The sequence below is a fragment of the Pinus tabuliformis genome, chromosome 4_2 (genome assembly GCF_031772625.1).
Source record: "Pinus tabuliformis cultivar Carrire ecotype Pingquan chromosome 4_2, CPIR1, whole genome shotgun sequence".
NCBI classification, from domain to species: domain Eukaryota; kingdom Viridiplantae; phylum Streptophyta; class Pinopsida; order Pinales; family Pinaceae; genus Pinus; species Pinus tabuliformis.
The window spans coordinates 595,889,910-596,178,267 of NC_142304.1; the positions used below are offsets into that span (position 1 = coordinate 595,889,910).

At 39.6% G+C, this 288,358-nt stretch overlaps 1 protein-coding gene across 2 annotated transcripts; it reads right to left on the bottom strand.

Annotated features, from left to right (window-relative positions):
- Positions 1-16,544: 16,544 nt before the first annotated feature.
- LOC149170706 (centromere protein X) lies at positions 16,545-141,047 on the bottom strand. 2 transcript variants are annotated; one of them, XM_089427334.1, is made up of 6 exons: positions 140,868-141,047; positions 140,669-140,717; positions 140,470-140,507; positions 17,996-18,035; positions 17,128-17,181; positions 16,545-16,883 (listed from the first exon to the last, which is right to left on the bottom strand). In XM_089427334.1, the coding sequence occupies exons 1-6, from the start codon at positions 140,895-140,897 to the stop codon at positions 16,780-16,782; spliced, it is 315 nt and encodes a 104-aa protein (XP_089283460.1). In that variant the 5' UTR covers positions 140,898-141,047; the 3' UTR covers positions 16,545-16,779. The 2 variants fall into 2 exon arrangements, with proteins under 2 accessions (XP_089283460.1, XP_089283461.1); XM_089427335.1 differs by lacking the exon at positions 17,128-17,181.
- Between the last annotated feature and the right edge of the window lie 147,311 nt (positions 141,048-288,358).

Genomic DNA, 288,358 nt, shown 5'->3' on the forward strand with positions numbered 1-288,358 from the left:
AGGAGATCCTGGGGACTTGGGTACTTCTTGGAGCTATGAGCGACCATAGGATGAGTGTTTCACCTTCCCTTGTGATACCCCATTATGGTTGACATGTCTGTAGGGTGATTGGTTCACCTTCCCCTGTGATACCCCATTATGGTTGACATGTGTGTATGGTGAGTGGTTCACCTTCCCCTACCCGGACACATGCATGTAGGGTGAGTGTTTCACCTTCCCCTACAATTGACATATGCATAGGATGAGTAGTTCACCTTCTCCTATGGCATATAAGGAATATGAGTGGTTCACCTTCTCCTATCTATGCCCCAGCACACATCCTACCCGTGGATTCTGGGACTCATGGGAAGTACCTCTCATCTGGCCAATGATTTGGCAAAATATGGTTAGGGACCATAGTACTACCGATGGATGCATCGTGTACTTTCGTACTCCCTATGACTAGGATTCATGGTGTTCAACATATTAATATAGGATCAAGGACTTACTTTTGTCAGTGGAGAGTGGTATGATCTTATGACTCACTCTCGATCACTTATTCTTCATTATTACTTCATGGTTCAATAGATCAGAGCAGGGTGGTGATTACAAGGATGGTATAGGATGACAGGATGGCATGATGATGACAGATGGATTGGCAGGCGGAATTCTCCCTAGTTGAGAGGGAGTGTTAAAATTGTCAACTAGGGCCAAATTCCATCTTAAGAAAGCTCATATGATGGAGATAATTATGGTATTGGATTCCTCTTTTCGAGAGGTCAAATTTTGATATAAATATCATCTCATTCTGACAAGCAGAAGTGGAATTTTGAATTTATTCTCTCTCATGCACAAATTGTCAAGGTCGGCCTCAGTCAAATGTAGGCTCATAAGCCCAACAAATGTGTCTCCTCACCCTCAATGAAAGACACCCTCAATGAAGTGTATAAATAGGAGTGACCTCTCTCCACATTTGGACATCGCTCATCTCATCACATATCTCTCTCTCTCCTCTCTTGATTGGTTCGTATAGCTTGGAGGCAGCCTTCTCTACTTTGCACGTGTGAAAGGAGGATGAATTTATGGGTTTGTTTGTTGGCCGAATTTCAGAAAAATAGGACAGTGTTGACTTGGGTGCCTTTGACCATCATTGACTACGTTTTCTTATGCTGAATTTTGATTTTTGGAGGCCACACTCATTGGCACAAAAATTGAGGTGATTGGGACAATTTGAATGGTTTGACTTCAGCATTGACTTCTGATTTGATTGTAGAATTTATAGTAGTGTTTTCTCTCTCCTTTGACTGGTTTGTTTTTGGCTAACTTTGAAAAAGGCCAAATTTATTTGTTGTTTACCAAGGTTCTTGGAGGACATTTTGGAGCTTCTTTGACCATCGTTAACTTTCTAGTTAGGATTGCAGTTGACTTTTGTTGACTATTGATTTGACAGGACTGTTTTGGGCAAGTTAATTTGATATTTGTACTCTTTCTCTGTTAAACTATTGAAGAATAATAAGAATATTTGATCAAAGGGTTTCCCCACATTAGGGTTTTTCCCTAGCCTCTGCCACATCTTGTGTCCTCTTGTCTTGGCTATCTTTTGCACATGGTTTTATGTTCTATCTGCATTTACAGTCAATGTGTTTATATTAATGTGATTGCTACTAAATATAATTGGAAATTTTCATTGGGATGATAAGGGACATTGAAGTAATTCGTGTTAAAGCATAGAACATACCATTGTTATCTTAAATTAACAATTAGCCACTCTTAACTAGAGAGGTAACACTATTACATGTTCCCCAAATTTGGAAGGGAAACCGACTATAAAGTCTCATTTGTGCTCTTGATTAACAAGTTTGGTTCACTTAGATGCACTAATGAATTATTGTACCTAATGGTGAGGACACTCATTAAATCTTATATGTAATTGGCAGGTGGTTTCATCATGGGATGGGCAACTTAAATGGAGCCCAAGTCCACTAGAGGATCATATTGACACTTGTAAGGGATGCATTGAGAGCCATTGGACTCCATCGTGTGTTAGCACCTTCAACATTTTATTCATTGCCCCACACTATTCGCGAGATGATGCACTTGGACCAGTGTTTCCCCAATCGGCTTAGTAGTGTACACTTGGTTTGGCAGTTGATCCAAGGACCATAGGAGTTTTGTCTCACCTTGAGATATGGGAGGGAAAGCACCATCATCAGTGCCCCCATTTGGAGCATTCTACAGGTTTATCTTTCATCAAGAGACCCATGAGACCAATATATGTTCCCCAAAGCCATTTTGTAGCACCAAATGATGACTTACATGGACATCAAGGGGCCATTCCCCCCCCTTTTGCATCATTTATGGAGCCCTCTCTCATATTAGCACTTAGAGGAATTAACATGGTCCTCCAATGGCCTCACACCATTATGACGCCATCATTTCGGCTACTTGTAGGATGGTTGATTCATTATTTATCATAGCTACCTGGTCGGCTTGTGACCAAGGCCTTATTTTTGCACATTATTATAATATTAGGGGCTTAGAATAGGAAATTTGACCTCTAAGGTCTCATATAAATAGAACTCGCTATCATTGTGAGAGATCATCATCATCACTTGGATCTTTCTCTTGTAAAAGACTTCATATGACACTAGTGGAGACTTTTGATGCATTTCGATATCTTTGGAAGCTAAAATTTCAATCTTCTTTGGAGCGACTTCATCGTTTATCGTTGGGTATATCTTATCGTCATCTTGTAAGTGCCTATTGTTGGGAATTTTCTCTCGTATAATGTCTAATGTATGGAATTGCTCTAACTAGTAAATGTTCAAGTGCCCTAATTTGTTGAATATCGTTGTAAAAGGCTATTTGGTTGGAAATTGCATATGTTACTCATTGCATAGAAATAGATGAATGTTCCTAGTGGACGGAATTTTATTTTTTTCCATGAAAATATTATTGTAGTGGCTACAACCACCCTCCAAAATTTTGCCTATGCTTCGATATTAAAGCCTTCCTTCTTAACCACAGTAGCTCATCTCGCACTGATCCAGGAATTTGTGCTTCGACTGAGACTTATCCTTTTCATTTTTGCTTGTGTTCTCTTACTTAGTTGATTTTCTAACTCACAATCTAATCTCCAACTCGGTCCCACAACAGTGATGGGCTTGCCCCCATAAACTGTGTAATCCTTGAGGGAAACCATCCTTGATGATGGGAATTGCACAATCCTAACTGCCAATGAGCCTTGAGCTCAAAAAATGCGCAGTCATGAGGAGGCAGTCGAGCACTGAGCCCAGAAATTGCACAACCCTCACTCAGCTCAAAAACTGCGCAGTGCACTGAGCTAGAAGGGAACTACGTTGTTTTTCTCGGTAGTGTGCACGGCAAGTTTCCCTAGGAAAAGCAAAAAAGAAAAACGAAAAAAACATCCCTAGAAAATAGGGATATATTTTTAGTATCCTGAAGGAGGCACTTGCATTATTTTTAGAAACTTCCACCAAGTGTCGATTTTTCCTTGATTTTAGGCATGCACACCATAAATCCTAATTTGTCCAAATCTATTTAATCGATGCTTCTAGAGCTCATTTGCACATTCGATATTGGAGCTCTAGCATTCCCGAGGAAATCAAGGAACCTTCGGTGTGATCGTCGTCGTTTTTTCGGGTGAGTTTTGCTTTTGTCATCTTTTGCTACTTTTTCTGTCGCGCTTTGTTGTTTGGCTTGTGTGAGTGTTGTTTCACATGTTTCTCTTCATGGTTGTTGGCGTTTTAACTTGTAGAAGTGTTGTTTCAAGTTATATATCATCTTTCCCAAGTGTCGCATAAGTTTTCTTATCTTTGCACCAATGGTCGTCGTTGCAGTGACTCTCCTCACTTACTTTGTTTTCCTTTCGTTTGATCAATTGTTGCACTTGATTCACATGCATCTACCCACACTTAGTCATATTTGCACTCATCTTCACATTATCTCCCAAATCTGCTTGTTTTTCACACTCCCCTTGGGCAAATATGGGTTTCCCTTGGCCGGATCTCACATTTCACCGCTGGCACTGTGCAATTTGGAGGCTCAAGCCACAAGCTTGGCCTCTGGAATTGCACAGTGTGAAGTCTAAGCTAGCTCCAACTGTGCACTGCACAGTTCCAAGAGCCAGCCTCTCAGCTTTGTTGGAAAAAGTAACTATGTTTGGCCTTTAATATTGTACTTGATTCATTATGTAATGTACTTGTCAAAAGAATAAAGAAAATAACTTTTATTATTGCAACAATGACTTATTAAAGCATGGGTTTCATGCTTGGGTCATCATTATATTAGTCAAAGTCCCCATTGAAGACTCCTATGATTAATATTGAGTTTATAGAGTCATTGTACATTCGAAGAGACCCTTCTTAGGCTTTCGGATCATGTAAAACGGTTTTGTATCAAGCAACATATGAATTATCTGTCCTCCACATCATGTTGGCCTAAGGAAGATCAAGTCGGCCTAAAGACCCCCATTCGACCCACAAGAATGCTATATATAGAAGACGAAGTCACTTGAAGCATCCACTCTCTCAAGCAATTCAATATCTTCTAGGAAGTGCTGGGAAGTGTTGGGGATGCAAATTCTGCTACTGAAAGAAGGAAAGAAGTGCGAGTTTGGGGGAGTCTCTAGAGAAGAGGAAAATCGAACTTTTGGTACCTCTCTCTCTCTGTTTCGTGGTGTGGTTTAGTAGATCGAAGTCTCCTATGGTTTTGCTGTTGTCGAAAGCTGCATGTTGTTGGGATCTGCTGCATAGTCGAAGTTTCTAGAAAGGGTCGAAGATCTTGGAGGTTGACATGGTGTGGAGGGAAAGTCTGGTCTTGGTCTAGGGTGAAGAGTCTCAAAGAATACTATTGAAAGGAATAATTACTTTGACTGGGTTTTCCCCTCGAGGGGGGTTTTTCCTTGGCATGTGCCTATATCTTCTGTCTCTTGTTTTGTGACCTTCATGTATGTATAATCGCTTGATGAAAGATAAGATTATAAAGAAGTAAAAGAAGCCAACACACTCAAAAGTAATTATCAAGAAAGGAGAATCAAACTCTAATATAATATCTTTGATTTTCCAACATGGGATCGGAGCTAAGGTCAAGAGAAGTCGAAGATCACTTTGTTGGCATGGATTCTCCCTCTATGGTGAACTACATAAGATTGGGTTTCAACTCTGCTGGAAGATGGATCAAGAAGATCATCTACTACCTATTCAACAAAGTCAAGAATCATGGATTCTTGGTTGCCCTTACAGGATCTCTTACTGATGATAATGCATGGATTATTGATAGTGGAGCATCGAGACATATGACAGATGAAAGTAGGAAACTTCACACACTATCAAAGGAGTCATCCTCCCATGCAGTGGAATTGGGTGACAACAAAAGCTATGTTGTTAGAGGCTTAGGATCTACATCATTAAAGTTGGACAATGGATCGAAGTTGCATCTCAACAACATTCTCTATGTTCCAGGTTTGAAAAAGAATTTACTTTCTATTTCTTGTTTAGAAGATAAAGGGGAAAGAATTGCTTTTGTTGATGGAAAAGTATTGGTTTGGGGAAAGAACTCTAGTATTGACAAAGCTAGGGTTATTGGAGTTTGTGAAGGAAGTCTTTACCAGGTTATCACTCCATCTCCTCAAGCTCTTGTTCATATGGAAATAAGTCCCATTGAACTATGGCATCGAAGGTATGGCCATCTTCATTATAGGGTCATCCCTACTCTTAGTCAATTGGTTAATGGCATTCCTGATATGAAGTTAGACCATGAAGGTGTATGCAAGGGATGTTCTTTGGGGAAGCATACTAGAAATCCATTTCATCATAGTGAATCTAGATCTAAAGAAATATTAGATCTCATCCATTCTGATGTATGCGGGCCCATGTCTGACAAGACACTTGGAGGTCATCTCTACTATGTAACATTCATTGATGACCATTCAAGGAAGACATGGCTTTACCTACTCAAAACTAAAGATGAAATATTTGATAAGTTCAAGGAGTTTAGGGCTGAGGTGGAAACCCTAACCGAAAAGAAGATAAAGACTCTAAGGTCTAACAATGGTGGGGAATACACCTCTAAAGAGTTAATTTCATATTGTAAGGATGCAGGTATTAAGAGAGAGCTCATTGTTCCCTACTATCCCGAACAAAATGGATTGGTCAAAAGAAAGAATATGTCAAATGAAGAAGGTATTAGAATTATGCTCCTTGATCAAGATCTACCGAAGTTCTTATGGGGTGAAGTAGTGATGACTACCATGTACGTTCAAATAAATGTCTTCATAAGAGTCTTGATAATACTACACCCGAAGAAGTATTCACGGAAAAGAAGTCGAGTGTGGATCATTTCCGCATATTTTGAAGTCCAGCATATGTCCATGTTCAAAAGGACAAGCGAAAGAAGTTGGACTCGACAAGCATCAAGGGAATATTCGTTGGTTATAGTCTTTCCTCAAAAGCTTATAGAATCTACATAAAGGAGGGAAGATACATTGAAGTAAGCAGGGATGTCATATTTGTATAATCAAGCTTGCAAGAAATCAAAGGATATTCCTATTGATTCTGATGACGAAGAAGTTCCCGTATTTGAAGAAGATGAAGTTCATGAGAACTCTACCGCAAATAATGAAGAAGAAGAACCAAGTGATCCTATTCAATCGGTGGTTATCCCAACAACAAGGAAAAGGCCATATTGGTTGAGAGCTACATTAGAAGATGTTGAAGGACATGAAGCTGCGAAAGGGTCCTCCAAGGAAAGTAAGAAACTAAAAAGGTATTCTAGTTATGCTGCATATATGACAAAGTTGATTGAAGTCGAGCCATCTACATTCTAGGAAGTTAAGCATGAAGAGGTTTGGAAGAAAGATATGCAGGAAGAATATCAATCCATCATAAAGAATGGGCTTTGGGAAATCGTTCCTAGACCTACTGACAAATCAGTTGTCACATCGAAGTGGATCTATAAGATCAAACATGTTGTTGATGGAAGTATAGACAAGTACAAAGCAAGGTTCGTTGCAAGGGGTTTCTCTCAAAAGGAAGGCATTGACTATGAAGAAACATTTGCACCTATTGCAAGGTACACTACCATTAGATCGTTGGTTACAGTGGGGTGGAATATCCATCAAATGGATGTTAAGACCACATTTCTGAATGGGGCCATTGATGAGGAAGTGTACATCGAACAACCTGAAGGATTTGAAGTAAATAGCAGGGACTCTCATGTTTGCAGACTCAAGAAGGCTCTATATGGCTTGAAGGAGGCACGAAGGGCATGGTATGAAAGAACGGATGCATATCTTCTCAAGATTGGGTTCGTGAAGAGTACTGTTGATCCGAATCTATGTATCAAGGTCGTGAATAATGAGCCAAACATTATTCTTCTATATGTGGATGATCTATTCATCACCGGTGTAGAACGAAGAATTCAAGAATGCAAGAAGATGTTGGCAGTTGAATTTGAGATGCAATATCTGGGACTGATGCATTACTACCTAGGTCTAGAAGTATGGCAAAGTCCTAGGTTGATATATTTGGGGCAAGGGAGGTACATCATCAAGTTATTGCAAAAATTTGGGATGATGCAATCCAAGTCGATGGTTACTCCTATGATCACCAATCTCAAGAAGTTGAGGAGCTCCAACTCTAGTCTCATGGATCCTACCTCATATCCTCAGTTTGTGGGTTCCCTGATGCATCTGATAAATACTAGGCCAGATATATGTTTTGCAGTGACCATTCTTAGTTAGTTTCAGTTGGAGCCTCGTCATGATCACTGGATAGCTGCCAAACATATATTGAGGTATCTTCGTAGCACTATACATCACTGCCTAAAGTATGATAGTAAGGAAGTCAAGCTAATTGGCTTCACAGACTCTAATTGAGGTGGCAGTGAGACCGATGGAAAGAGCACTACCGGAGGATGCTTTAGTCTAGTAGATGTTGTGATCTCATGGATGAGTAGGAAGCAAGATCTCGTTCCATTGAGTAGTACCGAGGCAGAATATGTGGTTGCATGTGAAGTAGGAAAAGAGGTTGTTTGATTAAGGAAGCTTCTGACGGAGTTGTTCGAAAGGTCTCTAGGTCCTACTGTGATTAACTATGATAATCAAAGTTGTATCAAGCTGTCTGGAAATCCCGTGTCTCATTCGAGGACGAAACATATCAATAATAAGTTCCACTTTATTAGGAACTTGGTGCAGGATGGGATCGTGAAGCTAGAATATGTTCCGACAGACGAATAGGTAGCATACATTCTGACAAAGGCTCTTCCTATTAAGAAGTTCGAATATCTAAGAAACCTATTGGGTTTGGTAGATATTGGTGATTGTATTGATGATAAAGGAATGGAAGAGAATTGTTGAGGTTTTGAGAGTGAAGCATTGCTTGGGGAGACATCAGGCCGGCACTATGTGTTGATGTCAAGAATCCCGAAAATGAAAAAGGTGGTGTTGTTTATTAAGCTCAGTTTTGAATACACACTTGTATGTTTGGGTTGGTGGTTAGCACATAAGCCTGATGGTACCTAGAGGGGCTGAAAGCATGAGTCCACCTTAGTCCCACCTAGATAGACTGCCCTGGTCAGGAATCTAGTCCATGGCATTGCGGTGCCTAAATTATTGAGTGATTGGTTGTATAGATTTCCCTGGTCAGGAATCTATTCCATGGCATTGTGGTGCCTAAATTGTTGAGTGACTAGTTGGATAGATTGCCCTGGTCAGGAATCTAGTCCATGGCATTGCGGTGCCTAAAGGTTCTTCATGTTTTCATATAGTTTGAGATCTTCCATTATGTTTGTACATTATGAATACCTCCCTAGTTAAGAGGGAGTGTTGGAAAAAGTAACTATGTTCGGTCTTCAATAATGTACTTGAGCCCTTATGTAATGTCCTTGTCAAAAGAATAAAGAAAAGAATTTTTATTATTGGAACAATGACTTATTAAAGCATGGGTTTCATGCTTGGGTCATCATTATATTAGTCAAAGTCCCCATTGAGAACTCCTACGATTAATATAGAGTTTATAGAGTCATTGTACATTCGAAGAGACCCTTCTTGGGCTTTCGGATCATGTAAAATGGATTTGTATCAAGAAAAATATGAATTATGTGCCCTCCACATCATGTCGGCCTAAGGAAGATCAAGTCGGCCTAAAGACCCCCATTCGACCCACAAGAAGGCTATATATAGAAGGAAGTTGAAGTCATTTGAAGCATTCACTCTCTCAAACAATTCGACATCTTCTGGAAAGTGCTCGGGATGCGAAGTCTATTGTCGAAAGAAGGAAAGAAGTGTGAGTTTGGGGGAGTCTCTAGAGAAGAGGAAAATCAAACTTTTGGTACCTCTCTCTCTCTGTTTTGTGGTCTGCTTTAGGAGATCGAAGTCTCCTAGGGTTTTTCTGCTGCCGGAAGATGCATGTTGTTGGGATCTGCTACATAGTCGAAGTTGCTCGAAAGGGTCAAAGATCTTGGAGGTTGACATGGTGTGGAGGGAAAGTTTGGTCTTGATCTACGGTGAAGAGTCTCAAAGAATACTATTGAAAGGAAGAAAAAAGTTAATTGGGTTTTCCCGGGGGATTTTTCCTTGGCATGTGCCTATATCTTGTGTCTCTTGTTTTGTGATCTTCACGTATGTATAATTTCTTGATGAAAGATAAGATAATAAAGAAGTAAATGAAGTCAACACACTCACAAGTAATTATCAAGAAAGGAGAATCAAACCCTAATATAATATCTTTGATTTCCCAACAAGCTTGGCCACTGAGACTGCGCAATGCGCACTCTCTCCCAGGCCTTTGCCCACGCTGAACTACGCATTGCGCAGTTCCAGTCATCAGGCTTCCACCTTGGCTGCTAGGACTGCACAGTGCGCATTTCCCACGGTTAGTCAGTCTCCCCTGTCAAGAAAAATTGTGCAATCCCTCACTTCTAGTGCCCGGCTTGCTGCTTGAACTTGCCATGAAGTTCTTTTCTTTAAACTAGCATTTGCTTGCCATGAGTGTCTTCTTTGTCCCATAAGTACAGCAGTTGTTGAGCATCTCTCCAACAGTCACAATTATCATGGCATCTATGAGAGTTGCATCAAAGGAAACAACCAAGAGCAGTACTAGGGAAGTAGTTGAGCATACATTAGCTAATTTACCATTGTATGCAAATACTCAGCGGTTTATAGAGAAGGGAACAACATTGACATGGAAATAGATCAAAGACACTTTTGCAAAGGACTTTGAGGAAAACTTAGAGGATCGGCAAGTTTATCTTAGTATCTGATAGTTAGGGTTATACAAGGTTGCATGCAGGTACCCTGCCTTCCTGTGTGCGGACATCATCAGCTGGATTGTCTCACATACAGATGAACAGACTATGACATTGAGCAGTGCCAGTGGGCAGAAGCTTGCCACCTTCAAGGCAGAAGACTTTCAGCAGATGTATCACTTGCCTGAGCTAGTGAAGTGCATGGACTCACTCTTCTATGCCACCCACAGCTATGTGAACACAAGAGACATTGTCAAGCGTTGGGTGAAAGAGCCATTGAAGTTTCGACAGACACCCACCCATGTGTACAAGACAAAGTCCCTTAGGAAGGCTTACCAGCTCTTGATTATCTTTGCTTGCAGAATCCATGGTCAAGAGAGCACAAAAACCTTTCCTGAAGGGTGGGCAATCTTACTGGACCAGTTGGTGAATGATGGGAGGCCATTCAACTAGTCGAATTTGTTGGCTCAACAATCGAAGGCCCATGTAGCTCAGGCTCGAAATCCGCCCCAAGGATGAGAGAGCAAGGCTCTATATGTTTGCATACTTACTGGATGCAATCTGTCCACAGGAGCAATTCCCTAGCATGAATTGGACATGGACACTACGAGATATTGTCGTGAACATCTATTGCAAGTTGCTTTCAAATGCAGTTATCGAACAGTAATGGCACCGCTAACTGACCACTTTATCATTCCGTCATACAAACTTATATTTGAACAAGATCCACCTTGCATGTCTCGAGAAGCAATGGAGGCGATAGTAGACATTGCAGATTGGTATGCCTCACTAGGTGGCACCTTCATCAGAGTGTTTGGCGGAGAGAAGCCTCTGCATGTCTTACTAAGGTATGCCATCAGCAAACTGATCATGCAAGAAGTATCATACCACCTCGCTACAGGGTTGTCAACAGCACTGCATAGGAAGAAGAAAGCGCCATGGCCCACTCTTCCTTTGCGGATCGAATAATACGAGATCAAGAACTTGAAAGTTGCAGATGCCAAGGCTAAGGACATAGTGAAATTCAAGTTCGACACCAAGGAATTTAATCCGTATGATCCCCACAGTATTTGTAAGGACCATTGTACGAGAGTTTACTTTCCATGGATCAGCAGGGCATTTCATTGGCTAGAAGAGGATCCTTGGAGATACTACTATAATGCCTCTAGACTCAATGAGTCAATCAATATAGCAAGGACTCTAAAGGTTGCTCCACAAACAGCGGCAATTCCAAAAGCACCAGCAGCAGAAGGCAACAATCCCATGCAGGACAAGGGAAAGAGGAATATTGTTGACATTCCAGAGGGAAAGCAAAGGTGTAAAATGAAAGCAAATATCGCAAAGGCATCCTTGGCAACAGAAGTAAAGAGGAAGCAAAGGATGCAGAGAGCAGAGCGAGGAAGAGAGAAAAGCAAAGGTTGGAGGAAACAGAACTAAAGCTGCAGGAAACAAAGAAGAAGTTGAAGGAAGAACAAGAGTTGAGGAGGAGAGAACAAGAAGAGAAGTAGAAGCGGGAAGAAGAACAAGGGAAAGGCGCGATGACAAAGGAAACAACATCGATACAGGTTGAAGAGTCAAAACAACGAGTAGCTGAGGAGGAAGGTGAACAAATGCAAGATCGGGAGATTGCTCGGCGGATTGAGCAATTGATCGAAATGATAGACATGGAGTTGGAACAGGCGCCACAGCAGGAAGATGTTGACCTGATGTCGGGAGCACCCCAGCTCATCCCTCAATCTCCACCACCTCCAACGGTAGACCCAGCCCCAAGCGAGCAAGGAGATGTTGTTCTCCTTGATGATGATCCGCTCATGGATGTGTACAATCTATCATTCGATGAGTTCCAGAACAGGATTGTACAAGCGCGGAGGAAGCACTTTTCGAATGAATTTATTTCCTAAAAACCCTAGGTCTAGTGTAAGCCCTTACTAGATCTTTCAAGAAGAGTGAAAAGCCTATTTGAGGTGTCAAACCATTTCACAAACTTCTTGAGAGGTCCTATCTCACCTTTGGAGCCTTGACTCTAGGCATACCTATCGTCATTGCAAATTTTAATCCCTATGTCTTAATCTCCATCCTAGGTCTTTCTTGGAGAGACATTAGCTTCCTTGAAGCATTGAATCATTGTTGTGACTCTCCTTGAATGGGCTTAGTGGAATCACTTCACACATAGATCATTGATCCTTCCTAGTTCAAGTGATTCCTCTCCTACTGGGACTCCTCCCATCAGTGAAAATCCGTAAAGAGCAGGGGACATCAACTAAGGTGACAGTGGGTCTTTGTCTCATTGTTGTCACTTCGTCTAGTAGTTGTCCCATAGGTTCCCCTCCTAAGGCCCTGCTAGATTTTATGATAACAACATCGATCAGAAAGAAAGTTTGAAGAAGGTGATTAGGGGTTTGTAAGACTCCAACCTTACAAACAATTATCACTTAAATAACAAGGAAAGAAAAAATTGGCTCCAAAATTCTATGGACCTTTTCAAATCAACAAAAAAGTTAGTGAAGTAGCCTATGGGTTGAAGTTACCGGACAATTGTCACGTCCATAATGTCTTCCATGTGTCTTATCTCAAGAAGGTGTTGGGACAAGACCAACCTATTCAAATAGATATTCCCAAGTTCGATGACAAAGGAAGAATTATTTTAGAACCAGAAGGTATTCTTGCCACTAAGGAAAAAATGTTACATTATAGAACCATCAAAGAATATCTTATCAAATGGAAAAGCTTACCAGAAGAAGATTCATCATGAGAAACAGAAACTTTTCACCAACAATAACCCTCATTACCCTTGCTTTGATGAAAAAGCAAATTTAAAGGGTTTGGCAATGTTACAAATAAAAATTAGTTAGTAAAAAGTGTTGGAAAATGTAACTCATTTCGGTCTTCATAATTTGTACCAATATGTATTTTATGTAAAAAGCAAAAGAAAAGAAAATGAAAAATTATTATTATTTTTCTAAAAAATCATGTTCTTCATGCCTCTAGGTTTTGAGTCAAAGAGTCAAAGTCATGTTTTGGACCTATTGTAAAAGAAAAAGAAAAAGAAAAAGAATTTTTTAAATGTAATTTTGGAACAGAAACCCCTCTAAGTGCCAAGTCATCCTACATGAAAAGTTGGCTCTACCCCAATGGATGTGTCTATTCACACCCCTTTTGAACTATTTAAATAAAGGGAAGATGGAGCTCATTTCAACACACACACTTGGATGTTTTTGGTCTGAAATATTGTAGAGAAGATGCAAAAGATAAGGAGGGTCGAAGTCTGAAAGAAAAGGTTTCTTCTTGAGCTAGCGTTTTTGGAAGATAGGAGAGACATGAATTCATTTGTGTGAACTCCTAGTGAGTGTATAAATAGGAGAGACATGAATTCATGTGTATCATCACTTTGGATTGGATCATTCTCTCTCTTGAGAATTTCACATTTCTTTCTTGGAGGATGAATGGGAGCCAAGATGAATTTCGATGTTTGGATTGGACTTTCTTATCTTGGATCTTCTTTATTAGCAAATATGTTGATGGTTGGATATGTTCTCTTACATGTAAGTACACACATTTAATGTTATTCTTCTTTTACTTTGTCATATGCATTGGAATGGGATTTTCGCCATACTAGAGCTAATTGTTGCATTGCATAATTGAGAAATTGTGGAATTATTGTTTTTTATAGCATTTCTCAATGTATGGGCCATGTATGTTGAAGGAAATCTCCTAGGGATAATTTTACCATTGAATTTATCTTGATAAGCCATCTCTTTTTGAAAAGTGAAGTATAAAGCTTTAAGGTCACTTCTTCTTGCCCTAAAGGCCAAGCAAAGTAATCCTTGAGGCGTCCTTGACTGAGAAACGAAGTCCTTTCTCATTATTCTCCTAGACTCCATTCTCCCCAAGGGATTAGGCACTGGTCTACCAATAGGTGGTCACTCAAAGAACCATTTTTCTTCACCTTTCCCCTTCTCTTCTAGGTCTAGCCAAGTTGGGTCACCTAGGGCATCACTTTCCCGACAAAGTAGCCATAGAAAAAGTTCGATCTCCTAGCCTCTACTGCGTTGGTGTGTCCTCAAGGTCTCCTCCAAATTTGAAGAAATTCCGACGGTGGGATTGTGAGATATCCCAAGCCCTAGCTCTGAGATCAAACTTTGCCCTGGTGTTCCCTAGGCTAGTACCTCATAGGATCAATTTAACACCTTTAAATGGAAATTCTTGTTTTGATCCTTTCCCTTTCCTTGTCTAGATTAAGATCATCATTGGTTGTAAAATTCCCTCCCTTAACCTACGTTAGGTCCACTTGGTCTCGTGTGGTCCCATACCCTTGAAAATTTAATACTTCAAGAGCCACTTGGGAACCAAGTTCAATAAGGATTTTCGAGATTGGGAAACTTCTTTACAAAACATATTCCTTAAACCTAGCCCTTAAATCATCACCTCCTTCTCCTAGAAAGTTGTGTGCCTTCCTTGACGAGCAAGCAAGTTCCATCCTTAACCTCCTTCTAGAAAAAGGATCATCGAGGTCACTTCACATCCATTAGTTGATCCATCCTTCACGAGTAACTTCCCATATACCAGGTCTCCTCCCATCGGTGAAAGTCTGTAAAGAGTAGGAAGTCTTCGTTGAGGTGACAGTGGGCTAAGTCTCCATTGTTGCCCTTGGTTTAGCAATTGTCCATTTAGGAGTCCCCTTTAGGCCCCCTGCTAGTTTGAGTGGTAACAGGCATCTAGAGATGGAATTTTTTGTGGTTTTGGGTTTTGGATATCTCATTTGATATGATTCTATAAGAAGAGAACTTTTTTGGGTTTTCCCATTGGAGGGGTTTTGTCTTGGCTTGGAGCCTATATCTTGTGTTCTATTGTCTTTTGTGATCTTCATGTTTTTATGGTAATTGCTTGATGAAGAAAGAAAAACATAATAATAAAATGCTAACAATCTCACAAGTAATTATCATGTAATGGAAATCTAATAATAAGATGAAAAACCTCCCGATTTCCAACAAAGGGTGTAGACCGTACCCCTTCACTCGTGACCAATCAACATTATATAGCATACCATCCAAGTGACATTGTAAATCCTTCATTTCATCTTATTCTATAATAATTATTATCAGTTCATATATACAATTGTTGTTGTTTGTTACATTTGACCTCAAACCAAGTGACTCGTGTGTCATTTGTTATCATACCAAGCAAGGCATTCTCCAAGAAAAGTTCCTCTTTACCAACAATAGTACCCCAAAATAACCACCTTTTCTTGATATAAAAGGTACCTTTAGATGTGGAGTGCTTGCTTATTCTTTGAACGCCAAGTTCCTCATGTAATGCTAGGTGGTTCCCTAGAAGCTCCAGTATGAAATGCCTCCAAACATGCAACTTTGCCTTTGGATATGTGAAATGCACCCTAAATGATAAAAATATGCATGAAAATATATAGAAAAGGGCTCTAAATGGTGAATCTCTGCCACATGTGCAACCCTACCTCCAAATGTATAAACTCAACCCCCAAACATGCCTTAAAAAGACATGAACATCCTCCATTGAATCATGCTCCAAAGCCAATATCCAAGGGCAATCTACCTCTGGAAACCTCATCATCCCACAACTGCTCTACCACTGAGAAGAATGTCTCCAAAAATAGGCTTGCATTTGAGGTGGTAACACTTTCTAAACAACATCATCAGATAGTGCATTGGCCTTTCTCAATTATTGATGCCATGGTAGATACTCATTCCTCCTCATCTTGTTTTACTGACATTTAGCAGATCTCTTGCACTCTTTATTTTTCTCTTTCTTTGATACACTAGTTATTTCATGCATGTCATGTATTGTCTCGTTTTATGCTTTTAGAACAGCCCAGGACACTTCTACAGCTTTGTATCACTGATTGTACTTCTATTACGTTGACCTATAATTTTAGTCATTTGGTGGACATTAATAAATCATCTTATGTTATCTTATCTCTCTCTCTGTGAGGAGGAGAAAGAAGGGAAAAAAAATCAACTCTGCAATCATCATCTTTTAAAGGAGGTGATTTTTCATGCAATACATGCATTTATCCCTATTTTTCTATTTTAGTTACACAAGGAATATAGAGGGCCATCAATTATTTCTAATTTTTTCAGTTCATTTCTGGGTTATCTAGGTCTACTAGAAGCCAATAAAAGCACCCAGCTACTTCTATTATATCATGATGTCTAAAAGTTTTGCATCTTTACATCCGAATTTTCCTAGGGAATAAAGTGTTGCCACCTAACCAACTTCATAAGAATATGCATGAATTTTTTTTGAAACGCCATACCATAGGCGGGTAATCAAATAATGGTTCTCAATCAAATTACTTGTAAACGTACACAATGCATGATATCAAATTTAAAGAGACCCGCTAACTGTAGAAGACAAATCCATCATTCAAACAAAAGAAACATCTGGTCTACAGTATCTCAGCGACTTCCATCATTACCCAGAAATATCTGTATGCAAAGAAACTACTTTTGAACTTTAACTCGGATTTCAGAATGTTGAATCAAATCTCCAAGTGTCATTTCAGAAGTCTAGAAGTAGTTGGGGTAATATTCTTTCCAGGTGTGTGCCTTCAATTTGTGTACTCCCCTCGGCTTCAGCAACTATAGCAGCACGCTGAACAGCCTCTGATAAAACATAATTGCATCAGATTAGATATTTCCAACATAGAATGCTTCAAAGCTTATGCTCAACCACACATTCAAAACAGAAAATTGGTTTTGTGTGTGTGGGTTGTCTGTAACATAGAAAAGCAGAAGTAAGAATAGAACATCTCTCGGCATATGCTTATAGTCAAATTCTCCAAGTCCATTTAAGTTTTAATCCATTGTTACCTCCAGACAAGAAACCCCTTCTTCTAATCAAGCATACCTGTAATAAAAAGTCTCAGCAATTCACAGCTCAGCTTCAGAGCATTGGAATTGGCTGCACGCAGATAACATTCCAGTCCTCAAAATGATGTTAAAAATTTTTGAATTTTATTTTTTCTAATTCAATGAAAATGTTTCTCCTTCAACCATGCTACTAAACTGTGCCTTCCCTTGTAATTTTTTTTTACAAATGACAAGAATTGGAACCAAAACTTCTTCCAACTAGCATATGATCCTCAGCTTTACATGTTTGTAGCATCTACTTTGAATTATGCATAGAAATTAACTGTAATATAAGATTAGGATGCAAAATAATGGCACCAAAATTGACCCAGTTTACAATTTTGATTGTCTTTCTATGAATTATGAAGCTAAAATGAAACAGGAAAAAACTGATCGCAATTTTTTTTTACAAATGACAAGAATTGGAACCAAAACTTCTTCCAACTAGCATATGATGCTCAGCTTTACATGTTTGCAGCATCTACTTTGAAGTTTCAACTTTGAATGATGCATACAAATTTAACTGTAACAAAAGAGTAACATGCAGGAGAATGTCACCAAACCCAGTTTACCATTTCATTGTCTTCCTATGAAGCTAAAAGGAAAGAGAAAAAAATTGATTGCTGCTTTCTTACAAGACTAATCACAGAAGCTAGTGGCTACCAAATAGTCAGGCTTGACAAATATGAACTGAACATAATAATAATCTAATTTGAGGTCAAGTCCTAGCTAGACGCCAAATTGAAATATGAAAGCCCCTTCTTTGTGGAACAAAACCCCCTCCACACAGCAATTTGACTGCTTAGTCTACAGCGGTGTACATACCCTATGACCAACAAAACTGATGTATAAAACATGATGCATACCTGTAGTAGTTCGAGTCTTTTTTGATGCTGCAGCACCAACCTGTTACAGCTGATAATCATAAGCAAACATAATTGACCATCTGGCATCCACTAAAAAACAATTCTGCTTATATGTTTCCAAAGAAAAGAAAAGGAATTCCCATTTTTTTCTTTTTTTGAATTATCCAGAGATATGTGATTTTCTCAAATAATTTACCACTGGATTAGTATATTTTTATAGGATTTTATATTTCCGAGTCAACTCTATTAAATTAGTTTTGCATACCTTCTTTTTGTTTTATGAATACCAAGAAACAGATGCCTATCACATGGCTAGTCATATGCTTGAAAAATCAAATCTGAAAAAATATATCAGATCAAAGTTGAGAGTTTGTTGTCACCTTTGCAATGGCCGAAAAGGTACCACTACCAACACATCTCAACATATGTCTATGTTGTTGGCCCCGAAATGTAGCTGCCACAAAAATGCACTCTTTTGCTGATTTCACGTGCAAGGTATAAGTGTTGGCTGAAAACATACTTGGCTGGACTTTTCATTCATGCACAACTACCTCATGATGACTATCGACTTCATGATGCAACAAATTTGCTCCCTTGCTGAAAATGTATGGATGTTGATCATTAGAAATAGAAGCAAATGTACAACATACCTCAAGATCTTTTGGCTGCCTGGAACCATGAGACATAAAACCCAAATTGTTCTCTTCAAGCATTGTAAATTTGCTGTCGACCCTCGTCGGATTAGGAAAGCATAAATTCACATTTTCCACCACCATGTTTTCACCATCAGTGTCATAGATAGAGTCTTCAAGATCAAACCAGCCACCAACAAATTCACCATAACTTGCCAGACCCTTGTCCTCCTTGAAAACACTGCTGGAAATCAAAATGTCGTCCTCATGTAAGTCGACATTGGCATCACAAGATGCTTCTTCTAGAACAAGATGGGTTGCATAATCTTCGACAGGATCTTCACCATCATGATCTTCACGGGGTGTTGCAACAAGGTCTTAAAAAACCTCATCACACTTCTTTTCATATGGATCTGTAATCTCGTGTACAAAATTACAAATGGCTCATTTGATGAAAAAGAAGGCTGGAAATTGAACCAATCCTCATGAAAATCTTCCCCCATGCTGCTCATTGGCCAATCCATAACTTTCTCTAGGGAGACAAGAAGGGAGTTCAAAGCTTCAACCTTTTCCTCCATTTTAGCCAGTAATACCTTCAAAAGGTTACTATGAAATACAAATATCAACTCCTCTATCTCATTTTTTAAATGACAAGCAACAAATGTAGCATGGCTATCATGAGGCTCATCAACAAAATCTTCCATATGCTTTTCTTCTCCATAACCAAAATCCAATATTGCAAATTGCTTTAATTAACCTGCAAATGAAGATATTTCCCCTCTACCAAGATTTTCAAACCATATATTTGTATCTTCCTCCAAAGTATATGCAAACATTTTCACCATGACATCCTCACCAACAACATTAAGATTTGAGCTGAAATCAATGAAAGATGTAACATATTGCACAGCTAGATGAGGGTATCCATGGAACCTCAGAGCATGCTTGTGTTAAATTGTAGCAAGAAAAGGCTTCATTTTACTTGTGCCTTAGTCAAATGGAGAATTTTGAATTTCCACATCAGCAGGATGACTTGAGTTGCAGTTAGCAAGAGTGACATGGCCAAGTCACTTAGTTAAATCAGTCAATTCGAGTTTGTGGGCTAGAAGTAGAGTTGTGCATGGGTTGATTGCTAAGATCTAGCAATCTAGTGGAGTTATTGTTAGTGAAACTCAGTTATCTAAGCTCTAGTCATGGATAGAGTCAGTGGGAGTTCAATTGAGTAGTAGTAACTATTGTAACTCATTGATCTCTCGGTTAACTAGTCAATTTACTAAAAATAGCCCTAGTCATGCATGCAATTCGAATTGCCTAGTTGAGTTGGAGGAAAAGGCACATTGTAATTATCAATTGTATTCTATTGAGTGTACAGGTTTTGCATTGGAGCAAGTAAGCAATTTCTCTAGGATTTGCGCAAGGAAATAAGAGATTTCCTACTATTTAGGAGCTAATTTCCTCAGGAATTGCGCAAGGAAATAGGAGGAAGTTGGAGGTCATCAGAGCAGGAGGAGATCAGTATTGCAGTGCAAGTTGAGCTTCAAGAATTGAAGTTGTCATTGTAATTGATCATTGTCTCATTTGATATAATACAAAACAGAGGAGGGTTTTTCCCTAGTTGGGTTCCCCGCGAAAATATTGTTTTCATTGTGATTTAATGATTGCATGTGTTTCTATTGTATGTTTTCCTTTCTGCAAATTGAGTAGAAGAAATTTGTGTCTGTTGTTTTCAATCTAAATTCATTAGCAGCTGCAAATTTTGAGTTATTTCTACATGGTATCAGACCTATTGAATACTACATAGAAACTAGGTTCCAGATCTTAGAACACTTACATAATCTATATTAACCCTGCAAACACAATGGGTTCAAGTGGCCTTTCCTGTCTATGCGTTGCGGGTCTAAGCTCAATTCATGAAATGGACACCAAAGCTTACAGCAACTTCATTCCCTTTTATTCCTTCAGCCAAAAAAGAGTGTAATATACAACATCCAACAGATGTAATTGTGCTTCTCTTCCCCTACATCACTCCCCCAATACTGAGTGACTACAATATATATATTATGCATTTACAATTTGAGATCCTAAACTCAAGGATCTTATCTTAGCTATATACCAACAATATTACAAAAATACATTACATTTTGAAGAATTCGAGATGAGAAGCAATGCAGCGGGCTCTGTGGTGAAAATGGCGAAAATAGGGTTTAGCTCAAGGAGAAAACCCTTGGTCGGCGGTTATGGTGGTGCAGTTTGTCGTGACCAATTTTACACCCAGGTTCAATGAGGAGGGTATTTACCATTATCACAGCGGCAGAAACTGTTAACAGGTGATGTATGGTAGGTTAACTGTAGGACGGTCTGACCCTTCAGGCTTTCCTATTGCGACGGTTTTGGCAATGGTTTATACCTGCGAGTGTTAGGGTCAACAACAAGAAGTGAGCAGTGCTTTTATTTGGCGGATACCAAGCCGAGGTTAGCACTTGTCGGGGGGCTCGAGAACATTTTCTCGAAACAGTAACCGGTGTTCAGAAACGGTGTTTTTGAATGGATGAAGAGTTAATTGATTATTCATCCGATACCATGGACTCATCCCAAATATGGGTCGAAGAAAAACAATTGTCAAGAGGAGGGGTTCCACCAGACCCGAATCTGTCACCGGATGCCCAAGTTGTCATTTACACCTCGAATATGGAGGACATGGAAGTAACCCTACAAGGGTTAGGGTTTTCACAACCGAACTCGACGGTAAATGAGGTCTTACCCAACCTGGGGGTGGAACAGGAACAGCCCTTTCTGAATATCCCTTCGCCTTCAGAGTTGTTGTACTGGGCACACGAACAGCAAGGTTATGAGCAAAATGTACAAGAGACCTTGTGTGTAGCGATTGGAGACGCGAGCGGAGTGGTTTTTGACAAGAATGGAGGTTTAAATCAGAATTATTGCGCTCCTAGTGCTGCTGATGTTGACCTCCCAGTTACGAGTCTTACTCCTGGAGCCCGAACATCTAGGTGCTTCGATGGTATTACCCAACAAGACTTGGGTCCAGAGGAAAACAGGGCCTCAGACTCGGACGATAATCATCAGGTGGGAGATGAGCAACAACCAATAACACAAGAACACAGGGTGGGAGGGCATAAAAAAACCAAGTGCTCAAAGGTGCGCGAAAGGGGGCGTCTACTGGTATTTGGTGAGGGTATCAGCATGGCTCAAGCTGCGCTCACTGAGAGCACTGTGTTGGTGGGAAGGGTCTGGGGCCGGAACTATACCCCAACGTGTCTAAAGTAGTGGACAGTGGAGATATGGGGCCATTTAATGGAACAGCTGCCTACGCTCTTATTTTCCCGCAATCCAAAGTTGTTAACTGGGTATTAACAGGATACTGGCACCAATGTTTTAAAACTCCGACTCCGACTCCGACTCGGCCGAGGGTCAACTCCGACTCCGACTCTGACTCAGTATCGACTCGGCTGGCTCGATTTCAATGACCCGGTCGTTGTAAAAAATACATCAAATATTTTTTTTTTATAAAAACACATAATTTTAAAGATTTTCATTCATGTTTCCAAACACACAGCATTAGATATAGATAGAAGACAACATATGATCAAAGTAGGCTCATGAATATATCCATTATATCAAAATGGCACCCAGTGCATTGTCCAATGCATACACGATGATGATATAGAGATCAAAACAAAAACACATAACCAAGGAGGTTATAAATGGCATCTACAACAAAAGTCTGTGACCAGTACTACTGGCTACTGCTAGAGTTGCCAACATCATCTGGCCCAGTGTTACTTGGGAGTGGGAGCGAAAGTGGGGAGTGAGAGCAAAAACAGGAGCGGGAGCGACATTTTCAGAAGCTCCTAGTTTGGGAGCGAATCCCAAAGGAGTTCGACAACCAATGTCACTAACATCAAGGTACATAGAGGGATTGGTGCTCTTGATTAAATATGAGTTTCATACCCTAATACATGACAAAATTCAATGGAAACATTGCAATCCTCCAATCCTAAAATCCTGAAAAACTGATAAGTCTGCTGGATTTTGAATGAAATCTAAAATTCTACTTTCTCCATATGAAATCCAATGAGGCCGGAACCACTCTCAAACATCCTGAGTCATTTCATGGTAATGTTAAAAAATTAAGTAAAAGGATGAAAATGAAGATTAAAGAGAATGTCACTTTTACTTTAAGAATTTAACATTACCATGAAATTTGAATAGCATATCAATACTAGGAGAGGGGAATGGACCCCAAATAGCATTTAACTAATTTAGAAAACACCTTGGAGTCCCCAACACTCAGCTAACAGTTAAAAATAAAAAATAAAAAATATGAAAATCGCATTTTTTTGGGGGTTACAGGCTACATTCATTGACTCGGTCGAGTTATTGCAGAACTGGCCGGGTTGACCGAGTCATGACTGACTCGGCCTCTCGTTCCGTTTTTCCTGCCGGGTCACAAAAAATCCCAACGACTCGGATCAACTCGGCAATTTCGGATTCGATTCGGTCGTTTTTTAAAACATTGACTGGCACATTAAGATGACGCCAGTGCTCCTCAAGAGATGGTCGCCCCTCTTTGACCCGAAGAAAGAAAAAATGGGGGCGGGCCGATTTGGGTTCGGCCCCCAAGGCTACCACTGCAATTTTGGTCTGAGGAGATCTTTAGATGCATTATGGATGACCTGGGCGTTTATTTGGACCACGACAGATCTTATAATGAAACAGGTTGTCTGGCCATAGACAGAATACTGGTGCACTTGGACACCCGTGAGGGTTTGGTGGAGAGTTATCGGCTCCAGATGGGGGATATTATGTGGTGGCAGATTCTGGACTACGAGGGGATACCCTTCCGCTGTAGGAGGTGCCATGAGGTGGGACACCTGTACAAAGATTGCCCACTTATCACTGGGAAATAGTCGACCCCCCTTAGAAGCTTTGTATCAGCGGGCACTCAGACAACTGCGGAGGCTGAAACAACTCTAGTTGCGCACTCAGAGGAACCTCGGTAGAGCCGAAGAAGGGAAGTGGAGGTGGCACAATAGGAAGGCTCTAGGACTCCCGATGCTCCGGCCATTTGTTGTCGATCAAGGGGCCTAGATTTATTTCCGAGTACTCTACATTCCTCCCCCCCCTTCTACTCAAAATTTTATGAATTCTGAAAATGCATTGTCATCATTTGTTGTTTCGGGTTCGGGTATTGATGCATGTAAATTGAGTTTTATAAACTGTCCTGTGGTGTCTACACCCCCCTCCCCTCTAATCTCTGCTCCGACCATTCACCTGGACCCTCTCCCAAACCCCTCTAGGGAAGGCTCGAGCTCAAGTGGCTCCCATAGATATAACTTGAGATCACTACCCCTTCCCTGAACCCTCACTTTCGGATTTGGTGAGGACCCTATACCCTCTAGAGCCCTCAAACTGCCTAGGGGCAAACAATCACATTTATCCAAAGCCATTCGATGGGCAAGTATTGAGGTGGTGACAAGCATACAGACTCCTATTGACCGGGTTCTTAGAGCAAAAGGAAACCCTGACAGGGTTACCCCATGAAGTGCCTTTCCTTCAATTGCAGGGGTTTGGCCAGCCCGGATAAGAAACTAGCTCTCAGGAGGCTGATTGGATTGGATAGGATAGATGTAATATTATTGCAGGAGACTCTGGGAGATGGGGTCTCCATAAGCAAGATCTTGTTGAAGATGCTCCCGGACTGGAATTTCCACACACTGGATGTAAGAGGGAGATCTGGGGGTTGCGCGTTGGGTTTCAATAATAAGACTATAAAGTTAGACAATATTTGGGGGGGGGAAGGATTTTTGGGGGTTGATTTCAAAGCCATTGATATTGATTTACCCCTAAGATTGATTAATATATATGGTCCATGCCACAATAGGGAGGCTTATTGGGACAGGTTGTTGAGTGCAGATTTCATGCAGGTGGACAATTTAATCATTGGGGGAGACCTAAACTTCTCTTTGGGGCATGCAGAATCCTGGGGCAATAGGGCACAAACTGACCCCCTGACGGCTTATTTTGAATATATGATGGACTCCTATAACCTCATGAACATAGACTCGGCCAAGATACTGCCGACTTGGAGGAATAGAAGAACAGGCGAGGATGCTTTGGCCAGAAGACTAGACCGTTTCATGATTAAAGCTTCTCTGCTGGCTAGCTTGGACCGAATTCAACAATGGGTGGGATCGGGGGGAATATCCGACCATTCCCCGATTTTTATGGAGATTATGGACTCCAACCATAAACCAAACTCCCCATTCAAATTTAACGCCACTTGGCTTGTTGAAGCTGAATTCCATAAGTTAGTCATGGAGTCCTAGACTCACTGTGGTCTAGACAACAGCAACTCACTAGCAGAGGTGATTGCTTGCAACTTGGCTCACATCAAACTCAAAACCACTAGATGGGCCAAAGAAAAGAAGCAAAAGGATGAGGCCACCATACAGAGGATTGAATCTGACATTAGGGAGCAGGAAAACTTGGGGATTACAAGTTACACAAACACTGAATCAAAGGACCATCTGATAAGATTGGAAACTGAAAAGATTTGCCTCCTGAGACAACAAGAGGAGACTTGGAGATTAAAGAGCAGAGCGATATGGTTAAAGGTTGGGGACGAAAACTCAAAGTTTTTCCAACAATATGCTAGGGGGAGAAAAATTATTAACATTATCTGGACACTGAGGGATCAAACAGGTAGGGAGGCCAGCACTTTCAACCAACTTGTTGATATGGGCATTAGACATTTCTCACATATCTTCAAAGCACCTAGGGAAGCTACCATAGCTGAGATACTTCGCACTGTTGAAGTTTTTCCTAGATTTGTGGAGGCTGAAGATACAGAGACCCTAAATGAACTGGTGTCGTTGGGGGAAATTGAAGCAGTCCTGAAATGGTTCAAAAGAGATAAGAGCTCGGGTCCTGATGGGTGGCCTATGGAATTCTACCTCACATTCTTTGATCATATTGGGCCTGACCTTCTATTGGCTATTGAGGATTGCAGACTTTCTGGTCGGATGTATGAAGGTTTCAACTCGACCTTTCTTGCCCTCATCCCCAAAGCCGATCACCCTCAATCCTTTGATGACTATCATCCCATCTCCCTTTGTAACTGTATATACAAAATAATTTCAAAAATTATTGCTAATCACATCAAACCTTTCTTATCCAAGATGATTTCCAAGGAACAATTTGCATTCCTTAATCAATGCCAGATACATGAAGCCATAGGGACTGCTCAGGAAGGGATCCATTCGATCAAGAAAAAGAACACCAAGAGTATCATCCTTAAAATTGATCTATCAAAAGCCTTTGATCGTGCCAGTTGGTCTTATCTTCAGCTTATTCTTACCCATATCGGGTTTCCTCACTCGTTCATAAAATGGATCATGTGTTGTTTCACATCCACATCCTATAGCATTCTCATCAATGGGGTTGCATCGGGGTTCTTCCATGCTGAACGTGGTCTGAGACAGGGATGTCCATTATCACCATTGTTATTTCTTTTGATCATGGAGGGATTAAGTAGACTGTTAATTAAAGCTCGTGCTGAAGGGTCATTGGGAGGTGTAAAGATATCTGAAGTTTCTTATCTCTCACATCTATTGTTTGTAGATGATGTTCTTATTTTTTTAAATGGTTCAATCTGTGATACCACTTGTTTCAAGAAAATACTATCCTTGTTTTGTAAAGCTACAGGTATGGAGCCCAACTTCAACAAATCCACCATCTTGCTGGTGTCTTGCTTACAAAATGAGCAAAGACATGCTATACAACAATTTCAATTTGTCAGGCAAGAGCTGGAGATGGGTCTCAAATACCTTGGATTCAGGCTCAAGCCAAATGGTTATCGTATTGCAGATTGGACATGGCTCATTGCAAAAATCGAGGGTCGTATTAACATATGGCAACAAAGATGGCTTTCCAGAGCTGGCAGGCTCACCCTGATCAAATCTGTGTTGGAGGCCATCCCAGTATACTGGATGACTCTTGCCTAGATACCAAAAGGCATCATCAACAGAATACAACAAATTTGTTGTCGCTTCCTATGGCGAGGGAAAAATGTGGGGAGGACTTTTGCCTGGGTTCACTAGGATAGAATTGGGAAACCAAAAAAATGGGGTGGTTGGGGTATAAAGGACCTACATGTATTTGCAAAGGCACTGGCTGCCAAGATGGGATGGCAAATTATCTCATCAGATAGCCTATGGAAAGAGGTGGTCTACTTTAAATACATTCACCCTCTATCTGTCATTGACTGGATTCGCAAGCCAACACAGGGCATATCTGGTGCATCTATCATATGGAAGGCTATCTCACAGTCTATTAGTGTCATCAAGGAAGGACTGGCTTGGTGAATCGGGAATGGTGAGCAGGTGCGACTGGGCATTGATGCCTAGTCTGGATGTGGGAACGCACACATACTACCACTGGAATTATGACAAATCCTTACAACGGCTGGCATCACCCAACTCTCTCATATTGTTGATGTCAGAAACCCAAACTGGACCTCTCAGAAATGGTTTGATGCACTAGATCTCGGGATTTTGGGCAGATGGAGCAGGGTATGGCATAGGTTTATTGGAGCATTGGAGGAAGCAAATATCAAGATTACTCTACAAGAAGATGAAATCATATGGGCGACTGCACCACATGGCCGATATACTCCAAAGGAAGGGTATGCTGCACTTATGTGTTGGAATTTCTAAGTCTGACACGTTAGAAACCCTTCATGTACTTTACTGATTTATTCCTACCTACTTGTTTTGTTAATTAACAAGTTATTTACCATGTAAATACTGGAAATAAATACAAGTACATGCTCAACACATTACAGATCATCAACTAAAGGAAATAGAAACAAGCACACAAATGACACCATTGTTTTTGGACTAATGTCCCCGAAAAAACCCAACGCAAGAAAACCGGTGCAACTATCTGAGGGTTTGATTTATTAAGCAGCTTCAGAATACAATCTAGGTGCCAAATCCGGCTCACTCAACAGAGAAAAATCTCGGCAGTATTACCTCTCTACTCGGAAGCAGATATTCCGACTGAAACCCTAGATAAACACTATGGCAACTCCACAGCTCCAATCTACCCCACGAAACCCCAGCGTTAACCTCTCCTTGGCCCAGTGTTAGCCTAACATCACTCTGCCTTGGCCTGCGTCAGCCCTCTAGCCCTCTGCGTCACCCACACTGGCCATCTAAGGCACTACACAGCTCCTGGTCGCCTCTGCGTGAGCCCTGGCTACCTCTGCGTGAGCCCTGGCTGCCTTTGCGTGAACCCTTGGCTGCATCTACATCCCTCTCTCCGGCTACTGCGTTGAGCCTCCCGATGCTATCTCTGCCTCTCTGCTTCTGTATTCACTACCCCTCAGCTACAACTCTGATCACTCTCTCAACTTTCTCAGCAAACCCGGCCTCGGAATGTCAAAATCTTGATCTCTTGGTGTGTTCTCCAAGTGACCCTCAAGCCTCCTCTTATACTTTTCTCGTTGACAAATCAACGGCTGAGAATAAGTCCCTAATCAAGGGCTAAGATTAAATCTGGCTTGATCCATGACTTTTGGACCATTCTAACACAATTTTATATTAATTCACATTAATAATTTATTTTCCCTAACTTTAAACTTAGGGACTCTATTAAAAATATTAATTATTTTAATATCTCCCAAACTATTTAGAATCTGCCCAAACCCTTTCTAGGTATTGGAGATCTCATGTGCCTTAGCCTCTCCACAATTTTTGTGGCTAGAGCACATCCAATGTTACCCCAAATCAACATTATGAACACTCTGGACATGGTGGAAGTGTGTTGGTGGTGGCGCCCACTATGGAAGCTTAAGGCACCTCACAAAACTCGTCTGTTTATGTGGTGTATACTATCGAACAAAGTGCCCACGGAGGTCAATCTTATGCGACGGGCCTTTCATGGTCCGTCTAGATGCTGCCTCTGCAAGGAAAATATAGAGGATATTGACCACTTATTCCTTCATTGCCCGGTTGCTGGCCAAGTGTGGATTCATATCACCGCCTCCCTCAACATTGTGCTCAAATGGGAAGGACTGCATCTATCTGATGCCTGGCAACGTTGGTGGAATGAGGCAGCCTCACAAAAAGTCAGAAACCTCCCTCTGATTGTCTGTTGGGGAATTTGGCTGACCAGGAATGGCATTATTTTTCAGGATGCACCGACTCATTGGCCAGCCAGATGCAATTATATCGTAAGATAATCTTCGGCAAAATCACATAGCGAATCTTTTGTCGACGCGTTTCGAACCAACTAGTGTGGTTCATCGTCAGGACAAGTTGAAAAACAGATCCAGCTTCGCCTGTTTAAATAGCTAGAGCAGAGACACCAACGGTTACCTAACTAAGGGAGCAAGGTCCAATTCAGTTATATTAGGTAAAAAAATAGATAAAAATTAAATTAAATATAATAATAAATAAATCAATATATATAAATTTATATATAAATGTATAAAATTAGTTATATTCGGTGTGAGATAAAACTATAAACATATGAAGAATTATAAAATAATAATAAATTATTTATAAATAAATCAGTGAAGAAATATAAATTAATAATAAATTATATATTAATGAATATAGAAGTATAAAATATTTTATTTAATGAAAAAATAAAATTAAATGGTATCATTTTTAGTTATATTAGGTGTAAGATAGATAAAGAATTATAGAATAATAATAAATTATTTAATTATAAAATTATAAATAATTATAATATAATAATAAATAAATAAATATTTTACATATAGATATATAAAATTAGTTATATTAGGTGTAAGATAAAATAAACAAATTATTTATTTATTAACTAAATATATAAATATATAAATGAAGAAAAATAATAATAAATAAATTATTAATCTACTAAATAAATAAATGATTAAATGAAAAAATATAAACTAATAATAGTATAAATTATTTATTTAATGAAAAATAAAAATAAATGGTGTCATTAGTAGGTAATAAATATATAGATATCTAAATAAAGAAGAATAAAGACATATCAATACTGATAATTATTGATATTTATAAGGTTTAAATTTTAATTTATTTTATTTATTTATTTATTTATTTATTTATTTTTTTTTTTTTTTTTTTTTTTTTTAAGAATTCGTTTAAGGGAAACTTAATTTTTAAGGTTAACCTAGGGATACTTAAATAATATAATACTAATAAGCCCCATATATACAATAATAGCTCGAAACAAACTCAATCGTTCCAAGATCGTAGGACAAAACCGACAAAAGAAATTAAAGGAGGTGGAAGACAAAAACCCTAAGACCTAACAAAAGGAAAAGAGAAGGCTAAGAAGACAAGGCTGGGACCCAACAACTGCTAATCTTCCAGCCATCATCCCTATTAAGGTTGACCGGCCTTTTTTCGATCTCCAGGGCCTCCCTAAATTTGCGATGGTGAAAGTGCGCAATTTTGGCAATGACTTGAGCCTCCTCTATACACACATGATGCATAGTCTTTCCCGCATGCTCAGCCAGGGCCGAGGACTTGGTCCTTCCATGTCTTAAGTCAGCCGAATGCTCGCTAATCCGTTGATTAATAGAGCGACCGGTCTCACCAATATAAGGGGTCCCACAGGAACAGGGAATGACATAGACGCCCTTCATGTCCTTAGGGTCAATCGGGTCTTTCACCGACCTGAGGGAACCACGGATAGTGTTGAGAGGTCTAAAGGTCGCGGCCACATCGTACTTCCTCAGAATCCTTGCAATCCTGTCCGTGGTTCCTTGGATGTACGGAAGGTTCACACCCATGATATGATCCTTGGAAACTTTACGAGTGGACGGCTCCTTCTTAGCCTTGAGGAAGGCTTTTTGACCGAGGCGTCTATCATAACCATTCTTCTCAAAGACATCCAGGAGGTGAGCCTTCTCCTTTTCTAGGCTCTCCTCATCCGAAATTCTAACAGCACGGGTGGCAAGCGTGCTAAGAACACCTAACTTTTGAGCAGGGAAATGGTGGGAAGAAGCATGCAAGTATTGCTCAGTATGCGTCTTCTTCCTATACACCTGATGAGAAAAGGAACCATCCACCTTTTTAGAGATGAGAACATCCAAGAATGGAAGACAACCATTCTCTTCTTTTTCCATCGTGAATTTTATGGCGGCGGATTGGTTATTAAGGTGACAGAAGAAGCGATCGAGTTCATCCGGACCATGAGACCAGACAACACCAGTGTCATCAACGAATCTCCTCCAAAGCTTTGGTAAGAGACGAGAGGAGGCCAAAGCCTTCGACTCAAAATCCTCCATGAAGAGATTCGCAACAACAGGGGACAAGGGGGAGCCCATGGCAACTCCGCAAGTTTGCTCATAGAATTCTCCCTCGAAGCTGAAAAAGGTAGAGGTAAGGCACAGCTCAACTAACTTGGCCGTGTCAGGGTCAGTTAGCTTATTAATAACCATCATGGCCTCACTGATAGGAATGCAGGTATAGAGAGAGACCACGTCAAAACTAACCAAGATGTCCTCTGGATCAATATTAATATTCTTGAGATCCTCAATAAAAGCAGCCGAGTCTTTGACAAAGGACTCAGTCTGCCCGACCAAGGGTCTCAATTTTGCCGCGAGGAACTTGGCTCTATTAATCAACGGATTAGCGAGCATTCGGCTGACTTAAGACATGGAAGGACCAAGTCCTCGGCCCTGGCTGAGCATGCGGGAAAGACTATGCATCATGTGTGTATAGAGGAGGCTCAAGTCATTGCCAAAATTGCGCACTTTCACCATCGCAAATTTAGGGAGGCCCTGGAGATCGAAAAAAGGCCGGTCAACCTTAATAGGGATGATGGCTGGAAGATTAGCAGTTGTTGGGTCCCAGCCTTGTCTTCTTAGCCTTCTCTTTTCCTTTTGTTAGGTCTTAGGGTTTTTGTCTTCCACCTCCTTTAATTTCTTTTGTCGGTTTTGTCCTACGATCTTGGAACGGTTGAGTTTGTTTCGAGCTATTATTGTATATATGGGGCTTATTAGTATTATATTATTTAAGTATCCCTAGGTTAACCTTAAAAATTAAGTTTCCCTTAAACAAATTCTTAAAAAAAAAAAAAATAATAAATAAATAAATAAATAAAATAAATTAAAATTTAAACCTTATAAATATCAATAATTATCAGTATTGATATGTCTTTATTCTTCTTTATTTAGATATCTATATATTTATTACCTACTAATGACACCATTTATTTTTATTTTTCATTAAATAAATAATTTATACTATTATTAGTTTATATTTTTTCATTTAATCATTTATTTATTTAGTAGATTAATAATTTATTTATTATTATTTTTCTTCATTTATATATTTATATATTTAGTTAATAAATAAATAATTTGTTTATTTTATCTTACACCTAATATAACTAATTTTATATATCTATATGTAAAATATTTATTTATTTATTATTATATTATAATTATTTATAATTTTATAATTAAATAATTTATTATTATTCTATAATTCTTTATCTATCTTACACCTAATATAACTAAAAATGATACCATTTAATTTTATTTTTTCATTAAATAAAATATTTTATACTTCTATATTCATTAATATATAATTTATTATTAATTTATATTTCTTCACTGATTTATTTATAAATAATTTATTATTATTTTATAATTCTTCATATGTTTATAGTTTTATCTCACACCGAATATAACTAATTTTATACATTTATATATAAATTTATATATATTGATTTATTTATTATTATATTTAATTTAATTTTTATCTATTTTTTTACCTAATATAACTGAATTGGACCTTGCTCCCTTAGTTAGGTAACCGTTGGTGTCTCTGCTCTAGCTATTTAAACAGGCGAAGCTGGATCTGTTTTTCAACTTGTCCTGACGATGAACCACACTAGTTGGTTCGAAACGCGTCGACAAAAGATTCGCTATGTGATTTTGCCGAAGATTATCTTACAATATTATGGATCACAGAAGTCTAAATTCTGCAATTATATCGTTGTTATCTACAATTTGATACCTGAAGATTCTGACCATCACCACGCCCGAGTCATCAACCCGGAAGTAATAGACAAGAACATCCCCTGGGCTTACTTCGATGGGTCGGCTCAGACCGTTGGATGTGGGGGGGTCAGTACTTCATATAAACGACTCGCACTTCTTCAAGATCAAAGTGGGCTTAGGGAGAGGCACCAACAACTATGTTGAACTAAATTGTCTAAGATACCTTCTCATATTTGCTCTGGAACAAAATTGCCACAAGATACAGATCTTTGGGGACTCACAGCTTGTTATAAACTGGATCAACTTTGCATATCATTTTCACTTGCACACACTCAGGGGTTTACTGGATGAAGTCATCACTCTAAAATCACAATTTGATTTTATTGTATGCTCTCATATATATAGGGAAAGGAATGCAGTCGCTGATTTTCTTTCCAAAGAGGTCGCGCAACAGAACAGGGGGCAGTGGTTGATATAGGAATAAAGAGATAAGGTGTTCTTCTTGTTTTTTCATCGACCATTCATTGAGATGGATGGGAATATATCGGAATGATCTTCATAAGATCATTCGTCTCCTTTTTTTTTATCAACCTTTTGCTTACAGGACATTTATGCTTATAACATTTTATGTAAATATTATGTTGTTATTGTAAATATTGAACTATGACACTGTACTGATCTGAATGGTTTATCCATTTACTGGTGATTGCATCTCACACATGTTGAAGATACAACATGTAATTTTCTTATAATTAATATAAATTGCGCTTTTTTCTTGGGAAAAAAAATACATTTCAAATGATTTTTCTAGAATTTGGTTATGGCAAATTTGTCTTGGCAATCTTGTGACCCATGCATAGCTTGATTGAGATCTAGACTTTATGATTGCAGCTCCACATAGCTTGAAAAATAGAAAAAATAAATCTTCAACTCATATCCTCTGCGCTGGTACGAAATATCTGAAACCATCAAACCCAGATTTTCTGTACTTAACTCGAAATAATTAAAACCCAGAATTCCAGTACTTAAGAATTTTGGTACTTAAGAATTCCGTTGACCATAACTTCCTCGTGGTGATGAATTTTGGTAAACGGGTCATGGGTTACCTGAATGAGGGTACTTTGAACAAACCTCGCGTCTTGGAATCCCAAGATTCTTCTTCATTTGATCACAAATTGAGATTTGTAACTACAGAAATTTAGCCATTCGATACTTAACCTGTAGCAACTAGCTTAATTGGCTTATGAAGAATTTCAACAATGGGTCCCTATAGTAAATAAAGTTGACAAAACCATCATTAGCAAATCATAGCAAAGTCATCTCTAATCATTGAAAAGTTAAGAAAACTAATGATAATCAACCACGAAGTGTAAGATATGAATTGGCAGCAAGTTGTGGAATTATGGTATGAAATGAGTTAAAAATATAGGAATTTAGGTTATGAATAATGGTATTGTATGGTGGAAAAATGGGCATATTTGAGGCCCAACATCCCCCATGCCTGTGGATTTGCGTGTCCTCATGCAAATAAATCCCTTGCTCATTAACAGATTCATAACATTGTTTTGTATATGTTGGTTCTTGTGTAGCTATATTGCTTGAATATTTGGAGGTGTTGGTTCTTGTGGAGCAGTACTCTTCACATTTAACATATCATACTAATTTACAAAGCAATACAAATAGAGGACAAGAGAGGGATGGATGAGGAAGAGATGATGGATGAAATGAGGTGGTGATGGAGATGGTAAGTATGTGAATGGGTGCTTGCATACTCTGTCATCATAAGGCCAATGCTTATAGGTGGTTTCCTTTATCATTTCATGGCAGTAATGACTTCATCCTCCGAATAGAATGCTTGGAGAAGACACTATAGAGACTGCGTTTATTAATATACCATAAGGATTTGCTTTTACATGGTCTTGTAATCAGAGTATAAGTCTTTTTATTATGAGTAATGAATGGAAGGCAAACAAAAGGATAATGATTTATGAAAGATAAAATGTGTGGAATGAGAAGTGGTTAATCATTAAGTTTCTTAAACCTTCTAATGAATTAGAGAATCGTAAGCCAACTTTACCTCAAGTTTTACTTTTGTTGTTGATATGCTTGGTGCTGCAAGATGAAGTGGAGGATGGACTGGCTAGAGCTGATTTGACTATTGATCTGATCTACTGAAGAAGGCTGAAGGATGAACTGAAGGTCCCCTTCTCCCCCATGCCTGAGGAGTTGTATGTCCCCAAACAACTAAGGAAAGGTGACTGCTGCTGCAAATGAATGGCCAAGCTGTTATATGGTAGCCTTTACTGAAATAAATATACCGCTGCAAATGAAAATGGAAATACTGATAAAAAAAATCTAGACTACTACAAATCTGTGTTGAGATCACAAAACCATATAGTCTTCAACCACTACACACCCATGTGCAATCTTGCATATGTGAATAAATGGTGTCGATGTCGAACATAAGCAAGAATCATTGGATTACCGACCATTGAGGAGGTCGTTAACCAATGTGAGATATCCCACCTTTGATGTCAATGGGAATCAAGGCACTAGGTACATTCTACCAGCCATGAATGGATTTGTTGAAGTCGAATGGACTGCAGAATTCATCCACCAAGAAACATTGATGTATTTCCTTAGTAGATGACAAGGATACCTTCCATTAAGGCATGCAGGCTCCCAGGTACCTTATCTAACTCTAACCTTGATCCCAAATAATGTGTTGATGTCGATGGGACAAGGCTTCTTGGTAGGTGGGCCTTAAGGGATCCCACATCAACCAACTCGAGTATAAACATAATGACTTCGAATATACATGAATTGAAGAACTCATATAAATTTACAAACTTTATTGGGATCTTTGCCCGCCAGTTACCTGGTTTTCAAGCAAAGTCCCTATCCAGTTGCGCCAAACAAGTTAGTTTTCACAAAAGGACTTATTTTTCTCTTTACTATTTTCATTTATTTATTTATTACAGTACTAACTTTCCTACTTTACTGGAGAAAATACATCCTCCTTCAAGTGAAAGAAAACTTCCAATGAAGCCATGTGCGAATTAGGTACAAAGATATATTCATGCCCAGATTTAACATATAAACTTTAGAAGGTATATGAGCATGAAAAATCAGCAATTTTGAAAGATGTGATACAAAGAGTATTTGAAGATAAGAGTGGTACTTTGAATGGATTGTGATCTAGAACCAATGCTTGATGTAACCCTAGTGGTATTGGCCCATTTCTTCATTTGGACCACTCTGAAATTCCTCCTCGATCATGCCAGGCAAACTTGGATAATTGGTCTCCGGAATGCATACAAGGCTTGTTGATGGGCATGGTGAAAGTTCCTTGATCTCAGGTTCAGCAGGATGCTCCCCATCGGATTTGGTACATGATTTCTCAATCTCCTTGGTAGATAGGCAAGAGGAATCAAGGGAGACTTCCAAATCCTTTTTTGGTTGTGGAGAGATAGATAATTTCCTGAATGTGGTCAGGATGAACTCTTCCTGAGAGGCAAATATCCTAGCTACTGCTAGGATTTGAGAAAGTACTTCGAGGGACATTCTTCAAGCTCTCAATCATTCTTGAATTTCCCTTGTTGGTTCATGATCCCTATCTCGCAACATGGATCAGTACATAGGTGTTCTTACAACACCCCAAAAATGTTTTATCTTTAAAGAGCTTGAAATTTTATTCTAAACGAATTAAAACTACTAAATGCAATAAAACTTACCAAACTTTGAACTCCTCACTTACTTGGACAACCAGACTTTGGAGCAACCCCAAACCAAAGCGGATGTGTGGCTCTTCACTCACGTCTTACTGTCTTCTCCGCCTTCTAGTTGCCCTACAACTAAAATCACACATAAAACTTGTGAAAGAAACTATGCTATGATCCTTTTAGCACCTCCCCGACAACGGCGCCAAAAATGTTGGGGAAATTACATGTGTTCTAATTCCAACATTTAATTATCAATCGTGGCTCATTAGCTTCGAGGCACAAGCGCAGGTAACGCATGATTAGAGCATCTAGCCTAAACTAACATCTTAGAAATTATGGAATAAGGTACTGAATGGAGTACAAAATTTTTGTTCCTAAATTAGTTTACTGCTTAGTACAGAATTAGGTACATAATAGGATTTCTCTTTCTAAATCAATTTACAGAATTAGGTACAGATCCTAGCTTAGAACCAATCTGAATCAACACACAGTTTAAAAAATAAATCTACTTAAAGCTTATTACGAAATTAGGAGATAACAAATTATCTACTCTAAAGATAATGCACTATGACTCAAGCAAATCAAATAACACTCTGTAAATGGCATGCAATCCTCTAAGTGTTAACACGCAATCTGTACTAAGAATTCACTCGGTTCCTAATTGATTCTAGATATTCAAACAGAGCATAAGCTACAGGAGTTTCGCACCATTGACATATGGATTCATAAGCAATGAAAAGATTCAGTTTAAAACATGAAAATTACTCCTTTAGAAACTTATTTGAAATCGAAAATTTCTTCTCCAATATTCATGAATTTGGAATAATAATCACGGAGTTGTCACATATAGAGTATGCTCATAACAATATTGCATAGGCTTGTGAAACTCAAATAACATTACACTCATTATCCTTAACTCAAACCTATGAAAATATCAAAGGAAACTTAAGTACAAAATTCTGAAAATCACTAATGAAAGTAAAAGAGAAATCAATCAACTATTTTAATTAATTCTAAAATCAAATTCAAATAAACTACTATTCCCGAGGTCACACCATAAATCATAAAGTAATTACATAATCTAGAATGCAATTACAGAATGCAGAAAGAAATTGACAAAGCAAATTGAATCTACTTCAGACCATTTGCAAGAAATAAAATATAAAAAGGAAGTACACCCTAAAATTCACACTTACATAATCTATGTTAACCCTACAAACATGATGGGTTCAGGCGGTCTTTCTTGTCCATGTGCTGCAGGTCTAAGCTCAATTCACGAAATGGGCACCAAATCTTACAGCAACTTCATTCCCTTTTATTCCTTCAATGAAAACAGAGTGTAATATACAACAACCAACAGATGTAATTGTGCTTCTCTTCCCCAACATCACTCCCCCAATACTAAGTGACTACAATATATATATATATATATATATATATATTATGCATTTACAATTTGAGATCCTGAACTCAAGGATCTGATCTTAGCTATATGCCAACAATATTACAAAAATACATTTCAAATGATTTTTCTAGAATTTGGTTATGGAAAATTTATCTTTGTAATCTTGTGACCCGTGCATAGCTTGATTGAGATCTAGACTTTATGATTGCAGCTCCACATAGCTTGAAAAAGAGACAAAATAAATCTTCAACTCATATCCTCCGCGTTGATATGAAATATCTGAAACCATCAAACCCAAATTTCCGGTACTTAACTCGAAATAATTAAAACCCATAATTCTAGTACTTAAGAATTCGTTGACCATAACTTCCTCGTGGTGATGAATTCTGACAAACGATTTTTGAGTTACATGAATGAGGGTACTTTGAACAAACCCCACGTCTTGGAATCCGAGATTCTTCTTCATTTGATCACAAATTGAGATTTTTAACTACAGAAATTTAGCCATTCAGTACTTAACATGTAGCAACTAGCTTAATTGGCTTATGAAGAATTTCATCAATGGGTCCCTAGAGTAAATAAACTTGGCAAAACCATCATTAGCAAATCATAGCAAAGTCATCTCTAATCATTGAAAAGTTAAGAAAACTAATGATAATCAACCACAAAGTGTAAGATATGAATCGGCGGAAAGTTGTGGAATTATGGTAAGAAATGAGTTAAAAATATAGGAATTTAGGCTATGAATAGTGGTATTGTATGGTGGAAAAATGGGCATATTTGAGGCCTAACAAGCCGAAAACTCTGTACTCCAAATCTGCTTGTGAAATCTCTTTCTCTTGTTGTTGAAATCTCCTTTGCTCACTGTTGAAAATTCCCCAGCTGAAACCACTAGTCTCTTCCTCTTTTCTCCTTGCTAAAATCGTTCGTCTCCAAGTGAAACGACTTCCTCAATTCGTGTGATGAGGGAATGAGCAGAGAGTTTTTTTATAACTTGCGAGAGCCATCTAGAAGCATCCAAAAGATATTTTATTCGCCCAATAAAATAATAATAAAAAAAGCGGAAAAATCACAACTTAAAGGTGGAAACATGGCCATATGACCTGGAAACGCGTTTCAGGACGTATTGGGCCACGTTTCCCCCACGTGAAGCGTGTCAATACGGCCTGAAATGTGTTTCCATGCCGTACCAAAAGCGTTTCCACGTTTCAGTTTCATTTCAGCCCAGAAACGCCCTTGGGACCAGTGTTTCCTGTAACATAGGTCATTTCTCTCAACTGTTTGGAAATTAGTCTCAAGTGTAAGTTTTGGAGAGAAACCCAAGGGAAGGTAGCAAAGGCTATATTAACGATACCTCCCCCGGCGCTCTAAACCACCTGAATGCCTCCGGTGCTGCAGAGACTATGGCTCTGACGACTACAAGATCACCGTGTTAACCATAAGTGAGGGTCTAAAATTCACAAGTTGGGCGAGAAAGGTGGTCCTATCGTCTTTCAACCAAGTTTATGCTTGGAGGTAAATTTTAATGATGCACTACTAGTCCTAAAATGCAATGCAGATATGAGTGATTATCTTTAGGTGACATCGTTATGTGATTTAAGTACTTTGAGACAAATTATAATAATATTTGATTTAGAGCAATAAGGAAAGTACTTAATAATTGCAAAGACAATCTTCACCCTGTTACCACTGGAGTGGCACCTGAAGATTTTTTGAAGACTCCATGCCCAAGGATGTACCAAAGGCTGCTTGTACCATTAGAGATCATCATATCACCAGATTTTTTCAACTCTACTTCTTCTCCTCATCTTTTTCTGTTGTACTCAAATTCCACAAACCCTGCGGGGACAATGTAAAAGTGATACTAGTATGAGAAGTCGAGTTAGGTAACAGGCTTGTTGAAAAGTGTAACTAGTTTCGGTCTTCATAATGACATGTAATTATGATCTTTGTAAATGATGAAATGAAAGAAATAAAATTATTTTTGTATGCCTTGCTTCATGGGTTTCATGAGCAAGAGATTTTGTTTGTTAGTAGCTCCCATTGAGAGCTTTAGGATTTATCATTAAGTCAAAGAGTCAATGTCATGTATGAAGAGCTCTTCTTGAGCATGAGTCAATGTATATGAGTCTATGTATATGTCTAGATAGCACTCCAACGACAAGCACTTGCCATCCTCTTCAAAGTTGGCCTCCAAACTGTGTGGAAGATCTCATGTCAACTCACATCAATAGACACAACCATTCGCACTGACATGTCGACTTAAATATATGGGACAGACCACTATATATACATGGCTATGGTCTCTACAAAAAGATAGTTCAAAAATCTCAGATACCTCTGCAACTTCGATGGGTAATAACAGTGAATAAACTTCGCAGATCTGGACCTTTCGACGGAGAAGACAATTCGGACTTCTTATGTAGTTTCGGTGGGGAATCACAGTGAAAAGATCAATGGCAAATCACAGTCAAATTCTCGCATACCTCTGTGATCTTGGATGGGTAACAACGAGATGTAGTTTAGATTACAATTCGGAACTCTTTGATTACAGTGACAAAGTGCAAACAATTCAGAGAAGAAATGAAGGTACAACGAAGAAGATTAAGGACCATACACAGGGACAGGTAATTCGAAAGGAGAATTTCAATATCTCAATAAGAAGATTATAGGTTGGTCAAGGACATAGATATCATATTGATTATCTCGGTATAATCTTTGTCCTACAGCAAAGAGAATTTGATGTTGACCCAAGAAGGTGATCACTAGCATATGACAAGGTCTCAGTATTATCACATGGGGAAGCATAGACACGAAGAAGATCGAAGTGGAAGAGAATCGAAGAAGAAGGTTGATTGTCAAAGAGGACTTGTGTCTTGGTCTTGGAGTGGCTAATAGGTCAAGGGTCTTGGTCTTGGTATTCGTCAATTGGAATCTCTATAAGAAGAATTTGTGCGGGTTTTCCTCTCAAAGAGTGAGAGGTTTTGGCCCTGGCTCATGCCTACATGATGTGTCTCTTGTGTATTTATGTTCATGCATTGGTTACTGTTTGATGAAGAAGAACACTAATAATCTAACGTGAAGAAGATCCTAATCTAAAGAAGTAAAAAGCATTCACAAGCAGTCACTAATGAAAGAGAAATCAACTAACACTAATGCCCTAGATTTCTCAACAAGGCCTGATTGGCCTAGGACCTTGTCATCAAGTGAGTTTACTCTATGAGGTTTTTTTTGTTGAAATTTCTAAGTTTAACACGTCAGAAATTCTTCCTGCATTATCTGGTTCATTTCACCTACTTGTTTATTTCTTAACAAGTTATTTAACCATATAAATACTGAAAATAAACATAAATGCAGTCTCAACCCTCTACAAATCATCAACTGAAAATAACGGACAAACACACAAGGCACACCGTTATTTTTGGATAGTCGTCCCCGGAAAAACCCAACTTGGGAAAACCGATGCAACAGTTCTAAGGGTTTTATTATTAAGCAGCTTTCTTGACTACAACTAGCGTTCCAAACTAGCTCACCCCACAGAGATATCTATCTGGCAGTAATACCTCTCTTTAGAAGCAGATATTCAGCAAGTCTGCTCCACAAAAATCTCTCCAACGTTTCTCTGAGGCTTTGCGTCACTCTGAAGCCCCCTACGTCAGCCTTTTGCTGCTCTGCGCTGGCTCTCTGGCCTTTTGCGTCACCCACGCAGGCCCTGCTAGCCTCTGCGCAATCACTCTGGCCCTCTGCGTGGCTCCTGCTGGCTCTGCGTAGCCTCCTCTGCCTCAGCGCTGATCCTTCGGCACTATCTCTGCCTCTCTGCTATGCACTAACTGCCTCTCGCTGCAACTCTTATCACTTGCTCGAATTTTTTCAACAAACCCCGCTCCAGAAAATCGAACGAACTAATCAATCTTGATGTATCTCCAACTAACCCTCAAGCTTCCTCTTATATTTTTTTCTATTGAGTCTTCAACGGTCAAGATTAAATCTCTAATCAACGGCTAATATTAGATTTGGCTTGATCCATGTCATTTAGAACATTCTCACCCAGTTTTATATTAATACCCATTTATATTTTAATTTTCCTAAGTTTAGACTTAAGAACTCCATTAAAAATATGAATTATTTTAATATCTCTCTAACCGGGTGGAATTTCCCCAGACTATTTCTGGGTCTTGGAGATCTCATGTGCTTTAGCCTCTCCACCAATTTTCATGGCTAGAGCACATCCAATGCTACCCCAAATCAACATTTTTCACTTGGTCAATTATCATTTTCCTCCAAAAATTTAATAATTAATTGAGTGTTTTACTCCAAACATAACCCCAAAACCAAAATACGGCTTGATGGTGAGACCTTGGGTGAGTCCTAGTGTCTAGGGTCATTGTATATTACCATACTAGATCACACAAAAAAATTCATGGAATTTTATTAGGTATAGGGGGTCATTTTTAAATTTTTTAAATTTCCCGCAAGTTGGAAATTGGAATAAATTTTGTATATGATGTAATAAGTTATGTCTAGAGAATTTGTATGGGGTATGAGTAATCAAATTTACACCTCTCACCCTCAACTTTCTATGATGACACACTTTGAGGGGTTTAAAATGTGTTCTAAACCTTCAAAACCTACTTTTCCTAAGTTTAGTGGGAAATCTAGCAATAAATTAAACCAGAAATAAATTAAATAAAGAGAAATAAATAGCTCCATGTGACAAAATGACATGGACATGACTTGGAAATTATCTCAAGTCAAAGCAATGAGTCAAAGGACAAGTGGAGGACGATTTGGCATCTTACATCATAAATTCATGGCCCACTCAAGAAAATCGAATTTTTTAGCATTAAGGCAACAGCTGGTGACTTGGAAAATCGAATTTTTGAGGAGTTATTGCGCATGTGAGATATTTGGAAGATATTGATGGAGATATTCTTAGGAGTTTGTCTCCACTTGAGGCTCCTACTCCTTCACACTTGGCACTACGAATTTGGCTCAAGGAGGGACCACACAATTCCCAAGGAGAATTACATTAGGTTCATTGGAAGCATCTACATGAGGTGTCATCACATGATTTGATCTTGGAGTTTGACTTGAGTTAGCTCCTTGATTGGTTCAAATTTGTTCATCTTCACACTTGGAGAATTCGATTTTGCTTGAGGATATCTTGGTGCCACATATGGAATTCAATTTGGATTGGTGGCTACTTCATTCCTCCACTTGGAATTCGATTTCCTTCTTGGGATCTTCACCATGGCCATTTGTCACTTGGATGCTACATTGGGATTTGCTCCCATTTCTCTATATAATATAGCTTTGAGCTTTCATATTGTATCAATTGTTTACTAGCTATTGTGCTTGCGGAAGCGCTACTACTTTGTAAACTTTTCAAAAATTGCAATAAAAAGACTTTGGGGGTCCATTCATGGGTGTTCTTCATTTGGAGCATGGTGCATTGTGAGCTATTGGTATAATCTCTTCTATTTATGCTTTGAGTTATCCCATTTTTTGTATACTCTTGTAGACTTGCTAGTACAAAGCTATCTTGCATTAAAATTTGATTTGGAAGTAGGCTCTAGATGTTGGAAGTTCTAGTTTATTTTCAAATAAATTTCTAGATGTTACCCACCACTTTGTGGGTGATATCCCTAAGAGAAAAAAAATTCTCCAAGATGGTCCTCAGCCGACAGCTAGCAATCCCTTATAGCGACTAGCTAGCTCATTGTGCCATCTTCTCTGCCACTTGATCTAGCCATGTGGTCCCTCGCCTATCTGCCATGATCGTATGTTTGAAGGTGGGCCTCCTGAATCTAGAGGTATGCCTTGTCATTTCTAAATTGAGTATTGTAGTTTGCTTATCATGGACACTTCTATGCATGGATTATTGAGGGGATTCGACAAAAAGAATGGGTTAGGTTTGTGCTTCTATCCCCTAGACCCCTTTTAATAGTTAACCTTGGATTCTAGTCCCGTGGGATCTCTTTCATTGACCAGTTGGTTCTAGGATGATATTTCACGGGAAACCCTGATTTTCATTGCATGGTCCCGCTCCCTTATTGCTTATATTACCCTCCTTTCATCCATTATCACCCCATCCATCATTTTTCCCGCCTGGGTACACATTGGGTTGGCTTGCCCCTTCCCCTTGCCTAAACTTTGGGTCATGGCCTAGAATGAATCCCAGAGGCTGATGCAGCTGAAAAGAAAGTTAAAAGCATGTATGGCCACATTCAACAAGAAAAGTACGACAAAATTCAAAAGATGGCCACGACAAAAACATTTTAGCACGTGGGCAAAAGCCAATACATGAGCTCTACCCCATCATCATGGCCATCCCCCTGGTTCCTACAAGTTCTATGAGCCTTCTTCATCATATAGGAACCCATGATTGTCCCGACCCCTGCTGGGCGATGAACCACCCCACCTTAAAAGGGGATTTCACTGTTATATCTTACAGATCATGCTCTAAACCCTTCAGCCCCGAGCAGTCGATCAACGAAAATCATAAAAAAAGCAAACAGCATAAAAGAAGGGAGGAAAAATCAAAGTCGGGGCACCTCATGTACCACGATTTCTCCTTCCTACACATTATAAACCAAAGTGTGGGTTTCACTCTTATTAGCTACCCTTGTATTCCAGCATGTGACCTAGGGCAGCCCCTTTCTCATCTCCTACTTCATTCACCATACCTGTCACATGCCACCACCTTTTGAAGGATGTACCTTGAATATTGTCCCCTTTAGAAGTAGAAACCACATAATAGGGTGCTTAGTTAACCCCATTTGGAGTTTAGGAGATAATGGCACATCCCGAAGCCCATTATGGAAGGGCAGGCCATTATGAAGTCCCCAACTATGGTCCATGATCAGGTAAGCTCATTCACTCAATTTCTCTAATGACTTGTTGACCTGGAAGTCTAGGGGACGCATTGGATCTTATGCAGGATTGCAGATGGTTTCCATTTGGTGTTTGGTCTCCTTATACAGAGTCCTAATCCTCCAGAGGGCTACATTGGCACATGTAGGGTGAGCGTTGAGAGACATGGGTGTCCACAACGGTAGATTGAACTCCATGGATCCCCACAACCATTCAGAGATTGCTTGCAGTTCACTTATTGGACGAGGAGGATGCACCTGATCCATCATGCCCAGTTGGCCCCAGATCTATACCATTCACTTGGCAGATGATCCAGGACTTACATGATTATGTGGCATCACCTACACCATTATCCTAGCTCTTGCAAGCGATCTACAAGCATCTTCGATTTGTTTTGAGACCCATGAGGACACTTGTGTGCCCCATGTCATTCACAGCACCACAGGTTATTACAAGGGGCCAACCCCTTATCCACTGCTTTTGAGGGTCCTATTCTTCATTGTGCCACCCATGGACCCCATTAGGCCTCTTAGAGGGCCCTACGACATGCATAGATTATTATTTGACCTCTTGAGAGACTTACTTTGTCATTTATGAGCTAGTTTGGTGGGTTTGTCACCAAAAGTTGTGTTATTAGAACATTACTTTATTTTTGGGGCTTATGTACGCCAAGGAGGCTAATTTGAACTCCTAATTTGTGTGGAAATAGAAGTGAGATGAGTTCATTTTTCATCATCACTTTGGTTTGGATCTCTTATCTCTCTTGAGATTTTTGCACTTTCTCTAAGGATGAATTGGAGCTGGATGCGTTTTGATGTGTGGAGATTGGTTTATCTTCTCTTAGAGCTTCTTTATTGTCAATTATGAATGGTTGGATATACTCTATTACATGTAAGTATGTACTTTTGATTTTATTCTTGTTTACTTTTTTCATATATGTTGGACTGGGATTTTCGTTGTTCTAGGGCTAATTGTTGCATGCATTTATTGCTTAATATTGTAGAATTTGTCTCTATTATAGCATTCCTTCAATGTATGGGCCATGTAATGCGAGCGAAATCTCCTAGGGGTAAAATTTGACCTTGACAAGCCATTCCTCTTGCACATCGAAGTATAAAATCTGCAAGGTTGCCTCCTCTTGACCTAGAAGGCAAACACAATGATCTTGAGGCATCATTGACTAGGAACCAAGAAATCCTACTCTTACTGAACATAGACTCCATTCTCCCAAAGATTAAGGCACTAATCTACCAGGGGTGGTTACTAAAATCCATATTTTCTCACATCCTTCCGGGACTAGCCACATTGGAGTACCTAGGGCATCAATTTCCTAACAACCTAGCCATCAAAAAAATTCAATCTCCTAGGTCTCCAGCGCTGGCCTTTCCCCTATCTCTCCTCCAATTTTGAAGCCATTCTGATGGTGGAGTTGGGAGAAAAGTCAAGCCCTAGCTCCGGGATCAAAACTTACCCTACCATGCCTAAGGCTAGTAACTCATAGGGTCAAGACAACATCTTCAAGCGAAATTATTTCCTTGATCCTTTCCCCCACCTTGTTTAGGGTAAGAATATCATTAGTTGCTTCATACTTTCCTCGTACCCTAGACCGGGTCCATTAGGCCCCGTGTGATCCCGCTCTTTTAAACGACCATTCTTCAAGAACCATCCAGGATACCAATTCTAACAAGGACTTTAGGGATTGGGAAACTATTTCACAAGCCTATTCCAATAAACCTAATCCTCCAAATCCTTTCATCCTTTCCCTAGAATACAGAATACCTTGCTTAGTGAGCAAGCAAGCTCTGTCTTTCAAACGGTTTGTTTGGGTCACTCATATCCATTGACTTATGATTTATCATTCATTAGTGACTCCATACATATCGGGTCTCCTCCCATTGTTGAAAGTCCGTAAATAGGAGGGAGCCTTAGCTGAAGTGAGAGTGGGCTAAGTCTCCATTTGTTGCCCTTGGCCTAGCATTTGCCCTTTAGGGATCCCCCTTAGGTCCCCTGCTAGTTTAAGTAGTAACATTTTGGTGTCGTTGCCGGGAAAGAAGTAGGTCTACCTCCCTAGTGAATCATTGAGGAATTGATTCATTGATGACATTTATAAATATTCCTCTACTGACTCCACTCATTGTCAAATCCCCTAGTTTATTTGAAGGCGACAACATTCCTCCTCTAACTAAGGCTGCTGCAAAAAGGGGAAAGCAAACTCCATCACCTGTTGGAACCTCCCTTTTCCCCGAATTTGAGAAGGTCAATGATACATCTCCAAAAATGGCATCTACTTCAAGCACTGACTCCGAAAGGGATCAACCCAAGATGACCAAGAGTGAAAGACACTTGGTTAGTGTCTTTGCCCCTTTGAAATTGAGTAACAATCCCAAGCCATCACCTAAAAAAATTGACCGATGGTTGTCCAAATTCAAAGGGGGTGCTAATTGGACTGCCCATAGTTTTATTGAAGAATTCTACTAGCAGCTGTCCCCTAGAATGATATTTGATGAAGATAGGATCATGATGCTTTTTGCCTTATCACTAGACAGACAAGCAAGAGATTGGTATCTTAGCCTCCCCCTTGGACGTTGCCCCGTGTTTTTTTTCCATCTATTGTATGTGCAGATGATAGGTCTATGGTAACCAAGAGATTGTTGGATTTCTCGTGACCTCCCGTTCAAGTAGCTTCTCCCACTTCTTCGAGAGACCACGTCCCAGTTGGAACCAAATGTTACCCACCACTTTGTGGGTGATATCCCTAGGAGAAAACAAAATTTCCAAGATGGTCCTCGGCTGGCAACCACCAGCCACCCGCTAGCTCATTGTGCCATCTTCTCTGCTACCTAGGCCAGCCATGTGGTCCCTCGCCCATCTGCCATGATCGTATGTTTGAAGGTGGGCCTCGCGAATCTAAAGGTATGCCTTGTCATTTCGAAATTGAGTATTGTAGTTTGCTTATCATGGATACTTCCGGGCATGGATTAATGGGGGGATTCGGCGAAAAGAATGGGCAAGGTTTGTGCTTCTGTCCTCTAGACCTCTTTTAGGAATTAACCTTGGATTCTTGTTAAAATTGGCAACTAGGGCCAAACTCCATGTGGGTCATCTTATTTATGACAACTGATATTTTTCTTGGAACCCTGTCATCGAGAAGTGTAGGATTGATCTAAAGATCATCCAAATCTGATAAGTATTCATGGAGTTTTGAATTTATTTGTGTTATAAGACAATTCATCAAGGTCAGCGAGCAACCAAATAAACCCGTCATGTGCTCAACGTTTTAGTATAAAAGGAGATGACTTGAGAGTCATTTTATACACAACTTCTCTCTTGATTTCTCTCCACTTGTCTTGGGTTTTAGTGTGAGAGAAATCTAGGAGGAAGTAGCCCTAACGCAGTCCTAAGGAGGATGCCCTAATGCAGTCCTAAGGAGGATGATCTAGCTCTCAACGCAGTTATGGAGGAGAGATCTAAACGTTGCCCTATGGAGAAGCCCTAACGTTGCCCTATGGAGAACAGCTAACACTGCCCTATGGAGAAGCCCTAACGTTGCCCTATGGAGAAGAGCTAATGCTACCTTATGGAGAAGCCCTGACGATGCCCTTTCGAGAAGCCCTAACATAACCTATGAAGAGGTATATGCAGTGAAGAAGGGCAGCAATGTAAGCCCTCATCGCAGATTAGAAAAGGGTCTCTACCCTAGATGGATGCCCTAGAACTTTAACGCAGTCAATGAAAGAATGAAATCTCTAACCGTAGCAAGAGAGAAAGGATCTTAGACAGCGTGGAGTAGGCCAGAGTTCCTCAATGGAGGTCGAGTTAATTACTAGAGCAATAGCCTGTTTTTGGGTCACTTTGGTGGAGGCCTAGAGGCTGTCTTGGATGCCGCAGACTGCTCTTGAGGGCCGAAGGCATGAGGAACTATTTTGCGGGGATAGAACCCTTGGAAAGGCTACCGCAACAAGGGATAGGCTCGCTGTAGCAAGCTGTCGTCCCTTATACACCTATAGGTCTACGTTAAGGCTAACAAGGAGGGCGTAAGGGCTAGTTGTGACTGTTGGGGTATAACAAGCCAACGTGTGGTTTAGGAATGCTAGAGAAGGGTGATCATAGCCTTGGGACAGATGTTGTGAAGGTTGTCCAAACAACTGTTAGAATACCCTTACCAGTCCAGCAATGTGGCAATCAGAGAATCCCCTAACAGTGAACTGATGTAAGTGCAGCAGCATGATATAATAAGGTGTGACAACATTGTAATAAGGGTGCAACACAGTGATGATGAATGTTGCAATAAGGTGCAGCATGTGGGACAACAAGCATGCAAGGTACAACAAGCATGCAAGGGACAGCAAGCAAGGTACAGCAAGCATGCAAGGTACAACAAGCAAACAATGGGACAGCAAGCATGGACAACATGGTTCAACCATGGCACATGGGACAGCAGTGCAGCATTAGGTGCAGCAGTCATGAGGTCTAGCATTGTGATGATGGGTGCAGCATGGTGCAGCACAGTGAGGTGCAGCATGATGACGAGATGCAGCATGATGATAGGTGAAGGAGCCACCTTCGAGAATCAGTTGAAGCAGCATGTCTTCAACTGATCTCATGTATCATCTTCTTAGAGATGATCTATGCTCTTATCTAGATAAGTCAAAGTGTTGACTTCTGTTGTAAATGTACTATTTCTCTCTCTCTCTCTGCTCAACTATTGAAGAACGTATAAGAAGAATTGATCAAGAGTTTTCCCACATTGGGGTTTGTCCCTAGTTAGCGCCACATCTTGTGTCCTCTTGTCTTGGCTTGTCTTCAGCGATTTACGTTTATGTTCTATCTGCAGTTTACTTTAATGTTGATGTGATTGATAATCTAGAAAAGGTATTGAGCTAACTGTGAAAATTGAAATAAATTGCTCTAAGCATAGAAAATACCTAAAATTAACATGGTATCAAAGCTGAGGTGAAGACAAAGCCCTAGTAAGAGTGAAAGAGAAATCACCGAAGACAGTTGGGAAAGGACAAAATAATCAATGGATTACTCATCCCTCTTCAAATTCACCAAGGGTGAAGTCGGAGCAGAGAATATTATCAAAGTGGCACAGCGTAAGCTTTTGATGGCCTACCTCAATATCACTTCAATGGGAAGTTCGGATCTAAGGGTGAAAAGAAAGGCAGATGCCTTAGTTGCAATAAGTTCGGCCATTATGTGAAGGAGAATCTGAATGGCAGGGACATATCACTTGATGATGATAACAATCATTCCAGGGACATCTTCAATGATCAGAGGAATGACAGGTAATGCAGGTTATCAAGGTAACGACCGAATCTTCAAAGAAAGCAAGGAACCCCAGGTATGAAGAATCAAATGTTGTTTCTAATAAGATAAAGAAGCGTTATCTTGTATTGGCCCTCTCCTTCAGATTCTTTGGGAATCTGGCTTATTGATTGTAGTGCTCCAAAGCACTTCAACGGATAGAAGGGTGCTCTCTCTAATTTGGTAGAGATGGAAACAATCGTGGGATTATACTTGGAGCCGATGCCACCTATCCCGAAAAGGGTGTAGGAAATGTTACCCCTCAATTGAACGAGGGTAACTCGATTCATTTACAGAATCTCTTTTATGTACCTGATCACAAGAAGAACCTAGTGTCCATTTTGGCAATGAAAGTCAAAGGCTACAGGGTGGCATTCATCAATGGAAAGGTACGTGTTTCAAAATGAAATTTTCAAAGATGCTTTTTCTCATGGATTCAAGGTTGGCAATTTGTATCAAGTTGCAGGATGGTCCATTGGGGATCGTGTTAATTGACATATCTCATCTATAGCACCGGAGGTCTACTTATTATGGGACCCTACCCGATGTGAGTCAAATGGTGACAAGGATACCTGAATTCAAGAAGAGCATGAAGGTACATGTCCGAGATGTACCGAAGGAAAATCTTACAAGGGGACCATTCCCCTTATGTACTAGGTCCACGAGTTTGAATCAACCCGAGGGGTTTGAGATTCATTATCGAGAATCTCACCTGTGCAGGTGCAAGAAAGCCCTCTATGGCTTCAAGCAAAACACCCCGGGCTTAGTATGAGAGGATTGATAGCTGTCTAATGAAGCTGAAAAGATTCACTAGGAGTGAAGTCGATCCAAACCATTGCTTGAAAGTTGTGGATGATAGACCTCTCATAACAGCACCTTCTGAGGACGACCTCTTTCTGACAGGTGCAGACCCTCTCATTTGCAAAAGTAAGAGGGAGTTGGATTCCGGATTGGGAATGGTGAACTGCAAGCCCGCTACTACCTCGAGGATCTTAACTTTCAGAAGTTATATGGTAGTGATGCCGAACCAAATTTGGGAAATGCCTCTGAGTTTCATAAACTCATTCGCTTTGATGTTCTTGATGAACTTCCGTCCGGACATATGTTTTGCAGATAGTATGATGAGCTCATATATGGTTGAGCCTAACTAGATTGGTGCCAAGAATCTTCTGAGATATCTTTAGGGCACAATCTCTAATGAATTGAGATACCCTGCCGAAAATGTGAAGCTGCATGATTATTCGAATGCTGACTAGGCAAGCAGTGTGGAGGATCGCAAGAGCACTTCTGAGTGCTGGTTCTCTTTGGGTTTTGTTCGATATCCTGGATGAGCAGGAAGCAGAAGTCGATTGCTATAAGCACCGCTAAGACCGAATACATAGCTACGAGTATAATCTCATGTGAAGCTGCCTGGTTGTGGAAGCTCTTCAACGAGCTGTTTGTACACATGATGGATAACATCGTGATCCTCTGTATCAACCAGGGGGGGTTCGATTGTTGAGGAATCCCGTATTCTATGATTGCTCCAGTATATAGACATCAGATACTACCTTATCTAGGATATGGTACGTCGATGAGCGAGGAGGCTCTATCGCATTGAGACTGATGTACAGGTTGCAAACATTCTGTCAAAGCCCCGGGGAAAGGTCAAATTTGTGACTTTCCCAAACGACTTGGAGTCATTGAGAGACCTTCTTGTGAGGGTCCTGCATGTTGCATACATTGAGCTCTGGGAGCTCTGGGAGCTCCAAGGGGCTTGGGGTACTACTGGAGCAACACGCGAACATAGGGCGACTCACCCTCCCCTAATGGTGCACTGTGTATAGGGTGAATGGCTCAGCCTTCCCTTGTGATACCCTGAGACGACTTAGGGACAGGATGAATGGTTCTCCTCTCGAAGCATCCTGCCCATGCAGTCTAGGACTCATGGGAAGTACCTCTCATCTGGCCAATGAGTAGGAAAATGGGGTTAGGGACCATAATAGTACTATCGATGCACGCATCGTTGTATCTACCGTACTCCCTTGGTAGGATGACCTCCATTGATCTGGGATCAGTATGAGTGGTTTGAGACACTCTCTTGTGATATTGATCTGGGATCAATAAAACTAACTTTGAGTCAGTAGAGAATAGTATGAGACATTCTCGATCAATTCTTCTTCTTCAGGGTTCAGCAGAGCATAGCAGACCTTAGCAGAGCAGTGCACTAATGGCAGAGATAGTACAGTCAGACATATGGATCAGCAAATGGAGTTCTCCCTAGTTGAGAGTGAGTGTTAAAATTGGCAACTAGGGCCAAACTCCATGTGGGTCATCTTATTTATGGTAGCTAATATTTTTCTTAGATCCCTCTGATCAAAAGGTGTAGGATTGATCTAAATATCATTCCATTCCAATAAGTATTCATGGAGTTATGAATTTATTTGTGTTATAAGACAATTCGTCAAGGTCGGCCAGCAACCAAATAAACCCCTCATGTGCTCAACGTTTTAGTATAAAATGAGATGCCTTGAGAGTCATTTTATACACAAATTCTCTCTTGGTTTCTCTCCACATGTCTTGGGTTTTAGTGTGAGAGAAATCTAGGAGGAAGTAGCCCTAACGCAATCCTAAGGAGGATGATCTAGCTCTCAACGCAGTTATCAAGGAGAGATCTTAACGCTGCCCTATGGAGAAGAGCTAACGCTGCCCTATGGAGAAGAGCTAACGCTGCCCTATGGAGAAGCCCTAACGCTGCCCTTTGGAGAAGCCCTAACATACCCTATGAAGAGGTATACGCAGTGAAGAAGGGCAACAATGTAAGCCCTCATTGCAAATTAGAAAAGGGTCTCTACCCTAGATGGATGACCTAGAACCTTAACGCAGTCTATGGAAGAATGAAAGCTCTAACTGCAGCAAGAGACGAAGGATCTTAGACAATGTGGAGGAGGCCCGAGTTCCTCAATGGAGGCCGAGTTAATTACTGGAGCAATAGCTTGTTTTTGGGTCACTTTGGTGGAGGCCTAGAGGCTGTCTTGGATGCCGCAGACTGCTCTTAAGGGCCAAAGGCATGAGGAACAGTTTCGTGGGGATAGAACCCTTGGAAAGTTAAAAGCATATATGGCCACATTCAACAGGAAAAGTACCACAAAATGCAAAAGATAGCCGAGAGAAAAACATTTTAGCACATGGGCAAAAGCCAGTACATGAGCTCTACCCCATCATCATGGCCATCACCATGGTTCCTACAGGTTCTATGAGCCTTCTTCATCACATAGGAACCCACGATTGTCCCAACCCTTGCTGAGCGATGAACTGCCCCACCTTAAAAGGGGATTTCACTGCTATATCTTACACATCATGCTCTAACCCCTTGAGCCCCGAGCAGTCGATTAAAGAAAATCATAAAAAAGGGAAAAGGCATAAAAGTAGGGTGGAAAAATCAAGGTCGTGGCACCTCATGTACCACGATTGGTCCCTCGTACACGTTATAAACCCAAGTGTGGGTTTCCCTCTTAATAGCTACCCTTGTACCCCAGCATGTGACCCAGGGCTGCTGCCCCTTTTTCATCCCCTGCTTCTTTCTGTGAAAAATTTTTATTCTGACAAACCAAAAATGTTACTACAGTAAACTGATTTGCATTACCTACTTGTATTCTTCATTTTAGCAAGTTATTTTCAGAAAAAAAAAAAAAAAAAAAAAATATATATATATATATATATATATATATATATATATATATATATATATATATATATATATTAATGCAAATACACTGCAGCCGACACCAATATACAGATCAAGTATTGAAAAAATAAATGAGACAATCACACAAAGGACACTTATTTTTGGACTAAATGTCCTCGTAAAAACCCAATGCGGGAAAACCGGTGCAGTAGATATGAGGGTTTTATTATTAAGCAGATTTCATAATACAACTAGGATGCCAAATCCGACTCACCCAACAAAGAATAAACATGGCAGAAGGACCTCTATCCGGAGACAGATATTTTGGCGAATCCAGCAACTAGATGAACAAACCCCACAAGTGACTACATTGTCCTCAGTGTTGTGCAACGATGGCTGCTCCAAGCTCTGCGTTGGAACTGTGTCACCTCCTCTAGGAGCTGCATCACCCTCTCAGTCAGACATCCCGACTCAAATCGATCTGCTGAACTGCTGCTTGATCTGCCTCACAAAAACCCCAACGCTGCCATTAAGTGACTGCATCAACCCTCAAGCTTCTGCGTCACCCTTTCTGGAGCTGCACTGTCTCTCCCTGGTGTTGCTCTGCCTCTCTGCTATGTATTCTCAGCCTTAGACTAAAGACCCTCTACCGAACATCCCCTCTCTGCACTAGAAACTTACTCCGAAATTCTCAGCAAACCATGCTCCAAAACTTCAAATTAGCTCAAGTGTTGCTCTCTGTGTGTGTTCTCCAATTGACCCCAAGCCTTCTTTTATATTTTCCTATTGAGAAATCAACGGTCGTGATCTAATCTCTAATCAACGGCTAAGATTAAATTCAACTTGATCCTCATCTCTTAGAATCTTCTCACCTATATTTTCATTAATACCCATTAATATTTTAATTTTCCTAAGTTTAGACTTAGGAACCCCACTAAAAATATTAATTATCTTAATAAAATACAATCCGGGTGGAATTTCACCAAATGATTTATGGGTCTTGGAGACCTCATGTGTTCTAGCCCCTCCACAAAATTTTGGAGCTAGAGCACATCAGATGCTACCCAAAAATCAACACTCCCTCTTAGCGAGGAGTGAGCTCTAGCAATACTTCCCAGCAGAAGTATCACACTGATCCACGGCATCAGTCCTCTGCGCTATTGATGCTCGGCCTGTTGCCCCTCATCCACTACGTTGCTACAATCTGTACTACTGCCCATGACACTGCCACTGTCACTGTTGCATCTGTACTGCAGCTCCCTCTCAATATGCTACATCATGTTGCCCATAGCACTGCCATTGCTAACTGCTGCACTGCAACTTAGTTGCTAAGAAGTAAGCAACTGAAAAGCCACCCAAAAGCTGACATGTTGGTCAGTCTGGATGCCCCTTGACGCTAAAGCTACCTCTGCTGCTAATCTATGTTGACCCTCTGATGCTACTGCGCTATTGTTGTATCTGCTCTATGCCTTCTGCACTACTGCAACACTCCACTGCGCTGCTTCAGACTTTGGCACTCTAGCTCTGCCACTGTTGCTCCATCATCCCTCGCACCAACTGACTCTTGTCATTCTGCTACTGTCATTAAGGGCTCCCATAGCCATATGTGATCCAAGAGTTTTGGCATCTCAAGGGTATTGCCCTCATGTAGTCCTCTCAACTACAACTCAATATTGCCCCACCTCTTCTCTAGAGGTGCATGAGCACTCATGGCGCAGACATCATCGTCCCCTCTATTAGCTTTCGCTGGAGCAACCTTTGAGTCAGACTTCTCTTCATTTCCCTTCTTCCGAGGAGACTGTGTGGAAAAATGACCCATTTCTCCACATTTGAAACATCTGACTTTGGATATGTCCTTCGTCTTTCGTTTATGTTGTCCCGCTGATGCGAGAACCACATCCTCCTCTTCCTCCTTCTTGACTCTGATCCCTTTGATGTTGCTTCCCGCCTTGGTCAACCGTCTAATCTCTTCCTGTTGAAGAGTTGCCCACATCTCCTCCCAACTGGGAAGAGAAGCCTTGCCCAAGATGCTTTGGACAAAGGTTTCCCAGTCTTCAGTGACTGCATTCAGGGCAGTCCTGACCATAAATTCAGGATCTGGTGTAGCCCCTACGGAAGTTAGTTGGTCACAGATCCTTTGCAACTTGAGAAGGAAGGGATCGATTTCTTCTCCCTTCTGCATCTAAAACTGTCTTAGCTGACTCTCAAGCAACATCTTCCGCTGAACGGAAGTTCCCTCGTACAATGTGGTCAAGGCCTCCCACATTTCCCTTGTTGTGTCTTTCTCAACAATATGTGGGATCACATGATCCTTGACCCCATCCAAGATCATGCACTTTGCTTTTGCCTGAGCCTCCTCGTACTTCTTGAGAGGATCAACATCAATCGGAACAACAACCATCCTCAAGGCATAATCCTTGATGCGATTTTTATCCAAAACTGCCAGGATCCTAGCCTTCCAGATGACGAAGTTGGATGCTCCATCCAACCTGTCTTGATCCCTCAGTCCATTAACGGCCATCTCTGCTCAAATAAATGTCAAACTGGTTCTCTTCTCCCTCTTTTGCTACTGCCCCAACAAAACTCGGATCTGGATTTCTTTAGCGCTAGAAATCCTCTAAGGAACAAGCTCCCTTTGAATTTCGATTTCCTTCACGAAAATCCTTCTGCAAACCATTGTCAAACCACTCCTCTCTGAACTCTCTTTGTTGTTGCTCAGTACTGGATCTAGATTTCTTGGCAAGAAATCTTCTGAGGAACTGATTCTCTATACTTAGCTTCTGCCCCACTAGGTATTGTTCTGCACCAATAGAATCAACACCCCACCAGCAACTCCAGATGAAATCTGTGTTGCACCTCTAGCCACAGCAACCGGAAAAAATGAGACTCAACAGTCTCTGCATTGGCCCAGTAACCACTGTGTTTCCCTCTGCAGCAACAGAGTCACCCAATCAGGCAGATGCAGGCTTTGCGTGAGCCTCCCTTGGTGACTGCGTCACCCCTCCTCTACTCTCTCGGCCAGAAATTGCGCTGCCTCTAGGGACAGCTACCTTCACACATATTTTCCTATGTCCTTTCACCAATGGCTTCAGTCCTCCTTGATTTGCAATCCCTCTGATACCATGTGAAAATTTCTCAATCTGACAAACCATAAATCCTACTGCAATAAACTGATTTGCATTACCTACTTGTATTCTTCAGTTTAGCAAGTTATTTTCAAAATATATATATATATATATATGAATGCAGATACACTGTAGCCTACACCAATATACAGATCAAGTACTGAAAAAATAAATGAGACAACCACACAAAGGACACACTTATTTTGGACTAAATGTCCCCAGAAAAACCCAATGCAGGAAAACCGGTGCAACAGATATGAGGGTTTTATTATTAAGCAAATTCATGAATACAACTAGGGTGCCAAACCCAGCTCACCCAACAGAGAATAAACATGGCAGAAGTACCTCTATCCGGAGACAGATATTTTGGTGAATCCAGCAACTAGATGAACAAATCCCACAGGTGACTGCACTATCCCTAGTGCTGTGCAACGATGGTTGCTCCAAGCTCTGCACTGGAACTGTGTCACCTCCTCTAGGAGCTACGTCACCCTCCCAGTGAGCCTTCCCGGTTCAAAAATCGATCTGCTGAATTGCTGCTTGATCTGCCTCACAGAAACCTCAGCGCTGCCTCTAAGTGACTGCGTCAGCCCTCAATCTTCTCCGTCACCCTTTCTGGCGTTGCGTTGTCTCTCCCTGGTGCTGCTCTGCCTCTCTGCTATGTATTCTCGGCCTTGGATTGAAATCCCTCTGTCAAACTACCCCTCTCTGCACTAGAAACTTACTCCGAAATTCTCAGCAAACCACGCCCCAGAACTTCGAATTAGCTCAAGTGTTGCTCTCTTTGTGTGTGTTCTCCAACTAACCCCAAGCCTTCCTTATACTTTTCTTGTTGAGAAATCAATGGTCGTGAACTCTCTAATCAACGACTAAAATTAAATTAGACTTGATCCTTGTATCTTAGAAGCTTCTCACCCATATTTTCATTAATACCCATTAATATTTTAATTTTCCTAAGTTCAGACTTAGGAACCCCATTAAAAATATTAATTATTTTAATAAAATACAATCCGGGTGGAATTTCACCAAACAATTTCTGGGTCTTGGAGATCTAATGTGTTTTAGCCCCTCCACAAAATTTCGGAGCTAGAGCACATCCAATGCTACCCAAAAATCAACACATTCACCATATTTGTCACATGCCACCACCTTTTGAAGGATGTACCTTGAAAATTGTCCCCTTTAAAAGTAGAAACCACCTGCTAGGGTGCTTGGTTAACCCCATTTGGAGTTGAGGAGACATTGGCACGCCCTGAAGCCCATTATGGAAGGGCAAGCCATTATGAAGTCCCCACCTATGGTCCATGATTAGGTAAGATCATTCACTCGATTTCTCTAATGACTTGTTGTACTGGAAGACTAGGGGACGCATTGGATCTTATGCAGGATTGCAAATGGTTTCCATTTGGTGTTTGGTCTCCCTATACGAGATCCTAATTGTCCGAGGGCTACATTGGCACATGTAGGGTGAGCGTTGAGAGCCATGGACCTCCACAATAGCAAATTGCACTCCATAGATCCCCACAACCATTCAAAGATTGCTCGTGGTTCACTTATTAGACGAGGAGGATGCACCTGATCCATCATGCCCAGCTGGCCCCATATTTGTACCATACACTTGGCAGATGATCCAGGACTAACACAATGATGTGGCATCACCTACACCATTATCCTAGCCCTTGCAGGCGATCTATAGGCATCTTCGATTTGTTTGGAGACCCATGAGAACACTTGTGTGCCCCCACATGTCATTTGGAGCACCACAGGTTATTACAAAGGGCCAACTCCTTGTCCACTGCTTTTGAGGGTCTTATTCTTCATTGTGGCACAGATGGACCTCATTATGCCTCTTAGAGGGCCCTACGACATGCATACATTATTATTTGACCTCTTGAAAGGCTTGCTTTGTCATTTATGAGCTAGTTTGTTGGGCTTGTCAACAAAAGTTGTATTATTAGAACATGATTTTATTTTTGGGGCTTATGTAGGCCAAGGAGGTTAATTCAAACTCCTAAGTTGTGCATAAATAGAAGTGATTGAGTTCATTTTTCATCATCACTTTGGTTTGGATCTCTTATCTCTCTTGAGATTTTCGCTCTTTTTCTAATAACGAATTGGAGCTTTATGGATGAGTTTTGATGTGTGGATATTGGTCTCTCTTCTCTTGGAGCTTCTTCATTGTCAATTGTGAATGGTTGGATATACTCTATTACATGTAAGTACGTACTTTTGATGTTATTCTTGTTTACTTTTGTCATATATGTTGGACTGGGATTTTCGTTGTTCTAGGGTTAATTGCTACATGCATTCACTGCTTAATATTGTAGAATTTGTCTCTATTATAGCATTCCTTCAATGTATGGGCCATGTAATGTGAGCGAAATCTCCTAGGGGTAAAATTTGACCTTGACAAGTCATTCCTCCTGCACATCGAAGTATAAAAGCTGCAAGGTTGCTTCCTCTTGACCTAGAAGGCAAACGAAGTGATCTTGAGGGCTACTTGACTGGGAACCAATAAATCCTACTCTTACTCAGCATAGTCTCCATTCTCCCAAATATTAAGGCACTGATCTACCAGGGGTGGTCACTAAAATCCATATTTTCTCACATCCTTCAGGACTAGCCACATTCGGGTACCTAAGGCATCAATTTCTAGACAACCTAGCCATCAAAAAAATTCAATCTCCTAGGGTCTCCTACGCTAGCCTTTCCTCTATCTCCCTTCCAATTTTGAAGCCATTCCGACGGTGGAGTTGGGAGAGAAGTCAAGCCGTAGCTCCGAGATCAAAACTTGCCCTGCCATGCCTAAGGCTAGTACCTCATAACGTCTAGACAACATCTTCAAGTGAAATTATTTCCTTGATCCTTTCACCCACCTTGTTTAGGGTAAGAATATCATTGGTTGCTTCATACTTTCCTCGTACCCTAGACCAGGTCCACTTGGCCCCGTGTGATCCTGCTCCTTTAAACGACCATTCTTCAAGAACCATCTAGGATACCAATTCTAACAAGAATTTTAGGTATTGGGGAACTATTTCACAAGCCTATTCCCATAAACCTAATCCTCCAAATCCTCTCATCCTTTCCCTAGAATACATAATCCCTTGCTTAGTGAGCAAGCAAGCCCCATCTTTCAAACTAATATGGGAAAGGGTTTGTTTGGGTCACTCATATCCATTGACTTATCATTCATTAGTGACTCCATACATATCAGGTTTCCTCCCATCGTTGAAAGTCCATAAATAGGAGGGAGCCTTAGCTGAGGTGACAGTGGGCTAAGTCTCCATTTGTTGCCCTTGGCCTAGCATTTGCCCTTTAGGGATCCCCCTTAGGTCCCCTGCTAGTTTCAGCGATAACAGTTCCAATTAGACAATGTCAATCTTTCAACAAGATATCAACACAATTAGCAATTCTTGAGATTACTTAGATGACTCCAAGATTACTCTTATCACAATAAGGTGATCAATCAAGTGCTTTAAAGGTGAGCTAACTTCAATGTTGCAAGATTGTGATTCTTATATGTGATGCTTTCTTGCAAAAAATTGTGTGAGTGCACTTATTCTCAAGAATGCTTATTCTAATATGATAATGAAAAGAAATGTAACAACTTATCCAATAGCCAATTTCTTTAGGAAATGATAGCAATGACAAGCAAAAGTATGCTTTTAAAACCATGTCACAAAAAAAAGCTAGCAATCCCTTAGTCAACACAGTGTGCTTAATGCTTTTCAATGTCAATGAAAGGAAGACAGCATAACATTTACTAATTGCAATTAGAACCACTCAAAAATATCACTCTTTAATAGATCTTAATGACGTTAAAAGAGCAAGAGCAAACTTATGAGAGCAGAAAGCTTATCTTATGTAAGGAAACAAATTCAGTCCAAGTATACCAATTATCCTTTAGAGCATTAATGAGTGCACATATACCTTGTTAATTAGATGAGATTGCTAACAGTGAATTAATTATGAATGCAAAAGTGCAATAGACGGATGCAAGAGCTATGAGATGCAAGAATGATATGAGGCAGCAAAGAAATCTGGGGACCAATGATCACAACAGTAAGATAAGCATCCCAATCAAATTACTTTGCCCACAACAAGAGCATTACCAAAGATGCAAGGGATGCTAAGAGTGAATTCTCAATAAGCTATGCCTTTTGTGCCACTATAAAAATGTATCTTAAGGTTGTAATGAAACAATGATGAGATCAAAAGGGTTGAAGAGGCAAACCATTAGGTCTTATGGCCTTTGTTGGTGACCAACTTGACTTCTAAGGAGCCTCCAATGAGTATGTCCACCTGCAACCACAAATGTTAACTCCAAAACCACTTGAAACACCTACAAAACAAAGTGTCAGTCCAAAAACCAATGCTTATGATCAGGATGAGACAAGGAGGGATGGAATAGGGCTAAAGAAAGGGGAGCGATGAGGGTAGGAGGGTTGAATAAGGCCTCAGCCTAGGGTTCAAGGCCTATTAAGGCCTGTGGTTCAAAGGAACAAGGCCTTGTAGGCCCGTGGCAAGGCAGAGAGAGGCCCAACTAGGTTTGTCGCGATGGGAGAAGAGGCCTTATGGCCTGCAGCACCAAGAGATCAAGGCCTAGAAGGCCTACGGTGGCAAGGGAGGATTCCTATAGGCTTGCGGCACTCAGAAATGAGCCTCCTAGAGGTTGCCACAAGGGAGGGAGGCCCCTTTAGGGCTCATGGTAAGGGAAAGAAGGGCTTGGCTCAAGGGATCAAAGGCTAAAAGACCTGCGATACATTGAAATGAGGAGGTGATGGTTTCCGCAAGGGTAAGAGAGCTTTCGGCTAGGCCTTGGAGGCCTCAAAAAAATATTTGGAACCTTGCAAACACAAATAGAGGTAGGAAAACACAAAAATTAACCACAAAAAATCTCAAAATTTACCTTGTAGGGCTTGTGGTCTCTCTTCTTGGCTAAGCGTTGAGGTTATAGGGCCTTGGGAGGCTAGATCTAGACCTCTAGGACTTGATTCAACCCTTCTCAATTGAGCGATTTGGACAAATGAGCTAGACATCCCCATGGAGGTGAGAAACCCTTGAAACCCCAGTCTTAGGGCTAGTTCCTCCAACCAAATTTGAATTTCCTTCGAGCACTTGAGAATTCACCTGTCCAAATGAAGAGAGAAAATGTCCCAAAACCCCAATATATACAAAAACAAAAAATAAAACCCCGAAAATCCCAATAATTATTTACAAAACTTTGAAGACAAACAAGAGTTATATTTATTTACAAATATTCACAATATTTAAAAAATTAAAATATTTGCTCTTATTAGCCGATTGAATCTTTAGAGCACAAAATTAGAAAAATAAATATTTTGAGAATTTTTTAGTAGAAAATAGGGATGAATAATTTCGAAAAATAACTAACCAAACCCTCCTACAAAATCATTCGTCAAAATGAAAGCCCAGAGTTCAAATAAGGTCGATCCTTCCCCACAATCTGTGAACTTGGAGTCCAAGGGCTAGTGTACCTATAAATCTCCATTTAATCTTGAAAATAATTGTTGGATCATAGGGTGAATCAAATCACCTAAGGTAAAGATAACTGTACCAATAGAATGTTCTTATCACCGACAACTAAAATAACAATTATGAATTTTAGTACAATATAGAGCATGAAATAATAAAATACTAGCACATTCCACAACACCATGAACTGAAACCCCAAAGTCTTTATATTATGCGGAAAATAATTCCAGCAGAGCAAAGCTCAGTACATTTGTTGAAAAATACTCCATCCAAAGATGAGAAATAGGAGCTTGATAGCTTTCTTATATAGAGAAAACCCCTCCAAGTGGAAAATATGGTTAATTGGCTTGATGCTCGTCAAAATAATCTCATCCATTGAAAATACTTGATCTTCCTTGAATCTCCACCGTCGATTTTTTACTTTTTGAGGAAAGTCGAATTTCTCTTAAAAACCATTTTTTATTAATCCAAAAATTAATATTTTGGATTAATATCTTCAAAAAATTGGCTTTAACTTAACCACCAAGGTCCAAGGGGTCAAATTTTCTTAAAATATCTTTTTTGCTCTTGCTGGAGGACCTCGGAAATTTAAAAAAAACTTGACCCACGAATTTTTTATTATTTTCCACTTAGAGAGAATTTAATTCTTCTCAAAGTTATTTTTGACTCAAAATTAATTAATTTTCTGGCTTAAGATTTTTATTTAATTTTGCCAGAAAAATTAATTAATTGACTCTAGAGGGGATTAATTATTTTTCCACCCTCAAATATTTTAGCCATGGTGTCTAACTATGAGTAACCATGCACTAAAATATTTTTTACATCAAATTATTACAATATCAACCCTTAGAAGGGGAAAACACATTAAGACATAGGCCCCCAAGACATTACCCAATTTTGTGACACAATATGATTTAGTATAAAACCAAGTGCGTTTATAATAAAATAATTTAGCTATGGTGTCTAACTATGAATAACCATGCACTAGAATTATTCCTAAACACACTTATACATAGACTCAATAAACATTAGGGCTCACCCAAGGCATTGCCAACAAATCGCACCCCAGATTTGGGGTGATAGTTGGAAGAAAAACTTTGTTGATTATCCATGTTTACAAACACACATAATTCAGGGAGGTTAAAAAACTTCCTAGGATAAAATCCTTTAACAAAAATCATAGGCTTACCTAGGTGCAAGTACATGACTCAATGGTCATACTAGCATCATTTAGAATAAACATTGCGGAAATTGGGTTTACAACAGTGTTTTAAAAACCGGCTAGTTTGAACCAGTAACCAGTCAAACCAGTCGGTTCACTAGGACCGGGTCAAACCGACAAAAAAACCCGATCGAACCCCTCCCTTTGCCAAAAAATTAGAAAAATCAATCCTAACTGGCCGGTTGAGGACAAAACCAGCTGGTTTATGGTCAAACCGACCAGTTTCGTCCTAAATCGGTCAGTTAGCTACCAAGGCCGTGAAAGACCCATGCAACGCAATTTACGAAGGTTTTAGGGTGTTTTGGAGAGAAAACAAGGGTTGTTTCCCTCCAAAAACACCCTCTACAAGCCTCACACATCTCATTTGGATTTTTTGTGAGTTTGATTGGGAGCTTGGAGAGTGTTGAGTTTTTGCTGGAGTAGTCATCTTGGAGGCTTGGAGTTGGAGTTGGAGCTGTTTTGGAGATATTTGGAGTTGTTAGTGGAGTTGGCATCTTCAAGAGGAGGCTAAAGAAGCTAGTTTGCATTTCTAGGTAAGGATTTTCACTTGAATATTCCTCATTTGATTGTTGTCCATGTATTAAATGCTTTTATGTGTTCTAAATTTCAAACTTCTATCATCTATGCTATCAAATCTCTTTTCTATGCTATCAAATTGTGTAGACTACACATGCATTTTTTTCCCTAAATTTAGCATTGGTTTTCCAAGTTTCTTCGCTGCAATTTTTTTTAAATGGCAAATTCCTTTGCAAATTTTAATTATTTCAAGCCAAGACTCCACAGTGCATGGGCTCATTGTGATTTGATTGATGGAAAAAAGAAATGCAAAATATGCCATAAACCTATTGAAGGTGGGGGTATTCTCCGTAATGTCCCATCTTTAGTATAAAGAGCGCAAGAATATTAGCATGCATACGATGCATGCATATGATAGCTACATATGCATGTATCGCATGCACTGCACTAGTATTTATATTCTAAAATTAACTATAAATGTTAAATATCATGACACTCCTTCAAATAGAAGTTACCTTCACCCATCAACATGCATATTGCTTAATGCATCATAGTTAATGAGCAAATACCAATGATATAAATTTAAAAAAAATATATAAAGTAAAAAGGGTTATAAAGAAATAGATGTAAAAATTAAGTTAATTTTTACATATGGTTATATAATTATATATCCTAGAATATTAATAAATTATTAAAATGATAAAGTAAATCAAAATAAAGTACCTAGTATGAACCTAAGGCATTTATATTAAACAAACAAAAAATCCTAAATATAATATAACCACACCTTTAAAGGAATATGATTCACGTTATACAAAGGAAAAAGGTGTCACTATGAATAGAAGCTGTGGGATCGCTAGTGGAGAGGGCAGTCACCGCCAAGGAAGGATACATATAGAGGTGGAAAGAGTTTTTAGGGGGATCTGAACCGGGAAAATACAAAACAAGGGAGGAAGAAGGAAGAACAAAGAATTTGAGGACAGTGGGAAGAAGCATAGTGGTAAGAGCCTTACTTGTTCTGAAGTTTTTGGGCACGGGGGAACAGATTGCAGAAATTGAAAAGCAATTTGGACTGAGTACCCAGGTTGTACTTGGTTTGGCTGGGAGGTTATGGTCTTTTGGTAGCAGGAGCGAGCTGAGAAATTCTGAAGCCTCTTCATCCGCAGGAAAACAGGTAGGTACTCTCATCAATTCTGTCAATTAGATTCGTAAAATTTTATATAAATTTTATCACAGGTTCATGATGATTTTAAGAAATCTTTACTGTCTTTACAATGGCTGTTAAATTTTGTACAGTCCTTACATCAAATTCTATATAGTCTTTACATTCTCAAATTGAAACAACACTTAGTTGGGATAAGAGGCCAAGTAAAGTCATGTGAAGCACCAAATGAAGTGTTAGGTCCTATTAGGGCAGAATGCCTTTCCAAGTTTGAAAAGTTTCATGAGGATAGAGAAGGCCATCCAAGATGACATTGAGAAGAAGAGGGAATTATTAGAAGCCATGAAAGAGAGTGGGTATGATGATTATGAGATTCAAGGCTCCTCTTCTATCCCTTCCACCAATGACCCCTTTCACTATGTTCATCCTTCTTTTGGCCAACAATCAAAAGGAACACAGAGAACAAACATCCAGAGTTATTTCTCATCCTCTGCCAACATTGCCTCTTCTAATTCCACTTTGGATCAACATTGGAAAAAATTCACCTTATTAATACATTGCTAGATGGTGGTATGATGCAGATATCCCATTTAATGTTGCCCGCTCACCTTATTATCAAGCTATGTGGGACTATGTTATAGCTGCAGGAAAGGGCTTCAAAGGCCCTAGTATGCATGGATTAAAGGGAGCTCTTTTGCAAAAAGAGATTTCTTCCATTGATGAGTATTTAGCTAAGTATAGAGATTCATGGCTCAAAATAGGTTGTTCCATCATGTCAAATGGATGGACCAATGGAAAGAACCACACTATCATTAATTTCCTTATTTCTTGCCCTCAAGGAATCATGTTTTTGAGATCAGTTGATGCATCTGATAAGGTGAAGGATGCAACCCTTCTATTTGAGCTTTTGGATGACATTATTCAAGAAGTGGGGGAGCAGAATGTTGTGCAGGTCATCACCGATAATGCCTCAAACTATGTTCTTGCTAGAAAGATGCTTGAGTCCAAATATAGACCAATTTTCGACTCCATGTGTTGCACATTGCATAGACCTCATGCTTGAGGACATAGGCAAAGTGGAGTGGGTAAAAAACATTATAGAGCATGCCAAGTGCATTACAAAATGCATTTACAACTACTCATGGGTATTTGAGCCTAATGAGGAAAAACAATGGGGGCAAAGAGCTTGTTAGCACTGCAATTACAAGATTTGCAACTCACTTCCTCACATTGCAATGTCTCAATGCTCAACATAAAAACCTGCAGAAAATGTTTTCTTCCGATGACTGGACTGAATCTCGATGAGCTCTTAGACAAGATGGCAAAGACACCAAAAAGAAAGTGTTTGACAATTATTTTTGGAAAAGGTCTGCAGAGCTTGTGAAAATTACCAAGCCCCTTGTTAAGGTGCTAAGGATGGTGGATGGGGAACAATTGGCCACGGGCTACATTTATGGGGCTATGGACTAAGCAAAGCAAATACAGGCAGCTTACAAGGACAAATTAACTAAATATAGCCGTATATGGGAGATCATTGATAACAGATGGAACAATCAACTCCATCGTCCTATACATGCAACTGGGTATTTTTTGAACCCAACGTATCAATATAAAGCTCAACTAGGAGATCTGCAAGATGGGGAGGTCAGAGCTGGATTGACTGATTGCTTGGAGCGCATGGTCCCTAGCCATTCAAACTAGTTGGAAATACATAGACAACTTACTATTTTCAGTATGGCAACTGGTACCTTTGGCAAAAACTTGGCAAAGATGGCAAGATATGCGAATCAACCAAGTAAGAAATTCCAATTTCCAATTTGTTTATCTATTCAAGTTAAATTGTTTACAAATTTACAATTCAAATTATCTCTAAATACTTGTAATTTTTAAATAAGAAATGAAATGAACTAAGTTACTAATTATTGTCTTTTTCTTTGCAACACATTGGTGGGAGTCATTTGGCAGCCAATGTCCTCAATTGCAAAAGTTTGCAATTACAGTCCTCAGCGAAACTTGCAGTGCTTCAGTTTGTGAGCACAATTGGTCTGTTTTTGAGCGTATACACACAAAGAAGAGAAACCGTTTGGAACAAAAACAATTAAAAAATCTTGTCTTCGTGCAATACAACCTTCAACTAAGGTAGAACCAAATGATGAACAAAACACCTGATCTAGATCCCATTGTGTTGGACGATATTGATCCAACATCAGCATGGGTGGAGGAGACTGAAGATCATGTGTTTGATGTTGATTTTGATATTGCATTGGCATGAAGCAGATTTGGTGGTGCCATCAGAACCAAGACCAATAGCCGCATCAAGGAAAGGCAAACAATTAATGGAAGGCACTAGTCGTGCAGCTCGACCAACTCGTGCTTCCATTAGGTCCACTTCTATCGTTATTGGTGGCAGTGCTACTGAGGTTGTAGATGAGGTTGAGACATCCTCAAACTCTGAACCAAATGATGTCTATGTAGCTCCTGTTGATGATGACGATCATGTGCCTAGTAGTGGTGATGAATTTGATGATTGATCATGTGTAGACTCCAGAATCTAGAGTCTAGACTTGTAGTCTTGTAATAGGCCAATGGCCTCATAGCTTGTAGCATTGTTTTTGGACTTTATAGGCCATTTAGAGCCTCATTGCTTATGTATTTGTCGATGATATGTATTGCACTCGATGCCATTTTGATATATTCACCTTTACATGGTATATAAATGAGCAAACTTTGCATATTTTGTCTCTATTGGCTTGGAATCATGGTTTTAAATCTTAAAAATAATTTTTTCATTAAAAATTAATTATTTAATGTATTTTTTTTTAAATCGGTTCATTTAGACCTAACCAGTCTCGGTTTGACTGGTTCCAGTTTGAAACCTAGTTCATTAGGTGGACCGGTTCGATCACCAGTTCCGATTTTTAAAACTATGGCTTACAATGATATAAATGGAAGTTGAATGATGACATTGATTTGAAAAATATTGATCTACTGCTTTGTACTCTACTTCTTGGACTGTTGACAAAGTGTGGTCAACAGTACCAAAGCACATGCCTTCAAAGAATCTTCATGTTGAAGGATTAGCTTCTAGGGTTCCCTCTTGATGTGATGGCTAAGGCATCAAATATATGGAGATTCCACTTTGGGAATCCCTCCAAAACTTGAGGATCCCTAAAGGAGACACTAAAGAACAAAATTATCCAAACAGAATTCAAATTGACCCCCTCCAAAGGATTTTGCACCAAGCCCTCAAGAGGCCTCCTTATCCTTAAAGGGACGAGGAATAAAGGTGAAAAGAGAAATGATTTTCAATTTGAAGGTGATCACCAAGGATTTCAAGACTAGTGCCTAGCCATTGGGAGGTTAGGAGTCATGAAAGAGTTTCAATATGGACACTTCGCTCTTCAAGGAGACCTAAAGGAAGCAGCTTCACTACCCCTAATGGAAGCAGCGTCACAACACCCTTAGATATTTATACTTCAATAACACTTGTTAAGGGAGTTTCAAGGATGCAAATACAATAAATCCCCTAGGAACATTCATTCATCCACTTTCTACGACTAACACATGAAAAATTTCTCAATAGTTACCATTTTTTTAGACAACATTGCATCAATTATGGCACATTAATAACCATAAGACAATATTTCATGCATTAGACATTATAAAATTCAGAAATTTATCATCAAATAGCACTTACAAGATAGTGAAAAACATATCCATCCATAACAATGTTAATTAGAATCTCCAAAAAAGATAGCAAAATTATCCAAACATCAAAATTCATCCAAAAAGCTCCAAAACACTCCACAAATTGCAGGTCCAAATTCTCTTCCTCGGCCGAAAATCGAAGTGATTATGAGTTGAGGTGAGAATAGGTCTCACTATTTATACAAGTCACAAGAATTCAAATTATGAAAGGCAAAGCCCCTCTATTTGCCTAATATGATAAGTAACCCACCCATTGTTACAAGCCAACCATGATAACTCAAAAAGCAAATTTTCCCTCCTAGGCCCATGCAAGTTGATGTCATGCAAGCGTGGAGGCCTAAAGGGGTAGCATTGAGGCCTCGAGTGCTAAAAATGAGAGAGGGGGCCTCAAAAATGATGATGAAGAGGGTGGTACACTGCAAAACATCTCCAAACCCCTATTTGGGCTTTGCAGGCTCCAACTGGGTCTCATGGGTCTCCAAATGGTTCAAGCTCAAGTTGATGCTCCATCAATGAGGGCTAGAAGGTGACACATGCCCTCCCATGTCTCCCTAGTAAAGACATAACCTCCTTTGGGCCTTGGAACAGCTGCCAAGTGTCGAGGGCAATGAGTAGTTGGTCGAGGCAACGTGGTCCAAGTGCATCATCGTCTCAGAATAACTGGGGCACAAGCAAGCAAATGGTGGTGTTGAAGAAGCCCGTGGCATGGCAATCAATGTTCTCCATGGATGGGAGCCCAAGGCTCTCAACGCTCACCCTACAAATGCCATTGTGATCCTATGGAGGGCTTGGATCCCATATAGGGAGGCCAAGTCTAAGATGAAAACCCACCTGCAATCCTGTATAAGATCCAATGTGTCTCCTCACCTTCCAATACAATAATTCATTAGTGCAATTGAGTAAATAAGCTTGCTAATCAAGGGCAGAAGCGGACACTTCATAATGGGTTCCCCTTCCAAATTTGGGGCTTTGAACATGTCCTAATGTTACCTTCCTAGGTAGGAGAGGTTAATGAAGGACCCTATTAGGTGGTTTCAACCTCTAAAGGAATGACAAGTCCAAGGTACACCCTTCAAGTGGTAGGTGTTGTGAAATAATGATGGAATGGAGTGGGGGCAAAGGGAAGGCTCCAAGCCACATTCCATGGTACAAGGGTAGCTACAATAAGGAGAGCATGCATCTTGGGTATATGAATGTAGGTCGAAGCAATCGTGGTACATGAGTTACCCTGGCCTTTGTTTTTCCACCCTTCTTCATTTGCCTTTTGCCTTTTATTGATTTTCCTTCATTTTACTGCTCGGGGCTCAAGGGGATGAGAGAATGATGTGTAAGATATAGAAGTGATCACCCATTAAGGTGGGGTAGTTCATTGCCCACCAAGGGTTGGGAGATTCATGGGTTCCTTAATGATGCAAGGGGCACTCATAGGGGCCCTAGGAACCAGGGTGATGGCTATAATGATAGGGGTTAGAGCTCATGCTTAGCTTTTTCTCACGTACTAAATTTTTATTGTCCCGACCATCTTTTGCATTTTGAGTTACATTTCTATTACATGTGGCCATATTATGCTTTTATCTTTCATTTTAGCTGCATCAACCTCTGGGACATCGTTCTAGGCCCGACCCAAGGTGTGGACAAGGGGAAGGGGAGGCTAACACCTTGTGGGCTTGTTTCCTCCTAAAGTGTACACTTAAGTGTGGGAAAAGTTTCCAACCCCACAAGGTATAGTCTTTATGGCGCAACGCTCAAAGCAGGAGTTGCCACCTATTCCCTATTGATTTGGGGTAGCATAGGATGTGCTCTAGCCATGAAAATCGGTGGAGAGGCTAAGGCACATGAGATCTCCAATACCCAGAAAGGGTTTGGGCAGATTCTAAGCAGTTTGGGAGATTAAAATAATTAATATTTTTAATGGAGTCCCTAAGTCTAAACTTAGGGAAAAGAAAATATTAATGTGAATTAATATAAAATTGTGTTAGAATGGTCCAAAAGACATGGATCAAGCCAGATCTAATCTTAGTCGTTGATTAGGGACTTAATCTCGGCCGTTGATTTATCAACGAGAAAAGTATAAGAGGAGGCTTGAGGGTCACTTGGAGAACACACCAAAGAGATCAAGATTTCGACTTTTTGACGCTCGGTTTGCTGAGAAAGTTGAGAGAGTGATCAGAGTTGCAACTAAGGGGCAATGAATACAAAAGCAGAGAGGCAGAGATAGCATTGGGAGGATCAACACCATAGCCGGAGAGAAGGACACAGAAGCAGCCAAGGGTTCACATAGAGCCAGCCAGGGCTCACGCAAAGCCAGCCATGAGTTGCGCAGTGCCTCAAAGGGCCAGCGTGGGTGACGCAGAGGGCCAAAGCACTGACACAATGCCTCCAAAGGCTAACGCAGAGAGTGATGCTGGGCTAATGCTAGGCCAGAGAGGCTGATGCAGTCCATAGAGGCTGACACTGGGGTTTCGTGGGGCAAATTGGAGCTGTGGAGCTATCGGAGTGTTTATCTGGGGCTTTAGCCGGAATATCTGCTTCCGAGTAGAGAGGTACTACTGCCGAGATTTTTCTTTGTTGGGTGTGCCGGATTTGCACCCAGATTGTATTCTGAAACTGCTTAATAAATCAAACCCTCAAATAGTTACACCAATTTTCCCGCATTAGGTTTTTCCGGGGACATTAGTCTAAAAACAACGGTGTCATTTGTGTGCTTGTTTCTATTTCCTTCATTTGATGATCAGTAATGTGTTGAGCATGTACTTGTATTTATTTCCAGTATTTACTTGGTAAATAACTTGTTAATTAATAGAACAAGTAGGTAGGAATAAATCAGAAAAGTGCATGAAGGGTTTGTAAAGTGTCATACTTAGAAATTCCAACATGGTATCAGAAGGTGGTTGCAGATCACAGGAGAACTGAGGACATCAGCTGAGCAAAGCAACAGCAACAGAAAACAATTGTTCCGAGTGACAGAAGTTGTTCCTAGCAGAGTAGCAGCAAGGAAGGGGTGATGCAGTGCCTGCGTCATCAAGATTGAGCTAGGAAGAGGCAACGTAGAGGCTGAGGGAGGCAAAGGCAGGCTCACGCAGAGCCACGCAGAGGCCAGGAGGGCTGACGCAGTTGGCTGAGGAGGCTGATTTGCTAGTGCCGGGATTGCGCAGAGCCTAGGAGCTCTAACCTTCAGTTTGCTAGGGTTTAGGAGGTTGTGGGTAAGTTGCAGAGTGGAGCTGGTGGGGTACTGTAGTCAGAACAGTACCTAACAGGGCAAGGCCAAGGTAGAGGGAGTTGTTGCCGAGATGGATTTCTAGCCAAGGAATCCAAATCAGTGTTGCAATTGCATAGACAATTGGTGAGGGGCATCTCGACATTGGCAGAAAGGTTTCCAGGAGGGAAATTGAGGCTCAGAGGAGTCATACCAAGAACTTCCAGGAGGGAAATAGACGAGCAACGAAATGGCACTACACGGAGTAAGAGACCAAGATAGACTGGACGAAGCCTCAAACTTCGTAGTCTAGAAGGCTAGAATCTTATCCGTACTAGACAGGAATCATATCAAGCACTTTACCTTGAAAACGATAGCTATCCCAGTTGACCCAGCTGATAATGACAGGTATGAGGATGCAATGGCGAGGGCTAAGAGTATCATCCTTGACGAGGTCAAGGATCATATAGTACCACATATTGCTGAGAAGAACACGACACAGGAGATGTGGGAGGCCTTAACCAAGTTGTATCAGCATAATTCCTTGCAGAGGAAGATGCTACTAGAAAATCAGCTGCGATCATACCAGCTGAAGAAGGGAGAACAGATCGACCCATTCCTCAGTCAATTGAAGAAGATCCGAGATTAGCTGACTTCCATAGGGGCAACACCGGATCCAGAATTGATGATAAGAACAGCCCTAAACGCAGTCTCAAAACACTGGGAGGTGTTTGTCCAGAGCATAGTGGGCAGGGCGACCCTTCCAAATTGGGAGGAAATGTGGGCTGCTCTTCGCCAAGAAGAGATCAGAAAGCTGAGCAAGGCGAGAAGCAGCAGCAAGGGGATCAGAATCAAGAAGGAGGAGGAGGAAGATGTTGCCCTAGCATCTAGGGGAAAGTAGGAGAAACGGAATAAGAAGGACCTCTCCAAGGCCAAATGCTTCCACTGTGGGGAGCTGGATCATTATGCGACCCAGTGTCCAAGAAAGAAGAGTCAGGGAGAGGCCTCTGAGACCAAGACAGCGCCAACAAGGGCAGAGAAGAAAGTGGAGACAGATGATGATTGTGCCATGAGTGCTCATGTTCCACTTCAGAAGAAGTGGGGAGACATCGAACTGTAGTCAGGCAGACTACAAGCGATGAGGGGCAGGGTCCTCGAGGTACCCAGCTTCTTGGATTATACCTTTCTACGAGAGCCCCAAAGAGGAGTAGCAGTACTGGCGATGTCAGTAAAGACGGATGCGGATGGAGCGACAGAGGGAGCTATAGTGCAGAATTCCTAGGACAGCGCGAAGCTAGCAGGTGCAACAGTGTGAGAGGCATGGGAGTGTTGTACTAGTGCAGGATGGCACAGAGGTGTGCAACGGTGCGAAATGCATATATTTGTTGCAACAGCGCAGAGGTCAGAGAGGGAGCACTTGTCAGTGACAGAGCGAGCTTCAAAATCAGGAATGTTTCTAGCCTGATGGAGATGTCAAAGTTGGGAGATTAGTTACTTACTTCTCAGTAACTGAGTTGTAGTGCAGCAGTTAGCAGTGGTAGTGCTATGGGCAGCACGATGCAGCATGATGAGAGGGGTTGCAGTGCAGATGCAGCAGTGGCAGTGGTAGGGCCTTGGGCAGCAACACGAATGCAGAGGAAGTTGCAATATGGATGCAACAGTGGCAGTGGCAGGGCCATGGGTAGCAGTACAGGATGCAGCGATGCAGAGGATATTGGGCAGCATGTCTAGCATCAGGACAGGGACCGATGCCAGATGATCAGAGTGATGCTCAGTGAGGAGTATTACTAGAGCGCAGTCCTCGCTAAGAGGGAGTGTTGATTTTGGGTAGCAACGGATGTGCTCTAGCCACGAAAATCGGTGGAGAGGCTAAGGCACATGAGATATCCAATACCTAGAAAGGATTTGGGCAGATTCTAAGCATTTGGGAGATATTAAAATAATTAATATTTTTAATGGAGTCCCTAAGTTAAAGAAAATATTAATGTGAATTAATATAAAACTGTGTTAGAATGGTCCAAAAGACATGAATCAAGTTAGATCTAATCTTAGCCATTGATTAGAGACTTAATCTCGGTCGTTGATTTGTCAACGAGAAAAGTATAAGAGGAGGCTTGAGGGTCACTTGGAGAACACACCGAAGAGATCAAGATTTCGACTTTTTGGCACTGGGTTTGTTGAGAAAGTTTAGAGAGTGATCAGAGTTGCAGCTAAGGAGCAGTGAATACAGAAGCAGAAAGGCAGAGATAGCACTGGGAGGATCAACGTCGTAGCCGGAGAGAGGGACGCAAAAGCAGCGAAGGGTTCACATAGAGTCAGCTAAGGCTCACGCAGAGCTAGCCAGGAAAAGCGCAGTGCCTCAGAGGGTCAGCGTGGGTGACGTAGAGGGCCAGAGGACTGACGCAATGCCTCCAGAGGTTGACACAGAGAGTGATGCTGGGCTAACGCTAGGCCAGAGAGGTTGACGTTGGGGTTTCGTGGCACAGATTGGAGTTATGGAGCTGTCAGAGTGTTTATCCAAGGTTTCAGCCGAAATATCTACTTCCGAGTAGAGAGGTACCACTGTCGAGATTTTTCTCTGTTGGGTGAGCTGGATTTAGCACCCAGATTGTATTCTGAAACTGTTTAATAAATCAAACCCTTAGATAACTGCACCGGTTTTCCCGCATTGGGTTTTTCCAGGGACATTAGTCCAAAAACAACAGTGTCACTTGTGTGCTTGTTTCTATTTCTTTCAGTTGATGATCTGTAATGTGTTGAGCATGTACTTGTATTTATTTCCAGTATTTACTTGGTAAATAACTTGTTAATTAACAGAACAACTAGGTAGGAATAATTCAGAAAAGTGCATGAAGGGTTTCTAACATGTCAAACTTAGAAATTCCAACATTCCCTACTCTCTCCGTATAGACTCTCTCCTACTTAAGTCAAGGGGGGGTGGTCCCTAAAGATGGATGGGAAAGGAAAACTTGTTGAAACAACAAGCTCTAGGAGATCTAAGGCAAGGAAATTGCTTCTTTAGATAACTTCATTTAAGATGAATTGGCAAGTAAGATATTCAGCAATGTAGTTATCAACAGATAGATTCGATTAGATCAATGTGACACTCAACAAGATAAAGAGATAAGGGACTAGTGCCTTATAACAATGCTCAAAGATGAATTACAATACTTGAAAGTAAAGAAATATTATCAAGCTACAAGATCGACAATGTTGCAAGAGAAGGTTAGTACAAGGGATCAAGAGATTATAAACAATTGAAACTATGAGCAATAAGACTTTAAATATAACTTGTAAGGAAAGAAAACTTGTACTTTCAATAAAGATGATATGACATCCAAAAGCAATGGCCATGAAATTGACAAGTACAGGAATATAAGGAAAAGATTGCCAGAAAATAATTGATTTAGTCCACAATTCCAATTACCAATAACCAATTGAAGTGCCAGATGAGTGCAAGACTAATCTATGTGAGATGCAAAGCCTTGGTTAATTTTAGTTATATGCCTAGATTAAGGTGAAAGTCTTCTCCTCAATTGTCAAAACTTGTCTTAGAACAAGGTTGTTGGGAGAAGTGTTAGGGAAGGAGGCTAAGACCTCATTAGCAATACCTACCCAGGACTTCTAGCAACCCAAGTGTCTCCATTCCTACAAGGGCTCAGCCACAAGAGAACTACAAGGTCACCTATTTTAACCATTGTTTAAGGGTCAAGTTCCTTAAATGGAATAGAGAGAAGGTGGTCCTAAAATTTTCTATCAACCAAGCATAAGCTTGGAGGTAAATTTTAGATGCAAATCTAAGACTAATATGCAAATAGAATGCTTCAATGAGATTCAATTTCAACAAAACGCTTCAATGAGAGAAATGTTAACCCAATTATGATCATAATTATTTCAAGGACAAATGGGATTAGATTATGACAATGATTAATGAAGCATACGACAATTATTCAATCAAACAAGGCCAATGAAAGAAAATTAGATCAAATGTTAGAATAATAACCCAAATGCCTTTAATTGAAAGTGTTCTTAAGGATTTTCTTCACTTAAAATAATGTTATGACAATTAAACGGAGTGAGAATTATATCACAAAGCACAAGTAAATGAAGGCAAATGAGATTGCTAATTAGAAAAAATACTCTAGTTCAAAATACAAGTGAGAACAAGACAATAGTTACTCAAATGCACTTTAGATCAAATTATTAAAGTGCAAATTACACTAAATAGCTATTGAGACCACCAAATAGTTAGATTTAAAAAATATGTGATCCAAAGCTATTAGCAAATGATATGAAATATAAATCTAACACTTAGATGCTATGAATTAATAAATGCAAAATGAAATTACAACCAGCGCTCTGCAACCTGCAAGATCCGCTTTCCGCACGATCTGAGCCTGCGAGTGTGCCCGCATATCGCACGTTCTGAGCCTACGAGGGAGTCTGCGGAGGGTTCTTCTTGGAGCCTGCGAGGGAATCCGCGGAGAGATCTGCTTTGTGCCTGCGAGGGACCGCCGAGGGAGCTGCTGTAGGCCGCGGCCGCCCTGGCTGGGTCTGTTGGCTTGTCATGGAGGAGCCTACTCCCCCTCCTCCTTCACCCTCCGCAGCAGAGGCCTTCAAAACCCTGCTGGCCTCCTTGCCTAAGAAGAAATTCATGGAAGCAGCGAAGTTTGTGAAAAAGCTTGAAGATATTCCTGAGATCGCCCTTCTGCCAGAAGGACCAATCCAAGACTCCAAGTAGCACTTTCTCTGGCACATCAGGGTCTGGTTGGACAGTTTATAGGACTTTGGCCTTCCCCGAAGTCGACCAAGAACTGGGTAGCCAGGAATTGGGCACCTCTGATACAAAATAAGGTAACCTCTTACTTCCTCAGGAGAGGATATTTTTTGTTTGAATTCTCAGCGAAAGAAGACAAAGATCTCATTTTCAAGAATGGCCCCTACTTCATGGGCCCCCAAGGACTGTATTTAAATAAATGGACGCCAGACTTTGATCCGACGGTGGATGTGCCTACAGCGGTCCCGGTGTGGGTGAGACTCCCCAACCTCCTAGTTCATTGCTGGAACTGGGATTCTTTGAAGCACATCAGAAATACCCTTGGAAAATTTATAGACAAGGCCAACAGTAAGGACCAGTACGATTGTGCCAGAATCTGTGTGGAGGTAGATCTGGAGGTCGGACTACCGGAAGCCATCAAAATAGTTGTAGGTCCCTGGACTCATATACAGAAACTGGATTATGAGCAGCTGCCATTCAAATGCCGGAAGTGCCACGTCTACGGGCATTTTGCCAGAGACTGCCCGTCCAAAGGGGTGGAAGAAAAAGGGAAGGAAGATGGATGGAATCAGGCAAAGCGATCCAAAACCTCTCACAGGAAGAACGCAAACGGAAGTGCCAAAACCCCTCAAGAGGGTCCTGCTCAGAAACCAGCCAGGGAAAGCCAAGGGAATAAATTCGAAATCCTCGGATCTGAAATCATGAACACGCAGGAGACAAAAGTTCCAAAGGAGGCCTCTCCCTCTAAAGCCTCCCCCTCCATCAAAAGTATTCCAGAGAGATCCAAAGAGAAGGCTTCAGAAGAAGAGGAGGAAACCCAAGAGTCTGAGGAATCGGAGGAAGAAGGGGAAATCGGGGAATCCCAGTCCTCTCCTAGAAGATCTACAAGAGGACGCAAATCTGCAAAGGAAAAGAGAGAACAAGAAACCTATAAGGACAAGCTCCAGGGCAGCCAGCCAACGCTAGAGAAGCTTCTAGCAAAAACCCCGAAGATGACTAGGATTCAATCCCAGGGCTCTAAGGGAGCCCACCAAGGCAAAAATAAATGATGAAGATAGTCTCCTGGAATTGTAGGGGAATGGGCACCACAGCTAAGGAAGAAGCAATGCATAGCCTAATAAGATTGGAATCCCCAGATATCCTCCTCATCCAGGAGACCAAATTGGAGGACACAGCTTTCCTCCAAGCAAGCAAAAAAATTTGGAATAAAAATGGAGCGCATGCAATTTCTGCCCGTGGAGCATCGGGAGGACTTGGGTCGCTCTGGAACACAAATAAGTTTTCATTAATCTCTGAGTCCCTGAATACCCATTGGATTTTTTTTAAAATGCAACATTTAGAATCAAAGGAGATTATTTATCTGTTCAATGTGTATGCTCCTAACAATGCAGGTGAGAAAAAAAACTGTTGGGACTCCATCAAAAGTCTGGCAGATCTAGAAAATTTGGAAAATATAATTATAGCCGGAGATCTAAATCTCACCCTCCTCGCATCAGAAAAAAGAGGAGGAAGCATAGTCAGGGATCCGGCAAGAGAATGGGCGGAAGACCTCATGCAAGACTGGGATCTGCTAGATATAAAACCAGTCACAGGCACGTTCACCTGGTCAAACAAGAGAGTGGGACCGGGTCATATAGCGGCAAGACTTGATCGATTTCTTGTTCAAAGCTCCTTCCTGCTTCTGGGTTTAGAGGCTAGAATGCGTATTCTTCATAGTAGTGTTTCAGATCACAAGCCTATCAGCCTAGAACTGATATCTACTAAGGATCTAGGACCTATACCTTTCAGATTTAGCTCTCTATGGACCAAAGAGACAGATTTCTTGCAAAAGATCAGAGATTGCTGGAAAGAGCCAGTCAAGGGCTCTCCTTTCTTTGTATGGGAGGAAAAACTGCGCAGAGTTAAAGTGATGCTGAAAGGCTGGGTAAAGACCTTGCCCAATCCCGCTGTGGACAGAAAAAAAATTCAAAACGATCTGGAAAACCATCACCTCCACCTGGAAGTTGCCGAAATCACCAAAGAAGAGCTAGACAAGGAATATCAGCTGCAACAAAAATTCCATAGGGCTTGCCTGGTAGAAGAAGAATTCTGGAGGCTCAAGTCAAGGAGTTTATGGCTCAAGGCTGGAGATCGAAATTCCTCCTTTTTCCACAAGCAGGCTCAAGCTAGGAAATGCCGAAATTCTATATCAGAAATTAAAAATGATAACTGCACTCTAAAAGACTTTGCCAGCATCAAGAGGGCAGCGTCAAACCACTTTGAGAAGATGTATACTGAAGACGTGGAGACCAGCCAAAACGCCAATCTGATAGACGCTGTCCCCAAACTCATCACTGCCAAAATGAACCAGGTTCTCGAAGATAAAATCACTAAAAATGAAGTTAAAGAAGCTCTCTTTGCAATGGAACCCGATAAAGCCCCAGTCCAGATGGATTCACGCCCAGATTTCTTCAAACGTGCTGGCAGATAGTTGAGAAGGAACTTATGAAAATGATCCAGAAATCCCAAGAGTGCCAAAAAATTGGAGGCTGCACAAACTCAGCATTCCTCGCTCTCATTCCTAAAGAAAAAGGTGCTAACTCTTTTAATAGATTTCGCCCTATATCCTTATGTAACATTGGATACAAAGTGATCACCAAGGTTATAGCAAACAGATTGAAGAAAATCCTCCCTAAAGTCATCCCGGAGAATCAAGGTGGCTTTATACAGGGCAGGCAGTTGGTAGATAATTTCATCTTGGTCCAAGAGGCGATCCACTCCAGTCTTCGTCGAAAAGAAAAAGGTATGGTTATTAAACTCGATCTAGCTAATGCATTTGATCGTGTAAGACATAGATTTATGTTTGATGTAATGCACAAACTTGGTTTTGGTCAAAATTTTATCAAGTGGATCAGAGCATGTATCTCCGAACCCTGGATTGCACCTTTAGTGAATGGCAGGGCTGTCGATTTCTTCAAAGCATCTAGAGGGCTGAGGCAGGGGTGCCCCCTGTCACCTCTCCTCTTTGTGTTGCAGGCCTCTGTCCTCAGTTTTCATTTAAACAAGAAACAGCAAGACCAAGAGATTGTTGGCCTGTGCATAGCAAGAGGGATCAAAAGCATCAATCATGCCCTCTTTGCAGATGATACTCTGCTTCTTGGGGCTGCATCTCAACTGTCGGCAAGCAAATTCAAAGAAGTGTTGGAAGACTACTGTCAAGCATCGGGCAGTGAACTAAATAGGGGTAAGTGCCATGTTTATTGCTGGAATATTTTAGTTGCTGCTGCAAGTTCCATAGCCAGATGCCTAGGCTTTGCAGCTTCAGCATCTTGGACCTCCTTTAAATACCTTGGGCTGCCCATCTTCCATAAGAGGGCTATAAGCAAGGACTGGCACCCACAGATAGAAAAATTCAAAACAAAAATGCAGGCCTGGGGGTCATCTTGGCTCAACATTGCCGGAAAATCAGTGCTTATCAAATCTGTTTTAAGCAGCCTGCCGCTTTTTAATTTCTCTGTTCTTTTGGCGCCAATGGGAATCATCAAGAATATGGAGGAGCTAATCAGAAAATTTCTTTGGAAAGGAGGCAAGCAAAATGAGAAGAGAATTTCTCTAGTAAACTGGGAAACAATCTCAAGGTCGCTACAAGAGGGAGGATTAAATTTTAAAAATCTAAGAACACAGAATTTAGCAATGGGAGCCAAACTAATTTGGAAGATTATAGCTCCAAAGCCAAGATGGGTTCAGTTGGTGCTGTGGAGGAAATATTTCAGAGGTAAAAGGCTCCGGTGCTTGGAGCAGCCCAAAGACCAAATTAGATCCCCCCTCAGCAATCTAATTTTTCAAATTGGGCCGCTAATAAGAGACAATGCCTACTGGATACCAGGAAATGGCAAATGCATCAGGATCTGGGATGACAGCATAATGAACAGGCCTCCTCTAGTGAACTCGAGCCTTAGGAATGAGCTGAAGGTGTGGATGGAAGAAGCAAACTTTAAAACGCTCTGGGACATATCGACTTGGCGTGGAGATAGCTGGGTAGGCTGGAAAACGATCAACATGCCATCCGCATGGCAGCGAGACTATGATACGCTACTACAGATGTTACATGGAGCTGCACCTCTTCACGCAAGAAGGAAAGACTCGAGAGGCTGGGGAACGAAGCAGATTGGGTACTCGGTGGCCCAGGGCTATGCCAAAATCATGGAGAGACCCCACGTTCCTCCTAACCCGGCGCCCTGGATTGGTATCTGGAATTTCTCCACCATTCCAAAGATTGATTTTTTCTGCTGGCTGCTATGCCACCAAAAAATCCTAACAGACGATAGGCTTTAGAAAAGGGGATTTCTAGGACCATCAAGATGCACTCTATGCAAAGAAAATCCAGAATCTGTTGTTCACCTTTCACTGGAATGCAAATTTACAGGTCTAGTCTGGCATGAGCTCCTTGGAACATCGAAATCTATGCCCATCTTCCCCCACTCAGTCCCAGATTTGTTTGCTGGGTGGTTGGCCAGGTATCCAGGCCCAGGCCCAAAAAACAAGATTGTCAAATCAGCATGGACCGCTCTGCCCAAATTCATCAGCTGGCAAATCTGGTTGGAGAGGAATAGAAGGATCTTCAGGGATAAGGAACAGAACTACAAGCTAGTAGCAAATACAGTTAAAGGTCAACTAAATGAGTGGCTGAGAGATAAAAAAGATGACACAAATCTAAGCCAGCATGACATTGAGTTCGGAGCAACACTCAATCTAAATTACCAAAAATCGAAAATATCGCCCATATGTCTCAAAGATTGGCAAATCAAAAAAAATGACGAAGAATTTCAATCTTGGTTGTTCAAACAAACACTCCCCTCTCTTTTCTTCGACGAGGCAGCCAAGGGAAATCCAGGAATGGCTAGAGCAAGAGGTCTAATTATAAATCCAAAAGAAAATTCCATCCACAAGTTTGCATGGGGTCTGGGCCACACCACAAGCATCCAAGCTGAAGTCATGGCTCTGTTTCAAGGGATCAAAATGCTTAAAGAACTGGGGCACATAGAAGCAATTGTTCTTGGAAATTCCCAAGTCATCATCAATGCAATGGTGACCAATACAAATTTGGCAAATCTTCGACTTGCAAGGACAATTTCAAGAATTAAAGGCATGACAAAGCTCCTAAGACTGGAATTCTTTCATATCCTGAGAACCAATAACAAGGAAGCAGATGTAGAAGCAAATAAGGCAGCCCAGCTAGGCGCTGGATCAATTCTCAGAGATAATGAAATCTCTTGGGAACCAATTCCCTAAAAATCTCTATGTTTTTCTGTCTTTTGTTAAATCAGTTCGTTTGTATTCATAAGCTTGGGAAATCAGCAGGAAAAGCCCATGTGAAAAACTGTAAAAAAACGTGATTCTCAAGTGTTTGTGGCATGCTCAGCTGGTTGGAGAGATGCCAAGAAACTAGTCTCAACTCTTGTAACCAAATTTATGGTATTTTTTCAGATAGATAATGAAAATCCCATAACCGTTTCTGTTAAAAAAAAAATGAAAATTAGTAATGAGACCTAATTACTAGGTTAGCAAGTTAGTAGAAACCCCCCTACCAAATTAGAGGGTTGATCCCAAGCTCCCCTAAGAGCAGGAATTTACAGGGTAAGTTCCTTAGATAGAACACCAAAGGACACCGCTCACAAACAGATCATAGATAAGTACACCATTATTCTTGACGTGGTTAAAACCCTCAAAGAGGGAAACAATCCACGGCATGAACCAACGCGGCCACCTCGGGTAATTTACTAACGTAAAAGAAAGAAAATTTACGCAAGCTTCTCTCATAAAAGGTCACCTAACAAATAACCCTCCATGCTCTTTAAATATAGATCATGGACCAATCGGGTGTTAATCCACGGATCAAGTGTCGATAATACCGAGGAGAGAATGAACCGTCAGATCACTTCATGTCTAGAACATATCGTGACCATCGGATTGTAAGTTACAAAAAGTACATACTAAAAAAACACACTTTACCTAACTATACACTAGACCAAGTTATACTTAATTATTTCCTATGCATCGAAATATCCTAAGATCCCCCCTTAAGAACTTGGGATATGATTGAAGGATGTACAAAGATGACACAATAGGAGAAGGAAGGAGGCATTAGAGCCTATCCCCCCTTAGTGACAACTTTTTGAACTCCAACCATAAATCGAAGTTTAGTAAACTTCGCCTCTGTGAGAGCCTTTGTAAAGATGTTTGCAACTTGATCATCGGTTGAACAATATTGCACTTCAAGAACATGGTCATGAATGAGCTTTCTGATTAAGTGCATGTGTACTTCAATGTGTTTGATGTGCTGATGTTGGACTGGATCTTTGCATAGTTGAATGGCACTTTGATTATCACACCAAAGTGTAGTCGGATGTTGCTGTTGAAAACCAAACTTTGACAGAATTTGACAAAGCCACAGAACTTCCTTACTAGCTTCAACGGCGCCACGATACTCTACTTCTGCTGAAGAAAGAGAAATGGCACTTTGTTTCTTGCAAGCCCGTGTAATAGGTCGAGAACCAAGAGTGAAGACATAACCTACAGTAGACTTCCGATCATCAGGTTCACCAGCCCAATTAGAATCATTGAAACCAACCAATAGAGGAGATGTTTATGCACTATAATGAATCCCAAACTGAAATGTACCTCGAACATAACGAAGTATTCCTTTAGCTGCTTTCCAATGACTTTCATGTGGGTTTCGCATAAACCAAGCAACAAGGCCAACAGCAAAAGAAAGGTCAGGACGAGTATGGGTTAGATACAAAAGTTTTCCAACAAGCTGACGGTATAAGGTAGCATCAACTTCAGGGGAAGTACAAGTGACTGAAAGTTTGGCTTCAGACTGAAAGGGAGAAGGGGTTGGCTTACAGTGTTCCATGTGAAAGTGGCGTAGAAGATCACAAGCATACTTGGACTGGGAAAGGGAAATACCTTATTTGGATTGCAAGACTTGAAGACCAAGAAAATAATGCAAGTGTCCTAAGTCTGTCATTTCAAACTGCTTTTTAAGGTTGAACTGCACATGGTTTATAAGGTTGGGATCACTACCAATAAGGATAAGATCATCAACACAAGAAACAAGAATGATAAGAGACTTACCCACTTTCTTGGTGTTGATAGTATTGTCAGAATGACACCTAGAAAAGCCAGTATATAAAAGAAAGCTATCCATTTTGGCATACCAAGCTCGAAGGGCTTGCTCGAGACCATAAAGGGATTTCTTAAGCCAACCTACAAGGCTGGGGTCTATTTGTATAAAGCCAGGAGGTTGTTCCAAATAGATTTCCTCATGCAAGTCCCAATGCAAGAAGGTGGATTTAACATCCATTTGATGGACTTCCCATTTGAAAGAGGCAGCAAGGGAAAGAACAAGGCGGATAGAGTTCATTTTGGCAACAGGGGGGAAGGTTTCAGCATAGTCAATGCCTTCAACTTGTGAAAAACCTTTAGCAACAAAACGAGCTTTATGTTTATCAACCTTTCCATCTAGTCCAAACTTGGTTCTGTAAACCCATTTACATCAAACAAGTTTTCGTCCCTTTGGAAGAGGAACAAGGTCCCATGTATCATTTGCCAATAATGAACGATATTCTTCATTCATAGCTACATCCCAATCTAGATAGCCCGAAGCTTCTACAAAGGTTTCAAGATCATAATTTGCTAAAGCTTGAGCTAGTAAAGAAGAGGCTCTATCGAACTGAGAACGAGTACGACATTGATCTGTAGGATCCCCTACAAGAGCACTTGCTACATCCTGGGTAGCGTAGACCCATTTTGGAAGCAGAGGAGCTGAAGGAGGATCTCGAGATGGTGGGGGAGGATTGTCATCCTCGCTATCATCATCTGAAGAAGGAATACTTTCAGAAGTAGAAGGGATAGAGAGAGGTGGCACAACTGCAGAACTAGGCTCGTAGGCCAATATATTTTCAGCAAACTTTACATTTCTTCTAATGATAACATTTTTGGATTTAGGTTGAAGAAGTCTATATCCTTTGACATGTTCAGAATATCCAACAAAAATACATTTTTCACTCTGTTATGTTCCTATACCAATAGGTGTTATAATTTTTGAATGGTTGAGGTCAAATCTATAATATGTACATACCTTTGCTTTTTGCAAATGTTTTCCATATTTGTAAACAAAAATCAAAAAATTAAAAATGTAAAGAGGGTATGTCCCAAAAGAAAAATCAAGGGACAAAAAAAATGAAAAAGGTCAAAAAGAAAAGATGAAAAATGAAGCCCAAAGAAAAAAAAAAAGGACCATGAAAGTGTGCAAGTCCAAATGCCACTACTATTTTATTTTTTGTACAATAATGATTGTGTGCAACTTGTTATTTATGCCACAATCCATGGTAACCAAATAGTTTAATCTTGGTTATTCCATGTTTTCAATTTCATGCTTAGAGATAGAAAATAAAATCTGACCAAACTGTTTAATCTTGGCAGATAAGTAGATATGTAGAGCAAATAAAAAAGGAGCTCAACAGTTTAATCTGAGCGCTTGGATGTAATAAGGATAGACATAGATAGTTTTTATTGTAAAAGAAAAGAAAAGTTTGATAAGGGTTTGCCAGTTTAAGTGCACCCTAATAAAGAGTAGAAAAAATGGTAGGATGTGTAGATGGGTAAGTAGGTGAATGGTTGCAGAATTATGGTGATTTATTGGATAAAATCATGTCATTTACTTTCATCATCAAATTGCTTAAAGTATGGATGACAATGGGACAGTTCCAAAGTCAAGTGATTAATTTCCCCATTCTTTTACCTTTCCACTAATTTCCCACAAACAAAATCAAAAGTACTTAAAACCTTAAGTTAAAGGGGCTCAGAGCATTTCTCTGACTTCTAGAGGGACCGTACCCTCGGCCCAATAACTTATAAGGTTTAAGTACTACAACCCCCTTCCAAACATTCACTCCCTCCATAAACATTCATTTCACCTAAAAATCCCTTTTCCTAAGGTGAAATTACCATTTACCTAAGGAAAGTAATAAACCTTACCTGAAACCCCCTTTGTTTACATAAAAACCCACAAAAAGCATTAAGCCTAAGTTATGATGTGTAAATATGAATGTATAAATAAATATCAATACATTATACTTAGCGCAATTTGTTTTTCCGCTTCCGTTTTCATATTAAACTTTTATTATATTTAACTCCGAAAAATACACCCCTTTCCCGTATATTGTATTAAAATTTCATATATTAAATATCCCGCCTCGATGGTTTGGAATATAAATCATATTAAGTAAATAAATTAGATGGATTAATTAGTCGAATTGTGACTAATTAAGAGCCATAACCCTCCGCCAAATCAAACAATGGTTAATTAATAACTTTCCTCCAATCATATCACCCTCGACGTCATTAAGTTGCCCTAACCCGCAATTAAAATCCCGTCGAACCCCTCCATTAACTCCCCGATCAAATCACACTCCCGATCACCGTACGATCTGACCCCTTCAGATCTAATGGTTGTTGCTCATATCGGGCGGCCTCCGATGCCGACTTTTACCCGCCTGATGTGAGCAGTTTTACTATTCACCCCTCTACTACGTGTCGCCCAATGAATGGCATCGGGCGGACCTCTCCCAATACCGCCAAGTCCCCAAAAGCGGTGCGATAGATTCCGCTTACCGCCTTCGCTTACCACCTTCACTACACGACAAAACGTCACCTCCGTCAGTTGGCGCCAACTGTCGCTTTTCCATTATACCCGCCAAAATCATTGACTTTGCAAATAAACCAAAAATACTCATTATTTTTTCTTTTTACCAAGAAAAAAGGAAAAAAACCCTTCTATTCTCCATGCAAACGCAGAGTACGTTCGAACTGTCAACCTGCTACCAACCGTCAACCTCCCGAAGCCGTTGAACTCCAGATTACCATTGCAGACCCGTGTGCTCCCTACGAACAGTGCACCAGTACCATTAATCCATTCAGACAACCGAAACCAAGTATTTACCCTATTTTCGACTGAGAAACCCTGTTTTCGTGCCAAAACTGAGCTAAATTGCTTTAAAAATTAAGTAATTTAGTAAGTTAAGTTGTCTAATAGTCCTGAGATACTCTGTGATAATCCAATTTTTCCATATTTCCCTGAAATTCTTTGCCCCCGTCCTTGAATCCACAAGAACCAAGGATGGATGCCCCAATTGCTTTGAATGTCATGCCAGTTACTACTCCCCACAGAGATTTAGACCATTTTCCCGTGGCTGACAAAGATTTTCAGATTAAAGACCTCATCTTTGAAGAATCCCCTTTGAAATTGCATTGCAGACACCGAGATAACTACTTGAACCATGCAAATAAGATAGGCCTTTGGGAATCAAACCTGCCCAAATATCAATTCCCCAGTGTTCATGTCTTCCCGGAGATTGTTCACCACTGTCATGCAAACTATGACCCTATCATGAGAGTTGTAATGTCCCCAGATCAGAAAGTCCTATTCACTATCACTGCAAAATCCATAAATGAGATGTTACAGTTACAACTTGTTGAAAACCTCACCTCCCTTACCATTGCTAACTTGCTTGACAAATTCTCCAAACTATCTAGTTCCAAAAGTACTCAAATCCTCAAGACTTTCATTGTTGAAGAAAAATACATGCCAAAGGACCCCCCTCCTTACATGTCATCCTTCTTTTCTGATCTGGGCAAAGATATCACATCAATGATATCATGCATTTTAGGTTTTACCATTAGTGAATATATAGATAATATCATTTTTGCCTACATGTCTATTTTTACCCCTGGCCAGCCTCCTGCGATCAAATTTGATTATGCAAAATTCATCTCAGATAAGATGCATGATCAGTTTCTAAGATTGGAAAATGAAAGAGTGTTCAAATATTCATCAGTCCTGTACCATTTATTTCTTTACTATCAGACTGATAAGTTTCCCTTCTCTGTCCAAAAACTTGATACCAAAGGGAATCCTAGATCTGTCATCTTCTGGACCCCTCTATTCCACAGGTCTAATTCTCCCTACCCATATACAGATTTCATTGATCTATTTGTACACCCAGTGGCTACCATGTTGCTAGGAAGCCCTCCACCCAGGATCAGTGCAGACATCAAGAGGGTCTTGCAATTGTCAAAGCAATACAAAGTAGGGGATTGGTACTTGTACCAAAACCATACAGAAATCAAAATCTATGGATGTGAGTTGCCACCTTACAAAATGCCAAAGTACCTCCCCATGAGACTATTTGCTCTGGAGTACTACAGACAAATAATCAATTCAGATGAGATGCATTTTGTTAGAACTAAGAAAAAGGCCCAACTAAGAATAAAGAATCATCTTGGCCCTTTCATTTGTAACAGTAGAGAAGCAGGAAAGGAGGCAGATGAAATCCTCCAAAGGTTGAAATTAAAACAGAGTTTCATGTGGACCTATGACCCTCACAGCTTTATTTGTAATAGGAGACAGAAAAATAAGCTATCTCCTTACATCCACCATAGGATCCCAGAAATTGAACAGTATGCCAATCAAACTGAATGGGTGGAAAACACATTAGTAGATCAAGATAGTATAGAGGTTGTCGTTGACAATGTATTGATGGATTTAGATAGAAGGCTTGATGAAGATTTATTTGTATAGGTGCCTGGAGAAACTCAATCTCAAAGGCAGTCACAAGAACACAGTGGACAGACTTCGGAGCAAGCAGGGCCATCAGGCCAACCAAGATCATCAGAGCAGGCAGAAGATTCAGAGCTACCTGAGATTTCAGAGGAGCTCAATCAAACAGAACAAAATATGAGCAATCCCCCCATTTTGCAGACTCCTCTAAATGAGGAGAAAAATCCAAAAAGAGACAGAGAGGAGGCCACTCCTTCCACCATACCTATTAATCAAACCTATGCTAAGAGGCAAAGGTTAAACCCATTTTCTGAACAGGAATACACCGAGGAAACAGCAGGCAACACAGTGGCAGAAAGAACTGATAGTGTGCATACTATCCCTTCAGGAGGTACACCATCTACCTCACAGTTCCAGGTATTAGAAAGGCAACAAAACACAGAGGTATCTTCCTTCAGGACTCCTTCTGGTCAGAGCCAGGATATCAAAGAAAAGTATAAAGAAATCAAGGCAAGGAATGAGAAACTAAAGGCTCAAACCTATGCTCATTATCTCAGAATGGCTCCAACTAACCAGACAAGGCTGATGTCAGCCTTTGATATAAAAGAAGGCAAGATGCAAATGAGTTTTCTCAAACCAACTGTGCAACAACCAAGATCAATGGCTGATTATTTAAAAACTGATTTTGAAGTTTTGGCAAAGGATATTCATCCTATTGACCAAATAGAGCTACATAAACAAACAGGTGAAATGGTCTACTCTACATTAACCAACAAAGCAATCACAGCTCATCAACTACAGAACTCACTAAATAACACATCTGCACAGCTTCAATTGGAAAAGGCCTCTTCTTAGGCCAAAGACACTAGAATAAAGACTTTGGAAGACTTGGTCATAGAGCTGGGACATGATCCCAAGGATGTCAAAGCAGCAGAGCAATTAATAAAGAAGAAAAATGATGACATAGCTGCACTAAAGAAGCAACTCAAGATTCCTCCTCTTCACCATCCTCAAACTGCTGAAGTTTTAGAAAAACAGAAGGAGGAAGAACTTATGGACCTAGTCCTTAAGTTGAATGATCAATTGAAGGAAACTGAGAAAGAATTGGAGAATGTGATACAGTCTAAGCAGAGTGAGCTGGCCACCACTCCTCAGACTGTAATACCTATAGTTTCTACAGCAGTACCCTCCACCCTGGCAGCTTCCTTGGCACCAACACTTCCACCAGTAACGGCATTGCCAGTAGCAGGTACTACTTCAGCCACAAGTACATCGACCAGTACAGGGATAACAACAGAAAAGACAGATGAATTGGTTAAGGCTATGGAACAAATGAGCATCCAGGCCACAGAACTGAAGAACCTTAAAGAGCAAGTGACAAGTTTGGAAACAAGTTGTGAACTTGCACAGATTTAGCATAAATAAGAAGCACGGAAAAACCAAAGGATGGTGGAAAGAATAAGAATCCTTGAAAAGGATTTGACACTAGAAAATCCATTGGGAGACATCAAGCATATATTGTGGACCAATATCATTGATTCCATCAATGATATTTGGCCTTCCATTCAGGTTATTTTTTAGCAAACTAAATTAATCAAAATAGCCACGGAAGCCATACAAAAGACAAAGGAAGAACTAGGAGACAAGCCTGAGGAAGCAAATCAGTTGATAGATTTTTTGAACAATAAAAACAGGTAATACAGGATTAATCAGCACACATAAAAAGTATCAGTGGGTCAAAGATAAGAGTGAAATCCAGCACATAACTACCAAAGCAACTGCAAGAGCCAAATCCAAATTCCAGCAGCCAGCACATTCACAAATAAAGGGATAGCAAGCAATCAGTTCTCCATTTGTCTCTATCTTCGTGTTAAAGATATTTTTTGTTTCCTAGAATGAATCTCATATGGTTATGAGATATTTTGTATTAAATTTTGTATAAATACTTCACAAGTTGAAGTAATTAGGGTGGATTAAAAAGCATTTCTAGAGACATTTTGTTTTAAGCTAAGGAGCTATTGTACTCAAGACTGGACTGGTTTACTGGATTATGAAATAAAGCTGAGGACATTTCACTCGATTCTTGTGCACAATTGGAACAAATAAGTATCATTTTCTCATGTTTAAATATTGTATTCTCTTTATGTTATGAAATATTCATATGTGTTTCTTATAAAATCTTAAAAGCAAACAAGGAATAATATCATCAGAATTAGCTTAAGTGCTCTCTGTTTTAACTATTGCTTTATTTATGTTTTCTACTAAACTGCCTTGGTCTGGGGATTCTTGATTGCCCCCTTACTTCCGTAGTTGATCCCCCCTTTGGCCCATAGTACAAGATTCTTCATTGCCCTTTGCTACTGGCCATCCTTCCTTTCTTCATCCCAATCCCGGTTAAGGATTCTTCATTGCCCTTGGCCCTGGTTAGGACTTTCCATTCATTGAAACCTTCAGATTTGCTCTTGTTGTGTTAGCCTGCCCTGTGAACTCTTACCTCAGTGATAAATCAAATCCAGTTAAGCCTTTCTTGATTGACTCCATAGCCCAATGGCCTAAATATTTGCTCTGCCCATCTGTCTTCTTAATTCCACCACCCAATCAAAACAAACAACCCTGAACATTAAGAACTAGCCTGAAATCTTATTTAAACAAAGTTAAATCTTAAAGAGAGAGCCCTCTCTGGACTTAGGTTGGCTAGAACCTGAGTCTAAAAGATTGGTTTGTGGTTACCTCGGGCCATTCCTTCTTTAATAACTTCTAAGGAAAAAACCTGAGTGATAACATAGTGGCGACCATACTAGGGATTCAAAACCCTCAGTTTTAATAAACCTTTGAGGAATTCAAATTTTTATTTTTAAGCATCTTAAGGGTTATTAGAAGTTATTTCTCAAAAATTCATAAAAAGTGAAATATAATCATAAAAAGCTCGAAATCTGGCTTCAGGGAGAACTCATTATACCAGGGCCAACCCTGATCCAAATCCTCCCCCTGTATTTGAAAATCCCAACCTTATTCCGAGAATAATCAAAAGACAAGAAAGTTCGGTAAGCCCTAGACCTGTTTTTAGATCCAATTCATGCCCTGTTGAGTGGTTATTCATTGAAGACATCCCTTTTGACGAGTATTTTGGTCTCTCTCTATTCAGAACCACGTCTGATAGTGAACTGCTGGACCTAGTCCCAGATCTAGAATTCATCAGAGAACTTGAAATCCAATGAGCCAACTTGTCAATTGATCAAAATCTACTGAACTCCCCTCAGTCATCCCTTACCACTGATAGACACCCTGAACTTTCTGAAACAGCTTCAACATCTTTTAGCTCATCACCATTTCCCCACATCTCTGAAGATCATCCCTCATCTCCATTCATACCTGTACTCCCTCAACAGCCCATCACTATTCCTCAAATATCCATTACCCCTATTACACCAACTCTCCCTGTTGTTCCAAACCCTCCAATAGCCCCAACTCTTGTTCTCAATCCTGTACAACTTAGAGCTATGGCCCTCAGATATGCTCCCCTCGTAATGCCTGCTCCTCAAGGTGTCTTACCAGCAGATTATCAAAGTAAAATTACCTCATTCGATGGCACTGGAACATACATAGCACAGCAGCACACTAAGAAAATGACAGATTATTTTGAACTGCATGAGATTGACATAGGAGATGTCCAAATGAGAATCTTTGTCCAAAGTCTAGTTGGAGAAGTGAGAACATGGTTTAGATCTTTGCCCCCTCAGAGCATAGATAGTTTAGAAGTCCTTTACCAACAATTCCTTAATAGGTGGGAGAAGAAGAAGAACCCCCTTCAAATTCTATCTGAATATGAAAACCTTAAAAGGGGACCAAACGAAACTGTTCAAGACTACTGTACCAGGTTTAACAACGTGTACAATGCAATCCCTCTTGACCTTAGGCCTCCACCTGGTTTAGCCCTGATTAAGTTTCCAGACGGATTTGACACAGATATGGCTTTTCAACTTAGAGAAAGAAATCCCCCTACACTTGAAGATATGCAAAGTGTAGTTGTTAGCGTAGAAGCTAATCTGCTATCCAAAAGGGCTAGAGTTAGAAATGAGAGAAGAACACCTTTGAAAGATGAATCTTCACCCTTTGATCAAAAAATGGATGCTTTAGCTAAAGGAATGGAAAGGTTGATGGATAGAATAGAAGTCATTGAAAGGAAACCTCACTAGGATAACCAACAGGCTAATCCAGTAAGGAATCCAAACTTTAGGAAAAACCAGAACCAAAACACTGGTAAAAATGGACCTGATCAGAACATTAGGCCACCTTTCCAAGAAAATTATGCTGAGACTTCCCACCAAGAAGACCCTGAGATAGACACTCAGATCAACCTTATGGGTTTAGATAATGAAGAAACTGTTTTTCTAACTCAGGATGATCAAGAATTATACATGCTTCAACAGTTACAAACTCAAACAAGAGAATCTTTTGACTATAAGCAAGGGTATGACTTTGCTATTTTCGAAGTTCATAAACAGTACAACTTAAGAAGCAAGAAGAACACTGATGTTCCTAATCAGAATAAAAAAGCAATACCTAACCAGCCTAAGAAAGTAAAAGCTACAAATCAAAATCCTCAAGTTACAAAAACCTTACAAATCCTTTCTAGACCACATCAAAATCCTCCTAGTCCCACCATTGAAGATGTAACAGATAACCAGCCTTCTAATGAGTAGCCTTCCACTTCAGTCCCCCTCAAAGGAACAGTGGAACAGCCTCCAGAAATCATATTAGAAAATCCGGATAAAAACACTCCTAACAATGAAAAAGAAAAACATACTACTCAGAACTTTGGCTCTAAAATTCCAAATATTCAAACAAATAAATCCCCTCTGCCTTTCAATTTGGGAGCAGAGGTGGCCAAACTCAAAATTTCAGTGCCTTTGACAGAATTGGTTAAACATGAAACTTATAGATCTCAAATTAGTAAATCTTTGAACTTCGTTGAAAATGAAGACTCTGTGAACCTATTTGATGACCAGCTTGAGTTAATTTTCGGACCAGATGTTAATGGAAAGCCAGTTGAAGGAGGGATACCACCCTTCTACATTAGCGTTAACATCCGCGATAAAATCCTACATAATGCCATGCTTTACTCTGGGGCCTCACATAATCTTATGCCTAAGTCTGTAATGGAAAGCTTAACTTGGATATCATGAGGCCTTATAAGGATCTCTTTTCCTTTGATTCAAGCCAAGTTAAATGCTTAAGTCTCATAAAAGATTTGTGTGTCTCCCTAGTTCAATACCCTGCCAAGACCACACTTATGGACATAGTTGTTGCTGACATACCACCCAAGTATGGTATGCTGTTGTCTAGATCTTGGGGTGCCAAACTCTAGGGATCTCTGCAACTAGACATGTCCTATGCTACCATATCAGTCTTTGGACATCCCAAGAAACTGTATAGAGAGACTCTGATGAAGTATGTAGTGAGTACCCAGGAGAGACCTCAGAACTTTCCTATATATTCAGTACATTCTGATATTGATTCTTTCATACTTTACAATGCTGAAACTAATCAGGAAGACACTTCAAGCAGCATAACAGCAAAACCAAAAGAAATTGCAGTATTAAAAGAAAATCAAAATGTCCAAATTCATGAAATTTCAGATAAAAAAGATGACCTAGATACCTTAGTCAAGAAAGATTCCACTACCCCAGATGAAAATTATGAGCATGAAATCCTATGGCATCTTGAGTTTGATGGGTCAGTCAACAAACTAGGTGCAGGAGCAGGTGTATGGATTTATAACTTAGAAAATGATCATTCAAAAGGTCATGCCTACAGGTTGAACTTTAAATGCACAAACAATATGGCCGAATATGAAGCACTTCTGTTAGGTCTGAAACTGGTCAAAAGGTTAGGAGCCATTAGAGTCTCTATCATGGGAGATTCTGAGTTAGTGATCAAACAAATTAATGTTGTTTATATGACTAGGGACCCTAGATTAGGATTTTATAGAGGAACAGTCATAGAGATACTAAATACCTTTTTAGAAACAAAACTTGCTGTTATTCCAAGAAAACACAACATGCAAGCTCACAGCTTAGCCATGTTTGCTAGTACTTGTAAGCTGCCCTTTCAGCCCAACCATCAATACACTACTGAGGTCAGGCACAGACCTTCCATTCCTGACAACTTAAAGAACTGGCAAGTATTTGAGAATGATCAGCAAATTAATAATTTTTTAACTTTAGATAATGAGTTTGTAAATACCAACATAGACACAAACATAACATTAGATTTTGATAGCTCTGATGAAGTAGAAATTAACAAAGTAGAAGATGATCAGATAGATAGATTTCATCCTACAAAGTTTACAAAAGCGGATATTCGAAACCTAAAACAAATGGAAATTGATGAAGCGATTAATGAAGAAACTGAAGTCATAAACCTTAAAGATAATTTTCTACCCAAAGGATTAACTCCTTTGGAGGACTTATTCGATTCAAACGATATTCCCAAAAAGCCTAAAATGGAACCTTTGAAATCAGACATTGAGGAATGTAACATAGGATCTGAAGAGAATCCCAAACTAATAAAGCTGTCAAAATCATTACCTCCCAATGAAAAATTGAAATATATGGAACTACTGAAAGAATTTCAGGATGTTTTTGCTTGAGTTATGAAGACTTGAAATCTTATGATACTAGCATAATACAACACACTATTCCATTAAAAGAAGATCAAAAGCCTTTTAGACAAAAGCTTAGAAGAATCAACCCTGTTCTACTACCCTCTATTGAAAAGGAGATTAAGAGAATGTATGAAGCAGGAATCATAGCACCTATTAGGTTCTCTGACTGGGTTTCCAATCTGGTACCCACTAGAAAGAAAACGGGTGAAATTAGGTTGTGTGTTGATCTTAGAAATCTGAATAAAGTTTCACTTAAGGATAACTATCCTCTTCCAAAAATGGATCACATATTACAGAGGGTAGTGGGTTCCTCCAAAATCTCACTGCTAGATGGGTTCTCTGGTTATAACCAAATCCTAGTCCACCCAGATGATCAGGCAAAGACTGCATTCACAACTCCATGGGGCACTTTCATGTATGTGAAAATGCCATTTGGGTTAAGAAATGTAGGGGCCACCTTTCAAAGAGCAATGGACATAGCCTTTGCCAAAGAAATCCATGACTTCCTGGTAATTTACCTTGATGACCTCACAGTATTCTCTAAATCAGATCAACAACACCTGGATCATCTTAGGCAGGTCTTTATTAAATGCAGGAAATATGGAATTTCTCTGAATCCTAAAAAATCTTTATTTGGGTTGGAAGAAGGGAAATTGTTAGGCCACATTATCTCCAAAGATGGTATCAGGATTGACCCAACAAGAATTGAAGCTATTTTGCAGATACCACATCCCAGGAATATCAAAGAACTTCAAGCATTTCTAGGAAAGATAAACTTTTTGAGGAGATTTATCTCTAATTTAGCTGAGTTAATTAGATTACTAAACAACATGTTAAAGAAAGATTCGACTGTTAAATGGACTCTAGAGGCTAAAAAGTCATTTGAAGATATAAAGTTAGCCTTAACACAAACGCCAGTCCTCATCAGTCCAAAGTTTGATAGGGAATTTATCATATTTTCTTTTGCTTCAGAACACACCATTGCTGCAGTCCTCTTACAGAAAAATGATCAGGGTTTTGAACAACCAATAGCCTTCTTCAGTAAAGCCTTGAGAGATGCACCTTTAAAGTATAACATAATGGAGAAACAAGCTTTTGCTCTGGTTAAAGCCATAAAAGATTTCAAAGTTTATATCTTGTACTCTCATATAGTAGCTTACGTTCCCAATGCTGTAGTCAAGGACATTCTAACACAGGATGGACCTGATGGAAAAAGGGGAAAGTGGATAGCTACAATATTAGAGTATGATTTGGAAATTAAACCTACAAAATTGATCAAAGGCCAAGGTTTGGCTAAGCTAATGGCTGAATCAAACTACCAAGCCCTAGATATAAACTTCATTGTAGAACTGGATAACGAGGAGGAGATGGCGACTCCACAGATCAGCCAAGCCTTTACAGATTCACCATGGTATGCTGACATAATATATGTTCTACAAAATCTTCAAGCTCCTCTAGAGCTATCCAGAACTAAAAGTAGGTTTTTAAAGATGAAATCTTTAAAGTTTTGCATAATTGATAATGCCTTATTTTGGAAAAATCATGAAGGCATATTGTTGAATTGTTTATTAAAGGAGGAATCTGATAAAATTTTGCAAGAATTTCATGCAGGTGACTGTGGGGGGCATCTCTATTGGAAGACAACAGCTGATAAGATCTTGAGGGCTGGTTTTTACTGGCCCACTCTATTTGCTGATGTGAAAAAATTTGTAACCTCATGCCACAAATGTCAAATTTTTGAAGGAAAAAGAAAATTACTGCCATTACCTTTGAAACCTATATCAACTGAAACACCATTTCAGCAGTGGGGTCTTGACTTCATTGGTGAAATTCATCCCCCTTCCTCTGCCAAGCATAGATGGATCTTAACTGCCACAGATTATTTCACAAAATGGATAGAAGCCATACCCTCAAGACAGGCCACTGATACAGTCATAATAGGTTTTCTTGAGGCCAACATTCTGTCCAAATTTGGTTGTCCCACCAAAATCATCACAGACAATGCTGTAGCCTTTAAATCAAAAAGGATGATTGATTTTTGCAATAAGTACCACATAAACCTCAGCCATTCCACAGCCTACTATCCCCAGGGAAATGGACTTGCAGAATCATCCAATAAAAGCCTAATGAATATTATCAAAAAATTATTGGAAGACAATAAGAAGACCTGGAATAAAAAACTAGTGAATGCTTTATGGGCAGATAGACTGACCACAAAGAAATCTATTGGCACTAGTCCCTATCAACTAGTCTATGGAATGGAGGTTGTCTTCCCATCTTCTTTGGGAACTCCAGTGATGAAATTACTCCAAGAAGCACAGGTTGAGCCCAATGACATTCAAAGAAGGATCAACCAGACTATTCATTTGCAGCAAACCAGAGAACAAGTCTACATTAGATCCCAAGTGGTGCAGGAGAAAATTAAGAAAGCATTTGATAAAAGAACCAAGGCAGAAGATTTCTATCTAGGAGACAAAGTACTGAAATGGGACTCAAGAAGGGAAGATAAAGGGAAACATGGGAAGTTTGACTTCCTATGGAAAGGTCCTTACATTATTTATGCTTTCAAAGGCAATAGTGCCTATTTCCTTAAAGAACTGGATGGAGCAGAAGTAGAAGGAGGACGAGTAAATGGTCGAATGCTTAAAAAATATATGGATCCCAGTTACTGCTTCCCCTAATTACTTGTACATACTATATCCTTCATAAAGTTCAGTGTGGATTGGATGGTAAACTTTGGAGTTGAAGCCCGAAGAGAAGGCCCTAAGCTTTAAAGTTTTACTGTCAATAAATATCAATAAAGCAACAAAGTAAAAAGGAAAGTTGCAGAGTAAAACCACAGAAATTCAGAAGGCCATTTATCTACTAGTTCTTGACATTTCCCCAGGAAATGCCATCCCCAAGTGGAGCCACTGTTATGTTCCTATACCAATAGGTGTCATAATTTTTGAATGGCTGAGGTCAAATATGTAATATGTACATACCTTTGCTTTCTGCAAATGTTTTCCATATTTGTAAACAAAAATCAAAAAATGTAAAAAGGGTATGTCCCAAAAGAAAAATCAAGGGACAAAAAGAATGAAAAAGGTCAAAAAGAAAAGATGAAAAATGAACCCCAAAGAAAAAGAAAAAGACTATGAAAGTGTGCAAGTCCAAATGCCACTACTATTTGATTTTTTGTACAATAATGATTGTGTGCAACTTGTTATTTATACCACAATCCATGGTAACCAAATAGTTTAATCTTGGTTATTCCATGTTTTCAATTTCATGCTTAGAGATAGAGAATAAAATCTGACCAAACTGTTTAATCTTGGCAGAAAAATAAATATGTAGAGCAAATAAAAAAGGAGCTCAACAGTTTAATCTGAGCCCTTGGATGTAATAAAGATAGACTTTGATAGTTTTTATTGTAAAAGAAAAGAAAAGTTTGATAAGAGTTTGCCAGTTTAAGTGCACCCTAATAAAGAGTAGAAAAAATGGTAGGATGTGTAGATGGGTAAGTAGGTGAATGGTTGTAGAATTATGGTGATTTATTGGATAAAATCATGTCATTTACTTTCATCATCAAATTGCTTAAAGTATGGATGACAATGGGACAATTCCAAAGTCAAGTGATTAATTTCCCCATTCATTTTACCTTTTCACTAATTTCCCACAAGCAAAATCAAAAGTACCTAAAACCTTAAGTTAAAGGGGCTCAGAGCATTTCTCTAACTTCTAGAGGAATCGTACCCTCGGCCCAATAACTTATAAGGTTTAAGTACTACAACCCCCTTCCAAACATTCACTCCCTCCATAAACATTCATTTCACCTAAAAATCCCTTTTCCTAAGGTGAAATTACCATTTACCTAGGGAAAGTAATAAACCTTACCTAAAACCCCCTTTGTTTACATAAAAACCCACAAAAAGCATTAAGCCTAAGTTATGATGTGTAAATATGGATGTATAAATAAATATCAATACATTATACTTAGCGCAATTTGTTTTTCCGCTTCCGTTTTCATATTAACTTTAACTTTTATTATATTTAACTCCCGAAAAATACACCCCTTTCCCAAATATTGTAAATTTCTTATATTAAATATCTCGCCCCGATGGTTTGGAATATAAACCATATTAAGTAAATAAATTAGATGGATTAATTAGTCGATTTGCGACTAATTAAGAGCCATAACGCCAAACCAAAAAGGATTAATTAATCAAACAGTGATTAATTAATAAATTTCCTCCAATCATATCACCCCCGACGTCATTAAGCCGCCCTAACCCACAATTAAAATCTCGTCGAGCCCCTCCATTAACTCCCCGATCAAATCACACTCCCGATCACTGTACGATCTGACCCCTTCAGATCTAACGGCTATCGCTCATATTGGGCGGCCTCTGATGCCGACCTTTACCCGCCCGATGTGAGTGGTTTTACTATTCACCCCTCTGCTACGTGTCGCCTGATGAATGGCATCGGGCGAACCTCTCCCAATACCGCCAAGTCCCCAAAAGCAGTGCGATAGATTCTGCTTACCGCCTCTGCTTACCACCTTCACTACACGACAAAACGTCACCTCCGTCAGTTGGCACCAACTGTCGCTTTTCCATTATACCCGCCAAAATCATTGACTTTGCAGATAAACCAAAAATACTCATTATTTTTGTTTTTTACCAAGAAAAAAAGAAAAAAAAAACCTTCTATTCTCCATGCAAATGCAGAGTACGTTCGAACTGTCAACCCGCTACCAACCGTCAACCTCCCGAAGCCGCTGAACTCCAGATTACCATTGCAGACCCGTGCGCTCCCTACAAACAGTGCACCAGTACCATTAATCCATTCAGACAACCGAAACCAGGTATTTACCCTATTTTCGACTGAGAAACCCTATTTTCGTGCCAAACCTGAGCTAAATTGCTTTAAAAATTAAGTAATTTAGTAAGTTAAGCTGTCTGATAGTCCTAAGATACTCTATGATAATCCAATTTTTCCATATTTCCCTGAAATTCTTTGCCCCCGTCCTTGAATCCACAAGAACCAAGGATGGATGCCCCAATTGCTTTGAATGTCATGCCAATTACTACTCCCCACAGAGATTTAGACCATCTTCCCCTGGCTGACAAAGATTTTCAGATTAAAGACCTCATCTTTGAAGAATCCCCTTTGAAATTGCATTGCAGACACCGAGATAACTACTTGAACCATGCAGATAAGATAGGCCTCTGGGAATCAAACCTGCCCAAATATCAATTCCCCAGTGTTCATGTCTTCCCGGAGATTGTTCACTACTGTCATGCAAACTATGACCCTATCATGAGAGCTGTAATGTCCCCAGATCAGAAAGTCCTATTCACTATCACTGCAGAATCCATAAATGAGATGTTACAGTTACAACCTGGTGAAAACCTCACCCCCCTTACCATTGCTGACTTGCTTGACAGATTCTCCAAACTATCTAGTTCCAGAAGTACTCAAATCCTCCAAACTTTCATTGCTGAAGAAAAATACATGCCAAAGGACCCCCCTCCTTACATGTCATCCTTCTTTTCTGATCTGGGCAAAGATATCACATCAATGATATCATGCATTTTAGGTTTTACCACTAGTGAATATATAGATGATATCATTTTTGCCTACATGTCTATTTTTACCCCTGGCCAGCCTCCTGTAGTCAAATTTGATTATGCAAAATTCATCTCAGATAAGATGCATGATCAGTTTCTGAGATTGGAAAATGAAAGAGTGTTCAAATATTCATCAGTCCTGTACCATTTATTTCTTTACTATCAAACTGATAAGTTTCCCTTCTCTGTCCAAAAACTTGATACCAAAGGGAATCCTAGATCTGTCATCTTCTGGACCCCTCTGTTCCACAGGTCTAATTCTCCCTACCCATATACAGATTTCATTGATCTATTTGTACACCCAGTGGCTACCATGTTGCTAGGAAGCCCTCCACCCAGGATCAGAGCAGACATCAGGAGGGTCTTACAATTGTCAAAGCAATACAAAGTAGGGGATTGGTACTTGTACCAAAACCATACAGAAATCAAAATCTATGGATGTGAGTTGCCACCTTACAAAATGCCAAAGTACCTCCCCATGAGACTATTTGCTCTGGAGTACTACAGACAAATAATCAATTCAGATGAGGTGCATTTTGTTAGAACCAAGAAAAAGGCCCAACTAAGAATAAAAGATCATCTTGGCCCTTTCATTTGTAACATTAGAGAATCAAGAAAGGCGGCAGATAAAATCCTCCAAAGATTGAAATTAAAACAGAGTTTCATGTGGACCTATGACCCTCACAGCTTTATTTGTAATAGGAGATAGAAGAATAAGCTATCTCCTTACATCCACCATAGGATCCCAGAAATTGAACAGTATGCCAATCAAACTGAATGGGTGGAAAACACATTAGTAGATCAAGATAGTACAGAGGTTGTCGTTGACAATGTATTGATGGATTTAGATAGGAGGCTTGATGAAGATTTATTTGTACAAGTGCCTGGAGAAACTTAATCTCAAAGGCAGTCACAGGAACACAGTGGACAGACTTCGGAGCAAGCAGGGCCATTAGGCCAACCAGGATCATCAGAGCAAGCAGAAGATTCAGAGCTACCTGAGATTTCAGAGGAGCTCAATCAAATAGAACAAAATATGAGCAATCCCCCCATTTTGCAGACTCCTCTAAATGAGGAGAAAAATCCAAAAAGAGACAGAGAGGAGGCCACTCCTTCCACCATACCTGTTAATCAAACCTATGCTAAGAGGCAAAGGTTAAACCCATTTTCTGAACAGAATATGCCGAGGAAACAGCGGGCAACGCAGTGGCAGAAATAACTGATAGTGAGCATACTATCCCTTCAAGAGGTACACCATCTACCTCACAGTTCCAGGTATTAGAAAGGCAACAGAACACAGAGGTATCTTCCTCCAAGACTCCTTCTGGTCAGAGCCAGGATATCAAAGAAAAGTATAAAGAAATCAAGGCAAGGAATGAGAAACTAAAGGCTCAAACCTATGCTCATTATCTCAGAATGGCTCCAACTAACCAGACAAGGCTGATGTCAACCTTTGATATAAAAGAAGGCAAGATGCAAATGAGTTTTCTCAAACCAGTTGTGCAACAACCAAGATTAATGGCTGATTATTTAAAATCTGATTTTGAAGTTTGGCAAAGGATATTCATCCTATTGACCAAATAGAGTTGCATCAACAAACAGGTGAAATGGTCTACTCTACATTAACCAACAAAGCAATCACGGCTCATCAACTACAGAACTCACTAAATAACACATATGCACAGCTTCAATTGGAAAAGGCCTCTTCTCAGGCCAAAGACACCAGAATAAAGACTTTGGAAGACTTGGTCATAGAGCTGGGACATGATCCCAAGGATGTCAAATCAGCAGAGCAATTAATAAAGAAGACAAATGATGACATAGTTGCACTAAAGAAGCAGCTCAAGATTCCCCCTCTTCACCATCCTCAAACTGCTCAAGTTTTAGAAAAACAGAAGGGGGAAGAACTCATGGACCTAGTCCTCAAGTTGAATGATCAATTGAAGGAAACTGAAAAAGGATTGGAGAATGTGATACAGTCTAAGCAGAGTGAGTTGGCCACCGCTCCTTAGACTGTAATACCTATAGTTTCTACAACAGTACCCTCCACCCTGGCAGCTTCCTTGGCACCAACACTTCCACCAGTAACGGCATTGCCAGTAGCAGGTACTACTTCAGCCACAGGTACATCGACTAGTACAGGGATAACAACAGAAAAGACAGATGAATTGGTTAAGGCTATGGAACAAATGAGCATCCAGGCCACAGAACTGAAGAAGCTCAGAGAGCAAGTGACAAGTTTGGAAACAAGTTGTGAACTTGCACAGATTCAACATAAAGAAGAAGCACGGAAAAACCAAAGGATGGTGGAAAGAATAAGAATCCTTGAAAAGGATTTGACACTAGAAAATCCATTGGGAGACATCAAGGATATATTGTGGACCAATATCATTGATTCCATCAATGATATTTGGCCTTCCATTCAGGTTATTTTTGAGCAAACTGAATTAGTCAAAATAGCCATGGAAGCCATACAAAAGACAAAGGAAGAACTAGGAGACAAGCCTGAGGAAGCAAATCAGTTGATAGATTTTTTGAACAGTAAATACAGGTAATACAAGATTAATCAGCACAGGTAAAGAGTATCAGTAGGTCAAAGATAAGAGTGAAATCCAGCACATAACTACCAAAGCAACTGCAAGAGCCAAATCCGAATTCCAGCAGCCAGCACATTCACAAATAAAGGGACAGCGAGCAATTAGTTCTCCATCTGTCTCTATCTTCGTGTTAAAGATATTTTTTGTTTCCTAGAATTAATCTCATATGGTTATGAGATATTTTGTATTAAATTTTGTATAAATACTTCACAAGTTGAAGTAATTAGGGTGGATTAAAAAGCATTTCTAGAGAGATTTTGTTTTAAGCTAAGGAACTATTGTACTCAAGACTAGACTAGTTTACTAGATTATGAAATAAAGTTGAGGACATTTCACTCGATTCTTGTGCACAATTGGAACAAATAAGTATTATTTTCTCATGTTTAAATATTGTATTCTCTTTATGTTATGAAGTATTCATATGTGTTTCTTATAAAATCCTAAAAGCAAACAAGGAATAATATCATCAGAATTAGCTTATGTGCTCTCTGTTTTAACTGATTGCTTTATTTTCGTTTTCTACTAAACTGCCTTGGTTTGGGGATTCTTGATTGCCCCCTTACTTTCGTTGTTGATCCCCCCTTTGGCCCATAGTACAGGATTTTTCATTGCCCTTTGCTACTGGCCATCCTTCCTTTCTTCATCCCAATCCCGGTTAAGGATTCTTCATTGCCCTTGGCCCTGGTTAGGACTTTCCATTCATTGAAACCTTCATATTTGCTCTTGTTGTGTTAGCCTGCCCTGTGAACTCTTACCTCAGTGATAAATCAAATCCAGTTAAGCCTTTCTTGATTGACTCCATAGCCCAATGGCCTAAATATTTGCTCTGCCCATCTATCTTCTTAATTCCACCACCCAATCAAAACAAACAACCCTAAACATTAAGAACTAGCATGAAATCTTATTTAAACAAAGTTAAATCTTAAATAGAGAGCTCTCTCTAGACTTAGGTGGGCTAGAACCTGAATCTAAAAGATTGGTTTGTGGTTACCTCAGACCATTCCTTCTTTAATAACTTCTAAGGAAAAAACCTGAGTGATAACACACTCTTAGGTTCTAAGGCTTTATGTTTCTCATCTGGAATATGGGCCCATGCTTCACTTCCAAAAACACGAATGTGACTTACGTCTGTTTTAATTGAGCTCCATGCTTCTTCTGGAGTGATATTCTTTAAAACCTTAGCAGGAGCGTGATTTACTATGTAATTTGCACAGTTAATTGCTTTTGCCCAAAAATTAAGACTAAGTCCTTTAGATTGAAGCATACAATTAGCCATTTCCTTTAAGGTGCGATTCTTCCTTTCAGCTACACCATTTTGTTGTGGAGTATATGGAACAATATGTTGTAATTGAATTCCATGCTTAGTGCAAAAGTTGATGAATTTGTTGTTAACATATTCTCCGCCATTATCAAATCTTAGCTTAAGAATTTGATGTCCAAATTGTTTCTTAATAAAGGCTTTAAAGGCCAAGAACATGTTAAAGACTTCACTCTTGAGTTTTAAGAAGTATACCCAAGTGCGTCTGGAGAAATCATCAATGAAAGTTAAGAAATACTTGTAGCCAGAGAATGAAACAACTAGAAGTGGACCACATAAATCATTACGCACAAGTTGTAAAGGGTCTGGGGCGTGCCAAGTGGCACGTTTTTTAAAACTATCCTGATGATGTTTTCCGAGTACACATCCGGAACAAACACCATATATGCAAGATATCATAGGAAGACCTGTCACCATATTTTCTTTACATAGATTTTGAAGAGAGCGATAGTTTAAGTGACCAAATCGCTCATGCCAAAGTTTGCTCACTTCATCATTATGAGCAACAAATATCGAGGAAAGAGTTGATGACCCAAAATTGTTAAACTTATACAACCTTGTAGAATCATCAGCAATGCCAATAGCTAAAATCTGTCTAGGATCTCTTACGTCCTTAATTACAACATCATGAAGTGAAAATTCAACGGTTTTACCTTCACTTGAACGAGTTATCTGATATACAGATAGAAGGTTGCAAGATAAGGTAGGAACACATAAAACATCATAAAAATGACCATTGTCTAAATGAATAGTTCCAGTCCCTACAACACTAAGATATCTATCATCACCAACATATATATTTTTTGTATTACAATCATTAAAGAAGAAAACATGGCTTTGTTTTTGGCCATGTGATAAGAAGCTCCATAATCAATGAGCCACTCATGAGAATGAGAAGAAGAAGATACATTTAGTGCATAACCAAACCGAGATGCTTGACAATCAAATGCAGAAAGTGTTATTCCTGAAGTTGAAGTTGAAGAGTGCTCCAAATGGATGTTATGCTTCTTCATTGTTGCTTCCAAGGCCTCCATCTTCTTAAAGCATTTGAATTATAGGTGGCCATCACGATTACAAAAGTTGCAATGTCTATCAGTCTTATTCCCTTTGTTTTTAGTTGCCTTATCATTTTGTTGAGTTGATTTTGCATTGTGGGACTGAAATTGCTTATGACCCTTGTTTGGTTTAGGACCATTCTTTTTAGGATGTTGATTCTTAGGATTCTTTGAGCTTGGTTGTTGCTGGGCTGCTAAGGTTTTCTTAGAAGAGTTTCCAATATTAAGAAGACCAAGATGTAAGAGTTTTTCTTGCTCTATTATTAAAGAATCACAAAAGGCATCAAAAGAGGGGGACTTGTAGTCTTATCCTTCAAAAATAAAGGCTTCTCTAGTAGAATGGAAGGTGGAAACAAACACAAAGTAAGTTGGTCCTAACTTAGTAAAAATAGAGTAAATAAGGCTACCATCTTCTTTCTTAACCTTAACATCTTGCAAGAGAAGTCTAAGGGTCTTGAACTTGGACAAAAAACCTTCAATGGAAGAGAAATTATTGGGGTCCAATGTAAGCAACTCATTTTCGAGTTGATGGGCTCTAATTTCATTTTTAATTCCAAAAACTTTATTGAGTTGTTTCATTTCTTCATCGAGGGTATCAATTTCTGCGATATGGAATCTAAGGTCTGAAGAAATAGACATCCATATCAACCCACATGCTTGATCTTGCTTATTTTCCCATTTGGCTTGCTTATCTTCATCTTTAGGTTTAGACTCTTGGCTTGAGGCTATTCTATAAAGACCTTTACTTCTAAGTAAATCCACAATGTAGGATAGCCATTGGAAGTAGTTGGTATTATCAGAATAACTAGGCATGGACTTTCCATTTTAAAAGAAATTGAAGTTGTAAATGTTGAAACTAAGTGTTCCAATGTAAAGATCTCGAAAAATTAGGCTGATAAAAAAAACGGCTTTGAAAATGGCTTCCGGATCAAGAAGTTATGGCTTTTTGAAGAAAAGTTGTTAAAGATGCCAACGAACCACGTGAATGTTGGGAAGTGAATGATAATGTTATATAACCCCCCCCCCCTTTCCAAACTTAATCTACTTAGCTCACTTTAAATAAAAAAAATACTTTATGTGACCCACTTTTATAAATAAGTGAAAGTCATTTTTACAATGGTACTTTATGAACTATCCACTAAATTGTAACTTAAATAAAAGATAAAGTGACTTTAGAATTATAAATGACTCACTTTTTATAATGGGTGAAAACACTTTTACATAAAATAACTTTAAAACATAAGTTACATGTGCTTTTTGAAAAATAACTCAACAAAAAGAAAGACTTGAACCCAAGACCTCTATTCTCATAAAGTAACTTTAGACCAAGTGAGTTAGTTTTAAAGGTTAGTAATTTTTGGAAAGGAGAAAGGGGATTTTTTTTTTGCTCACTAAAACTTTGGGGTGTGTGCTTACTTCAAAAACCCCTTTTTGCCTACAAAACAAAATAAACAACCACACAAACCAAACGAAAAAGAAAAAGTTTCAAAGCCTTATGGCTTTAAGTTAGATTTGGCCGAAAACTATATATTTTCCTCAATGTTTCTGATTTTCCAAGATCACACTAAGGCGCAACGGAAAAGAGCATATGCATGAGAAAAATCCTTTCTTTTTGTTTCTGGTTTGCCCAGATCGCAAAGACTCGCTAGGCAAAGAGCATACGCAGAAATGAAAAGTATAGATCTAGTAATAAAAAAATATTTTGATGACTATAAACCGAAATAAACAGAGAGATAAATAATTATAACTACAAATAAAGACTGTATACCTCCAAATCTTAAAAATGACGTAGCTAGGGCTACCGGAAACCTTTCCGGGTGAAACGAAAGGGGTTCTTCACTGGAACATATGCTCCTAACACAATAGAGCAATCCTCTCGACCTGAAAGCGGTCAGAAACAGTAGATCTAGGAAACAATAGCCAGATGCAGTTGTACCGGCTTCGGATTTGGATCACCAACAGATGCGGCCCTCAAATAGCTATGATACCATATAGGAATTTACAGGGTAAGTTCCTTAGATAGAACACCAAAAGACACCGCTCACAAACAGATCACATATCAGTACACTAGTATTCTTGACGTGGTTAAAGCCCTCAAAGAGAGAAGCAGTCCACGACCTGAGCCAACGCAGCCCTCAAATAGCTTCTCTCATAAACGGTCAGCTAACAAATGACCCTCCATGCTCAGTATATAGAGATCATGGAATAATCTGGTGTCAAGCCACAGATCAAGTGTCGGTAATACCGAAGAAAGAATGAACCGTTGGATTACTTCATGTCTAGAACATATCGTGATCGTCAAATTGTAAGTTACAAAAAGTACATACTAAAGAAACACACTTTACCTAACTATACACTAGACCAAGCTATACTTAATTATTTCCTATGTGTCGGAATATCCTAACACTAACGAAAAAAATTATTTTATTAATGTTTACAAGGAGAACCCTTTAGACAAGAGAAAAGGGTTTTGAACTTTAAGGGGGTTTACAAATAAACTTTTAAATACCCCTTCCTCAAAGTAACAATGAAGGGAATATTTCTTATAATGATTCTTACAATATTTAAAATGAAGTGATTTCTCCCAAGAATAAATTGATTTTTCCTCAAAGTAAAATTAGTCAAAACGTCAAAGCTTAATGAGGAAATATCCAAGAAACCAAGGAAATAAAACGTTATGGCTAAGGAAAATTTAAAAATCAAATTCCGAACTTAATTTCTTCAAAGTCACTTGAATATTTCTCAACAAAAATTCGTTGAGCCTTCCAAATCCTTCGTTCACAAAATCATTTGCGGCTGAGGAGAAGATACCCAAAAATGAAGATGGCTTCTAGAAAAGGAATCGATCTACTCAAAGGAAAAGGAGGACAGCTCAAAATTTAATTTGATTAGCAAGAAACCCCTCTCGAAAAAAATTTGATTTTCTTGTCCAAGGAGAAATTTGCATGAGATGAAGAGATTAGTTGCTTAGGGCTTGCAGCCAAGGAGAGAAAATGCCTGCAAAAAAACTTATGATCAGGCAAATAAAATAGATACAAATTTCAACTAAAACTTGCAAGATTTGTTATGATTGATTTCTCGGACTTTAAAGCTCCAACCCTTGGAAAAATTGGTTATCACTACAAAACGTCCAAGCTAGCAAGGCTTTCACACCAGAGAAAATGACAACCTCCAGAAAGGCTTGCAGCTTCCTCAAAATAATTTGCAAAATGAATTTGAAACCCCAAGATTATCCAAATCTATTTTGAGAAATGACATAGAGAAATTTTACAAAATCGATAAAATAAAAACCCTTGAAAAATATTCGATTTAATTTGCGATGGAAAGCTCTTTTAAGCTTCAAAAATATTAATCTTCAAACCTCATAAAGTGAATCTCTGCCAAATCAGATTTTAGAATTCAATCAAACCCTAGCCATCTAGGGTATCAGTAGAACGAAATGAAGCCAGAGGGTTTGAGAGCACCTCAAAAAAAATTGATTTCCTTTATATTTTTAGGATGATTACCTGCAAGAAATTTTACAATGATAATCCAAGCGAAAATCCTCCTCATTTGGCCAAATCTGCCCATATCAAGACAAGTAGAGAAAATACATACAAGAAAAATTGATCTATATACAAGGGCTAGAAAATATTTACAAAACAATTATAAAAAAATCTACAAAATAAATTTACAAGTGCCAATAGAAAAACCAAACTCTTAAAATAACAGATATGTTCAATAAAAGCAAAATAAAAATATTTTGAAAGAGATTTTAAGATAGATAATTTTTTGGTCTAGAGCAAATGGCAAGAAAACCCCTTTTCTTATTTCGAATGATAAGTCTTCGGGTGACCCACTATGGGTTCCTCAGCTTCTATGCTTGGCTAGTTGGTTAATTCAACCGAGAATGTCTCCAAGTATTCAAGATATGATCAACAATATTATTTTCTACACACTTAAAAATATTTGTTAGATCCACAAAGATATGAATAGCACAGTGATAGAGGATTCTAAGGGTTTAACCGAAAACCAATAGATTTGCTCCACCCAGTGTGTTTCTCGAAATCTAAACAATGATGCAAGATAATTGTACACCAATGAATCTTCAAGAGCTAATGGAAATAGCAAAATTAAAACACTAGTAAAACATTAAGCACAAGAGATCAAAAAGATTATACCATATAACTGAAGAATAACACCATAGCTTTGCCCCAAAAACTTTACTTTATTGCTCAAAAATATTACAAAGGTAGCAGAGCTTCACTTGGCCAAGAGCTCAAGATTTTTCATGTTGATCAACGAGGACATTAGAGCTTCCTTACATAGAAAATATGAGAGCATGAGAGCCTCCAAGTGGAAAAACAACTAGTTGACTTGATCCATGGCTTGAGCCTTGATCCTCCTCAAAATAATTCGAACCATTGATTATTGTTGCACAGATCTCTAAAAATGTTGACCTTTTTGATTGATGTGTTGGATGGACCAATATTTGACCCTGGGGTGGTTTTGGACCTGTTGCACACTTTTTGTCAAAGTTCCAAGGAAGCAGATTTGCCAAAAAGATTTTTCAAATGATGATCATCAATCAGTTGTTTATTGCGTCATTGTAAACCCATTCTGCAAATTTATAATGTAAATGATGCTAGTAAGACCGTATATGTATGCAACAACCTAGGTAAGCCTATTATTTTGGCGGGAGTTTCATCCTAAGAGGTTTTTCGTCTCACTGATTCATTTGTGTTTTTAAACACAGATGGTCGGCAAAGTTTTTCCCTCCAACCTCATCCCAAAGCTAGGGTGGAATTCTTCATCAAAGTCTTAAGTGAGTCATAGTGTTCTAATCGAACCTTATGTGAAAGTGATTTGGATATAATTTAAGCTAATTGCCTAAATTATTTTATTACAAATCACTTGGTCTACTAGATCGTGTTGTGTCGCAGATTGGGTATGTTTTTTTAGGGTTTAAGCTGAATGGATATTTCCCCTTTGAGGGTTGAAATTGTAAATCTTAAGTAAAAAATATTTTAACACATGGTCCCTCATACGTAGACACCATGGTTAAAATATTAGAGTGTGGAAAAATAATTAATCCCCTCAAATGTCAATTAATTAAATTTTCTGGCAAAAATAAATCAAAATCCTAAGCCAAAAATTTAATTAATTAGAGTCAAACTTAAAATGTCTTAGAAAAATTAAGTTCTCCAAGTGGAAAATTCGTGGGTGTCAAAAGAATTAATTTTTGGAGGTCCCCCACTAAAGAAATTTTGGATATTTCAAGAAAAAATTGGACCCTTGGACCTTAGTGGTTAAGTCAAAGTCAAATTTTGAGGAAATTAGCTCAAAATTAATTTTGAGCTAATAAAAATGAAATTAAATGATAAATTCTAAAATTCCTCAAAAATAAAAATTCAACGGCTAAGATTAAAAGATGATGAAGTATTTTTCGACAGTTGAGATTATTATGACAAAGATCAAACAAACTAGTCGTTATTTTTCCACTTGGGGGATTTATTTATAAATTAGAGAGTAATTTGCGTCTCTAGCCATCTGATTTCTGACTATAAATTGTTGCTAAAGCACTTATATAACACTATTGACCCACTGGGAACTTTTATTTCTATCATAATAAAGAATTTGGGGTGCAATTCAAGGTGTTCCATGTTCGTTGAATTGTGGAATGTACTGGCTACAAGCTTTCTTATGTTGTGTCAGTAATGATAAGATTTGTTTTTCATTAGATGGAGATAAAATCATTCTATTGATAATTTTGGGCTAGTCTTAGGTGATTTGATTCGTCATATGATTAACGGATTTTCTTGAGATGAATACATAATGTTTGCAAGTACTTCATGTTGAGAAAACCAAAGAGGCGATAGTTAAACCATTTCTCTTATTATGACATTAACTTGTGATGTTTTCATTATTAGTATTAGATCTTTTAATTATCTTTCTTATCACCAAGATTAATGCCAAGAAACAAATAGAAGAGAACAAAAGATGTAGGCATGCTGCCAGGGCAAAACCCCACTCTAGTGAGAAAACCCAGTGAAAATTCATCCTTCAGTAGATTCAAGATGAAATGACCAAGAACCTTACAACTTTAACTCAAGACTACCTCCATCAAGTCATCCTTCCTTTCACTTGTCAATGGAGGCTTGACCTATAAGAATTGACCCAAGCATGAAACCCATGCTTTAACAAGTCAAATAAATCAATAATAAAAATTATTTTTGCTTTCTTTTGACAAATATATTACATTTTGACTTCAAGTACAATTATGAAGATCTAACCTAGTTACATTTTCCAACACTCCCTCTTAACTAGGGAGGTATTCATCATATAAAAGTACAAGGAAGATCTCAACTATATGAACCATGAAGAACTTTAGGCACTGCAATGCCATGGACTAGATTCCTGACCAGGGCAATCTATCCATGTGGGACTAAGATGGACTCAAGCTTTCAGCCTCTCTAGGTACCATCAGGCTTACTTACTAACCATCAACCCAGGGATCCAGGTGTGTATCCAAAACAAAGCTCTATAACCAACACCACCTTTCCAACTTCGAGACCTAGACATCAACACAAAGTATCGGCCAGATGTCCTCCCAAGCAATGCTTCACTCACAAAGCCTAAACACCCCTTCATCTAGCAGATCAAGGATAACCGATCTCTCCCAATCAAACTAATTGGTAACCAGCATGCTCTCAAAACATTTGAGAGATTCACCTGTACAAACACAACCCCAATCAATAATATAATTTCACATGTACATCATCAAATACAAACCTTTGGGGTCGTTCCATATGTTTCTTCTCAACTCAATAGTACTATCAACCGAATCTTTAACAGAAGATTCCTACATGCAACAATATATCCTTCAATCAGATCCAACTTTCCTTCTTTCATCAACACCTCAAAATGCATTCTCCAATTTCCTTCTCTCACTCATGGCTTTCACTAAAACTTACGGTTGTTAGCCCTGGTCTAGTGCATGACACATGAAGTAGAAAACCATATTTTTCACTCCCTCTTAATCATAGAGGATCTAATCATTTATGTACATCCTCTTATCTTGGGGAAATTCTTTTCATTCAAGCTCCCTCTTAACCTAGGGAGATTTCATCCAGGCTCCCTCTTAACTTAGGGAGTTCTACTTCTTCTTTACGACATCGGAGAATCTTTAATGGCTTCCTTCCTTCTTATCAGAGTCATTCATATTTCATGCTTTATCATATCAACTTTACTTACGATCATCTTCACCATCTTGAAGATAATGTACCTGCACAACTTAGATAGCAAGTACAACCAAAATTATAGAAGCATGAAGTTAGTCATATCAAAATCTTATAATAACGGAAGCATTAGACTTTTCAAACATAATCAGCAAGAGACTATACTTCAATACTTCAACTTCTTACCCAGGTTTTGTTACAAACCCTAAATCACATCCATAGCTCAAAATATTAAACTCATCTAGGGTTTCAATATTCTTTCAATGAGATGACAAGTACTTTCACATAGCAAACCCTAGAAATAATTCAAACAAGTAATGTGTCTAACAATTATCAAAATTCATATGTTAGATTCCTCAGTAGGATTTCATACATATCCTAGATTTCATACATGAGTTTCAACAATCAAAACCAATCACATCTTAATCAACATCATGACTAGCATCTACTAAGGTTTGATGTAAACCCTAGATTTCCATCTACAAATTCTCAGTAATCACTATATAGATTCATAAACTCCAGACGGTTATACATACAAGAGAATTTAACTACTATTAGGGTTTAGCTGCTAAACCCTAGATTCTCCAAACAACATCATCCTAGACCATCAAACTTTGACTAGGGCTTGTTTCCAAACCCTAGGACTCATGACCATTAACACTTAGGTCAACACATATATCTAGGAATTCATCAGCATATCATAAGCACATCATATGTCAGGCAATATTAATATGTTAGACATATACCGACCTAGAACAAGCTAGGGTTTCAACCAAATGGACACATACCTAGGGTTTCATTCCTAGGACTCTAAATACATAACAAGGGTTTTGCTTATAGACCCAACCAAACCCTAAGGATCTAGGGTTTCCTAGCAAAGCAAACCCTACTATACCAAAACTTTAAAGGTTCAGGATCTCAAACAATAATCATTCAACCCTAACAAGTTAGGTTTTCATGATCATACTGAAATCCCAAACATGACATCATCAACAAAAAGCTTCAAATAGCATTTCCCAATAACCCTAAGAAGTTTTAGAGTTTCAAACATTAACATTATCATACCCTTAGTTTAGGGTTTTACAAAGAACCTGTCTAGGATTCTATAAGAACAATTAAGGATGTAAAGAGGGTAGATTTATCAAGTGATGAATCACCCAAAACAAGAATCATTAAGATTCGATACAACTAGACATAATGGTGTTAGTAATAAATTATCAAATGAAATGCTGGTAAGATGGTCCCATTCTCTGGAATGATGAGGAACTGAATCCCGTCCAACAAAATCAGCAGCCCGTCCGCAGCAATGGCAGAGAAAGAGAAGGATTCGTTCTTGGTGGAGGGGCGTCGCATAAATGCAGCAATATCATTATCACGTAAGAAGGGGAAGGGGACCGGGGGATTGAGGTCATGGCTGGTGATAGAGGCCACAGGGAATGCCGAGCTGCTCGAGGTCGGCAAACATGTAATCATGCGACGCGCAAGACTTCCTGCTCGGGATTTACGCATTCTTGATCCCGTGCTTTCCTATCCTTCTACAATTCTCGGGTGGGAGCGCGCCATTGTCATAAATCTAGAGCATATAAAGGCCATTATTACTTCAGAAGAAGTTTTGTTGCTCAATTCAAAGGATCCTGTCGTCGCTCCCTTCGCAGATGACCTTCAGCGCCGGTTGCCTGTCGGCTGTTGCATGCCGCCGCAACAGTGCGGATTGGAGACAAAAACTATTCTGGGAAACCTTGTTTTCAACATGTATGCAAAATGCCAAAGCATGGAGGATGCGCGGCAAGTGTTTGCCGAAATGCCTCACCGAGATTTGGTCTCATGGAGGGGCCTGATCTCAAGCTATGCACAGAATGGATTTTCTGGGGAGGCTTTGAGAAGCTTTCGTGAGATGCAGTGTTCAGCCGCCGTCTGGCCTTTGCTCGGCCCTACAGAAGATGGCAACGCGAGCTTCAGAGGGGCCCCGACTCCATTCAAGCCAAACCCAGCGATTAAGATCGCGTGCAGCCCTGCGAAGAAAAAAGAGAAACAGGCACGGGTTGGGCTCTCAGCAAGCTGTGTATGCACCAACTTCCTCTCGTCTCAGATTTGTAGAGGAAAGCAGAAGTCGGATCACTCTGCCTCGTTCCAGATCCAGATCGTGCTCCTCTCTGGCAAAACTCTGCTACAGTGGGTGAGCTCTTCAGATCTAGTGCAGGACCTCAAGCAAATCCTGGAATTTAGGCTGGGGATTCCCTTTGCATCTCAACGACTCCTCCACGAAGGTAAACAACTTGAGGATCTTTATCCCCTTTCTTTTTACAACATTCAAAGAAATGCCTCCATCATTTTTACCCTTCGTTTGAGAGGGGGAGCTGTTGGACAGTCATCTTCAGCTGCGGCTTTTTCATACAAAGATGTTGTCCATGCTCAGATGCCCAAGAATACAGCTCCACCAGCTCAGGCTCCCAAACCTTTTTTGGTGGACAAACTGGAGGAAACCCCCTCCATTGAAATAATAGATCCAACGCTGGATGGGCAAATCCAAAAGTATGTAGAGCATGGCATTATTTGCAAGTTCAATAGGCTATGGCCACGCACAGCAGATCTCTACCAATGGATTCACTCTAACTGGACCAACAATTGCAAGGTTCTTCTCTGCTCAAAGGGTTTCTTCATTGTAGTGTTTGCTTTCAGTGAGGACTACCAAAAAGCATTAACTGAAGGCCCATGGTTTTGGGACTCAACAGGTTTATTCCTCACCCCTTGGTTCCCAGATTTCGATCCCTCTACAGCAATCATCACCAAGCTCCCCATCTGGGTCAGACTTCCTAATCTCCCGGCACATCTATGGCACTTTGCTGTATTTCAAGGGATCGGCAATACTCTAGGCCGCTTTCTAGCCACAGACACCTCTAGAGGGGAAAAGGGCATATACACCTTCGCCAGAATCTGTGCAGAAATAGACATGAGCAAAGGTCTACCTGATCAGATTAATCTCAAAATTGGAGACTTCCATTGGACTCAGACCCTGGATTACGAGAACACAGCCTTTCGCTGCCGAAATTGCCATCACACAGGGCACCTTCAGAGCTCGTGTCCCTCGATGCCTGCCCAAAAGAAGAAAGCCAATCCTAAGCCGAAATCCAAAAGCTGGAAACCTCATGATCCTCCCCCCATGGATGATTTTGATTCCAGCTCAGATGAAGAGGAAGGGGATGTGGAAGGTATGGACGCAAAGCTGGCACAGGATCCGCCCTCGACTGGTCCTGAGGAATCTACTGTCCCACCTAACTCACAGAAAAGAACTCATGAGTCCTCTCCATCGGATTCAGACAAGGAGACCTCTCCGTCAGCCCAGCTCAGTTTGCAAATCATGCCAGCTCAGCAGAGTCATCTTGGTTGGGTCAAAGTTGGTAAAAAGAAAGGAAAAAAAGGCCGAATAGTTGATTCTACCCACGTTGGGTAGAATCCTTTGTTCTGCTCTTGTTACTCTGTTCTTCTGGTTACTTCTTGCTTAGCACTGCTCTCTTCTTGTCTTCTCTTAGGGGCCGAGGTGGATAGTCTATCCTTTCCGGCTGCCCGTTTTCTTCGGGGTTCTGGAGGAGATCTTTTTGGTCAAGTTGATGTGTATGCGAAGTAGCGATACAGGCTTCTGTCTGCACGAGCAGACCTTTTGTAAATATGTTTTTGTGTCTTAATATAAAAAGTTGATTTACATAGAAAAAATAAATTATCAAATGAATAAACATTTATTATAAAGAAATCAATGTTTTGTAGTTTAAGGCATACCTTTGTTCCTTGACAAACTGCATCTTGGGATGTCCTCTTCCATACTCCTTGAGGATATAGCAGATGTTTTCCAACAGACCTTGGAAGAATTCCTTGAAGTGTTTTCTTTGTACTAAGCCAAGATCATTTTATACTTGTAATACATACTTACAAGAAAAACATATGATACCAAGAACGTGATTTAATTTCTTACGTTAGATTTCCTACATAGCCATGGAGGATGGGATACTATGAAAGTTATTATTTATTTCAATCAAGGAATTTTGCTTGGAATCCTAGAATGTAAATCCTAGAGGCATAGGATCAAGGTTCTAAGTTGTTATCTAGAGAGTGCAATCTTCATCCTAGACTAGATATAAACAAGGATCATTAGAGATAATAGAAATCTAAAAGAGCATAAATGTACCTAGTGTTTGCGTACCTTATTTGACTCACTACAAATGCAACTGGTTGAATACTTACTTGATTTCCTTGAGTTGGTACCTTGTGCTTGAACTTGATAAATCTCCACAGGCAGTTGTACCAAGTTTCATTTCTTCAATGAGTGGAAGATAGGATGTACGTTTTCACTTTTTCGACCTTACTCATAGCTCCATTGCTTTAGTGCTTTAACTATAGATAATTCACAAAGCCTGAAATCTCCTTCATGATTGTGACAGTGACTAACACCGAACTTCATACTGAAACTGCTTCATAAGATCATTTCTAAAATTGAACGAGCATATTTTACTGTGGTAGATCGAAATCTAGTGACATCTGAATTGTCTTTACTATGGTATTCTCCTTTCGTTGCCTTTCTAATATACTGTAACTTTCTCATACTTTGAGATTGATCAAACTTTACTACCGTATCACTGTTTTAATCTTATCATTGCTTCAGCGCATCAATGAGCCCAAATGACTATTGACTGTGACTATGATTTCTTTGAAAAACTATGAAGCCACTTTCTGAGGTGATCGATCTATCTCACTGTAATTTGTTATCCATCCTTTCAAGATACCTCAGAATAGTAACCTAGAAATGTCCTTGGGATCTTGATCTTAATCTTCAATGCAAATAGATCCTTTCACTGAGAATACTTCAAAGATGTATAAGTGATCTTCAAACTGCCTTTGACCTTGACCATAGCTCTGAATCCATGTTGAGAAATCCAAAGAGGTGGCAGTTAAACGATTTTTATTATTATCACATTAGCTTGTGATGTTTTCATCATTAGTATTAGATCTTTTGATTATCGTTTCTTATCATCGAGATTAAAGCCAAGCAACAAATAGAAGAGAACACAATATGTAGGCACGTTGCCAGGGCAAAACCCCACTCTAGGGGAAAACCTAGTCAAAATTCTTCCTTCAGTAGATTCAAGATGAGATGACCAAGACCCTTACAACTTAGACTCAAGACTACCTCCATCAAGTCATCCTTCCTTTCACTTGTCACTGTATTATCACCAAATTTTTGTCACTATAATATAACTGAGACTTTCTCATTGTAAGAGCATTGAGACCACCTCACTGTGGGAATATCGACCCCTTCTCACTATGGTGACACCTAACCCTCATCATTGTAGTTACACCAAGACAATGATTGCACCGAGACTGTGGTATGGTAGTACCGAAACTGTGGTAAATTGAACCTCAATCCGCATTCCCTAATTGTGATAGCGCCAAGAGTATGCCTGTATCCCATCTGAGCTCCTATAGTGACACCAAAATTATTTTCTCTGAAATTCTTATCTGAACTTCACACTGTAATGGCACCGAGACTTCCTCTCTGAGATCTAAACTTCTAGGATTGACATCAAACCATTTGTCTCTAAAAACTCACCGAAATTCTCTCACTGTGATCGCCAAAAATATCTCTGAAATGCAAGATTGCTTTTTGAACTGTGGAGCGAAGTATAGGCTTGTATATATAGTTGTTCCTTCTTCAAATAAGCCGACATGATAGCTTGAATAGTTGTGACTCCATTTTAGGTGAGGCTAACATAATTTCACTTAAATGTAGTCGACTAGATGACGATCTATTTTAAGCCGTCTTGAAGGAGACTTGATGGAGGAGCCTTTGACCAATAAAAAAATTGACTTTGACCCCAATCAATAATCCTAAAGCCTACAATGGAGGCTTGACCTATAATAATTGAGCCAAGCATGAAACCCATGCTTTAACAAGTCAAATAAATCAATAATAAAATTATTTTTGCTTTCTTTTGACAAATATATTACATTTTGACTTCAAGTACAATTACGAAGACCGAACCTAGTTACATTTCCCAGCACTTCAGTCCTTAGTCTCCAAGTTCACAAATTGTGGGCAAGGATCAACTTTGCTTGGATCCTGAATATTTATGTGGTGGATTTAATCTTCGTTAAGGCTATAGTGTGCGTTGAGTTTCTAAAGTATATTTTATCCATTTATCAAAGAAAATATCCATAACAAAAAAAAAAAAAAAAACTTGTGTATGTGTATATTTGTAAATTATTGTTGTTAATCAAGGTTTTGGGGTTTTGAGATTTTGTATATATTTGGGGTTTTGAGTATTTTATCTCCATTTTTTACAAGTGAAATCAATAGAAGAAGTTGGAATAGAGTTAGATCTAGGCTCTTGAGGGTAAGATCTAGTCTCTATAATTTTTTGCAAGGTCAAATATTGAAAAATTTGCAGCAAAATTCAAATTTGGAAGAGAAAAAAAACTATGAAGCAAGGGCTTTATATTTTAGGCCTCCCGAGCTCGAATCTAGCCTTCCTAGGGCCAGCATCCTCCTCTATCCCCTCTATGTTAGCCCTAAGATCCCCCTGCATCATCTTTTGGAGGCTTGAGGCCTACGCCAACCTCTGAGGTCCTGCGTCAACCTCTAAGGGCCAACGTTGGCCCTTTTCAGCCTTTTAGAGGTTGGTCGTAGCCTTTTTAGGCCTCGGCCTCCCTTTTTCGACCTCCTTTCCTAGGACATGGCCCTTGTGGGGCCCACAACAACCCTAAAAGGGCTCCTAACCCTAGCCAGCATAAACATTATTCTTTGTTACCCCAACAGATTTGTTCCACTACTCCTTTAATTCGACCTTCTTACAATAAGAAACCAGCCTCACACAGTCACAAAAGGGATGCCCAAACAATCCCTTAATTTGTGCCTCTTTCACGTTGTTAGCAGGGTTCCTTTATGTTGCGGCTAGGGCTCTTTTCTTGATGCAGCTAGGGCCTCCTTAGACCTGTGGCTAGGGCTTCTTGACTGCGGATTTAGACCTCTTAGAACAGCGGATTAAGGCTCCTCTTGACAACGAGTTGGAACACCGAATTGGAGCCTCCTTTGACTGTGAATAGCAGCCTCTCTTTGACTGTGGCTTGTTGCGGATAGGAGCTTATTTGAACAGTGGATCAGGGCTCCTCTTTACCAGCGAAATAGGGCCTCCTTATTACTGCGTATAGGGCTTCTAAAGCACCTTCACAACTACGGCTAAGACTTCTTTTAGACCTGCGGCTAGAGCACCTTTGGACTGCAGCTAGGGCTTCTCCTTCAGCTGCGTAATAGACCTCCTTTACTGCAGCTATGTCTCCTTCCTTTAGGACTGTAGCTAGGGCAACATTAGACCTTCCTTGACTGCGTATGGGAGCCTTCTCTTTGACTGCATCTAGGGCTTCCTTTTAGATCTGTGGCTAGGGTTAGATCTCCTCTAGGACAACGTATAGGGCTTCTCCTTTAGACCTCTCCTTCCACCAAAACCCAAACGAGTGGAGAGAGATCACAAGAGATGTGAGTGTGTCAAAATGACTTGAAGACCTCTTCTATTTATAATGCAACGTTGAGGATAAGTTGGGGTAATTTGGTTGCTGGCCGACCTTGACAAATTGTCAATAATACAAATAAATTCATATCTCCATAAATACATGTCGGAATCGGATGATCTTTAGATCAATCCTACACCTCTTGAAGAGAGGAATCCAAGAAAAATATCAACTGCCATAAATAAGATGACCCACATGGAGTTTGGCCCTAGTTGCCAATTTTAACATTGACCAATCTATCCAAGAAGAAGCAAATGAAGAAAGAGATCGAGCATGTGAAGAACACCATGATCACAAAGAATCACTATGTAATAAAGAACCATTGAACACATCTCCCGAAAGGAGGCAGGACAATTCTGACAAAGGAAGGAAGGACCCTTGACACCTATGAAGGCCTTAGAGATATGAAAGATGCAAATAACTTATTCTACTCTACAAAGATGTCGTGATGAAGAAGCCATCTAGCGAAATCAAAGCAATGTTGAAGCAATATCAGGATGAAGTCATGAAGGGATGCTAGATCAAAGCATGGGAACAAGCAAGCTCAACGAAGCATCCATGAGAAGAGTATTCCGAAGCATGGACAAGATGACAAAGGAGTAGCCAAATGACAATAGAAAAGAAGACCACTTTCCACCTAGGAAGCAATGACATGTCAAGCCAGGAAGGAAAGTGATCGATGGATGGTGCCCTACCAAAAGGAAGTCCGAACCAAGACTTCATGACATCGAAAGAAAGAAGAAGATCAAGCAGCTAAAGGACCCACAAAGAAGAAGTTGTTGATGAATGGACAAGTCCTTAGCTAAGAGGGAGTTATAACAAGTTCCCAATTACAAAGGAACTTGGACAAGTACCTTGTTAGAGGATGCTTGGGCATGTCTTCCTCAATTGAGAGGAAGTGATAGACACAACATTCTTGTCTTCACTTGGAAAGAAAGAATGATAGGATTGGATAATCATCTAGAATCTAATACTTTTTGAGGATGTGTAGGGCATCCAAGACAAGAGTAGGCAAGAGAACCGATATTCTTTGAGGGCTGGGAACCCAAGACAAGAATAGTCCTAGAAGGGCATACTCAGTGAACACCCAGGTGGGTATGTACCTTGAGAGACAATGATTGAGGTGTCTATAAGTCATTGGTCTCGCCAACATTGTGCTCTCATCTATTGAGAGATAGAGTTGTTAGTCAAGGCCTTCTTGTGGAAACAATGTTGGTTATTATGATGTTATAACAGATGGATTGCAAATTTGGTTTCTCTTATATGAATTCTTCGAGATTGAAACATAGCCAAACACCTTGTAATGTTGTATGAATACCTCCCTAGTTAAGAGGGAGTGTTGAAGAAAGTGTAACTAGGTTCGGTCTTCATAAATGTATCTTTGATATTTGTATTTATTCAAGAAAAGAGAAATTATTTTTATGATATTTGTCAATGAGTTTCTTGCTCATTGAATTAGGTCAAGCACATGTTTAAGTGCTTCTAGGAAGTCAAAGAGTCAATGTATTTATGTAAGACCCTTTGAGGGCATGTTACACTATGTATAAAATAGTATAAAGGTCAAAGGAATACCTCCAAGCAAAGTCCAAGTCCTCTCCATGCAACAACATCCTCCAAATGAAGCAAAACAATGGAATAAATTCATGTTGGCCTACAGTCTTCTAGTCAGCCTAAACGGAGGGACAGTCCTCTATATATAGAGGTTGTCTTCTCCATTACAACACCAACCAAGCATCTCTGAAATCTGCGAAGAAAGGAGGCAAGAGAAAGGGTAACAAAGGATGAAGAAGAGGTCTCATAGTGCAGCAAAGGAAGGAGAAGGAGAACCGAAGTGAAGGGGACTATTTCTAGGGCTACAAATAGTCACACGTGTGAAGAAAGGAAGGTCAAGTCTGCAGACGCCGGATATGATAGCAGTGACAAACAGTCCATAAACTAGTATTGTTTGGGCTTGAAACTAGTATTGTTTGGCATTGATCAATAAGAAGCTTCAATAAAAGAAACTTACCAAAGAGTTTTCCTCTCTAAGAGAGAGAGGTTTTGGCCCTGGCAGAGAGGCAACATTTTGTTGGAAGTAATGCTTCCATGTCATTAGTAGTTGTCATTGTGAGTCCCTAGGCGTCAGTTTAGAAGCTGTTGATTCTTATGTAATGAGTTGGAGTCATTATCTAAAAGTGTCGTAGTCAGTGTGTAGTTGTAATGAATAATAAGATAGTGTGAGATTTGTATTGTGCAAAATCACTCTCTATTTTATTTTTCTAACACGGTATCAGAGCTAGATCTGGCCTGACTCCTTTACAGGAGGGCCAAGAAGATGTGAGAGAGTCTCCATATTATTGTTTTTGTAAATATTAATATAAATGTATTATTTTTTTAGTGTAAGAGCTTTTGTTTGTGAATATGTGTATCATGTGTTTCGTGGTGTTTAGGTGTTGTGATTTGTTTGCTTGGCAACAAAGTTGTGGAGAATTTTTCTTTCCAATTTCTAGTGTGAATCAAATTGGCCGGCCAATGATACAAGATGCTGGAAAACGACTTCTTCACATCAAAGTCGCCACATTGTCGCTGATTTTGGGGTGGATCGTGGATTTGTGTGACAGAAGGCCATGTTGTGCCTTCGGAAGAGTCAAATACGAAAGCAAGTTTGAAATCCTACAACACTGATATGGATTTCTTAGCTAGAAATCCGCCTAGGTAGCGACTCCCTTCTACCTTGGTTATGTCCCGTTAGGTATTGTTCTGCCTCAACAACAACAGCACCCTACTAGCTTCACACTCCACAATCTGCCCACAACTTCCTATGCCCCAGCAACTGAAGAACTGAGCCTCTAGGCTTTGTGCAATCCCGACAGTGGCTGAATCGCTCCACTAGCCAACTGTGTCACTCCTACTTGGCTGAGTAGGATGACGTGGCTCTTCATGAGCCTCTTCTGCCTCTCATTGCTTCTGCGTTGGCCCCTTCTCTGGCTTGAACTGATGACGCAAGCCCTCTGCGTCACCCCTTCTCTGCTACTTTCTACTTAGGAACAGCTTCTGTCTCTTGGGACAGTTGTTTCTACTGCAAATTCTTTGATTTAGCTAGTGCCTTTAGCTCTCCTGTGATTTGCAACCCTCTGATACGATGTTGAAATTTCTAATTCTAACCCGTCAGAAATTTTCCTGCACTATCTGGTTTATTTCTCCTACTTGTTTAATTATTGAACAAGTTATTTAACCATATAAATACTGAAATAAACACAATGCAATCTCAACTATCTACGGATCATCAACTAAAAGAAAAAGACAAACATGCAAGAGACACCGTTATTTTTGGACAATCGTCCCCAAAAAAACCCAACATGGGAAAACTGGTGCAGCAGTTCTGAGGGTTTTTATTATTAAGCAGATTTTCTTGAGTACAATTAGGTGCCAAACTAGCTCACCTGACAGAGAAATCTATCTGGCAGTAATACCTCTTCGGAAGAAGATATTCTAAAAGCGTGCTCCCCGAAACTCTCTCCAACGCCTCTCTCAAGGTCACGTCAGCCCTCCTAGCCTCTGCGTCAGCCTAAAACCCTTTGCGTTAACCCTCTAAAGCTATCTGCAACCTCTCTGGGCCTATGCATCACCTTTGCAGCCTCTGCGTCACTCACACAGGCCCTCTAGCCCTCTGCGCAGTCACTCTGGCCTCTGCATGGCTCCTTCTAGCTCTGCGTCTGCCTCTCTACCTCTGCGCTGGTCTTCCGGCACTATCTCAGCCTCTCTGCTATGCACTCACGACCCCTCACTACAACTCTGATCACAGGTTCGATTTCTCTTAACAGACCCTGCTCTAAAAAATCGAACTAACTGATCACTCTGGTGTATCTCCAACTGACCCTCAAGCCTCTTCTTATACTTTTTTTGTTGAGTCTTCAACGGCCGAGATTACATCTCTAATCAATAGCTAAGATTACATTTGGCTTGATCCATGTCATTTAGAACCTTCTAAACCAGTTTTATATTAATACCCATTAATATTTTTATTTTCCTAAGTTTAGACTCAGGAACCCATTAAAAAATATTTATTATTTTAATATCTCCTTCACCGAATAGAATTTCTCCAAACCATTTATGGGTCTTAGAGATCTCATGTGATTTAGCCTCTCCACCAATTTTCATGGCTAGAGCACATTCGATGTTACCCCAAATCAACACGAAGTTCCTATGGGTTGAAGCAGCAAATACCGCTGTGTATGTTCGAAACCGATGCCCTCATCAAGCATTTGACTCCAAGACTCCCAAAGAAATATTCACTAGTAAGAAACTCGATGTCTCTCATTTTAGAATTTTTGGAAGCCCCGTATATTTTCATGTGCCGAAAGAGAAAAGAAGCAAATTGGGTGCATCTAGGAAGAAAGGAATCTTTGTGGGCTATAGTGAAAATTCTAAGGGATATAGAATTTATGTGGCTAGTCAAAGGGAAGTTGAGATAAGTCATGATGTCACCTTCGACGAAGATATGGCCCTCAGGAAGATCAACAACCTTCCTATCCCAAGGAAGGACAAAGAAGCTGACACCAGAAAACAGGGTGCAAAAGAAGATGAAACAATGCCAGATGTTGATGAACCTATGGATCCTATTGATCCTCCTCCTCAAGAGCCCTCCTCCTCCAAGAGGAGACCCTCATGGCTTAGGGAGACTCTCGAAGATGCCGAGAGACATATTGCACCAAGGGGGACCTTCCATGAAAGCAAGAAGTCGAACAAGTATCAAGGATACTTTACCGTCATGAGCATTATCATTCAAAATGAGCCTTCATTGGAATGTTATGAATGAAGAATACGAGTCAATTATGAAGAATGATGTTTGGGATGTGGTCCCTAGACCCCAAGACAAATCGGTTCACCTCTAAGTGGCTCTATAAAATCAAGCATGGAGCTGATGGAAGTGTTGAAAAGTTCAAAGCTCGCTTTGTTGCTCGAGGCTTCTTTTAAAAGGAAGGTGTAGATTACGATGAGATATTTTCACCTGTTGCCCAATACACCACCATCTACTCGATCATAGCCCTCGCTGCCTTGCAAGGATGGAACCTACATTAGATGGATGTCAAGACCGCTTTCTTGCATGGTTTGATCAAAGAGGAAGTCTATGTGGAACAACCCGAGGGGTTTGAGGTTCATGACCGGGAATCTCATGTATGCAAGTTGAAGAAAGCTCTCTATGGATTGAAGCAAGCACCTCAGGCTTAGTATGAGAGGATCGATAGCCATCTGATGAAACTAAGATTCATAAGAAGTGAAGTCGATCTGAACCTTTACTTTAAGGTTGAAAATGATAAACCTCTCATTCTGGTACTTTATGTGGATGACCTCTTTCTGACAAGTGCAGACCCTCTCATTCACAAATGTAAGAGGGAGTTGGCTTCTGAATTTGAGATGAAGGACCTAAGACCGATGCACTACTTCCTAGGGTTAGAGGTCTGGCAAAAACCAGGTGAAATTTCCTATCTCAAGGAAAATATGTTGTGAAGATATTGGAAAGATTTGGGATGGTGGACTGCAAGCCTGTGACTACCCCGATGGAACTTAACTTTAAGAAGTTGTGTGGTAGTGCTACTGGACCTGAATTGGGAAATGCTTCTGAGTATCGTCAACTCATAGGAGCATTGATGTTCTTGTTGAACTCTGTCCGGACATATGTTTTGCAGTGAACACATTAAGCCAATATATGGTTGAGTCTCATCATATACATTGGATTGGTGCCAAGAATCTTTTGAGATATCTTCGGGGCACAATCACTCATGGACTGAGATACACTATCGGAGATGTGAGGCTGCATGGTTATTCTGATGCTAATTGGGCTGGCAGTGTGGTGGATCGCAAGAGCACTTTTGGATGTTGTTTTTCTTTGGGTTCTGCTTCAATATCCTGGATGAGCAGGAAGCAGAAATCGATTGCCTTGAGCACTGCTGAGGCCGAATACATAGTTGCTAGTATGGCCTCTTGTGAAGCTGTCTGGTTGAGGAAGCTCTTCAGTGAGCTGTTTGGACATGTGCTGGATACCACTGTGATCCTCTACGACAACCAAAGTGGGATCCGATTATCAGAGAATCCCGTGTTTCATGATCGCTCCAAGCATATAGATATCAGGTACCACTTTATCCGGGATATGGTACAACGAGGAGCAATAAGGCTCCATCACATTGGGATTGATGAGCAGGTCGCCGATATTCTGACAAAGCCCCTGGGGAAGGTCAAGTTCTTGGCCTTCCGAGAACGACTTGGAGTCGTGGAGAGACCCTTATGAGGGTCGTGTATGAGATGGACATTGAGCTCTGAGAACTCCGAGGGGCTTGGGGTATTTCTTGGAGCAATGAGCAACCATAGGGTGAGTGGTTCAGCCTTCCCCTAGTGGTTTGTTGTGTACAGGGTGAGTGGTTCAGCCTTCCCCTGCGATACCCCTTGGCAACATGTAGGCAAGATGAGTGGTTCATCCTTCTCCTGTTGAGACATCCTACCCATGTAGTGTAGGACTCATGGGAAGTACCTCTCATCTAGCCAATGAGTAGGGAAATGAGGATAGGGACCATAGTACTACCGATGAACGCATCGTGTATTACCGTACTCCCTATGCTAGGATGACCAGTATTGATCTGGGATCAATGGAACTAACTTCAGGTCAGTAAGAGTGATATGAGACACTCTCTTTTGATTGGAAATTACTTCGAGTTAGTAAGAGTGGTATGAGACACTCTCTTTTATTTGGGACTGACTTCGGGTCAGTAGAGAATGGTATGATACATTCTCGACCACTTCTTCTTCTTCATAGTTCAGCAGAGCAGAGCAGTGCATTGATGGCAGAGATAGTACAGATTAGAAGATGGATTAGCAGATGGAGTTCTCCCTAGTTGAGAGAGAGTGTTAAAATTGACAACTAGGGCCAAACTCCACATGGGTCATCTTATTTATGATTGTTGATATTTTTCTTGAATTCCTCTCTCTGAGAGGTGTAGGATTGATCTAGAGATCATCTAATTCTGACATGTACAAATGAAGCTATGAATTTATTTTGATTATGGACAAATTGTCAAGGTCGGCCAGCAAACTTATGTAGGCTCAGAAGCCCAACAGTCACGTCTATTCATCCTCAACGTTTGCTATAAATACATGATGCCTTAGCCTCATTTGGACACACTCATCTTCACACTTCTCTCTCTCCCCTCATTGATTGGGTGCAGATTTCTGGTCCTCTCTCTCTCCACACGTCCGAAATTTCAGGAGACTAAATTTTTGGACAATTTGACCATGCATTGACCAGCAGCGTTGACATGTTTGACTGAGTTTTTGGGTGAGATATTTTTGTTTGGGTAGGCCGCATTTTTGGGCACAGAAATCGAGGTCAATCATTGACTTCGACCAGCTTTGATTGCAGCTAGGGCTGACCATAGGGTTGGTTGTTTGACCAAGTTTAATTGGATTGTTTTGGGTTGTTTTGAGAGTTGATTCATCTTGCGGTTTGGAGGCCGAAGTTGACTGAAGTTGACCAAATTGTTGAGGGTCAAATATGCCCTGTTGACCAGCATTGACTTTTCTAGTTAGGGCTCTTTCACTGCTGTTACAAAATATCAGATTTGTAAATTGTATTATCTCTCTTTGTTGAACTATTGAAGACTATAAGAAGATATGATCAAGGGTTTCCCCACATTGGGGTTTGTCCCTGGCTGCTGGCACATCTTGTGTCATCTTGTCTTGGCTTGTCTTCTACTATTTATATTTATGTTCTATCTGCATTTTACTATCATGTTGATGTGATTGCTAATCTGAATATTGATACTAGGCTATTAAAGAAATTGAAGTAAAATTGCTCTAAAGCATAGAACATACCATTTTGCCTAAAATTAACAATATGTCATACCTTTGGAAGAAACATTGAAACCCTAGATAGAATGAAAGTTGTTATGAAGTAGTCTAGGGTTTATGACAAAGTCCCTAGCAAGATGTTGAAGAGTACATGTCTCTTATTTAAAAGTCTGGGTATTTGATTTGTATAAAGTTGAAATGCTTTCGTGATTCTGATATGGTTAACTTCGTGCTTTTATAGATTTGGTTGTACTTGCTATCTAAGTTGTGCAGGTACACAATCTTCAACTTGGTGAAGGTGCTCGATGTGACAAGCATGATGAGGATGATAATAACTCTAATGACATGGTAGGAAGCCGCGAAAGATTCTCTGATGATGAAGAGAAGAAGTTGATCTCCCTCAGGAAGCCTGCATAGAAGAGATCTCCCTAAGATTAAAAAGGAGTCTAGATGAAGAGATGCTTCCTGGTTGAGAGGGAGGGCATAGCTCTGTTTTGATTAATGAATTTTGGAGGATATGTTGTTGCATGAGAAGTAGGAAAGGAAAGTATATAATTGAGGAATCGATTGTCAAAGATTTGGTTCCTAATCCTGTTGATTTGGGGAGCAACATCTATAACGACCCCTGAGGTTTGTATTTGATTATGTACATATGAAAGTATATTATTGATTGGGGTTGTGTTTGTACAAGTAAATTCCTCGAAGGTTTTTGATAGCATGTTGGTTACCGATCAGTTTGATCGGGAGAAATTTGTGGTCCTTGATCTGCTGGATCAAGGGGTGTTGAGGCTTTGTAAGTGAAGCATTGCCTAGGAAGACATTTGGCCGACACTTTGTGTTGATGTCTAGGTCCTGAAGTTGGAAAGGTGGCATTGGTCATTGAGCTCTGACACACACCTGGATTTCTGGGTTGATGGTTAGCAAGTAAGCCTGATGGTACCTAGAGAGGCTGAAAGTTTGAGCCAATCTTAGTCCCACCTGGATAGATTGCCTTGGTTAGGAATCTAGTCCATGCCATTGGGATGCATAAATTGTTGAGAGACCAATGGATAGATTTCCCTGGTCGGGATTCTAGTCCATGGCATTGCAGTGCTAAAGTTTTTCAAGGTTCATATAGTTTGAGATCTTCCATTGTATTTGTGCATTATGAATACATTCCTAGTTAAGAGGGAGTGTTGGAAAATGTGACTAGGTTCGGTCTTCATTTAATGTATTTGAGTCATCATGTAATGTACTTGTCAAAAGAATAAAGAAAAGATTTATTATTATTATTATTGTGACTTATTAAAGCATGGGTTTCATGCTTGAGTCACCATGTTTTAGGTCAAAGTCCCCATTGAAGACTTCTAGGATTTATTTTGTCAATAGAGTCATTGTACTTTTAAAGAGACCCTTCTTGGGCTTTTGAATCATATAAAAAGGTTTAGTATTGAGTCAAACATGATTTATGTATCCTCCACACCAAGTCAGCCTAGAAGAAGATCAAGTCGGCCTAAGAACACTATTCAACCTCACATGAAGCCTATAAATACAAGCTCATCAAATTCATTTGGAATCACTCTCTTTCACGGGAAGTTCAATATCTCTTGTAGCTAGGAAAAGTGCGAAGTCTGTTACCGAGAAGTCAAAGTGAGTGTGAGTTTGGGTTAGTCTAAGGAGAAAGGAAAAATCAAAATTTTGGTGCCTCTCTCTCTCTGTTTCGTGTCCTAGATTAGGAGATCGAAATCTTCCAAGTTTCACTGTTGCCAGAAGCTGTCAGTTGCCGGAAGTTGTTGCCTAGTCGAAGTTGTTGGAAAGGGGTCAAAATTCTGGGAGGCTGACTTGGTGTGGAGGAAAGGTCTGGTCTTGGTCTAGGGTGAAGAGTCTCAAAGAATACTATTGAAAGGAAGAATTTCTTGACTGATTTTTCCCCTCGAAAGGGGTTTTGCCCTGGCATAGTGCCTACATCTGGTGTCATTGTTTTATGTGCTACTACCTTGGCAATTGCTTACAAAAAAAAAAACCACCTGGACCAAAAAATTTGATTTCCCCTAAGAAAATATTTTCCTTCTGGCCTAACAAATTTTTTGTGGTTCTTTTCTACCTTGGAAATGAGAGCTTTCTCCATTTTGAATTTGATCCTTTTTTTGGAAAGTGCACATTCTTTTTTTAATTATTTTTCCACTTTGAGAAAAAATTATTCTCTCTTTTTTATCTTTTGACTAATTTTTGGCTAAATTTTTGCCATTTTTTGCAAAAAAAAATAATAATTATGACTCTAAAGGGGATTAGACATATTTTCCACCCTCAAAATGTGTCTAGATAGAAAGTTTAGGGGTTGAGGTGTAAAATTAAGTACGTGTACCCCCTAGAACTCCTATAGGCACTTTTTACATCTTTACATTAGATATTACATAGAAAATCCCATACAAAAGGGAATTTTGACAATAAAAACATGACCTCTCGACTTGCTGCACTCAAATTGTCAAAGTTCCAAGGAAGCTGAAGTACCAACTTTTTCAACAAGAATCGGATCACATATCAGCAGTCTGTGTGTCATGGTCATCCCATTCTGCAAGCTATATATTGTAAATGATCTTAGTAAAACCTTGAGTCTATTTAACAACCTAGGCAAGCTATAATTTGATAATGAATTCCATCCTAGGAGGTTTTTTAACCTCGTTGATTACTTGTGTTTTTAGACACGGCTAATCAAAAGAGTTTTTTTCCCTCCAGCTTAAACCCCAAAGCTAGGGTGAAATTTAATGTCGAATTATTAGATAAGTACAAGTGTTTTTAGCCGAATCTAATGTAAAAGTGATTTGCAAATAATTTAAGCTAATTGGGCTAAATTATTTTATTACAAATCACTTGATTTACACGTATTGTGTCGCAAATGGGTTATGTGTCTTGAGGGTCTAATCCAAATGTGTTCCCTCTTTAAGTCTTGTAAATGAAAAATCTTATGTATTAGAGGGTTGGAAAAATAATTAAATCCTCTCATGTGTAAATTAATTAATTTTTCTATCAAAATAAAATTAAATCCTAGGCCAGAAAATTTAGAGTCAAATTAAATTGTCTTAAGAAAATAAATTCTTGAAATGGAAAAATTCGTGAGTCTTGAAAGAATCAATTTTTAAAAGTCCTCCACCAAGGAAATATTGTATATTTCAAGAAAATTTGGACCCTTGGACCTTGGTGGTTAAGTCGAAGTCAATTTTTTGAAGAAATTAGCTCGAAATAATTTTTTTTGAGCTAATTTAAATGGAATTAAATGATAAATTCGAAAATTCCTCAAAAATAAATAATTAAGAGCAAAGATTATTTCGACAAAGATCAAAAAAATTAACCGTTATTTTTCCATTTTGAGGATTTATCTATAAATTAGAGAGTCAGTTGAGTCTCTAGTCATCTTTATCTTTGGCTAGAATTATTGTTGAAGCATTTTGGAAACTATTGTCCCGCTGGGAACTATTTTTTCTACTATAATAAAAGACTTTGGGGTGCAACTCAAGGTGTTCTTGTTCTTTGATCTATGGTATGTATTGACTACAGGTTTCCTATGTGGTGATTTATATTATTATTTCAAGATAATACATAGTGTTTGCAGGTACTCAATCCTTGGTCTCCAAATTCACAAACTGTGGGCAAAGGGTTACTTTGCTTGGATCCTTGGTTTTTATATGGTGGATTGAATCTTCACTAAGGCTATAGTGAGCATTGATTTTCTGAAGCATTGTAGCCATTCTTTCAAGGCAAAAATATCATAAAAAATATTTTCTCAAAATCTATTTTAAAAAACCATGTATATTTTGTAATTAATTATGTAATTTAAATTGTAAATTATTTTTCTAACTTGGGTTAGAGTTTTCGTATTCATTTTGTATATATTTGGGATTTGGGTGTTGTAAATTTTGTTTTTGCAGGTTAGATCAAAGAGTTAAGTGGAAGAAGAACTAGAACTAGGCCCTTGAGGGTAAGATCTGGTCTCTTGGAAATTGTTTGCAGGGTTTCCATGGAAGAAATTTCAGAAAATCAAAGAGCTGAAGCATAAAAAAATTTGGAGCAAGGATTTCAAACTTTTCAGGGCTTTTAGCCCCGATTTTGCCTTCCTAGGCCTCAGCGTCAACCTTTCTTCCCTCACCGCCTTGATTTAGGGCCAAATTTTGGCCTTGCCGTGGGGTTTTGAGGCTTTGGCCTCCCTCTTCCTCTCCTCCTCGACCCTCCTAGGCCAGCCATAGGCACCCCTCTCGGCCTCCCCTCTCTCGACCCTCCTCCCTTGGCCTTCCTCCCTCCTCCATCCTCCCTTGGCCTCCCTCCTCAGCCATCCTCTCCCTCTCCCCCTAAGTAACAACCCTCTAAGGGCTTGTGACTCCCTTTCCTTGGCCTTTAGGCCATAGGCCTTATGACTCTTCCTAGGCCTCTAAGCGCTCCATACCCCCAACGCTAGCCTCATTAAGCATAGTGTTGCCTCTTTGAGGCCTTATTCTTCATCCTTGGACCCCGATATATCATCCTAGCCCTTTTAAATTTTATCCCCACAAATTTGACTCCCTTTGCCTTGTTCTCCATTTTCTTGGCCTCTTTTGCCCTAAATTGACTTGAAACCATAATCTAAAGTTTTAAGGCTAAATACTTAGCGGGCTTGCAGGTTTAAGGTCTCAAAATTCATATTTTTCAAGCGGCAACGTGATCCCAAAATTTCAATGAATTTCAACCACAGGGTCTTCAAAGCCTTGGGCCTAGGGTTTGACCTCTAAACCCTTGTTTTGCTTTAGTTTTATTACAGCAGTCAAATCATTAATATCTATGCCCTAAAATCAAAAATTAAATGGTCAAAATCATTTAGAATTGCAAAATCTTCACTTTCACAAGTTTTGGCCACTTGGGGATCTCTAATTTGACCTAGATCTAACTTTTTAGCTTGTTGGAATTTAATGCATAATTGTAAAGTTCAAGTCTGAAATATTTCTAAAGCATATATTTGATAGGGATCAAAAAATTTGGATTTTTAGTTTCCGGCAAAAACTTACTATTTTTAGACATTTTGGGCATCATTTGCAATATCACTAGCTTGTTGGTTTACGACTAATTTACTGTTGTAATAAATTTATCAGTTCTGAAATTTCTGAATCACACTTCCTAAAAGACCTAAAAATTGAATTTTTTGAGTTCTAGTGCATTTTTACTATTTTTGGGCATATTGACCATCTATTTTTAACTTTTTTAAATTGTTGATTTGTGGTTGTCTACTGTTGTAAACTAACAATCAGATCTGAAATATCACTAAATACATCATCACAAAGTAGGCTAAATAAGTTAATTTACATTTGCTAGTCAAAAAGAATTTTTATGTTTTGTGTAGGGCATATTTCATGATTTGAAGTGGTTTCCTCACTGCTGTTATAACATTGATAAAGTTTGAATTTTATAAATTTTTGTTTCTGATATAAATTGTCATAGATCTGAAATTGGCTTATCTCATCTTTGCACTCAGAATCTGACATTGATCTTGTTGATTGACATAATATCTTGTGTTAATAATCATTGGTGGATAAGTTGGTTACTTGAAATTTACACTTGTATCTCTTAGCACTCATCTTGTTTAAGATTGTATCACAACATTGTTAAGTATTCTTGCATTAAGACAAATTTCACGGAAGTACGTAAGCAACTTAAACAATCTTAACTCTAGATAATCTCACCCATAATCTCTTACATAAGCATACTAGATTTAGATTTCATTAATGATTTACTGCCTAGCATAAGCTAGGTTGATAGAGATATAGGGCAACCCTTCTCACTTAGCTTGAGGGGCCGTGGCAACTCTTCAATGGTTAACACAGAGACCTTGCAGTCATCAGAGCCATAGTCTCTATAGCGCCAGAGGCATCAAGTGATAGGAGCACAGCAAAAGGTATTGTTAATCGGGCTTTAGCCCGCTTCCTATTGGTCGCCTTCCCACAGCCTACCTTGGAGCCCAGCTTCAAAATAGTTAAAAGAAGGTTACATCTAAATCAAGCATTTAACTAAAATAACCAAGATCTTTGCATCACACATAGGTCATAGATTTGCATATCATTCAAGTTAGTCAATCATCTTAAGCAGCGGGTGTCCATCTGGTCATTTGGTTCCAATTTATTATAAGAAAGAATTTGTGACTCCATTAAGGCACTAATCTCATACTTTAAAATCTAATTTAATCAATAATCTTGCTCGAATTTAACCAATTGGCTAGGCCACTCATCCGTGTCTCCCAAACAAGTTGGTTTCCAACTTGTTTTCCTTCATCTCATTTTATAGGGATTACCCCCCATAGCCTGTTGTTGGGAGACAACTAGAACAGAGTTGGCAAGGATTAGAGTGACAGCCCCCACCCTGAGTGTTGTCGCAGTGCCTATACAATCCGAGTGACAACTAGACTCAACCAAATTTTGCTACACTTTACAAATGATCTAGTATGATAGTTTACATAGACTTGATGCACTGGACTCACCTAAGACCTTACCATTGAGTCCCATTATAGCTTTGGGGCATGTTTGGGAGAAAAAATCTACCAATTATAAATGTTTAAAAACACAAATAATTGGCGAAGGAAAAAAAAACTCCCTAAAGTGAAACTTTTTGGTAAAAAATCATAGGCTACCTAGATGTTTTACATGGCTTTATAAATATTTAATATACTATAAACATTTTTACATGATGGCCCACAAAGCTGTAGAATTTGGATTACAACTAAAGACCAAAGGCTACAATGATGATGATGAACTCTGAAAAAATTTATTGTCCCGAACTGTACTCTTCTTATAGGGTAGTTGACACCTGAGGGGTCAACAGGACCCAATCGACAAATGTGGACCCAGATAGGGAAAATATGAAAACGGCTTGTAATGAGCGGAGGGGAGTGAGATATATGGTATCGGGAAGCGGGACCACACAACCAAAATCAGGCTTTCCCATGTAGTGTCGCTCCTAAAGCTAATACCCAATAAAAGAGATCCCATGGGACTAGGATACAGGATTAATCCCCCAGTTGAGGTAAGGGAACAAGAGTATAGTCAAAGTCGTTCCTTCTTCCAAGTCACCCAACAATCCATGCCCAATTGTGCTTAAGAAAAACAAGCATAAATACCTAATTACATAATGAAAAACCATACCTTTGGGATTGGGTGGCCTGCCTTCAAACATACGATCATGAAAGATGAGCAAGGGTACACAATGGTTGGCTCAGGTGGCAAAGAAAAGTAGCACATCAAAGCTATCAAGTGGCTGGAAGGGGATGTTGGTTGTCGACTGCAAACAAATTTAGGAGAAAATTTCGGCTAACAAGCTACAAGCTAAAAGAGATGAATAGGAGAAAAGTTTCTCCTAGGGGTTACCCACTTTTGGTGGGTGACAGGGCCAACAATACCAACTAGTTTTTATGTTTACAAACTAACACTATCCAAGGTTTTGTCACTCAACGGCTATTCACACCAACTATCCTAACCTTAGGTCAACCAAGACTGCTCAAGTTTACTGTTGGACCCTGTTATGTGCTACCCTACAACATTACTTCCGTACCTCTATGTGTCCTTTGTTGCCTCAGCTTCAGTGAATCGCACCTTCTAAATCTTGAGTGCAGCCCTTTAGGCAACCCGCTTCCCTAACTCAACCTTATGTTGTTACAGGAGACAAAAACCCAGCCTTTTGATGCCTCACTCCCCTTTGATGCCACAAGTAGCTCAATCTGTTGCCCACTTCCAGCATTCATTGCCCCTACAAGATGAGCCCTAACCCTTCTGCCTCCCAGACAAGCCGCTACTCAGTGCGTTCCTCTTTTTCCAACCCTCGTTGTCCCTAAGAGATGAGTCTTGTTGCACTCAAATTGTCAAAGATTCCAAGGAAGCGTAAGTACCAACCTTTTCAACAAGGATCGGATCACATATCAGTAGTCCATGTGTCATGGTCATCCCATTCTGCAAGTTATATATTGCAAATGATCTTAGTAAACCTTGAGTCTATGTAACAACCTAGGTAAGCCTATAATTTGATGACGAATTCCATTGTGGGAGGTTTTTTAACCTAATTGATTACATGTGTCTTGACACGGTTAATCAGAAGAGTTTTTCCCTCTAGCTTAAACACCAAAGCTAGGGCGAAATTTATCGTCGGATTACAAGGTGAGTCCTAGTGTTTTAGTCAAGTCTAATGTAAAAGTGGTTAGGGAATAATTTAAGCTAATTAGCTTAATTATTTTATTACAAATCACTTGGTTTACTAGATCATATTGTGTCGCAGATGGGTTATGTGTCTTGAGGATCTAAGACGAATGTATATTCCCTCTTTGAGTCTTGTAAACGAAAAATCATATGTATTAGAGGGTTGGAAAAATAATTAATTGCCTCATGTGTAAATTAATTAATTTTTATAGCAAAATAAAATTAAAGGAGTTGTCTTTAGTGCGACTTTTTGGAATTTCCAGTGCCAGAATCCAGCGGAAATATTTGAGGTGAAATCTTGATTTGTGTTCTTTGAACTAGTTTTTTTATTGTATATATGGATTCAGCACCCTGAAAAACCCCTAGGGCACTTAGATTGTGCAAGGATTACCCATCAAACTTGTGATTTCAATAAATTACTATTGGATTTTAGAGAAATTAGACTGAAAAAACCCACCGAAAAAACTTCCAAAAAGTCTCACTAAAGACAACTCGAAAATTAAATCTTAAGCCAAAAAATTAATTCATTAAAGTCAAATTAAATTGTCTTAGGAAAATGAATTCTCCAAATGGAAAAATTCGTGGGTCTTGAAAGAATCAATTTTTAAAGGTCCACCAAGGGAATATTGTATATTTCAAGAAAATTTGAACCCTTGGACCTTGGTAGTTATGTCAAAGTTAAATTTTTTAGGAAATGGCTCAAAATAATTAATTTTGAGCTAATTAAAATGGAATTAAATGATAAATTCAAAAATTCCTCAAAAAGAAAAATAAAAAAATCAAAGGCCAAGATTAAAAAAACTTGAAGTTAATGGCCAAAAATATTTTAACGAAGATCAAAGAAACTAGTCATTATTTTTCCATTTGGAGGATTTATCTATAAATTAGAGAGTCAGTTGAGTCTCTAGTCATCTTGATCTTTGGCTAGAATTGTTGTTGAAGCATTTTGTAAATTTTTGTCCCGCTGGGAACTATTTTTTCTATTATAATAAAAGACTTTGGGGTGCAACTCGAGGTATTCTTGTTCGTTGATCTATGGTATGTATTGACTACGAGCTTCCTATGTGCTACTTTACTTGAAAGTTGATATATTTTTGTAGGAATTTTGATTCAAATACTTTCCAACAAAATTTTACTATTCTTTGATATATTGGGGATTGTTTTCAGCATTGTTGGGTTGTCGATTTGTCATCTCTTTACTGCTGTAATAAATAGATCAGATCTGAAATTTATGAATCACATTCTCTAAATAGCCCTAGAAAATAATTTTTTCAAGTTTTTGTGAAATTTTACTATTTTTTGACATCTTGGACATTGTTTTGGGCCTCATTAGTTTGTTGATTTGTGATCTATTTAATGTTGTTATAAATATATCAGATCTGAAATATCACTAAATACTTCATCATAAAGTGGGCTAAACAAGTTAATTTACATTTGTTGGTCATTGGAAATTTTTATGTTTCATGGTTGAGCAAAATTTCATGATTTAAAGTGGCTTCCTCATTGCTGTCATAACACTAATAAAATCTGAAATTTCTGAATTATTACTATTGATATAGACTGTCATAAATCTGAAATTGACTTATATCATCTTGGTCTTAAAGGTTGTCTAACTTTTCACTCAAAATCTGAAGTTAATCTTGTTGATAGAGTTATCTTGGGCTTCTAAATTTGAATTGGTATTATATCTTGTGTTGATAATCATTGGTGAATAAGTTGATTTACTTAAGCATCTTGTGGATTGACCTATAGTTAAATTTTGCACTTGTATCGTTAAGCACTCATCTTGTATTAAGATCGTTTTTCCTATTGTTGTTAAGTACTATTGGCATAAAGAGTAATCATAACTTAAGTACTTAAGAAACTCAAACAATCTTAATTCAATATAACATCACTCATCATCTTGCATTTAGCGTCCTAGATCTAGCTTGCATTAATAATTTACCTCCTAGCATAACCTAGGTTGATAGAGATATAGGGCAACCATTTTCACACGAGCTTGAGAGATTCACTTTCTCCTAGTAGTTAACAGAGTGACCTTGCAGTCGTTAGAGCCATAGTCTCTGCAGCGCCGGAGGCACTGAGTGAGTGAAACACAGGGGGGGTATCATTAATCAGGCCACTATCTGCTCCCCGTTGGCTTCCATTTCACTACTTACTTTGAGAATTGCTTCTCAAAACAGTTGGGGCAAATGTTACATTTAGGCTAGGCATCTAATTAAAATTTACCAAGATCACTACATCTCACATAGGTCCTAGGTCTTGCATATCATATAGGTTAGTCAAGCATTCAAGCAGCAGGTGATCATCCAGTCATTTGGTTCCAATTTATAGAAAACAAAAATTTGTGACTCCATTAAAGCATTAGTCTCACACTTTAAAATCTAATTTAATGAATAATCTTGCTTGAATTTAACCAATTGGCTAGGCCACTCATCTGTGTCTCCCAAACAAGTTGGTTTCCAACTTGTTTTCCTTCATTTCATTCCGTAGGGACTACCTCCCATAGCCTATTGTTAGGAACAGAGTGGGTGGGGATCAAAGTTACAGCCCCCATCCTGAGCGTTGTCGTGGTGCCTATACAATCCGGGCGACAACAAGTCTCAACCATTTGCTGGCTTAGAAAGATAGCTTTTCCAGCCTTCAATGCTCTAGAAAAATGATTCACTAGACCTTTGCTGCCACAGATAAACAACTCCAACCCTTCGCTGCCTAAGAAGATTGTAACCCAACCAGAAATTTGGTCTCATAGCAGAACAAAGTGGAGAGATTAGCTAGGGTGGGATCTTTCACCACTGAAACCAACTAGAGAAAAGAAGTCTTAAAACCCTCCAAGAACCTCAGCCCAAAATCAAAAAAATGATGATCTTAATGACTATTGTTCCTTCCTTTTATAGATTATCTTTGGGGCTTTTCCCTCCTAAATTCAAATTTGAGTGACTTGCAAGTTTCCCTACAATTGCTCCAATTTAATTTTTATATCTAATGTTACCAAGTAACATTAAATAATAATTTTCCCTTTTTAAATGACTATGGCCTATGGGGTTAAATAGCCTACTACATCCTTCCTTGGGCAATTAATTTGAAAAGGACATTACATCCAAATAATAATTTATTTGTGAAGTGATTTATCTTTATGACCTGAACAATGAACGTTTAGTTATTTGCACTGATGCAAACTTTCTGTTATGAATATGAATCATGATGTTAAGGATGACCTGGGTTTTGTTATGAATATGAATGTGATGTCTCTTTTTAATTTTAGAATTTTGAATGATTTGCAAAACTTTTTGTATGACAAGTGTTGATAGTTAAAAGAAATTAAATTTTCATGTATGTGTTAAATAACCTAGAACATTTCTTGTCATGAAACCTAATTTCCATTTCCCTAGAATTGGTGCCTACGTTTTTTGTTTGGTTACAAAGAATCTAAACCTGGATTATCTAGAAAGCTCTTATTACCATGGTTGCCTATTTTTCCACGTGGGAAGTCGATCCTCTTCAAGGAGTCAACGACCACTGTTGGTAGAACCCGCCCTCTCTGCCAGGCACACAAAAGCAGACTAATGGGATTTTATGGTTCGACACCCGCACCCCCCTCCTTGAGCAATTTTGTTGGACACTTTTGGGAAGGGTGATTTGGGGAGTGCCTCGGGTCACTGGGACCATTGTGAATGATTGTGATGATCGAAAAATTCATAGTCAGTCAGTGCAGACCTCCCAAACCATTGTGGAAACATAGGCACCTAATAAGCATGGAGTTTTGTTTGTGACTGAAGCTTTGCCAGCACAAAATCAAAATCCCACTTCATATTTTACACCATCGCCGGTCGACATATGCAATCTAGATGCATTATGCCATATTTTATACTTTTTTTCTTGTTTTCTCTGTTAAATTGCCAGACTAGCACATATATTCAATTTCAAACAGTTGTCTGATCAATAACTCATCCAGAAATAAGAAATATGCAGTGTTATGCACCAGCGTACCTCCAATTCTGTTTCCCCGCCCTCTTTATGTGCGCGTTCTGAAAAAACAGTAGCAACACGGATTGATATCAGAAATAAAAGTGGAGATGTTTTCATTTTTGCACTTTAAAACAACCCTGCGTTTAATGAAGCTTTGAATAGAGATCAGAGGATAGTGGAAAAACAAATAGGCCAATGTATTTGCAATTGAATAAACCACCTTTGCTTGTTTGACTCCAGACCAACTTGAAAAGCTCGTGGATTGTCTCCTGCAATTAATAACGACATCAATGAATTCAAACCCATCAACGATTTCGTGTCATTAGAAGCCATAAAACATATCGCACCCGCACTCTGAAAGTATGTTGAATAGCAAAATTGTAGTAGAAATTTGAGGGGAAAAGATGGATGCAAAGTACCGGATTGAAGGGGTTTGGATACTCCTCCATGCTTCCGCACCTGCTGTTGGTGGTTGTTCCTATCAATATTTAGGAGGGCATATGATGTTCTTTCTGCGTGCTTCTGCTAATATCACCTAAAATTTAAGATTTATTTGGCGCCCTTTCTCTCAGCCAGGCCATACTCGCCTCCAACGCCTGCTGTGTGTTATAAAATAATATAAATAAAAACAAATATTTATATTCATTTTTCAATTTAAAAGAAAGTTCAAAAAACTACGATATGGTTTAAGTTTTAAATGAATTTACATCAGTAAAAAGGTTTGTTATTAAAATGTAAATTGTGCAAGTAAAGTTCACCTAAGTTGCCACATGAGAGGGAAAATGAATCTACACTAATGATAATAATAAAAAGTAGGGGTTATTAAAACATAATTCCATGAGTAAAATTCACCCGAGATACCTTGCCATGGACTATTTTTGAAGATGACAACCTCAAAATGTTGGAGCATTTTGTGTATGTGAAAAATTAAAATGTTATATTCGTAAACGTATGCTATGAAAGTACAAGTTGTGAGGTATTAGGGAAGGGGAGTAATTATGCTTACTCGAGTTCTATTTTGGGAAAAATATAAAGAAAAATAAATGTTATATTGGTAAAAAGTGTGGTAGGAAAGTAAGGCTAGTTAAAGGGTATTTGGAAAATGCAAATAATTATGTTTATTTTATGTAAATGTTTAGGGTAAGTTTATTAATTTTTATGAATGTTTAGAGTAAGTTTATTAATTTTTGTGTAAATATTTATTGTAGTGTTTTTAATATTTTTATTTGTATATGTATTAATGATTATTTTTGTAAATATTTTTTTTAATTTATATCATATTTTAGAGTAGGAATTGAAGTTGAAATTAATCAATAAATTATAAAAAACTTGTTTTTTTATATATATTGTAGGTTTGTTTTTAATAATAATAATTCTTTTAGTTATGGACATATGGTGCCTTTGTATTATAAGTAAAAGAATTATTTGGGGATTGAAGGGAATTTTAGAAAACCTTTGTGGTGGAGAAATTTAGAGAAGGACGACCCCGCCTTTAAACGACCCTAATTATGTATATCTTTTGGATATTCTAATTGTCACACCTTCAAGAGATGGCAATGGGAACAGTCACTCGATTACAAGTCAATATTCAATTGCTCTGCTAATGATTTCAACATAAAAGAACTCCTTTGAGAATTGGAAAATAAGACACAAACCTAAGTCTTTGAATCAAGAAACAACATGAGTAAATATAGTTCCATGTGACAAGGCAATGCAATTTGCAATGATTGAATCTCCTACAATGCTCAATCAAGTAGTCAGTTGAATAAAGACTAGGGGGGATGTAAGAGAATATAGAATAGATTTTATTAAAATGTTTCCAAAGCCAAATGATCTATGGGATGGAGAGTACATATTTGATAGGTTGTGCTTTGCTAAAAAACAAAGTCAAAATGTTATAGAGTTACAATGGAACATGAAGGAAAATTAATGTATTTTGTGTTTGATTTAAACAAATATTAATCACATGTTACGCCACTTAATCACATGGTTTCACTTTAGACACATTTTATCTTGAAGTGGTATGTTTTTGTATTATTTACTTATCTTTTAACCTATCACTTCACTATCTATGGAGGTTTAATCAATTAGGACCCATAGAAACTCTTTATTATTATTATTATTTATGAGTGCTCTCTTCAAATTCAAGGCCTCTCACCATTTCTTGGAGGTCTTTATGGTATTCTCTTTCTCCTACTTGTCTTGTTCCAATATCTCCCTTTGGTCCATTCGCATCAAACTCATATGTATCAAGTTCATGCTTTTTTGGCTTAGCTACCTCAAACTTGAATACATTAAGCCCATTCTTTATTCTGAAATCCACAATCACTGGAACTAACACTAGTCAAAACACATCCCTACCATATATGGCTAGTTTGAATCTTCTTGACTTGACTAAGCCCATTAATGATCCTATCCAACATGATGCTACTTGGCCACCCATGCCCACCAAACTTCCTTCTAATATTCCAAGGCCAAGGCATTCATGAAATCATATCATATCTTTACACTTATGGTGTTATTTCAACAGTATCATGGATGATAAGAGACACTTAGGTTATTTCAATGTAACTTCATTAAAGTTGCAATGAAATGGCATATTGAATAACTTATGAATACCCACGTATGTTCTTAGTTCATAACTAATATATTCTTTTTCATTTTTTCAATTAATAGCCTAATGTGATGTAGAAATTGAAATTCTTACTAGTTGTAATTGGACTATATCCACTCACATCACTCACCGTGTTTATGAGTCACATAGGAGATGTAGCTTATGTGAAATTGAACTCCAAGGTCTAATCCTCTCGTATTAGTTCTTGAATTCTAACATCCCTATAATTTCTTTATCAAGGTGGATATTAATTGCCACCCATCTACTACACCTGCCTCATGGCACAGTTTCCTATATTCCCAGTTTTCTATTTTTGGCAGATTTCAAGTCCTGAAATTTGGAAGGCATTTTGAGGCCATAAACAAAGATTTTTGTGGAAACAAGTTGATAGCAACAATTGGAAATTGTACTCCTTGGATACACCTTTCCAATAGGTTGTGCGTGCCAAATGGAGACCATATGCCAAAGTTACAACCTCGGGAAGTTGACATTCCAACTTACCCCATAAGGGCCAATAAGCCTGTGGCGCTTCATGTCCTAGGGTTAGCTTTTTATATGTTTAGGGTTTTCTTATTGCTTATTAATGATAAAAAGGCCTTAGATCATCATTGTAACACAATTCAATAAGGTGAGTAGTTATCACAACTCTACACAAAGATAAGTTACCACCATTTGAGCTAGTTTGCTTTCAATCTGCTTGTATACAATTTTCAACATTTTCCATTATTTAATTCAAGTCAAGTTTCATTATATCTTTGTATTTTGTATTTCATTTCATTACCTTCATGAACTCAGATCATTGGTATTAGAGGGGTTTGTTTTTTCTCTGCTTTTTTGCGCATGCACCCAACGAGGTCGGGGTATATGGAGTTGGGACTCGAATTGCTTAAGCCCTTGTGAGATTGTCCTCGCCAACCCTAATGACCTCCCACGGAAAAAGATAAGAAAGACAAGGGAATAGGAGATCTTCTTAAACTATTTCTCAAAGAAGTCCTTGAGAGACAAAGGAACGAGATAATGGATATTTTTTCCTAAATCCTTCAACAGATGCCAACATGTGACACATCTTTGTCAAGTGGCCACTTTGGATGCGTTGCCCCCTTTAAGGTACAAGTTAATTTTGATATGACTATATTTGAAGGTTAGATACACACAAATGCTCTAGACAAATGGTTAAATTTTCTAAAAGGGTAATTTTTAGTCCACAATTTTTCCGACTGAATTTTTTATACCTTTGCACTATTGAAGTTGTAACTAATGTTGGTCTTCACAATCTAAAGTAAACCTATTATTGATGTATTTACTATATTAATTATTATATTTTATTTTGGTCAAAGCATGTTCTTTGTGCTTGTAGAGTTAGAAAAATTTATTATCAATCAAAAGAAAATGTATTTGTGTCATATCCCATTTGGACATTTATAAGAAAAAGGAAATTGATTTTTGTTTGAGTCAAAGTCCACCAAATGAATGTTATGAAACCAGCTCACAAAAAGATAGAAAAGATAGATGAACGCCTTATAAATAAGCCTCTTCAAAGGGGCAACCTCCTTTACATTACACAGTGAACAATTCTTGGATGATACAAATGACAAGACCTCCTTTCTATATATAGGAGTTTAAGGGGTCATAATATAATCAGAGCCGACATAACAATAATAATGTAAGGGCACAATAATAACAATAGTGGGTTTCTATGGGGCACAATAGTAACAATATGGGGACTACATGGGTACAACAATATAATAAGGGGGTGGCCCACGGGGCATTGGATTGACGGTGAATGGGTGCGCTGTTAAGGCACTCCTTGCGATAGGTCACTGGTTCAATTCCCCGTGGGTACTTAGTTTAGTCTTAACCTAGAAAAAAAAAAAATATATATATATATATATATATATATATATATATATATAATAAGGGGGTTGTACTAATAACAATAAGGGGTTACACTAGTAGTATAGGGGCCTAACATGCCCCTCCCATTCAAAAAGTGTTGTCCTCAATGCTTGAGTAGTTCTTGATGCTTCTGTATAAAATTCTTGTCCTCCCATGTGGAATCTTCAGCGGATAAGTTCTTCGACTTGATGAGATACTCTGAAATTGATCGATTTCGTAGCTGTCGGGTTCTTGTTTCTGTGATTGCTCCAAGTTCCAATATGATTTTTCATTCCTCTTCAAGTTCTCTTAATATTATTTGAATTGGGATCTTCTGCAACTTTTGAATGAGTGGCCACACTTCTTTGTCCTTCTTCCATTCATCCCTTGCTTCGTTTATCCAATCAAGTTGGATAATAGAAATAGCACAAAAAAATACTTCCACATCCTCATCCTTTCTTGAGAGTGCATCTGCAACAAAATTTTGCTTCCCTTTTCTATAGATGATGTCAAATTCATAACCCAACATATTTGTGACCCATTTTTTTTTTGTTCTTCTAAAGATAATGTTTGTTCTAAAAAGTATTTAAGACTATCATGACCCATTTTTACCTTTAAGTGTCTTCCCATTGGGTAAGGTCGCCATTTCTTAAGTGCATGTAGTATTGCCAACATTTCCTTCTCATAAATAGCTTGCTTGAGATGTAGCCGTAAAAATACCCAATCACCTACATCAAAACATTTTTCACTGTGATGTTGATCTACCTATAGTTTCATTCGATTCTGCACCAAAGTGGCGTTATCCCTTAAAAGTTGGAGAACTTGTTGTTGATGCTTGATGTGATCTTTCAATGCTTGAACCTTTTTCTTCTTGATATGTCCTTCTATCTTTAGAGTTTGAGGAGTGGTAATTTCTTCCAATGCTTTACAAGATATGGTCGGATTCATTTCTTGATGCTCGATGTGATCTTTCACTTCTTGAACATTTTTCTTCTTGATATGTCCTTCTATCTTGATAGTTTGAGAAGTGGTAATTCCGGCCAATGCATTACAAGATATGGTTGGATTCATTTCGTCTTTCTCAATGTGATCTTTCACTTTTTGAAACTTTTTCTTCTTGATATGCCCTTCTATCTTGAGAGTTTGAGGAGTGGTAATTCTTGCCAATGCTTTACAAGATATGGTCAGATTCATTTCTTCTTTCTCTTGAGCTGGTTCCTGGTGTATATCCTCTTCTTTTGATGTTTCTTGATCCTTTTCTTCCCCCTCTTCATAATCCATGTAAAATAATTTCTTCTTAGCACATTTATGACCTTTAGTGCATTTTCTATCACAATTGTAACAAAGCCCTTTTTCTCTTTTTTCTTCCAATTGTTGTGGTGTCACCCTTGTAGGTTGTGGAAGGCTAGGAGAAACAACACTTCCATGTTTATAGTTATGAGGGGTAGAATTCCTTGTTTCCATAATTTTTCTTTCAACTTTGTAACAAAGCCCTTTTGCTCTTTTTTCTTCCAATTGTTGTGGTGTTGCTCTAAAGAAGGTGTTGCTCTTTGTATCCTCATAATGTGCTATCATTTCCTCCATGAAAATTGACCACGTAACAAGTTTTTTACGAGAACAAAGCCCTTTATACCATAAAAATTGATCTTGTTCTAAATAATTAGATGCAATACATACCTTTTGTAATAGTGGTACACCATGTAGATCAAAATATTGCTCCATTTGTAGTATCCAATTTACCGGATCATTACCATCAAACTTCCTCATCTCGCTTTTTCTTGATTTTAGGAGCTCAATCTTGAAACGACTGTAACTCTGTAATTTCAGATCTTCCAATTCTGAAATTGCACCCTGTAATAGTCCTCTGTGTCCTCTTTCCAATGCCACCAGTCTGATCGAAATTTGATTCTCCAAGAAAGAGTTAGGCACAATCTCCCAAAATGGCCTGATTATACACCTTTTGAAAATAGCGAACTTGTATGATGTGCCACGTGTCACTGTTTTGACTTTCGGATCTGAAAAATACACAAAATAAACTACAGCATGTCCTCTCTTTGTAACTTCTTACGAAATTTCAATCTAATCCTCAGAGAGAAAGTTATGACGATTTTCCCAAGGTCACCTATTTAAGATGTAATTCGAAAGTCTGCAAAAACCTTTAATTCCTCAGACCATATATCCGAAAATATAGTGATACAAGATCTGATATTTGGAGCCAAGGTTCAGACCGATTTCTTCTCAAATGGGTTTTTGTTTTAGCTTCTGAAACTTCGTAGCGAAAGAGTTATAGTGAAAATACCACGATGACCTATTTTAGCTTAAATTTTGGATCTTTCAAAAACCCTAACTTCCTCAGATCATATCTCTACAAATATAGTGAGACAAGCTCTGAAATTTGGACTTGAGGTTCAGGGTGATTTCGTCTCAAATGGGTTTTTTTTTTTCGCTTCTGAAACGTCGCAGAAAAAAGTTATAACAAAAATGCCACGATGACCTATTTGGAGCAGCGAAACCCTGGAATCCAAAGCTCTGATACCAAATGTTATGAAACCAACTCACAAAAAGATAGAAAAGATAGATGAACGCCTTATAAATAAGCCTCTTCTAGGGAGCAACCTACTTTACATTACACAGTGAACAATTCTTGGATGATACAAATGACAAGACCTCCTTTCTATATATAGGAGTCTAAGGGGTCATAATATAATCAGAGTCGACATAACAATAATAATGTAAGGGCACAATAATAACAATAGTGGGCTTCTATAGGGCACAATAGTAACAATATGGGGACTACATAGGTACAACAATATAATAAGGGAGTTGTACTAATAACAATAAGGGGTTACACTAGTAGTATAGGGGCCTAACAATGAACAATTAGACCCTCCTTGGAACAAGTCGGCTCAGCCCTCCAACAAACACCTATTCGACCTCCTAGACGGCTATTTATAAAGGATAGTTCGACCCATTTGAAGGACAATCAATGATCATCAAAATAAGTACTTTCTGCAATAACAAAGAAAAATTATTTTTATTATGAGATCTTGAAGTAACCACAGTGTTCATTTTTTTTCGATGTTTCGAGTCAATACCATGACTCGTCATAAAAAAAACAAAAAACAAAAAAAACAAAAAACAAAAAAAACAAAAAACAAAAAAAACAAAAAAAAACAAAAAACAAAAACAAAAAACAAAAACAAAAAAACAAAAAAAGACAAAAAACAAAAAAACAAAAAAACCTGCTAAGAAGAGAAGGAAAAGGAGGAGATAAATAGGGTTTTGGAAGGAGTAAAAAATGAATGAAAGAGGAAGTTGACCAACAAATTAACTAAATAAGATGAAAAGGCAAAAAATATATAAAAATAAATAAATTATAGGTTCAGTTTTAATATTACTATTTACAATATTAATATTTAATATGATAAATCCTTATAATTAAAAGTTTATTGAATATAATACAATCCATTATATTAATTATAATTTTAATATAATACATCATTAGATTTAAATATTAATTTAATATAATTATGTATTAAAGGAGAGAAAAGGCAAGAAGAATCTCACACATGTGAAGAATGAATTTTGTGAACAGGCAGAATCTTTTTGCGCTACTGCAGGCCCAAAATTTTAGGGCCGAAAGTTCAGGAAGTTGACCAGTTTGTCCTGTGTTGACTTTAACTTTGGAGGTGACTTGGAGGAGGGTTGAACTTGGAGTTTTGGGTGGAAATTATGGTCTTGGTCTTGGATATCTTATTTGATCTAATTCTATAAGAGAATTATTTTTGGGTTCCCCCTTGTGTGGCTTTTCCCTTGCTAGCAGCCTAATTTTGGTGTCTCTTATCTCTTTATTTTTCCAGCAAGATTAAACATTTGTATAATTTCTTTATGAAGAAGACATAATGAATAATAAAACAAAATATAACATTCACAAGTAATTATCAAGTAAGAGGAATCAATCCTTATTTACCTCTACTTGGTTTCTCAACATGGTGTCAGAGCTATGGTAAAGACATGACAACAATTGAAGAAGCCCTAATAGGAAGTCTAGTGTGCAAAAAAAACCTAAGAAGTTAAGATCATTGCATCCATTACATGAAGGCATGTTCACTCTCCTCCAAAATTAATTCAATCACACACATATTATATGTTCAAAAACATACAAAGAGCACAAGACGAAAAGAAGAAGAGATGCTTGTTTAGGATATGAGGCATAAAAAATTTGAAATATAAATCAAATTTTGTGACAAGCCCTCTCTATACTTTAGGGCCAAAATACTTGAGACATATTCACATACTCTGTGATCTATCTCTTCTGTGTCGAGAGTTGAGGTCCTTGAGGATTGTATTCTACCAATGACCAAAATTATGGTAACTTATGCAACAAAGAGAGATTTGAATTTCAGATATGTGGTAACATATAACAGGAAGAGAGTAAAACTTTGGCAACTGGAAAAAATTTGAATTTATATAGAGGTCTATGGTAATTTGTGTGACAGAGATCATTGCCAGAAGCTAAGGACTTATGTGGCAACTCACTATTGCATCTGAACTTACAATGGCAACATTTATATGAGGCATTCGAGCTTACTAAGGTAACATCTTCTTAACATCCAAACTATTGTAGATGTAAGTTTTAACTCTTTTGGAATCATGTGGAAATCATTTGAAACTACTTATTCAATTGGATCCCATCAACACAAATACATATGATCTAAAACAAAAGTCAAGAAATTTGATCAAAAAGTAAAGGTCTCGAGACAAAAATATATGAAATTTGAAGGTGGAAAAAGATAACAAAATTTTGAAGCAATATCTTTGTAGTATAACTCTTAGGCATGTAACAATATTAATGATGAATTTAATACAAATCAAGGAACAAGATCTATCTATGACATATCTCTTAAAAATGTCGAGCTCCTCTATAGTATACCTTTGTGCTATGGACTGAGAGACTGGAGTATATAGTCTGTGGAAGGCACTGAAACTGAGTATCATCTCTATAATTAAAGGTCGAAACTTTGTGTATAACCCCCGTGCAAGAAAATGTGACAAGAAATTTGAAGGTATATAAAGCTATATTTTGTGACACGTGTATATGAAAGCAACCATGTTACCGAGGCTTCCTATACATAAAAGAAGGGCTAATTACATCAACAAATCCGACCTGTCTAATACATTTAAGTTTGATGGATATAATTAAAAAGGGAACTGAAGATTGTGGAGAGACTAAACCTCCTCTATATACTATGCTTGTGCAAACTTTGTGAGCTTAGACAAAGGACATTGCTAGCAGTGCAAAGAAATCTTTGTGGTTCGATGGTTAAAAGTTTGAGGTGCTTCTTTTGAAGGAAGACATTGAAGAAAAGACAAATTACCTCTGTTGTAAAAGGATTGAATCCCTATGACAGAAAGACCATAAGGTTGAAAGAGGTACATATATTTTTTGTTCATTTGCAACTAATGACCTATGTCAACCATATTGCATATGATGTGAAGTCTTCTAGGTCATGGTGAAATCACATTTATAAATGAGCATGAAAAGTAAGATAACGATCTTTTTTCTCCTTTGAAATATAGTGACTTCTAATAAAGGAGACTTTATAGATATATTAGAAATCATTATGTTAGTATTCAGATTCTTTCCTTGCATATGAAGACTAGATTTTTATGATCAAGGAATGAAATCCCACGTATAGATGGCTTGTTAATAGCATCTATATGGTTTTGCAACTAACTCTTTAGTATGCTTGTAGAATTTGCAATTCTTAAATGGCAGATATTGAAGACTTTGGAGAATCTAAGGTTTGTAAACCCTAGCAAAGGTTTGAATTAGAAAACCCTAAGAACAAAACCCTAACTAATTGTTTATGTTGTAAGAAGAAGATATAGCTCTTGAAGATGATAGAATTGACATCATGTTGATGTGAGGACAAGATTGGTGAAAAGGTCCAAGATTAAGAGCAAGTTGACCTTTCTAAAAAAGATAAGTACTTTACATCTCCTTCCTTTGATTAATATTGTTGCTATTTTGTCTATGCACTTTTCATTATGTTCTTTCATAGTCTTCTAATAAAGTTTGTAGGTCAAAACAAGAACTATCTAAGCTTTATTAGCAGATGGAATAATTGGAAGAACGTAGCAAAGCACGTAGACTTTTTCTAAATCTTAATAAACGTAAGTGGAGAAGGAGAAAGAAGTGTGAAGTATTACTCAAAGAAGATGAGAACATTAAAACAAGATCTAAAAAAAGGGAAAAAGTTCATTTACCTCAGCTGGAAAGACAGAGTTGTAAGATATTGGTTGGATACAATACTACTTGAAGCTTGGCAGAAAACCCAAAGAAGCTTGTGATCAAAAGGACAAATGGTGAATCTATGGCAATGCCCTTTAGTAAGAAGTTGAATTCTTTTTATATTGTTAATACATCATTGTATCGACAATTGATTGGTTCCCTGATATATTCGATTCAAGAACACATCAATTAGGTTGACAGTACTAATGTTGGTAAAGATACTATTGATGGTTGGGAACTGGTATGATTCCGTGGAAGAACATGAAGCAAGATTTCATTGCATTCTGAAGGAAGAAGATGTGGGAGTTTGTACAATAAGTTGTGAAGCAGTTTGGTTCCATAAATATGTTCAAAATGACATGTTGTCTTCAATTGATCAAGGCTACATGAAGATCGTCAGAGAACCAGAAAAGTTGAGACACTTTATGTTTCGAGAGTACTATGTAGATATGTGCCGAGAATCTACAAACAAGATCACCAAAGATGAACATGTAGTTGATGTAAGGGAAGTATGAGTACTTCTGACACAAGCTTGGGATTGTATTTATCTCCTCCCCAGTTGAGAGGGATTGAGGATCTCCTCCCTGGTTGAGAGGGATTGAGGATCTCCTCCGTAGTTGAGAGGGATTTAGGATCTCCTTTGTAGTTGAGAGGGATTGAGGATCTCCTCCATGGTTGAGAGGGAGTGAGGATGGGCACCGTGTTCTCCATGTGTCACATACTATGGCTAGGACTAACCATTGTAAGTCTAGTGCATGAACACAGGTAGGGAGAATGGTAGATTGGATAAGCGTCAGGGATCAACATTCTTGATATTTGTAATGTGGCCAAGACTAACAACCATAAGAATCAAGTACATTGATCTAAGATAAGAATGATACTGAGGACCCACATTTACTTGTGTCAAGTATCATGACAATGGATTAGGAAATGGTCTTGTGAGGACATACCTTGGTGAACACCCAGGTGGGGAATGTGCCTCAGAGAGGCGGTGAGGTGTCCTATTTAATGCCTCCCAACATTGTGTTATGATCCAATGGAGAGATAAAGAGGACATGTCAAGTCCTTTGTAGTTTTATAATGTTGGCTATGATGATGCTATCATCATTGATGCTTATTAATCCAGATCCTTTATTATATGAATATTTAAACTTGATATTTTCATGTTGAGTTATTATGAATACCTCCCTAGTTAAGAGAGAGTTTTGAAGCTGCAACTAGTGTCGGTATTCAAAATGTAATTTAAATCTATCATTAATGTATCTATTATATTCATTATTATATTTTATTTTGGTCAAAGTATGTTCTTCATGCTTATAGAGTCAAAAATAATTTATTATGAGTCAAAAGAAAATGTATTTGAGTCATGTCCCATTTGGACATTTGTAAGAAAAATTAAATTGAATTTTTTATTGAGTTAAAGTCCACCAAATGAGCAAGTTAAACCACCCATGAAGAATTCAGCCCAATCCTCCAGCAGACACCAATTTGATCTCCTGGACAACTATATATAAAGGACAGTTCAACCCATTTGAAGGACAATCAATGATCATCACAATAAGTACTTTTTGCACTCAAAAAAGAAGAATACCAAATTAAAGGAGAGAAAATACAAGAATAATATCCCACATGTGAAGAATGAATTACATGAATAGGCTGATTTTTTTGTGCTACTACAGGCGCAAAATTTCAGGAAGTTGACCAGTTTGACCTATGTTGACTTTGACTTTGGAGGTGACTTGGAGGAGGGTTGGACTTGGAGTTTTTGGTGGCAGTTATAGTCTTGGTCTTGGTCTTGGATATTTCATTTTGATCTGATTATATAAGAGAAGGATTGTTGGGTTTTCCCCTTGTGGGGTTTTGCCCTGACTAGCAACCTAATTTTGGTGTCTCTTGTCTCTTTATTTTTCCTGCAAGATTGAACATTTGTATAATTGCTTGATGAAGAAGAAATAATGAATAATAAGAAGAAATCTAAAATTCACAAGTAATTATCAAGTAAGAGGAATCAAGCCTTATCTACCCTATGCTTAGTTTCTCAACATGCACTCCCTAAGGCTTCTCCCCATGTCAAGGATTGGTGGAAAACTTACTATGAGCAAAGGGCCACAGAGGAATTCCCACTATTTTCAGTCACACCCACTTGGGACTCTTCTATAGATGTTGTTAAGGAACAATTTACCCTATTGGAAGCTATGAAGACTAGTACATGAGATGGACCATCCTACGACAAGAAAGGGACCAAGTAGTGTTAGAGTTAACAAATATCTTCCATACCTTGTGCACCAAGTTGGGTATCAAAGACTCTGAGCGACATCAGGTGCTCAAGTATTGTGGTTGTCTACATTAGAACATCCAAACATAAATGGATTTCCTGGACATCTCGGCCAGCATATCATTATGTCATCTGAATTGACCACCCCAAGACAACCCATTGAAGTCGCAAACAAAGAATGGTACTAGGAAGACGAAGAAATACACAAGAAAGTGGTCTGATTTCTACAAGAGACTCACTCATTACACCAATGAATGTCACACATATTGGAAATAATACTGAGAGGGAGGGTGAATCAATATTATCAGATCAATAATTTTATTTCTCAAACAGTTTTATATACGCTACTGTTGACGAGGTAAATCCCCTCTGCGGACAGAGGCAATCCCCACAAGCCCAAAATGGGTCTAGCAACAATCAAACAATACTAACACGCAGGTTCCTAATTACAAATTAAAGGTAGATGATGAGAGCCTAATTGGATGCCAACGCTAGTGTTGTAGAAGAGTTGACACTCCTGTTCCTTTGCTCCGGCCGGTCACAATCCTCACGATCTTCGTGAATGGACACCTGCACATGCAAAGAACGACACAAATACAAGCATAAAATCCAATAGATGCAATTATATATCGGTCAGAAAAGATATAACTCGAACATCATTACAATGAACAACAAGAGTGGAACCATAATGATAGTCATCTATTATTGATAAACAACAAAGAAGAATACAACCATAGTTCTAACGTCAAATCCTCCTTTGGCTGGGTAATCAGCTACATATGCCTTGCAAAGCTTGTTGGGATTGGGAACAAGCCTCTCTCTCTTTGATTATGAATGCAAAGAAGACTCTTACAACAATCTCTTAGACTTCTGAAAGTATAATTCTCCCTATGCTCGAACTAGCTTGTCAAAGGCAACGGAACAAGCTTTTATAGATGGAGGAGAAGGAGATAAGATCAATCACACCATCTATGGGATTGGGTTTATCCTCAAAAAGCTATTATGGATAGAGGAAAGGGAGATAAGATTAATCACGACATCCATGGGATTGGCATTATCCTTAAAAAGCTTCATGAGTCGAAAGGAAAGAACCTTCGCGCATGCATTTGTTAAAAAGCTTTCCCAAACTCGGTTGGCGTGAGTATATCTCTGAGACAGAGCGCCAACTGGCGCGTCCTCTTTGGAGGATTTCCCCTATTGGCGTGAGTAGTACACTGTGGATCCGCGCTAATGGAAAAAGGGAACTTTTTAACGATATTCTGCAGGAGATGTCTTCGGGGCATATGAAGTCCATACTTAGAGGAATATAATGCAAGTGTTTTCAAGTTATGTCACTTCTCACAGGTCCCGGAATGAGTCCTCCAAAGTGCGGGAGAGGGGTGACAGGGACGGTGACAAATGGTGACAAATTACTGTGTAACAGATGCCCCCTAAAGCATGAGGCCCGAGAGAGAGAGGGGTGAAATGCTTTACAAGAACACATGCAACTGAAAATGCTGCCGCCGGAGAATCTGCATAGAGAGGTACAACTGATATCTCAAGTACATGATATATGTGGTATGGGCGCAACCATCCATAACAGAGTACATAATAATCTAGATCCAAGGTATGGGCGCAGCCATCCAGTGAGGATCGATGAATAGACTCAGGCATGGTCGCAGCCATCCAGTGAATGAGTCATGTAATAATCACAATAATCCACAAAATCGCAGCCTGGATTCCAACAGACAAAATCCAGGGTCTTGCGCTCCATCTCGACCCGAACAAAAGTACAAGTTCAAGCATGCGAATACATGAGTTGAAGTCGAACATGCATGAACATCGTCTGATTACCAGTCAATAATGAAAACTGTTAACAGACGCGAGAGGTACCACCAATAATGACAATGGCCCTCAAGGTACTATAGGTACAATCTACGGCGTGCGAATTAGTGAGCTGGCGTCGAACACCCGTAGAATCATTCGATCGGAGGCCAATGATGAAAACCTCACGTTGAACACGAAGAACCTGCCATTGAGGCATGCAGGCTCCAAGGCACCGGAAGGGAGTCTCTAGATCAGCTTCTTGGATAATGAGCTGAAGTCGACAGGAAGTGACCTTGATCGAAGGTGGGCCATAGTGTTTCCCACATCATCGACACGAGACAGAGGAAGAATGTTGTGGTGAATCAGAATTATGCAAGCTATCAGAGGGAGGTTGTTATTCTGCAGAGGTCAACTTCTCTTGAACATATCGGCGGCACGATAGTGGACTTGGCAGTATTTGACATCAATGGATCAAAGGTCATGGTGACGAGGCAATGAGCAAATGAGAGGTCAAACAGGATCACCCAAATCCACGGAGGCAAGTGAAAAATGAGATGAGATGTCCCCACCCAGACACGAAAGCAGACAAGTTCCATGTTCAAGAGCGACATACTGCCGACACGACAATAATTATGGTTCCATTTCCCCCACCATTTCTGGCGAGTACCCCAGTTATTTTTATTAACAAGCTTGACGGGGATAGCATATGCTTGTGAGGCGTCATTTCGACGGAATCCAATGTCATCAGGTTTTAACGAGTCTGACAGAGGAAGAACTCGGCGTCTTTTCATGTTTAGAGAGTTTGAAAAGACAGCAGAAAAGAAAACTCCAAGGGTGTCCTTTTTCGTAAAGTTGTGTCTCTCGAGCCCGAAAAAGTATAAAACAATGCTCGAAAGAACCGCCCGACCATTACGATCGAGGAGTACTTTTCATGAGTAGTGATTTCGACCTGAAAAAGTAAAAAAGCGATCGAAACCACGTCGCTTCGTGACCGTTAACGAACCTGAAACGACAAGGGTCCGACGATCTTTTCGTTTTTACATGGTCGGAAAAGAGTTTAAAGACGACCGCCTCTTATTTACGTTTAACGAGTCAAGAGGAATAACTCGGCAATCTTTTCGTCTTTAAACGGTCGGAAAAGCGCTGAAAGCAGACCTCCATTTTTATTCTCTTTAACGAGTCAAAAAGGGAAAAAATACTTGGCAATTTTTTCATTTTTTACGAGTCAGAAAAGAGCTTAAAAGGAGACTCGTCCTGGAGGAACGAGTGGTATAAAGGGTAGCAACTGGTTCCGGAAATGGTGGAATTGCTCAAAACATATAATGGTCAAGAGGCTGGCTAATAAAACCACTTATCGCTGCGGTTCCTCAGGAAAGGATAAACAACCAAGTGAAAGCATATGATTAGCCAAAGAGATGGTAGCAATGGAATGAAACAACCAAGGCTCATCTAACAAAATTTAGCGAAATAACAGCAATCACGAGATGTAAAATGGGTATGGGTTCATTTTTACACAAGCTTGAACCATGGAGAACTCTGCTTGGATTCATTTTCATGTTTACACAAGCTTGAAACGAAAAAATATGCTTGTTATAAGTTCGCATGCCCCCAGCATAATAACGCAAAATGAGGTACATGCCCCCGAAGCTTCATTGCATTCAACAAAGTGGATGGAATGAAGGTTCACTCTCGAGATCTATGAAAGACTCGACTTGTATTTTACGAGATCTTAATCAAAGACTTGATTTGGAAAGGAGGAGATGTTTCATTTTTTAATGAGGTTGACCTAGGAAAAGAACTATCCTCATAACCCTTATTTCATTTTTTAATGAGCTTGACACAAGATCAGGAACTATGCTCGGCCAGACCTAGTTTCATTTTTTAAGGAGCTTGACATAGGAAAACGAACTATGCTCCGCCAAACCTAGTTTCATTTTTTAAGGAGCTTGACATAGGAAAACGAACTATGCTCCGCCCGAACTTCATTAGAATGAACAGGAAGTCGGGGCTTCCAAGAGTGCCACTCCGGGTGGAAGGGTAATATCTCGGAAGTCAGGACCCAATGCCCCCAGGACACTATGCACGATGGCGGCATCACTGGATCCAAGCATGGGATAAGTGGCCACATAGTTGATCTGTGGTGGGGCAAATGCAACTGGTGGATGAAAACCAGGAGGGGATGACGACTGCGTAGGAGGCACCCGGGGACGAACGAATGATAATTGATCTATAGTCACTATCCTTCCATCATGTGGAAAGCAAACCACACGGAAAAGTGAAGAGACCAGGGCCCCCATGGCATAAACATAGTCACGGCCAAGGAGAAGACTGAAATCTAAAGCACCTTGGGTAACCGATACGTCTATATAGACGGTTTTGCCTCCCAAAGTAATAGGGAACTTTGGAAGGATCCCTAATGGTTGACTAGTTCCTCCGTCAAAAGCCGTCAGATTTGGCGCGACTGGCACAAGCTGTGGGGAACCCAAAGCTTGCCAAGTAGTGGCAGGCATAAGACTGACAGATGCACCCTCATCCAAAATAGTGCCAGGTATTGCCCTATTATAGGCGTGTACCGTGACCCAAAAAGGCACATGGGATGGAAGGCGGGAGGTGGTCAAACGACTCCAGTCGAAGGAAATGACTGAACTACTTGGTGGGAGAATCGTATGATTGCCCCCCTGCTCTAAAAGAATCGAAGCAGGACTCTCGGGAGCAGCTGGGATAAGAGAGTCATTTTCGGACTCAGGAGAATTTGAGGAGACGAGAAGAACATGGGAATGATGCTCTTCCGAAACAGAGTGGTCGACGAGTGGTGAACTCGAGTCGACACTCTTTCCAACCAATGGTTGGTCTGGAATAGGCTTGCCACAACCAGGTTCAGGAAGAGGGGACTGGACACGAGAAGAATTTGAATCAATCTCTTTGTCAACAGGGGGACGAACTGCGGCTACAGAAAGACGTTGATAGCCAACAGGTAGTTGGGGTGAAGCAGCTGTAAGACTTTCCAATACAACATAGGCTTTATCCATGAGCGGACAAAGGTGAAGGGAATGGTTGCCTTCACAAAGTCTACAAGGGATTCGAATCTTCCCTTTTCCCTTACCATTTCCAGCTAATAGAGTAGCATCGCCGTGAGCTTCAGAGGACGATGAGGGGCGGGCCGGATCGTGAGACCATACTTCTAAGACCCTGGGAATGCCAGGACAATCGCGCAGAAGATGGTCATCCTTGCATAATCTACAAGGAAATTTGACTTTCCGCGGAGGAGCAGAAGGTGGCCCGATGGGAGGTGTACTCGAGGGACTAGCTGCAGTTTTAGCCTCTCCCTTAGGAGACTTCTTCTTCTTCGTCTTCTTCTTCTTCTTCTTAGTCACCTGGTTACTCGAATCTAGACTTTCACCAGGCGAAGTAGAAGATGAGGACGTAGAAACAGGCGAAGAAGGGGAGAGGTCCACCTTAGAATCAACATGATGTTGTTCAGGTGGAGGGACTGATTGACCAGAAGTTGAGATGGCAGGGACCAAAGAGGTTGGGAACAACCAAACAGGCAACCCAACAGTTAACCCTGGGAGGGACAACGTTGCCATGTAAGGAGCACCAACATTCCCAAACGGAGCGAAATGACCAGGGTTCCCGTCAGAGGGGATCCCTGGGTTGGTGAACCCTGGAAAAGTTGCCATCGAAAAAGAAACCTACTCAAGCTAACGCAAACAAGATCTAACCAGGTAAATGTGAATCGTGGCCGAATAAATTTTAAGACAAAGGAACTGAACTTGACCTTTTCATGTTTTAAGAGTCGAGAAAAGGACGAAAAGGTGACTCTAGTCGCCTTCGAATGTTTAGTGAGCCCGAAGTGACAAATGCTCAGGTGAGCCTTTTCTTTTAGGGAGTCCGAAAAGGATCAAAAGTGACTACTGTGGAGAAACTAGGCAAAGGGTTTACCAAACAAATCCGTAAAAACTGCATATACACCTTGGCAATCATATGAAAACCAAGGACTTTCCGTACGACAGTCAATCTTCCCGAATGATGTGTTCAATGCGTTACGGCTTGTAAGGCAGCAGACACGGCTTCCTGTGGATAAAGGATGATAACCTAGTGGGGTCTCCCCATATACTCGACGGTACGTGGGAGCACAAATCCGTGCTATAACACTATTGAGTCACAAAAGGAGGAATCACCCTACCTTAATGTGAAACAACAGTGACTAGGTTTAACGACGCCGGAACACGTCTCTAGCCTAGACCTCTAGATGTATGTGTTAAGTTACAATGCGTTTTTAGATTCATTCAGTTCATTTTACGGTTGATCTTTGATTAGGTTTCAGTTTCCAGGTCTTACCGTATGTAATCTCTCACAATTTCCTAAATGCAGGCTATATGCCAAAATATATCATTTCATTCAATGAACGCTAGCTACGAGAGAGTTGAGATCTTTCAATCAAACAAAATGATCATAAAACAATCGACAATGACTCTAATGCAGCTAATGGCAATAAACGAAACTTTTCTTTAAAGTCACTAATTGCTAATAACAATGAAAAGCTCTAATTTCCATTAACTACTGCAACGCAAAAGAGATTGTTCGTTTTCTTTTTGATGGCAAAATGCACTAAACAAATCTTGAGAGATAATAACAAAGAGTAAAAGAAACAAATTTCACTCAATGAAAACATAATCAAGTCCCTGAAACACCAAGACAATCTTTCAAACCAAGAAAAATCACAAAGACCTCAATGAGCTATGTAATCTAAGCCCAAACGAAGCCAAGCGAAATCCAAGCGAAAAAGAGGTAAATCGCTCGAATAACACAATAAAAAGCTTTAACAATCACTGAACAAGTGCAAGAGAGTAACCAAAAAGTCGACTGGACCAACAGAAGGCCAAAACTCCTAAGGAAGGCTCGATGCACAAAGCCACTAGATGCCCTAGGGCTAAAACGTGAAATCGGTAGAAAAAAGCAAACACCCAAAGGGTAAAGGCCAAGAACCAGTCAAACAAGACTCTAACACACTCAAGTGATTGAGAGGAAGTATCCAGACACAAAAACCAAGCTTGGAAGGCTCAAAACAAGCAAACTCTAAAAGGTTCCCTGGGCTGGTGCGACTTTCAGGCTAAAAGTAGCGCCAATTGAGGATTGGCGCGGGCTGTACATTGACAAGCGGCGCCAATGGCGCGACTGTCATGCAAAAAAGAGCGCCAATTGAGTTTGCTATGCTAAAATAAAAAACAAGCAATCCAAGACTAGGCCAGCAGTACCCAGACAGACCAAGAAGCAAGAGACAACCAAAGAATCAACCCAGAAAGCTGACCAAGCAAGCAAAACAAGAAAAACCAAAGAGGCAAGACAAACTCCAAGCTGTTTAGTTCGTAAACCAAACTGGAGATTGACTGAAGTGGCGTTGATCTACTTCGCTAATGCAAAGCAATAGCATTTCGAAGGCTATCTGGCCGTACTTCAGGCTCCGTCCAAAGTTTACAAATCAAACAACAAATAGTATCCCCAGTGGAGTCGCCAAATTGTTGGCGAGGTAAATCCCCTCTGCGGATAGAGGCGATCCCCACTAGCCCAGAATGGGTCTAGCAACAATCAAAAAATGCTAACACGCAGGTTCCTAATTACAAATTAAAGGTAGATGATGAGAACCTACTTGGATTCCAACGCTAGTGTTGTAGAAGAGTCGACACTCCCGTTCCTTTGCTCCGGCCGGTCACGATCCTCACGATCTTCGTGAATGGACACCTGCACATGCAAAGAACGACACAAATACAAGCATAAAATCCAATAGATGCAATTATATATTGGTCAGAAAATATATAACTCAAACATCATTACAATGAACAACAAGAGTGGAACCATAATGATAGTCATCTGTTATTGATAAACAACAAAGAAGAATACAACCATAGTTCTGACGTCAAATCCTCCTTTGGCTGGGTGATCAGCTACATATGCCTTGCAAAGCTTGTCGGGATTGGGAACAAGCGTCTCTCTCTTTGATTATGAATGCAAAGAAGACTCTTACATCAATCTCTTAGACTTCTGAAAGTATAATTCTCCCTATGCTCGAACTAGCTTGTCAAAGGAAACAAAACAAGCTTTTATAGATGGAGGAGAAGGAGATAAGATCAATCACACCATCTATGGGATTGCGTTTATCCTCAAAAAGCTATTATGGATAGAGGAAAGGGAGATAAGATTAATCACGACATCCATGGGATTGGCATTATCCTTAAAAAGCTTCATGAGTCGAAAGGAAAGAACCTTCGCGCGTGCGTTTGTTAAAAAGCTTTCCCAAACTCGGTTGGCGCGAGTATATCTCTGAGACAGAGTGCCAACTGGCGCGTCCTCTTTGGAGGATTTCCCCTATTGGCGTGAGTAGTACACTGTGGATCCGCGCTAATGGAAAAAGGGAACTTTTTAAGGATATTCTGCAGGAGATGTATTCAGGGCATATGAAGTCCATACTTAGAGGAATATAATGCAAGTGTTTTCAAGTTATGTCACTTCTCACAGGTCTCGGAATGAGTCCTCCAAAGTGCGGGAGAGGGGTGACAGGGACGGTGAAAAATGGTGACAAATTACTGTGTAATAGCTACTTCAGTGAAGTGAACTAGTTTGTACACGCAACTGTGATTAGAGAAACCAACGTATATCCAGAGAACTTGTGATTTAGACAATTTATCACGTGTTGATCTTAAACCAGTACATCAGTAACTTATTAGACAGTGCAGTAAAAGCAGAATAAAGCATCACACACAAGGAACACACATGAACACCAAGATTTAAGGTGGAAACCCAATGTGGGTGAAAACCACCTGTTGTTGTCGTCTCTATCTTCTTTTAATAATAAGAAAATATGTTTACAATCTTGTACTGGTGCAGACTCATACCAGTACGCAGGCTTCTACCTGCAGAAGGTTACAACCTTCTCTCGTTCTCCAGATTCTACTAGAAGGGAGCTACAACCCCTTAACTCTTGTACTAGCCAATATGTTTACTTGTACGTAGGTGCTAGCCTACAAAAAACTCCACTCTTCCACCATGGACCGCATTTCATGAATTTTCAGACTGGATGCTCCTGGCACACATCAAGACATATGAAGACCTTGACTCATCAATAACCCATCAGAAATTTAGAAACTCAAACTTCATCAACCAACATGCAGTTAATCTGAAACAATCAGATCACTATCACCAAAACACTGTGCTGAACCCAGAAACCTGCATCATCATTCAGAACTAGCTGTAACCTCAAAAACCATGCATAAGAGTGTATACGCTACTTGGTTGAACCCAAGCTATGTGTATACGCTACTTCCGTAAATGAAACCTATGTATACCTTAAAAACTACTGCAAACATAAACTTTTGAATCAAGTTTGTACCAACCAGCAATATATTGAATATCTACTGTAAACTTTCAGAGCATTACACAAGCAACGACAAAGATCACTTCTTCTCACTTATACAATCAATCAATCAAATACTAACCTCCTTATTCATTCAGTTTTACATTTAGATCTAAGAAGACTTCATTGACAAACAACAGTAAAATAACAACAACAATAAATCAGCAATAATGATCTAATAGATCAGTCATCTCTAAACATCAAGCCTTTATTTTGTATATGCTACTTGAAATAATAGAACCTGCGTGTATACGCTCTTTGGTTGAGACGAACCTACATACAGATCTGCAAATATTGGCTCAGAACTTTGCTGCAATTCCAGACTTCAGACAAACCCATATCATGATAGATAACGAATAAAACAGACGCAAAACATCAGATCTAGCCTCAACCAATATTAGATCATTCGAGAATAAGTCATTTCAAGTCTCATGCGCTTTATCCAATATTGAACTCAAGGTGCACATAAATATTTCAGATCTAGTCCCAAACATAACCCTGCAACATAAAATATACTTCTGATAGAAGTATTCCTTAGAATCTTATTCACTTGCACACCTTGGCCTAATGATCTTCTCCTCCTTATATAGTTTTAGGCCTTTCTCAATACCTTGGACCAAAACCACTTAGGACCAATACATTGGACCAAATACCTAGGGTCAATATCTCAGATCAAATACCTTGGAACAAAATACCTTGGACTAAATACCTCGGACCAAAACCTTGGTTTTTCAACATGTACGCACTTTTGCTTCTGTGAAAGTGTGTGTATACATATACGCACTTTTTGTTATGTGGACCAGCACATATACTCTGTTTTGACTAAGTGGACTTGCATATACTTCTTAAACTGCTTTACATCAACCTTTTCAATTACCTTCTTTATTCTAATCGTAGAACTTAGTTCCATCTTCCTGCTCTTCTGTACCATTGCCATGTAACCTTTGAATATACCTGTTGTATTGTAAGTTGCCTTTTACCAAAACTGAATTGACATGTGAGTGAGTTGCCATCAAGGACAACACTTGTATCATAATGCCAACAATCTCCCCCTTTGGACTTGATGGAAACCATGATGGTGTTGATTTCTGCAAGTTGTAGAAACTATTAGAGATAACAAGCAACGCCAAAATTCTCTCCCCCTTTGACATCAAGGGCAAAGGGAAAACTAGGATACTCTTCGTATTTGAATAACTGAATATGATCATGCTCCCCCTAGGCACATGCAGAGTTTGTAAAAATATTTTCCAAAAGAATAACATGACTATATAACTCAACTATGTGAGTTTGACCTTCCTATCACCAATGGCTCATACATACATCAATCACCCAATCAAGTGGGGATATACCAATTGTTTATACATGACATAAATACAATAAATATTACATCATCCATCCCATGCAAAGTGGGGATACAAATTACATCATTTGTCCAATAGGACTCATTCAAATGTATGAGAAGTCGTATCACACCTTAGACTTTTACATGACTTAAGCAACAAATGGTATAAATATCTGAAGGCATATCTGGACTCAGCAACCATAATGCCAACAATGCATAATGCGTGTGAAGGCTAATGCTCCCTTTGAACCTATGCTAACTGTGCATTGTTAACAAGTCATTAACCAAGGCATCTTTGTCAGTCAGATAAAAATTAATGAACAAAGCATATCATTAGACTGTAATCATCAACATTAGACAAAGCACCCATATCAGAGTCTGACCCACTGTTTTTCCTGTCAGAAAAACATATACGCTTCTTCAGCCACAGAAACCCATGTGTATACGTGACTATACTTCATGAAACCCGCGTATAATAACCTTCCTCTGAAAAACTGGATTTAACAGCAGGATGATGCAGCAACTACTCCCAGCTTTTGTCTGAGATATTCAAATGTTTCTCTGGACAGTGGTTTAGTGAATATATCAACAACCTGTGATTTGGAGGGGACATACTCCAGTTTGACTTTTGTTTGAAGCACTTGTTCTCGTAGAAAATGGTACTTGATGGGTATGTGCTTGGTCTTGGAGTGCATGACTGGATTCTTTGAAATACTGATGGCACTTGTATTATCACATAGAATGGAGATGGGTGGAGTACATGTGATCTGAATGTCTTGCAAAGTTTGCATCATCCAAAGTAGTTGTGTGCAGCAAGATGCAACAGTCACATATTCTGCTTCAGCTGTAGATAAAGCAATTGAAATTTGTTTCTTGTTGAACCTAGACACTAACCTGGAACCCATAACAATGTAAAATTTGAAACGAGAACTGATATTGTTACCCGTTTCGTAGAGATAGCAAAAAAATGACCCGATTTTCAAAAGTGGTGATGCATAATACACATGTTTTTTTTAGAACATGGTTTTTGGAACTTTAATTTTTTTCATGTGCATTAAGTTTTAGAATGGTAGTGATTTTCATGCTGATTTTAAAAAGTGAGTATTCTGCATCACACCCTTTTTTTAAAAGACCTATTTTTTGACTTTAAATTTTCTAGTGTGTGAAATGTAAAAAATTATTTTCTAAATTTGATAGTTTTTGAAGTGGTCATTTTATTCATATTTTCTTGTTCTCTATCTTAATTTTTTTTTAGTGGGGTTTTTATTGTTTTGCGTTTTTAAATTAGAAAGTCGATAGTTTGAATTTTAGATAATCTACATATTTATACATCCTTAATTAATTTTTCAATCCACATGAAATAATTGTTTCTAAAAAACAACATTTTTTAACAATGGACATAAAAATAACCATTTTTAACATAAATAAAACAAAAAAACTAAACGTTTTGATATTTTTTTGCTAGAATTAACATGTCAAAATCACAATTTTTATACAAAAATATTAACTAAAAATGGTCAAATAATAGTTTTTTTTATGAATTTCATGTCAAAAAAATAATAATAACAACTTTTTTTTTCAAAAAATAATAATTAACTTAAACATCAATGCGAAAATCACAAATTACAAATATTGAACACATAACAACTTTAATTCATTGATTGTTCTTTTCATGAAATGTCAGAGTCAAAACATTGCAAAGCTTGATTTCCAGGTATAACTTAAATTTAATCAACAATGTCACGTAATCCAAACTCTTCGTCCTCTAGAGTTTCATCATTGTCATCTTCCACAATATTTTCTGCTTCCTTTTGTGCAATTTCCTCTTCTAATGGGTCTTTGATGTCTGAAAATCTCCCAATATATGTCTTTCCAAACATTCCATGTAATGGTGGTTGGGGTTCCTTTGCCTTTTTTGCCACACGTGATTCACTAAAGTCCCCTTTCTTCAACCCAATTTCTTGCATTTCATCTGGAAGAAATTGAAGAGCATTAATTCTTTGCTGAATGAAATGCATTGTAATGGATCTTTCTCAATTGCAATGCAATTTCTTCCTTTTTGAAGGCAGCATGCTAGTGTTGTACCTAATTATCAAGCACAAAAAAATAATGAAGTAAATTAGTACAATGACATATTAATTAAAAAAAAGAACATATTGAAATTCAATTCCATGTGGCAAAACCTACCTGAGCCAGAAAATAAATCCAGAACCCAATCTCCTTCATTTGAACATATGTCTATAAGATAGTTAATCAATAATTGTGGTTTCTGATAAATGTTAACTATCTCTCCTTTCGTTTCTTTGTCTTCATATGTTAGTTTTCTCACAACAGCATCATAAGTCAGTATTTGGCTATGACTCTTTCTCTCCACCCGATTAAAAATCATAGACATATGGCTATCATCTTTTGCCCAACTATCAATATGAATGAACTCACAGTGATTTATAAATTGTTGATCTTCATTGTTAAGAAGATTTGACTTTTGCCTGTAACATAAAATAGTAAAAGTTCAATTAACTTGTACATAAATGAATTTTTCAAAATTAATCAAATATACCTTTAAACATCTTACCATGTAAGCTGCATCCTTGAATTTGTTTTCCCCTTGAAGCTTGACAATACCATTACCAATTGTGTGTCTGAATGAAATGTCACAAATCTCCATAATGGTGATGACTTCACTTCCATAAATCCCGCCACCACTTTATTAAAAGCTTGATAAGTATAAGGGTCACTATCATAGTAAATGTTTGGAATATTGAAACCATGGGGAATATCTGCAATAACCAGGGCATAATCCCTTTTTGGTACGAGTTTAGCAATGTCTTCACAGTCGCCTTGTATTACTTGATATTGAATAGTGTCTAGCCCATTCCAAATGAAATGATTAAGAGTTGGATCAAGTTCAACATTCTTAATACGTTGCTTTCTCAGTCTTTCAATCTTTATTTTTTCTATAAAAGTCTTGAAACTGTCTGGTGCTCCATTATCTTCTTTCCTCATCTTTTACCAAACAAACAAATGTATGTGTAAGTTTTAAATTAAAAATAGTACACAGATGATTAAAACTGAATGTATAAATCAAGTTACCTTTTTAAATGCAAGATAAAAAGCTTTTAATGTTGATGTAGAACTTGAATCTGGATAGTTGCGTACAACATCATCCCAACTATCTTCATTCAACAGTTTAACTATTTGTTCCTGAATTTTCATGTAAACTTTGTGACTGCATAGATAAAGTAAGAAAAAGTTAATATAATGATATGTATAACAAATACTACCAATAACAACATGTTTTATTTAAAAGATAACTATAATCTTGGAAATAAGTAAAAATAATTCAGCAAACTTACTTTTTAAATTCTTCAGACATTTCTTCCAATGATAATTCCCCTGACCTCACACGAGATAATATTGTTTTGACAATTTTTTCATCTTTCACTCCTTGCATCGCCCTCCAAGGCGTGATGGTCATATCGTCTGGAAGTTGCTTCAGTTCAGGAGCTGATTTATTGTTGCTACATATCAATGGCTTAGACTTTTTGACCCTCTGGTTTTTAATGCCAATGTCTTCCCACATGCTAAAAATGTCATCAATCAAATTCCAAATATCTCCAGTTCTAAATGCCAATTGGAAAATGTTATCAACACCTCTGAATAAATCGCTATATCTGCTGTCTTTTCCACCTTTTGAATTGGTTTTCTCTTCAATTTGATAGCCTATTTCCATACAACATTCCTTTCGGAAATCTGCAGTAATATTTATCTTATCCCCACCACATTTTTCTAGGAATTCACTATGAATAAATCTAACCTTTTGGATCAAAGTCATAGACATCCTATATTCATTATCTGAATTATGATCCAATGCCACTAACTTTGCTTCTATTTCATTTAAACCAGCATAAATGATACATTTCATTGTTTCAAAACGTGAATTATTAGGATATTCCTCCATCAATTGTCTTTGAGCTTCAACAGAATGGTTCCCCCCAAGCACATAATAATTGTATTCAAGACATTTTGACTTATCAAATGCTTCTTTGTTGGGAACTTGAAGTGGATCAACAAGAAGCACATAACTAACCACATGAGCATATGGATTATACCTCATCAATGTCTTCAAGTTGTGAACATGCAGATGATGTGGCTTTCTGATTTGATATTGGCATTGTCCTTCACTTGCCTTATAGGTTTGTCTGACATTTAACTGAAATGTACGACCACCATCAATTAAGTTTCTCTTTGTCAAATTCTGTCGAATGGCATTTTGTTTTGTTTTGATTATGCCATCATCTAAATCAGCTCCTGGTGTAATGATTTCTCTGCTTTCTTTTGAAGTTTCACTAGGTTCTTGACTGCTGGTAATGACTACTTCAAGATCTTCAACTCTACTTTTTTTTGTCATAACATTCTCAAGAGATTTATTCTTGGGCATTTTTACTTTTGGTCTTTTACGACCTTCTTCAGTTCCAATGTCATCTTCAGTAATGGCAACATATGCTTCATTGCCAATTTCAACTTCATCGTCCTCAAAAGTAACTTGTTTACCCTTGCTAGATTTATCCACCAGAGGCCTTTTTTTCTGATTCTTTGGATGTAGTTTTGTAGCATCATCAATTACTACATTTTCCATGTTTTCCATATCTTCTTCTGACACTGAATAAAAATGGCTGACAACTTTCATGATATCATGCTCTATGAAATGAATGACTCCCAACCTAATTGAACAGCTTTCAACAAAATTCTGCCAAACAAAATATCATATGTTAATATAAACAAAGTTAAAAAAATATAGCGAGACACTTTCAAAACGTAAAATAAAAATACAAATAACAATACTTACGATGTTTTGTGTCATCTCATTTACGATTTGTTTACACAACTTTGTAGATACCTCTCTCGTGTCATATAATGAATATGATAGTCGGTATTTAATCCTTTCATGTGACTTGGGAGCTTTTGTAAGTACGTAAACAACTTCAGTGTTTGGTACCGAATACATATCTATGACTCTTCCCATCACCTCCAAATTTTCATTATTATGGGGTATATCAATGTATAGATATATATTCACAGTTGTGCTCTCTCTTTCTTTCACATACCAGACTGTTGATGGAAATTTCACCTCTTTTGAACTTTTCCAATCTGAGATTAGCTTCTTATCACTTGAAGCACTTGAAATATTTGTAGGCATGAGCTCAGGTGGAGTTCGTTCACCAATGTTTTTTGAAGATACACCTTTAAGACTCTTTGGTCCAGAAAGATTCACAGAAATTTTCCTTGATGCCATTTTCCTAAAAAAAAACACATAAATTAGTAAATAAAAAAACATATTAACTTAAATTAATAACAAAAATATACCATAAATTTTTTATTTGTATAATCAGAATTGCCCAGCCACCTCTAACGGGCAGGCGGGTCGATGGGCGAGCGGGAGGTCAGGTGAGGGATAATGAGGCTAAGTAGACATTTAGGCAAGTATGGGCGAGCCCCTACCCACGCGCCCCCCACAACCCCCTAAGCTTCCCCCCCTCCCCGGCCCCCCTCCCCTTCCCTCACCCTACCCCCTACCGTCCCCCCACACTCCCGCGCCCCATCCCCCCTCGCCCCCCGCCCCCAAAACCCCCTTCCCCCCATCCCCCGCCCCCAAACCCCCTACACCCCCCAACACCTCCCCGCGGCCGCCCCTCCCCACTGCGCCCACCACTCCCCACACCACGTGCCCCCCCTACCCCATCCCCCCCATCCCCGCGCCCTACCCCTTACCGCTCCACCCCCCCTCCCAACCCCTATCCCCCCCCGCTACACCCTACCCGCGCCCTACCCTTACCCCCCCTATTCCCCACACGCGCCCTACCCTCAGCCCCCTACCCTACCCCATCCCCCCCCCCTCCCCTCCGCCCCCTACCCTACCCTACCCTACCCCCCCCATTCCCCCCCCCTACCCTACCCTACCGCTCCCATTCCCCCCCGCGCCCCATCCCCATTCCCCCCCCACCCCATCCCCATTCCCGCTCCCTACCCTACCCCCCCTGCCCCCTACCCTACCCCATTCCCCCCCCGCCCCCTATCCTACCCCCCGCCACCCCATCCCCATTCCCCACCCGGCCCACCCCATCCCCATTCCCCACCCGGCCCACCCCATCCCCATTCCCCACCCGGTCCACCCCGCCCCGCCCCTACCCGGGCCACCCCGCCCACCCCTCCCCCTCCCCCGCCCCTACCCGATCCACCCCGCCCCCTCCCCGGCCCCTCCGCCCACCCCTCCCCCGCCCCTCCCCGGCCCCCTCCGCCCACACCTCCCACTCCTCCGCCCCCTCCCCGACCCGCCCTGGTCGGGCGGCCCGGGGGTGGCCTTGCACGGGCGGAGGCGGCCGGGGAGGGGGCAGGGTGGGCGGAGGGGCCGGGGAGGGGGCGGGGGAGGGGGAGGGGATGGCGGGGTGGGCGGAGGGGGCCGGGGAGGGGTGGAGGGGTGGGCGGAGGGGGCCGGGGAGGGGCGGCGGAGGGGTGGGCGGAGGGGGCGAGGGAGGGGCGGGGGAGGGGGAGGGGTGGGTGGAGGGGCTGGGGAGGGGGCGGGGGAGGGGGAGGGGGCAGGGTGGGCCGGGTAGGGGCGGGGGAGGGGGAGGGGTGGGCGGGGTGGGTCGGGTAGGGGCGGGGGAGGGTGTGTGGGGTGGGGAGGGGGCCGGGGGGGGGGGGGGAATGGGGATGGGGTGTGGGAGGGAATGGGGGCGGGTAGGGTACGGGGCGAGGGGGGGGGGTAGGGGGTTAGGGTAGGGTAGGGTAGGGTGGGGGCGGGGTAGGGTAGGGTAGGGCGGGGGGGGTGTAGGGGGGGTAGGGGGCGAGGGACGGGGGGGGGATGGGGTGGGGTAGGGGGGGTTGTAGGGCGGGGGAGGGCTAGGGGCAGAAGGGGGGGGGGTAAGGGTAGGGGTTAGGGTGTAGGTGGGGGGTAGGGGTAGGGGCAGAAGGGGGGGGGTAGGGGTAGGGCCAGAAGGGGGGGGGGTAGGGTGCGGGTTGGGGGGGCAGAAGGGGGTGGAGGGAGAGGGGGCACGGGGAAGGAGTTAGGGGGTGGGGCCCATGGGGCTGGCGTTAAGGAAGGGGGGGAGGAGTTGAGATTGGAGGGGAATGGGAGTTAAGGGGTGGGCTTATGGGGAGGAGAGTTGTGGGGTAGGGAAGGAAGAGTTGGGGAAAGGGTGCATGGGTGGGTGAGTTGGGGGTGGCAAGGGCTAGCGCATGGGTAGGGTAGAAGGGGGAAGAGGGCATGGGTGAATGGGAAAGATCGGTAATGGGTTGGGGGAAGGGGGCACGACGACGGCCTACCCACGGTTATTGGGTGATTGAGTTTGATTGGGCCCACCATGCTCACGATTGACATAATTGTTATTTTGGCTTGGAAAAATTATTAATTTAAAAAAAAAAAAATCTTCTTCGACGTTAAATTAATTTAATATGAAAATTTTGAAAAAAAAAATTGAACTTACCTTTCAATTACGATAATTATTCGTTGAATATGTTGTTGATAGCAATATAGCTGCTCCACAAATTCACGTCTTTCAACGAACTTCAGAAAACCTGGATGTGAGGTAAGTAATAGTGATAACGAAATTTAATATATAAGTGAAATTACGAAGATGTTTTTCTGTACGATTAATGTGGAATAATTTGTTTTAAATTATTATAGAGCGAATATTGTAGAGTTATTTTACAATGGATTGAATGTGGGATTAATTTGTTTTAGATTATATTAAAAAAAAAAAAAAAAAAAAAAAAAAAAAAAAAAAAAAAAAAAAATAGTTGTTTAGTAAATATTATATACTTTAACTATTAGAATAATTAATATAGAAGTTGTAGTTTACAATTTGAATTTCAGTGATTGATTTCATAAAAAAAATTAGTTTATGTTTTTCAATGAATTGTAGAATAAAATAATAAAGGTAAATAAATCTAACAAACTTTTGGAGGGAAATATTTTCGCGAAATTTTTTGGAGGGAATAATTTTGGAGGGAATATTTCATTCTTTAAGCTATATAATATTCTTAGGAGACTCCATTTGTATCATTCAACATCTTCTATTTGAAAGGGATGGATTGTTCTGATGGTGAGGTTTCGATTTATACACCATCAACATCTTCATCGCGTAACAACTCTATTCATATTGATGAATATAGCGGGAATTCTTCCACTATGAATAGAAAGTCAATTCTTCCACTTAGTCCCAATTCTAAGGACTATGAAAGCAGTGGTGATGAAGAGCATGATGGTGAAGTTCAAAAGAATGGAGTGTCACGATGTCCACTTAGTCCTAATTTTGAGGACTATGAGAGTAGCAGTTTTGAAGAGTGTGATGGTGAAGTTCAAAAGAATGGAGGGTCACGGTGTCCACTCAGTCCTAATTCTGAAGACTATGAGAGCAGTAGTTTTGACGTGCATGATGGCGAATTTCAAAATAATGGAGTGTCACGGTGTCCACTTAGTCCTAATTCTAAGGACTATGAGAGCAGTAGTGATGAAAAGTGTGATAATGAATTTCAAAAAAATGGAGTGTCAAAGTGTCCACTTAGTCCTAATTTTAAGGACTATGAGAGCAGCAGTGATGACGAGTGTGATAATGAATTTCAAAAGAATGGAGTGTCAAAGTGTCCAGTTAGTCCTAATTCTAAGGACTATGAGAGCAGCGGTGATGAAGCGCGGGATGATGATTTTCAAAAGATTGGAGTATCACAATGTCCTCTTAGTCCTGATTCTAAGGACTATGAGAGCAGCAGTGATGAAGCGCGGGATGATGATTTTCAAAAGATTGGAGTATCGCAATGTCCTATTAGTCCTGATTCTAAGGACTATGAGAGCAGCAGTGATGAAGCGCGGGATGATGATTTTCAAAAGATTGGAGTATCACAATGTCCTCTTAGTCCTGATTCTAAGGACTATGAGAGCAGCAGTGATGAGGCACGGGATGATGATTTTCAAAAGATTGGAGTATCACAATTTCCTCTTAGTCCTGATTCTAAGGACTATGAGAGCAGCAGTGATGAAGAACGGGATGAGAGCAGCAGTGATGATCCAATGATGGAGATGTTGCCAAGAAATATTGTATCGAGGAGTAGGAGCAGACCTTTTCGTATCAATGCAAACTATTCTAGTTATACAAGGGGTAGAGCAGAATATCTGACGAGAAGAAGTTCTATTAGCGCTCTCATTTCAAGTGAATGTTGCCAAAAAAATTGCTTGAAACGTATGGATTTCACATTTGCATTAGAAAGCAGGAAGAGATATTTGTCAATGAATAAAAGCATGCAAAACTCATATTTAGTTGGCTGCATGCAATCTACATTGTCAGGTTATGATTATCATATTAGGAATTTATTATTGTGTAGAAAAGCTTTCAAAATGTTTCATTCAATTGGGAATTTTCGTCTCTCGAGAATTCAAGAAAATTTGGAAAAGGATCCCACATTTTATTCAGAAGTACGTTATAAAAGACAGTTGGGCCATTATCAAATACTGCCATGTCATGGATGAAAGATTTCTTTTCAAAGCATGGAGAGTGTATGCCAAATATAGAGACAATACATATTCCAGATAATTTTTCAAGACGAGAAATCTACAACTTATACAAAGAATATGCAGAAAGTGCTGAGGGACAGGGCCAATTTATTACATATCAATATTTTGTGAAGATATGGAAGAAAGAATTCAATAATGTTCGTATTCCTAAGAAGACAAGGATGGGGATTTGCAGTACATGTGCTTCTCTTAAATAAAAAAGGGACAAATGTGAAGGCTCAGAAAGAGGTAAGTGTTCATAACTTTTACTTTCAAAATTGTATAGTCATCAACTATGAAAACATATTTCTTAATGAATTTCTTTTATGTTGTGTAGATTTAATTGTCAAAGAACTTCAGGAGCATCGCGAACAACAAACAAATGAAAGGAAGAAGTTGTACAAGCATCAAAAGAAGTGTTATGATAATCCAAATAAATATTTGGGTTTGATAATTGATGGTATGGACCAGAAGAAAACACTTTTACCACATTTTGTTCGCACACCCAAAAATCTACAAGAGGAAAATTTTATTCAGTTTCACTTGGTCGGTTGTATGGTCTTCAATGGGAAAATGTTGCCAAGGGTGTACTTCACAGCTCCAAATATTCATAATGATGCAAATCTGACCATAACCATAATTCATGATGTGATTTCTCATTAGTCTGGTAATCTTCCTGAAGTTTTGTATCTACAATTGGACAACACTTGCCGTGAAAACAAAAATCAAGTTGTTTTTGGGTATCTGAACATGCTTGTTGAATTGAGATTTTTTCAAAAGGTAAAGGTTGGTTTCCTTCTTGTTGGGCACACTCATGACCATATTGATCAGATGTTCAGTCGTTTTTTAGTCACATTGAGGAGGAAAGAAGTTGGGAGCTTGCCATCACTAATTGAATGTATTAAGAAATCATACATGCCAGAGCCTGCTTTTGAAGTGTTGGAAGAAATTGTTGACATGCGAAGGTTTATTCTAGGATCATATGGTGAGGGGAAATGCATTGAACAACTTAATGATATTAGCTTCCAACATCAATTTTGTATAAAAAAATTGATGGGAAAACACTAATATGGGGCAAGAAGTTTTCAACTACTACAGAATGGGCACCGTCATCAGGTTTGCAATTTTTGAAGTTCATTCCAGATCGTCCAATATTTGCATCAAAAATATTGTTATTACAATCAGTTGGTGAAGTTCAGAATGCACGCAGACATAATAGACATATAAATTATTCTGATTGCCTAGAAGAAATTAAAAAATGTATTAGATATACATATGAGTACTTTGACATTGCTGATTCAGTTTGGTGGGAGTCATTTTTCAATAATCAAAGTGATATCATTTCAACAACAACCAATGAAGATATACCTTTGAAAAATCCATTTATTTGGCCCCAAAATGTGTCGAATGAACAAGAGGAAGTAAACATTGTTGGACAGCAACAAACTCAAGGTATTATTAATTCTTCACAGGCAATCGAAAGAGAGATGTATATTGGTTCCAGAAGATCTCGTGCACAACGTGAAGCCATGGAAGACCTTTATAGGGGTTCAATACATGATATTAAGGAGGGTTGCATGATTGCAGTGCTAGTAGATGGAGATCCCAAAGGCTATCCATTTTGGGTTGCTAAAGTTATAAAGGTCTTTACAGAAAATGAGGATGTTACAAGTGTTGAAGTACATTGGTATGCCACAAATACACACCCATTCAATGGTGTGTATAAGCCAGAGATGGTAGTTGAAAAAAAATGGTGGAAAAAGAAAAAGAAAGGGTACAAATATAAATCGCCGCCGCACAGACATATTACAATTGGAGGATGTTGACATACTTGTTTATGACTTCAATTTAACAAAGAGAGGAACTCTTCGCTTCAAGACGATAGAGATTCTGAAAAGGTTGTTACCAGAAGGAATAGTGTTGACATGGGAGTCTGCTGAAACCAGTCGTAGATCTAGAAGACTTTTGAAACCTGGAATGTTGGGCATGCATGTGGACTCAGATGGGGCACTAGTTGATGAAAGAGAATAATATGGAACACCTTCATCAGCATCCAGTCACTCATCTGAAGATGTGAATTGTGATGGTGTGCAAGAAAATATGAGTGATTTTGAATAATTGTTTAAGACAAATTATATAACTGATGTATGCATCATATCTTCAAATAAAATTAATGTTTTCCATATGTTGTTAAATGAGAAGTTATGAAGCATTTTTATGTTGTTGGATTATGTCTTAAGTATGATAAATTTTATTGTTTAAATATCTACAATGCAATATCAAATTAGAGATATAATGTCTGTTTTATTCAGTATACAAATAAGGACTTTTGATTTCATTCAGTGATATACTTTGTTCATAATGTCATGGTTTTTTAATTTTATAGTTGAAAAAATTTCAATTTCTTTTGTATCTAGCATGGTGTGGTTGAAAACATGTTAAATTTATACTTAGGAAAGAAAAATGATATTCTACCAGAAACATTAATGTGTTTTTTCCTTAAAAATTAACTTTGTTTGAGACATAAAAAATTGGTTTTATTAGCATTTTTTAAAAAGTTTGAAAATTGACCCTAAAAAAAAAAACGTTATTCCAGTAGCATCACTTTCGTTTTGAAGCTATATTTTGCACGAAAATTTCGTAGTAAATTTCGTAGTCACCGCCATTTTTAAAACACGTTCAAAATTGACACCTAAAAAAAAAACATCGTTCCAGTATACACACTTTTCGTTTTTAGCACTGTTTTTGATGTTTTTTTGGAGTTTTTTGGCCAGAGTTCTCGTTTTGAGTTTATAGTTCCCGTTTCAAAGTTTACATTGTTCCATATAGAATGCACCACCATTAGTGCTTTTTCTATCATCAACACTTCCTGCCCAATCTGCATCTGTATATGCATGAAGAGTAAGATTTGCATCTCTAGGATACCATAGTCCAAAGTCCTGAGTTCCTTGAAGATATTTGAAAATTCTTTTGGCTACCTGAAGGTGTGATTCCTTTGGATTTGCTTGGAATCTTCCAACTATTCCTAATGCATGCATGATGTCAGGTCGTGTACCTGTTAGATAAAGCAGACTGCCAATCATGGATCTGTAAGTTGGTTGATGTACTACTGCCGATTCATCATTTGAGCTCAGTCTGCATCCTGTTACCATTGTAGTACATACTGGTTTAGAATCTTCCATTTCATACTTTTTCAAGATCGGCTTAAAATATTTGGTTTATGAAAGAAAAATACCATCTTTAGTTTGCTGAACTTGTAGACCAAGAAAATAGGTAGGTTCACCAAGCAAGGACATTTCAAATTCTTGCTGCATTACTAAAGAAAAATTCAGACTCATGGATTCTTCATTGCTACCAAAAATGATATCATCAACATAAACAATAATAATTAGCAATTTATCATTTTCAATCTTTGTATATAAATTGCTATCTGCAGAACCTTTTGTAAAACCTTGTTGGTGTAGATATTTGTCAAGGCGGTAATACCAAGCCATTGGAGCCTGTTTCAGACCATAGAGACCCTTTTTGAGTCTGCATACAAGTTTTGCATCATCTCCAAGAATGAATCCTTCTGGCTGTTCAATATAAACTTCTTCTAAATCTCCACTAAGGAAGGCTGATTTTACATCCATTTGGTATACTTTGAATTTCCGAAAACTGGAAAGAGCAAGAAACATTCTTATGGCTTCAAGTCTGGCAACAAGTGCAAAAGTTTCTTCAAAATCTATACCTTCTTGTTGAGCATACCCTTTACAAACAAGTCTGGCCTTGTTCCTAATGACTTCTCCATTTTCATTCAGCTTGTTCTTGAATATCCATATAGTTCCTATAATATCTTTATCATGAGGTCTAGGAACCAATTCCCAAGTGTCATTTTTTTCAATTTTCTCAAGTTCTTCATCCATGGCCTTGACCCTGTTAGTGTCAGTCTTTCCAGCCTTCCTCCAGTGATCAAATATGCTCTTACAAAGTGGTCTCAGAGTTTCCAAGTCAAATTTTGTCATTTCAGTGAGTCTTCAAGCAAAATTTGGTCACTAGGCATTAGGTCTAGGGTTTGCTTTTACTCCTTCTAAAGTTGTCCAAATGGCGGTCCATGTCACCATTCAGCTGAGTTTATCATCATTCATAGGGTTTTCATTATCATGTCAATGTCTAATGAGTCATTTTACACCTTGTTCATGCTTCAGTTGTGCCTTGGCAAGGTTCATTTCCCTCTCCTAGGGTTTTGAAGGCAATTTTTCTTGGACGGTCAAATTATCGGCAAAACTTGTTTCCAGATGTTCATACACCTTCCCCTATCCTTAAAGTACCTTATCAAACACTTCCCATCCCTTAGATCCGTCAAATTCCTCATTTTTGCACAAACCCTAGTTTCTAGCTACAACTTGGCAATTTTCTAGGTTGGGCCTGTGTTTTTACCTTTTGGACCCCTTCCCCTCACTCAATCCCTGAGATTCCACTTTCCCCTGCTTCCTAACATCCCTCCCTACTTCCAAAAATTTCCCCAAGAATTTAGAAGCCCCTATCCCCTTCATTTCGCTCCATTTTGACAAAATTCCTTGTTTCACACATCGGGACAAGTCGCACTAAAATGATGTTCAAGAGCAATAAAAGATGAATTTTGGAAAACTGAGAGAGGTTTTTGTCCAAAACATGCCAAAGAAGAAAAACCTCCTTCACTTTTTTCACAGGTGTCATGGTTTTAGAGAAATGTCAAAATTACAATCGCCGGATCCAAGGAGGTTGGCCAAGGCACTAAAACGACGGAAAAGGCCCGATCCACTCCAAATTTTGGTCAAAGACTCTTTGACTGAGCATGGTACTTGATTGGGGACTCCCAGCCCAAATTTCAAGAAATTTGGAGAAAATTTTGTCATTTGTGAATTTTTTGTGCCATAAACATGTTTTTCCGCTTGACGGGTCTCACCCCGCGCGCGACCCTTTCATTTGGCAACTCCGTTCCGGGAAAACTCAGCATTTCTGGATTTGTCATGAAAAGTTACACATGCTCACCCATTGCCAAGAGATTTTATGAAGTTTTGGGCCTCCAGAAAGTCAAAAAAACAAGCAAAAAATGACTTTCTGCCACATTTTTGACACACAGAAAGCAGTCTTGGGAGATTGCAATTTTGGAGGGGAAAATGACAACCAAATTCAGAAATTCCAGTTGGGTTGGAAAGTAGACTCACAGACCTTTCCAACAAGCCTACTCTTGCCTCATTTGGACACCTGGAAGTGCCCCAAAAGTGCTCTCAAAGGCGCGCGACCCGTCAGGATTTGGCGCGCGACCCATCAGGCAATTTTCACAATTTTTCACTTACAGCTCATGGATTCGCCCAGCTTTTACTAGTTTTGACTTTTGATGGGATTTTTCACCCTCTTTGATGTAATTAATGTATTTTTATGTTGACATGACACTTATTTACCTATTCTAGAAGATTCATTCATGAAATAGCAAACATTTAATGAATGAATTGGTTTCCTAGCTTATAGAGGCAAGTTGTTTTGACTGCCTAGATTTTAGTGCTCAGTTTAGAATTGGTTGAAACAGCTCCTAGAAGGATGAGCTTGACCCCTATAGGCAAGGAAAGATGTTAGATTGCCTATATTATGTACTTTCTTGCTCATTTTCATGGTTGGACTCTTGAGGGAGAAGCTCTTATTGTATTACTCACTGTATCTTTGCAATTTTTGGCAAAGGAAGACCAGGGTTTTGCAGTCCTTTTTGGGATTCTTGTGGTCACATGTATTGATGGTGTGTTTCTCTTTGTACTTGTAAGTGTGTTATGTGAATCATTTCCTTACTTTTCCTTCTGCAAATTAGGCAAATGAAGTGTTAAAGTAGAATTCATGACTGTCATGCTCTACTTTTAAGTTTGCTTAATATCAATGTTTTCAACTGTTTAAGGGGAATTCAATGTTATTGCTTGCTCTCCTTAACTCCTCACCAGTCATTCTCATCCATCCATCTCTATCAAAGGCATCAATATTGTTTCCTACCTCGCCCCAAAGAACTCCCTGCGAAAACTGTGTCCAATCCCCGCACCCGAAATTGCCATTCCCCAATTTTCCACCGAAACTTTAAAAATCCCAAATTTAAACCTCTTGAACAGTTTACTAGCCTAAAATCAGTGTTTTCCTATTGGTCATCTCGCCCATTGAAGATCTTTACTGAGATAGACAGGAGAGAGCCCTCTCCTGCCCCGTAGGGCTAGCTACGAGGCTAAGTGGTTTGATGTTGCCTTGAAGTTTACCTTTCTCAGCCTGAGGTGAAATTTCAAGCGCTAATAGACCCAACATTCATCTTTGCATGCTTCATTTACATTTTGAGGTTCGGTGGAGGATGGTAATGCTAGATAGCTTGAGTTCCCTTTAATAGTTCTTCTTGTCTGTACACCAGCCTCCTTTTCTCCTAAAATTTGAGTTTCTGGATGATTTTTCTGAACATACCAGGACGAAGTATTTTTTTCTACCATTATATCTTCTTCTGGTGCTTCATTGGTTTCTTATTCAATATAATTTTGATTTGATGTGGGAAATTAATCCCCATCTTCCTCGTTGTCATAGTCTTCTGTTGATTTTATCTGTTTTGGATTTCTGCATGCTTCATCAACTATAACATCAATGCTTTCAACAATTTTCCCAAGTCTTTTATTATAACATTTACATCCTTTACTTCTGGAAGAATAACCAAGAAGAATCCCTTCATCTTCTCTGGGTTCAAACTTACCAAGTTTTTCATCAGTCCTTTTGATAAAACATTTGCTTCCAAAAACTTTAAAATATTTTACAGTAGGAGCCTTACCATACCAAAATTCATTTGGAGTTTGAGTGCTATTTACCCGAACATTTGTTTTGTTGAGAATAGTCACAGCAGCAAATGCAGCTTCACCCCAGAAGGTTGCAGGAGTTCCAAATTCATCTAGCATAGCTCGAGCCATTTGTTGAACTGTTCTGTTCATCCTTTCTACCACACCATTTTGCTGAGGAGTTCTTGCGGTGGAGAATTGCCTTTTTATTCCATGTTGCTCACAAAAGTCAAAGAATTCATCCGATATAAATTCCCCTCCTTGATCAGATCTGAGGCATTTGATTTTTCAATCTAATTCATTTTCAACCAAAGCTTTGAAGGCTTGGAACTTTTCAAATGCTTCATCTTTATGCTTTAGAAGACCTATCCAACACATTATGGAAAAATCATCAATGAACAAAATAAAGTATTCTTCTCCACGAGGTGACTTTTTCCTTGTTGGTCCACATAAATCAGTATGGATAAGTTCAAGAGGCTTGTTGGTCCTTCTTTTTCCATGAAGTGAACTTTGGTTTGCTTACCGACTTGACATGGTTTGCCTATTGTATTTTTTGGGATGTTGATATATGGAAGATCACGAACAGTCTTGCCTCTGCATGCTTTTCTTATTTGGGAAAAGCTTAGATGTCCCAATCTTCTATGCCATAGCCAGTTTTCATCATTTTTGCTTAGATAGCACTATTGTTGTCCTCCTTTGAGTATTTATAAGTTGTTTGGAGTTCTTGTACCTTTGATCACAGTCTCTCCTGTATCAAGCTCATGAACAACACATCTGTTTGATGAAAACACCACTTCATTTCCTTGATCACACATTTGACTGACACTCAACAGGTCATGCTTTAAACCATCTACATACATAACATTTCCAACTTTAACATTTTCTTTCAAGAAAACAGAACCTTTACCTTTTATGACAGCTGGAGTGTCATTTCCAAATGAGACATTCTTTTCCTTTTCTAAGGCATTATATGAGTGAAGTTTCTCTTTGTCACCTGTCATACGTTTGGAGCATCCACTGTCAATGTACCACTGATTTTCTTGTCCTTCTACATACAAGGCTATACCACATCTGTTTTTTTGAGATTCTTTACTTCTCCATATCTTGGGATTTAATGGAGTTTGCTCATTTTGAGGTGTTTGCCGAAATTTGCTTCTATACATTCCTTTGATTTCGTTCTTCTCTAGTCATGATGGTTTTGTAAGCAACGCATTGAGCAACTTTGTGCCCAAAATTATGACATGAAAAACATTGTCCATTAAAGAAGTTGATGCGACTATCGAATCTATTTACCTGTTGATTGTAGTTTCTATTGATATTCATCTTTGGAGAAAATTGAGTATGATTTGCCCGAGGTTGGTTGTGGCTTCTATTGATATTCATCCTTGGAGCAAATTGAGTATGATTTACCTGGTGATCAGTTTTATGCCTTTACTGACGATTGTCATACTATTTACTGGTCTTTGCTGCATTAAGATAGCTTTTGGTGGAGGTTGACGGCTTCTGTGATTGAGATGCTTCTTTAGTATATCCAAGACCTATCTTTATCAGAGGAGAACGCTGAACTCTGATAATTTCATTTAAAGTGTCTGATCCTTTAGCAAATTTAAGATTAAGAGATTTTGTTTTCTCAAGATCTTTTCTTAGACCCACAATTTCACATTCTAGTTTTTCATTGTGTTTTTCTTTTTCAGCAAGTTGGTATGTCAAGGTATCTATGATCATATTCTTTTCTTCTAAACCGATTTTGAGTTTAGAGATTTCTTCATGAAAGTTTTCCTCTTCTAAAGCATCCCAAAAATCATCATCGTCATAAGCCATAAGAATTCTATAATCATCACTATTAGATAAACCATCACTATCCTCTTTTAAACTATCCCAAAAAATCATCACTATCATAAGCCATGAGAAGTCTGTAATCTTGACCAGTTTCATCTTCATCACTATTAGATAAACCATCGCTATCTTCATGAGTATAGTAACTCCTTCTATTCACAGCTTGTTTCCTATTCCCTTTTTCATATTCCTTTCATTTTTCATATTTATCTTTATGAGGACATCTGGTAGCATAATGATCGACTCTACCACAAGCAAAGCATTTGAAAGGTAGCTTACCTCTGAACCTTCTAGAACCCCGTTGAAGCTTCTTGACAAAATTTACCTCATCTTCTTCATCTGAAATGTGTCCTCATACATTGTGTCCTTCCTTTTCTTTTCCTTTTGTTGAAGCATTAAATGCGGCTTCTCTCATATTTGATGTACCTCCTTTTCTCATCTCAAAAGCAGTTAGGATTCCATGAAGTTGTGTCATAGTGATATTCTGAAGATCCTGCTTTTCTTCTATGGCAGACACTTTTGATTCAAATTTAGCAAACAATGATCTCAAAATTTTCTCAACTAAGGTAACTTCCTTTATTTCTTCACCCAGATTATTCATACAATTAGCAACCTCATCTATACATAAGAAGTAACTAGCTATACTCTCATCACTATGCATCTTAAGAGTTTCATATTGAATTCTGAGAGTTTGATGCTTAACACGTTTTACCTGAGAGTCTCCTTCGTAGCACTAAACGATTTTGTCCCATATCTCTTTGGCTGATCTGAACTGCACGACTTTGACAAACTTTGATTGTGACAAACTTCCTAATAAAGTATTCACAGCTTTGCATTGGTTTCATATCGCTTTTTACCTGCCGTGTCTGTAGGAATTGTTGTTGGAAATTTATATCCTCCTTCCACAATTTCCCAGAAATCTATTCCAAGAGATTGTAGATAGGTTGTGGTTCTTATTTTCGAATAAAAAAAGTTGCTCCCATCAAATATTGGCGGTCTGATGGATCCCATGCTTTCGTGATTATTCATCTTGATGGATCTTCCTTCAAGCGATCAAGATTTTTCTGAAGGACCTGCTCTGATACCAATTGTTGGAAATAATACTGAGAGGGGGGGTGAATCAGTATTATCAGATCGATAATTTTATTTCTTAAATAGATATATATACGCTACTTTAGTGAAGTGAACTAGCGTGTACATGCAACTGTGATTAGAGAAACCAGCGTATATCCAGAGAACTTGTGGTTTAGACAATTTATCATGTGTTGATCTTAAACCAATACATCAGTAACTTATTAGATAGTGCAGTAAAAGCAGAATAAAGCATCACACATAAGCAACACACATGAACACCAAGATTTAAGGTGGAAACCCAATGTGGGTGAAAATTGTTGAGATTGCAACAAGATGATGGAGCTTAGTGAAAAGAGTCACCTTCACTAAGTGGGCCCACAGACAAATTATGGCGCAAGTTCTATTTTTGATCACAGTGTGGATGATCACAGTGTGGGTGACCACAGTGTGAGTGATCACAGTGTGAGTGATCACAATGTGGGTGACCAAAGTGTGGGTGACCACAATGTGGGTGATCAAAGTCTATTTTTAGACTGGCTGTCAAAAATAGAAAAGTCAAATATTATTGTCTCATAATAATATTTGGACTATAAACTTGATATTATTCTCTTGGAGCACTTCAGTTTGAGCTACAGATGTGGCCCATGCAGCTGTCAGAAGGAAGTACGCTTTTCTTATGAGTCAGTTGAGTTGTTGCATGCATGACTTCAGTTAGAACTCAATCAGTTGAGTTTGGTGGAGTTGATTGTGGAGTTGATGGAGTTGTGTTTAGTTTGACTTGGTTAAACTAGTTGTAGTTAGTCTAACTGCAAATAGACTAATGATGAGTTGTTAAACTAATTATTAACTCATAATACAACTATAGAATACATCATTTAACTCAGTTGCATGTCAGTGCATGTTCAGTTCAGCAGGGACAGGTGTTAGAGAATCAGATTGCTATCAGTTGTGACTATAGTTGTGCATCAGATCTTGCACAATCAAGGGATTGAGTATGCCAATGAGTTTGCTCATGTATTTGCCCAGTTTGTAGCTTCTGCTCACGTCTTACACATTGTGAGTGATTCTTTGGAGGTGAAATACGAGTTTGGTAGACCATTCTCATTCAATTCTTGAGCAGGTATTGAGCAGTGGAGGCAGGCAAGCAGTGGAATAGATTTGGAGATCAGATCTTAGCTGTATTGTGTGTAACAGGTGGAGCTGGTACTAGATTGCTTGTGATAAGCATTGTACTTTGTAATGTTACATGGTCTCAATCATTAATATACAGATAGTGTGGGGTTTTTAGCGAGATGCTTTCCCCGGATTACATACTGTGTTAATGTGTGAATTCTCTTGATGTTTTATTGTTATTGATGCTGCTATATTGATGATCAACGTAGAGGAGCTTATTTATTGTGTATGTATTATGCAATAGTACATGATCAGGATAATCTATGTTGAATATGTGTTAAATTATTCAAAATTTCTACAATGGTATCAGAGCGAGCTAGATAATTGTAGAAAAAGTTTCTACATGGTATCAGAGCTGTTGATCATCAGATCACTATTTAGGAAGTGTTTACATTCTATTTCTTCAGGCAGAGTCTGTAATCGGGCCATGTAGCCTCTGGATTCATCCTTCCTTTGGAAGGTGAGATATCCGGTGAATGCCCGTACAGTCAATCTCTGTACGAGAAATATTGTGTTCTCATGAATCTTAGATCGGAAGCAGTTGAGTTTGAGTTGGTGGAAATCAAATTTGCAGCAGTGTTGTTGAAATGTCTTTCAACAGATTGCAAATGTCATTCCAAAGCAAGAGCGACCTGGTGCTCAAGGGTAAACTCAGAAACAATAAAGGTGAGAATGGATCTTCATCAACGGTATCTGATGAAGAGAATTGCGCTTTGGCTGCCAAAGCAAAGAAAGGGAAGAGCAAGAAAGCTTCTCAGTCTGGTGCGAAAGGCAAGAAGCAGGATATGTTCAAGGTGAAGTGTTTTCACTATCACCAGCACGGACACTATGCCACTAATTGTCCGCAGAAGAAGAAGAACAAGCAGGCTGCTGGATCTTCAGCAGGAGAGGCTCTAGCCTCACAGTTTGAGCTTGATTTTTCATTGGTCGCATGCTTGGTTTCAAGTGTGATGGGATCAGTGTGGTTCTTGGACAGTGGTGCGTCTTTTCACATGACGGGAGATAGAGATTTGTTCTCTGATCTGGAGGACAAAGATCTTGGAGTGCACATCGAGATGAGCGATGATGGTAGATACAGTGCGACCGGTATTGGTACCATTTCCTTTGAGAGGGAGTCTGGTAAACCCTTCGTATTGAAGGAAGTCATGCATGTTCCAGGATTGACGAAGAATCTCATCTTAGTGGCGATGTTAGAAGACAAGGGGTATGATGTTGTTTTCAGCGAGGGAAAGGCTTGCCTACGCAGCAAGACAACTGGTGAGACCCAGAAGATAGGGGTTCGAGTGAGGAACCTTTATTAGTTGCATGTAGATGGATGCGCAGCAATGGCAGGCAAGGCAGAAGGATTGGTGAGCCGGGATGATGGCGAGTTGTGGCACAGAAGATTCGGTCACCTTCACCATGGAGCCTTGAAGATACTGCAGCAGATCACTACAGGGCTTCCTAAAGGCACACTTGCGCAGTCAGATCAGTGCAAGGGGTGTACTTTGGGGAAGTTTGTGAAAGCCACCTTTCACGAGAAGGATAGTTGCGCCACGACGATCCTTGAGAGAATTCACACAGACGTGTGTGGACCTTTATCAGTTGCTTCGACAACAAAACACAGGTACTATGTGATTTTTGTTGATGATTTCTCTCGTAAGTGCTGGATCTTCTTCATGCAGAAGAAGAGCGAGACATATTCAAAGTTCTGTGAATTCAAAGCACTGGTCGAGAAGGAGTCGGGGAAGAAGGTGAAGGCTCTTAGGAGCGATAATGGTGGTGAATACATCTCGGACGAGTTCAAGGATTTCTGCAAGGCAGAAGGGATTTGTAAAGAGCTCATAGCTCCCCATAACCCACAACAGAACGGGGTAGCTGAGCGGAAGAACAGCACGATTGTGGGTGCTGCACGGGCAATGTTGCATGATCAGGGCCTACCCCTTCACTTGTGGGCAGAAGCATGCAATACAACAGTTTATGTGCATAACCATTGTCCTCATAGGATACTTGGCATGAGTACACCTGAGGAGACTTATTCTGGTAAGAAGCCTGATCTTTCTCATTTGAGGATTTTTGGTGCTAACGTTTACATGCATGTGACGAAGGATGCCAGGAAGAAGTTGGAGCCAACCGTAGAGGTTGGGATATTTGTGGGGTACACTGATACGCCCCACAACTATCGTATGTATTTGCCAGACAGTGGTAAAATCGTTGTGCGACGGGATATAAAATTTCAGGAGGAGAAAGCCATGAAGTGTTCGCTTGAGAGGGAGCTACACTTGCATGCAGATGAGGAGCTATTAGTTCCTAAGGATGAGCTTCAGGACGTGGATCAGCCACAGGACGAGGTTCATGGAGTGGAAGAGACCACTCATGCAGCGCCAACCATCAGAGGGCGAAAGCGCTTGACAGAAGCTAAGCGACTGGCTCACGATGCAGAGAAAGTTGTAGGACCACCTATAGCCCAACGCAGGCAGAGACAGTCACCTGATCGGTACACTGGATACATGGCTCTGATGAGCAAGTGTGTTGTGACTGAGCCATCCTCATTCGAGGAAGTTGTGGAGGATCCCGCATGGGTAGACGCCATGGTGGAAGAGTATGATTCTATTGTCAGAAACAGTGCATGGGAGATTGTTCCTAGACCGGAAGGGAAATCAGTGGTGGGTTCGAGATGGATCTACAAGGTCAAGCAGGCAGCTGACGGGAGTGTGGAGAAGTACAAGGAAAGATTTGTTGCCCGAGGCTTTTCACAGATAGAGGGGATCGATTATGAGGAGACCTTTGCACCTGTCGCAAGGTATTCTTCCATACGGACGATTCTTGCTCTCTCAGCGCAGATGGGATGGCACATTCATCAGATGGATTAGAAGACTGCGTTCCTCAATGGAGTCATTGAGGAGGAGGTGTACATTGAGCAGCCCGAAGGCTTTGAGGTCTTCAACAGCGAGTCGCATGTGTGCAGGCTCAAGAGAGCGCTATATGGGTTGAAGCAAGCACCACGTGCTTGGTACACACGGATAGATAGCTATTTCACAGGACTTGGATTCTCCAAGAGCGAGGCGGATCCTAACCTATACCAGATTGTGGTGGAGGGTAAGTTGCTTATCATTGTACTATATGTTGATGATTTAATTCTAACGGGTGATGAGCTGTTGATACTGTCATGCAAGAAGGATCTTGCTACAGAGTTTGAGATGAAGGACTTGGGCCTCCTTCACTATTTCCTAGGATTGGAAATATGGCAGCGCAGTGGTGGACTGTTTGTTTCTCAGGGCAAGTATGCTCGGGAGATACTGGAGAAGTTCAACATGCATGGCTGCAAGCCTGTTGATACTCCTCTTCCTGGAGGTTGGAGGAAGGAGGATGCCACTTCGGGAGAAGAAGTGGATGCCACTGTTTATCGACAGTTGGTGGGGTCGCTGATGTATTTGGTCAATACACGACTTGATATATGCTATGCAGTTAACCAGCTTTCGCAAGCTACGGTTAAGCCTACCAAGCTCTTCTGGAAGGCGGGAAAGCATGTATTGCGCTACTTGAGAGGCACATCGGGATATGGTTTGTGGTACAGACAGGAGGATGAGGTGAAGCTATGTGGCTTCACGGATGCAGATTGGGCAGGGAGCCCAACGGACAGAAAGAGCACATCAAGAGGGGTCTTTAGTATTGGATCGACAGCAGTTTCTTGGTACAGCAGGAAGCAGAGATCCGCGGCACTCAGTTCAACGGAGGCCGAGTATATGGCAGCAAGTTTGGCTGCATGCGAGGCTATATGGATGACGAAGATCCTGGTTGGTTTGTTCGGTTCTCATTTAGATCCTACTGTCATTTACTGTGATAACCAGAGTTGCATTAAACTCTCGGCTAATCCTGTATTTCATGATAGATCTAAGCATATTGACATCATGTACCATCATATCAGAGATTGTGTGCAGCGGAGGATCATGTTGCTTTCATACATTCCAACGGAGGATCAGGATGCTGATATTCTGACGAAGGCTCTCACCAGGAGCAAATTCGAGTACCACCGAGGCAGGATAGGGGTTGCTAATAATCCATATCTTGTCGAGAGGGAGTGTTGAGATTGCAACAAGATGATGGAGCTTAGTGAAAAGAGTCGCCTTCACTAAGTGGGCCCCAGGCAAATTATGGCGCAAGTTCTATTTTTTATCACAGTGTGGATGATCACAGTGTGGGTGACCACAGTGTGAGTGATCACAATGTGGGTGACCAAAGTGTGGGTGACCACAGTGTGGGTGATCAAAGTCTATTTTTAGACTGGATGTCAAAAATAGAAAAGTCAAATATTATTGTCTCATAATAATATTTGGACTATAAACTTGATCTTATTCTCTTGGAGAACTTCAGTTTGAGCTACAGATGTGGCCCATACAGCTGTCAGAAGGAAGTACGCTTTTCTTATGAGTCAGTTGAGTTGTTGCATGCATGACTTCAGTTAGAACTCAATCAATTGAGTTTGGTGGAGTTGATTGTGGAGTTGATGGAGTTGTGTTCAGTTTGACTTGGTTAAACTAGTTGTAGTTAGTCTAACTGCAAATAGACTAATGATGAGTTGTTAAACTAATTATTAACTCATAATACAACTATAGAATACATCAGTTAACTCAGTTGCATGTCAGTGCATGTTCAGTTCAGCAGGGACAGGTGTTGGAGAATCAAATTGCTATCAGTTGTGACTATAGTTGTGCATAAGATCTTGCACAATCAAGGGATTGAGTATGCCAATGAGTTTGCTCATGTATTTGCCTAGTTTGTAGCTTCTGCTCACGTCTTACACATTGTGAGTGATTCTTTGGAGGTGAAATACGAGTTTGGTAGACCATTCTCATTCAATTCTTGAGCAGGTATTGAGCAGTGGAGGCAGGCAAGCAGTGGAATAGATTTGGAGATCAGATCTTAGCTGTATTGTGTGTAACAGGTGGAGCTGGTACTGGATTGCTTGTGATAAGCATTGTACTTTGTAATGTTACATGGTCTCAATCATTAATATACAGATAGTGTGGGGTTTTTAGCGAGATGCTTTCCCCGGGTTACATACTGTGTTAATGTGTGAATGCTCTTGATGTTTTATTGTTATTGATGTTGCTATATTGATGATCAACGTATAGGAGCTTATGTATTGTGTATGTATTCCGCAATAGTACATGATCAGGATAATCTCTGTTGAATATGTGTTAAATTATTCAAAATTTCTACAAAAACCACCTGCTGCTGTCCTCTCTGTCTTCTTTTAATAATAAGAAAATCTGTTTACAATCTTGTGCTGGTGTAGACTCATACCAGTACGCAGGCTTCTACCTACAGAAGGTTACAACCTTCTCTCATTCTCTAGCTTCTACTGGAAGGGAGCTACAACCCCCTAGCTCTTGTACTAGCCAATATGTTTACTAGTACGTAGGTGCTAGCCTACAGAAAACTCCACTCTTCCACCAGGGACCACATTTCATGAATTTTCAGACTGGATGCTCCTGGCACATATCAAGACATATGAAGACCTTGACTTATCAATAACCCATCAGAAATTTAGAAAATCAAACTTCATCAACCAACATGCAGTTAATCTGAAACAATCAGATCATTGTCACCAAAACACTGTGATGAACCCAAAAACCTACATCATCATTCAGAACCAGTTGTAACCTCAAAAACCATGCATCAGAGTGTATACGCTACCTGGATGAACCCAAGTTGCGTGTATACGCTACTTCCGTTAATCAAACTTGTGTATACCTTCAAAACTACTGCAAACATAAACTTTTGAATCGAGTCTGTATCAACCAGCAATATACTGAATATCTACTGTCAACTTACAGAGATTTACACAGGCAGTGATAGAGATCACTTCTTCTCACTTATACAATCAATCAATCAAAAGCTAGCCTCCTTATTCATTCAATTTTACATTCAGATCTAAGAAGACTTCATTGAGAGACAACAGTAAAATAGCAACAACAATAAATCAACAATACTGATCTGATAGATTAGTCATCTCTGAACATCAATCCTTTCTTTTGTATACTCTACTTGAAAGAACATAACCTACGTGTATACGCTCTTTGGGCGACACGAACCTGTGTACAGATCTGCAAATATTGACTCAGAACTTTGCTGCAATTCCAGACTTCAGACAAACCCATATCATGATAGATAACGAATAAAACAGGCGCAAAACATCAGATCTAGCCTCAACCAATATCAAATCATTCAAGAATAAGTCATTTCAGGTCTCATGATCCTGATCCAATATTGAACTCAAGGTGCACCTAAATATTTCAGATCTAGTTCCAAACATAACTCTGCAACATAAAATATACTTCCGATAGAAGTATTCCTTAGAATCTTATTCACTTGCACACCTTTGCCTAATGATCTTCTCCTCCTTATATAGTTTTAGGCCTTTCTCAATACCTTGGACCAAAACCACTTAGGACCAATACCTTGGACCAGATACTTAGGGTCAATATCCTAGACCAAATACCTTGGATCAATACCTTGGACCAAAATAACTTGGACTAAATACCTCAGACCAAAACATTGGTTTTTCAACATGTACGCGCTTTTCCTTCTGTGAAAGTGTGTGTATACGTATACGCACTTTTGTTCTATGGACCAGCGCGTATACCCTGTTTTGACTAAGTGGACCTGAATATACTTCTTAAACTGCTTTACATCAACCTTTTCCTTTACCTTCTTTATCTAATCGGTAGACCTTAGTTCCATCTTCCTGTTCTTCTGTACCATTGCCCAGCAACCTTTAAATATACCTATTGTAGTGTGAGTTGCCTTTTACCAAAATTGAATTGATGTGTGAGTGAGTTTCCATCAAGGACAACACTTGTATCATAATGCCAACATCACAAAGTATTCGTTGATGGTTGAGCCAAAAGCTTCAGAATCAAACATAGGTTCTAACTCGAAAACAAACTTGGATAAGAGAAAACAGATCATTGATGTGGAACCCAATGCCACCGTTGCCACTTATATGATCTAGTAAAGTGAGCCTGAAGATCCGGAGGAGGGTGAATGTCTCTTCCACTCACGAATGTGGGTGAAAGGTGCTTTAGTGCATTTAATTATCAACAATGAGAGTCAAAAGAACCTCAAAGTCAAAAGAACCTCATCTTATCAAAGGTCGTTAAGCGGTTGGGCGTGTCAACAACATCGTACCCGCAAGCATACACCATCATATGGCTCCACCAAGGGCGAGACCTCCATGTCAGCCAATAATGTCACCTGCCATAGAGCATCAAGCCTTTCATGGACGAGGTATTATGTGATGTTTCTCCCCTTGAGGTTTGTGATGTTCTATTAGGCCAACCATATTTGTGGAAGTGACATGTTGTGTATGAGTCTAGACCTCATAATGTTATTATTACTTTGGGTATAAAACTATACAGAATACTACAGGTAACCCTGAATATTGTCATTTCTTTGATCTCTGCTAAGAAATGCAGTAAGATCATCTCCTGAACTAGGAAATTTGTCTTCCTCCTTATTCACTTTCAAAGCAATGGGAAGATTATGGCCACATCCATGGCCTTCACACAAGGCTCCTACAAGCATCATCAACAAGGGAATAAGGTCGTGGAAGTGCATAAAAACATCTTCTCCTCAACCACGAGGGTACCTTTGCACTATCAGGTCAAGCATTCAATTGACCTAACCCCTATTCAACCGCTACCTAATAGGCTAATCTATTGTCGCTCTCTCCTATAGAATGAGAAAATCAAGTGACATATTCAAGAGATACTCCAAAAAGGGAACATCCGACCGAGATGCTCTCCTTGTGGAACTCGAATTGTACTTGTGCAAAAGAAATATGGGACCTAGAAACTTTGCATTTATTATTGGGTTGTGAACAAAATCACAGTTAGGAATCAATGCTCAATTCCCCATATTGATGACCTTATAGACCAGATCAAGGGGACCAAGTATTTTAGTAAGATTGTTTTGAAGTTTGGATACCACCAAGTCCCAATAGAACTAACTAATGTGTGGAATATTACTTTCAAGTCCAAGGAGGGTCTTTTTGAATAGTTGTTCATGCCCTTTTGGTCTGACAAATGCCTCGACAACTTTCATGAGGATGATGTATGATATAGTGTGGCCTTTCAACAACTCATTCATGGTTGTATATCTAGATGATATCCCCATCTTCAACAAGAGTTGGGAAGAACACTTCTAACATATTCAACAAGTACTCCACACTCTACATTAGCACAAGCTACGTGCTAACTTATAAAAATACTCTTTAGACATGGATAAGAACCAATACCCGAGCTATAATATTATTGAACAAGGACTGCATGTTGATCCAACCAAGATCCAAGTCATTCGGGATTGGACTTCCCCGACAAATCTAAGCTTCAGAGCTTCTTGGGCCTTGCTAACTTCTACTGAAGGTTTGGTCTGGGGTTCTCTTATATCGCTTAGCCCTTAATTCAAGTAACTAATGGTGGAACAAAATCAAAGTCTTTTTTGGTCTGAATTACAACAAAAGGCATTTGATGAACTTAAACACTGCTTTTGTTCCACACTAGTCCTCACTCTGCTAGACATGCAAAAACCATTTGAGATCGAGATAGATGCCTCCAACTATGCTATTGGTGCAATACTCATTCAATAAGAACATTCAATTGCATATCATAGTGAAACACTCTTGATAATGTCATGAGATACCTCACCTATGATAAGGAGATATATTCCATCATGTAGGTTTGTCGACAGTGAAAACATTGTATTTAGGGGAAGGAGATGATCATGCACACTGATCATGGGCCTCTTCAATTTATACATACACAAGGGAAGTTACAAAATGACCACCATCAGAAATGGTCCACATACCTGCAACAATTTCAATTGAACATCAAATAAATGAAGGGTAGCAACAATCATGTCGTAGACTACCTCAGTTGACCCCCACTTGTGGCATTAATCATGGTTCTCAACTCTTATGGGAATGAGACCTCTGGTTGGACACAACTTTACTACAAAGACTCAAAATTTGAAACCACATATTAGATGTTGATGGCAGGAAAGTAAGTTCCAAACTTCCACCTCTATGATGCATTGTTATTCCATCTGAGACGTCTTTGTGTTCCTTAAAGGGAGCATGCCAACCTGATATGGGAGGCACATTACAACCAAGTAGTAGGGCACTTAGGTGAGGATAAAATAGCAGCAGTACTACATAAGTACTTTTATTGGCTGAAACTTCGATAGGATGTTGGCAAGTATATCACATCTTGCACCACCTACGTCATTGTTGATCCGACCATTAAGAAGCAAAGCCTGTACACCCCTCTGCCTACTGCTAGCTGGCCTTAGGAATCAATCTCAATGGACTACATATCTGGCCTTCCCACTACCAAGCATGACTGTGTTTGTGGTCGTTGATAGATTTTCCAAGATGGCTATTTTGACTGCCTACAAGAAGAGTATCATAACAAAATCGATTGCCAAGCTTTTCTCCGAATTAGCATGGGTACTTTTTGGGATCCCACAGACCATAATATTAAATCTAGATAGAAAGTTCCCAAGAAAATTATAGTCAAGCCTTTGATCACTGTTGGACACTGAGCTCACTAAATCAACTGCCTTTCACCCCTAGACTGATGGCCATACAAGGGTTGTCATCAGGAAGATCATGCACATTGTGCACATGTATGACTCCAAGCATCCATGCACATGGGATGAGAATCTCCTTTATATTTAACAAAACTACAATAGAGCTTTCCATGACTTAACTGGCCACAACCCCTTTTAGGTAGGCATGGGATTTCAACCATTGTGTCCCATTGATGTTGCACTACCCTTTGCAACCACACAAGCTGAATGTGCACATGTTCATTCAGAAGTTGACAAATCTACCAAGTAGGTCCATCACATCTTGGAAATTCAATTCTAAGTACAAACAATTCCATGATCAACACCATGTGCCACATATGTTTAAGGTGGAAGACAAGGTTTGGTTACATTTGCAGAAGGAATGTCTTACTAGGGCCCATCAGAAGCTTCAGACACTCCACTATGGATCTTACACCATCATGAAGGTTGTGGGGGACAACTCTTTTGAACCAAGTATCCCCCCCTTCCTCAACCTACACCCATTTTTCAATGTGGACCGCCTTTAGGTATACAATCTACCATCATTAGATACATCATAAATCACAGAGCAGTCAACATCGACATAGCTCAAACTAGATTGCATTAAACATACCACAACTGATCATATCGTGGAAACAAAAATTAAGAGTACTCACCAATAGAGGATCCAACTATATCAGGTTGTTGAAGAAGACCAAATTTTGCACCAAGGCAAGTGGCCCACCACGGACCAAGTTCAACACAAGTTTTCCCATCTAATGGAAGTACTTAACACAATGGAGAACATTGATTCCCAAGGGGAGAGAACTCATCCATGTGGATATCAGTGACAACCCACCTATTCCACATGGCTCACAACATAATTTCCTAATTTGAAAGACAATTTCCTATTTTAGCAGTTTTCTACTCTTGGCAATTTTCAGGGCCTAAAATTCTGGAGTCATTTTGAGTCCCAAAATGACATTGTTTAGGGAAATGGTCGATTTCAATTATTAAATACCATTGGCAATGAAAAATTTTACTCCTCAGATAAAACCTTCCAACGAGCTATCGTACGTACTAAACGAAATCATATGCCAAAGTCATGACCCTGGGAAGTTGACATTCCAATTTACCCCATTAGGGTCGTTAAGCCTTTGGCGCTTCATCTCCTAGGGTTGGTTTTTTGGATGTTTAGGGTTTTCTTATTGCTTCTTGATGATAAAAGGGCCTCATAGCCTCATTGTAATACAACTCAGGAAGGCACATAGTCACCACATCTCTTTTTAGAGATAAGATACCACCGTTCGAGCCAGTTTTCTTTCATTCTACTTGTATACAGTTTTCAACATTTTCCATTATTTAATTTAAGTCAAGTTTCATTTTATATTTGTGTTTTAGTTAGAAATATGTATTTTGTTTTGTTCCATTCATAAACTCATATCATTGCCAAGGATATCGCTACCATGATGTGTAATACTAGAGAGGAAGCACTCGTAAAGGCCCAGTAATTTGAACTTATTTATCCCCAACTTAGGTATTTATACATTGTTCTTGTAGACACGCCCCATTAGCATTCCTCATTATAAAGTGCATTGGAGACTTCCCATGCAATTGATAGTGTTACAGGGTGATCTGATATGGATACTAAATCAAGAAGAAAAGGTATTACAGACTCATAGCAAACACACACATCAACACAACAAATAATCAAGAAGTTCACTAGACTTCTTGGCTACGTCTCCTAGTCCAGCTTTCAGTGTTGACCTCTATATTGAGTCTTAAGAATAGATTATTACAAGAGTGAGCTCAAAAACAAAGTCTCAACCAACAGTGACATCAAAGAGGGATCTGCTCAAAAACCTCGAGTCTAAAAGAGTGCACAGACTCTCCCTCTATCCTATTCCTCTATTCAATCTGCCTCAATCTGACTGACTAACTGTCTTTTTGTGATTGTCTTCAACTGACTTCCCCCATTCTTTGTTCTACCATTGGATGGCTTTTAAGCCTTTCGATGCTGTCTGTTCGCCTCCATTTCGGGCTCTCTGGCTCTCGGCCACTGTCCCTTCATCATCCTATTGAGCGTTAAACAATCATAATAATAACGCTCAAGGCATTGAGGCCACCTGTTTACAAACAGAAAGGACCGGGCGTGGGTGAAAATCCCTAGGAATACACTTCTCTATTTACACAAAGAACTACACAGGAAATACTCTAAAACAGTGGAAAATCTGACCGAAACGCCAAAGCCAGACTTTAAACGATATAAAGTCTAACCTATAATCCTCTTGGGTTCGCCTTGATCACAATCGTAAGTCGTATTAGGTACAGGTCATAATCCCTTTGTATTCCACTGATATGATATTCACCCTATGAGTGACATCAGTTAAAGATTTATTTAACTAAGGTATCACAAACTCATGTGCTGGTGTGTGTTCTCTGTTATTGAAACAATGGATCGATCAGATTGCCAATACATAGACAATAAAATGGAAAGACAACAGAGAAATACGGTAAGCAACACAAAGACACAAGAAACTTTTTAATAAGGAGTTCACCCTATTCTCCAGGGCTACGTCTCTGGTCCAGCTTTCAATGGTGGCCTTGTTTTATTGTGTCTTAAGCAGAGAAATTACAATACAGGGACTCAATGTGAGTTCTCCTGAAGCAGGATTGCTTGGTAGGGTGGTTCTGGGATTCCCCAAGCCACTGGAGTACACAGACTCTTCTTCTTCCTACCAGCTCTGTGACCTTCTGGTCTACAGTGGAAAGAGCCAAATGTGATGCTCAGTCCAAACAGATTCCTCTATGGGATGGCTTGAATCTTCAAGCTCTCTGGTGCTTGATGCTGCCTCTAGTCAGCTCAGCCCTCTGTCTCTTCTGATTTGCTTTACTGTTCTTTGTGTTCAGTCCTCCACTCTGGGTTCACTGTTCCACTTCTTTGTCTCTCGACTTCTGTCTCTTCTTTTTTGATTCGATTGTCTCTGTTCATGGCTTTTAGCCATTCGATCCCTATGCCTGTTCGGTTCCTCTTTCGCCTCTATCGAGTCACCTTCTGCAACTACGCTTGGAGTTCCCTGTTCGGAGTCATCATGAACGCTTAGGGAGTGGCCACTTGTCCTCCTCTAAATGGCGTTAGCATGCTTCGTCGGTTCATTTCTTCAGTTACGTCGTGGATGCGTTCTTCCTCCACCGTGGCGGTCAAACGGATTCCAAATCCCTGCTAAAATGCGGCTTAATTCCCTGTCGGTTCCGCTTCCTCCATCTGGCGTGATCTCCGTCGTTCGATATGGACCCTCCAGATCCGACGCCATATGCACGTTTCACGCGGTTGACTTGCTCGATCGATAGCGCGCGAACAACGGTGGTTTTCTCTCACCTCCGCCTGCCACACGTCGATCGATGTATGGAATCGCTCTACTCTTGTCGAAAACCTCTTACCATTTAAGGGTGCCCCGATCAAAACTGTAAAGCACAGGTCCCGCCTTTGGGTTTTAGCGCTTTTTCCTTTTCGCCCACGGTCCTCCGGTTCCCCCACGTGATCGAGTACTCATGCTTTTCCTTCGTGGCCCTGTTCGCCCAATCGCACATCAAATTCCACCTCCTTTTCCCATTCCATGGCTCCCAGGGGCTACTTTAACCTCCTGCACAGTCTCCATGGGCCTTGGTCAACGCGCTTTCACTGAGGTCCTTGTCGTTCCACGTTGGCTGCCATTGCCACTAGTTCATGGGTGTCTTTGATCGCTGTTTTGGGTTTCTTTAGAAATTTGTTCCCACCTGATATAATCATGGTTCTTTGACAGTCTTCTATGGATCCAATTTGAGTCACGACATTCACACTGAAAAAGCTTTTAGACCACCAAAAGTTGGTTTTCAAGCATCGACTAAGTGAGGGTACTGTTTTCTCACTTGTCCAACCTCAATCCACTTTGTTCTACTTGGCTTTGAACCTTTGAGCCTAATCCTGAGGTATTCAACATCTCCCCTGTGCGTCGTTCTCACCTTCCTGTCCAGCATTGTGTCCTCCCGCAACTCACTGAGGTATTCAGGTAGCAGGTCATCAATAGAAGGTAATTGACTTTTCTCTTCAGGGTAATCAATTATTGAAGGTTCAAACAATCTCAAGCAATCTGCATTTACCACTGAGTAGATGTGCATGTAAGCTGGTAGATCAAGGCGAAAAGCATTTTCACCAATTTTCTCAAGTATCCTAAAAGGTCCATACTTGATAGGTTTTAGTTTTTTACCTTCACCTTGCATCCTGTCCTCGCTGATATATAGCCAGACTTGGTCTCCAACTTGAAAACTATGCTCCATCTGATGCTTATCATGCCTAGCCTTGTACTTGGCCTCGCTCTTTTCCAGCTGTTCCTGTACTGCCTGGTGGATCTCCTGGATCTATTCAATGAACCTAGTTGCCCTGTCCACATCACTGTGTCCATCAACCATGGTAACTTTACCAAAGACAAAATCTAAAGGAGATCTTAGTGTGAAACCAAAACAGGTCTCAAAAGGAGATCTCTGTGTAGAAGAGTGTTTGGCCCTGTTGTAAGCATGTTGCACATAACACAAGTGTTCATCCCAAAGCTTAGGATGTTTGCTGCAATAACCTCTCAGTAACTAGATCACTGTCTTGTTTACTACTTCTGTCTGGCCATCTGTTTGTGGATGAAAAGATGTGCTTTTCTTCAACTTGGTGTCCATCAATTCCCACAAACTCGACCAAAACTTCCCCACAAATCGGGTGTCTCGATCAGATACAATGGAAGTGGGTAATCCAAAATGAACCCATACATGTTCAAAGAACAATTTTTTAGTTTTTTCAGCTGTGAACTGTTTACTACAAGGTATCAAAATACATATTTTGTTGAACCTATCCACAACAACATATAGATAATCATGAACTTTCCTAGATTTAGGCAGTCCTCCAACAAAATCCATGGAAACACTTTCCCAAGGGTGAGAAGGAACTGGCAATGGAGTGTACAAGCCTAGTTTTCTATTGCTGAGCTTTCTTTTAGCACACATGGCACACCCTCTTACATATCTAGAAACTGTCTCATTCATTTTTGGCCAATAACAGAATCTTTGCAGCTGTGCAACTGTTTTACTTACCCCAAAGTGACCTGATATCAGAGAAGTGTGTGCTTCCCTAATTATCTTTATCCTCTCAGTTTGTGGAATGCAGAGTTTCCCACAATGGTATAAGAGTCGGTCTTTTATATGATAGTCCAATTCTTCTACTCTTTTCCCTTGAATCAAAGTTGCATAGACATCTTTGAAGTCCATATCCTGAGCATATTGTTCTATGTAGCTTTCATGTAGCACATAATTATGCTTAAGTATGGTAGATTCGTTTATAATGGGTCTAGATAACATGTCTGCAACCTTGTTATGTATGCCCTTTTTATATATGATGACTAAGTGAAACTGTTGTAGAAAACCCATCCATCTGTAATGTCTTGATTGCTACAACTTAGTTTGGGAGTGTAAGTATTGAAGTGGCTAGTGATTAGTATGTATTACTGTCTCTTTGCCCATTAAGTAATATTTCCACTTTTTCACACTCTGAACTAATGCATACAATTCTTTATCATATGTAGGATAGTTAACTACTGCAAGATTAAAAGTCTCCGAATGATAACATATGGGTTTACCGTGCTGTGTCAACACTGCTCCCATGGCATAGTCACTGGCATCAGTTTGGATCTCAAATGGTCTTTGCAGATCTGGCAGTGCTAGTACAGGTGCTGTACTAATTTTCTCTTTCCAGGTGTCAAAGGCTTTCTGATGTTTGCCTCCCCACTGAAACACCTTATTCAATCCTGTTAAAGCATGTAAGGGAGCTGCAATGGAGGAGAAGTTAGAAATGAACTTCCTCCAATATTGTGCTACTCCTAAGAAGCTTCTCACTTCTGTAGCAGACTTGGGTTTAGGCCAGTTCAAAATGGCTGCCACTTTAGAGGGATCTATTTTCAATTCACCTCCCCCTACTACATGACCCAAGTAGTTTAGAGATGTTTTGTCAAATTCACATTTTGAGAGTTTAACATAAAGTTTTTCTCTTTTCAAAACATCTAATGTCTGTTTAAAATGCTTTAAGTGTTCTTCTCATGTTTTACTAAAATCCAGAATGTCATCCAGATACACAATAACAAAATCACAAAGAAAAGGTTTGAGTACATCATTCATTAATCTCATGAAAATAGCAGGAGGATTAGTTAAGCCAAAAGGCATAACCAACCATTCATACAATCCCTGCTTTGTTTTGAAAGCAGTCTTCCATGCATCTTGCTCTACAACTCTGACCTGATGGTATGCACTGTGCAAATCAAACATGGTGAAATAAACAGTTTCTTTCAATTGATCTAAAAGATCATCTATGCGAGGAAGGGGATAACGATTTTTGATTGTTATCTTATTCAGTGCTCGGTAGTCAATGCACATTCTCCAAGAGCCATCTTTCTTTCTCACCAAAACGATTGGTGACCCACATGGTCATGTGCTAGGCCTGATGAAGCCCTTCTAGAGCAAATCCTGCACCTGCTTCTTGATTTCAGCATTCTCTAAAGCAGACACCCTGTACATCCCAATGTTAGGCAATGGAACATCTTGCTGCAAATTAATATCATGCACTATTCCCTCTTTGGGTGGCAGACCTTTAGGTTCCTGAAATAAAACATCATACTCTGAAACAACCTTTTCTATATCAGCTTGATGTTCAGCATTACAACCCTCAAATACATTGGTTTTATCAGGTTTCTTTTCCTTTACAACCATCAGTAAGAATTGTTTGCATGAATTTATCATTCTTTTCATTTGTCCTGAGTTTATGAGAGTATAATTATTCTTCAGCTTAGGAGCTCTTACAAAGTATTTGATTCCATCTTTAACAAGTAGATACTTGTTCTCAGCTCTGTAGAAAATAGCCTTTCTATCATACAAGTAAGAAATTCCTAAAACAATTCCACATATATCCAAAGGAATTATGTCTAACTCAACCTCATCTACAAATGGTGACCCAAAAGAAAACTTGAGTTTGCACTGTCTAGTCATTTGTAGTTATGCTTTATCATTCAACCATCCTAATGGGTATGGTTTCTTGTGAGGTGTAATTGCTAATCCCAATTTCTTTACAATTGCTTCAGAAATCAAATTTACTTGTGAGCCACTCTCAAACAAAGTATTAATCTTTTGATTTTTGGAAATAACTCGAATATGGAAAAGCTCGTGTCTTTTTCTCTCATTTTCTTCATCAATAACAGATTGAACATAATTACTAGTAGATGCTTCAGAATTCTTACCTTTTATACCTGTGGCTGCTATAGTTGTTTCATTCCCCAAGTTTGACCCCAAATCTCTCTGAATAGATGTAGTTGTCTTCTTCTTCTTGCCCTCAGACTTCATAGGTCTCAGCTCTGGATGCAGAATCCAGCAATGTTCATCATCATGCCCCTCCTTTTTACAGTGAGTGCATGAAACTTTGGCTTTCTGTGCAGTGTTAGCCTTCCTTGCTTTCCACTTCTGTTTTCTTTTCTCCTTGCTCTTGCTTACAATGGGTTGGGATGGTCCCCCAACTTCTGGATTGCCATTCTTTCCTCTAGCTTCTAGATGAGTAGCTTGTACAGATACCTCATCTATACTAGTGGGATTAAACATGAGGATGGTATGCCTCATGTAGCTGTGTAGACCACCAATGTACTTCAAAAGAGTCTCTGGTGAGTCTAATGAGCTACCAAACATCAATGCTCTCTTTCTGAATTCTTGAGTATACCCTTGCACACTTTGCCCTTTCAATTGTCGAAGAGTCTGCCAACTCATCCTGGCTTGTTGCATGTAGGCCAATGGATAGAATTGCTTTTTGATTGTAGCAACAAATTCACTCTAGACATAGATGGTCTTACCATGTCTTTTCATATCAACTTGGGTTCTGCCTTCCCACCAAACCAAGGTAGTGCCTCCTAGGCGTAGGCTTGCCAACTGAATCTTACTCTTGTCTGAGTTTATGTTCTGTACCCTGCAATACACATCAATTTGTCTAATCCAATTGTCCAACTTTTCAGCATTTAGCTCTCCATCATATATAGGCAAATCAAATTTAACATCTAGCTTAATCAAAGATGCTTTCTTATTATGCACAGGGCTATTAGGAGGTGTGAGAAAGCTTTCCTCTTTCCCCTTTCCTTTGGAGTGGTCATGGAAGTGAGACTCATCTTCTTCTTTTTCTTGTTTAGAGCCTGATGCATCTTCCACCTTTTGCTTTCTAAAGTCTCTGTACATTTCTTCAACCATAGACCTTATAGCTAGGAAACTCTCTATGAATTGATGGTCTGGCCTTGCAGAACCTTCCTCTGACATTGTCTTCCGAGAATAGACTCTCCCAATTTCAGGATTAGTTTCCACCAACTCTCCTTCTCCTAATTTGAGCTTTGATCTGGTGAGCATTCACAGCTAAACCAACACAAGCTTGTCTAACCTTACAGCCTAGAGCTCTGATACCACTTGATCTAATATTCACCCTATGAGTGACATCAGTTAAAGATTTATTTAACTAAGGTATTACAGACTCATGTGCTGGTGTGTGTTCTATGTTATTAAACAACAGATCAATCAGATTGCCAATACATAGACAATAAAATGGAAAGACAACAGAGAAATACAGTAAGCAAACACAAAGACACAAGAAATTTTTAATGAGTTCACCCTATTCTCCAGGGCTACATCTCTGGTCCAGCTTTTAGTGGTGGCCTTATTTTATTGTGTCTTAAGCAGGGAAATTACAATATAGGGACTCAATGTGAGTTCTCCTGAAGCAGGTTTGCTTGGCAGGGTGGTTCTTGGATTCCCCAAGCCACTGGAGTACACAGACTCTTCTTCTTCCTACCAACTCTGTGACCTTCTGGTCTATAATGGAAAGAGCCAAATGTGATGCTCAGTCCGGAAAGATTCCTCTATGGGATAGCTTGAATCTTCAAGCTCTTTGGTGCTCAATGCTGCCTCTGGTCAGCTCGGACCTCTGTCTCTTCTGCTCTGCTTTACTGTTCTCTGTGTTCAGTCCTCCTCTTTGGGTTCACTGTTCCACTTCTTCGTCTCTTGACTTCTGTCTCTTCTTTTCTGATTCGACTGTCTCTGTTCATGGCTTTTAGCCATTCGATCCCTATGCCTATTCGGTTCCTCTTTCGCTTCTGTCGATTCACCTTCTATAGTTTTGCTTGGAGTTCCCTGTTCGGCATCATCATGAACGCTCAGGGAGTGGCCAGTTGTCCTCCTCTAAATGGCGCCAGCATGCTTCGTCAGTTTGTTTCTTCAGTTACGTCGTGGATGCATTCTTCCTCCACCGTGGCGGTCAAACGGATTCCAAATCCCTACTAAAATGTAGCTTAATTCCCTGTCGGTTCTGCTTCCTCCATTGGGCGCGATATCAACTGTCCGATCTAGGCCCTCCAAATCTGACACCATACGCACGTTTCGCGCAGTTGACTTGCTCAACCGATATCGCACGATCAACGACAGTTTTCTCTCACCTCCGCCTACCACGCGTCAATCGATGTATGGAATCGCTCTGCTCTCATCCAAAACCTCTTACCTTTTAAGGGCACCTCGATCAAAACCACCAGTTTCCAGAGCACAGGTCCCGCCTTTGGGTTTTATTGCTTTTCCCTTTTCCGCCCGCGGTCCTCCAATTCCCCCACGCGACTGAGTGCTCGGGCTTGTCCTTTGCGGCCCTGTTTACTCAATCGCATAAATTCCACCTCCTTTTCCCATTCCGGGGCTCCCAAGGGCTACTTTGACCTCATGCACGGTCTCCATGGGCCTCGGTCAGCATGCTTTGACTGAGGTCCTCGTCGTTCCACGTTGGCTGCCATTGCCACTGGTTCAGGGGTGTCTTTGATCGTTGTTTTGGATTTCTTTAGAGATTTGTTCCCACTTGATACAGTCATGGTTCTTTGACAGTCTTCTATGGATCCAATTCAGATCATCCACACCATTGATCCACGATCTCCAATCCAACGGCTGACAGCCATTTTGGTTGGCCCACTTGCACGGAGATTACCTGCCCGAAAAAGCAGTTTTCTCTCTCCTGCGGCGTGCTATGTGTCGGCCAGTGTATGGAATCGGGCAAAGCCTCTCCAATACTGCTTACCGCCTGAAGCCTGCCCAAAATACCATTTATCTCGAAACACAAATAACATAAAGCCACATTTATAAACCCTTTCGGGTCCGCACATATCGCATAGTCTTTGGCCTATGGTAAGTCCTCCCTTTGGCAAATCTGCGATGCAATATGCAATCTCCGCCGTTGATCTGCGCGCTCGATCAACGGTCCATGTTGTGTCACCGATCGCAGTCGCATTTCCCTTAGGGCTGCCTCCGATATACTTTGCTGGCCTCTCCCGATACGATATCCTGATTTAATCTGGGTCATTGATCTGTCTAATCCAACGGCTCCTGTGCAACATTACTTCAACCTCCGCTTAGCTCTGTGTTCCGCCATTCTTAGTGTTTTTCTTCTGCGATAGTGTTTTCTGATTATATATATATATATATATATATATATATATTTATAGAAATATATATGAAGACTTAGACTTAGAGGTTTGATACAAGATCCATTTTGGATCACGCCTTCCCACTGAAAAGATTTTGGACCACCAAAAGTTGGTTTTAGGCATTGATCAAGTGAGGATACTGCTCCTTCACCTGTCTAACTTCTATCCATCGTGCTTTGCTTGGATTTGAACCTTTGAGTCCCACTCTCAGGTACTCAACATCCCCTTGATGCATAGTTCTTACCTTTCTGTTTAGAACTGTGTCCTCCTATAACTCATTGAGATATTCAGGCAACAAATCCCCAATAGAAGGCAACTGACTTTGCTCTTCAGGATCTCTAATCAATGAAGGTTCATACAATCTCAAGTTTTTTACATTAACGACTGAACAGATCTACATATAAGCTGGAAAATCAAGGCAAAAAGCATTTTCACCAATTTTATCAAGTACCTTGAAAGGTCATTACCTTAGTGGTTTTAGCTTCTTACCTTCACCTTGCATTCTGTCTTTGTTGATGTACAACCAGACTTGATCACCAACTTGAAAACTATGCTCAACTCGATGCTTGTCATGTCTTGCCTTGACTTCTTTCGAGCTGTTCTTGTACTACCTGGTGAATTTCCTGGATTTGTTTAATGAACTTGGTTACTTTGTCCACATCACTATGTCCATCAACTGCTATGTCTTTACCAAAGACAAAATCCAAGGGATACTTTGGTATAAAACCAAAACAAGTCTCAAAAGGAGATCTCTGAGTAGAAGAGTGCTTGGCATGGTTGTAAGCTTGCTGCACATAACAAAAATGCTCATCCCAAAGCTTGGGATGCTTGTTGCAATACCCTCTGAGCAACTGGATCACTATCTTGTTGACCACTTCTGTCTGACCATCTGTTTGTGGATGAAATGTTGTGATTTTCTTCAATCTGGTGTCCATTAACTCCCATAGATTTGACCAAAACTTCCCAACAAATAGAGAATCTCGATCAGATACAATAGAAGTGGGTAACCCAAAATGAACCCATACATTCTGAAAGAACAACTTGGCTATTTGTTTAGTGTAACTTGCTTGTTACATGGTATTAAGATACACTTTTACTGAACCTATCCACAACAACATACAAATAATCATGACCTTTCCTAGACTTTGGCAATCCCCCAACAAAATACATGGAACACTTTCCCAAGGATGAGAAGGAATTGGAAGTGGAGTGTACAAGCCTAATTTCCAATTATTGGGCTTGCTTGTAACACACATAGTACACCCTTTGATATATCTAGAAACTGTCTCATGCATTCTTTGCCAATAACAGAACCTTTGCAATTGGGCAACTGTTTTACTTACACCAAAATGTCCTGATATGAGAGAAGTATGTGCTTCTCGAATTATGTTAACTCTTTCAGTTTGTGGAATGCATAACTTTCCCAAATGATATAAGAGTTGGTCCTTTACATAATAATCCAATTCTTCTACTTGCTTTCCATGACTTAAAGTTGCATATACATCTTTAAAATCTACATCTTGAGCATGTTGTTCAATGTAACTTTCATGCATTATTGAGTTATGCTTAAGTATAATAGATGCATTTATGATTGGTCTTGATAACATGTCTGCAACCTTATTGTTTATGCCCTTCTTATATCTGATGACAAGATGAAATTTTTGTAGAAAACCCATCCACCCATAATGCCTTGATTGCTGCAATTTAGTTTGTGGTGCAAATATTGAAGTGGTTGATGATCTGTATGTATGATTGTTTCTTTACCCGTTAGGTAATGTTTCCACTTTTTCACACTTTGTACTAATGCATACAATTCTTTATCATATGTCGGATAATTAACTACTGCAGAAGAAAATGTCTCAGAATGATAGCATATGGGTTTTCCGTGTTGCATCAACACTGCTCCCATGGCATAGTCATTGGCATCTGTCTCAATCTCAAATGGATGTTGAAGATCTGGCAGTGCTAGTACTGGTGCTGTATTGATTTTCTCTTTTAAGGTGTCGAAGGCTTTCTGCTATTTGCCTCCCCACTTAAACATATGTTTCAATCCTGTTAAATCATGTAATGGAGCTGCAATCAAAGAAAAGTTAGCAACATACTTTCTCCAGTATTGCGCTGCCCCTAGGAAACTCCTAACCTTTGTAGTAGATTTGAGTTTAGGCCAGTTCACAATGACTTCAACCTTAGAGGGATCTATCTTAAATTCACCACCCCCTACAATATAACCCAAATAATTTAAAGATGTTCTGCCAAATTCAAATTTTGACAGTTTTACATAGAGATTTTCTCTTTTTAAAACATCTAAAGTCTACTTCACATGATTTACATGGTCTTCCCATGTCTTACTAAAAACAAGAATGTCATCTAAATAAACAATTACAAAGTCATCAATAAATGGTCTGAGTACATCATTCATAACTCTCATAAATGTAGCATGAGCATTAGATAAGCCAAAAGGTATAACCAACCATTCATAAAGTCCTTGCTTTGTCTTGAAAGCAGTCTTCCATGCATCCTGTTCTGCAACTCTGACCTGATGATAACCACTTCGCAAGTCTAACTTAGAAAAGTAAACTGCTTCTTTCAATTGATCTAATAAATCATCAATACGAGGAAGAGGATAACGATTCTTGATCGTTATTTTATTTAGTGCTCTATAATCAATGCACATTCTCCACGAACCATCTTTCTTTCTCACCAGCACGATTGGAGATCCACATGGTGATGTGCTTGGTCGTATAAACCCTTTATCAAGCAACTCCTGTACCTGCTTCTTTATCTCTACATTCTCTAAAGCTAATAACTTGTACATTCCAATGTTAGGTAATGGAGCATCTTGTTGTAAATAAATATCATGTACTATTTCTTGCTTGGGTGGCATACCTTTAGGTTCTTGAGATAGAACATCATACTCTAAAACAAATTTAACTAAATCAGCTTTTTGTTTAGAATCACAGCCTTCAAATGCATTGGATTTTTCAGGATCCTTTGCCTTTACAACCATTAGTAAAAATTGCTTACTTGAATTCACAATTCTTTTCATCTGCCCTGAGTTTATGAGAGAATAGTTACCTTTGAGTTTATGAGCTCTTACAATGTATTATATTCCATTTTTAGTGAGTTGATACTTATTCTCAGCTCTATATAAAATAGCTTTCCTATCATACAAGTGTGGACTTCCCAAAACAATACCACATATATCTAATGGAACTATATCTAACTCAACCTCATCTACAAATGTTGATCCAATAGCGAAACTAAGTTGACATTGTCTCGTTACTTGTAGCTTTGTTTTATCACACACCCAACCTAATGGATATGGCTTCTCATGAGGTTTTGTTTGTAATCCCAACTTCTTTACAATTGTTTCAGAAATCAAATTTACTTGTGATCCACTATCAAATAAAGTATCAATCTTATTATGCTTGAAAATTACTCTAATACGAAAAATCTCATTTCTCTCCCTCTCATTATTTTCATTATCAACAGATTGTGAAGAATTACTTGTGGATGCTTCAGAATCTTTACCTTTAATACCTGTGGCTGTAATTGTTGTTTCATCGCCTGAATCTGATCCCAAGTCCTGTTGAATAGCAACAACATTCTTTCTCTCCTTTCCACCGAACTTCTTAGGTTTCTCTTCTGGATGTAAAGACCAGCAGTGAGCCTCATCGTGTCCTTCTTTCTGACAATGAGTGAATGAAGGTTTATCCTTATTTACAGTGTTTGCTTTCCTCTCCTTCCAGTTCAGTTTCTTCTTTTCCTTATTCTTGCTTACAAAATATTTAGATGATTTATCAACCTCTAGGTTTACATTCTTACCTCTAGCTTCTAGATGTGTGGCTTGAACTGATACATCATCTAAGCTAGTGGGATTAAACATGAGAATAGTATGCTTTAAATAGCTATGAAGGCCACCTATATACTTCAATAAAGTCTCAAGTGAATCTAATGATATACCTAGAGTTAAATCCCTTTTCCTGAATTCTTGAGTATAACTTTGTACACTTTGATCCTTCAACTGGTGAAGAGTTTTCCAACGCATCACTGCCTGCTGCATGTAAGCTAAAGGATAGAATTGCTTTTTGATGGAAGAAACTAATTCATTCCAGGTAGAAATGATTTTACCACGTTTTTTCATATCAGCTTGTGTCTTGTCTTCCCACCATATTAGTGCAGTTCCTCCAAGTCAAAGGCTAGCCAGCTGAATCTTCTTCCTTTTTGAATCAATGTTTTGTACCCTGCAATATACATCAATTTGTCTTATCCAATTGTCTAGCTTTTCTGCATTGATTTCTCCATCATAAATTGGCAAATCAAACTTCACATCTAATTTGATTAAGGAAGTTTTCTTCTTCTTCTTAGAAGAGCTAGTGTTATGTGAAGAAGATGATGAGGATGATGAAGGTGATGATGGAGGAGATGGTGGAGGAGGCATTTCCCCTTTCCCTTTGCCTTCTGGAGGGGCAACTAGAAAAGGTTCCTCTGCTCCTTTTTCTGGTTTAGGTGTTGAAGTGCTTTCACCTCGACCCTTCTTAAATTCCAGATACATCTCTTCCACCATGGCTCGGAGTGTCTTAAAACTTTCTATAAATTGAGATTCTGATCCCAATGGGGCTTCTTCTACCATTCTCATCTGAGAATAGACTGTTCCCATCTCTGGATTAGCCTCAACAAGTTCTCCTTCTCCTAGTCTGAGCTTTAATCTAGTTAGCATTCAAAATCCAGCACAAGCTTGTCTAACCTTAACAAACCCAAATACTCTGATACCACTTGATCTAATATGGATACTAAATCAAGAAGAAAAGGTATTATAGACTAATGTGCAGGAAAATGCCTATATTACTTAGTGAAACAGATCAAAAATATTGCAAATAATATAGACAATTAACAGTCATAAGACATAACAGACACACACATCAACGCAACAAATAATCAAGGAGTTCACCAGACTTCCTGGCTACGTCTCCTGGTCCAGCTTTAAGTGTCAACCTCTATATTAAGTCTTAAGAACAAAATATTACAAGAGTGAGCTCAAAAACTGAGTCTCAACCAACAATGACATCAAAGAGGGATTTGCTCAAAAACCTCGAGTCTAAAAGAGTGCACAGACTGTCCCTCTGTCATGTTCCTCTATTCAATCTGCCTCAATCTGACTGACTGACTGTCTTTCTGTGACTATCTTCAATTGACTTCCCTCGTTCTCTGTTCTGCCATTGGATGGATTTTAAGCCTTTCGGCATTGTCTGTTCGCCTACATTTCGGGCTCTCTGACTCCCGACCGCTGTCCCTTCATCATCTTGCTGAGCGTTAAATAATCATAATAATAACGCTCAAGGCATCGAGGCCACCTGTTTACAAATAGAAAGGACCGTGCACGTTTGAAAATCCCCAGGAATACACTTTTTTGTTTACACAGAGAAATACACAAGAAATACTCTAAAACAATGGAAAATCTGACGAAAATGCCAAAGCCGGACTTCAAACGATATAAATTCTGTCCTATAATCCTCTCGGGTCCGCCTTGATCGCAATCGCAAGTCCTATTGGCTACGAGTCATAATCCCTTTGTATTCCACACCGTTGATCCACGATCTCCAATCCAATGGTTGACAGCCATTTCGGGTGGCCCACATGCACGAAGATTACCCACCCGAAAAAGTGGTTTTCTCTCTCATGCATCATGCGACGTGTCGGCCAGTGTATGGAATCGGGTGGAGCCTCTCCAATAATACTTACCACCTGAAGCCTGCTCGAAATACCATTTACCTCGGAACTCAAATAACATAAAGCTGCATTTATAAACCCTTTCGAGTCTGCGCATATCGCATAGTCTTCGGCCTGCGGTAAGTCCTCCCTTTGGCAAATTTGCGATGTGATACGTAATCTTTGATGTTGATCTACGCGCTCGATCAACAGTCCATGTTGTGTCGTCGATCGCAGTCGCATTTCCCTTAAGGCCTCCTCCGATATACTCCGCTGGCTTCTCCCAATGCGATATCCTGATTTAATATGGGCCGTTGATCTGTCTGATTCGACGACTCCTGTGCAACGTTAGTTCAACCTCTGCTTAGCTCTGTTTTCCGCCATTCTTAGTGTTTTTCTTCTACGATAGTGTTTTCCGATAATATATATATATATATATATATATATATATATATATATAGATATGAAGACTTAGACTTAGAGGTTTGATACAAGATCCATTTTGGATCATAGGGTTTTCTTCTGGAGCCCTTGATCAATTTGATTACACATGTTTCTTCTTTGGTACTAGCTTGTATGATAAACATTAAGAGCTGCAAAAATTCTGTCGAAACGACCCCAAGGCATACCACGCAGGGTAGCATAAAGAAAGGTTGGGGCCTGCAAAACAGAGTGCCCTTTCTGGCGACTAGATAACATATAGAAAATAGACCAGATGGACATCCGAGACAGTAAAAGTCAAAACAGAAAGGCGACCAGTAAACTTAAGAACCAGAAACAAAAACAAGTTTTGAGCATCAATAGCAAACTGAAGCAGTCAAAACAAGCCATTACAGCTTGAGGATGACATAATCTTTGGTGGTGGTACCCTGGTTGGCTAAAGCAGTAGAATTTCCAGGCAAAGTAGAGCGTTTAGGTGTGTGCTTCCCTTCGCTGGTTCCTGTGGCCTCCTCCACCCCTTCCCCTGCAGCAAAATGATCCTTGCTAATGGTGTACCTGAGAAGGTTGATTAAAACAATCATGTTTTGAGAGAGAATGTCGACTTGCTACACCAGAGCACTGAGCTTGAAATCCAAGGCTTCCAGTCTCGCTGTGTGATCAGTGGAAATAGCAGAGATAGCTTTATGAGTCTGATTAATGTAATCCCCTTGCATACTAATTGCCTTAGCTAACATAGTTTTCATCCTCCATGTCTCCGCTTGAATACGCACCAATTGGGTAGCTTGAGTGGTTGTCGTTCCGGGATCTTGAATCCACTCCACCTCCTTCTCCATATCTGGTTCCTCTAGGTGCTCCTCTTCCTCTACAAAAATCGCTTCAAGTTCCTAAATCTTGTGCTTTTCCTTAAGTGAGGTTCGCGTTTCATAAGCGTCCCGAGCACTCTGCAGGTCTCTATTAGCCGATGCATTACGGCTACCCTCACGCGCCATGCTTCTATGGCAGAGAACAGAAATATTGAGCCTTTTGAGAACACAAATGAATACTATGCTGAGTCCTTGGGAAGGCAGTGCATTACTGTTGCGCTAGGATCCCGTAGTTATAGTAGATGGAAACCTCGATCGGCCTAAGGCTTCCCACTTCTCCGTTTGATGATCGCCTATCTAGTCATAATAACTGCTGCTCCGAACCCCATATTTTTGTTGATGATACGAATCCTTATTATTAACTTTGTCATGCTTGAACCAATTCGCGAATTGCCAAGTGTCTCCCACAAAAGTATCCATTATATGATAGTAATTTTTATATAAGAAATATACATAAAATATGAGATATGCCTCTTCTATACTAATCACTAATATATATATCTATATATATATATATATTTCCTTCCTCTTTAGAAAGCTTTGTCCTCAAATCTTATTGCTAATAAGGTGTGTCATCTGTTTCTTGTCTTGTAATCTATTCGCATCTTTACGAATTCTTGGAGTTGTCATATTTGTTGATACAAAATGAGAAGATCCTCTGAGTGATAAACAAAATTGTCGAAGTAAGAAGGGATTAACCATCCTAAATCAATATTTTATGGAACTTTGCAATTATTTGGTAGATTGAATAAATTGTTATTATAAGACTAGATTGTGCAGACATCAATATCCTTCAGAACATTAGTCTGTTGTTTCTATTCTGAGTGGTACATTTACATAGATTGATTGAGATGTTTGTGTTTGTGATTTGGATGTCGGTGAAGGGTTCTTGTGATTTGATTTTCCCTTATCATGCATCTGGAAATTTCCTTATTTACTTTAGGTATTGATGTTGTTGAATCAGTTACAAAATCTTCATTTGGAATTTTCACCGTTTGAACTACAACATCTTAATATGTTTTTCCTTCAACTTGTTTGTCATCTTCTTGAGTTGTGATATTGATTACATCGTATTTTTTCATTTTTCTTAAACTTTGAATGTTATGTCTTTAGACTTCAATACTTATTTCATGATAAGTTCTTCTAATTTATTTTTCAATGATTTCTTATCATTTTTAAGTTTCTTAATTTGAGTGAGTAATTTCTCGCTATGGTCCTTAAGGCGAGTAACTTATTCATTTTTGTCAACGGTGATTTTGTCAACTTCCCTTTGTATATTTTGTATCACTTTTTTACTTTCTTGAAAAATTACTTTTGAGCTATCTTGTATGTCTTCTCATGTTACTGAATCTCATTTCAATGTAATTTCCTAAAATGTTAATTTTTTTTTTCTTTTTGTAGAAAAAATTTAAAAATTTCTTATTCGTATTTAGGATGAAGGACTCTAAAGATTCCATCTAGGGAAAACCCATAATTATATCACTATTGTCATAAAAAAAGGTTTTAACGGTGAATTGCGAGATAAAAGTATAATCCTCAATACTTAGTTATAGATTGATTATGCCATATTGTTTGTTACGTGTTTCAATTATATTCGATTATGATAATTCACTAATTGGTTAGCACATTCAATGCTAACATAATTATTATCTTGCGTAGGATCAATAGAGATTGTTAGCTTTGCTACATGCTGCTGATTTTCCAGGAGAAGGAATAAGTTTGGTCCTTGGTTGCTGGCTCAGAGATGGTTTATAATGGTTATCATTGTCTCTCCCTATTTTCCCCACTACCTCCATTTCATCCTTCCCTTTCATTTTCCCTTTTCTCCTTATAACTCCGTTTCCCGCTTAATCTCTTCACAAAACTCATTCAAACCTCATTACCTTTGTTTTACACCCGAAGTCAGTGTAAAAGTTGTGTTTCCCCGCTTAAGTCCTTTAACACTATAAAAGCCCGCCTAAACCCTGTTTAACCAACTCCCGGGTCATATTTTGTTTTAACACTATTTAACCTTTAAACCCCATTTAACCATTATAAACCCCCCATAACCCGTTTAAAACCCATATAACCCATGTTGCATTTATTCCCGGGTGCTAAAGTCTTAATCCATATAATTGTGCGCATATAATAAAATTATTATAACTCGGCGGGCCCATACCTGTCACGTCATCCGAAACATACGCGTTAATCCTGTAACGTCCGATCATTTCCCGCAGATCCAACGCCATACGCTTCTCCCGCCGCTGAAACTTGTGCGTCCGTTAGGCAGCGGGGAAGCTAGTTTCCTGACGGGCCTACCTGCCACACGTCGTCATATCACTGCATCACACCCGCCCTGTACTAAAGCCACTACAGCCCAAAGGCGGTGCGGGGAAACTGCCCACCCGCGAAACCGCTCATCCTGTACGTCCTTCCTGCGCGTTAACTACCTTGCATCTTCCACCCCCGATCATCGTCAGATTTGCCCGACGGTGATCCGACGACCCTCGTTAACCCCGATCGTCCATCTCCTGATAGACTCCATAAATTAATCCAGGCCGTCCGTTTATGTGATCTGACAGTTTATAATTGCTCCGCCCGCCCGCGATTTCTCCCGATAGCCCTCGTAATCTATCTCCGCCGTCCATTTTGTCATCCAACAGTCAGTATTCATTCGCAGGTCATCGTCCAGTTTCATGCAATTTTCAGAGTTTTCGGCCTGTCTTGTGCACACAAAGAAGGGAGGAAGCCACAATCCAGCGACCTGCGCATTAAAACCATTAGCTACTGCATTCAACACAGTGTACCTCCGAAGGACAAGAAGGACCACCTTGAGCAAATAAATGACTACAACAATTATGGAAATGCATTCAAATCATATTTCACCTGTTCAGGAAGGACATCACAATACAAAAAGAGCCATTTTGTTCATTAAAAACAATCAAACTGTATCAGAGACCCATATCTGATTGTAAATGTGGTTGAAGGTCAGTGATGACCCCTCCACGCATGGGTCTGCAGAGCATTTTTGCAAACAAGCTCCATATGTACCCATAAGAAAAATGGAATGGGGTTGATGAATGCTATTCTGTTGTAAGCTTCAACTTCTGGAGACTGTAACTACTGTGTAACCTGTAGCTTCTGGTCTTCATTTCCAACTAATACAAGCTTCTTTTGCTGTTAATTTCTCACTTTCCACTTCTCCTTTCTGTTCCAGCATGTGCCTGTTTTGCATTTATTCATGTGTTGTTAATGTTTAGCATTAGAGGGGCTGTCATCCCACCTCTGTGTTAGGATTTAGCATGTATCATTGAATCTCTTGGCAGGTTTCTGTTATTTTAATGCCAAAGAGCTGTCATCCTGTCTATGTATTAGAAAACAGATTTACAGATCTTTTAACTGGTTGCAGCTAGCCATCACAGGGTCCTGTGCATCTGCTGGTGTGATCAGTGTTCTCCATCCTCACATTTTCTTTAAATCTGTGAGTAATTGGTGGTTAAAGCCTTGTAGTCTGGGGGTGTTCACCCATGTCTAGGGTCAAGCACAGTAGAAGTGGTTATCTGGCTTGAATATGCAGCATTTCTTTCATTCATCCACCATTTATCCAACTTTTTGTTGAGTTTGTAATGTTCCCGAGCATCTCTGATATACAACCTAGGAGAGTTTCTTGGGGTGGTAACATTAATTGGCGCGGGTGTCGGGGAGAGGATAATTGAAGCTCAGCTTCCTTGGGAGAACGACACAACTTCAAGATTAGATGATAGACAAGGTTTGAACACAGTTTCAGGTTGTAATCTTCTATCTAGTGACTCCACTGAAGGAAGACCATCCTTTGGTGACTCCACAATGAAGTTCTGGCTCAGTTTGTGAGACACACTCGAGGAAATCTTCAGAAATCACCAGCTGAACCGGTACCTGACCCTAAGAGGACTGTTAAATCAAAGAAACCATCACAGAAAGGGGCATCAGGATCAGGTAAGGTTAAGAAATCTTATTCATCTTCGAAAGATAAAGTTATTATTGAAGATTTACAGTTTGAAGATTTAGAGCCCAACACTGTTAATAAGGAAAAATATTCAGAGATTAGTTCAGCCCCTTATGCACTCAGATCCCCTTTGAATCTTAGTCCAAGGAAAGCTTCCCATTCATTCCAAATCATCCCTTTATCTCTGCCATCCATCACATTACTTCCTACCATTCAATCTGCAAGTATTCTTCCAAATATTCCAACCATGGCAGGACAACAAGCACCTACGAGGATAGGAAAAATTGTAGCTGCCAAATAATGACCATTGGTATTTCCTGTGCCTTTAAATCCTATGCCTGTGGGAGAATATAAAAAATATATGCCTAATTTCACTGGTACAGAGGGAGTAACAGCAGAAGAACACCTTGAAGCTTTTTACAGTTATGCTGATAATTTAGGTATAAGTGAAAATGATGTGTGGATGAGAGCTTTTGTCCAGAGCCTTCATGGAGAGGCTAGGAAGTGATTTATAGAATTTCCCCAGAGATCTATAACTGATATTGAAGCATTAGATGATGCATTTTTGAAGCAATGGGGAGATAAAAAAGATTTGTTGTACTACCATACTGAGTTTGGTAACTTGAAGAGGGAAAATGGGGAATCAATACCTGATTTCAATAAAAGATTCAATCATATGTATAGTAAGATACCAGCTGAGGTAAAGCCTACTCCTACCTCTGCCAAACTCACTTATGCCAATGCCTTTGACTATGATTTCTGCCTGTTATTGAGAGAAAGAAGATGTGCTACTCTAGTAGACATGAAGGATGCAACACTAGAAGTAGAGTCTAATATCATGGCTGCAGAGAAGCTAAAAAGTCAAGCTGACAGAAGGAGGCAGAGAGGTCAGGCTTCTACTTCTTTTGCATCATCTTCAGAGTCTAACTTAGATAAAATGACCAAGATGATAGAGTCATTGGCTGCTGAAATTTCTAAGCTAAAGGTTGAGCAGAACTTAGGGAAAACAAGGCAGCAGAACACATTTGCTCCAAGAAATCCAAATCCTTTCAAAAGAGCAAATGAGCAGTTACAAATTATGCAGAGGGGTGAAGATTCAAAAGAAGATTAGAAAGTTAAAGCTCCTTTCCAAAATGTAGTCATGGAGAAGGAATAATTTGAAGGGGATGAGGATGAAATTCACTGCATGGAAGATAAAGGAAGCGCTGCATTTTTGACATTGGTTGAGTATGAAGAATCATTGCTGCATCAACAAGATAGCCAAGAATGGGACAGAGAAGCTATTCTACAAACTGAGCAACAACAGAGATATAACCTGAGGTCAAATGCAAAGAATGTCAAATAAAATCTTGCATAGAGAGCTGTTGTCCAAACAGAACCACAGAATAGAAGGCAGAGAACACCAGCAGCTGATCCAATCATCCTAAAAGCCCTAGCTAAAGAGGTAAAAAGTTCTGGTAAATCATCTTCTTCTTTCAGCTTTGAGTCAGAAGTTCAGAAATTGAAAATATCTGTGCCTCTGGTAAAGATGGTTGATGGAGGGAAATGTTCCCCTAGGGCTTTTTAGGTTGAAACCCTAGCAGACTGAAAATTGTCTATTCAAAGAAGCACACATTCACACAGCCATTATGCTATTATAAGAAAATTCTATTGTAAAGGATACGTACCTTAGGTCCTACGTTTGAGAAGACCTTTAGGGTCCAAACCCTTCTTGGAGTTCCCTTCCTCTCTTTTGTCCTACAAAACAATCAATTCAAAGAACACCGCAGTATATGGACAAAAACTTATAAAGAAACCATCTTCATGTTAGAAATAAAGGTAGTTAGTTATGAAATCCAAATAACCGTTTACATATGAATTCTAAACATGAATATCATTAACATAGAGAAGATTCATTTCGGGAACCAAGACATGTGTTTCTTTTATTATAGACAAATAAAGTACATAAAAAAGGAATATTTTCACCTAAATCACCTTCAGCAGGCTCCAAGCAAAGCTTCCTTCCGGATCCGTTCCAGCCTCAAGCCTTTAACAAAGTCCTTCCATGACTCTCTCCATGATGTCATAAATGGTGGATGAACATCAACACACAAGGAAATAAAGGTTTCCTGGACAAATGGGGGAAGTGCAGAAGGCACAAGGGACTTCAGACCTGGTCAGGGGAAAAATCTCAGCATAATAACCTTTCTCTCTCTTCTCTCCTCCCTTAGGCCTTCCCTTTGAGGTCTTTTTATACCTCTTCCAAAGTAGTTTTTTAGTTGGGAGTTGGTTGGGAACAGTTGGGCCACGGGCACTAATAGGTGATCATCAGGTAAAACCCGTGATCTCCGCCCAAAAATAAGGAGTTTTATATTTTTTTTAAGTGTTTTAATACATATACGCAGGTTGGATATACACAAGCCCGCGTATACACGCGTTTAACTCAGGGCAATGTCGCGTATAAGGGATAAAACACTGTTTTTTAAATTTTTAGGACCAGGTCTGGAAGGAGGGGTTGCCCTAGGCCATGAGTATAGCATCACAAACCATAAGAGTGAGATTTGGAGCTATAACAGATGCCCCCAATATATGAGGTCAGAAGGAGCACATGATGGCCGAAATATATTATGCGAGTACATGGAAAGGAAGTTTGTCAAAAACCGAGGAGGACTTCACCAGAATTCAGCCTGCCAAGCCACCAAAGGAGATCAGAAAGAAACACTGTCTGAGATGGGCATACCCATGCTCAGATAAAGTAAAGCATGTCCGCATATCAAGTACAAGCGGATCCACTAGGTATACAAGTATAAATGACTGAAAGATACATAATGGATCATCTGATCATAATAAACAAGTACATGTCTGAATATCACATATAAGACTGTCAATGATGCTGAAAGATGCAACAGATCACTGATATCAAAGACTGATCCCAAAAGGTACCAACTGAACATGATGGAATAGGATGGTACTACACTGCAAACTCAGGTGCCAGCACATAGAATGTCGTCATGACTGACTGCAACATATAAGGTGGAGTGGTATCAACTAGCAGCAACAGGAGCAACTGTCAAGTGAACCAATGAATGCTGATACAACCTCAGGTCTTCACCGACCGCCGTGGTACATATCTACACCATGGGAATAAATGATCTGAAGTCGACCATGTGAGAAATCGTTTGATTACTGGTCATTGATGTATACCGTTAACAAACGCGAGACTACTCACCGATAATGATAATGAGCGTCAAGGTACCCAGTACAATCTAACAAGTGTGAATAGATGAGCTGGAGTCAAACGCCTGTAAGAATCTATCGATCAGGAGACAATGATGATTTCCCACTGTTGATAGCGAATGATTTGCCACTAATGACTGCAAACCCCAAGGTACTGCCAAATGGACTCTAGATCTTTGCCCCAGAGCAATGAGTAGGAGTCGATAGGGAAAGATCTGCTAGAAGGAAGGCATTAAAGCATCCTTCATGAATCTAGCGCGAGTGTAACCCGTAGGCCAATAATGTGGAAGGAATCGGACGAAAAAGATATAGTAACCCAACCGAAGTACGTTTCTGGCGTACATAAGATGTGGCTAGCGCACGACAGAAACCCTCTGAACCAACCAATAATGAAAGCTGACACAGAGGCGAGGTATCCACCAATAGGGTCAAATGGAAACCAAGGTACTGCACGAATCCCAATGTGTGATAATGTAAGCTGATGTCGAACACAAGGGAAACCACTCAGTCAAAGACCCATGATACTGATCGATGCTGAGCATAAGGTGACCTATCAATAATGAAAATAGGGACAGGGTGCAGCTCTAGGCCTGTCCTCAAAGCAAGGTGTCGTCGTCGATAAGGACAAGACCCGCCAGCAAGAAGTCAATGGGGACCTTCTCAAACCGGCACGAGTAAAGGACCAATATAACTGATGTGATGATAGACATGACACTGACAACCAGGGATGGCCGACTAAAAAATGATTCAAGAGACATCGCAGAGAGGCCGACTCAGGCTAACTTCCCTTGAACAAAAGCACGACTCAATGTGACTATGTGGCAGCATATGACGACTCTGTATAAGTTTGAGATGCAGGAGGCACGAACGAACCCTCCATATGATTGGAAGAGATAACCAATTGGGGGAGAACTGACTCAATAACAAGGTTATGGCGTACCTAAGTCAAACTAAATCCCACCCATGCGGAGGAGACTTTGTTTTGAGTGCTTTGTTCAAGGGTGACACGACTGACTCCAGCTGCCAGCAATAAATGGAAATATTGTCCCGTTCCCGCTCTTTTTTAGAATATTTATTTTTTTTGCCTTTTTCTGTTAAGCCGAAAAAGAATAAAAGAATGCTATGGTACAGTGGAAAGAACGAGTGTCGGTGAAACAAATGATCTAGTTCCTGGGAATGGAACGTTCCTATGCTCAATGGAGGGAGGTGAAAACTGGTCAGTGACACTCAAAGGTGTGTTCCTTCCACGGGTCAAGGTGTGTCAAGCTGCAAAAGTCAAAGGTATGCAAGGTTGATTTTGCAGTCGTCATGGTCAAAAGTTGGCTTAAACACGAGTCCAAGTGAAGCCAGCTCTAGGCCAAAAGGTGCAAGTGGTCAACATGCAATGCAGTAGTACAACTCAACACAAAGGAGCCTCTAGGGTATAAGGACATAACAAAGCGGAGAAGCTAAGAGGAATGAGTCTTCAACGCATAAGTCATGGCGGGACTACAGAGGACTCCCGAGCCTACTCAATGGAGCAGCATGGGCAACAAATGTCAGTGAGGTGCTAACTACGATGCCCATGTAAAGGATGGCTCTACCATCGTGTCATGATTTAAAGAATCGGCGAGTGAAAATGGCTTACGAACCATAACACGATGGGATCAACCCTATGGCAGATGTATCGGCAAATGGAGGCTAGTATGCATAATGCAACGGAAAAAATGGTGTCCCTAACCTATATGCCAGTGAGAAAATGATACCTGCCATGACAGGTCAGCAGTCATGGAACCGTCCCGAAACTGAAAAACGTCCAAAATGTCCTGAAAAACAAACCATTCTCGACATTCCAAGCTCCCAAGTTAAAAGTCACATGAGGCCAAACAAAATAAAATTTTGAAAAAATTTTGCATTTTCAAAACTTATAAAAAGCATTTTGGACTCACCATTTTTATCATTTGAGTTTGAGAGCAAAGGATTTGGAGCAAAAGGAGCAAACTTCCCCCATCCAGATTCAACCGTTCAAATTCATCAAAAACCTCCAGGTAACTCTTATACTTAGCTTGCAATTGATTGTGACAGGTTTTAAGATTTTTGATTGATGTTTCACCGTTGAACTTTTGTCAAAAATTTCCTCACGACGTATACGCGGGTTGGTAATATTGAACCCGCGTACACGCAGGCCCTATACGCGACTGTGTGCACAGGGACCTGCGTATACGCTGCGAACTATTTTTAAACAAAAACTAACGGTTTTAAATCGATTTTTTCTTAGGATGCCTGTCACGTGGCGTGAAAGAGAGCACGTAGCGGTAGATAATGAAGTTATGAACAGTCCAGAAGCATTAGATGCCCTACGGGTATGCAGTTTGCTTAAATTTTTCAAACTGCCAAACATGAAAGCGAACACGTGTCTGCTTGAGATGCTCATTGATTATTGGGACGTCGAGGAGGAAGCCTTTATGATCGATCAGATGCCGCTCAGGGTAGAAGTGGAGGATATCTATTTTATCACGGGCCTTTCCCGAAGGGGAGAGGTAGTACATTCCCGGGGCAGGACACGGAGTAGCCTCACGATAGAGGACTATGTACAGATATACTGCCCGAGACATCCCAAGAAGGTTGGGAGCTAGATTTCTATCACACATGTGGCGAGTTTGTCACTTAGGATAATCCTGTTCACCATAGCTCGAGTGAACGGATCATCCTCTCTGCATCAGGCGTCACGTGTCATCATGAGCGTGGCAGTTGACTGTCTCACTACTGTGTTCGACTGGTGTACTCCTCTCCTGGCCAACATGAAGAGCCAGCTCACTTCTATCAGGAGGGGACAGACCAAGAACTTTGGATATGGGACTATCCTGTGTACTTTCTTTTTCGAGAAGGTTCCCGCACTCCGCCCCAGGGTAGCAGTTTCCATCAGCACCCCACGCGATCCACGCATGGGCCGGTGGGCCGATCTGATGAAACGTCTGGGAGGTGGGGAGGTCCCAAGGACTGCCTTCGACGATGATTTCTTCACCTAGTGGGATCAACAGATCATCGCCGTGGATGATTATCCCTATGCTGGGCTGGATTTCCGAGGAGATCCTGATCTAGTGTTACCACCGAACGCAGCATGGGGCGAGATTGGTAAGAATTTTTTGATTTTATGGTTTTTTTGGATTTTTCAAATATAATGATGCATTTTGAAAAATATTTTTGATGAGATTCAAATGACTGATATGATGATCGTGTTCCAGATATTGGGCCAGTACGACCAGATGGGTTCCCACAGCATGGACGACGTGGCTGAGGAGCCAAAGAGGCGGCTGCTGATACAGAACGGACTCTAAACAACGTCCAGCGACACTTGGCGAGGCCGAGCTGCCAAGTCCCGATGGCCGCCATAGAGGACCTTCCTGAGGATATGCAGCGTCATGTGGTTGGCATGCCACGTGACTAGGTTCGCAATTTTCGGCGTGTGGCCACTGCGATAGTTACATACTTAGACGCTCATCCTGAGCCGAGGCATTAGATATGTCGGACATGATTATGGGTATTTGAGTCCCAAATTTTGTATATTTTTGGACACACATATGTACACTCGAGACGCTTTATGATATATATATATATATATATATACAGTTTGACTTTTTGATGCTTGATTTTATTATGATGAATGATTGATGTGCCAGTCTAATGCCTGATTAGCGATAGAATTAGCTAACCAATTATGAGATCTTGGAATGTGCAAATAATTAATATAAGTAAATGATCTTTGCAACAACCTCACCCTTAAATACTGGCGATATAAAGATGGATCCCGTACTCGATAAATGTTATTTAATTGAGACACTATCAATTGAGAATCAAGATACACTACCAACGAGTCGATCCCATGAGAGATTGCCTCAGATAATAAATTAATAACGGTAGTATACTCGGCCATATTGTTTGAAGCGGGACCGATACACACGCCTCTTGATGCCATCAATTGACCAGTTGGATAATAGAGTACCCAAGCTGCAGAAGCGAGATTCCAAGTGTGCCGACTAGCACCATCGGCGAACCCAAAATAGACCAAATCATCCATCAACACCTGCCACAATAGACCAAAAAGTGCTGATATCAGAAAACTCTCGACGATATATGTACAAATATACATAAAGTACAAAGAAGCCATTGCCTGGCCAAAACTAAGCAAAGTATTTCTTTAGGTAGAGCCCGTTTCGGGGCTCCGCCAGCTTGTTTCCCTCAAAGTCGATTAACTCATACGACCCTTTTTCTAAAACTCGTTTAATAATGAAAGGACCATACCACATAGGCTTAAATTTGCCTGCCCCCAAGGTGTCTTTATCTTGGTCATAGACCAGGACAAGGTCACCTTCAGAAAAGACTCAAGGACGGACAGATTTATCATACTGCATTTTAACCCTTTTCTTATGAGCCTCATTCATCGTGGCGGCATCTCGACGCTGCTCATCGAGATGTTCCAAGTGAAGTAGGTGCTCTTCGAGACTCGAAGTCTCTGGAAGGAGCTCAACAACCAATTTAAGAGATGGAATTTCACATTCAACCAGAAAGATAGATTCCATCCCATAAACCAACTGAAAAGGTGTAAAACCAGTAGCCGTTTTCACGGAGGTTCGGTATGCCCAAAGAGCCGAATACAACATAACATGCCAATTGGACTGATTTTTATCGATTGTCCGTTGGAGTATCGTCTTAAGAGTTTTATTGACTGCCTCGACCTGTCCATTGGCTTGAGGATAATAAGGAGACGAGTGCTCTTGGCAGAAACCCAATTTGAGAGCCAATTCGGACATCAGTTGATTCTGAAAATGACTGCCATGGTCAGTGACAATCTCTCTCGGGATACCGAATCTTGAGATAACCTGATTGAAAAGAAACAATGCTGCCGTGTCACTATCGTTCTTATAAGTAGGCATGGCCTCGGCACACTTCGTAAAGTAGTCTACAGCCACGATAATGTACCTGTGATTCGCCGCTGAAGGCGGATTACAAGTCGTAAAATCAATACCCCACTTAGTAAAGGGACCGATGGTGACAACGAGAAAAAGAGGAGCTGGATGCGCGCACATATTTCTAGTAAAAATTTGACACGGGTGACAACGTTTAACCGCTTCCACACAATCTTTAAAGAGTGAAGGCCAAAAATAGCCGGCACGTAAGATGCGCTGGGCTGTAGCAAGCCCTGATAGATGACCACCACAAGCTCCACTGTGGCAGTCATTGAGCACTGACTCTGCTTCCTCTAAGGTTAAACACCGTCGAAGGATTGAATCAACCCCTCGATGGTATAATGTGTCACCAATGATAACATAGTTTTTAGCTAGGTGACGTAATTTTCGACGTTCATCCTTGGAGAAAGTAGAGGGAAACTTCGAAGTCTGGAGATAGACAATGATATCTCCATAACAAGGGTTGAGTGAAGAGATGAGGAATAAATGTTTGTCGGGAAAACTTTCCTCATAAACAGTATCCTCTCCACAAGGTAGCTCAGAAATTAGCTCCGCGAAAACCATGGATTTCTTAGACTTGGCAGACAAGAACTCGAGATCGAATTCTTGCAAAATGAATATCCATCGATTATATTTGCCCCCAATCACTCGCCTACTGAGGACAAATTGAAATGGATTGACTGCCGCTAAGACAAAAGTTTTGCGTAGCATGATATAATGGCGGAGCCGCTGGACATCATGGACAGCTGCCAAGGCCAACTTCTCAACTGGAGAATAGCCAAGTTCAGGACCTATTAAGCCTCTGCTCAAATAATAAATCACATGCTCAGTGAGAGCATCGTCCTCCTAAACAAGAACCATACCAATGGTTGATTTTGCTGCCGCAAGATATAAAAGGAAGTCTCTACCATAATCCGGTGGACTCAAAAGCGGGGCAGAGACTAATGCCTTTTTCAAAGCATCAAACGCCCGCTGCACAAAGTCGTCCCACACAAACGGAACTCCTTTCCGTAGCAAACGCATGAACCCTTTAGTGATCTCGACATAGTTTGCTATAAACCGTCTTAAGAAATTAGCCTTCCCATGAAGACTTTGAAGTTGTCGAATAGAGGACGGGGGAGGCAACTAAACTATTGCCTCAACCTTGAAGGGATCAACCCAAATCCCTTCATTGGACACAATGAACCCTAACAACTGACCGGACGTAACCGCAAAAACGCACTTGTTGGGATTCAACCGAATTTTATAAAAACGACATCGCTCGAAAACCAATCGAAGATGACTAGGATGATCAGTTCTCTTTCGAGAACGAGCAGCGAGATCATCCAAGTATGCCTCGATGACATGTTTGATGTCATGGAAAGCATATGACATGGCCCGCTGAAAAGTGGCTCCAATGTTTTTAAGACCAAAAGGCATCTTTCTATATGCAAAGGTACCCCAGGGACATATAAAGGCTGTCTTATGTTGATCTTCAGGACGGATAGAAATTTGATTATAACCGGAAAAACCATCCATGAAGGAAAAAATCTCATTACCCGCACACTCGTCAATAATCTGATCAATGAATGGCGTGGGGTAATCATCTTTCGGACAAGCCTTGTTTAAGTCCCTAAAATCGATGCATACTTGGATTGTTCCTTGCTTTTTATCCACAGGGACTGGATTAGAAACCCAATCAATAAGAGGAATAGGGTATATGAAACCCGCCTTTAGCAGTTTCTCAACTTCAGCTTTGATAGTTGCTTCTTTCCTAGGGTTAATCGGCCGAAGCCTTTGACGAATCGGTTTGGCATTCTCATACGTCTTGATCTCATGCTGAACTATAGAAGGATCAATGCCAGGCATTTCCTCATAAGACCAAGCAAATACATCTCGAAATTCCTTAAATAGGTCGGTGTAAATTTGAATTTCTTCAGGGGAACACTCAATTCCAATGAAGAGATTCTTGATGATGTTAGGGTCCCTAGAGATGTTTATAGGTATCGTTTTTGAAATTACCGACATATTACCTTCGGCACGAATGTGTGCTGGAGCCAAAGGATTTGACACCGTACAAACATCACTAGTAAAGAGCTCGGAGAATCTAGATTCTACTTCCTGCAATGGAGGAAGAAAGTACGAATGATGGTGTAAGTCTTCCCAAGGTCGATCTATACCCATCATTGCTTCGAGGATTGCTTCTTCAGAAGGTAAAACCATATCTAAGCAGTCCAAGGCAGAGGTAGAATCAAGGCTCCAAGCTGGAGCCACATCACCATATAACTCCTCTTCGGAAAAAGGAGCAGAGTGGTTGTCTGCAGAGTCTACGATAGACTGATATCTAAGCTCAGTTGCAAATATAGGGAATGCCATTCCATTTACTTGTCCTTCAACTAATGTGGTCGTAGGTGAAGGCAAGGTCCAAGGGTCTGAAAAATAACGATTTCGGAAGAACTCTTCTCGAGAGGCTCCTTAGATGATGAAATAGCATTGATTTTAGCGAAAGGAGAGGGAAGATCAAAGGTACCCATCAATGAGGAATACATTCCCACTCCTAAATTCTCAGTAGGCGGGTGAGGGTTATCCACTAAAGGAATAGTAGAGTCAGAGCTTGCTTGATGATCGATTGGACAATAATCCATTTGATCAACCTTAACGATTTTCCCCTCATGAGGAAAGCAAATGACACGAAACAGAGTCGAAACAACAACGTACATTTCGTATACCCAGTTCCTTCCTAATAGGAGATTATAGTCTAGGTTAGCATCTATGACTTCTACTTCAATATTGACGACCTTCCCCCCAACACATATAGGAAAGGCCGGGATAATCCCATGCGGCTTATGAGAATGACCATCAAATGCAGTCAAGACGGTGGGTGAAGGAACAACCAAAGGTGATCCAATAGCCTTCCAACATGACATCGACATGACGCACGTGGAAGCTCCTTCGTCTATAACGGTACGAAAAATATTGATTTTCCGGTATGTAGACTTTATTTGGAAAGCCATATGATGAGGAGGGTTAGTTAACACAGCTTGAGAACTAGAAGTCCCTTGCTGTCCTAACAAGCGCTGAGCGTCTTCAATCTTAGGGCAGAGATGAGTTAAGTGGTCTCCACTGCACAACTTGCATGGAAACTTGACTTTCATTCTCCGCTCATTTCTACCACCACCAGCGTTGTTGCCAAATTTATTTGCATCAGGCTTCCCATCCTGGTTCTTTTTCTTACCTCATCCTTTCTTTTTCCCATTGGAATTTTGATTTCCTTTGGGGTTATCAGATTGGACGGCATTAATTGAAGAAGCTTGGGAAGCCGGGGGATTAGACGATGTGACTTGGTTGTTAGAAGCAGTTTGTAAGGACAACTGCTGCAATTGATTCAACAAGTTCACGGTAGTTGTGTCTACTGACCCGACGATACCATCCGTGTGTGGACCTGGCTTCGACTTAGCTACGTCAACCTTAGACCCAGGAGCATCTGGCAAGTATTTTTGTAGGATCCCAGACTGAGAGTAGATCAATTCTAATTACTGGGCCCTAAAAATGGCTTGCTCCTCAGAATAGACCCCAGACATGGAGACATCCTTGGAGATCTCGGGTTGTAAAGATTTCAAAAACCACTCGAGACGGTACTCTGGAGGGATTTCGGCTTTAATGAGCCTCTTTCTCCGTCTCCATTCCTGAATATGGTCAGAAATGTGAGTTGCCTTATCCTGACGAAAAGTGGCCAGAAGTTCAGTTCCGACATCATAGCGGACAGGCAACTGGAAATGATTTAAGAAAATATTGGCTAAGTCAGCGAAAGATGTGAAGCTGCCCCCTGGCAACTCTATATACCATTTGGCCGCATTACTAGTCAAGTTGCGCTGAAAGAGTCTCAACCTAAATGAGTTATCGATAAGGGAGTTAGATGAGCACCACAAATGGAATGTGGTTACATGGTCGCCTGGGTCTTCACCGTTCTTCCCTTCGAATTTTGGAATGTCCAAAGGGAGTTTGGTTGGGACCGGAGGCCAGGCTGGATTGTATTTGATTGGGTCATTTGTTAACTTAGTGAGATCTGGCAAGTTCAACGTTGCCAGAAACAGAAGCCTAGGAGGACCTTTGGGATTCCACCCAGACTGGGCAGAACTCCCAAAGTTCTGAAAAGATTGTCCTGGGTTTTGGGAGGCACCAGGCTGCCCGAACTAATTCGTAGAACCGGCTGAACCAAAAGGCAAGCCTTGTGATCCAGCAAAATTCGGAGTTTGACCAACTTCGGCCGCAAAACCTCCATAACCAGCAAAGTTTCCTCCTAAAGGATTATAAGGGGTTGATAACCCCTGATAAGGATTCCAAGCCGAAGCTAGGGGAGGAATACTTTGAAACGAACTAACCGTGGAGTACGGCCTATTCCCTTGTTGGCCGATAAACGGATTCCCTGTTCCCGCGCCACTAACCCCAGGGTTATTCCAACCTTGGAAAGGATTGCTGCTTTGTCCTACAGAAGAAAAAGGCATGGATCCTATCATTGGGTTGGAATATGGTATATGACCACTTCCGAAAGGAAAACGCTGGAATGAAGCCGATCCACCCATCATGGATGTAGCTGCAGTAAACGGAACCGATGGAATACCTTGCGAGTGGGTGCCAAATGGGAAGAATCCAGTACCAAAAGCATTGGTTTGGGCATTTCCACTCGTGGACGGAATGGAGGTAGACCCAACTAAATATGTGCTAGCAAAAGATCCAAACAAGGAAGTAGAGGAGATGGAAATGGTTCCTCCCCCTTGCACCGATGTTGGGGTTTGCATAGTCGTAGCACTTGTAGAAGCCATGCTTCCAGTAGTGGTCATCGATGGTAAGCGCGTAGTGTAACCTGGACTTGACAGTCTATGCGTCGGAGTCCCAACGTATTGCAATACGTCCAGATGACTAGATGGCAGTGGAGAATTCGGAGCCGCTAACGACTCTGAGAGTTCTTCTACCTCTATGCTATTCTCCACTTGAAAGAGAACTCGAGAAAGGACTGGAGTGTCCCTCTCTTGTTCAGAAGTGCTAGGCCTTGCTTGAGCACTAATGCCCCCGAGAGGAGGATCAATCCCCGATGCGTCAACCGGTGTGGGACGGAACCCACCGGTAGTATTACCTCTGTGCCTTCTAGGAGAAGGCTCTAAACTTGGTGGTGAAAGACCACGAAGTCTTCGAGACCGTCTGGGAGATCAGTCAGCCACTTTGAATTTTTTGTTATGATCTAACTAAAGACTCAAAACATTGAAAGCTAGGCCAACTAAGAGCACAGAGCACACACTATAAAGTCCCTAAAGATAATAGCCAGTCAAACAACTTCCAAGTATTTTCGCTCCAGGTGATTAACACCAGACACCAAAATACAAGAAAGTGAAATTAAGGGGCCTTCTGAAGATAGTCTGGGATGATGAGGGCCCAGTCCTATCAGCGAAGGTATCAGAGGAAGCTACGCTGACATCCTAACAATAGCTTACGCCGGTGCAAGCCCCCAAGCTTCGCAAGGGTGCCCTCCAGTAGTATTGTCGAGAGTGATGCAACGTCGACCTTAGGTGCCACGGGATTCCCCTCCACAGCCACATGTGTAGATCCCTAGGAGTAGCAACTATGGATACCAACTCGTCGCAGAAGCTAGGCGGAACAGTCGTGAGGTAAGTTCCGACAAGTAGGAGAGGGGGTATCTCTCTCCCCTGTCTTCACAGACCCTCGTGCTTAACTCCCAGATCCAAAGCTTTCCTGGTCTTCCTAAAGCTATTGGATTTTCTCTCGTTATTCAGACTCCTACGTTTGACGTTTATATGGCCTTGGAGAGTTAACTCTCCACTCGCCTAATCCAAGGCCCTAAAATCCTAAAATTGTTGGTGTGACTGACTAAAACAAAAAGTTCTAGTGAATTTTAGTTAGCGCTTGATTTTAAAATAGGTTGTTCTTTAAGTCACAAGGTAACGGAAGTGAAACTAGTGGTGTTTTTTGACGCAAAATAAATTAATAAAAACTTAACTACATGCACATGCACTTTTTCGTTTTTCGATGAAGAGCAATTTCTATAGGGTTCAGAGGAACTTCTAATAAAGCAAATTTTTCTTTTCTTTTTGTTAATTCACGCTTCACACTCACAAAAGTTAACAACTCTATGTATGCCTAAAGAGGGGATGCGAATCTATCCTAATGCAACAAATATATGCGGATGCAAGATTTAAAAACTACTCTAAAAACAACAAATGAAAGTTGCTTGCTTGTCAATCTTTATCTTGCCACTTAAAATGTCTAGATGGAATATGAGATGCTACAATTCATTTCGTCTAAACACTAAAAACAAGTTCTAAGACAAGCATAAAGCACTTTCACTCACTAAAAGGAAACCAAATGAAAACCAAGTTCAAGAAAGCAAAACTAAGTTTTTCAAAAGATTTTATTCAAAAGCAACAACAAAAGAGTCTTTTCAAAAAATGCTCTCAACAACACTGAAACTTGTGATTGAAGAATAGGCAATCAAACACTTTTGCAAGTTGACCCCACATAATGGACGAAAACTCAAGAAAAATAAATGTGTTAAAAAGTGCTCTTAACAATCAAAAGCAGCAATGAAAGCTTTGGCAATGAAAACCAAAAAGATCAAAAAGACAAATTCCAAGAAAGTGTCAATCAACAACTTTTCATGAAACAAAGAAGTGGATGGTCACAAAAAGCGGTTTTTGTCAAGCAAACAAAAAGTCACCAAAAGCAAGGTTAACACAAAGATTGAGATCAATATTCCCACACTGATGAATCAGAGCAGCCAAGATTCATAGCAAGAAATCTTGCGTGCTTTAGCAAAAACGATGACGCTTGCAATCAACGAAAAACAAGACCAATACTTCTTATACTCAGAGAGAATTCGGAACAAGATGCTCGCTGTAAAACAAATAACTGATACTGGAAAATGATTGTTTCAGACTGACTCAAACTACCAGACAGACCTTCAGAGACAAAAAGATTTACAAATCTTGAAAATTGAAAGATATACGCGACTGTACTTATGTACAGAATGCGTGTATATGCTACTGTAACTAAGGAAACCTGCGTATACGTGGGTTCACTTAAAGAAACATGCGTACATACGCCTCTGTAACTAAGAAAAACAGCGTATATAAAAGGTTTCAAGAAAAATAAAAAACAAACTGAAGAAACTGGCAAAACTTAAAGTTCAAAAACAGACCAGACAGCAACAGCAAACAAATAGGCAGCTGAGCCATGATTGGCTTGAAAAACACCCAAACTAGGAACAACAAGAGTGTTGTCCCCAGTGGAGTCGCCAATTCTGATGGAGGGAAATGTTCCCCTAGGGCTTTTTGGGTTGAAACCCTAGCAGACTGAAAATTGTCTATTCAAAGAAGCACACATTCACACAGCCATTATGCTATTATAAGCAAATTCTATTGTAAAGGGTACGTACCTTAGGTCCTACGTTTGAGAAGACCTTTAGGGTCCAAACCCTTCTTGGAGTTCCCTTCTTCTCTTTTGTCCTGCAAAACAACCAATTCAAAGAACACATCAGTATATGGACAAAAACTTATAAAGAAACCATCTTCATGTTATAAATAAAGGTAGTTAGTTATGAAATCCAAATAACCGTTTACATATGAATTCTAAACATGAATATCATTAACATAGAGAAGATTCATTTCGGGAACCAAGACATGTGTTTCTTTTATTATAGACAAATAAAGTACATAAAAAAGAAATATTTTCACTTGAATCACCTTCAGCAGGCTCCAAGCAAAGCTTCCTTCCGGATCCGTTCTAGCCTCAAGCCTTTAACAAAGTCCTTCCATGACTCTCTCCATGATGTCATAAATGGTGGATGAACATCAACACACAAGGAAACAAAGTTTTCCTGGACAAATGGGGGAAGTGCAGAAGGCACAAGGGACTTCAGACCTGGTCAGGGGAAAAATCTCAGCATAATAACCTTTCTCTCTCTTCTCTCCTCCTTTAGGCCTTCCCTTTGAGGTCTTTTTATACCTCTCCCAAAGTAGTTTTTTAGTTGGGAGTTGGTTGGGAACAGTTGGGCCACGGGCACTAACAGGTGATCAGCAGGTAAAACCCGCGATCTCCACCCGAAAATAAGGAGTTTTATATTTTTTTAAGTGTTTTAATACATATACGCAGGACCCGCGTATACACGCGTTTAACTCAGGGCAATGTCGCGTATAAGGGATAAAACACTATTTTTTAAATTTTTAGGACCAGGTCTGGAAGGAGGGGTTGCCCTAGGCCATGAGTACAACATCACAAACCATAAGAGTGAGATTTGGAGCTATAAAAATTGTGAAGAGTGAAGTGTTTAGAAAGCCCATCTTTGAAGCCCTTGAACTAGAAACCTAAACAAACCTCCACTGACTCTGTTAATTTGCAAGATGACAAGCCTGCCATTATGCTCAGCCCTATGATTGAACCTGCTGAAAAGAATTCTCCATCTTTTTATGTCTCATTGACCATTCATGACAACATTCTCCACAATTTCCTGCTAGACACAGGGGTCAGCCACAATCTAATGCCTAAAGCTGTCATGGAAGAGTTAGGCCTTGATATCACTAGACCCTATCATGATTTATTTTCTTTTGATTCAAGGAAGGTGAAATGTCTTGGATTGATTAAAGATTTGGCTATCACCTTAACTTAGCTGCCCATGAAGAGTATGATGATGGATATTGTGGTAGTAGATGTCCCCCTTAAGTTTGGCATGTTGCTGTCTAGAGGGTGGATTAAGAGACTAGGTAGGACATTACAAAATGATCTATCTTATGCAACTGTCCCAGTGTTTGGAGGAGAGAGCAGGATATTATATAGAGAGGCACAGTTGGTATACATCATTAGTGATGAGAAGAATCATACAAATCATCCCATTTATGCAGTGGAAACTGATTTTGGAGCATGTTTTCTCCAAATAGAAGAGTCTCAGAAGGCCTCAATGCAGCTCAGGAAACCAACAGTTCAGGCCCAAGAAGAGCAAGGAAGTCAGGTTTGGGAGATGTTCTTTGATGGAGCATGTTCCAGAGAGACTGCAGGAGCAGGGGTGGTGCTAGTATCTCCTCAACAAGAAAGTATTCAACTGTCTTTTAAGATGGTTTTTCAAGTGACAAACAACATAGCAGAATATGAAGCACTGTTGTTGGGCCTTAATGCAGCCAAAGACAGAGGAATCAAGAATCTGAAGGTGTTTGGAGATGTTGATCTGATTATCCAGCAAGTAAATAAAACATTTCAAGCAAAGAACCCAAGGTTGAAAGCATACAGAGATGAGGTATGGAGAATCAGATATTCCTTTGATTATTTCTATATTTCATATATTACTAGGGTTCAAAATCAAATTGCTGATTCCCTTACTATTTCTGCTAGTCTATTTATACCTCCCATGCCTCCCAGATTAGTTTATGAAGTCCAAATGAAATACCGACCATCCTTGCCCGATAATGTTCACCATTGGAAAGTTTTTGATGATGATGAGATAAATAGGTTCCTTCGAGTCATTGACGAGTTCTCTGAGATGCAAGTTGACCAAGAGAATGATGCCTTGTTAGAAAACCCCCAATCCCAGCCTAGAAATAAAATTGGTAAAGACAGCATTGTCCAGCTTCCTAGTAATCATATTCCTAAGGGCCTAATTCCTCTTGAAAGACTGTTTGACCAGAATGATGTGCCTTACAAAGATGCCCAAAAAGAAGACCAATATGCAGTCTGTAAGCATGATGTAGGAAGTCCAGGTCAGCGTAGGTATGTGAATTTGTCCATTCATTTGTTTGCTAATAAAAGTGCTGAATATTGCAATTTAATGAGGCAATTTGCTGATGTGTTTGCCTGGGAGTATAGTGACCTGAAAACTTATGATAAGAATATAATTCAGCATAAAATCCCTCTGGAAAAACACACTATTCCTTTAAAAAAGAAGCTGAGACCAATAAATCCTATGCTTCTTCCTCTAATTGAAAAAGAAATTAAAAAACTGTTGGATGCTAAGATCATTGTCCCTCTCAGATATTCAAAATGGGTGGCCAATCTAGTGGTGGTGAGGAAGAAGAGTGGAGAAATCAGACTGTGTGTTGATTTCAGAAATTTAAACAAATATTCCAAGAAAGACAATTATCCTCTACCCAAGGTGGAGCATTTGCTGCAAAAGGTCTCAGGAGCTAAAGTGATGTCATTTTTGGATGGATTTTCAGGCTTTAATCAGATTGCTGTGCACCCAGATGATCAAGAAAATACTGCATTCACCACTCCTTAGGGCACTTTTATGTATGCCAAAATGCCATTTAGATTGATGAACGTTGGAGCCACCTTTCAGCGAGCTATGGATATAGCATTTGTGGGAGAGGACAAATTTGTCCTTATCTACCTTGATGATATAATAGTTTACTCCAGTAGCCATCAAAATCATTTACAGGATTTGAAAAAAGTATTCTTGAAGTGCAGGAGGTTTGGAATCTCAGTCAATCCCAAAAAATCACAATTTTCTTTGGGAGAAGGCAAGCTGTTGGGACATATTGTTTCTGCTGCAGGTGTTCAGATTGACCCAGAAAGAGTAAAAGCCATACAGACTTTGTCTATCCCAAGATCAAAGAAAGATATCCAATCTTTTTTTGGCAAAATCAATTTTGTCAGGAGGTTTATTCCAAATTTTGCAGAATTGGTTAAGCATGTGACCTCCATGTTGAAGAAAGGATCAGAGGTAAGATGGACTGATGTAGCAAGAAAATCATTTGAGTCTATTAAAAAAGCTATTATGGAGGCTTCCACATTGTTTAGTCCAGACTAAAGCAAGGAGTTTCATATATTTTCATTTGCCTCTAAAGACACCATTGCAGCAGTTTTATTACAGGCAGATGAAGAAGGTTCAGAACATCCGGTGGCATTTTTCAGCAAGAATTTGAGGGATGTTGAACTGAGGTATAATATTATATAAAAATAGGCATATGCTCTTATTAAATCCTTAAAGGCTTTCAGAGTTTATATCTTGCATTCAAAAATAATTGCATATGTGCCTTCTGCTGCAATAAAAGATGTCTTGACTCAAACTGATGTTGATGGAAGAAGGGAAAAATGGATTGCTAAGATAATAGAATTTAACATAGAGCTGAAGCTCACTAAACTGGTCAGAGGTCAGGGTCTTGCCAAACTATTAGCTGAAGAAAATTGCAGATTGTTAGACATTGATTTCCTATATGCAAATGCAGAAAGTGGTCAGGCAGAAAAGGAAGAAACAACTGAAACAGAGAGGAAGCAGTTAGTGGCTGAGAATCTAGCTTCTTGTAATTGGTATGCTGTAATAATTAATTTCTTGTTGAAGCTAGAAATCCCTTCAGAACTTACTCAAAGACAAGCCAAAACTTTGAAACTTAGAGCAACAATGTATTGCATTAATGAAAATCTGCTCTACTGGAGGGATCCATTTGGAATATTTTTAAGGTGTCTGGACAAAGAACAATCAAAAGAAGTTATGTAGAAGTTTCATAACAACATGTGTGGAGGGCACCATTATTGGAAGACTACAGCCCATAAAATTCTCAGAGCTGGGTACTATTGGCCTACTTTATTTTCTGATGTATTTGTTTTTGTTAAATCTTGTGACAGGTGCTAAAGATTTGAAGGAAAACAACAGTTGAGATCCCTACCCTTAAAACCAATAATTGCAAAAGGACGTTTTCAGCAGTGGGGCTTGGATTTTATTGGAGAAATCAATCCACATTCCAGTGGCCAGCACAGGTGGATATTAGTAGCCACTGATTATTTCACAAAGTGGGTTGAAGCAGTCCCTACAAGGAAGGCTGATCATAATGTGGTCATGAAATTTTTGACAGAGAATATCTTCAATAGATTTGGTTGTCCACATAAATTAATTACAGATAATGCAACAGCCTTCAGGGCAAGAGAGCTGGTGGAATTGTGTGATTCAATGAGTATCAAACTTGTTCATTCCAACTCATATTATCCACAGGGAAATGGTCTGGCAGAATCCTCTAATAAAAGTTTGATCAGGATAATTAAAAAACTGTTAGAGGACAATAAGAAGAATTGGGATTCATAGCTCAAGTATGCACTATGGGCTGACAGAGTGACCATTAAAAAGTCCACAGGGAATTCTCATTTCAAGATGGTATATGGCACTGATGCTGTATTTCCAATTCAGCTAACTCTCCCTGTGGCAAAATTCCTTCAAACAGAGCAGGATGAGGAAGAAGATATGGAAAAGAGGATCACTGATTTGGCAGATTTACATCAGATTAGAGAACAGCTGGTTGGAAAGGCTGCAACACATCAGAGTAAGGTGAAGGAACCCTTTGACAAGAAGGCAAAAACAAATATTTTTCAGATTGGTGACTTGGTCTTGAAATGGGATGCACTAAAGGAAAAGAAAGGAAATCATGGGAAATTTGGTGCTTTCTGGACAGGGCCTTTCATCATTTCACAGGTTCAAGGGAACAACACATTCATACTAAAAAGCATGGGAGAAGAAGCAGTTTTTGATGGCCCCGTTAATGGGCGGTTTTTGAAAGTTTATGTTGTTTAAGGTCTTTGGCCTTAAAGGTTGTAAATATTGTGTTTTGATCAGCTTTGGTATAGATGAAGTAGACTTCATGCCCATTGGAACACTAGGAATTTTGGTTAACTCGTTTTCAGCTGGAAAGGCATTGATCTGCAAGTTCTTAAGACCTCACAGGGAGGATCTCATCCCCAGAAGGAGCCAGTGTTAGCTCTGCTACATGCTGTTGATTTTCCAGGAGAAGGAATAAGTTTGGTCCTTGGTTGCTGGCTCAAAGATGGTTTGTAATGGTTATCTTTGTCTCTCCCTATTTTCCCCACTACCTCCATTTCATCCTTCCCTTTCATTTTCCCTTTCCTCCTAATAGCTCTGTTTCCCGCTTAATCTCTTCACAAAACTCATTCAAACCTCATTACCTTTGTTTTACACCCGAAGTCAGTGTAAAAGTTGTGTTTCCCCGCTTAAGTCCTTTAACACTATAAAAGCCCGCCTAAACCCTGTTTAACCAACTCCCGGGTCATATTTTGTTTTAACACTATTTAACCTTTAAACCCCATTTTAACCATTATAAACCCCCCATAACCCGTTTAAAACCCATATAACCCATGCTGCATTTATTCCCGGGCGCTAAAGTCTTAATCCATATAACTGTGCGCATATAATAAAATTGTTATAACTCGGCGCGCCCATACATGTCACGTCATCCGAAACGTACGCGTTAATCCTATAATGTCCGATCATTTCCCGCAGATCCAATGCCATACGCTTCTCCCGCCGCTGAAACTTGCGCGTCTGTTAGGCAGCGGGGAAGGCGGTTTCCCACCGGACCTACCTGCCACGCATCGTCATATCACTGCATCGCACCCGCCCTGTACGAAAACCACCGCAGCCCAAAGGCGGTGCGGGGAAACCGCCCGCCCGCGAAACCGCTCATCCTGTACGTCCTCCCCGCGCGTTAACTACCCTGCATCTTCCGCCCCCGATCACCGTCAGATCTGCCCGACGGTGATGCGACGACCCTTGTTAACCCCGATCGTCCATCTCCCGATAGACTCCATAAATTAATCCAGGCCGTCCGTTTATGTGATCTGACATTTTATAATTGCTCCCCCTGCCCGCGATTTCTCCCGATAGCCCTCGTAATCTATCTCCGCCGTCCATTTTGTCATCCAATGGTCAGTATTCATTCGCAAGTCATCGTCCAGTTTCATGCAATTTTTAGAGTTTTCGGCCTGTCTTGTGCACGCAAAGAAGGGGGGAAGCCACGTTCCAGCGACCTGTGCATTATAACCATTAGCTACTGCATTCAACACAGTGTACCTCCGAAGGACAAGAAGGACCACCTTGAGCAGATAAATGACTGCAGCAATTATGGAAATGCATTCAAATCATATTTCACCTGTTTAGGAAGGACATCACAGTACAGAAAGAGCCATTTTGTTCATTAAAAAAAATCAAACTGTACCAGAGAGCCATATCTGATTGTAAATGCGGTTGGTGGTCAGTTATGACCCCTCCACGCATGGGCCTGCATGACATTTTTGCAAACAAGCTCCATATATACCCAGAAGAAAAATGGAATAGGGTTGATGAATGTTATTCTGTTGTAAGCTTCAACTTCTGGAGACTGTAACTACTGTGTAACCTGTAGCTTCTGGTCTTCATTTCCAGCTAATACAAGCTTCTTTTGCTGTTAATTTCTCACTTTCCACTTCTCCTTTCTGTTCCAAGTTGTGCCTGTTTTGCATTTATTCACAAGCTGTTAATGTTTAGCATTAGAGGGGCTGTCATCCCACCTCTGTGTTAGGATTTAGCATGTATCATTGAATCTCTTTGCAGGTTTCTGTTATTTTAATGCCAGAGAGCTGTCATTTTGTCTGTGTATTAGAAAACAGATTTACAGACCTTTTAACTGGTTGCAGCTGGCCATCACAGGGTCATGTGCATTTGTTGGTGTGATCAGTGTTCTCCATCCTCACATTTTCTTTAAATCTGTGAGTAATTGGTGATTAAAAGCCTTGTAGTTTGGGGGTGTTCACCCATGTCTGGGTCAAGCACAATAGAAGTGGTTATCTAGCTTGAATATGCAACATTTCTTTCATTCATCCACCATTTATCCAACTTTTTGTTGAGTTTGTAATGTTCCCGAGCATCTCTGATATACAACCTAGGAGAGTTTCTTAGGGTGATAACAGAGATTACAATATGCTTTCCTACAAGTGATCTTTTGATTTTAAATAGTGCACTAACACATTTACTAAAGGTTTTAGGAAATCTTTCATTACCGATCTCATTTTTTTTGAGAAGAGCTTAAGGTCTTAAAAGTAGCCCTTTCTAATCTTTATACTAAAATATTATTCTTATTATTATTATTATGTGTATAAACCTTCAAAATTTTATTATTCTTTTAAACCCAATATTGAATCCTTATAAATTCTCCTTTTAAAAACTTTATGTTTTTGACTTGGAATTTCCCTTTGTTCTTCTTGTTTCAACTTTTTTTTTTTCATAAATATTCTCTTTAATACAGATACCTTATCCCACCTTATATAAAGATACTTCCCACTTTTTCGATTATGAACCTTTCTTCTTATAATTAAATTATTACTTTTGATTATTTTTTTAGTATATATATTTTAGAATACTACTTGTGCTTATGCTTTTCCCTTTTACAGTAATGCCTTTATGTTGTTTCTCCTTTTATATATATAATGGCTTTGCTATCACCCGTGAACACTCCTCAAATCGCTTTAGATAATTTGATTTTACATAATATATCTTTATGGATAACATTGCCTTAATAAATCGTTAAGGTAATGTGTAGCCACATACTTCTAATTTGGTTGTAACTTTTGGTCTTCATAATTGCATACAAATGAAATTGATTCTTCTATGCACAAGTATGGTTTTAGGTGCTACGCAATTTCGGGGATAAGTCTTTGGTGTGCGATTACGTGCATCGATGAATAAAAAGTGGTATGGCAACATTCGGTTAGCAATTTGTTGTTGCTTACTTCGACTAGCAGACTTCGGTGGCTGGTAGTCGCGTGTAGTAGGTGGCTCCAATGGGCTAGAGCGGGGGTAGACTAGTCGATCGCCCTTTGCTTTTTGCTTTTATTAATATTTTATTATTTTTTTAGTCTTTATTTATTTTTTATTTTTTATAACTTTATTTTATAAAAAAAATTAACATTTTTTTTTGTTACACATCAATTTGTCACACTTATACAAATGATGTTAAATCTGGATCTTTCACTATCCGATGAACTATTGTCACAAATCCTCTAGAAATATGGAATAATATCTCCTTATTATGTATAAGAATCATGGATTAAATACTTAAAAACCCTAATTTTGGAGGACACTGCATGTATTTAGTTTACAACTTGCGATGACGCATGTTGCATAGTAAACAAGGAGCGATGTCATCGTGATTTGCCTATGTTAAGGTCACGATGATCTTCTTACAAAGGTAAAAATAAAAAACTAAACAAAGCTTCCTCTTCTAGAAGCCTCATAGTTGGTATCTAATCCGAAGTGGTTGAGATTGAGCTCGAGCTCCCTTTATCCTGGACCTCCTTCCTCCTATAGTGGATCCATCCCACTCATTGTGGATCTCTCTCCTCCCTTCATGGATCTCTCAACTTCCACTCCTTCCTATAAGTGCAATGCATTCAAAGAGAGTTGGCTTTCCATTTTAGACTTACATGTCGCTCAAATGTCCATTGGAGTTCTTTTAATTGCAAGGGGTTGTATTAAGGATCATTGCAAGGACGCTTCCAACATAAACGATTAGTTGTAATTCTCCTTCTCTTCATTATTAATACAAATATTTGTTTCTTTCCCATATGCATTTGTTATGATGTGTATTGTAAGATTCCTTGATCGCTTACATAGTTTATGGTTGAATTATTGATCTATCATATACTTTGATCACCTGTTTGTTTATGTCTTTGCATATCTCTTCTTGGAGCATCAAGGGGAAAGGTTGAAAGCTACAAAGGACAACAGTGAGGATCATCCTCAAACATTTTAGAAAAAGGATGAGCTTTGCATCCTATTTACATTTGTGTCTCAGTCATAAATTAGGGAATGTTTTCATGTATTTGTTGGTTGTTTCTAGGCTTGGTTTCTGAGCCTAGGAAGATCTGTCATGTCCGCAGGACAAGATTTCTCCACCAAACACTTCTTTCTCATTTATTTTTTTAATATATTTTTCTAAAATATCTTTGAACTCTTTGTTTTTTCAATATATGTATTTTGATTTTTCTTTTAAATTTTGTTTTTGACTTCTTTTTTTTAATCTCTTTTCATCTTTTTTATTTTCTTATACACACACACACACACACTATGGCCCCTTGTTCTAATTATTTTTTCATTTTTTATGATCAAAGTCCTTGCTTTGAAATGGAAAACCTCCAAAAACTATGTAGCGAAACACTTCAATCACGACAATAACGAAGTTGATGGTAGGTTGATGGCCAAAGGCTAAATCATGTTTCCCTTGTGCAGCGGTTTGAGCAGCCAGAGGATTGAACAACTCTGATACCAAATGTTATGAACAAAGTTCATAAACTGAGCATAATACTCTGAAGATTTGAAATATAAAAGTATCCATTATAGAATACATACATATATATATATATATATATATATGAGATAACAGATGATGGAATTGTTACAAATGAGGGATTGCTTATATACCTAGGCAGGTGCCCCTTCATAAACGCTCATGTCCTTGGAGACATGCCTCTTCTATATTAATCCCTAATTAATTAAAATTATGATAATTATCATTATTATCTATATTTATATTATTTTTTATTCATAACACATATCCTATCTATGGTCATTTATCCTTGTGTGCATAGCCCTCCATATTGTGATTTGTCTTGCAATGTTGCTTCCACATCATGTATCTCTAGTACATCTTATGGTGTTTCCCACTCGTAAAACACACATTATCTTTTTCAAGGTCCTCCACTAGGTTCCCCTACACCTCAACCCTATCAGCCCCACCTTAAGTCAATATGGTTAAGCTTGCTCCTCCCAACAAGGCCAATTTTATGCCCAACAAAATGCTCCAAACCCATAAAATGCATAGAATAATAAAAATAAGAACAAATAGAAGAAAATGATGTCTAACCATAACTAAGGCACTCGGTCAACCTACCCAATTAGCTTGCTCATGTTGAGGATAATAGTAGTACTGAAAATTAGAATCAATGTCCCAATAAACCAAAAAGCAAGAGAAGAATAGTGTGTGTTGATTTTGGTCAACAAGGAGGACCAATTTGATTTTGTTGTACAAGGTGGCTACTAATCTACAACATAACAACATATGGTTGGTAGTGACTTCAATAGAAAAAGAGATTTCACAATCAAATAACAAACATTAAACATGTATGAGGTTAGAAGTAAGAAATAAACATAGACAAGAAGAACATAAGAACAAATATGCAAGCAAAATCCTTTATTTCCAATGGAGAAGGTCAGGGGGCCTTGAGTGAGACACCAAAGAATGTTGTGAGGGTCCTTTCCTATAGTTTGAAATTCTCTCTCTCACTACAAGAAGGTTGCAAGTTTTCATAATGGTGAAGCAAGTCTTGAACGAAAATAATGTTACCATAGTGATGCTTCAAAAAATGGGAATTCTCTTGAAACTTGGGTAGCATAGTTTTGCATTGAACTTCTCTCCCTTAAATGCTTACCCATGACTCTTATACATAGGTTTTCTTCAAGCTTCATTAAAACTAGTTTGAACTGTGAATGGTGCTCAAGTCCATTGTAGTTCCCATGCAAGAAAGAGTGTGATAAAAACCTTGAATTTCCAAAATACTTATCATTAATATCCTAAAGCTCTAAATTAGTCTATTTCACACTTGGTACTTTCCCTTTAGTTGGATCTCCATTATTTCTCGTGACATTCATTAATGAATTATCACTATCTACATATTCACATGAGTACCAAAGGGACACTTTAACTTTGCTCGAATGAATAAAAACCCACTGTATAATGTTTTCTCAATTATTTTTGGTTTGTTGATTAATTGACATGGATAACCTTTGTCTTAGCGTATTGATGACATTTTTAGTAATCACCTACATAGAAATGTGAGCGATGTTTTGGTGATAACAGTTGCCCCCTAATGTGTGAGGTTAGGAGTAGACACTTAGCTAACATACATCATCGTTTGCTTGCATGTACTAATGAGAGGAGGACCACACCTGCAAAAAATACATTATTGGACCATTTTTTTTGCTTTATACAAGTGAGGTTGCCATGTCCCATGCTTGTGAAAGAAGAAAAAGTGAATTATAATAAGGGACAAGAAGGTGAAAGTTATCGTCGTAGATGCAAAGAAATACCATAACTAGGATTGTGATGAAATGGATGTCGGTGAGAGTAAAAGATGGTTATGAGGATAACATCTTTGATAGTTTGACCTGGTGGCTAGATAATGCTAGTCAAGTTGAGGGGACTTCAACTAAAACTAGAAATCACAACTGTCCTAAAGTAAAACCCACCCCAATGTGAACAGGTGCTAAAGTTGAACATCAAGGGGCCAATGGAAGCAAAGTGTAATGATGACTCTCCTTATTATACCTGGTGTTCATCACGTTACAGTAACGAGAATCAAGATATCACTTTGTTCTTGGAATGGGTGAGCCGAAGTCGATAAGAAATAATACACAATGATCAAGGGAAGAGGACCCTCAAAAATCAATTGTAAATGGGCTATATACCAAACTATAATGAAATGAAATTTGGAAAATGATGGACAAGGTCAACAAAGACATAGAAACTGTGGAATTACCTTAGACAAAGAGTAAAAAAAAATTGAGTAGAGGGTGATAGCAAAATCATAATGGGACAAACATGAATATGGACTTAACAAGACAACTGGAAATGGTACTTAACATGATGATATTTTGAAAAAATGTATGAGGACTACAAGGATAGAGGCCAAAATTGATAACAATGACTAGATGGGAAATAAAAATTGTAGTTTTCATCGAGTACCAGGCAAGCATAGAAAAATGTGACTATTAATTGTAGAAAGTACAATGTATATTTGCAACTTCTTATGAAGTTTTAATCAAAATCACAAGACAGAAACCTACTCTACTGCTATGTGAACATTAATTCACAATTTAGAAAAAAAATCTCAAATGTGCAATAAGAGATCACACACATGCAATTAGTATTTTTCCCAGGGAAATCAAACTTCTAAAAATCCCAATGCTTGCTTGCATTAAATTAGAATAATAGAGATGTATTACAATTGCTTTGCTCAACTGATCACACCTTGAAAGTGCATAACCTATCTCATTGCTCACTGAAAGGCTCTGACCTAGACTTAGCTAAATTTTGCCTCTACTTGAACTCATATTTTCTTGCGCTGCTCCTTGAGAAATTAGGCCCCTATTATTTAGAAAATTCCTCAAATTGATTGTGTAATTCCTTTAGGCTAATCCTCTCATTGCATGCAACACCTGTACACTTAAGAGTAGTCTACAATTGATGTTACATTACCTTGGAATCTCCATGTCAACTGGGTAACTCGAATTCTCTGCATGCACTAGCTATTTTGGGTTGATTTATCAATTAACTGGATGATCAGTGAGTTTGACTGAAGTCCCACTACTTAACTAACCTTTCACTAGGTCCTTAAAAAGTTGGAACTAGTTTAATTGAAAATAATCTAAGACAAATGACCTTAATTGCTACAAATTAGCAATCACACATGTTGAACTAAACTATAACTCCTCCAACTTGAATTTACTGAGTAAAATAGGTGACACAATCTATGTCACATAAGTTAACATCATCCAAGTTTTATGCTCGTGTGGAAATTCGATTTTTCTCAATTTAATCAAGGCAAAATCCTTTGGAACTTGAACTTCCCTCTTGACAAGGCCTTTGTGAATATGTTAGCATCTTGTTCCTCTATTAGAATGTAGTTCAACAACATTATCCACCTTTGCACACATTCCCGTAAATGGTGATATTGAATACCTATATGCTTGGATCGATCATGAAAAACAAGATTCTCAAATAGCTTAATGCAACTCTTATTATCACAGTAGATCACATTTGGATCCATCGTTTGACCAAACAATCCAACTAGTATATTTCTCATCCAGGTTGCCTCACATTCTGCTTGAATTACATCCATGTATTATGCTTCTATCGAGCTGAGCGCCACAAATATTTGCTTCCTGCTGTACCAGGAAACTAATGCGGACCCAACACTGAAAATTCCACCTGATGTACTATTTTGGTCTGATGGACTCCCTTCCCAATTTGCATCTATAAAGCCACACATCTTCATTCCCTATGTCCATCTGTACTATAGTCCAAATTGGGTAGTTTCTCTGAGGTAGCGTAGAACATACTTAGTTGCCCTCCAAAATAATTTGGTTGGCCTAACGATAGCTTGGCTCAACTGGTTGATTTCATAGCACATATCTGTTCATGTGTTCATAGGATACATTAGTGAACCCACTAGTTGTCGATAAATGGTAACATCCACTTCTTCACTTGAAGTGGCATCCTCCTTCCTCCAATTGGTCGTTGGGTGTCTCCATGGGTTTGCAACTCTCCATGTAGAATCTATGTAGTATCTCATTTGTATACTTTCCTTGAGAGGCAAATAGTTCCCCATCGCCTTTCCATACTTCCAACCTAAGGAAGTAGTGCATGAGACCCATGTCCTTAATTTCAAACTCCCTACAAGGTCCTCCTTGCAATATTTGATCAGTTTCTCATCACTAGTTAAAATCAAATCATCAACATATAAGATAATAATGAACAATTTACCTTCTACCAAAATATGATAGAGGTTTGCATCTCCTTCACTTTTGGTGAATCCAAAACCGGTGAGATAAATATTGATCCTGGTGTACCAAGCATGGGGTGATTGCTTGAAACCGTACAACACTCACCTGAGTTTGCACACATGAGACTCTCGATCAAAAGTCTCAAATACTTATGGTTGCTTGATGTACACCTCCTCCTCAATAAATCCATTAGGGAATGATGTTTTTTCATCCATCTGGTGTATCTTCCACCCCATCTACGCAGCCAAAGCAAGAATTGATCTAATGGATGAGTACCTTGCTACAAAAGCAAATGTTTCCTCATAGTTGATCCCCTCAACTTGAGAGTACCCCTAGGCCACAAATATGGTCTTGTACTTCTCTATGCTTCTGTCTACTGCCTACTTCACCTTGATGATCGATCTCGAACCCATAACTAATTTATCTGCTGGTCTTGGGACCACTTCCCTAACATTGTTCTTTAATATGGATTCAGATTCCTTCGCCATTGCATTAACCCATATAGGTTGCTATAATGCTTCTCAAAAGAGGATATCTTAGTGTCTATGAGCTCAGTCATTATAGCCATGTGGCTAGTGTACCGTTCTGGTGACCTTGTCTAACTGCGCTAATTTGAAGGAGCAAACACATTATCCCCCACATCCTTCACAAGTCTCTCAGCTTCCTTGGCCCCTTTTTTGCCTTCTCTTGATGGTTATGCTTGAGTGGTTGTCTCCACTCTCTGCTCCTCAATTTTTGGTTGCTCCATAACTTCTTGAGGTTACTCCTTTGGAGATAAAAGCTCTTCCTCTTGTGGGATCTAAAGCTTCCTCTGAAGAGAACACTGCATGGATTTAACCTCATCAAATTTTACATCCCTCTGCACAACTGTCATTTTGAGGGATGGAAAGTACACACAATAGTTATGGGGATTTTTTATGTAACCCACAAATATCCACAATTATGTTGTCGGCTCTAACTTATTCCTTGATTCTTTGGAGACATAGTGGTAAACAGAGGCTCCAAAAATCCTAAAGTGTGACACATCTGAAGTCCTCCCCGAGAAAGCGTCCTCTGGTGTAATCATGCCAAGAATCCTATGATGACTCAGGTTCTGCAAATAGATTATTGTGTTGCATGCCTCAACCCAGAAATGTAGAGGTAGGCCTTGGTCATGTAACATCGCTCTTGCCGCTCCCACAATGCTACGATTCTTTCTCTTAGCCACCCTTTTCTATTGTGGGTTGTGGGGTGCTGTCAATTCTCATCGAATGCCTTATTTTGCACATTTTTTTTTTAAATTCATTCAACACGTACACTGTAACAATCCTAGTGAAAATTCCATGTAATAAAAAGTAAATAAAGGAAAAATAATAACCACGGATGATGGGACACTTATTCCAAACTGAATGTTGGGCAGAATCCAAGTGATGGGGATCACTTGTGATTGTTTATGGCTAAGGAAATTGGAAAAGGAAATGGCTAAGGCTTTGGAAAGACAAAATGGCATTTTTGGCACATTATTTATGAAAATAATGGAAATTAGGAGAAAGGGGAAGTGAAAGATCACAGGTTGCATGGGAGGAGGAAAATGAAGGAAAATAATGGAAAATGAAGAACATAGAAGCCTCATTCATAAAAAGGCTTATGAGGATAAGTTGGTAACCTTTTGTCAGTTCAGTTTTGGAGCTCTCTCATTATTCTCTCTCTCTCTCTCATACTCTTGGATACTTAGAGTTTCTTAGAGCACTCTTGGTGGGTGTGGCATACTTGGATTTTTGGGGCAAGAAGACAAAGGAAGAGCAGGAAAGTGCAAGAGGGCATTTGGATCAACAACCACATCAGATTTTCTTGCAGGTACCGAGTTGCATGTATGTTTCCTTCACTAGTTTTGGCATGCATGGCATAACCATGTGGATTTTTGGTTGTGATCTGTCATTGTCATGGAGGATGGCTCAGATTGACAGTGGATTGCCTAGCCTTGCCATTTCCTAAATAACCATGGTGATTGTCGGTTTACTTTCATTGTTTTGTTTTTGGTTGGTTCTCATGTTTCCTTAGCTTGGGTTGACTTGTTAGTCCTAGAAGCTCTGGTTGGAAAAACGCTAAGGAAGCCCTGTAATAACTTGGGTTGAGTTACTAGTCTTGGAAGCCTTGGTTGTACAAATGCTCTAAAAGGCTTGGATAAAGACCAATCTGTTGATGGTTTTGTGATGTCCGACTGTGAGGTGGAATCACTATTTGATGGGTTGAGGTGGATGGCCTCTAGAAGCCTTAGATGAGTTTTGAATGTGTTCTATGATATCCCACATTCATGCTTGGAATATTGCACGAGGGTGAATAGTTGAAGAGTGATTTGGCTCAGCCATTCTACGCTCAGGTGGAAAGTGGAAGTCCCATCCCGGGTTTGGATTTTGCATCATTAATGAATGATTATCTCTCCTTGTACTCATATGAGTATTTAGAAGGATTGTATGTGGTCTATATGGTTGTACTTTCATGAGTATTCCTATCCCTATTATGTTGGTTATGTATGTGTTTTATGGCAACATCCATGTATGGATTTCCTCATGTTTTTACTTGTAATTGAATGATCAATGTATCTATCACCTGATAGATGGAATGGTTGTTGATGTGTTGAGGAATCAATGGTTCTTAGTGATTCTCAAGTAAGTATGAAACACTTATGCTCATAACTGTTAACTACACCTGTAGATTACACATTTGCAATATAATTGACAAAATGCCTGTCATGGCTAGTAGGGGTCCAGTCAAGATCTTAAACAAGTATTTGCTTTAATACTGTCATTTCTATGTTTTTTACTGATTTGAAGAGATGGTTCAATTTTGGGAAGAGACCTGGGCTCTGGGCCTCAAAAAGTGGCTCGAATCTCGGAATCTTTGGCATAGCACTGACAATTTTGGTCTCTAGTCACTGGTAGGCAAGCCTGTGAGAGCGACTTTGGGTTGCTGGTCACACTTATGCCTATAGCATGGGAGCGAATGAGCCTTAAATTGTCCAAAAGCTCAGTGGGACCCTAAGGCAAGTTTTCTAAAGTATTGGACTGGTTCCTAAGGGTCATGTAGTTGATGATTAACGTTTGTATGGTTGGTTTCCATCAGTTCCACTTCTTTAACATGACTTAGGAGGTCGAATCATATCATAGTGGCCTCTCGTCGCATGTTTACCCCGGCTGGACAATTGCTTGGGTAGATGTGGGAGGAGGGTGTTACAGAGTGGTATCAGAGCATGGTTCACCCCTCAGACTGGATGGGCTATGTGTTGGTCATGTATGCATGTCAATTGCATATGTGTCTCTCACACTTGCATTCCATGTGCTTGTTGCATTTGCGTGATCTTGTTCATGGTTGTAGTGATGTCGTCATGTGAAATTTGAGGTGTGATCGTGGAATGCATCGTTGTGAGTGTATGACTGGTTACATGTCCATTTATGTCACTTACATGTCTTGTTTCAGTATGCTTGGTTACATTCTTGCATGTTTGGTTACATTCTTCTATGCTTGGTTGCATGTATCATTCTTGCAGGTTTGATTTCAAGTACTGTTCATTCATGGTTAGTCATATGTGACTATGCATATGTGTGAATGGTTATGCATCGCTTGTGCATGTTCATGTTTGCATGTGGTCAAGTGTATAGTGATGTAATGATGGTGGTTGTCATGCATAAGGTCATGGTGTGTTGTTGTTGAGGTCATGCATTAATGACTGGACCCTAGCTATAATGACAGTTGCATGGTCATATGCTTATGTTTTATGTTTCTATATGTTGTTATGATTATGTTATACATGTGTCATGTTGATTTTTTGATCTTGCAGATGAGGTATCTCCCCGAACTATACTAAGGTACATTGGTTTATTGTGATTTGGTTTCGCTGACATGATATACCCTGCAGGAAGAAATATCAAATGGCTAGCAAGATGGTTGACTACAAAGTCTCTCGCTATGAATCCGAAGAGCAGTATGGTGTTGGGAACTCTTCCGACTTGACAGTGACACTAATAAGTTTAAAGGAAGAAATAAGGAGTTGTAAGGCAGATAATGACATAATCATACAGGCACAGGAAAAGTTTGTAGAAGTAAATGCAGTCATACTTTAGAGCTTGTCATAATTGTAGCGACAAGGACCGCTTCAGATCAACAATGAGTAGGAGGATAGAACTGATGGGGCATATGGTAGTAGATCACATGGTGGTCACCAATTAGATAGAAATGACACGATCAAAGATGGCAGATTGTTGGACACTTCGAATAGGATAAGGGATAGACACAAGTATGCTTCTAGTTCTGATTCAAATAAGCACTATGATCGTCATCGATATCATCCTTACAGGAGGAGTGATAAGGGGTATTTTTCAGATGAGTTTAAGACAGCAAAGCCACCTACATTTCATGGAGAGATGAAGAAACCACAGGATGCAGAGGTATGGTTGCTTGGCATGAGGAAATTCTTCAGGTTGCATGACTATTCAGAGAACATGAAAGCTAGAGTGGCTACATTCATTCTCAAAGGTAAAGCAGACATTTGGTGGGAATATGTGAAGAATGTCAAATGTATTCATGAGGAAGATTTGACTCGAAGTGAGTTTGAGTGATTATTCAAGAAGAAGTATTTGTTAGAAAGATACTTTAATGACAGGGCAAAGGAATTTTATGAGCTAAATATGGGATTTATAACAGATGATGAGTACACTAGAAGATTTTTGGAGTTGCTAAGGTATGTGCCTTACCTCAAGGAGGAGAAGGTTAAGATTCAAAGATTCGTTAGTGGGTTACCAGTTGCATTTAAAGGTAGAACTGAGTTCAATGAGCCTAGATCATTAGAGGAGGCCATTCATAAGCTAAAGCATTGCTATGAACAATTGAAGCGTAGAATTGAGACTAAGCCAAACTGGAAAGGTAATGCAAAAAACAAAGGAAAATGGGACAAGAAGTGAGTACGACCACAGGATACAGTTAACAAGGAGAATGTTGCACCACCTAAGAAGTTCAATACATCAGATAGAGGACAGGGATTTAGGCCAGGAGAACAGAACAAGGAGATATGTTGGAAGCCTATAAAGTGTTGGACTTGTGGTAAAGATCATTGTAGGAGAGATTGTTTGCAGAATCAGGGTGGTAGACCTCAGATATACAGTGCACATGAGGCATGGACCGCTAGGGATGTTGGTCAGAGTGTTCCACGTATCTAAGTAGCAGTGGAAAACAGGGAGGCAGAGCATCGGGCATCTACCATTGAGATGGACCGTTTGTGATCAAGTTATTTCTATTTTGATTGACCCTGGATCTAATTATAGCTATGTTAGTCCTGACTTGGTGGATAAGTGTGGTTTGAGTAAGGAATTACGTGCAGAGTCTTGGTTAGTACAGTTGGCTACAAGTATGAAGAAAAAATTTCATCATTGGGTAAGAGCTTGTGCATTTTATTTGAATGGTATGCCTACCGCAACACATTTGAATGTATTACCATTGGGATCATACAGTGCGTTGTTGGGCATGGACTGGCTATATTTTCATATAACTAAGGTAGATTTTTATGACAAATCCATTGAGTGTGTCGATGACATTGGAGAACCAAGAGTCTTGTGGGGAAAGAAGAAAGCCACATCAGTTAGGATGGTGACAGCTATGCAAGCAAAGCGTAGTCGCGGGAAAGGGTGTAACTTATTTGCAGTGCACATTTCTAGTGATAAGGGTAAGGAAGTTTGAGGATGCAGATGTGTTGAACAGGTGCCCAGTTCTACAACACTTCAGGGATGTGTTTCCTAAGGACATTACACAGTTTCCACCTCACAGGGAGGTAGAATTTTCTATTGAGTTAGTGCCAAGGGCAACTCCAACATCAAAAGCACGTTACAGGATGAGCACACTTCAGTTGGTTGAGTTAAAATAGCAGTTGAAGGAAATGTTGGACAAGGGATACATTAGACCAAGTGTGTCACCTTGGGGGGCACTAGTCTTGTTTGTGAAGAAGAAAGATGGTACTCTCAGATTATGCATTCACTACAAGAAGTTGAACAAAGTAACTATCAAGAACATGTACCCTTTGCCAGAGATTGGTGACTTGTTCGATCAACTGAAGGGAGCAGCGGTGTTCTCAAAGATCGATATGAGATGTGGATACCATTAAGTACGCATCAAAGAAGAGGACATTTACAAGACTACATTTAGGACCAGGTATGGGCATTATGAGTTTGTTGTTGTTCCATTTGGCTTAACTAATGCTGCAATTACATTCATGTGTTTAATGAATAGTGTGTTGCGTCCATTTTTAGATAAGTTTGTTATTGTGTTCATTGATGATATATTGGTATATTCTAAAAATGAGGAAGAGCATGCCGAGCATTTAGCAGCGGTGTTGAGGTTTTTGAGGGAGCATTAGTTGTATGCTAAACTCAACAAGTGTAGTTTCTTTCAGACTGAGGTACACTACTTGTTGTCTCCAAGGAGGGCGTTGTAGTGGATCCAAAGAAGATAAGAGACATCATGGAGTGGGTGGCTCCTAAGAATGTAGACGAGGTGAGATATTTCATCGGTTTGACATGCTACTAGAGGAGGTTCATTAGGAACTTCTCACAAATTGCTTATCCTATCACATAATTTCAAAGGAAAGGTAAGAAGTTTGAATGGACTGAGATTGTGAGGCTGGCTTTGAGCAACTTAAGTTGTTGTTGAAACATGCATCAATGTTACAAATTGTAGATTTAGACAAAGAGTTTGCAGTATGCATAGATTCTTACAAGAGAGGGCTTGGTGGAATCCTTATGCAAGATGGATAGGTAGTATGCTATGAGTCCCGAAAACTAAATGAGCACGAGCAGAACTACTCGACACGTGATTTGGAGTTAGAAGTGATCATACATGCATTGAATATGTGGAAACACTGTCTTTTTAGCTGGAGATTTGTACTTACGAGTGATCACATTGCGTTGAAGTATTTGTTTGACCATCTGAATCTGAATGCCAGGCAGGCCTGATGGTTGGCCACGATCAACAAGTTTGATTTCGAGATCAGGTACATCAAAGGTAAATAGAACAGGGCAGCAAATGCTCTCAGCATACGAGTATAGGTACATCATTTGGAAGTCATGAGCTCTTACGGGACAAACTTACAGGATAGGATCTTGCAGGCATGTTAACAGGATGTTATGTATATGGAGATTGTGCATAGGTTGTAGCAGGATACTGGTACAGGTGCAGGTGCACAGGGTATGTATTATTATCTTATAATAGATGGACTGGTCAGGTACTTAGACAGGATATATGTACCAGATAATAGTGAACTCAAGAAGATGATCTTGAGAGAGTTTCATGCAAAACCTTCAGGTCACCCAGGTTATCAGAAGACACTGACAATGGTGAAGAGATATTATTATTGGTCGAAATTAAAGAGGGGTGTAGCAAAGTTTGTGGCGAGCTGTTTTGACTGTCAGCGAGTCAAAGTAGAGTGTAAAAATCCAAGTGGACTGCTACAGCCGATTGCAATTCCAGAGTGGAAATGGGAAGTTATTTCCATGGACTTCATCACCTTGTTGCCGAAGATAGTGAAACAACATGATTCCATTATGGTCATTGTAGACAGGTTAACAAAGGTTGCACACTTCATTCTGGTGAAGTCTACATTCTCAGATAACAATGTGGCACAAGTATTCATCAAAGATGTGGTTAGACTGCATGGTGTTCCAAAGAAGATTGTGTCATATAAGGATGCAAAGTTCACTTCCAAGTTTTGGAAGGAGTTATTTGCAAGTTTGGGCACAGAGTTGGCCTTCCATCTTATCATCCACAGACAGATGGACAAACAGAGAGGGTCAATAAGATATTAGAGGACATGTTGAGAATGTATGTGATGCATCAACAACGGAAGTGGGAAGAGCATCTTCGTTTGGTAGAGTTCGCATACAAAAATGGTTATCAGGAGTAACTGAGGATGAGTCCTTTTGAGCCTTTGTATGGGTAGAGTTGTAACACTCCCATCAGTTGGAGTGATCCGGTTAGAAGGGTATTGATTGGACCAGATATGTTGGCAGACATGGAACAAGAAATGTAGGTGATCAAGAAGAATCTAAAGGCAGCACAGGATAGGCAGAAAAGCTATGCAGATCAGAACAGGTTATTCAAGGAGTTCCAGGTTGGGGAACAGGTGTACTTGCGCATCAAACCGAAGAAGAGTTCCTTTCGGATTGGATCATGTGCTATGTTAAGTTATGGTATGTTCTATGCTTATAACAGTTTACTTCTTTTTCTTATTATATTCCATATATTAGCAATCACATGTACATAAAGTAAAGTGCAGATAGGACACTAAACGATCGACAGAAAACAAGCTAAGACAAGAGACACAAGATGTGGCGGCTAGCCAGGGACAAACCCCACAATGTGTGGGGAAACCCTTTGACCAAATCTTCTTTTATCTTCAATAATTCAGCAGAGGGAAATAGTACAATAAATTTGATTTATATCAGCAGTAGCAAACCCTAGATCAGCAGCATCAGCATTAGCGGCTTCATCATCAAAAGTAGGGCAGACGATATCTCACAAACCAACCGTCAGATCAACTTGATTCCACCACCAAAAGTTGCGGTTTCCAGAGGAGGTTCAGATGAACCTAAAACGTAGTTTAGATGAGGAGATCTTATATTCCACGCAGGTCAATCTTTACTTCTGTAGTTGCAGCTTCAGTTTCAGCAGCTTCCGACTTCAAACTAGGGCAGTCGATATCTTGCAAACCATCTGTCGGATTGACTTGATTCCACCACCAAAAGTTGCGGCTTTCAGAGGAGGTTCAAATGAACCTATAGCGTAGTTCAGATGAGGAGATATTCTAGTACACGTAGGTCAATCTTTACTTTTGCAGTTGCAGCTTTAGCTTCAGCAACTTCCGGCTTCAAACTAGGGCAGTCGATATCTTGCAAACGCTCTGTCGGATTGACTTGATTCCACCACCAAAAGTTGCAGCTTTCAAAGGAGGTTCAAATGAACCTACAACGTAGTTCAGATGAGGAGATCTTCTAGTCCACGCAGGTCAATCTTTACTTCTGCAGTTGCAGCTTCAGTTTCAGCAGCTTCCGGCTTCACATGTGTGAGGGAGAGACCCTTTTCTACGCAGTAGAGAAGAGACTCTTTTCTGCACAATAGAGAGAGAGATGTGATGAGATGAGTGAGTGAAAATGAGGAAAAGTCCTCCTATATTTATACACAACGTTGGTGTTTGAATAGATGCGATTGTTGGGCTTCTGAACCTACATGAGTTGTAGGTCGACTTGATAATAATTCCATAATCAAATTAAATTCATATCTCCATGAATACTTATTAGAATCGGATGATATTTATATCAATCCTACACCTCTCGACAAGAGGAATCTAATAAAAATATTATCAGCCATGAATAAGATGACCCACATGAAGTTTTGCCCTAGTTCCAATTTTAACACTCCCTCTCAACTAGGGAGAACTTCATCTGCAATCTGTCTATCAGTCATTACTATTCATCCATCAAATGCACTGCCCTATACAACTTGACCCTTTCCCTGCTCTGCTCTATTTTTCCTGTTCTGCTTTGTCTTGTTCTGCCCTATACTGATCTGTATGGCTTTGCTCTGTTATGCACTGCTCTGCTTTTGTTCGAATTATGAAGAAGAAGAAATGATCAAGGATGTATCATACTGACTCAAAGTCAGTCTCAGAGTATGTACCACTGGTCCTAGACCAGTCTCAACCAACCCGAAGTCAGCGTCATAGTGAGTACAACTCCACTGGTCCCAGACCAGTATCATCCTCCACTGACTCAAAGTCGGTCTCAGAGTGTGTACCACTGGTCCCAGACCAGTCTCAACCGACCCGAAGTCAGCTTCATAGTAAGTACCACTCCTACCACTGGTCCCAAACCAGTATCGCAGTCTCAGAGAGTGTACCACTAGTCCCAGACCAGTCTTAACCGACCTGAAGTCAACGTCATGATATGTACCACTCTCACTGGTCCCAGACCAGTACTGCACTGACTGAAGTCAGTCTCAGAGTATGTACCACTGGTCCCAAACCTGTCTCAACCGACCCGAAGTTAGTGTCATAGTATGGTACAACTCCTACCACTGGTCCCAGACCAGTATCATTGATCCCAGATCAATGGAGGTCATCCTAGCGTAGGGAGTACGGTAGATACAACGATGCATCCATCGGTACTGCTATGGTCCCTAACTTCATTTCCCTTCTCATTGATCAGATGAGAGGTACTTCCCATGAGTCCCAGACTGCATGGGTAAGATGCGTCGACAAGAGAACTTAATCAATCCCATCCTCATAGGAGAATACATGAATCCTACTACAATCACCATGGAGAACACATCAATCTAGGCTGCCATGGAGAACACATCAAGCTAGGCCTCATAGGAGAACACATCAATCTTGCTACAATCGCCATGGAGAACACATCAATCCAGGCCTCACAGGAGAACACATCAATCCTGCTACAATCGCCATGGAGAACACATCAATCTAGCCTTAGAGGAGAACTAATCATCCTGCTACACAAGAGATCAAATCATCCTATTCCACAAGAGAGTGAATCATCTTGTCCCACAAGAAAGCGAATCATCTTGTTCCAGTGCGCACCACCAGGGGAGGGTGAGTCACCCTGTGGTCGTATGTTACTCCAGTAAGAACTGCAAGCCCTCAGAGCTCCCAGAGCTCAATTTATGCAACATGCAGGACCCTTATACAAGGGTTTCTTGACGACTCCAAGTCATTTGGGAAAATCACAGATTAGATCTTTCCTCGGGGCTTTGACAAGGTGTATCGACCTGTACATCATCTTAATGCGATGGAGCCTCCTTGCTCATTGACTTACCATATCCCAAATGATGTCTATCTGTTGGAGCAATTGACGAATACGGGATTCCTCAATAATAGAATCCCACCTCTGGTTGTTACAGAGAATCACAGTGGTATCCAATGTAAATCCAAACAACTCATTGAAGAGCTTTCACAACCAGACTACCTCACAGGAGGCCATGCTGGCAGCAATATACTCTGCTTCGGCGGTGCTCAAGGCCACCAACTTCTGCTTCTTGCTCATCCAGGATATCGAAGCAGATCCCAAGGAGAAACAGCACCCGGAAGTGCTCTTATAGTCCACCATACTGCCTGCCCAATCAGCATCAGTATATCCAAGTAGTCTCACATCTTCGGCAGTGTATCTTAACCCATTAGTAATTGTGCCACGAAGATATCTCGGAAGATTCTTAGCGTCAATCAAGTGAGGCTCAACCAAATATGAACTCACAATGCTAACTGCGAAACATATGTTCGGACGGAGATTTACTAAGAACATCAATGCGAATGAGTTTATGAAACTCAGAGGCATTTCCAAAATCTGGTCCGACATCACTACCATATAACTTCTAAAAGTTAAGATCCTCGAGCTAGTTATAGGCTTGCAGTCCATCATACCGAATCTTTCCAATATCTTTACCACATATTTTCCTTGAGATAGAAAAATTTCCCTTGGCTTCTACCACACTTCAAGTCCTTGGTCCTTCATTTCAAATTCAAAAGGCAACTCCCTCTTACATTTGTGAATGAGAGGGTCTGCACCTGTTAGAAAGAGGTCATCCACATATAGTACCAGTATGAGAGGCTTGTCATCTTCAACCTTAAAGTAAAGGTTAGGATCGGCTTCACTCCTAGTGAATCCCAACTTCATCAAGTAGCTATCGATCCTCTCATACCATGCTTGGGGTGCTTGCGTCATCCCATAGAGAGCCTTCTTCAACCTGCATACATGAGATTTTCGATCATAAATCTCAAATCCTTCAGGTTGCTCCACGTAGACCTCTTCTTCGATCGAACTGTACAAGAACGCGGTCTTGACATCCATTTGATGTAGGTTCCATCCTTGTGAAGCCACAAGGACTATGATCAAGCGGATGGTCATATATCTGGCAACAGGTGCAAATATCACATCATAGTTTATACTTTCCTTTTGGGAGAAACCACAAGCAACAAAACGAGCCTTATACTATATCGTACTTCCATTAGTTGTAGCTTTATCTTTTAAAGCCATTTTGAAGTACCAATTGTCTTTCCTGGGGTCTGGGAACTACTTCTCAAACATCATTCTCCATAATAGACTCATATTCTTTGGTCATAGCATCCTTCCATACTTGATGCTTGATGACATCTGAGAATGATGAAGGCTCATTTTGTATGATCATGCTCATGATGGTCAGGTATCCCTGATACCTGTTAGGTTTCTTACATTCATGAAAGGTTCCTCAGGTGCAGCATGTCCTTCAGCATCATCAAGTATCCCCCTAAGCCATGAAAGCCTCTTCCTAGAAGAGGAAGGCTCAGGTGGATAAATAGGATCCATGGGTTCCTCCACATCAGGTATTGTTACATCATCTACCCATAGAAGCAACTTCCACAATTGTATGGTTCTTCCTTTCCGCCACACCATTCTGCTAAGGGGTATGTGGTGTAGTAGTCTCCCTCTTAATGCCAGCCTCAGATATGCCTGAGTGAACCAACTGTAATATATCAGACGTCTTGCTTTGGCTTGAGGGGAATGGTCCCCTTTTGAGCTTTCCTTCGGCACATCCTGGACATACACCTTCTTTCTCTACTCGGAATTCGGGCAGTCCTATCACCATTTGTCTTGCACCAAGTAGAGCTTTATAATGAAGGGGGGCAAACCTCCGATGCCAAAGTTCAGACTGAAGAGATGTGTCATAATACATGACGCCTAGCGGACTTTCATCGACCTGATATAATGAATCAACACGAAACCCAAGAGTGAAAACATATTTAACATTATTTTTCCATATATGTACCTTGCCATTGCTGAAGGTTACCTTGTAGCCTTTGTCTTCCATTGCCAAGATGGATACCAGGTTCCTTTTGAGATCAATTACATATAATACATCTTGTAAGTGAATCGTATTACCTTGATTCAATTTGAGAGAAACATTGCCTACACCTTTCAAGGGGTATTTCATGTCATCTCCAAGGACAATTTCCAGGTTAGTTTCTTTCTCTACCAGATTATGGAGTATTTATTTGTAACTAGTGAAGTGTCTTGAGGCACCACTATCAATGACCCAAATTCCCATTGAGTCCAAAGGATCGGAGGTAGATAGAGCAGCTAATAGATAATATTCAGCCTGCTTATTGTCAACGGTGTTAGATTGATACCTGGAATTTCTAGCCTTCTTGAATGGTTGCCCTCTTCCTTGATTTCCAACATTCCTTTTACCTTTGCTATTGAATTTTCCATTCCTTCGATTACCATGAGAGGGATTTTGATCATCATCACGGTGAGAGTCCTTTCTATCAGGACATTCCCTTGCATAGTGACCTGCTTTATTGCAAATGTAACATCATCCTTTTCTTCCACCCTTAGGTCCAGCCTTTCTTTTTGATTTAGACCCAGAATTATTTATTTTCTTAGCATGAGAAGAAAAAGCAGTAGGAGGACCTTTAGGCAAGGGCACTTCTTTCTCTTCTACCCTTGTTTCTTCTTGAATGCATCTAGCCATTAATTCCTCGAAACCAGGAATTACATTATTGTTCATAAGAGTAGTCCTGAACATGTACCATTCAGATGGTAATCCTCCAAGAGTTGTGAGTGCCATTTCTTTGTCAGTAATAGTCTCCCCAATAGATAGGAGATCGTTCTTGATCTCGGTGATTCTTAAGGAGTATGTTTGCATACTCTCATCTTTACCCTTCTTGATTTCCCTCAGCGTATTTCTAGGAAACAAAACTTGATTTGCATCATTAAGTTTAAATAAACTCACCAGTCTATCGTATATTTCCTTGGAGGTGTCTAGTTCAGAGATGTAGGCCACCAAGCGCTTGTCGATAGAGTCCCAGATGATCTTCTTCGCTTTAATTTCTCCGTTCTTCCATTTGTTCCTGGCAGCAGGAGGTGCATTTGATGAAGGCTCAACAATATTGCCTCTCACATGATCCAACACTCCTTGATCCTTAAGGGTTAGGTCGATAAACATCTTCCATCCGTGATAGTCAGCTTTCTCACGGAGCTTGTCTTCGGCAGGAAAGAGTGTTGAGGACCCCATTGTTCGTTTAGGATAGCCTTGCCAATCTTCTCTTCGGTGATTGCTCTTGCTCTTGCTCGGGCTTTGTCTTCACCTCAGCTTCGATTCCATGTTAAGTTATGGTATGTTCTATGCTTATAACAATTTACTTCTTTTACTTATTATATTCCATAGATTAGCAATCACATGTACATAAAGTAAAGTGTAGATAGGACATTAAACGATCGACAGAAAACAAGCCAAGACAAGAGACACAAGATGTGGCGGCTAGTCAAGGACAAACCCCACAATGTGTGGGGAAACCCTTTGATCAAATATTATTTTAGCTTCAATAATTCAGCAGAGAGAAATAGTACAATAAATTTGATTTATATCAGCAGTAGCAAACCCTAGATTAGCAGCGTCAGCATTAGCGGCTTCATCATCAAAACTAGGGTAGACGATATCTCACAAACCGACTGTCGAATCGGCTTGATTCTGCCACCAAAAGTTGCGGCTTCCAGAGGAGGTTCAGATGAAACTACAACACAGTTTAGATGAGGAGATCTTCTAGTCCATGCAGTTCAATCTTTACTTCTGCAGTTGCAGCTTCAGTTTCAGTAGCTTCCTGCTTCAAACTAGGGCAGTTGATATCTTGCAAACCGTCTGTCGGATTGACTTGATTCCACCACCAAAAGTTGCAGCTTTCAGAGGAGGTTCAGATGGACCTATAACGTAGTTTATATGAGGAGATCTTCTAGTCCACGCAGGTCAACCTTTACTTCTGTAGTTGCAGCTTCAGTTTCAGCAGCTTCCGACTTCAAACTAGGGCAGTCGATATCTTGCAAACCGTCCGTCGGATTGACTTGATTCCACCACCAAAAGTTACGGCTTTCAGAGGAGGTTCAGATGAACCTGTTAGCACTTGAAATTTCACCTCAGGCTGAAAAGGAAAATCTCAAAGCTACATCAAACCATTCAGCCTCGTAGCTAGCCCTACGGGGCAGGAGAAGGCTCTCTCCGGTCAATCTCGGTAGATTTTCAATGGGATGAGATGACCAACACGGTAACAACTGATATTAGGCTAGTAAACGATTTGAAGGTTGATTTGGGGGTTTTTGGGGTTTTTGGTGGCAAATTGAGGAACTGCAACTTAGGGTGCGGGGATTGGACACAGTTTCTGCAGGGGGGTCTTTGGGGCAAGGTAGGAAGCTGTATTGATGTCTTTAGCTGAAAGGGATGATTAAGAAGAAAGAAGAGAGGGCTAAAGAGAGCAAACAATGGATTTGAATTCTCTTTAGACAACAGAAAACATAGAAATCAAACAAATTTAAAAGCAGAGCATGGCTAGCATGAATTCTAACTTTATCACTTCATTTGTTTAATATGCAACAGTATAGAAAGGAAATGAATCACATAACAAAGCTTACAATAACATGTAGAAACACACCATCAACACATGAGTCCACAAGAATCCCAAAGATGACTGCAAAACCCTGGTCTTCCTTAGCCAAAAATTGCAGAGATACAAGTGAAATATACAATGATAGCTCTTCCCTCAAGAGTCCAACCATGAAAATGAGCATGAAAGTACATAATATAGATGATCTAACCTCTTCCCCACCTCTAGGGGTCGAGCTCACTATCCTAGGAGCTGTTTGAACAACTCCTAAACTAAGCACTACAAAATAGGCAGTCAAAACAACTTGCCTCTAAAAACTTGGAAACCAGTTCATACAGTCAAATTTACCCTTTTACATGAGAGAAACTTCTAGAAGAGTAAAACAAGAGTAAAAGTACCCAAAAAGTGCCACAAGTACAGTCAAAAGGACCACCATCGAGCTCAGCAAGTCAAACTGGAGCTAAACTGCAAATTCTGGGCTGAACTGGTCAAATATGGCAAAGTTCCCTCAACGGGTCGCGCACATCCAGCTCAAGGGGTCACGCACTTTGGAGCCTTGTTTGGAGGCCTTCCCGGTGTCAGAATTAGATGCAGGATAGCTCGTTGGAAAGGTCTCTGAGTCTACTTTCCAACCAAACCTGAATTTTTGGATTTGGAGGTCATTTTCCCAGTCAAAATTCAATTATCCCAAGACTACTTCTGCAGCTCAAAAAAGGGGCAGAAAGTCAAAATTTGACTGTATTTTGACCTTTTGGAGGCCCAAAACTTCATGAAAACTCAAGGTAATCGATGGGCATATGTAACTTTGCATGAAAAATCCAAAAATGCTGAGTTTTTGCAAAACGGAGCTACGATGACAAAGGGTCTCACCGGGGGTGAGACCCGTTGAGAAGCCAAAACCTGTAAATTTCCCAAAAATACAAAAATTACCCAAAATTCTCCAAATTTTTTGGGATTTGTGCTGAAGATGATGCTAGTGAGTGTCATGATCCTTGAGGAATGCCTCAGCCAAGATACGGAGTGGATTTGGCCTTTTTCTCCGTTTTAGTGCCTCGGTCAACCTCCTTTGAAACACTTTCATTTTCGCCTTGTAAAATCCACCCCTGCAAATCGGTCAAAGAGGTGGGCTCCTCTCGCTTATGATGACTGCCCTTTCCACCCTTATGAGGCCTCCTCTGTACCTCGACCTCTGTTGATGATGAATGGTCATCACTTTGCTCATAAGTTTCGGTTTCTGACATGGTTTAGGAGCAAAGTGGACAAATTGAACTGCTGCCTCTGCCTGCAAAAGTACTGAACTCTATGCTGTTTCAAGGGGAAAAAACATGAGGGGAATGTTAGGGGAGGGAAATTCTTAACAAGGAATGGGAATATATGAAAATAATAGGGAATTTCAAGGGAAACTTTACAAATTGTCATGCAAATAGAAACACATTTTAACATTGGGAAATCATTTGCAAAGAACATCTCATATGGGACAAAAACATGTATGATACTGAACATGGAAGGAGCATACATGTATCAATAGGGACATAGGGACACCATACACCAAGTTTACTTATAGGAGTTCATGTGTATCATAAGGCAAATTTTTTGATAAGGAGTACATGTACATTGTTTTAACATAGAGGGAAGGTTTTCATGTACAAGGGGATGCCAAGGGCATGTAGGGGTTATGTACATGACTCTAGATATACAGCAACATTTATTTTCACATGACTCTTTTCTTTATTTGCAAATGCATCTTTTCTTTTTGTTCTATTTTTGCATGTGTATGGTAGAGGGAATTAGGGTTTTGCGTGCTTGTGAGAGGGATAGGATTTATAGTTTAGGGATAGGGAAAAAGTTTACATTTTATGTACAAATAATATGGGACAGAGATGAAAGCATGACTGTGAATGAAAGGGGAAAAGAGGGAAGGGACCAAATGGGACAAAATCACTTGAAACAGTCACAAAACCCTAGCATTTTACAAACATTAACAAGCAGCCATATAAGTCTTTTCATTTGCATGATTTGAGGTTAAAATCATAGCATGAGGGCTTACATCCATCACCAACCTCCAAAAAAATGTGTAAAGAGCCTATCTTGAACAAATTTGATGATTTGGAGGAAGATTGGGCAATTTTTTGAAGTTTGCAGCAAGACAGCTCAACGGGTCGCGCACCTTGCCCAACGGGTCGCGCACCTTGCAGGAGGCTTTTGGAGGCCTTCCCGGTGTCGGAATCGGGCGCAGAATGGCTCGTTGGAAAGGTATTTGAGTATAATTTCCAACCCAAGTGGAATTTTTCAATTTGGTGTTGATTTGACCTGTAAAAAATCAAATCTCCCAAGACTGGTCAAAAAGTGCCAAATGAGGCTGCCTGAAAGAAGAGTACTGTTGCAGTCAACTTTTGAATGCCTTCCTCAACCCCAAATTGAGCTCATGATAGCTCATTGGAAATATATTTGTGTCTAGTTATCATTATAACCTTCAATAAAATCATTTGGCCAACCAAGCTATGAGAAAACGTGATTTTCCCAAGGTCACTTCAGAGGTGTCTTTGATTCTCCTGAGGCAACGGTATTCTTGACATTTCTCTCAAACAATGCCACCTGTGCAAAAAGTGAAGGAGGTTTTTATTTTTTGGCATGTTCTGGACAAAAACCTCTCTCAGTTTTCCAAAATTCATCTTTGATTGCTCTGAAACATCATTTGAGTGAAACTTGTCCCGATGTGTGAAGCAAGGAATTTTGTCGAAATGGAGCGAGATAAAGGGGATAGGGGGCTTCTAAATTCTTGAGGAAATTTTTGGGAGTGGGGAGGGATGTTAGGAAGCAGGGGAAAGTGGAATCTTAGTGATTGAGTGAGGGGAAGGGGTCCAAAAGGGAAAAACACAGGCCAAACCTAGAAAATTGCCAAGTTGTAGCTAGAAACTAGGGTTTGTGCAAAAATGAGGATTTTGGGGGATCTAAGGGATGGGAAGCATTTGAAAGGGTATTTTAAGGATAGGGGAAGGTGTATGAACATCAGGAAACAAGTTTTGTCGATGATTTGACCGTCCAAGAGAAATTGCCTTCAAAACCCTAAGAGAGGGAAATGAGCTTGCCTAGGCACAACTGAAGCATGAATAAGGTGTAAAATGACTCATTAGACACTGACATGATAATGACAACCCTATGAATGATGATAGACTCAACTGAATGATGACATGGACTGACATTTGGGCAAACCCTAGACCTAATGCCTAGTGACCAAATTTTGCTTGAAGACTCACTGAAATGACAAAATTTGACCTTGACACTCTGAGACCACTTTGTAAGAGCACATTTGATCACTGGAGGAAGGCTGGAAAGACTGACACTAACAGAACCTACAACGCAGTTCAGATGAGGAGATCTTCTAGTCCACGTAGTTCAATCTTTACTTTTGTAGTTGCAGCTTCAGTTTCAGTAACTTCCGGCTTCACATGTGTGACGGAGAGACCCTTGTCTGCGCAATAGAGAAGAGACTCTTTTCTGCGCAGTAGAGAGAGAGAAATGTGATGAGATGAGTGAGTGCGAATGAGGAAAAGTCTTGTATTTATACACAATGTTGGTGTTTGAATAGATGCGACTGTTGGGCTTTTGAGCCTACATGAGTTGTAGGTCGGCTTGATAATAATTCCATAATCAAAATAAATTCATATCTCCATGAATACTTATCGGAATCGAATGATATTTATATCAATCCTACACCTCTCGACGAGAGGAATCTAAAAAAAAATATTATCAGCCATGAATAAGATGACCCACATGAAGTTTTTCCCTAGTTTCCAATTTTAACATGCTAAGATGGAACCTCAGTTTTGTGGACCCTTCAACATTATTGAGAGGATTGTTAAGGATGTTGATCATGTGATTGATTGGTATGTATTGTAGGTGAACCAGATGGAGAACTCCAGTTGAAGCCTCAATGTATATTGCAGAAAAAGGTGCTCATGCTCCGGAACCGAGCAATCGAGCAAGTTAAAGTGCAATGGAAGCACTTTGGGCCCGATGAAGCTACATGGGAGATGGTGGATCAAATGCGGGCTATGTATCCTTCCTTGTTTGCTGGTTGAGGCAAGCAACATCGATATGGTGGTTTGGTATATGCTTTATCGTGGTTTGATATGTGATTTATGGTGGTTTGGTATATGATTTATGGTGGTTTGATATGTGCTTTATGATGGGTTGGTATATGTTATATGATGTTTTGATATATTCTTAGATATGGTGTTTAGTATATGTTTTGATATGTGTTTTGGTATATGATTTGATATATGTTTTGGTATATATTTTCGGTTATGTTGCTATATGTACACTTGTATATGGATGTAAATACCACCGTGAGCTATGTTATAAAGCTTCACTTTGTGGTATGGGTGTCACATTATTATGATTATGTTCTCATGTTACTATGTTATCATGTGGTTATGGTATCACGATGTTGTGATGTCATGTGGATTGACACTTAGTAGAATGATCATTGTAAATACCGTAATGAGTTGTGTTATAAAGCTCCACTATGTGGTATGTTGTCATGTTGCCATGATGTTTTTCTTTTGAGTAGTTGTTTCATTGTAAATACTGCATCAAGTTGTGTTATAGATCTCCCTGAGTAGTATGTCTTATTTCAACAGGTTGTTGAGGTATATGTGTGGTTGAACACCGAGGACGATGTCCCCCAAGGGGGAGGGTTCCCTGGTGAAAATTCCATGTAATAAAAAGTAAATAAAGGCAAAATAATAACCACAGATGATGGGACACTTATTTCAAGCTAAATGTTGGGAAAAATCCTATTCATGGGGATCACTTGTGAATGTTTATGATTAAGGAAATTGGCAAAGAAAATGGTTAAGGCTTTGGAAATTAAAAATGACGTTTTTGGCACAATTATTTATGAAAATAATGGAAATAGGAGAAAAGGGAGGCGAAAGGTCACAAGTTGTATGTGAGGAGGAAAATGAAGGAAAAGAATGGAAAATGAAGAAAATAGAAGCCTCATTCATAAAAAGGCTTCTGAGGATCAGTTGGTAACCTTTTGTTAGTTTAGTTTTGGAGTTCTCTCATTATTCTCTCTCTCTCTCACATACTCTTGGAGACTTAGAGTTTCTTGGAGCACTCTTGGCGGGTGTGGCATACTTGAATTTTTGGAGCAAGAAGACAAAGGAAGAGTAGGAAAATTCAAGAGGGCATTGGGATCAAAAACTATATCATATTTTCTTGCAGGTACCGAGTTGCATGTATGTTTCCTTCACTAGTTTTGGCATGCATGGCATATGCATGTGGATTTTTGGTTGTGATTTTTCCTTGCCGTGGAGGATGGCCAGGATTGTCAGTGGATTGCCTAGCCTTGTTATTTCTTAGATAGCCATGGTGATTGTGGGTTTACTTTCATTGTTTTGTTTTGGGCCTTCTCATGTTTCCTTAGCTTGGGTTGAGTTATTAGTCCTGGAAACCCTGGTTGGACAAACGCTTTTGAAGCCCTGTAACAACTTGGGTTGAGTTACTAGTCCTGGAATCCTTGGTTGGACAAACACTCTGGAAGCCCTTGGTCGGTTGAGTTACTAGTCCTGGAAGCCCTGGTTGGACAAAAAGCCTGGAAGCCCTGGTTGGAAAACACTCTGGAAGCCCTATATAAGTTGTGGGTTGAGTTGCTAGTCTTGGAAGCCTTGGTTGGACAAACGCTCTGGAAGCCTTGGAAGGCTTGGATGGAGACCAATCTGTTGATTGTTTTGTAATGTTCGACTGTGAGGTGGAATCAGTGTTTGATGTGTTGAGGTGGATGGCCTCTGGAATTCGTGGATGAGTTTTCATTGATGTGTTCTATGAGATCCCACATTCATGCTTAGAATATGGCACGCGATGAATGGTTGAAGAGAGATTTGGCTCAGTGATTCTACGATTGGGTGGAACGTGGAAGTCCCATCCTGAGTTTGGATTTTGCATCATTAATGAAAGGTTATTTATCCTTATATTTCTATGATTATTTTTATGGATTGTATGTGGTCTATATGGCTATAATTTCATGAGTATTCAGGTCCCTATTATGTTGGTTATGTATGTGTTTTATGACAACAACCATGTATGGATTTCCTCATGTTTTTACTTGTAATTGAATGATCAATGTATCTATCACCTAATAGATGGAATGACAGTTGATGTGTTGAGGCATCAATGGTTCTTAATGATTCTCAGCTAAGTATGAAACCCATATGCTCATAATTTTTAACTACACCTGTAGATTACACATTTGCAATATGATTGACAAAGTGCTTGTCATGGCTAGTAGGGGTCCAATTAAGGTCTTAGACAAGTGTTTGCTTTGATACTATCATTTCCATGTTATTTTACTGATTTGAAGAGATGGTTCAATTCTAGGCAGTAACCTAGGCTTTGGGCCTGAAAAAGTGGCTCAAATCCTAGAGTCGTTGGCATAACAGTGACAATTTTGGTCTCTGGTCGCTGGCAGGCAAGTCTGTGAGAGCGAATTTGGGTTGTTGGTCACACTCATGCCTATAGCATGGGAGCGACTGAGCCTTAAATTGTCTAAAAGCTTAGTGGGACCCCATGGCAAGTTTTTAAAGTATTGGACAGGTTCCTGAGGGTCCTGTAGCCGCTGATAAATGTCTATATAGTGTGTTTATGTCATTTATACTTCTTTAACGTGACTTATGAGGTTGAATCATATCATAGTTGCCTCTCGTCGCATGTTTACCTCGGCTAGCCGATTGCTTGGGTAGATGTGGGAGGAGAGTGTCACATAATCACCTCCATTGTCACTCTGGAGAGCCTTCACCTTCTTGCCAATTTATTTCTCAACTAGTGACTTGAATTCTACAAACTTGGAGAATGTCTCATCTTTCTTCCGCATGAAGAAAATCCATCACATCCATGAAGAGTCATCAATAAAGATGACAAAATATTTGTGTCTGGCAGTGGAGGCTATCGAGAAAGGTCCAAAAACATCAGAGTGGATCCTTTCAAGGAATACATGTGCTTTGTTGTCTCGATCATGGAATGTGGATTTTATGTACTTTCCCAAGTTACATCCTTTGCATACATCTTGCTGGTCAAATGCTCCTTTGGGGGTCTTGTGGTTATCTACTGCATGATATTCAGGGTGTCGTGATGCAAATGGCCAATTCTTTTGTGCCAAAGTTCACCGACATCGCGAGTCTGCACCTTCTCCACTTTTGTGTTTAGTGCAACATAGTCATGCACATCTAGCTTATACAAATTCTTCACACAAATCCTGATCTGCTTCACCTATCCCGTGGCTATCTGTCTTAGGAATGCCTTGCCTTTGCTGAAGATCACATCATAACCACGATTTTCCAAAACTACAACACATACGAGATTTTTCTTTACGCTCAAAACGAACATGACATCCTTGAGCCTCAGGGGGGAGGCTGACTCCCTTTGAAAGGTGACTGTACCAATCTCGTTCACGATATACCTTCTGTCGTTCCCCATCTTGATGTGAATTTGCAAGTCTTTTTATTCTAGGTCACTAAAAAAATATCTACACCCTATAATGTGGAATGATGCACCTAATTCCAAGTATCACACGCTCCCCATCACTGTGTTGGATATGCATGCAATGAGGGTAAAGTCAAGCTTGAATTTTGAATCCAAGGCTTCACCTACTACTCCTCGTAAGGTCTTGTTGCTTGCCTTCTTGTGTGGACACTTCGTGGCATAGTGTCTGAATTCATGACAATGGAAGCATTTAATTAATGGACAAATATTTCTTCTTTCCCCCTTGACTGGATTCTAGTTTGGATTGAGATTTATTTCCTTTTCCCTTATTTTCCTTTCTAGCTAAATAATTTTTTTCTTCATCCTCACCCTTGGATGAAATCCCATCTCTAGTATTCCACCTTATTTTCTCCTACACCAAATCATACCATAAGTGCTCCTAATTTGGTAGTATCTCCCTCCCATTCACTGAATCTTGGTAGCTATGCCAGCTCTTGGGTGGGTTCAGAAGGGCTGGCCTTACTAAGTCTTCTTCATAGATAGTAACACCGACCCCACCAAGTTCATCACGACATTGTGTAAACTTGCTCAGATACTCCAAAATTGTGTCATTCTTATGCATCTTGATATTTCGAAGTTTATCCTTGAGCTCCAACTTCCTTTGGTCACTATTATTCTTGAACAATTTTGTTAGTGCTTTCCACATTGCGAACGACGTTTCTTTTCCGTGGACATTTGAGACAATGTGATCTCGCACTCCCTCTAAGATTATTCTCTTCACCTTGGATACATGTTTCTTCCACTGAGCAAAGTATAGGCATCAACATTTGACTTGATGTATTCTAGCAATTCATTATCATCCAATACCACCTCCATGTGATCCTTCCATGCAAAAAAAATCAGAGGTGCCTTCCAAGATATACTCTAGCCTTAGTACATTGAAGGCCATATTCTTAGATATGAAGAAATTATGTTGCATTGAGCTCCAAAATCGAGCTTCCTAAGATCAAATTTGCATTCCTACTCGAATGTGAATCCTGCTCTGATACCTGGTAGAAATTACGATGTATATTTGCAACTGCATCTGAAGTTTTAATCAAAACCACAAGACTTACTCTACTGCTTTGCAAACATTATTTCACAATTTAGAAAAAAAAATCTTAAACATGCAATAAGAAATCACACACATGCAAATAGAATTTTTCCCACTGAAATAAAACTACTAAAAACCCCAATGCCTCCTTGCATTAAATTAGAAGACTAGAGATGCATTACAATTCCTTTGTGCAACTGAGCACACCCTGCAAGTGCATAACTTATCTCTCTGCTCACTGAAAGGATCTGACTTATACTTAGTCAAAATTTTCCTCTACTTGAGCTCTTATTTCCTTGCGTCGTTCCTTGAGAAATTAGGCCCCAATTACTTAGGAACTTCCTCAAATTGATTGCACGATTCCTTTAGGCCGGTCCTTTGACTGCATGCAACACTTGTACACTCAAGACTAGTCTACCACGTATGTTACACTGCCTTGGAATCTCCACCTCAACTGGGTAATTCGAATTATCTACATGCACTAGCTACTTCGAGTTGATTGATCTGTTAACTAGATTATCACTGAGTTTAACAGAAGTCCCACTACTTAATTGACTTTCCACTAGTTCCTCCAAAAGTTGGAACTAGTTTAACTGAAAATAACTTGAGATAACTGACCTTGATTGCTACAAATTAGCAATCACACATGTTGAACTAAACTCTAACTCCTCCAACTTGAATACACTGAGTAAACTGGGTGACACAAGCCATGTCACACATGTTAACATCATCCAAGTTATCCGTTGATGTGGAAATTCGAATTTTCTCAATTTAATCAAGGCAAAATCAAATTGAGATTTTCTTGCTGCATTTTTCAACATTAATGCTCTGACCAAGGGTGATAAGGACTATTGCTAAAAGGAAAAAAAAGACAAGGAAATTAGGTGATGATAGGAAAGTTTGCCTCCAAAAACATCTTTATACACTCGATGAATAAATGAAAAGATGTTGAATTTGAATGCATGAACATAGAGATGGGTGCCTCACTGAAAATATATATTCACCTAATGGGGCAAGGGGGATGATGCATAAGGAAGGGGGCCCCATTGGTTGGTCTCCATGTGGGTAGATGAATGGAGATTAATTAGATAGATGGTTGATTAATAGTAAGGGGATAAGAGGCCAAATGGGAATGTAGTGGTGCATTAATTATAACCAACTAAATTGTAACAAAGGATGATGAGGGGATAGGTCAGCGATATAATGAGAAATAAGCATAAGGTCGATTCCCTAAATGTGAAAAGAAACATGCTTCTAGTGTGTAGGATGAAGCAACATGGGTGTTAATAATTCAAATGGTGCTTCTTTGTGAGGCAACCCATGTGGGTGGAAAAACTATCAACTAGCCACAATCATATGCATGGAGATAAGGCAATGGAAGTGTGCTCAATCAGAAATAGGAGTCCCTAAATATGGCTCGAGGCACATGAAATAGTAGATGCAAGTAGCTCAAAGGGAGTATGTATGAAGCCAATTGAAGTACATACTCTAGGATCATACACAACCCCTCTTTAATGTGCCTTGAATATTTAGAATGAGTGAAGAGTGGAGACTTACATGCATGAAACCAACAACCCCAAGTGAAAGCATTGATTGTAAAAATGGACAATAGTGTAAACACATGAGTGACTGAAACAATATTATGACACACCTACGTAGAGACATAACTAAAACGAGGGCACTAGGATGAATTTTTGAGGAAAATGAGTGGATCATACTAGTGCATAGGGGGTAACGCGTTGATCACAACAATGATATTCGCTCAAAAAATGGAGCTCTAGATCTCGAGAATGGTCACAAGGAAAATTGATGAAAGGACACATGATGAGGATGAGCTCCCTAATACCACATCTTTTTTACTTATGACGAGTTAGATTAGACCTAAGAGTGGAGCCCATAAGCCTATGGAGATGTCAAAGTTCCTTTTACAAATTTGATTCCAATGTGATTATAGGTAGGTGAGTGCACATATCCCACTCTTGTCAATTTTCATAGTGGTAAGATGGTGTACGAACCCAACGGGGAACAACTTGTTTTTCAAGGGGCCAACTTTACCCACGTGGGTGATTGAGTCGAATTCATGCACATCCTCATGAAAAAATTGATGAGAGTCACATAAATTCCCATCGGGGGGGGGGGGGGGGATTTATAGTTGTGTGATTTTGTGCACCTATCTAAGATCAATCACTTGAATGTCTATGTGGTTATGAATGAACCAGTCACATGAATACACATGATTATTTGTTGACTAGTCACACAAATATACATGAATGGTTATCACTTAGTTGCTTGGATTTCTGTGTGACTATGAATGAACCAATCATGTAGATCTAGTGAATGTTCAAATACAATCGTGTAGATGGACTATGGTGGTGGTGTTGTTGTTGTTTTGGAGGGAATCCTAATGAAATATTTGTGATGTGCAGGTTCCCCAGTGCCATCATGTAAATAATTTAGAGAGAGATGGACTAAGGGGACATCAGAAATTTTATGAAGGTTTCACTTATGCCACAACGAGAGTTGGCCTTGTGGGGTTGCTAAAGTCTTTTGACTAGATAATGATTTGATTCCAAGAGTGGCTTTTGGCATTTTTGTGGGTTTTTGGGAACCACAATAGGGCACATTCAAGGTGTGAGGGAAGATTGTAGAGCTAATGATGGAAGTAGATATCTACTTCCTTACAAGTTTATGGCCTCGAAGAGAGGATGATACCCAAAAGTTGGCTTGTATTTGACAACCGTGGATGAGTGGGCGTTTTCATATTACGGGGGGGGGGGGGGTGGAGTCGTGTAGATCAATGGAATATATAATGTGGAGGTTAATGTAACAAGCCTGGTCAAAAATCCATGAAATAAAGTTAATAAAGGCAAAATAAGACCTTAGTCATGGGACACGTATTCCAAACTGAATGTCGGGCAAAAACATAGTGATGGGGATCACTTGTGATTAATTAATGGCTATGTAAATTGCCAAAGGCAATGGCAAAGGGTTTGGAAAGACAAAGTGGCATTACTTGGAATTTTATCTATGAAAATAATGGAAATTAGGAGAAAAGGGAGGTGAAAGGTCACATGTTGCATGTGAGGAGGAAAATGAAGGAAAATAATGGAAAATTGAAGAAAATTGAGGCCTCATTAATAAAAAGGCTTCCGAGGATTAGTTTGTAACTTTTTTGTCAGTTCAGTTTTGGAGCTCTCATTTTCTACTCTCTCTCTCATACTCTTGGACACTTAGAGTTTTCTTGGAACACTCTTGGAGGAGTGTGACATACTTGGATTTTTGGAGCAAGAAGGCAAAGGAAGAGTAGCAAGGCAGAAGTGGACATCGGGATCAACAACTACATCAGGTTTTGCTTGCAGGTACAGAGTTGCATGTATGATTTCCTTGTTAGTTTTGGCATGCATGTCATATGCATGTGGTTTCTTTGCTTTGATATGTTATTGGCATGGAGGAGTACCTGGATTGATGATGGATTTGATTAGCCTTTCCATTTCCTGGATAACTAGGGTGTTATGGGTTTCTTTAATTTTATTTTCTAGTTCATTCTTATGTTCCTTTGGTTGTGGGTTGAGTTACTAGTTCTTGGAAGCCTTGGCTGGACAAACGCTTTCGAAGCCCTGTAACAACTTGGGTTGAGTCACTAGTCCTTGAAGCCTTGGTTGAAAAAACGCTTTGGAATCCCTTGGTGGGTCGAGTTACTAGTCCTAGAAGCCCTGGTTGGATAAACACTTTGGAATCTTGATAGCAGTTGTGGGTTGGGTTATTAGTCCTGCAAGCCCTGGTTGGAACAAACGCTCTAGAGCCCTGGAAAAGTTGGGTAGAGACCAATCTAGTGATGGTTAGTGATGTTTGACCATGAGGTGGAATCATCGGTTGAGGTTTGAGGTGGTTTGGCCTCTGGAAGCCCTGGTTTGGTTTTGTTAGATGTGTTCCATGAGATCTCACATTCATGGTTGGAATATGGCACAAGGGTGACTACCTAAAAGAGAGATTTGGTTCAACTTAGTCAATGTTCGGGTGGTTTGTAGAAGTCCCAGACTTGGTTGCATTTTTCATATGTTAATACGAGCTTCTTTCCTCTTGTATATGATGGGTAAATATACTTATTTATATGTGATTTTTATCGTTGTTGTATCTTTGTTATTTATGTTGGTTATACGCTGATTATGAGCATGTTTTATGACAATGATGATGTATGGCTCTCATCATGTTTGATTTGTAAATAAATGAATAATGAATATATGACTTAATAGATGATATATGTAGCTAATGTGATAAGGCATCAATGCTTCTTAGCGATTCTAAGATAAGTATGAGACCCCTGTGCTCAGATAGGTTGTTATGACCTGTAGAATGCATATTTATGACATGTTTAACGAAATGGATGTAATGGCTAGTAAAGGTTCAGTCAAGTCATTGATCAAGTATTTACATTAGTATTATTGTTTCGATGTTATCTTTCATTTATGGAAGTTTCATGAAGTTCTGGGCAGTGGCTTGAGTCCTAGACCTGAAAAAGTGGCACAAAATATGAGGTCGTTGGCTCTGAACTAGCTGAAAAATCCCCCCGTTGCTTGCATGCCTTTGCTGTGAGAGCGACTGGAGGGTCCCAGTCGCATGCATGTCTAAGTCATGTGAGAAAATGAGGATCTAGGGCAGTGAAATGTCGGGTTGTCTCAGGGGTTGATCATCTGGAAAGGTCAGTTGGCTCTTGAAGGTTCCGTGACATGTGTAGAAGGTCAAATTGGTTGTGTTGTGTCGGATCCACTTCCATAACTACACATGGGGAGTTGAATCAAATCATAGTAGCCTCTCATCACATGTTTACCCCAGTAGACTGGTTAACTTGGGTAAATGTGGGAGGAGGGTGTTATAGAGTTGTATTAGATCCAGGTTCACCCCTTGGATTGGATGGACAATGTATTGGTCATGCATTCATGTTGGTTGCATATATGTGTTCCTTATGCTTATGATTTATGTGTTTGTTGCATATGCATGGCGTTGGTCATAGTGTAGTGGTGTCGTCATGTGAAAAGTTGATGGTATTGTTTTTGGATGTGGTTGGCATGAGTGTATGTTGATTATGCATTGGTTATGCATGTCGGTGCTTATATATTGTTATGCATACACATATATGGTTGTAGTTGTCATGCATGAGGTCATGGTATGTGGTTGGTAAGGTCATGCTTTGATGACTGGATAATGATTGAATGTTGATATGATTATGTTTATATATATGTATTGCGCTAATCTAGTTGATCTTACAAACGAGATATCCTCCCCTGAACCAAACTAAGGTACGTTGGTTTGTTTATGATTTCGTTTAGCTAACATGATATACCTTGCAGGAATAAAACATCAAAGATGACTAGCAAGATGGTGTACTACAGTTCAAAAGACTCTCCCTATGGATCAGATGAGCAATGTGGTGTTGGGCATTCTTCTGACTTAGCAGACACATTAAGAAGTTTGAAGGCAGAAATAGGGATTTGGAAGGCAGATAATGATAAAATCATTCAGGCATAGGAGAAACTAGCAAAAGCCAATGCGTTGATTCTTCAAAGTTTGTCAGAATTGCAGAGATAGGGACCACTTCGGATCAGCTATGGGCAGGATAACAAAATTGATGGGGCATATGGCAGTAGGTCTCCTAGTGGGTATAGGTCAGATAAAGATGACACGAACAGAGATGGCAGGCTCTTGGATACTCTGGATAGGAAAGGTGATGGGTACATGTACTATTCTAGTTTTGGTTTTGGCAGGCACTATGATCGACATCGTTATCATCCTTACAGGAGGAGTGATAGGGTATATTTGCGAGATGAGTTCAAGATGAAGAAGTCACAGGAAATAGAAGCATGGTTTCTTGGTATGAATAATTTCTTTAGATTGCATGATTACTCGGAAAACATGAAATCCAGAATAGTGACATTTAGTCTTAAAGGTAAAGCAGATATCTGGTGGGAAGATGTAAAGAATGTTAGAGGTACTTATGAATAGGAGTTGACTTGGAGCAAGTTCGAGAGACTATCCACAAAGAAGTATCTATCATAGAGATACTATGGTGACAGGGAAAAATAATTCTATGAGCTGAAGACAGGATCTATGACCAATGAGGAGTACACTAGCAGATTCTTGGAGTTATTAAGGTATGTGCCTTACGTCAAGGAGGATAAGGCCAAGATTTAGAGATTCATCAGTGGATTGCCTGTAGAATTAAAATACATGATTGAGTTTAATGAGCCTAGGTCATTGGAAATGTGATGAAAAGAATAAAGGAAAATGGGACAAGAAGCAAACGAGACCTCAAGATACAAGTTAAAAAGAAAAGAATGTAGCCTTGCATAAGAAGTTCAATGCATTTGATAGAGGATAAGGATTTCAATCTGAGGACCAGAACAAGGGTGATGGTTGGAAGCCCTTGCAGTTTTAGACTTGTGGAGGAGAGTATCGCAGGAGAGATTGTCCACAACATTAGGGTGGTAGACTGCAAATATACACTGCGTAGGAGGCACAAACATTGGGTGATGTTGGACAGAGTATTCCACGGATCTATGTAGCATTGGAGAACATGCAGGGATCACCAGTCGTCTATTATCGAGATGGACGGTAAGCTTTGTGACCAAGTTATTTATATCTTGATTGACCCTATATCTAATTATAGTTATGTTAACCCTGGCCTGGTGTATAAATATGGTTTGAATAAAGAAGTGCATGCAGAATCTTGGTTAGTGCAGTTGGCTACAGGTACAAAGAAGAGAGTTCACCATTGGGTAAGAGCTTGTGCATTTGAGTTTAATGGTATGCCTACATCAACACATTTGAATGTATTATTGTTGGGATCATATAGTATGTTGTTGGGCATGGAATAGTTGTATCTTCATAGGGCTAAAGTGTATTGTTATGAAAAATCCATTGAGGGCTTGGATGACAATGGAGAACAGACAGTCTTACAGGGTAAGAAGAAGGCAACCTCAGTTAGAATGGTTAGAACTATGTAGGCGAAGTGTAGTCGCAAGAAAAGGTGTGTGTTATTTGCAGTGCATATTTCCGGTGACAAAAGTAAGGAAGTTGAGGATGCAGATGTCTTGAGCAGATACCTAGTTCTACAACAGTTCCAGGATGTGTTTCCGGTAGAGATTTCAGTGTTGTCACCTCATAGGGAAGTAAAATTTTCTATCAAGTCGGTATTAGGGGCAACACCAACATCAAAGGCACCCTACAAGATGAGCACATCGGAGTCGGTAGAGCTAAAGTTACAGTTGAAGGAAATACTTGAAAAGGGATACATTAGGCCAAGTGTATCACTTTAGGGTGCACCAATATTGTTTTTGAAAAAGGATGGTACTATCAGGTTATGCATTGATTATAGGCAGTTGAGCAAAGAGACCATCAAGAACATGTATATGTTACCGAGGATTGATGACTTGTTTAAATAGTTGAAGGGAGCAACAATGTTCTTGAAGATTGATATGAGATTAGGATACCATCAGGTACGCATCAAAGAAGAGAATATTTACAAGACTGCTTTCTGGACTAGATATGGGCATTATGAGTTTGTTGTAGTTCCTTTTGGTTTGACTAGTGCTCCAACTACTTTTATGTGCTTGATGAATAGTGTGTTGCATCCTTATCTTGACAAGTTTTTTATTGTATTCATTGATGATATATTGGTATATTCTAAAAATGAGGAAGAACATGTCGAAAATTTAGCAACAGTATTGATATTGTTGAGAGAGCATCACTTGTATGCCAAACTTAGCAAATGCAGAGTCTTTAAGTCAAAGGTACACTACTTGGGGCGTGTGGTTTCGAAGGAAGGCATAGCGGTGGATGTAGAAAAGATAAGGGCTATCATTGAATATGCAACTCCTAGAAATGTGGATGGGGTAAGATCATTCATGGGGTTAGTAGGTTATTAAGGAGGTTCATCGGGAAATTCTGACAAATTTCTTATCCTATTACATCATTGCAAAGGTAAGGTAATAAATTTGAATGGAAAGAGGAATGTGCAACCAGTTTTGAGCAGTTAAAGAAGTTGTTGACAAATGCTCCAACATTAAAGATTGCAGATTCGGACAAAGAATTTGTGGTATGTACATATGCTTGAAAGAGAGGACTTGGTGGAGTTCTTATGCAGGAATGATAAGTAGTATGCTATGAATAAGGAAATTGAATGAGCACAAGTAGAATTATCCAGCACATGATCTTGAGTTGGCAGGGATCATCCATGCTTTGAAGATGTGAAGGCATTATATTCTTGGCAGGTGATACATCTTGATGAGTGATCACAGTGGATTGAGGTATCTATTTGACCAACTGAATCTGAATGTCGGGCAAACTAGATGGTTGGCCATGATCAGTGAGTTCGACTTTGAGATCAGGTACATTAAAGGTAAAGAGAACATGGTTGCAGATGCTCTTAGCAGGCGGATTCAGGTAAACAACATAGCAACTATGGGCTCTTAGGGGACAGATTTACAGGATCAGATGGTAGGACAACAGGATGCTAGGTATAGGGATTTTATGCATAGGTTACAACAAGGTACATGTGATCAGGATGTGGACTATTGTCTCACAATATAGGGTTTGATCAGATTTAGGGACATGATACATGTGTCAGACAACAATGAGCTCAAGAAGCTTATATTGAGGAAATTTCATGCTAAGTCATATTTAGGTCATCCAAGATATAAGAAAACGTTGACAGTGGTGAAGAAGTTATATTATTGGCCGAATTTGAAGAGGGAAGTGGCTGAGTTTGTGGCTAGATGCTTGGATTGTCAATAGGTAAAAGCAGAGTGTAAACATCCAAGTGGATTACTTCAGCCTATTCTGATTCCAGAGTGAAAGTGGGAGGTCATTTCCATGGATTTCATTACAAGTTTGTCAAGGACATCTAGATAACATGATTCTATCATGGTTGTTGTGGACAGGTTGACTAAGGTAGTACATTTCATTCTAGGGAAGTCTACATATTCAACTAATGATGTGGCACAGGTATTCATCAGAGATATAGTGAAGTTGCATGGTGTACCAAATAAGATCTTAGCAGACAGGGATGCCAAGTTCACTTCTAGATTTTGGAAAGAGTTATTTGCAGGCTTGGGTACAAAGTTGGCCTTTAGCACAACGTATCATCCACAGACAGACGAACAGACATGGAGGGTCAAAATAATATTGGAGGACATGTTGAGAATGTATGTCATGCATCAATAGTGAAAGTGGGAAGAGCATCTTCCACTTGTTGAGTTCGCTTACAACAATGGGTTTCAGGAATCTTTGAAGATGAGTCTGTTTGAGGCATTGTATGGGAAGAGTTGTACTACTTCCATCAAGTTGAGTGATCCAGTTAACAGGGTATTGATATGACCAGACATGTTGGTAGAAATGGAAGAGGATATGTAGGTAATTATGAAGAATATAGAGGAAATACAGGATATACAAAAGAGTTATGTAGATGAGATCAGGTTGTTTAAGGAGCTTCAGGTTGGGGAACAGGTGTACTTACGCATCAAGCCCAAGAATATCTCCTTGAGGATTGGATCACGTGCCAAGCTGACACCTCGTTTTTGTGGACCTTTCAGGATTCTTGAAAGGATTGGACTAGTATACAATGTTTTCCATGTGTCATTGCTTAAGAAGTATGTTAAAGATGTTGATCATGTGATTGACTAGTTTGTATTGCAGGTGGAGCCAGAAGGAGAATTCCATCCAAAACCTCAGTGCATTTTGCAGAGAAAGATGCTCATGCTCCGGAACCAAGCAATAGAACAGGTTAAAGTGTAATGGAAGCACTTTGGGCCTGATGAAGATACATGGGAGATGGCGGATCAAATGCGGGCTATGTATCCTTCTCTATTCATTGGTTGAGCGAATGTTTTTGGTACATGTTTTGGTGCATGTATATATGTATATTGATGTAAATATTGCCATGAGATGTGTTATAAAGCTCTAATAAGTAGTATGGTTGTCATGTTGTTATGTTGTCATGTTCATTATGTTGGTTTTCTTTCAACATGTTGATCATTGTAAATATTGCAACGAGCTAAGTTATAAAGCTCCATGGGTAGTATGTTTGCGTTTTTAGCAGTCTTGTTGGTTGTAGGTGTCATTGAACACCGAGGATGGTGTTCCTCCAAGGGGGAGGGTTTTGTAATGACCTTGGTCAAAAATCCATGTAATAAAGTTAATAAAGGCAAAATAAGACCTTGTTCATGGGACACATATTCCAAGCTGAATGTTGGGAAAAAACATAGTGATGGTGACCACTTGTGATTAATTAATGGCTATGGATTTTGGAAAAGGTTTTGGAAAGGGAAAGTGGCATTTTATTTATGAAAATAATGGAAATTAGGAGAAAAGGGAGGTGAAAGGTCATAGGTTGCATGTGAGGAGGAGAATGAAGGAAAATAATGGAAAATTGAAGAAAATAGAGGCCTCATTAATATAAAATCTTTTGAGGATCAGTTTTTAGCTTTTTTGCCAGTTCAATTTTGGAGCTCTGATTTTCTACTCTCTCTCTCTCATACTCTTGTACACTTAGAGTTTTCTTGGAGCAGTCTCGGAGGAGTGTGGCATACTTGGAGTTTTGGAGAAAGAAGGCAAAGGAAGGGTAGGAAGGCGCAAAAGGACAACGGGTTTTGCTTTTAGGTACCAAGTTGCATGTATGATTTCCTTGCTAGTTTTGGCATGCATGTAGTTTCTTGGTTATGATATGTCATTGGCATGGAGGAATGCCTAGATTGACGGTGGATTTTCTTAGCCTTTCCATTTCCTGGATAGCCATGGTGTTGTGGGTTTGTTTCCTTTTTTTTTTGGTTGGTTCTCATGTTCCTTTAGCTGTGGGTTGAGTTACTAGTTCTTGGAAGCCTTGGTTGGACAAACGCTTTGGAAGCCCTGTAACAACTTGGTTTAAGTTTCTAGCCCTGGAAGCCTTGGTTGGAAAAATGCTCTGGAAGCCCTGGTTGGACAAATGCTCTAGAAGATCGACAAAAATTGTGGGTTGAGTTACTAGTCTTGGAAGCCTTGGTTGGAACAAACATTTTGGAGCACTGAACAACTTAGGTAGAGACCAATTTGGTGATGGTTAGTGATGTCCATTAGTGAGGTGGAATCTCCTATTAAGGGTTAAGGTGGTTTGTCCTCTGGAAGCCCTGGATTAGTTTTGTTGGATGTGTTCCATGAGATCCCACATTCATCCTTGGAATGCGACACGAGGGTGACTGGATTAAAGAGATATTTGGTTCAGCCTAGTCTATGGTCGGTTGGTTCATGGAAGTCCTAGACCTGATTGCATTTTGCATATGATAATAAGAGCTTATTTCCTCTTGTATTTGATGGGTAAATATACTTGTTTATATGTGGTTTTTATGGCTATTATATCCTTCTAATTTCTATTGGTTATACGTTGGTTATGATCATGTTTTATGATAGTGATGATGTATGGTTGTAATCATGTTTTGATTTGTAAATGAATGAAAAATGAATATATGACCTAATAGGTGATAATGCAACTAATGTGATAAGGCATCAATAAATTTTAGCAATTATAAGATAAGTATCAGGCCCCTATGCTCAGATCTGTTGTTATGACCTGTAGAATGCACATTTGTGACATGTTTGACGAAATGCTTGTCATGGCTAGTAGGGGTCGAGTCAAGTCATTGATCAAGTATTTGAATTATTATTATTGTTTTGATGTTATTTTTTATTTCTGGAAGTTTCATGAAGTTCTAGGCAGTGGCTTGAGTCATGGCCTTGAAAAAGTGGCACAAAATATGAGGTCGTTGACTCTGAACTAGCTGAAAAAAGTCCCCAATCACTTGCATGCCCTTGGTCTAAGAGTGAATGGAGGGTCCCAGTTGTATGGATTCGCATGTCATGGGAGAAACTGAGGCTCTAGGGCAGTGAAATGTAAAGTTGTCTGAGGGGTTGATCACCTGGAAAGGTTGGTTAGCTCCTAGAGGTTCTGTGACATGTGTAAAAGGTCAGATTGTTTGTGTTGTGTTGGTTCCACTTCCTTAACTGTACATGGGGAGTTGAATCAGATTAGAGTAGCCTCTCGTCACATGTTTACCCCAGCAGACCAGTTAACTTGGATAACTGTGGGAGGAGGGTGTTACAGTTAAAGTAGTGATAACCCTTGTAATGTGGATATGGGGAAATCACCAACCATCGTATTATGAGAGTGTAGATAGCTTTCCTAGAGTAGATCATCCAAGATACATGTTTGCATGGGTATTGCTACCCACCAAAATGGGTAACCTTAAAGGGAAAAACTTTTCTCATGTTCGTGACAGTCAGTTAGTCAGTCACATAGGCAACAACCCTTGACAACCACCACTAGCTAATGTTATCCAATTATATCTATGCCACTTGTACCAACCATATGCCTCTCACCCATCCATCCATCCATCCATGAATGCTCCCTCCTCACATCTATACACTCAGGATGTGGATAACCCCCTCATCCAGACCCTTTGACCTTGGCACTTGGGCATGGAGTCTTATCCCCTCCATTACCATCATTTTTATTCACTAACACCCATAAATTAAAGGGTGGACTAAGGAAATGTTACTTCCCCTTAGGGGATGGAAACACCCACTGGGCTTTTCTTTCAACCACTCCTACCTAGAGAGAAAACACCATTGTGAATTCAAGGCCTTGATTTCGCACAAGGATCTTTATTTGAAGTATTAAATTGCCCATGACATTCAAGTTTAGATCACTTAGATGCAATAATGATTTTTGTATCTAATGAATAGTTGTTTTCACTAGAATCTATAGGTACCTAGGCCATTAGAGAAGTATATTAGCACTATCAAGTGAAGCATTGAGACCCTTGGGCATCCTAGCCACAACAACATATCATACATGTTCCAAGGCACCCCTTGCACCGAGGATATTGTGCTAATTTGCATTGGATTTGATGATTCTTTAGGATGACACACCTGGATCCAACATGCCCCCAAGCCAACCTTAGCACCAATTGATGGACGACAACTAATTCATGTTAGATAAACTTGACTATGGAGAGAGTTAAAGTTGACAAGGCAACCAGTGGGGGTTTTGCACCCATGGTTTTTTTGGTTTTTCCATGGCAATTTTCCCATGGTATTCATGTGATGGAGCCTTTAAAAGGGTGGGGATACTTCATTGTAATGGGCCCATATGAGGATAGTCTCACCTTCAGTGACTAGGGGGGGGTAGTAGCACTTGGAAAGCCATAAATGTCGGAGCAGAGATGGACACTTTGAGCATTTGGAGACTCATAGAGACCACTTTGTGGTGACCTAGTTGAATTTTGGGACCATATGGAACCATTGAGGTGTATTTGAGGGCCAACCCTCTAATATTGATTTTTATGTGCTTGTACATGACATTTGACACCTTATAGCACTTGGACATGGCATTTGGAGGTTATTTGATGAATGATGTCAACCTTAGAAGCTTAGCGACTCACACACGTGGGCTTGTTTGAGCACTTATGATTAGATCTAGTGGGTTGGATTGTAACCCAAGCATATGTTGTCGACAAACTTGTTTTTAGGGGCTTATTAGGCTAATTAGAAGTCATCATCCTCATATAAATAGAGGAGAGGATCATTCATTCTATTGACCATAATATGTGAATATTTTGACCCTTTTAGGATATTTTCGACCTCTTTGTATCTTAGAGAGATGTGATCTATTGAGTACTTTGTCTATTGGAGCTATTTTCTTGGCATTAGAGAAGTTGTCTTGGATAAATGGTGGATTATGCATGCATTTTATCTTGTAAGTGTACCTTTTATTTGATGATTTTTTTATTATCTTATGTCTAATGTATGGAATGTATTGGTTATCCAAGGTTTTTCTATTGCACAATTGATTATTGAAGATTGATTATATAATATATAGATATCATCATTGTATGCATCACTCATGTATGGAATGTGAATGGTAATCCCCTTGGGGAACTCTTTTTGTAGCTCCCCCAAGGGTCTTTGATCCCTCACAAAGATAATAGCTAGGGTTTTGTGCTATGGCATCAAAACATCCTTACTCTTTTGCAAGAATTGGCTAATCTATAACATCCATAGACTCCATCAACCCAAGGACTAGGCATTGGCCTTGTCCATTTGATGATCAAACCTAAATTCATCCACAAAATTAAATTTCACTATCCTTTTCTCTTTTATTTTCGATCCTCTTAAGGATAAGCGACCTAAACTAGGGCTTGGAGAAAATTTGCTTAGAGGGAAGATATAAATTGGTGGAAGGATTCAACATCAAGGGTAGACTTGGTTGCCTCAAAATCAACCTCCTTGCTATATAATCTATCCATTTTGGGCCTTGATTTCTCTTGCATTAGCTAATTTTCCCTAGGAAAAGCCTAAGTTGGCTAAGCTTCAACTTGAGGACTTTTTGAAGGTTGCATATGCCATTAGTTTGCTAATATTCATTATTGGAAACCTTTTATTAGCACAAATATCTTAGGATAATCCATATTGCTTGATATTACTCAAGCACTAGGTCTAACGTGTCCTAATTAGGCCTCTCTAAGAAATGTGAATTGCCTTATTCTCATTAGTTAAATCTTGTACCTAAGTAGATCCACCCTGTAGAAGCCTATTGTATCACCTTAAACCTTTAAACCTAAAATATCTCTCATAGGTGGAATATTTACAAGGAAGCCTCCCTTTGGAGAAAGTCCATAAATAAGAGGGGGTAGTCATTGTGGTGACAATGGAACACACATCATTATTTTCACTTAGTCTAGTGCGTGCCTTCTGGAGGATCCCTCTACAAGACCTATTAGGATATGCGGTAACATGACCACTTAGTGTGAGTGAGCTTGGTGCCATAATTGAAATGTTGTGCATGAGGGGATTTGAACAAGTTCAAATTCAACTCCTTGTTGTGCAACATATTCTTTGAGTTGGTGGTGTTAGTGTACTGACATAGCTAGGCAGATGTGACCACAACAACATAGCCATAGATGAGGCGATGGGGAGGATTGATGTTGCGTGAGAGTGTAGGACCTAACATAAAATATCAGACAAAAGAGGTGGAGTGATGGCATAGGTTTATGTCATAAACCATCCTCTAATATTGGTACGTAGCTCTAGATTTTTCGCATGACCCAAAGATTATTATGTCCTTGAGAAAGTCTAGGTGTATCATATGTATGTATCTTATGGTTGGTTTGATTTATGTAACTATATTTTATGGTGTGATTGCATAACACCATACTGATGTGTACCTTATTTGTGGTTGCAAATGTGGGTCTTGAGGATGAGAATCTCTAGTAGTTTGAGAAGGCCAAAGGGAACGGGGCCATGTGAGAGGGGAAAGGGCCCCTTAATTAGTACATATTTCTTGGGTGAGGCTAGCTGAGGTAGAGGTGATATCACTATGCTAAGGTCAACATAATGAGGAGGTTGGTTCATCTTAGACACTAGTGCATGGAGTAGAAACAACATATAAGGAGGAGATAACTTGTCTTTGAGTGGAGATTGAGTGGCTATGACAATAGGATGTTGATTTGTGACAACATTTGGATGTCCTACTAAGGGGCCTTGAGACAAGGTGGGCCTTGCTCTTGGAGGATATTATAAATGCACATGGGGTACCAACCCAGGAGTGGAGACTAGTGCTCTAATGTGGAGTAGTGGCAACATATATAGCCACAACATTAGCAAATCCAACAATAGTGGTTGCCAGGAAGGGTCTGATTGTTGGGAGGAGGGATAGAGAGGGCCCTCCTACTAGACGAGAGGGTTCCTCCTACCATTTCTCCATTATAGAGGTTTTTTTGTTGTATATAGTTGCATGAGAGGCCTCGATATGGGTGATATTTTAAACCCTATATAAGCTTTGTGTTAACTCTAGAACCCCTTTTAAGCCCTAAATATTGAGTGTTTGCATTTCAAATGAAATATTGTTGTGTAGGATAGAAACATTTAGGGTCCCATTTTATTATAATTGTATCATATATATATATATATATATATATAGAGAGAGAGAGAGAGAGAGAGAGAGAGAGAGAGAGAGAGAGAGAGAGAGAGGAAACCTAGTATTAGAATCATCAAATGTTGTCTTATGCATTGTGTTTGTTGGGTACGTGTTATACTCTTTGCACGATTATCTCGAAGCGTCATACATATGCCTGGGGTGTCGAAAGCCCACCTTGCTTGGGGGGTCACAAGGGGTGGGAGTGATAACTGTCATTGTTAGGGGGTTTCCAGGGGGCGGTAACGGGCATGGGGTTTGGGGCAACACCCCAAAAAGAAAAATTTGGGTGGTTTTTTGTGTCAAGTGCATGGTGGTTTTGCCCGTGGTTTTGTCGATCGTGTTAAAGGAACGATGATTAAATTCTAATACAAAGTTATTTGATTGGGGGTTTATGAATTTTATATCATGTATATAATGTAACATTTAAACATAATGAAAAATAAACTTGGTTTCCTATTTTGGGATAAAAATCTCTATGTATATTTTCTTTGATTACCATTCTATATTTTTTTTAGTTTTAAGAATTTGTTTGTAGATATTATCTGTACAAGGTTAAAACCTATAGTATTCTTTGTAAAAGGAGATCTACCCTTTTAAGAGGACTAGAATTATTAGTTCCTTATCATTTTGAAGGTGCAAGGTTCATAACATTTGGCACTAGAGATAATGATCTTAGGGTTTTGTTGCTTCAAACGAGCCATATTGGCATTTTCACTACAACTTTTTTTCTATGGCGCTTCAAATGATGAAATTTGTAGCATATTAAGTAGAAATATCACAAAACATTTGGTTAAAATTTTAAATCTTGGTTTGCTATAACTTAAGAGATATACTTTGAGAAGCTTAGGTTTCTTGAATGCTCCTGAAATCAATTTCAAAAAAGTCAGTTTGGAATTTTCACTATATATTTTTTTTCGGGAGGGGGGGGGGCATTTCTCACTATGAAAATTTGAAGGGATAGATGTGAGATTCTTAGGTACCTATGATAAAAAAAAATTAGACTTTGGTTTGCTATACTTACAAAGATGTGCTTTGAGGAAGTCAGGGGTCCTAAATTCTTCTAAAATCAGTTTCAAACAATTCAATGGGCGTTTCCAATATAAATTATTTTCAGAGATGTTTCTAATATTTAATTTTTGAGGAGATTACAGAGTGATCTCGAGGTACCCATGGTAAAAATGTCAGACTTTGGTTCCGTTGACAAGTGAAGTTATTATGATTTGCCCCAACACCCTTGAATCTCACTGGTTGGTGAGATAATGAGACTACACCGGGAATTAAGTTACATTAATTTACAATAGATTTCTACAATTAAATAAAGGAAAACTATTTACAGTGGCAAAATAAACAGAAAATAAGCCATATAAACAATGATATACATTGCTAAAAATAAATGAATTGAAATCAAAATGAACTAATGGCAAACCGATAAATAAATTCACAGGAAGATTTTAAAGATCATACCTTGTCAGCCGTAAGACCGCATAGGTATGTTATGCAAGCTTATATAAATTAAATAATAATTTAAGTTGCTAATATCAATAAAATCCACTCTTAAAAATTAAAAATATAAAGCAAACTTATTGGAGAAAATATTCCCAAAATATTAGCTGTAAAATATAGATTTTATTAATAAAAATGAAAGTACAACATATTGTTTTTCCTGATTTCTGCAAAAATCATGACCAAAAATCAACTTTAAAATCTCTAAGTTGTAACACAATTCATACATAGACATCCATAATGGCAAATAATTAAGCAAGGCTGAGTTTTGGGCAACTTGGACTCTTTCGATAATATTGTATCAACAATGTTTTCTACAAAAATGTACCTGTTAATACTGATATGATGAAAAACCAGACCTAACAACACTAATTGATGCAATAAATACACAACAACCTTAATAAAAGCGTAAGAAACTTGATAAGCCCACTTTCTCTTTGTCACTACCAAAAGGATTTCTGCTATCGATAAAATAGGAAGCTCTCGTACTCTAGAATAAATGAATGAGAGTAAAAATGACAACTTTCAAAATTTATGCATACTTATCCTCACTAGCATTTTTCATCCTCCCTTCTCTGCTTTCTATTTAGTTTTATACCTCCCTTAATAGTTGGAGGGAAAAGCTATCTCATAACTAATGTTTGTGTTATGTTAAACTTATTTTATTTTATTTTTTTAAGTTGGGAGAAGGAATTTAGAAAGGATCTTTTTTAAATATTTAATTTTATAAAGTAGGTGGGATCCTCGACTATGTACATGAAATATCTCCATTAATCTTGTAACTCCCATAATAAAACACATAAAATTATGACATCATTGATAATACCACTATCATGAAAATGACATGTATAAAGCAATCCAATATCCTTAAACATATATAATAGAGAATGTGAAACCACATTTTGTCTCCCACGTAACATAATATCATAAAAAAAATGTACCATAGTCAAAAGTAAAGTGTTAGCCTAAAAATATGCCAATGTCATAATGTAAAATAACTGCAAGTAAAATGAAGCAAAAGCCCATGATAACACAAAATTACTCAAGTCAACTCAAGTGGCCCGTTAGGGCCAACAATGTAAGATGCACCCTTTTCCCCTTTCTTCCTCTCTTCTTGTATCTCGGGGTGCATGTGAGTGAAATATGTTTCTCTCCTCCGACGTCCTTAAGTTGTACGAATGTCAGTGAGTATGAGGTGAGGTCGCCTCCAAAGGAGAGTGTAGAAGCGTAGTAGACACATGAAATTTTCCCAATGCCAAGTGTACTGGGGAGTCAGGTGGATATTGAGTATGAAATGAAGTAGCTCGAGATAACGCAAAGGGTATATGAGGAGGAATGATGATAGGGTGAACTAAATAACCGAAAATAGTAGGCCAATGAGCAAATTTGGAGGGAGGCTTGATAGGGTTGGGCTCTCATCCATCATTTTGTAATAGTTGTTGTTGGGGTGCGTGAGGTTCCGAAAATTCTAGTATACTAGAGTAAGGAAGAGACATGTTCTAAGAAGCATGTGGGGAGGGAGGAGGTGGAGGAGGACCTCCGAGGTATAAGTGACCAGTTTGAGTTAACTGGTTAAATTCCTCATAGTTTGCGTCAAAATGAATATAATATATGATTCTTTTATTCCTGTTTTCCCTCCATGACATATTAGTTCTTTTGTTTCCCCTTGAATATCTGCTAAAGAAGCTCAATATTTCT

Bases quoted from the DNA above. Each gene is read 5' to 3' on its own strand.
- LOC149170706 (XM_089427334.1), bottom strand. From the start codon at position 140,897: ATGGAGGAGTATCCAAACCCCTTCAATCCG. The intron at 140,718-140,867 runs GTACTTTGCATC...TATTAATTGCAG, and splicing joins ATCCAAACCCCTTCAATCCG to GAGACAATCCACGAGCTTTT. The intron at 16,884-17,127 runs GTATGCTTGATT...ATGTTTTATCAG, and splicing joins GCTGAGACTTTTTATTACAG to AGGCTGTTCAGCGTGCTGCT.